This window comes from Siphateles boraxobius, unplaced genomic scaffold (assembly GCF_051911475.1).
Source record: "Siphateles boraxobius isolate OS27281-9 unplaced genomic scaffold, OSU_SipBor_1 19, whole genome shotgun sequence".
In the NCBI taxonomy this organism is placed as follows: domain Eukaryota; kingdom Metazoa; phylum Chordata; class Actinopteri; order Cypriniformes; family Leuciscidae; genus Siphateles; species Siphateles boraxobius.
This window is the reverse complement of record NW_027508799.1, coordinates 11,737,021-12,008,228: the sequence shown is the minus strand read 5'-3', so window position 1 is coordinate 12,008,228 and position 271,208 is coordinate 11,737,021. Positions and strand designations below refer to the sequence as shown.

General features: G+C 40.5%; 3 protein-coding genes, 1 long non-coding RNA gene and 1 pseudogene across 5 annotated transcripts; 2 read left to right on the top strand and 3 right to left on the bottom strand.

Annotated features, from left to right (window-relative positions):
- Positions 1 to 58,515: 58,515 nt before the first annotated feature.
- Positions 58,516 to 140,660, bottom strand: ptprr (protein tyrosine phosphatase receptor type R). 2 transcript variants are annotated; one of them, XM_077235291.1, is made up of 13 exons: positions 140,432 to 140,660; positions 139,011 to 139,303; positions 130,902 to 131,045; positions 123,321 to 123,431; positions 87,724 to 88,073; positions 84,962 to 85,151; positions 83,206 to 83,290; positions 75,535 to 75,614; positions 75,161 to 75,298; positions 74,965 to 75,075; positions 74,721 to 74,878; positions 74,430 to 74,543; positions 58,516 to 60,366 (listed from the first exon to the last, which is right to left on the bottom strand). In XM_077235291.1, exons 1-13 carry the CDS (start codon positions 140,487 to 140,489, stop codon positions 60,273 to 60,275), a joined length of 1,926 nt encoding a protein of 641 aa, XP_077091406.1. In that variant the 5' UTR covers positions 140,490 to 140,660; the 3' UTR covers positions 58,516 to 60,272. The 2 variants fall into 2 exon arrangements, with proteins under 2 accessions (XP_077091406.1, XP_077091407.1); XM_077235292.1 differs by lacking the exons at positions 58,516 to 60,366; positions 140,432 to 140,660 and adding an exon at positions 72,314 to 72,921 and having other exon boundaries at positions 139,011 to 139,151.
- Positions 140,661 to 143,804: 3,144 nt separating this feature from the next.
- rab21 (RAB21, member RAS oncogene family) lies at positions 143,805 to 172,678 on the top strand. The gene is made up of 7 exons (XM_077235393.1): positions 143,805 to 144,176; positions 155,867 to 155,926; positions 156,519 to 156,626; positions 165,725 to 165,788; positions 166,287 to 166,341; positions 167,561 to 167,649; positions 171,570 to 172,678. Exons 1-7 carry the CDS (start codon positions 144,045 to 144,047, stop codon positions 171,710 to 171,712), a joined length of 651 nt encoding a protein of 216 aa, XP_077091508.1. The 5' UTR covers positions 143,805 to 144,044; the 3' UTR covers positions 171,713 to 172,678.
- A 19,114-nt stretch (positions 172,679 to 191,792) lies between these two features.
- trim24 (tripartite motif containing 24) lies at positions 191,793 to 222,112 on the top strand. The gene is made up of 19 exons (XM_077235273.1): positions 191,793 to 191,881; positions 191,977 to 192,335; positions 197,940 to 198,058; positions 198,251 to 198,398; positions 200,397 to 200,529; positions 203,295 to 203,411; positions 204,795 to 204,909; positions 207,214 to 207,360; positions 207,582 to 207,696; positions 214,208 to 214,608; positions 215,720 to 215,851; positions 215,945 to 216,059; positions 216,228 to 216,282; positions 216,993 to 217,128; positions 217,243 to 217,466; positions 219,607 to 219,739; positions 219,846 to 219,920; positions 220,488 to 220,634; positions 221,570 to 222,112. The coding sequence occupies exons 2-19, from the start codon at positions 192,080 to 192,082 to the stop codon at positions 221,900 to 221,902; spliced, it is 2,901 nt and encodes a 966-aa protein (XP_077091388.1). The 5' UTR covers positions 191,793 to 191,881; positions 191,977 to 192,079; the 3' UTR covers positions 221,903 to 222,112.
- A 10,862-nt stretch (positions 222,113 to 232,974) lies between these two features.
- On the bottom strand, positions 232,975 to 233,600 carry LOC143741499 (uncharacterized). The gene is made up of 2 exons (XR_013205087.1): positions 233,468 to 233,600; positions 232,975 to 233,049 (listed from the first exon to the last, which is right to left on the bottom strand). It is a non-coding gene; the product is annotated as an uncharacterized LOC143741499 (long non-coding RNA).
- Positions 233,601 to 235,900: 2,300 nt separating this feature from the next.
- On the bottom strand, positions 235,901 to 237,121 carry LOC143742399 (uncharacterized; annotated as a pseudogene).
- Between the last annotated feature and the right edge of the window lie 34,087 nt (positions 237,122 to 271,208).

Sequence of the window (271,208 nt, the reverse complement as noted above, 5' to 3'; positions counted from 1 at the left end):
CAATCACAGTACGTTTTGTTCCGCGTCATTTTTAGGGCGTGCAAATATAACGTTGATGTCCCTTAGGGCTGTCGCGGTGAAGGAATTTCCCTTGCGGTAATTTTGAGTTGCTCAATAGCGCGATATGCGGTTTTACCGCCATTTATTTTTTTATATTTATTTGTTGCTATATAAATACGTGTTATGATGTGGTCAGCATACACAAAAACAATGTAACCGAAACTAAACAGCGTCTCTGCGCATTGAAAGACTGTCACTCAGCGCACAGTTGTTACGCCTGTTACTGTCTTTGAGTGAGTCATTACACCGTTCATTCAACGAAAACGTTCAAAAAAGCTGATTCCTTAAATGATGTTTGTTTAACTTTGAGCTCCACTTTTCAAGGCTCAGCTGGCCAGCAATGCTTCACTTTTGGTCAAAGCTGAAGCAATGCTTCACTTAAGAGACAATGGCATTGATTCAATGCGTGACTCGCTGCTTTCCCCCCACGGCTTCCTCGCGCTGTGTAATGCTGACCAGCGCTGACGCCATTCATGGTAAAAACCCTTAAACGTTAAAAGGATAATAGCCTACGACAAATATTTTGCGTTCCTTGGAAACGGCAACCTTTTCACGAATATACATGACTTGACTTCAAAGACAGACGCAGGTAATCGCACGCGCTCAGTCGATCACATTCACCGTCTGTTTAGGCTTAAGTCCAAATCCACGAATCCTCTGTACAAATCACCATGATTAACAGTCTTGTTATCATTATTAACTTATTTAACATTCAATACACATGGTACGAACCACGAAGGGTGGCCTTATGAAAAAAGAAAACGCGGTTCGCGGTTGCTGCGGTTACTTGCATTCCTCTGCGGTTGGCCTGTCAGTAGCGCGGTACTGGAATATTGCGGTTATCGCGACAGCCCTAATGTCCCTACAATAACAGACCGGCGGCGTGTAAAACTTTTGAATATATTTTAAAAAGTCTTTGGTGTAAACTTCACATACTTTTTAAAATCTAGTGTTTAGTTGATCCTGATAAGCGCTCAGTCACAATTGTTAACATGGAGGCTTTCTTCTTCCATGAGGGATCGTTAAAAAGCGCGACACACGTCTTCAACCAATCAGGTGACGACTTTGAAACTCCTGAAATGTTTCCAATTTTCTGTGCGGTCTGTGGGTGTGATGTCTGAGACTAGAGGGAATGAGACATTGCTTAGGTAGCTGATGCTATAGGGATATTTTCTTTGGAAATACTGAAGCCCTATTAAATCACACTAGTGTAATTTAATGGCCAATGGTCTATATACTGAGTGTCGCAGAAGACCATCTCTGTAGAATTTGAAGTGAAGCTTGCCACAGTTCAAGCACAGTATCGATTTTGCACATCCTGATTTTGCCAAGTTTGACAGGTTTGCCAGGGTCAACATATTTTTTTGATCCTCGAATAACATTCCCGTCCGAAAATATATTCCTAATCCTATCCCTAAACCTAACCCTACCCATAAATTATCCCTAAAATCACAGGGAAATTATAGTTGAATTACACTAATATGTAGAAGCACCTTACCCTGGTTGTTAGCCTAAACTTGACATAAACTGTAAACTTGTCCCTCATATCTGATTGGTTGATTGAAATGTTGTTCCAGGATCAACAAAGATGTTGATCCAGGAACATGACTTGGTAAAATCAGGCCCTGCACTGAGGGAACCTTTTCTATGGGTTTACATGAAGCACACTAAACCCTTGGATACTTGTGTGTAAATTAAGTGCGAGCACTACAAGTTGCTGTTGTGATGTCACAATCAAGTTGCATTGTGGTCAATGGAGATGCCTGAAGTGTACATATGGGTAGACTCACTCCCTCTGTCAAAATCGAGGGTTCGAGGGTCTGTCAAAATTGACAAAGTTGAGCGCACTTGGTGGCTGGATTCCCTTAAGTGCTTAGGGATGTTCGCTAGTGCATGTCTAAAAGCGGAGTTAAATGCAGCTCTTTTGTGCAGCTCTTTTAGCCAATGATTCAGTGACCCATTCAGAGGCCCAAATGGAACCCTAAGCCCTCGCATCGAGGGTGCATATCGCACTCGTAAGAACTTTCTGAAAACTAAAATGACTGTCTTGTGGACTTTAAAGACACACGAATGCCATACGTTCACATGAAGTGTTGCCATTTGAGACAGGGCCATACAGTAATTGCTTTGTTCCTGAATTAATTGAATAAATCATTTGAAATCCCCATTAAGCCAAATCAAGTCAAGTAACCTTTTTATAGCACATTACACAATATTGTTTCAAAGCAGTTTCACATTAATAAACTGGAACATACTGTAATAGCCGTGTTAAGGTAATAAATTATAAAACATTCAGTTTAACCTGTAAAACAGCTCTATGAAAGTTAGTAGTGTAATTATTTATCTCAAGTCAGTTCACTATTTATTAAATTCAGTTCAATAACAGTGGTAATGTTGCAAAGGTCATCATTTGTCACTTTATTCATGTCAAGTTTTGTTTTATCTGATTGTGTCAGTAAATTCAAATCCATAATATTTTCTGAAGAATAATGGACTTTTATACCCCAAGCCAAAGGTGATATTTGCAAGGAACCCAAACTCCATCGGGTAACATAAATTGATAATACTGTCTATTCAATGGTTTTCTCATCTAACACAATAACGACTTAAAATAATCTTTTGAGAAATTATTTTTTAGTCATTCCAATAGTGTCACGGTTCACGTCTATCTTTTGCACTACATTTCCCAGAATCCTCTTTGGCGCACCTGCAATCACTCTCCCCTGAATTATCACCTGCACCTGTTTACAATCAACAGCCTCATCAGCCAGCTCCATAAAAACACTCTCCACAGCCTCAGTCAGGGTCAAGCCTCCAACAGGAATAGACCATAACCCATTGCCGCCCGAAGGCTCCGAGTCATCCTGAACCCGTCAAGTAACGTATACTCACCTTTGAAATACTAACCTCTGTGTCCTTGTCCCGCTGTTCCCAGAAGTCCTGCCTGGTTCCATGTTTCCTGAGATCTGGCATTCGTCTGAGTGTCCCACATTCCTGCTGAGATCTCTTTGCCCGCTGCTGCATCTGAAATAGAAAAGGACACGTATCAATGAACAGTGATTGCTTGAATCCATCTAACTTAAGAAGGATCTGCTCACCTGGAATCTGCTCTGCACGTAGCGATCATCACAGAATCTTCACCTGAACTTTGCCTACTCACCTTTGCACTTGTGTCACTTTGAATAAAGCAGTGTTGTGATTCACTTACCTCTGTCTCCGTGCCTGTATCCTGACAGAAGGCTTGACCCATACAACTATGGATCCTACACTGCCCAAAGACAGCGCTTCCGCACACCCCAAGGAATCCACCATGTTCGACCAGAACGGTTGTACCCTGGAGGAATTTGTTAAAGTTTACCATCACCTTTTCCAGGATGGGAGCTGGGAAGAGGACTCCTTCAGCAGGAATTCTGGAGCGGGTTAGACGATCCACTCGCCCAGATGCTGCTGTTGGATGATATCAACCTACCTCTCATCAAATTCATGGACCGCACGCTGTGGGTGTGTGGGTCCTCATTCACCGTGGGAGACACCCAGCACGATCTCCACATTCAACCCAAGATCCACGTCAGCCCCGCCGAGCCTGCAGTCCACGTTAGTCATCCCAAGCCTGCACGTCACGTCACGTCAACCAACAACCCAGCCACCAGATCAGTTTATGGACTTCCAGGATTTATTTCCAGCGTGACCGATCTCCCGCTGATGTCACTGCGTGGTTCCAGATGGGCCATCCGGCCAAAGTCTCGTCCCACAGAGCCTTCACCGCTGATCCCGTTCAGTCCGGCGCCCTCTTGCTCTCCGAAACGGAGGAAGAGGAAGAGGACTTCATGAACCACACAGTGCCCGAAGTCCAGCCCAGAGCTTCCTTCGCCGCTGGTCCCTTCCAGCCCTGAGTTTCCTTCGCCGCTGGTCCAGCCCAGCCCAGATCCTCACGTCACGCCTGCAGAGCCAATCTTCGAGCCAGAGCCCGTCCAGCTGGTCCCGTCCACGGCCAATGAGTCCAGTTCCGGGTCCCATGATGTGCTGGCCCCGTCCAGTTCCGAGTCCCATGATGTGCTGGCCCCGTCCAGTTCCGAGTCCCATGATGTGCTGGCCCCGTCCAGTTCCGAGTCCCATGATGTGCTGGCCCCGTCCAGTTCCGAGTCCCATGATGTGCTGGCCCCGTCCAGTTCCGAGTCCCATGATGTGCTGGCCCCGTCCAGTTCCGAGTCCCATGATGTGCTGCCCCCGTCTAGTTCCGCGCCAGAGCCCGTTGACCCTGCGCCAGAGCCCGTTGACCCTGCGCCAGAGCCCGTTGACCCTGCGCCAGAGCCCGTTGACCCTGCGCCAGAGCCCGTTGACCCTGCGCCAGAGCCCGTTGACCCTGCGCCAGAGCCCGTTGACCCTGCGCCAGAGCCCGTTGACCCTGCGCCAGAGCCCGTTGACCCTGCGCCAGAGCCCGTTGACCCTGCGCCAGAGCCCGTTGACCCTGCGCCAGAGCCCGTTGACCCTGCGCCAGAGCCCGTTGACCCTGCGCCAGAGCCCGTTGACCCTGCGCCAGAGCCCGTTGACCCTGCGCCAGAGCCCGTTGACCCTGCGCCAGAGCCCACTGATCCTGCACCAGTCCCGTCCACCCCACAGTTTCCTTTGCCGCTGGTTCCGCTTAGCTCAGAGCCCTCTACACCGCTGGTCCTGCCCAGCCCAAGACCCTCTTTGCTACCGGACCCTCCCTTTCCTGTCAATTTCCCCATTCAAATTTTGGGGTTGCGCAGTATACCTGCTAGGGGGGCCGTGGAGGTCCCTCAGACGAGGTTCCCAGTGTCACCGCCGTGGCCGCCCGAAGGGTCGTCACCGCCGTGGCCGCCCGAGAGGTCTTCACCGCCGTGGCCGCCCGAGAGGTCTTCACCGCCGTGGCCGCCCGAAGGGTCCTCACCACCATGGCCACCCGAGGGTCCCACAGCTCCGCCCTGGACTCCCGAGGGTCCCACAGCTCCGCCTTGGCCACACCCACAGCCTGCTCCATTGTGGCCATACCCACAGCCTGCTCCACCATGGCCACAACCCCTGCCTGCTCCGCCCTGGTCCCCCGAGCTGCCAGTTCCGCCGTGGAGGCTTCACGTCCTGTGCAACCACGCCCTCGTCAGCCTCCAGGGCGCCCACCCTCCCACCCCTTTGGATGTTATACGGCGCAAGGACGCGCCTTCGGGGAGGGGGGGGTTCTGTCACGGTTCACGTCTATCTTTTGCACTACATTTCCCAGAATCCTCTTTGGCGCACCTGCAATCACTCTCCCCTGAATTATCACCTGCACCTGTTTACAATCAACAGCGTCATCAGCCAGCTCCATAAAGACACTCTCCACAGCCTCAGTCAGGGTCAAGCCTCCAACAGGAATAGACCTTAACCCATTGCCGCCCGAAGTCTACGAGTCATCCTAAACCCGTCAAGTAACGTATACTCACCTTTGAAATACTAACCTCTGTGTCCTTGTCCCGCTGTTCCCAGAAGTCCTGCCTGGTTCCGTGTTTCCTGAGATCTGGCATTCATCTGAGTGTCCCACATTCCTGCTGAGATCTCCTTGCCCGCTGCTGCATCTGAAATAGAAAAGGACACGTATCAATGAACAGTGATTGCTTGAATCCATCAAACTTAAGAAGGATCTGCTCACCTGGAATCTGCTCTGCACGTAGCGATCATCACAGAATCTTCACCTGAACTTTGCCTACTCACCTTTGCACTTGTGTCCCTTTGAATAAAGCAGTGTTGTGATTCACTTACCTCTGTCTCCGTGCCTGTATCCTGACAAATAGTCATTGGAAAAGTCTCTTTAATGTTTTAAGTTATTGTAACTGTGACCTCAACTGTCTATCGCCTATGAACTGTTAGTGTCTTAAGATTTATTTCAATAATTGTTTATGGTTTATTAAACAAGCATGATTTTTTTCCATTTTTTTTAAATTTAATTAATAATTATTATTTATTTTAGATACATGCAGGGCCATGTCTAAAGGGATGGCACCGCAACCCCAACCACCCGAAATATGATTTTCCTAATGTGACTTCTTGTACAAAAACATACAACAAAACAGCTGTAACGAAGAGGCAGTAGCGTGAGGATCCATGTGCAGCTTTATTAAAACAGTATGCAAGTCAAACAGGCAGAGTTCAATCACAGGCTTCGAGTACAATGCAGACAAGGCAGAATCAGAATCAGGGTTCAGGCTGAAGATCGGGGCAGGCGACAAACACTCAGGGTAATCAGATGACAAGGCAGATACAATCAGAATAGGCAGGCGGCAAAGAATCAAAGTCCAATAAACAGTCCAGGTCATACGCGGCTAATCACACACGGAATAAACGCTCAGAAATGGTTGCATGGCAAGACAAGACTTCGCAAGGAGGAAGCTGAGAGCACAGTTTAAATAGAGAAGGTCAATGGGAAACACCTGTGAGTCAAATCAGCCACAGGTACGGGGTATATGGGAAATGAAGTCCAAAGAATTAGTACTCAGGAGATGGTGACCTCTGGTGGTGAGCGGAGGGAGCCACAGAGGCTGCATTCGTGACAACAGCATAGAATAGTGTATAAATGCGAATTGGGACACACCATTTGTCTTTTATTTAAGGCATTATATCTATGAACATTCTCTTGCAGTTTACTGTTACTGTCAGGGACTTTTTTGTAACAGAAGGGTGGAATTTAATGATTGTACTTCAAAAAAGTAACATAATTACATTTATTTTTGACTTGATTATTTGTATTGTGTGGTAAGTAACTGTCAAATCAATAAGGTACTTGAGGAGTGGTATTGTGAGTTGTGATTTAAATAGCACACTACTGAGTGAACACAGACACAATTTACACCTTCTGAACTCCATAGAAAGCTTTACCATTTATTTAGAATAAAAATCACATTTTAATTAACCTTAATTGTTTTACAAGATATTATGAACAGGATATAATATTTATGTCTAGTTCACTTTCATTTTTTAAAAGAGGTTGGGGCTTGAAAAATTTGTTCAAAGAATTTAGCAAGAATAAATACATATTTTACTATATATCCACTATTTTTATTCTCTAAAATACTTCAAAATAATAGGTTTACTCTCTAACAAAAGCACATCAATACATTTGTTATTCCACTCCTTGACAAATTGATTTCCAATTGTCTATGAAAAGAAATGGTGATCTGTTGTTTCATTAGTGCAAAAGACAAAAGTCAGCAGAAGGATAAATGTTGTTTAAAATTTAAAAAATAAATATATTTGCTTTAGGTGTGTGGGTATATAAATGTAAAATCATGGTAACTGAGGCTGTCACCTTTTGTCTCATTCCATTCATTGGTAGCCATTGTTGATGCTGATCAATACCTGAGTTAAGTGTGAATGCAGTGCTTGAATATTATGTGGATAATAAGTGGTATGGTTATGCGGACTGAATCAGGGCTGGTGAAAATCTGGGCAGATTCCTATAACTGTTTACATCCTTTGTTTAAGGTTGTGATCTGAGTGTTTCTTTACCTGTAAGGATGGCCCACCTTAATGTATATAAAACTACAATGTTTGACTGCAATAGTTAGACTGCAGTGAGGCACAGTAAGTTCTCAAAGAATCCTGCTGAAGATACACAGTCTCCTAGTGTCCTCTGCAGTTACAGGTGTAATTGGATATTGTAGGTATTTTGTATACTTTTATTTATCTATAAGTGATACATATAATTCTAGAGTCACAAGGTTTCTAATAAACTGCTTATTGCATCTTGTATTTAGAAACTAAAGATCATTCTGTCACGATGTGGTGGAATCATGTCCGCGCAGGGAACGGGACCAGGGCCTTGCAATGGTGGGCCTGGGCCATGGAACGTGGGCGGAGATGGGCCATGGGACGGAAGAGGGCCTGGAGACTGAGTGAGGACTGAAGGCCAGGAGGGAGCAGGCTGTGCAGGCGACCAGGGCGGAGCAGGCTGCGCAGGTGACCAGGGTGGACAAAGGAGTTCAGGAGGCCAGGGTGGACTAGGCAGTTCAGGGGTTCATGGTGGAGGAGGTTGTGCAGGCGGCCACAGCGGAGAAGACCCCTCGAGTGGCCCTGGCGGAGGAGATCCCTCGAGTGGCCTTGGCGGAGGAAACCATTCAGGCGACCACGGTGGTAAAGGCCCTTCGGGCGGCCACGGCGGTAAAGACCCTTCGGGCGCCCATGGGGGTGAAGACGCTTCGGGCGGCCATGGCAGAGAGGACCGTTCGGGTGGCCATGGCGGTGAAGAGGATCTTTCTGGTGGAGGACCTACTGCCCGCCTTCCAAAAATTCTTGGGGGTAGCTACGAGGTCAATGGCTTGAGCAGGCATCGGCTCAGGAACTTTCACCTGCTCGGTGGTGGCCATCTTGTCCGGGGACACTGTCTCGGCGTCGGCCAACTTGGCCATCTTGTCAGTGGACAGTGTCCCGGCGACGGCCATCTTGGACATCTTGTCCGGGGACACTGGCTCGGCAGTGGCCATCTTGTCCGGGGACACCGGCTCAGCGAGCGTGACGTGAACAGTCTCTGGCTGGGCAAACGAGACGTGAACGGTCTCTGACTGGGCAGACGAGACGTGAACGGTCTCTGGCTGGGCGGACGAGAAGTGATCAGTCTCAGGCTGGGCAGACTCTGGGCTGGACGGGACCAGCGTTTAGGGCTCTGGGCTGGACGGGACCAGCGGTGAAGGCTCTGGGACAGGCTCTGGCAGGACGGGCTCTGGCAGGACGGGCTCTGGCAGGACTGGCTCTGGCTGGACGGGCTCTGGCTGGACGAGACTCTGGGCGGTCTAGGCAGGACGAGACTCTGGACTCTGGGCGGTCTTGGCGGGACGAGACTCTGGACTGATGGCCCTCTTGGCAGCACGTGCTGAAATCAGCAGGGGATCAGCCACGCTGGAAACCAGTCCTGGACGGCCATAGACTGATCCGGTGGCTGGCTTGATGGTTGGCGGGATGTGGAGAAACTCAGGCTCTGCAATGCTGACGTGAAGAAACTCAGGCTCGGTGGAGCTGACGTGAAGGAACTCAGGCTGGACAGGCGAGACATGAACTCACTCAGGCTCAGGGGGTACTGTGAGCTTGCGGGGTGTTTCATCACCCAAGCCCACAGCAAATGCCGAACCACTCAAGGGAAGGGCCGGGTCGATATATCCTTCTAAGGTCTAGCTGGTATAGTCCTCTGGCATCAACTGAGCAATATCCTCATCCAGCCCGCTCCAGAACAGGTCCATGAGCTGGGTGTCATCGAATGATCCCAAATGACAGCAAGCCAAGAAGTTCTTCACATACCTCACAATGGGCTGGCCATCCTGAAACATAGAAGAAAGAAATCTCCTTAGAACGTGGTTGCTAACAGCTGCTGAATCCATTCTTGGGGGAGTTCTTCTGTCAAGATGTTGTTGAAGAAAGGAGGAAGCAGGATCCAAAAGCAGCACACTTTATTCGATAAACTCAAAGACTCAGACTAGGTACAGGACTCAGGAACAGGACAACCAACATTGGCAGTACAACACAAGAACTCACAAAGACTGGACTAAAACACAGGGCTTAAATACAAGGCCAAACAAGCTAAACATGATAACAAGGGGAAGTGGTTAATATGAAACACCTGGGAAGACTAATAGACATAATAGGTTTCAAAAAATCTGTATTTATGAATGAAGTATTTAGCAAATTAAATAAGGTCATTGACCAAGTAGCGTTGTGAACAATCTTTCTTAAGTGCACCTAACTTAATTTGTTTGTATTTAAAGGGACTTACACTTTTAATAATACAAGTGTACAATTACTGTACAACTGAGACCAAAACAACTTTGAGTAATTACAACAAAAGAAAATATGCTCAGTGGTTTCAATATCAATTTGTACAAAATTGACAAGAGTTTTCTCCAAAATCAAATTTTGATTTAAGGAATTCTTTAGATGGTGTTGGGCTGAGCAAATATGGGCAGAACTCTTTACTGCCTAAGTACTTTTAAAAGGTATACATTTGAATAAAAAATGTTTCACAGTGGCCTTCATCATCACAGTATGCTAATGCCTATCTAGTGCAAGGGATTTCATCAATATGCTCATTGAGGACTGTTGGGACACTCCAGGCACAGGATGGTTCTGTCGGGAGAGACAGAGTCATTTGCACCTCAAAATACGTCTGTACCATTCGCTTCACATCAACAACAACAACAACAACAACCTTTATTTATAAAGCACATTTAACACAATACAAATTGATCCAAAGTAGTGTACATAGTGCATAGCAGAACTACGCTATAAAAACAACAATTACAAGTTTCCAAAAGCTAAATAATAAAAATTTGTTTTCAGAGTAGATTTAAAAATATCCAATGAAGGAGCAGACCTCACATGATAAGGAAGAGCATTCCAAAGCTTTGGCCCAGCGACAGAAAAAGCCCGATTACCCTTTAATTTGTAGCAACATCGTGACACATTTAAAAGCAAGTGATTTGAAGATCTAAGTGCCCTAGCAGGACAGTATGGCACAATAAGATCAGAAATGTACCTTGGTGCACAGCCAGACAACGCCTTATATACAAACATAAGGATCTTAAAATCAACTCTAAACTTAATGGGAAGCCAGTGAAGGGATGCCAAAACAGGAGAAATATGATCCCTCTTTTTAGACCCATTCAAAAGTCTTGCAGCCACATTTTGAACAATTTGTAATCGCAATAGTGTAGATTGAGGAAGACCACAATAAAGAGAGTTGCAATAGTCTAATCGTGATGTTAAAATGCATGAATTGCAACTTCTATATCTTTGCTTGAAAGAACATTATTCAACTTTGCAATTGATCTTAAATGGAAAAAGCTTCCTCTAATAACAGCACTAATTTGTTTGTCGAAAAATAGGGAAGAGTCAAAGATCACTCCAAGGTTTTTGATTTGTTTGCATACTTTTGTTGAGAGAGGACCTAACTGGGCTTTCAGAGCAGGAGTGGAATCTGCCGGACAACCCAGAATTAAAACCTCTGTTTTATCCTTATTTAACTGCAGAAAATTATTTGTCATCCACCTCTTAATATCATCTACACATTCCAATAACACATCAAATGAAGAAGTGTTGTCAAGCCTTATTGGAAGGTAAAACTGAGAATCATCTGCATAGCAGTGATATGAAATGTTATACTTCTGAAAAATGAGGGCCAAGGGGAGCATATAAAGGGAAAACAATAAAGGTCCCAAAATAGATCCCTGGGCAACAAAAAATAAAACAGGCGCAGATAACGAGGAACAATTTCATAAATTTACAGAAAAAGTCCTCTTTTCGAGGTAGGAAGCAAACCATTGCAATACAGTGCCCTTGACACTTACCATATATTCTAGCCGTTCAAGAAGAATGTTGTGGTCGATGGTATCAAATGCAGCGCTCAGGTCTAACAAAACCAACACAACACAAGAGCCTGAATCTAAAGCAAGCAAGATTACCCTCAACAAAGCTGACTCAGTGCGTGTTCCCGCTGCGCCACCAACACTGGCCGTTCCCCCCACACCACCAGAGAGCCCCTCCCAACCAGAACCGCGCCTACCTGTACCTGAGGCTTATGGTGGAGACCCCTCCCACTGCAGAGCGTTCATCACCCGCTGTTCTATGCACTTTGCACTGCAACCTCGTACTTTCAACACCGAACAAGCTAAGGTAGCCTTCGCGTTAACATTGCTGACTGGGAAAGCGGCGCTATGGGGAACGGCGGTGTGGGAGAACCAAAACCCATGCTGTGCCTCCTTCCAGACCCTCGACGCTGAGATGAGAAAGGTGTTTGACCGGGCTGTTTCTGGTCGAGAGGCAGCCAGAACGCTGGCAGAGCTGCGACAGGAGGGAAGATCAGTCTCAGTTTTTTCTATTGAGCGGCGGAGTGCGGATGGAACGAGGAGGCGCAGTGGGACATGTTCCTGCATGGGTTGGCTGACCACTTCCAGAAGGAGATCTACGCCCTGGACCTACCTACCACCCTGAATGGACTGATTGACCTGGCTCTGTGGGTGGACGCTCGTTTGTCCAGGGTCGAACGTCGAGCTCAGTCCTCCCGTACCTTCGGAGGTATCGATGGTCCTCGGTCCAGTGGCAGGGACGTGGTAAGCCCCAGCTACAATCCCGAGCCCATGCAGGTGGTTCGAGCTCGGCTTTTCCGGGAGGAGAGGGAGAGGCGGAGGTCCCAGGGCCTTTGTCTTTATTGTGGAGGATCGGGACATTTTGCCTACAACTGTCGAGTAAAAGGCCCAGCCCGGTAGTAAACTTGAGGCTACTATCGGATGGGATCTCCGCCAGGAAGACCTCATCAGCTGTTACATCTACCTCCACGCTTCTCCCGGTAAGACTAAGATGGTCAGTCCACCAGCACGACTGTCAAGCACTACTGGATTCTGGGGCTGAAGGTAATTTTATGGACTACAGTTTTGCTCAAAGATTTCAGATTCCCTTCAAACCACTCACTCACAGGATCGCAGTTCACGCACATAATAGACAAGAGCTACCTACTATTTCCCTTTCCACTGAAGACATCACCCTCATCACTTCTGGCAACCATTCCGAGACAATTTCATTTTATATTCTGGACTCACCTCTGTCACCCGTCGTCCTTGGACACCCATGGCTTATTCACAGATCACAGATCCATGCTGGAGTGGAGCAAGGAGTGTCATAAGTCTTGTCTCGTGTCTGCCTGTTCGTCTGTGCCTATGTCTGTGTTGCAGGAGGAAGCAGGGGATCTGTCTAACGTGCCCGCCGAGTACCTTGACCTGAAGGAGGTGTTCAGTAAGTCTCGTGCTGCTTCTCTGCCTCTGCATCGTCCCTATGACTGTGCTATAGATTTACTGCCAGGTAAGTCTCCGCCTAAAGGCAAGTTGTATTCACTCTCTTTTCCAGAGAAAAGAGAGTGAGGAAGAAGGACGGTTCTCTGTGACCTTGCATTGATTACCGAGGGTTGAACAACATCACGGTAAAGAATACCTATCCTTTGCCGTTGATGTCTTCAGCTTTCGAGAGGTTGCAGGGAGCTTCCATCTTCACAAAATTGGATTTGCGTAACGCTTATCATTTGGTTCGCATTAGGGAGGGGGATGAGTGGAAAACTGCTTTTAACACCCCCAGGGGGCACTTTGAATATTTGGTCATGCCGTTCGGACTGTCCAACTCCCCAGCAGTTTTCCAGGCCTGGTCAATGACGTGTTGCGAGATATGATCGATCAGTTCATATATGTCTACCTGGATGACATATTGATTTTTTCTTCTTCTCTCCAGGAACATGCGCAACACGTCCGACGAGTGCTTCAGAGGTTCAGAGAATGGGCTTTTTGTCAAGGCGGAGAAATGCGATTTTCATGCAGTCTGTCCCTTTCTTAGCTTACATTGTGTCGTCTGAAGGAGTGCGGATGGACCCTGAGAAGATAAACCTGTTAGCCTGCAACCCCACTTTTGAAAAATCCCCAGAAATGGCATACCCAAACTAAAACACATACAGTTCATGAACCCTTTGTACTAAAAGCACAAGTATGATCTCATTTGAAAGCTGAGACCTGGCAGTTTATTGTAAATGTAGAATTAATTATTGTCATAATGAAAAAATAGTTATAAGTAGCTTCAAAGTTTTGTAAAGTTATTAAGAATGTATTTTTTTATGAAATATCTTCATAAAAATAATATTGAAGTTGGCATTGTATCAATCTATGAATACACTGCAGCTAAAGCCAAATGTCTGACCGTGTTATATTTAAAATCTGAAGATGACAAGTCTAAAACTCTGTATTTAGTTAAATGTTTTTCAAGATCAAGTCATATGACTTTATTTTGATTAGACTCTAAAATGCAAACTGATGTTTATTGTCATCTTCTAAGCATCTATTCAGTCTATTGTCTCTATTGTTTTGTGGTGCAAACGAGCCCCATTCAGTCTCAGTCTCCCCTGCACAAATTCACACCTCTCCAGCTTGTTTATGGCTCTAAATATGTTTTTCTTTTATCTTCATTATAATTACTAACGACTGGCTATTCACGCTGTTTTAATCCCTAATTTATTTTTTCAAAGTTCTCAGTTCACATTTGAAACTTTATTAAATGACCTTGAAAAAAGAAACATTTCGGTAAGCATTCCTATTAGTGGCGGGGCCAAGATGGCGCCTGTGTAAGTCGTGTTTTCAGTAGCTCTTAAGCGTTTATGTGCAATTCTTGACCTAACCGATCCTCATGTGAATATAAACGATACTAAATATTACAAAGTTAAGAACCCTTACAACGGGATTTTTCTTGAAGATGATGGATGTTTCCTATACGCACTTTCTTGGAAATTAATCTGTGGGCCTATGCTATTTGAGAAGTGACTGCTCTTTCCGTCGGTTATAACTAACTTTTCGGTCTTTTCCCTCATCGCAACATATGGAAGACGCTTTAGCAGTAAAACGTGTGCATGATTACGAAATGTCGCCCGTGCAGACGGATAAATCGGCTCTTCCAACGTTACCTGATACTCCCACCAAGAGTCCACAATCGAAGATGCGACGCCATACTACAGAGCCATCGAATGCTGTTCTCTTGGAAGCAATTGAGAAACTAGGGAAAAAGCAAGACGATTTTTTAGAGAGGTTAACGGCAACTGAAAACTCTGTCTCCTTTAATTCAAACCGCATCGCTGAACTCGGGTCTGAAATGAACGCGATCTCTGACAAGGCCGATTTTGCTGTTACAAACTCCACTGTGATGAAGGATCAAGTTACATCGCTAAAGACCGAAAACAAACAACTTTGGGAAAAGCTGGATGAATTAGAGGCATACAAAAGGCGGTGGAACCTAAGGATTGCTGGTATTCCTGAAGTGGAAGGTGAGAACGTAAAGATGGCTGTGATGGAAATACTACGCTTTGTTTCGCCATCTCTAGCAGATGTTCTCCAGTCTTCCATCGACGTGGCCCACAGGCTTGGGAAGAAAGGGCTCACTCAGCAGCCTCGTCGTATTATTGTGCAGTTCACCTCTCGCACACACCGTGACCTCATCTGGGCCGACGCAAAGCGTTCCGAAATTCTCAAACAAAAGAATATCAGGATAACGGAGGACTTAACACAACGCGCAAGGGAGGCTCGAAACAAACTGTGGCCACTTGTGAATCAAGCTAGACTGGAAGGTAAACGTGTAGGGTTTCAGGACTCAGCTGCCATCATCGACGGGAAGAAATTTACAGCTGACCTCACATAAGTGACTCTTTGCCGTGTTTCTAACACTCTGTGAGGTATTTCATTCTCGGGGAACTTAAGTTACTTCTTGTAAGGGTGCCAACCTAGGTTAGAGAAACGTTAAACCTGTTCTAATAAACGTTATAATGAGGAGGTCTGGATAAGTGTTGCACTCACTTTTTGTCTACCTTAATCCATTTAGAAGTTTTAGTTTTATTTACTATATAATAGATTTTGGTTACACGTTCTTGTTTTATTTGTTTTATGTCACTCAAGTTGAACTGTTTTTCACTTAATGTTAGGGGAATCCGAGACTTAACCAAACGTAAAGCTTTATTTCTTTTTTGTAAATCGAAGTGTAGAGATGTCTATTTTTTACAAGAAACGCATTCAGTTGTGAAAGACGAAAGTTTCTGGTCGAATCAGTGGGGGAGTAAAATTATCTACTGTCATGGTTCCAATAATTCTGCTGGGGTTATGATTTTATTTAATCAACACTTTAATTACACTGTACTTGAATCACATTGTTCAAATGAAGGCAGGTGGTTAATTATTGTTATCCAGTTTGGGGAAAACATTGTTATTCTAGCAAATGTCTATGGCTTCAACCGATCCAGTCTTAATAGTTGTCTCTTTACAGATTTAACCTCCAAATTAATTTCTTTAAAAACAAAATACCCATCTACATCACTAATTATGGGTGGGGACTTTAATGAGGCTCCTGATTTATCCTATGATAGATTTCCTCCAAAATATGGCATTACTACTGTCAACAAAATAATTAGTGATATGTGTTCCAGTCTCTCTTTGGTAGATATTCATAGATTCTTACATAATGACTCTTCCCCTTCCTTCACCTGGTTTAAATCTGATTTGACACAAAAATCACGTATTGATTTTTGGTTAATATCTGATAATCTGATTTCTTCGGTTAAATCATGTTCTATTTCCAGTGCACCCTTAACTGATCATGCAGGTATCGAGTTAGAAATCTCTGACACTAATTCTAACTGTTTTAGGAAACCAGGGTATTGGAAATTGAATAGCTCTTTATTAAACAATTCTGATTATTGTTTGGGTATTAAAGGCATAATTGATTCTTTTAAAAAAAATACTAATATTTCTACTACCTTAAACTGGGAACTGTTTAAATATGAGTGTCGAAAGTTCTCCATAAAATTTAGTAAAGATCTTTTAAAGTCAAAAGGATTACAATTTGAATTTATATTGAAAGAAATTAACCACATTACTTGTCTTCCCAACCCAAATGATGCAGAGAAAGAAAGTTTATACCTATTAAGAGAAAAATTAGACTCCTTTTATATAGAAAAGGCTAAAGGGGCCTTCATTAGATCTAGAGCCAAATGGCTTGAAGCCGGCGAAAAAAAACTCTGCATACTTTTTCAATTTGGAAAAAAAACGAGCTGAACTAAAAAAAATTTCCTCTTTGTATATTGATAACACTCTTATATCAGATGATAAAATAATTTCAAAATTTGTTTCAGGTTTTTACCAAGAATTATATACATCATCTTTTAATCCTGATTTAAGTGATTTATTTTTTAACAAGATACAGCCTTACATTCCTAGTATAAATATAAACAGCAAAAACCTTTGTGAAGAGGAGATGTCATTGAAAGAATTAGATGATATCATCAAAAAAACACCATTTAACAAAAGCCCAGGACCCGATGGTTTACCGTTTGAGTTTTACAGATGTTTTTGGGAAGAAATTAGAGAGTTTATTTTGAATGTGTTCAATGAATGTGCAGCAAATGGAGAACTTACAGAATCTATGAAACAGGGAGTAATAACACTAGTTCCAAAACCAAATAAAGACGTCTTGCATTTAGATAATTGGCGCCCAATCACACTGCTCAACTCGGACTACAAATTGTTAGCATCTCTATACGCCAATAGGTTAAAACCATGTTTGGAGGAAATCATATCTGTCACACAGTCTGGATTTATGAAAGGAAGAAGTATTTCAAACAATATTAGACTGATCTTAGACCTCTTAGATTATTCAGATTTGGTCAATGAGGAAGCTCTTATTTTATTTTTAGATTTTTGTAAGGCTTTCGATACAGTAGAGCACAATTTCATGTATCAAGCTCTTAATTATTTTGGTTTTGGCCCAACTTTTACAAATATGATGCACACACTTTACAAAAATATTTCAAGTAGTGTTTCTTTATCTAATGGTACGTCTGCTCGTTTTGGTATCCAAAGAGGCATTAGACAGGGATGTCCTATTTCCCCATTTTTATTTTTATTAGTAGCCGAAACTTTGAATCTTTACACTCTGCATTGCTCTCAAATCAAAGGTATTGAGATAGGAGATTTCACTTTAACTATTAGTCAACTCGCTGATGACACTTGTTTATTTTTGAAAAACAAAGATCAGGTCCCTGTTATTTTGGAGGCACTTAAATTGTTCTCTGATGCCTCAGGTCTAACTGTGAATCAGGCTAAGAGTGAGATTATGGCTGTACACCAACTTGAAGACTCATATATATCTGGAATACAGGTTAAACAATTAGTCAGATACTTGGGTATTGTAATTAGTAAATCAGATGCTGAGAGACTAACAGAAAACTTTTTGAAAAGATTACAAAAAACAAGAAATATTTTTAACTGTTGGCTCCAAAGAAATTTATCTATTCAAGGTCGTGTGTTGATATCAAAGGCTGAAGGGATCTCCAGAATTGTATATCCAGCGTTATCTCTTTATGTAGATTCTAAAATGTGTGCTGCAGTTGATAAAATCTTATTTAAATTTATTTGGAGAGGTAAGACAGAATATATTAAAAGGAAAACCATAATTAGAAGGAGGACTAAATGCTTTAGACTTTGACACTATCAATAATATATTTAAAATTAATTGGATCAAGCATTGTCTTTGTGATAATAGCCTTCCATGGTTTTTCATTCCCAATTTAATCTTCAAAAAATGTGGTGGTCTTAATTTTCTACTTGCTTGTGATTTTAAATGTACTAAACTCCCAATCAAGTTGTCCAACTTTCATAAACAAGCTTTGAATGCGTGGAAATTAGTTTACAAACACAATTTCTCTCCCCATTCCTGTGTTATTTGGAATAATCAATATGTACTATTTAAAAACAAAACCATTTTTTGGAACGATTGGTTTAACAAAGGTTTAATTTTTGTTAAAGATTTGATAAATCAATCAGGTGACTTACTTAATTATAATGAATTTATTAATTATATTGGGACAAATGTATCTTCTAAAGAATACTTTAAACTTATTCGTTGTATCTCCCCGAAACTACTTTATCTTATAAAAAATGAAAAGATCTATAATCCTGTAACTCCAAGTTTTCTTCCTAGTCTGACTGTTGGGGGCCTTTCTATTCGAGATAAAAAATTTAATAATATATATATCAGAAGAATTTTAACCAAAGAAAAAAGCTCTTCACCTAAGGCAATGGTGAAGTGGAAGCAGGATTACCACTTTCTTGTTTTTAAAAATTTGTGGTCTGATATAAATAAATATGTACTCCCTAATAAAGTTAAAGAAACTCACTTTAAAATAATAAACAGATACTATCCTTGCAATGACTTTATTAGTAAATTTAAAGAAGGGTTTTCACCACTATGCAGTTTCTGTAATGAAGAAAATGAAACTATAATACACTTATTTTTTAGTTGTAATTATACTAATTTATTTTGGTCCCAAGTTTCTTGGTTTCTTTTTGAGTTATTTTATAAATTTGTCACAATAACTGAGGTAATGGTCTTGTTTATGGATTGTAACTCTGATTTATTGGAAATGAATAATATAATTAAACTTCTCATTCTATTTGGAAAATATCATATACATAAAGCAAAATGTATATCCACTATACCAAATGTTAGACTATTTTCCACTGATTTGAAGATGTTTTATGACTCTCTAACTTCAATACAAAACAACCGCAAAGCTCTAAAGACATCAAAACTGTTGAAAAGGATACTCAATGTGTTAGAAAGATGATTGATATGTGAAATAAGATGCAGAATTTTTTTTTTGTTTGTTTTTGTTTGTTTTTGTTTTTTGTTTGTTTGATTCAAAGATTCAAATGTCTCTGAATTTCCCTTTAACGTTTTCTCAATAAAAAAAAAAAAAAAAAAAAAAAAAAAAAGCATTCCTATTTAGAAAAAATCATAAAAATAACAGCTAGGTGGCAGGTGCATTTGAGGGCTAGCTAGCATGTTAGCTTAGCACAACATCAGTACACGACAATTTATGAGATTAAAACCATGTTTGTGCTCCAAACTTACTTTTTAGCTCAAGTCGAGTGTTTTAAATAACCTTCTGTGATCTGATTTGGCTTCAGATAAAAAAATCAGACAGAAAATATATTATTTTATAGTATTATAATTTTATATACATTATAAATATAATCTATATTTATGAAAATACCTGACATGGCTCGAAGAACACAGGTAAATCAAATATCATTGCAATCATGTTTACTGTCTTCAAAACGTCTTTATCTGCATGTTACAGCGATCTCTGGAAGCATTGGCCGTTTCTCAATATGCGTTCTTGTCTGTACTTGTGTTCTTGTGGACTTGTGAAACGTCATCAGTCGCTGCCCAAGTACTGTCTCAATACACAAGTTTGCATTTTGGCAAGAACGGTTAAAAATCCCGGAAGTGTTCATGACACGCCCATTTTACCGAGGATGCATCGGTTGGTAACTTGTGTGAACTTGACGGCAGATATATCCCAGCATTCATTTCGGCATTCAAGGAAGGAGCGGGGAGCAGAAAGGCAGAACAACAGTAAGTCGTTTTTCTACAATTTTGTATGCTATTTCATCACTAAATTCATTTCTGAGAACATTTGATGCGAGAAATCTACTGCGTAGATTTCAAATATTGCCATTTTTACGAAAATTTATGGCGAATCGAAAATATGCTCAAACATTTTCGGTAGTGAAGAATCTCCATAAGCGCACGTAGGGGGTAGCTAGCGAGCCAACCGGCCAGTCATGCTAAAAACCTGGCTGTTATCATCAATAATTCTTGTTATGTTTGGGTATTGAAGACGGCGCTGTGCGGGGGTATAGCGCAATAGCAGCAAGAATACATCGCCTCAAACTGTCAGCAGCGTTCTGTGTGCTAGTCACCTTGTAAGTTCATTCTTCCAAGAACAACTAGCAAGAGCGTTCTCCCCAAGAACACAAGTCTGTTCTTTGCTTTTTTGGTTTTGAGAAACGGCCTTTGTTTATGCCAGGGATTTACTGGGGTGTCACATGATTATGGCTCTTCCTCGTGTGTTCCATATATGGACTGCATGTGCACACGGCGCCCTCAGGCTGCCAGTATGGATTGAAAACACAGTACATCAGAGTATCCAGCGCTCATAATGATTACATCGACCCATTTGGGTATAAATTCAATAAATATTATTCCTGTCTATATAAATCTGATGTAAACCTATGAGAATCTATCAATATTTCTCCAAATCTGCACATTTTTGAGCTAACAGCCCTGAGGGACGTGGTTTTGTGAAGCGCTGTGAAATTTTTCATAATTCATATTAAAGGTATCGACTCATTTTTTGATTACATAACTCCTGACACAAATTAAGACATAACTGTCACTATAAGTCTAAATTGTTGGTGATTTTAATATACATGTAGATAATGAAAAAGATGCAATGGGATTGGCATTAAAGACATTCTTAACTCTATTGGAGTTAGACAACACGTGTCAGGACCTACTCACTGTCGTAAACATACTCTAGATCTAATATTATCACATGGAATCCAACATGACATCATGACTTTGCGTAAACATACACGCCACTTTCAAGTCAAGTGGCGTGTTATCTATACGCATTTTTAGCTATCCGCGTGTATGTCCACGCCGAAACGAACCGTCATCTTCCACGTGTATGTCTACGCCATTAAATGTCCGAGTGATTCCGCGTGTATGTGTACGCCGTTAAATATCCGAGCGAAACGAAGCAAAATGTATATCTACATCTGGGGAGCGATATTTTTTTTCCTATGATGGTAGGGGAAGACTCATAAATGGTATTAACCCCAGTGACGGGTAGGTTTAGGGACGGGGTTGGGGTAGGTCATATATTTATATATACAGTGATGTAACGTTAAGTCAACGGCGTTGATAAACACGCTGAAAAGTGATTATGCGTGTTGATAGCACGCCAAAAATGGAAATACGAATTGGCGTGTCATACATACACCATTTCATGAGATCAGTCTGTGGAATCAATGTTGATGCTGTTGAAATTCTGCAGCAGAGTGACGACATCTCAGATCATTATCTAGTCTCATGTAAATTACATTTAGCCAAAGCTGCAAAGCCAACTCTGTGTTAAAAGTATGTTAGACCTATCACTTCTGCCACTAAAGATTGCTTTATCAATAATCTTCCTAATCAGTTTCATCATCTCAGCATCCCAGATAGCTTAGAAGAACTTGATATTGCAACAGAAACTTTTAACTCTCTCCTTTCCAGCACTTTAGACACAGTTTCTCCGTTGCGCTTAAAGAAGATTAAAGAAAATAGTCCAACGCCGTGGTACAATGAGCACACCCAGGCCCTTAAGAGAGCAGACAGAAAAATGGAGCGCAACTGGAAGAAAACAAAACTAGAGGTATTTCGGATTTATTGCTAGATCTGCTTATTTTTCAACCCTATTAGAAGAAAATAAACATAATCCTAGGTATTTATTTGAAAAAGTGGCTACACTAACGAAAAAGAAAGCTTCAAGCCCAGAAGTTTCCAAGAAACACAGCAGTAATGACTTTATGAACTTCTTTACTTATAAGATTGATAATATTAGGGACAAAATTATAACTATGGAACCATCTACTACAGCATCGCATCAGGGAGTGCATTAAAGTCCCCCTGAGTTAAAATTTGATTCATTCATTGCCATAGGAGAGGAAGAATTTTGCAAATTTGTTAATTCATCTAAATCGACAACATGTATGTTAGACCCTATACCGACTAAACTATTGAAAGAGATGCTTCCAGAAGTCATAGATCCTCTTCTTAACATCATTAATTCGTCTTTGTCTCTAGGATACGTACCAAAAACCTTTAAGCTGGCTATGTTTAAACCACTTGTTAAAAAAACGCAACTTGATCCTACAGAATTAGTCAATTACAGGCCGATCTCGAATCGACGTTTTCTATCAAAGATATTAGAAAAAGCAGTATCCTCACAACTGTGTTCCTTTCTTGAAGGAAATGATATCTGCGAGGATTTCCAGTCAGGATTTAGACCGCACCATAGCACTGAGACAGCTCTCATTAGAGTCACAAATGATTTGCTCTTATCATCCGATCGTGGTTGTATCTCTCTATTAGTGTTACTTGATCTTAGTGCTGCATTTGACACCATTGACCACAACATTCTCTTAAATAGACTAAAAAACTATGTTGGCATTAGTGGAATTGCATTAGCATGGTTTAAATCATATTTATCTGACTGCTATCAGTTTGTAGCAGTAAATGAAGAGATGTCTTATCGATCACAAGTTCAGTATGGCGTACCACAAGGCTCAGTTCTCAGACCGCTGCTTTTCACTCTGTACATGCTACCTTTAGGAGATATCATTAGGAAACATAGAATTAGCTTTCACTGTTATGCTGATGATACTCCGCTCTATATTTCTTCCAAACCTAACGAAACTCACCAATTCACAAAATTATCGGAATGCATAGTTGATATAAAAAATTGGATGACTAGTTATTTCCCACTACAAAATTCTGGAAAAAAAAGAGATTCTAATTATTGGACAAAAAACTTCCACACGTAATAACCTAGAATACTGTTAAACAATTGATGGCTGCTCTGTTAAGTCTTCGTCGTCAGTTAGGAACCTGGGTGTGCTCTTTGATACCAATCTTTCATTTGAAAGTCACGTGTCTAGTGTCTGTAAAACCGCATTTTTCCATCTTAAAAATATATCTAAATTACGTCATATGCTCTCATTGACAAATGCGGAACAACTAGTTCATGCGTTCATGACATCAAGGCTAGATTATTGTAATGCTCTACTGGTTGGTTGCCCCGCACGCTTAATAAACAAACTACAGCTAGTTCAAAACGCAGCCGCTAGAGTTCTTACCAGAACCAGGAAGTACGACCATATTAGCCCGGTTCTGTCAACACTGCATTGGGTCCCTATTAAACATCGTATAAATTTTAAAATATTGCTGATTACTTACAAAGCACTAAATGGTTTAGCTCCCCAGTACTTGAGCGAGCTCTTAACGCATTATAGTCCTTCACGTCTATTGTGATCTCAAAGTTCTGGCCAGTTAATAATACCTAGAATATCTAAATCGACTGCTGGCGGTAGATCCTTTTCCTATTTAGCACCAAAACTTCCTAACATTGTCCGGGAAGCAGACATAGTCTGTCAGTTCAAAGCTAGACTAAAAACACATCTCTTTGACCTAGCATTCACATAACACTCTATAGACTTCTATAATTCAATATTAGGCTGCTTAGATTAGGTCAGCCGGAACTGGGAACACTTCCCTTAAATCCTGATGTACTCGTTACATCATAAGAAGAATGGCATTTTTTGGTTCGCGTACCTACCCGAAGTGATAAGATAAAATAAAATTCTGCATCAAAATTTATAGACAAGACAACTAGTTTATTTAGGCAGGGTTTGTAAGGAATTACAAACCTGCGCACATATATTCAAACGCACATAACTATAGAATCAATTCTTAATGCGCATGTGAACGCCATAAGCGTCTATCACAGGTTCGCGTTTAAAGTCTGTTTAGAGAGAAACGGTGTCGTCTTAGCGGCTCTTAATTTAATAACAAGCTATCAATTAGACGGAATTGAATCAATCAAAAATAACTTTAGCTGGAAAAAACATTTTTCAAGAACCACTATAAAACTAAACCAATCTCTTTTACCTTAAATTATATGTTTATCTCTGTAAAGCTGCTTTGAAACAATCTACATTGTTAAAAGCGCTATATAAATGAGGATGACTTGACTTGACTATACGTTTCTCAGAATACAATAGTGGTAAAATACTGAAACCTGAGTCTTATATCTTTTTAATGATGTATAGTTTGTCAAGGTAATAACTTTAAATCTTATAGTAACTTTGAACTATTTAAACAAAAAAAAAAAACGTTTCAGTGCGCCGGCGCTCTGGAAACGGTTAACAGGTTAAGGCTGTGGTGGAGGGGCCAAGCCCAGATTACCGCAAGGCCCTGCAGAGGTTTCTGGGGTTCGCCAACTTCTACCGGCGTTTTATTCGCAACTTCAGCCAACTAGTCGCACCTCTGACTGCCTTGACCTCCCCCAGAACGACGTTCAGATGGTCGGACGCAGCCGAAGCGGTGTTCGCCAAACTGAAAGACCGCTTTGTCTCAGCCCCTATCCTTGTCGCCCCTGATTCTTCTCATCAGTTCGTGGTGGAGGTCGACACGTCGGAGGTGAGAGTAGGTGCAGTGCTGTCCTAACGCTCTCCTGTAGACAACAAGATGCATCCTTGCGCATTTTTTTCTCATCGGCTATCACCCACCGAACGTAATTATGACATTGGTAACAGAGAGTTGTTGGCAGTTAAGTTAGCATTGGAGGAATGGCGCCACTGGTTAGATGGGTCGGGGGTACCTTTTATCGTCTTGACCGATCATAAGAATCTCGAATACATTAGGACCGCCAAAAAGATTGAACTCCAGGCAGGCTCGGTGGTCTCTGTTTTTCGGTCGTTTTGATTTTTCTTTGTCCTATCATCCGGGTTCTAAGAACATCAAACCGACGCTTTATCTCGTATATTTGATTTTTCCGAGCGCCCGTCTACTCCCGAGTGTATTTTGCCCAAAACTCTTTTCGTTTCAGCACTCACATGGGAGGTCGAATCGAGGGTCGTTAAGGCCCTGGAAGGGGTAACGCCTCCGCCCGGTTGCCCACCAAATCGATTGTTTGTGCCGGAGGGATTATGGTCTGACGTTATTCAGTGGAGTCATAGTTCCAACTTGGCTTGCCATCCAGGAGTCAATCGGACTAGGTTTTTAGTCAAGCAACGATTTTGGTGGCCACTTATGGCTTGGGACATTCACAATTTTGTTTTGGCTTGCTCGGTTTGTGCCACTGGTAAGGATTCCAATCGACCTCCAAACGGGTTACTTCAGCCACTGCGACCTCCAAACGGGTTACTTCAGCCACTGCCGGTGCCTTCGAGACCCTGGTCCCATATCTCTCTAGATTTTATCACCGCCATCCCACCCTCTCAGGGTAACACTGGTTTTAACTGTGGTGGACCGGTTCTCGAAGGCGGCCCATTTTGTTCCCTTACCCAAATTACCTTCAGCTAAGGAGACAGCAGTGGCAGTCGTAGATCATGTCTTTCGGTTACATGGCCTCCCGACAGACGTGGTTTCCGACAGAGGACCCCAGTTTGTGTCCAAATTTTGGCAAGAGTTTTGTAGATTACTGGGGGCGACGGTTAGTTTGTCCTCTGGGTTTCATCCCCAGAGCAATGGTAAAACCGAGAGAGCCAACCAGGATTTGGAGAGAGTGTTGCGATGTTTGGTCTCCAAGAATCCTTCCTCATGGAGCCTACCACTGTCTATGGTAGAGTACGCACACAACACGTTACCAGTGTCGGCTACGGGCCTATCTCCGTTTGAGTGTAGTGTAGGTTACCAGCCACCAACGTTTCCCAGTCTGGAATCCGAGGTTGCGGTTTGTGAGTTGTGAGTTCAGACAAATTGTGAGTTGGACCACATACAGATTGATATGCTTTCAACTACATACTGTTTATTTACTAGTGTGTTCTAATATGTAGCTATGCCATGTTGGTCTCATCTGACAGCTTATAAAAATGGAGCAAAAATGGAGCGAGACTGGAAGAAAACAAAACTAGAGGTATTTCGCATTTCACGGTGTGGTAAAGTGCCGTCTACGGATAGTCAATTCAAGTCATCCTCATTTATATAGCGCTTTTAACAATGTAGATTGTTTCAAAGCAGCTTTACAGAGATAAACATATAATTTAAGGTAACAGAGATTGGTTTGGTTTTATAGTGGCTCTTGAAAAATGTTTTTTCCAGCTAAAGTTAGTTTTGATTGATTCACTTCCGTCTAAATGATCATTTGTTATTAAATTAGGGGCCGCTAAGACGACACCGTTCTCTCTAAACAGACTTTAAACGTGAACCTGTGATAGACGCTGATGGCGTTCACATGCGCATTAAGAATTGATTCTATAGTTATGTGCGTTTGAATATATGTGCGCAGGTTTGTAATTCCTTACAAACCATGCCTAAACAAACTACTTGTCTATAAATTTTGATGCATAATTTTTATTTGTCACTAAACTGACCAGATCTGCAGGGTGTGACCCTGGTATTTTATCATCATTTCCGGTTTGGAGAGGACGCTGGCGCACATTTTGGCTGCCGCTTCTCCTGCCGTATTTAGTTTGTTTATTATTTTAATTCATTTTTAACTCTCATTTTAAACTAGCTTGAATCATTTTAAACTTTGTTTCTTGTGTTGAAATCTTGCTCCTGGATTTGCACATACTTATCTTGTCTGAACCAACGTTTTAAAGTGTCTCTCCTGGTCTGTCTGATGCTGGTATCATCTGCTGCCGTGTTTTCCCTGCACTGTCCCTGCTGATTGCCTGTTGCTTGCTGTTGTCTCCGTGTGAGATCAGACGGGTCCCGGGTGTTGCGTCAAGCTCTCCGTGTGTAGCCTATTGGCTGTATAACAACTTTCGAATGGCATCATGAGGCTTCACTTTATCACCTGGATTATCGCAGTCTTATTTATATCAGGAAGTAGCATTAAGCAGTGGACTGAATGCCTGGATATCATCATGCTGAGGTACTCTTTATCTGAACTTTTATCTCTGGATCACCATGGCCGTCCAAATATCAGCGTTATACAATCTCTGCGCTCCTTGCACCTCCTCCGCCGGCCTAGTTACCTTCACAGAGGCTCTCGTCAGAGTCGTTCTGTTGCTGGTACTGGAGTTGCTGGAGTTACTGCGTTTTGGTCGAACAGCAGGCGCTCGCTGCGTCATACTTTTGTATGCTGCGGAATCTGTCATGGAAATTTACGCTATCCAGAGGCTCTATCTCGAAAGTCGGTGGCAAATGTGTTCTGTAGCAATATGCGAATTGCTCATTTTAACACGAGGTCAATAAACAATAAAACGGCACTTATCACTGACACTATTCTCGATAAAAATATAGACATTCTGTGTCTCAGTGAAACATGGCACAAAGACAATGACTATTTAAATCTGAATATGTGTGCCCCATCTGGATACAAATACATCGACGTGCCTCGAGCTTCTGGTAAAGGCGGTGGTCTGGCTGTAATATTTGGACCTAATGTATCAGTTAATGTTATTGACGCTCCTAGTGTTTCATCATTTGAATGTCTGGCTTTTAAAATTAATGGTGTTTCACCTGTTCTTGTGCTGCTTATTTATCGTCCTCCAAAACCAAATCCTGTATTTTTTTCTGAGTTTACTGAGTTGTTGACACTTCTTAGTCCACTCTGTCCTGCTATGGTGTTAAATGGTGATGTCAATTTTCATATTGATAATCCTAATTGTGTTAATACTGTTACCTTTCTGGACATTTTGGATGATTTTGATTTTACACAGCATGTCACTTTTCCGACCCATAGGTTGGGCCATACATTGGATGTGGTTTGCTCTGCTGGTGTTGGTATTCAATCCCTGGATAGTATTGATATGAGTATAAGCGATCACAGATTTATTAATTTTGACATAAATGTCATGTCATCACGATCCACTTCTAGACGTATCATTAAATTCCGTAACATCAAGCACATGGACTTCACTTTCTTTTCCACTACTATTTCTGAGCTTCCTATTACTAACTCTGTAGAGCACTATAACTCCATGCTATCTGCACTTCTGGATGAGTTTGCACCTGTGCGGGAACGGGCTGTTACATTTAGGAAACCCTGTCCATGGTATACTCCGGAGTTACGTCAAATGAAAGCTGTTGGAAGGCAATTAGAACGGCAGTACAAAAAATCTAACCTGACGGTACATGGGCTTCTCTACACTCAACAACAGTCTGCTTACCATTCTGCTCTGAATACTGCACGTAAGAACTATTATTCAAGCATCATTGGTAATGCTGCAAGTAATTCTAAATCGTTATTTAAGACTGTTGAAAATCTTCTTAAACCAACTAAGGCAACTGTTCATTGCTCTGTTGACCAGTGTAATAAGTTTCTACATTATTTATCTGCAAAGATTGAGGGCATATACAGCTCTTTAATCACTATCTCTCCTGTTGAGCTAGTTGATATTCGGCCTTTAAATCCTCCGAACACTTCTTTTTCGAACTTCGACTTAGTTGGAGTTGATTGTATTATAAGTACAGTTAAGTCCATGAACTCAACCACTAGTATTTTAGATCCGGTTCCCTGCTCGGTTATTATGAACTGCCTTGCATCAATCTGCCCTCACATGACATCAATTGTAAATGTATCATTGAGTTCTGGAATTATTCCTCCAGATTTAAAAATTGCTGCAATTACACCAGTCCTTAAGAAGCCTGGTTGTGATGTTTCTGATACGTCCAATTACAGGCCTATTTCAAACCTACCATTCTTGGCTAAAGTTCTGGAGCGTGTTGTGGCTACTCAGTTAATTCGTCATCTAGCACTGAACAGTCTTTTTGAACCTTTTCAATCTGGGTTCAGAAAAGGGCATAGTACTGAGACAGCTCTAGTGAGGGTTGTAAATGATCTTCTTATTGCTGCAGATTCAGGTGCATGCAGTATTTTGGTCTTATTAGACCTTAGTGCTGCATTTGATACTATTTGTCACTCTATTCTGCTAGATCGTCTGGAAAATTGGCTGGGTCTTTCTGGTGCAGTATTCAGTTGGTTTCGGTCTTATTTAACAAACCGTGCCCAGTTTGTAAGATTGGGGAATTACAAATCTGATACCGTGCCTGTTCGACAGGGAGTTCCTCAGGGTTCAGTGTTGGGTCCAATTTTATTTAACATCTACATGCTTCCACTTGGGCAGATCATCAAGAAACACGGTCTTGGATATCATTGCTACGCTGATGATACACAGATTTACATTACCACCAGTCCTGATGTTCACTGCTCATTAATAGCCTTACGTAGTTGTCTAGCAGAGATCAGTGTATGGATGCAGAATAACTTCCTGAAGCTGAATGGCTCAAAAACTGAATTGATGCAGATTGGTACAGTGGCGGCTACTCGTAAGGCAGAGCAGATTAGTTTAATTGTTGATTCTAGCATGGTAATTCCCACTTCACAGGTGCGGAATCTTGGAGTCATTTTTGATTCACAGCTAACTTTTGAAGCACATATAAAAAACATCTCAAAAACTGCTTTTTACCATCTGAGAAATGTTGCTCGACTTAGACCTTTTCTCTCTTTTGCAAACACAGAAAGGCTTATACACGCCTTTATTACAACCAGGTTAGATTATTGTAATGCCTTGTTCTCTGGCCTTCCAGCTAAATCTCTCAGAAGGCTACAGTATATTCAAAACTCTGCCGCCCGTGTGCTCACTCGTACTTCTCCTCGTGAGCACATTACACCGGTGCTTTCACAGTTGCACTGGCTTCCTATAAACGTGAGAATTGATTTTAAAATTCTTATTTTAACTTACAAGGCACTACATGGGACTGCTCCAGAGTATCTTTGTGAACTCATTAGCCCCTATACTCCATCACGTTCTCTCCGTTCTGTCAATTCTCTCTTGCTACATCAGCCTTCATGTAAACTCAAGACTATGGGGGAACGAGCCTTTTCATATAAAGCCCCGAAGATATGGAATGTGCTTCCTCTTAGCCTCAGAAATGCACCAACGTTGGAACATTTTAAAAAGTTGATTAAGACACATTTATTTAAGACTGTTTTTTAATTGTTGTTTTGCCTTGCTGTTTTTGTGTCTATTACTGTAGCGCTTTGGGTTTAAGAAAAGCGCATTTAGAAATAAAATGTATTATTATTATTATTTTATCTTATCACTTTGGGTAGGTACGCGAACCGAAAAATTCCACAACGCTTTATCTGTAGAGTGGTATAGGGATCCTCCATAGGGAGAGGCTAGTTGGCACTTCAGCACTGCATTGTCATCAGGTCCAGGCGAAAGTCCTTCGTCAGATCTGGAAACGGCCTGGATCCAGCAGGCTGCGGGAAAACCTTGGGATAAACAAAGACACTAAAATTAGCGTAGATGCCATTCTTCTTATGATGTAACGAGTACATCAGGATATGAGGGAAGTGTTCCCAGTTCCGGCTGACCTAATCTAAGCAGCCTAATATTGAATTGAATTGAGTTGTATGTAAATATGTTGGTTCCAATAACAATGAAATCAAGCGTAGTGTCAGTTCTGGCAGGTCACATTAGTCAATCTCGTCTCAGTGACTGTCAGCTGATCCACGTCTACCTATAGGAATACAACGCCTATCACTGTATACATATATAAGCTCCTTCAGTATTATCAGCAGCTATCTGTCATGGGGGTGAAGGAGAGAACCCAAACGCAGACGATATGCAGCAACAAGGATTTATTGAGGCACAAAACAGTAAACAAAAACCCACGAGGGGGAAAAACAGGACAGAAGGGCAGTACACCTAGACTGAGACAGGAAATAAACCAGCACTAGAAACTGACTGATAATTACAAGATGAAGAAAACAAACAGCTACACAAATTCACAATTCTTAATACGGGATTCAGACAAAGTACTCACAGGACTCTCACAAAGAGTAGCACGCATTGGTTGACAATGTACCGACCCTGGACAGCAAACACAAGGGTGATTAAATAGGGAGAAACTAATGAGGGGAACAGGTGACACAGACTAGGTAATGACAAGACGAGGATAACAAGGGGGCGGGGTATCTAACGAGACAACACAAGCACATGGCCCAAACAACAGGCCATGCGCTTGTACACAAAACATGGTTCTGCCATGATCCTGCCACAAGACTAGGAAAATCAAGAGTATGATGGCAGAATCATGACAGAACCCCCACCTTAAGGAGCGGCTTCCAGACGCTCCCAAAAGGGACACTAAGCACAAGACAAGACAGAACGAGACATCGACAAAAACCAACAAAACATAGAGAACATCAACAACAGCATACATGAATAAACTATAACAGGGTTCTGGTGAAACTTCAAAAACAACATACAAGGCAGAGGGGGTGGAGGAAACACAAAGTCCATAGGGGGTATACCAGAGTTTGTGAGGGGAGGTTCCGGGAGGGTCAACAGGCAAGGGATCCAGGGTCCATGGGAGGAGGACTGGGGACGAGGACTCTGGGCTGGTTTGGACGGAGACACACGAGGAGAAGACTTAGAAGTACGGGGTCTTGCGGAGACAGGGAAGAACGGGGAAACCGTTCGGGGCTTAGTAATGACAGGGGTGGCCGAGGAAACACACTGGGATGCTGCATTAGTAGCAGCAGCAACAGTCTCAGACACAGAGGAGACAGGGGAAGACAAAACTGGACTCCTGACGGGGAACAAAGCAGGCGAAGGCGTACGACACAATACAGGGGGTGAAACAGACAATTGAGGAGCAGGAACAGGCACCAGGCTCATAGCATTGGACCCGGAAACTGAGCTCCCCGAAGGAGAATCGGACTCGACACTCTTCATTTACATAGCAGGCTCCGAAACAGAGCTCTCGGTTGTTGGCCTGGCATCAGCCCTCCCCTTAGCAGGTGTGGGATCAGTATTCTCTGCTGTTGACCTAGAAACTGTGCTCTCTGACTTAGACAGGGGAACAGCGCTAACTAACGGAGCGGAGTCGGGACAAGACATGGCTGGCTCGGAAGCTGCGCAGACTGGGACAGGCGTGGGTGCTGCACCCACAGGGACAGGCTCGGGAGCTGAGGACAAGGCAGGGCAGACAGGGGGTTCAAGGATCGCGACAAGGCAAGACATATAGTCCTAAAGGGTCTTGGCCGCAATGATGACGGGCATCTCCTGACGAGCCAAAACTGCTTGCAGGACCTCCTTAGCTGCTAGATCGGCCGCAACTCTCTCAGCAGATACTGGGACAGCGCTTGGAGTAGAGGGCTCTGGGACAGCGCTTGCAGTAGAGGGCTCTTGGACAGCGCTGGCAGTAGAGGGCTCTAGGACAGCACTTGCAGTAGAGGGCTCTGGGACTGCGCTTGCAGTAGAGGGCTCTGGGACTGCACTGCGCTGGTGCTGGAAGGGCGGTATCAGGCAGCGTTGACTCCATAGAGGATGATTCCGATAGAGAATCCCATGAAATCCGTCTCCCTCGTTTGCCACGGAGATCTTCGGGTGAGGAAGAAACCTCAGGAGAAGAAACGGAGGAAGCCTGATCCCCTTGAGTGACGGCGGCCAAAACACGACCCTCCGGGATCACTGGCAGACAAGTAGAGGGTGGAGACCCCGAGGAAGAAGTCTGCGGATCCTCCCGGGAGAAATGATCCCAGAGTCTGGCATAATTCTTCAGGATCCACTCAAGCTGGGGCGGGACTGGAAGTCTTCCAGCTTTACTATCGGCGATGGCCGACTGCCACCATAGTTCTTGGTCAGTCGGTTGTGGTCTAGCGGGGGAAGACATACAGTCTGCTGGGTTCTTCTTTGGTCGGTACATTCTGTCATGGGGGTGAAGGAGAGAACCCAAACCCAGACGATATGCAGCAACAGGGATTTATTCAGGCACAAAACAGTAAACAAAAACCCACGAGGGGGCAAAACAGGACAGAAAGGCAGTACACCTAGAATAAGACAGGAAATAAACTAGGACTAGAAACTGACTGATAATTACAAGATGAAGAAAACAATCAGCTACACAAACTCACAATTCTTAATACGGGATTCAGACAAAGTACTCACAGGACTCTCACAAAGAGTAACACGCATTGGTTGACAATGGGCCATGGATTTACCATAAATAGATAAAGGGCCTAAATCAGCACGGGGAACTCAGATACATTAGAGGGTGCAAACACAATAATTTCGGTTTTGCACTCATTAAGATGCAGAAAATTAGTAGCCAGCCAGGTTTTCAAATCATGCAGACATGCTAAAAGAGGCCCTAATGAGTTATCTTCCTTTTTTTACTGGCATATATATCTGTGTATCATCTGCATAACAATGGAATTATTCTCTATGTTTTTCAAAGATGGCGCCAATTGGAAGCATGTATAATGAAAACAGAATGGGACCCAAAATGGACCCCTGAGGTATCCCACATTTAAGTAGGGCAGACGAAGATGTATATTCCCCCGTAGTGACTGAAAAGCTTCTGTTAGTTAAATAGGACTCAACCCTTGTGTTATGTTGCGGGTCAATTTTACCCGTTTCGATTTTCCAGTTGTTGGAAATACTGGTTAACATTTGTTTTTGTTTTTCTTGATATTTTGTGACTTTTTCTCATTTATCATGATGAACATGCATGCAAAGTTTCAACATGCTGATGTGTTTTGACATATACAAACAAAATTACTATTATGTTCGGGATGTTCGCGGGTCAATTTGACCCATCATAGACAGCCCTCAAAAGCAACTGTCAGACACAAAATAAAAACATTTATTTTCTGTATGTCAGGGCACTTCAACTCCATTTCTAACATGCAAGTGTCTCTAAAAGTGCTCTAACCCTAACCAAACACACTTGAAAAAGCTAAAATCACAGTGTTCAGAATTATTTGCAAATTACAGATGAAAATATGTAATTACTATCTGTGTCAGACAATATATAATAATAATAATAATTTCAATATTCAATATATCTAAAATACCTAGCTTTTAACCAAAACTTTTATGTAGGATTTTCAAAGGCAGCTTCACAGACTTGAAAAAATAAAAATAAAAAACATTTATTCGATGTATGTTTTTTTTGTGTTTGGTTTCTCACTTCCCTGTGAGTGAATAATGAAACTAGGGAACGTCCTGGTTGCGTATGCAACCCACCGTTCCTTGAAGGAGGGAACGGAGGACGTAGTCGACGTTGACTGAATGGGGATCGCGTCAGAGAGCCTATAATCTTCGAGTACTATTGAACCGTTCAGGGAACGGTGGGTTGCATACGCAACCAGGACGTTCCCTTTCAGTCGATAATGTCGGACGTAGTCGACGTCGACTAAATGGGGATAACCTTTGAAAGCGCCACTAAAGCTGCCACCTTCCAGTGCCTAGTCAAAAGCCTCCTGATGCCCCCGCAATTAAGGCGAGGAAGGACAGGGCTTAGGCCAGGGAAGTCACTGCTGTTCCTACAGGACCACTGGGAAAGCGTCCCCGTACATTGGAAGGAAGGGACGCTGCGGAAGCCAGATCCTACCCGAAGGGAGGTAATGAGGAAAATACACATATAAACTGGGCGGATGACTGGGCAGTATGACATATGGAATGTCACTGGGGTGGCTCCAGCCTAAGACGGGGTGAGACTCACCGGACAGTGACGGCAGAGAGACTCTGCCAAGGGAAGACACGGGCTCGCCGTGGGGAGCCGTATCGTGGAAGAATACACATATGGGATCACCTTAGGGACCGCAACATATGGACCCAGCCTAACACAGGTTTCACAATGCTTACGAGTGGTAGGCCTGACACAGGATGTTCCGCACGTCCGGTGTCGGAGGGGTACGGAGGGACTCAACAGGGTTCAATTTTAAGGGAGCTCAACTGGAGTAGGAAGGCGCACGTATCCAGTCCATAGGAGGGGAATGGCGCAGCAAGCCGACACTTGAACCGGGCTCACGGTGAAACTGGCTTCACGAGAAGGGAGCCCACGGGAAGCAGCGGTTCAACTAGGTGTCGTCCAGCGCCCAACTCTAGAATCTGTTTAGCAAAGCATATCGTCAACGCCCAGGCGGAGCACTTTACACTCATCATAGAGGAGCTCAACACCTAAGTGGACATGTTGCATCTCAGAATTTTTTACCGAGATGAAAGTAATCACTAAGTGGCCAACTTTGCATGGAAACAGCATTCCCTCTCTTCCCTCTGAATTCCTAACAGATATTTGTAGAGCTGGTCTGAGGTCTATGGCTAGCGTTCTGTACACATCTAACCGCTATAAGCGAACGGACAGAGAAAGCCAGGGCTGGATCTGCCTCCTCCGGGGCAGCGCTTGCAGGCTCACCACCTGCTCCTATTACGGGAGAGGTAGGAACCTTGGGCACAATCCGAGCCGGGGTCTCAGCTTGTGAGAGTTAGCCGGCCCGAACTCCAGGCACAATACGTTGACTGAAAGCTAGCAAGTCCCTACCCTCTAGTATAGACCACGCGAGCAGGAGAACTGATATAAAAGAATTTTTAACTCACTGCCTGCAGTGGCTCAGGGGCGGTCTCTGCAGTGAAGTTGCACCAGAGATAAGTCCCAAGAGGATAGAGAGGAACGCAAGGATTTACATTACCATGCTCCTCAGGAACCTGACGATCAGGACGTGCTTCTCCATACTTCTGCATCACGATGAGCGTTGTTTAAACACCGAGGCAACATCATTTTGAGGACGAAGGAAAACAGCCTACTTCAACCCATCTTGCAGGAAAGAGAGCACTGAAATGAGTGAAAGCTTTCAGGATCTCCTCTGGAGAGAAGACGCACTCAACGACTAGGTTCCACTTCTAAAGGCTTAAGCACGCTACCCATTTCTAGGGGGTGCTCGCAGAAGTGATGGTAACTTTCACATCCCTGTGATAGCCACCTGAACCTCTGCGTTCAGACGTAAGACCGCCCGGAATCTCCAGGGGTAGAACGCGGCTGCCTTCGTGCCCCGTCCCTGAAAAAGTGTTCAGGGGAAGTCAGAAAGGCTGTCGATGGGAACCAGGTCTAGTTGGGCCAGTAAGGGGCAACTATGAAGACCTGCTCCCTCCTGACTTGGCACCATAGGTGCAAGCGACGGACGCAAAAAAAGACAGGAGCACTGCTCAATACAACATGTGAAGATCACTGAGCTTCAGGAGCATTTTCTGCTCAGCACTTGAGTGTGATAAGTTCACTGAGCTTCAGGAGCATTTCTGCTCAACACCTGAGTGTGATAAACTCACTGAGCAACAGGAGCATTTCTGCTCAACACTGAGTGTGAAAGGATTCACTGAGCTACAGGAGCATTGCTGCTCAACACCTGAGTGCGATGAACTTCACTGAGTTTCAGGAGCATTTCTGCTCAATATGACGTGTGAAGAATTCACTGACTTGAGCAAGCGCAAGATGACCCTGAGTCGCAGTCGCTTTTAGGAGGCTCACTGCGGAAACGCATTTCTGCGGGCCCCTGGGGCAGCTGAGAGCTAGTGTCTGTCCAAGGGTAGTCCGGTCGGACAACACTGGCAAGGATACGAAACCGGAGAGGCAACTGGGCGGCTCCGGAGTGGTCATGACCCAGCTGGACCCCAGGGGATGGAGTCTCCAGTCACCCTGGCTCTAACTGTCGTGAGGCTCGTCGGCGGCACGACTGAGTAGAGCGGAAATAGTGGAACAAAGCGTCCTCAAAAGCTTCAGACTCCAAGGAGGAGGTGACGGGTGAGTCGTGACATGCGAGGGAAACTTAAGCAACGGTCGCAATGTCTAACAACTCAAGGCACATATGCCTGTGTAGTCGAGGGTCGCCCAGGCCCCCGTTAAAACACGCCCTTTATATATGGCCCCTCAGTTGAAGAGGGTTTGGCAGCAGACCGGGATGACTATAGTTACACAGGGTGAGCTGCTCTGCCACGGTGACCTCGGGACTCGATCATGAAGCTAGCGCTGAAGCGGTCATATGTGGAGGAAGCCAATGGCTGCATCTACAATATACCCCAGGAGCCTCTGAAAGTTCTTCCAGTGGGACCCTTTCTCACTTCAACACCAGCTGAACACACTCTCATTGGAGAGAAGTGTTAGACCGAGTCCATCTCCAAAACTGAAAAAGAGATACTCAGCCTGTGGGCGAGATAACTGTCTCCCAGTTGACCTGAAGACCCAACGGGCTCTGGAGCACTCAAAGGGAAGGACTCTGTACTGATACTCCAACCCTCACACGCAACACACAGGACGGCCTGCGGTGCGGAAGGTAGAGATCTGAAGAACATGTCTTTCAGGTCGGAGCTGCAGACCAATCTTGGGCCAAGATGGTCATGACCCAACACCTAGTAGCATGAAGAACAAGTTTATAACTGACCTTCGTACCGGCTGGAGGAGCGGCTATATCAAATCCTTCGCCAGCAGGATAAGATAAGCACACACAAGTCAGGAGCACTGCTCAACACTAGGTGTGATGAATATCAATGGATTTTCAGGAGCACGTCTGCTCAACACCTAATGTGATGATTATCACTGACTTGAGTGGGATAGCCAAGCCTGAGGTGGGGCAGCAAAGTAGAGAGAGTGGTGTTAGTGTGCTGTGCAACACTTACCTGTCTCCACTAGCAGCAGGGGGTGCGTGAGAAGGCGGATGACCGGGTCCTCGAACGCACCAAGCTGCCAGCTGGCGACCAAGGGGGAGCTGAGGGGTGTAAGGCTATACAGGGTCACACAACTGGGAACACCAGCACTGGGAGAGTCTTCCTGAAGAACACCGACACACTCGCTCGTTCGTTGAATGTAAACAATAGCACTGTCAGAGACATCAAACGATCGGCTCCGAAGCGAAAGGCAACTAGTGCGTGCATCCACTTTCCCATTTATACCCGCACCGCGGGGGCGGAGTGTGTGATGCGAATCACGCATGCCAATTACATTGGCTCGTTCAATAGTACTCGAAGATGATAGGCTCTCTGACGCGATCCTTATTCAGTTGACGTCGACTACGTCCGACGTTATCGACTGAAAGGGAACTAGGTCTTATGAAACTATGGAAAGTTAACTTAGGAAATTTAAAATTTTCAGTATACAGCAAAATTTTATTTGTTCATTTACAATGTTCAAAGCATAAAAAGAAAAAAAAAAAAAAAAAGAAAAAAAAATGTATATGGAAAAAAGTCAGTATACTGTTTATTTTCCAATTTTGTCAAAACAAAACTGTTTTAAAAAATGGTTTAAAAAAATTTTCATAAATCATATTTTTAGATATAATGTTTTTGTAATGTTTGACAAATGTTGATATTAAAAGTTTACAGTTTGTTTTTAAATCTTTGTTGTTTTTCATAGTGTGATTTTTGAGGAATTGTATTGAATCCAATCAGGGTCAATTTGACCCGGTCCGGACCAATTTAAAACCACACCTCGCATCCCTACTGACCTCTCCAGCCGTGCAATTAGAATGTCATGGTCTACGGTATCAAATGCCGCACTCAAATCGAGTAACACCAAAACTGCAGCATTTCCAGAATCCACAGTTAATAAAACATCATTAAGAACCTTTGAAAGTGCAGATTCTGTACTGTGAGGTCCCCTAAAACCAGACTGAAATTCTTCAAAAAGCTAATTCTCATTCAAAAAAGACTGCAGCTGAATGAGAACTGCTTTCTCTAGTATCTTTGAGAGAAATGACAATTTTGAAATGGGTCTAAAATTATTTAACTCATTTGGGTTCAAATTTATATTTTTAATTAAAGACTGCACCACAGCGTGTTTAAAACTGGCAGGCATAGAGCCTGATACAAAGGCAGCTATTTATTATATTTAAAATACTAGGAACAACTAAATAAAAAGTCTGTTTGATTAACTTTGAGACGATATCAAGTGGGGAGTCTGATGGCCTCAACTGGTCTACTATCTTTGAAAGATGAAGATGAAGAACCTCAAAGTGGTCAAACACCTAAGGACAACATGGCGTGGCTGGGACAACACAATCAGCAGGAGGAATTTGAGACCTAATTTTTTCGATTTTTGAAACAAAAAATGTTTTAAAATTTTCACACGTATACATCGACATATCAGGTGGATTTATAATATTTTTATATTATGAGTTTTATGAGTTTATTAGTCCTAAATAGTACTCTAGGTCTATGACAGTTTCTCTCAATAATATCGGAGAAATAGTGTACTTTCTCTGTTCTAACAGCACCTTGATATGTCTGTAAAGAGTCCCTTAAACACATTTTCACAATTATAATGCCCGAAGTCTGTCTGGTCCTGGGTAAACTTGAACTACTGTTCTATATACCATATAAGAAGGAGAATGGCCCTTTTTAAGGCCCATTCCTATTCTTTTCCTATATGAGGCTCATTACTGATCTGGCCTATATTAGGACTCATAACTTTACTCTTCTATGAGCCTTGGGATCTTGGCCCTGGGCTATAGTATTAAAAATTTGGCTTCAATTTTCTCGAATGAAGGAGTTTTCCCATAGCGTAAGCTACTAGCGCAATACTCGTTCCCTACTCTCAGGGAACCAAGGTTACGTTAGTAACCAAGACTTTTTCATTCATAAAAAAGCCGTCTCAATGTGGCGGGAAGGCCAAAACGGAGAGAAAAAGATGCGTTTTCAAACGATACCGTATTAGTGTGGACAAGGCCTTAAAGCGGCACTATGCAGGATTTCCGTTTTTGTCAAACAGCGACCCCTAGAGTCGCTGTAGAGTACTTGTATTTAACGTTACTTTCGTAAATACCACTCACGCAGAGCGTCTCTGCGCTCACAGCCTCTGCACTTTATAATAATAATAAAGTAGCCTACCGCGTTAGGCTTACCTGAGCCTAAATGCCAGATGACATCATAAAGTTACATACGTCGCATTATTTCGTAACAATGTCCGTTATGATGTTGTTAGACATGATTATTGCAATTTATCATACTAGTTTGCAAATTGCGCTCATGTACACTATTTACAACGTGTAGGCTTATTTATGTCCTGACAATTATGTGAGATATTGACAACTGTTCTCATGATAATCGCAGGAATCAACTTTAACAGTGAAACCCTGACCGAGTGGGACTCTTGTGCGGTTCCTCACGCTGTCAGATTCTCGTTACCTTTTTCTAGACTCTTCCGACCGCGCTTTCTTCGTTTTTTTTTTCGCCATTCTGAAAACGCAGGTCCGATGTTTACTCGTATCTGACTCCTCGCTAGGTCAGTCTGCCGTTTCCTTTTTCTCTGTTCCTCCGACAATGCTTTCCTAGCTTTCTGCTTCTTATGGCTTAGCCATGACAATAGTTGTTCTTATAGCTAGCCAGATCCTGGATGGGGGTGTGTATGCGTGTTTGTGTGCAGTGCCTTAAAGCAATTTGTTACATCGCGAGAGCTGACATCACGCGATACTTCCTGACGCTTGAAAATTAAATAAATAAATAAATACAGCATTATACATAATATATTTGCTAAATACGTCAGCCAATGAGGCAGGGTAATTGCATATTACATAACAAGGTATACATGTGAATTAAACATGGGACAATGGCCTTCTTACACTTTACAATATGCTGTACAGTATCTGATGCAAGGGATTCATCACTCATTTCCTAACAGTCCTCACTCATGTTTAACAATGATGGTGGGGCGGCAGTGGCTCAATGGTGCATGAGGTTGTCTACAAACTGGAAGGTTGGTGGTTCTATCCCCGGTTCCACCCTGACTAAGTGTCGTGGTGTCCTTGAGCAAGACACCTAATCCCAGCTGCTCCCAACGAGGTGGCCATTTCTGTTAAAGTGCTAAATAAATGCAGTCCATTTACCATTTTTAACAATGCTTTACTCAGGGTATAAGAAGGAAAGGTAACTGTTGATCATGGAGAAAGGCTTTTACCTTGCCACTCTTGCACACCACTTTGCCTGCTTTAAAGGCGTTGAGAATCTTTCATTTTACAACTGATAATGTTGAAAGCTAAAGTGACTAACTTTCCAAATTAAACGTTAAGGTTAAATCCTACACTTTCCTATCAGTTCTAAGAAAGACTTGTACCTTTAAATAATAAGAGGTTTAAGAATAACAACAACTTTAATTGAGTCAGATTCATTATATTGGAGTCAGATAAACAAATGAATGCCTGTCATCTTTTAACTGCTTTTTGTTCTGATTATTGGTTCAAAATAGCAGTGTAAGCTTCAAGCCTTACTGTACGTACACACCGCCGCTGACTTGAGATTCCAAAGTTACCGAAAATCATTCATTTTCAATGGAAGCTGGCTTCTCTCAGCTGCAAGGAGCGTCAAATACATAGGCGTTGCGTTTTGGGCGACCAGGGCGTCAATTAGTTGAAAGTTGAAAGTAGAGACCTGCACTCCCGCGGGACCCGCGGGACCCAGCGCAACCGAGTGCGGCCCGGGACAATATTTGATGGGTGAATGCGGGTGCAGGCGGCAAGATATTATTGTGTGCGGTTTGCGGGAAAATAAAATTATTTGAGGGAAATATAGAACAAAATTAAATAACTAGAAACAAATAAACCGTTATTTATCTAATGCACAAGCAACAAGTAGCCTATAACTAAAATAAAAATGATTTACAGGCACAAGGTCGGAAGCTAACTCTCGCGTGGTTCATAGGTGCAGAACAGCCAAGCCTACCACACGGAGCCAAAATGTCTGCACCGCATGACTCAGGTGGATCGTTTAGTGCTTACAGATATTAGTTCGTTATTAAAGAAAGGAACATGCAAAACTACAAAACCAAACAAATGAAAATCTGAGATTTGGAAATGTTTTTCAGTAGTATGCGACAGCGATGGAAAGCGCCTTCCTTTTGCGAGCTGTGACAAATGCAGCAAAATACTCACATACAGTGGGCACAAGTCTGGAACTTCAGGTCTGAAGCGTCATGTGTGCACCGTTTTGAAAGGCCAAACTTCCCTGACGTTTACGGCAAGTCAGTCGAAAATGTCAAGAAATCCAGGTTTATTATTATTATATAATTTATTAGGCCATACTATAATTATTATGGTATATTTTTATTTATTTACATTTCTTAGTTTTTTTTACTGTATTTCTATGTTCTAATTTCATGTCCATCCATTGAATTAAACGCAAATAAAACGAAACATTTGTTTATTTGTTTCTTTTTTTATATATTCAACAAGGGAGCAAGTGAAAAAATAACAGAGTAGCAGACAGAATATGCAATGTATTTAAAAAAAAAAACTACTTATACGTTTACCTGCGGGAATTTGCGGGCGGGAGCGGGACGAAACTTGATTGTTGCGGGCGGGAGCGGGAGAAAATAAAATATATTTTGGCGGGAGCGGGACAAAATCTTGCGGGAGCGGGACGGGAGGTGTCCAGTTGAAAGTAGCTCAACTTTATGGTAATGAGCTATGACACGGTTCAGCGGCAAAGCAGCAACAAAACGCCAGCAACCAAATCGAAATATAGACGTCCTTCGCGCTGGCTGATGGATGAACCCAAAATCTCAGATTCCGACGTCTTCTCCGCAAATACAATACAGCAGCACCAAACACAACAACTTTGCGATGATCCATAATGATCTAGTGATACACATTTGAGGATGAGTGCAACTTTTATTGAAAATATATTTACGAACGCTCGTTTTAAGCAGGAATGCAATTCATTTGCTCACAACAACACCGATTTGGCCAATTGCACTAGACGCAAATAATAATAATAATAACTAATTATTCTTTTTTTTCTCCACCAAATCGGTTATAAAAATGCTGTCATCAGGGTATCTACACATTTTTTAACAGCAAATTTAATGACTTTTAAGACCTTTTTTAAGTCCTCTAAAAGGCAAATTTAAGACTTTACCACGGAAAAAAAAACAGGAAAATGTTCAGCACGACACCTCAGTGTTGATTTTGGCAGCCATTTTTGTTTTAGTCTTAGGGTGCTTCTCATTTCTTATTTGTGCATCCTCGATTCCTTTCCTCGCTTCCTTTCCTAGCGCCTCAGCTCCTCCCTCTGTAGGTTGTGAGGGAAGGACGCAAGGAAAGAAAATGAGGACGGAGGAATCGAATGAAAGCTTTTTTTATACATTGGAATACTTGATCTTTCGAGCGTCACTTCACAGCGTCATCAGCAGCGCTCAAAGGATATGCCCTTATGTTGTTGAAGTTTGTTTATTTAAGAAATTCATAATGAATAATAATAAAGCAAGATACCCTGTTGAAATATGTGAGATGTGTGGTTTATATAAACTGCATAGGTAAACTATAATTTAAAAAGATTGTGACCGATGTGAAGGGGGAGAAGAATGTATACGTGCATCACGTTTAGTCAATTGAACAGTTCCGCATAGGATACACCTGTGTATCCTCGCTCATGACTCCTCTAAAAGCCTCCTCACTCCTCGTTCCTCGACTCCTCGCGGTGCAATTAGAGAGTTGAGATGTCCTTCAAGATGGCTGTGCTTGATTGGTTTCCGGGTCATAGGATGGAGGACAGAGGGGCGAGGAGACGAGGAGGGATATTGAGAGGCACCCATAGTCTTCATCTTCAGATGAAAATGCTAATTGGTCTTAGACACATAGTCATTTTGTTTTACATAGTTTTAGTTGATGAAAAGTCATTGCATTTTTTGTCAACTTTTAGTCATTACTTTTAGTCAAACTTCAGTTACCGACATTCATTTTGGTAGCTATTTTATATGTAGTCTTTAGACAAAAAATGTCATTATAATTTTTCGCTTTTGGCCAATTCAACCAAGGTTATGAGAAATTTGAATCAAGGTAACAGGCTGTATTGACATTGCACTCTTTAGCAGTAGCACTTGTGCAATTCTACATATCCCTGTTCCTTAGTTTAGTGGTTCTCCAATATTTTAGAGTGCCATACCCCCTCTTCCACTTAGACTGCAGTCACACCTTTTCCATTAAGGGACAATATTTGGCCCCTTTAATCGATTTTTTTCAGTTTAATTTTTTACCTTTATAAAATACTTTTATAAAATAAATAATGCTTTAAATAAAACAATGTTCAATACATATGCAATGATGGTAAAAACGAAGTGATACTTTTAAATATGAAATTAAAATCGCCAGTAGGTGGCGGTAAGTCACATGCTGCGTTCCAAACCGCATACTTCCCTACTATTTAGTATGGGAAAAGAGTAGGCGAGCAAAAAAGTATGTATTAATCCAAAAGAGTAGGCGATAATTACCTGGGTGACGTACTAATTATCGCGAGATTTGGACTTAAGTGCGTTCGAATGTGCCTACTTTCCTACTATATAGTAGGCGAAAACAGTACGTGAAGGAAGCAGTACGTTCGAAACATCAGTATTCATAAAAGAGTAGGGGAGAAGTTCCCGGATGGCTTACTGCTTCCGGCCCGATTTTTGAGTGCTCAACCGATGGATACTCTTCTATCCCAGGAGGCCACGCGAGAGCATACGTCATTATCAAACATCACGGAGATCAGTGACTGGGGGAAAACACGGGGGTTTTCAAATGTGAGTATACACGGTTCCTTATGTGTTAAACTACAATAGAGTAGACGTTTTAACTGTTGAAGGTGTAAAGTAGTTAGACAGTATAGTATAGTTGTGATTTTGCTGTTTTGTATAGCTAGCTAACAGGGGAGCTCTAAGCACACGTAACGTCTCTAAAGTGGATTTACATAACCATATACATCTTAAACACGCTTATTTAAAATGTCTATTTACATCTGAAAGGAAAATATTGTAAGTATTGACATATTGCAGATGAGCACATCACAACATGAAAAAGACATCTGAGTGATGTATGTGTGGCATTATCATAGGATAGGATAACGTTAATTCACTGTTGTCAACACTGTTGACATTAGACTAATGTGCTGTAAATAAGGTAAATAAACAAATCTATAAAGTAACTAAACATGTTTTTATTCAGACTGGTGTGAGCACTGAGGATGAGGAGCCCAGAGCTGAATCCTGGAAACGGTGCAATCATGCCATGGATGAGACTGTCATAAGATCTCTCCATCTGCCCTTATCGCCTCAGATTGTGAAGCGCAGCGCAGCAACAAGCTCCGGCACGAAGGCACGGTCACCTCTGGTGAATTCATCAGAATAAAGCCGCAGAATGGGAACCGCTGTGTTGAGATGGCAGTAGGATGTGGGCTTCAGCGCCCAAATACATGCTTGTAGTTTGAATAAAGATTTGTTTCATGTGCATGCATTTGTTTATTGTGTGATGGTTACTTTTATTTGTCCTTTACTCATTTATTCATGTTTCTTATTGTTGTCAGTATATAAAATATAATTATTTAATGTATGCATTAATTCATTGCTTGACTGACAATTGAGATGTTCACGTGTATTCATGTGTTATGAGGTTGCAGGATAGACGAACCCAAAAGCAGACTGAATGCACTACACACAATTTATTGTGGACAAAACAGAAAACAAAAACCCACGAGGGGGCAAAACAGGACTGGAGCAGAGTACAACTAAACTAAGACACGATGAAAAACAAGATACTGACTTGACAAGCAAACTCACAATAAATGAACAGGTTTTCAGGTCAAATACTCACAGGGATATACACGCAAAGTTAGACAATTTACCGACACAGGACAGCAAACACAAGGGGATTAAATAGGGAGACACTAATGACAAAGACAGGTGAAGCTGACTAGACAAGGACAGGTGAAACAGACTAGACAATAATGACGAGACGAGGATAACAAGGGGGCGGGGTAACATAACGAGACAACACAAGCACATGGCTCAAAACACAAGACCATGTGCTTGCACACAAAACATGGGTCTGTCATGATCCTGCCTCAAGACTAGAGAAATGAAATGACAAGAGGGCAGAATCATGACAGAACCCCCACCTTAAGGAGCGGCTACCAGACGCTCCAAAAGAGGACATCAAACACGAGACATGACAGACTGGGAAACAGACACAAACCAATAAAACATGACAAATAAAAGCAACGGCATACAAGAATATACAATAATGGGGTTGGGATGCATCAATAAAAATAATAAACAAGGAAGGGGAGGCGGAGGCACAACAAAGTTCTTGGGGAACTGTCCAGGGTGGGTAGGTGGGACGGTGGTCATGGGTTTACGGGATGTGGGCTTAGGATGAGGATTCCGGGCGGACTTGGGTGGAGGCACACGAAGAGACGCCTTGGGGGAAGCAGACTGGGACAGGGTGACACGAGGAGAAACGCTGGGGAAACTTGACTGGGACAGGGCAGGAGGCGGCACGGGACAAATGACAGGGAGAGAGGTAGACGACTGAGGAACGGAGAAGGGCAACAACGGAACTGGTTGCGGCGCCACCACAAAGGGATCAGTGTTCACTGAAGCTGAACTAGAATCAGCGCTCTTATCCACAGACTCGGAAGATGTGCTCATATCAGACTCGGAAGCGCTCTCCTGTGCAGTACTCTCAGGAGCTGGAGCAGCGAGCTCGGAAACAGCTCTCTCAGAAGTTGGCTCCGGAACTGTTCTCTCAGCACCGGGTGCTGGGACCGCCTTCACAGCAGCTGGCTCTGTGACTGCCGCGGGCTCTGTGACTGCCGCGGGCTCTGTGACTGCCGCGGGCTCTGTGACTGCCGCGGGCTCTGTGACTGCCGCGGGCTCTGTGACTGCAGCGCGCTCTGTGACTGCAGCGCGCTCTGTGACTCTGTGTCTCAGCGCGCTCTGTGACTCTGTGTCTCAGCGCGCTCTGTGACTCTGTGTCTCAGCGCGCTCTGTGACTCTGTGTCTCAGCGCGCTCTGTGACTCTGTGTCTCAGCGCGCTCTGTGACTCTGTGTCTCAGCGCGCTCTGTGACTCTGTGTCTCAGCGCGCTCTGTGACTCTGTGTCTCAGCGCGCTCTGTGACTCTGTGTCTCAGCGCGCTCTGTGACTCTGTGTCTCAGCGCGCTCTGTGACTCTGTGTCTCAGCGCGCTCTGTGACTCTGTGTCTCAGCGCGCTCTGTGACTCTGTGTCTCAGCGCGCTCTGTGACTCTGTGTCTCAGCGCGCTCTGTGACTCTGTGTCTCAGCGCGCTCTGTGACTCTGTGTCTCAGCGCGCTCTGTGACTCTGTGTCTCAGCGCGCTCTGTGACTCTGTGTCTCAGCGCGCTCTGTGACTCTGTGTCTCAGCGCGCTCTGTGACTCTGTGTCTCAGCGCGCTCTGTGACTCTGTGTCTCAGCGCGCTCTGTGACTCTGTGTCTCAGCGCGCTCTGTGACTCTGTGTCTCAGCGCGCTCTGTGACTCTGTGTCTCAGCGCGCTCTGTGACTCTGTGTCTCAGCGCGCTCTGTGACTCTGTGTCTCAGCGCGCTCTGTGACTCTGTGTCTCAGCGCGCTCTGTGACTCTGTGTCTCAGCGCGCTCTGTGACTCTGTGTCTCAGCGCGCTCTGTGACTCTGTGTCTCAGCGCGCTCTGTGACTCTGTGTCTCAGCGCGCTCTGTGACTCTGTGTCTCAGCGCGCTCTGTGACTCTGTGTCTCAGCGCGCTCTGTGACTCTGTGTCTCAGCGCGCTCTGTGACTCTGTGTCTCAGCGCGCTCTGTGACTCTGTGTCTCAGCGCGCTCTGTGACTCTGTGTCTCAGCGCGCTCTGTGACTCTGTGTCTCAGCGCGCTCTGTGACTCTGTGTCTCAGCGCGCTCTGTGACTCTGTGTCTCAGCGCGCTCTGTGACTCTGTGTCTCAGCGCGCTCTGTGACTCTGTCTCAGCGCGCTCTCTGTGACTCTGTGTCTCAGCGCGCTCTGTGACTCTGTGTCTCAGCGCGCTCTGTGACTCTGTGTCTCAGCGCGCTCTGTGACTCTGTGTCTCAGCGCGCTCTGTGACTCTGTGTCTCAGCGCGCTCTGTGACTCTGTGTCTCAGCGCGCTCTGTGACTCTGTGTCTCAGCGCGCTCTGTGACTCTGTGTCTCAGCGCGCTCTGTGACTCTGTGTCTCAGCGCGCTCTGTGACTCTGTGTCTCAGCGCGCTCTGTGACTCTGTGTCTCAGCGCGCTCTGTGACTCTGTGTCTCAGCGCGCTCTGTGACTCTGTGTCTCAGCGCGCTCTGTGACTCTGTGTCTCAGCGCGCTCTGTGTCTCAGCGCGCTCTGTGTCTCAGCGCGCTCTGTGTCTCAGCGCGCTCTGTGTCTCAGCGCGCTCTGTGTCTCAGCGCGCTCTGTGTCTCAGCGCGCTCTGTGTCTCAGCGCGCTCTGTGTCTCAGCGCGCTCTGTGTCTCAGCGCGCTCTGTGTCTCAGCGCGCTCTGTGTCTCAGCGCGCTCTGTGTCTCAGCGCGCTCTGTGTCTCAGCGCGCTCTGTGTCTCAGCGCGCTCTGTGTCTCAGCGCGCTCTGTGTCTCAGCGCGCTCTGTGACTGCAGCGCGCTCTGTGACTGCAGCGCGCTCTGTGACTGCAGCGCGCTCTGTGACTGCAGCGCGCTCTGTGACTGCAGCGCGCTCTGTGACTGCAGCGCGCTCTGTGACTGCAGCGCGCTCTGTGACTGCAGCGCGCTCTGTGACTGCATTCGCTGGAGCGGGATCTGGGATGGCGCTTGAAGAACGGGAGGCTCCCCTCTTCCTCCTCTTTCTCCTAGGTCGAGAAGCAGAGACCATCGCCGGAGCCGAGACGGGTTGGGGAAGCACGGCGGGAACTGTGTCGTGCGAAGGAGGGGTTATCTCTGGCAGGATAGACTCCGACGCTGAGGACTCTGAAGGAGAGTCCCACGAGGTTCGCCTCCCTCGTTTCCCTCGAAGACCGAAGGAGGTAGAAGTGCCAGGAGTTGTGAGGGAGCCAGCCTGGTCCCCAAGCGTCGCGACGCCTATCATTCGACCCTCGCGAATGATAGGTAGGCGGGCAGAAGGTGAAGACCTCGAGGATGCTGCCTCGGACTCCTCCCGGGAGAAGTGGTCATACAGACGAGAGAAGTTCGACAAGATCCACTCACCCTCGGGTGAGTATGGAAGGGTGACACTCCTCTTGTTGAGGGGAGAAGACAACCAGACTTCTCTAAGGGGGTCCGGATAACGCTTGGCAGGGACGGGCAAACGGTCTGCAGGGTTCGGTCTTGGTCGGTACATTCTGTTATGAGGTTGCAGGATAGACGAACCCAAAAGCAGACTGAATGCACTACACACAATTTATTGTGGACAAAACAGAAAACAAAAACCCACGAGGGGGCAAAACAGGACTGGAGCAGAGTACAACTAAAGTAAGACACGATGACAAACAAGATACTGACTTGACAAGCAAACTCACAATAAATGAACAGGTTTTCAGGTCAAATACTCACAGGGATATACACGCAAAGTTAGACAATGTACCGACACAGGACAGCAAACACAAGGGGATTAAATAGGGAGACACTAATGACAAAGACAGGTGACGCTGACTAGACAAGGACAGGTGAAACAGACTAGACAATAATGACGAGACGAGGATAACAAGGGGGTGGGGTAATATAACGAGACAACACAAGCACATGGCCCAAACACAAGACCATGTGCTTGCACACAAAACATGGGTCTGTCATGATCCTGCCTCAAGACTAGAGAAATGAAATGACAAGAGGGCAGAATCATGACATTCATGCATAACTCATATGACAAAACAAATTACATTTTGCTTGTTTTATTAAATTATATCATTTTTAGTATATAAAAAAAAGTAATATAATTAAGTATTGGTCAGCATTTAATATTATTTTGTTTAAGTTTTGGGGTGGGCTAACAATGCAATTCATTCTGAGGTAATATTAATTTTTTATGAGCGAATTTTTCGAGTATAAAGTCAACAGTTTCTCCAAAGGAGATCTTCGAGCAGCGGCCCGTCTCCTTGTGCACTGCAGACAGTAAACGCAGAGGAAAACTGTTCTAGGTTGTGCTGTCGAGTTACTGATGTTATGAAGTGTTAGTGCACCTGTCGCTCATATAATTTAAACTTATAAACTTATTACATAAAGATCATGGAAAGATACTAGTTGTATCTAACAATGAACAATCATAATGCCAAAACAGAAAACATAAAGATCATTGGTTTGTGTACATCATAATATGATATTTATACACAGGAAAAAAGAACAATAACAAGGCTAAATATCTTTAAATATAAATAGTTCTTCATAATACATTAAAAAATAGTTTTGTTGTTATTGTCTGAGGGATGGAACGAGAGGTAAATTCATCAAGAAAAGAGGAAAACTTGAAGGAGAAACTTTTTGGGTATAAAATAAAGAAATTAACAACATATTCAAGAGATAACGATTTTGGGGTTTCTTAAAAAATCATTATAAGGAACTGTAGGTCACATTAGAAGGGTTTAAAATATAACAACTTAAATCAACCCTAAATGTATTCACAAAATAAATTGGCAGCTGTTTCTTCAACAATACCACAAAATGAGCAAGTTTCATCAACATCAAGATATTTACAGATAGATGAATTAAACGTGTCGTTCATCTTTTAAGTTGTTGCGTTTGTGATAACGTGTCGTAGGTCACATGATAACGTCAACATGGCGGATGATGTCCGGATCGCATTCATACTCAACGAGATTTGGCTATAAAGTACCTACTCTTTCAGCGCTCGTTAAGTAAGTACTCATTGAAATTAAGTACCTACTCATTGAGTATGCGGTTTGGAACGCAGCCACTGTCTTTATGAGTGAGTCATCGAGTCATTCAGTAACAAAGCAAGTGGCTTTATTTATGAACAGATCATTGAATCTCACCATTCGTTCAAAGTCACAGATTCCTTCACGAATCACTGCTGTGTGCTGCAGTTCCTGCTGTGGCTTATGTTGCAAAATAGCAATAATATGATCAACATAGTGTGACCACCCGTCCCGCGTAGCGCGTGCACGCACAGCGTTTGAAGCCCAATTCATGCGTCCCGCAAATTGAGACCGTGTCACGCATAATCAATGCTTGCTCCAAAAAAAGTTGGTCGCTCTATATCCTCGAGCCCCAGGCAGCCAAACGAACATTACTTGACAGTTCAGCACACTACTGTTGCCACAACCACGTGACCCACCCCTCAGTTGAACTGCTGACTACTTTTTGTTGTCAACTTTTTCGTTGTTGTCATGACAGCGCACGCACGTGCATACCCGACACACTGGAACTTTTGCGCGCTTTCCAATTCAAAAATGGAGAAAAAGTCTGAGGCACCGCCATCAATTAAAAACAGAAAGTGTGGGTACAAGAAAGACTGGGGAAATGAATATTTGTGGCTGAAAGGTGTTGAGGGGGATACCGAGAGGGCTTTTTGTGACATTTGCAAAACGTCCTTCTCAATCGGACATGGAGGGGAATACGATGTCAAACGACACAGACTCACGGAGACTCACAAGAAACGTGTCCAACAGAAAGAGACATCCAAATCTATGGATGCTTTCCTCCGACCTAAAAACGACTTTCTAGCTGACAAAGTGACGGCTGCAGAGGTGACGAGTGTGTATCACACTGTCCAACACGCTACATCATATCGAGCAGGAGATTGTGGCACAAAGCTAGCAACAACGATTTATCCGGACTCGGACATTGCCAAAAGGATGGCCTGTGGTCGGACGAAGGCAGAGGCCATTGTCACAGATGTGCTTGCCCCTGCCTCCGTCGAAGATTGCTTGAAAGTCCTCAGAAGACCACTGAATGAGCAACGAGAGACAACAACCAAAGGTAAAGTTAAAGTTATGTTCATGGATGTAACATTCTTGTGTGTTAGCTATTTGTCTAATGTTAGCTAATCATCTTCTTATATTGATATGTTAAATGTCAACTTTTCCTTCAGTTCACTGAAATTGCATCAGTAGGCCTAGCTAACGTTAGCTAACATAATGCTGCTCATTCGTGCCTTCGTGAAACCAGGCTCTGTGTATCCTTACATGATTGTGAGCAACATTTCACTATTCGTTATCTCCCAAACTAAACAAACAAAAGCAACTAAAATTTTTGAAAAGGTATTAATATTTCTATAGATAATATTTTTATAAAATCAATAATGATCAAAACAGTAAAGCAGTATCTTGTATTTTTTATAATAATCTGTGGTATTTTCAAAGTATGAAAATACAATTATTAAACAATTTTATACTACAGGGCTGTTGAATGCTTGATTCTGATTGGTTGAGAACGTTCTAAGGTGTGCAATTATTTTCAGGGAAACGCACGGCTAAAGTAGTTTCAGGCAGGTTTGACCGCATTACAGTTCCCTTTCACTGCGCGTAGTTAACTGTAATAACGGAAAATAGGATCCAATTCATAACAAGAAAAAACATGCAGCCCCATGCACTTGATCTGCAATTTTCGATGTCTAACTTCACAATCAAAGGACACATGCAGTATAATCTTAATAAATAAATTATATAGAAAATTAAACTGAATATATAAAATAAATTGATAGTCCTGCTGCACGGATTTTCGTAATTATTCCAGATAATATAACAAACAAATAATTATTGATAGGCCTACTTATTAAAGGGCTTTGCGTGTTTAATTTATTAGGTTATCTACTGTCAATTAGAGAAAACAAGAACGAATTAATTAAAACGAATTTAATTATTTAATTAATAAATAGCCTATAATAATATTGACGCGCATGCTTATTGCAACCTCTCTCTCTCTCTCGCTCTCTCTATCATAACTGCATTAATAACTGCATAAAGCCGGGACACACTTACTAAGGCCAGTTATGAATGTAATTTGATACTTATGTTATGACTCATCATGCCCAAACGCGTGTTCAGCGCTTTCAGTCTGTGGTCACAGTCGGTTTTTAAGACCTGCTACATTCGATGGAAACAGTCAGTCTTCGAATGTTTCAGCGAGTCGTAAGTGTGTCCCCATCATTGGTCTGCTATCAGTGGCTCAAACCTCCGTTACTAACTCTAAAATGACGTTTTGGAATTAGCAACGGAGGCATGGGATTAGATGCGTAAGAAATTAGTCCTACATACAAGAGCGTTTTAATGGCAAAAGCTTGACAAACGTCTTGAAATGCATCATCTGAACAAAGTTTTGAGGTGTGGTAACTAGTATAAGCGGATAATTGACTTCAGGCCATTGAATTACTAGAAAAATAATGCACACCCGAGGTGTAACGGTCACGACGCGAACTCGGATGTGCATTATTTTTCTAATAATTCAATGGCCTGTCGTCAATTATTCCTTACATATAGATATGCTTTTAAATCAAGAATAAAGCATTTATAGCTGTATTTATAAACTGCTTATTAATGTATATTAATGCTATATAAATGATGAACTAACTGTTTACTAATGCTTAACTAATGATTGTTAGCGTGCAGTTATTATAAAGTGTTACCTAATCGTTTTTTAGAGAATCTCTTTTAAGTTCATCCCATCTGTGTGTGTGTCTCCACAGCCCACACGCCATTCTTCTCAGTGGCTTCAGATGCCTCCAATCATGGGACCACCAAGCTCTTCCCACTGTCAGTGCGTTACTGGACGCCAGACTTGGGAGTACAGACGAAGGTCCTTGATTTCTATGATGACAGTGATGAAACATCTGCCGCAATCCACAACCAGATAGTCACCAAGCTGGAGGAAAACGGACTGGGACTAGACATGATATCTGCGTATTCCGCTGACAATGCTAGTCTGAATTACGGGAGATACAACTCTGTCTTCCAGAAACTGAAAGAGAACAACAATTGCATTTTGAAGGCAAACTGTGTGGCCCACATCGTTCACAACAGTGCAAAACACGCAGGAGATCGGCTAAATATTGACATCGAAAATGTTGTCACCAAGACCTTTAGCCACTTCTCCTCATCTGCCAAACGCACTGAGGAATTTAAGTCAATTCACACCTTTGTGGAGATAGAGTACCAGTCCCTGCTTAGACATGTGCCCACAAGATGGTTGAGCTTGTGGCCTGCAGTGAAGAGGCTTCACGACAGCTGGGCTCCTATCAAGACCTACTTTCTCTCATTGGGAGAGGACCAGTGCCCAAAGTCACTATGGCGGCTGTTCAAGGATGACCAGATGGTGAGGGCAACCCCCTTGTTCTACAGGTAATTAATTTTAATTGCACTCAACTTTTTTTTCATCTAAATATTATTACATGAAACAGGGATTAGAGAAATGATGATAATGCAAACAGTGCCAGCACACAGGATCATTGACTCTCCTTACTTCTTTTAGGTTTACCTGTCCTTCCTCAGCAATGCGCTGAAGATTTTCCACGACACTGTGCTGGTGCTGGAGCGAGAAGATGGGACTGTCTGTGAGCTCTATGATATGATGTTCACCCTAAAAACCAAGCTACAGCAACGACAGAGTGATGGTTTCTTTGGGGCCCAGACGGGTGTACTCCTCCAGCAGTTTCCAGACAGACAGGCAGCTGTGCTCAGAGAGGACATGTGCAACTTCTACCAGTCCTCTCTCACCTACCTGGAGCAGCGCTATGACTTCTCAGACTCCAATTACCAGAAAAAAGTGGCTAGCCTGGCACTAAAGAAGAGCCCATTCAACTTCTCCCGTCTCTGTGAACCTGTAGAGGTCCTGCAGCTAAGCAAGAAGTTGGACATGGATGCCCTATATGATGAGTATTGTGTCGTTCTGCCACACCAACAGGCCATCGTGCAGTCTGGAGCTCCAGTCGTGGAGAAGTGGGCCACCTTACTCAAGCACACACACACACCAAACATGACAGCATTAGCTTCTTTCCTCTTGAGTGTACCAATCACCAATGCTTCAGTGGAGAGGGACTTTTCACTGATGACAGGATGCTGGACGAACACAAGGAACAGATGTTCGGTAAACCTCATCAAGTCAGAAATCCAGGTGAAGAGCAACTTCACATTAAGTTGCAAGGACTTCTACACTTATGTAGTGAAAGAGAAGGTTCTCCTCAATGCTGTACGCTCCAACTAGAAATACAAGTTCAAGAAGAAACCTGAAGGTAAGAAACCTAGTTATGTAAGACCCCATTTGTCTAAGATGAAGTTTGATTGATTTTGAACATTGGTGGACTGTCTATAGGGGTGCAAATGTGTCACTTTTAGGAAACAGTAGCCTTTTAGGTCAAAATATTTCATTGTTTTGCATAGGATTGTATCTTGGCACCTTTGTGTATTGTTGTCACCTTGTGATGGGGATGGGTTTGCACTCCTCTGTCTATACTGGAAAACCATTTGGAAGCTTATCCTAAAAATGAATATTGCTTTAATTCTGTCTCTTATCTTTCTTCCTTATTTGATTCAGATGCTGGTGAAAAGGTTTGAGTCCTAAAGGTGTCCCCAGAACACAGAACAGTTTTCTTTTTTTCTGCGCCTGCCTTTACAAGTTTGCAAGTTCACCATCCTTCCTCCCCCTTCTCGTTCCGTGAACCTCTGGAGTTGTGAGTTAAGAATTCCTGTTAATCCTAGAATTTTATATTATAATTTATTTAACGTGAATAAATTGTAATGAAAAATAAAAAAATATATATTTAATAAGTGGAAGTGCATCTGTCAATTCATTGAATGTTCAAAATATTATGAATCTTTATTTAGAAAAAATACACATTGGTTGGCCTATTCATGAGCATAAATCAGCCATTACACATGTTTAGGGGAATAGGGCATTATTAATATACCATGTAAGGTGGTATGTGCTAGAAATGGGTAAACCACTATCAGTGAATCTGCCCGTGGGGTGGGGGCACCGCCGCGCCAGGCAGTGTCCCACATTGTCCCTCATAAACATACCCCTTGTCCCCCCTTGGGCTTATTAGCAGGTGGTCACCCTAGATCAACATTAAAAACACTGCTGGATATCAGCCTGCATTTTGATCGTAGATTTAGTCGCACAAACGGCTTGTGACAGAATAAAGACTAACTGAATGACACTTTAATCAATTTAAGTAGAAAATCTCAAATGAAGATCACTGAACTCCAGCTTACTTGTCTGTGTTTTCAGAACATCCGCGCTGCTTCAGCAATGTAGAGCGAGCGCGCGCGCGAGAGCATGGTTGCCAGATACTATTGACAAGACCGGGTAGAAAACGTGTTCTTTTAACAGAAAAACTCTGACTGGGGATTTCAATTATTTAAATCTGGCAACCGTAAGCATGGACGCTCATAAACACAGTCTGTAATGTGTTGTTGTCGTCTCCTTTATTCGACAAAAACAAGAGGTTTTGGTCAAGTTTGTATTTTTTTATACACACTTTCGTGGATATCGTCTCTCTTCGTTTTGTCTTAGGGAAAAAAAAGGACGTCAACGAACATTTTTCGTCATAGTTTTCATTAACGAAACAGAATGGTGTGGCGAAGCATAGTGGCACAGCACACCAGTGCTGGTGTGGCAAACCATCAACGCAACGCTTTCATCAATACTTACTCGTCAGTCACCTATGGAATGATGCAGGTTGAGGTTGCATCCACATAGATCAAAGTGCTGCCCCCAAATGACGCGTCGTCAAATTGCGGTTAAAAAAAACGTTTGACGAGTCGGACAAGAAATTGAAGGTCCCACACATGAAATTTAAGACCTCCTTATCGGAAATTTCAGATTTCAAGACATTTTCAGACCTTAAAAATTGGAAATTGTATTTAAGACGTTTCGAGACTTTTTAAGGACCCGCGGGGACCCTGATGTCATTATAAAAGGTTTCTAGTGTTAATATATTGCTTGTTTTTTCTGTTTACATTTCATGTTGTGACTTCTCTTCTCCCATGATCGAACTGCTACGTCAGAGCGGCCAAAGCGTCAACAAGCTTCCCCATACTTTTTGAGGAGCGTCCTTGACAGGGCAGCCAGAGCTTCTTTGCAGCTCAAGTCGGCGGTGGTGTGTACACTGTTGCCAACTAATTTTCAGGGGAAGTTGCTAAAGGCAGATCGATTTGTTGCTAAAAGTTGCTAAATGACGTTGTGACGTCATTGCGCTATGACGTAATCCAGAGTCGGCGCCAGAGCAGATCTACTGGAGGGGCATTGGGTCATCCGCGGGGGGGCACTGCCGTTTGAGAATTTTTTTTTTCTGCTAACACAGCAGAAATGCTTTAAAAAACGAAACACGTTTTTTATTTATTATTATTATTTGTTAATTGCGAATTTGTGGCTACTTTACAAATAAATAATTTTACACACAAAAAAATATAAATTTATAGAAGTTTGATTTAAAAGCGATTGTATTGCTTCCGCGTGAACATAACTGTGTCCATGGCATGCTCTGTTTTTAATGGCAACGGTGTGCTATATTTAGCAGCGGTCTGTTATCAAGAAATTATAACGTTACATTAGAATTCAACCAAGCCATTATTTCATTTAAGTTAAAATTTGTACATTTAATATTGAAAAAAATTACTAAAAGGGATATTTTTTTTGGACACGCCATTCAAAGTGCTCGTTGACTGCGATCTGTGGTGCTGATAGTGTTCTCTTGTGGCTCGCGCTGCGACAAGAAACATCTTCACACGGACGCCCGCTTGATCGGTTGCGGAGAAATCTCTATTCGTACCGGTGAAATCGCAAAGTAAAATGCACTCAAACATGTCCCTGACAACCACTGATAAACATAATCGGTTTTAATGAGGGGGAAAAAAATAATAATTATGCGAGTGTGGGTTAGAACCCAGAATCTCTTGCACGCTAGTCTAAAATTCCACCACTGGACATTCAAGCACTTACAAATAAAAGTCGGATTGAATATATCTAAAGTTATTTCTTCACGTGAAAATTCTTGGCACTAACACATATTAGATCTCATTAGACAAATTAAACACAATGTACTATTTAAATAGATTGCTGGACATTTGGTGTTGTATAGCCTACATCTGATTTATGATTTAGCATCGTATTAGAAACTCTGGTAGGAGGGGCATCAATGAGCGCTAGGGGGGGCACGGCCCTCGAATGCCCCACCATAGCGCCGACCCTGAATCGCAACGCAAAACTATGCCATTATGTTATACGTATTATTTGAAATGCTAATTTAGATTTGCTTGTAAAATCCCCAAGACCTGTTTTCAATTGTGTGGCGATTTGTATAGCCCCAAGCAGCACACGGAGCAGGCATTTTTCTCAATTCCCGTAATGAGAGGTTTTGGAAAGTTGCCCTCTGCAATATGGCGGCGCCGTTGAGGTACGTTCCAGTGGCCAATAGGGCGTCTTATTATGTCTATGGCCCCGCCCCTGTGCTTGTTGTATTTTGTCTTTCGGTTTTCACAGCGATTTCCACAGTGATCTTAAGTAATTATGAATGAACTGCTCAGTCTATTTAGCTAGCTTGTACGAATGTGGTTTGGATTTGAGTCACTTTCCAAAAGTTGCTAAAGTTGCACAATAAATGTAAAAAATTACTAAATTTGTTGCTAGGTGCTTTTTGGAAAAGAAATTGCTAGGGAAGTCAAAAAAGTTGCTAAATCTAGCAACAAAATTGCTAAGTTGGCAACACTGGGTGTGTACGTACAGTTATAATTGCCTTCTCTTCTGCTACACACTCAAAATTATCAACTTTTTCTTCACTAAAGCATTAAAAACCTAGGCAGCTAAGGAAAAGGAACTGAACACAATGGAACGTTGAAGAAAAAACTGATCCAGACATGATAACAGGGTTAATTTATTGGCAGTAATGACCATAAAGTCAGAATCATAGTTTCTGTATGCTTTCTGACTTGGCAGTTTCACTTATTTATTTACAAAAACACTTCTTCACATGACAGGTTTAAATAACTGAATAAGCATATTTTAACATATATAAAACATAACTTCCAGTGCCAAAAATGTAAACATGAGATATTATGGCTTTAGGTGAGGGTTTAACATTGTTATAGGACCAAATACAAATAACAAATAACTTCTAAAGGATTATCGGGACCAAGTTATGCATTTATAATATACATCCCGTTATACGAGACTAATTAATTCTACCACATCCAAAGTTTCATATAAAAACAGCTCAGTTCATCAGTTTGGGTTGTTTATACTTCTACCCTCACTGTCTGAGGCATCCATATGTGCAGATTATAATACTGTAATTGTGGTTATGATGGATTGTTTATTATTGAGAGTATTCACATTCATCATCATTAAGGATAAATAGGAAAAAAGTAACTGACTGCCTAACATTAAGCCCACATAGTGGAAAATATATTGCGTAACAGTGCACAATGACAATAACCATAGTTTATAAAAGTATCAGGTAATAATAACAATAATTTTTTATAATAATAAATACAATAGAAAATAAATGTCTTAGAAATATTCCCTCTCATACAACATATTTAATTCCTAAAGCCATAAACAATTGCAGTATTAGCAGCAAAACCCATGTGGTCCCAGGATACATGAACCCTAAAATACACAATAAATGTATGCATTTGGGGGAAAATATTAAAACATTAATATTTAATAAGACACTAGAATAATATTACCACTAGATACAAATACAATCTCCTAAATTTTAGATATATTATATAATTACATAATTTCCTCAAATGTATTTGCTTTTGTTGTTGTTATTTCTTTATATATTAATTCATTTAGTTAATTTTATTGTGATTCTTTTCCCTAATAATAAGGATTATTTTTATATTACATTTTAATCCACTTAATAATTTTGTGTCCGTAAGGATCGGTGACAGATTTAGTGAGTCTCTAGACTGATTGATAGACTGTCTGTAAACCGAAAACTCATGAATTCCATATTTGTTTGTTATTTAAAAGAACCCACTCATAAGAGCCATTTGCTGTTGGTTTGTTGTTGTGTGCATTACAGCGATGACAACGCAATATAAATGTTGAGGCATCTAGTCTTTCTCTCTCAAGAAATTCAATTCAGACAATTCAAATAGGTACAAAAATAAAAAAAAATTAATATGTATTCTGATGAAACATGATCATACTGTTATACACAGAATTGTAATACCTTATTTATTCTGCAGCACAAAAACAATTAAGTAATTTTAAAATGCCCACGGTGTTTGGAAACCTATAGACAGGAAAAAAAAAAAGAAGGAAAACTGATATAGTCTTTATGTTGTGTATATTGTGTTTAAAAAAAGCATTATTTAGTGGAACTATATCTTGTACAATGACACTGATACACTTTAACACTAGTGGCAAAACCATTTGACAGCCTTGAAAAGCATGACAGAGGCTATCGAAAAGTTATGACCACTAATACATTTGCCAACAACACCGGCTTCCAGACAACATCAGATGTGTGCAACCCTTGCCTTGACATGCACAAAAATCCTTCTTCACAAACACGATCAGGCGCCTTCTGTCTTGATTTAGAAATGTCATGGCAATAGCAGATCTCTTGGTATGAAAACTGAAGCTCCTCTAGGTGTTAAAATTCATTGCCCGGGCTCTGCAGGAAGGCGGCTTTCATAGAGACTCAAGGCATGATGCACAAATTCATATTGTTCCTCAGTCTGGATCATACCACCCCTGTGGAAAAAAAAGAGTCCCATTTTTATAAAAATCTTTTTTTGTCAGGTACATTGTTATACTGATCAATGCCATATTATTGTTTTTGCTACTGAAAGAAAAGGGCGTATTTATGGCATCTGTTTTTCCTAAGAGTGATTACAAAGATTTGATATTAAGGCGAGACACTACATGTGAATAGCGTAATTTTTCTAACTAGCAGATATCACCATGAAACTTTGCCAGTTGATTACCTACATTAAGATGAGAAAAAAATGTATTACAAGTTTTCTGTAATTTAATGTTTAAATATGCAAATGATACATTATCTAATTAAATATGCACTAATTTGCATATATTTTAAAAAACGAAATCTGAGTATTGGATAAAGCCAGGTTCAAAATTATTTTTTCATTGTGTTCACAAATTAGATGGGAAAAAAATTACAGAGGGATTTATGGATATCTACTTTTGTTATCCTGTAAATCAGAATATACTGTCAGAATATATAACTAGGTACAAGACTGGAAAGTTTGGTGTATATAGGGACATTGAAGTGGAGATTTCAGATTGGAGTATGAGAGAAAAGTCAATTTGAGAAAACAGGCTTTAAAGATTTATATTGTAAAATTCCACACATTTCTATATTAAAACATTGCTAACAAGCAAAACAACTGGCCAAGTTATTGTTTATAACAATGTACATGAACAATGACAACTGAATAAAACAACATTGCCAAATAAGACCTTCAACTAACCACAGAGAACCACAAATACAGAAAAAAACTTATCATCAGTAATGCCGATGTCCATCGGAACACACAAAGTTCACACATGAGGGTTGAAAGCCTAGCTTTCCATGCCTGCACCATATGTAGGCCCCTCACCACTCTCTTGCTGATGCCTTTTCAGCTTTTTAGCTGTGCTTTCTGCAACGTTTTGGTCTGTCTGCAACGTTTTGCACTCTCAGACTGGATGGATTCGGCTTTTGTGATCCTCAGCATGTCGGTTTCCCTGATGGTGGTGACGGTGACGACAGTGCTTTCCAGCCAAAGCTTATCCATAATGGCAAGCATGGCAGAGGCCTCCTCATTAAAAGTTGAAATGGCCATACTTGCTGCAGCCTCAACCCTACTCTTAGCCACAAACACTGTTTTTGGACAGCGGGCCCATATGACTGAGTTGAGGCACTCATTTGCATTTTGAGTGCCACCATGCTGCGTGCGCTGCAGCAGGCTGTCACTTGACATGCGGTTGTACACAGGTATCAGCTTCTGGCCCACCTCCCAAGACAAAAAGTTTCCTGCATGGAGCCTGTGGCTCTCTGGAGTTTCTCCATTTTCCTCCGCTCTCCTATACCAACACCAGGACAGGTTGCACCTGGTGTGTAAGGGGACTTCGTCACAGGACATGCTGTGGAGGAGACCAGCCCAGATCTCATTCTTCATTTTGTCTAGGGAACCCTGGTTATTTAGAATTGCCCCCCTGTAATAATTTTGTAATGTTTTACATTTTTTGGCCGTTAATTTTCCCTTTCCCCCAATTTGCGTTCAGTACTCAATTTTCGTAGCGCTGTGCCCATACGCTTATGGGCATGGTTGATGCATTCTAATATCACCACCTCATGCCCAGGGTATGGGTTGAGGGATACCACCTCCCTGAATGCAGCACTGTCCCCATCTGACAGCATCTGAATATACCTCAGCTGGTGGCGACTCACGGACCTGGCCCACATCCTCTTCGCTGCCTCCTGCTCCATAGCCTTGCTTGAGGCTCTAAAATTTAGTGAACAGTCATGAGTTTCTCTCCAGCTGTCATTTTCCTCATCTGTAATCTTTCCTTCATGCCTTGCAGCTTCTTTAAGGGCACACGCATGGCAATAGGAGGATAAAACCTCAAAGTCTATCACCAGTCCCGTAAATATTTCGATACACACCCCGATCCCATAGTGTGATGTGAACCCTCTTTTCTGCCAAGTGCTATCAAAAGACACACTGATATTTATGACTGCATCTGCATCCTCTCTCAGCAACTCTGCCACATCTGCATCAATATCTGCATAAGCCTGCCTGACCTGCTCCCGGTCCTGTGAAGTGACTCCAGACCCCTCTCAATCTCTGCCGCTAAAATGAAATGTATATTTTATAGATACAGTACACAAAAATCTGTACTGTAAAAGTAAAACTGACCACCGCAACACAACATATTGAATGGGATGGCACTTTATTCTATTCTTATAAATCGTATAAATAAATATTCCATCCATACAAAACAAATATTGTTACAGTAATGTCATAATATATTATAAGGTGGTAACAGCAACACGTATTGGGCTATTTCTGACATTAGAAATTCTAATGCTTCAACTTTTCTGATACAACCCGGTTTCCATAGCCTACCTTTCACTCTCTTGCCGTGCCTCTGATAAGTTTTAAGGTGAAGGCCAGGAAGCCCCAACACCTTACTGATTTTTCTGAGAGCTGCATATCCCAATCCTAACTAGTGTGCCAAGAGGACCAATCGCACATTCACATCATATGCGACATCCTTCCTGGACTCATCTCGAAGTCACGTAGACGTGTACACGCTCCTGCGGTACTTTTGCGGCACTTACTCTTTACACAGACAGCACTCGAGCAATAAACTGCTGCAGAACCCATGATTCTGTGGATCTATATTAATTTTTAGCCCTGACATACCACAATTCGGACAAGTTAAATCACCAATCAGCTCATTCAATCGCGCAACATGAACAAGCAGCCACTGTTGTGTAGCTTGCGCTTCACCTTTATTTATAGATTGGCTTATATCTAAACCACCTCCCCGGTTTCCCATCGACAGCTTATGTTCAGATGCGCTTCCAGATGGCATTTCACCGGGTAATACATCACTAATTTTCCTTTTCCCCCTAGCAAGTGACAACTGCTGTATTCTTTTCGATGACTGACGCGAAGTCATTTTCATTCATTCACTCAAAAGGTCCCACGGAAAGCTAAACCAAATCAGGAAGCGTCAAAGCATACCATGTGACGATTCTGAGCGAATCATGTTGTCAGAAATTGGCCTCAGCCAATGGGATTGCGCATTTACAATTAAATCCCCACTTTTACTTTCACGATTGGTTGCTGATCAAAAGGAAATGACCATATTTGGATCCGATAGTATTGTACAGCAGAGAGAGAGAGCTTTCTAACGGTGCGTGTGATGACAGAGTGCCGGCAGCGCTCGCGGAGCAGCGGAAGGATTTAGAACGCCAACTTTTGTTGAATTTATGAGAAATCTACAGACACAAAGAGACAAAGTGTAGTAAAATAAAAACCTAAATGTGTATTTTGGACTTTTTTTCACCTCAAGTCTGAAAGAAGACATGTTATTGACTCCAGACCCCTCTCAATCTCTGCCGCTAAAATGAAATGTATATTTTATAGATACAGTACACAAAAATCTGTACTGTAAAAGTAAAACTGACCACCGCAACACAACATATTGAATGGGATGGCACTTTATTCTATTCTTATAAATCGTATAAATTCTTATAAATCCCCACTTTTACTTTCACGATTGGTTGCTGATCAAAAGGAAATGACCATATTTGGATCCGATAGTATTGTACAGCAGAGAGAGAGAGCTTTCTAACGGTGCGTGTGATGACAGAGTGCCGGCAGCGCTCGCGGAGCAGCGGAAGGATTTAGAACGCCAACTTTTGTTGAATTTATGAGAAATCTACAGACACAAAGAGACAAAGTGTAGTAAAATAAAGACCTAAATGTGTATTTTGGACTTTTTTTCACCACAAGTCTGAAAGAAGACATGTTATTGAAGTCAAATATCCCAGAATCTCAAAATTGACCAGTGAAAAAAAAACGATGTTTTTGCCTGCCGTGTCTCGCCTTAAACAATTTTATGTAGACTATATTCTTGTTTCAAAAATTATATCTTGAGGTAATCTTACAGAAACAAAGATCTCCTGAGCCTGAGTCAGATTGGCTTCGTTCCAAATCACAGAACTACTGATCCCCTTTACACCCTACAAACCCTAGTCAATAAACACGTAAAAAAGACCAAAAATGGAAAAATATTTGCATGCTTTGTCAATTTCAAAAAAGCATTTGATTTCTATTTGGCACAAAGTGGTGAATGGGGTAAAGTTTATTACATTATAAAATCAATGTATTTGAACAACAAATGTGCAATACGAATTGGCAACAAACATACAGAATTCTTCACCCAGAAAAGAGGAGTCTGGCAGGGCTGTAGCCTGAGTCCAACGCTGTTCAACATTCACATTAATAAACTAGCGGTGCAGTTGGAACAGTCTACAGGCCCTGGACTCACTTGATGCTTTTGATGACAAAAGCATCAAGCTCTTGCTGTATCCAGACGACCTGGTGCTGCTGTCACCCACTGCACAGGGACTACAGAAGCACCTGGACCTTCTGGATAACTACTGCCAGAACTGGGCCCTGGCAGTCAACCTCACAAAGACCAACATCATGGTCTTTCAGAATAAGCCCAAATGTCAGGAACACCGATATCAGTTCAGTCTAGGCACCACCGCCCTAGAACACACGATGCAGTAGACTTACCTCGGCCTGGTCATCACTGCATCAGGGAGTTTCAGTATGGCAGTGAATGCTCTCAAAGATAAAGCTTGAAAAGTTCTATACGCCATTAAGAAAAAAATCCAAAACATTGTATTACTGATTCCAGTCTGGTGTAAAATCTTTGATAGTGTAATTCAGCCCATTGCGCTGTATGGAAGTGAGGTTTGGGGTCCACTCAGTGATCAGAGTTACACTAGATGGGACAGACATCCAACTGAAGCCCTACACACAGAATTCTGCAAAATTATTCTAAAATCACAAAGGAAAACACCCAATAATGCATGTAGGGCAGAATTAGGCCGATTCCCGTTGATTTTTTAATATGCAAAAAAAGATCCCTCAAATTCTGGATGCATCTAAAATCAAGTCCCACAGAATCGCTACATTTTAAAGCATTACAAACCCAAGAACTACTAAGGCCTGCAGCCATATCACCCTGTAGCCCAAGACTGGTTGCCCACTGAAGCTAAGCAGGGCTGAGCCTGGTTAGTACCTGGATGGAAGACTTCCTGAGAAAAAACAGGTTGCTGCTGGAAGAGGTGTTAGTGAGGCCAGTAGGGGGCGCTCACCCTGTGGCCTGTGTGGGATACTATACTGTCAAAGAGCACTGTCCTTCGGATGAGACGTTAAATCGAGGTCCTGACTCTCTGTGGTCATTAAAAATCCCAGGATGTCCTTCGAAAAAGAGAAGGAGTTTAACCCCGGCATCCTGGCCAAATTTGCCCCTTGGCCTCTGTCCATCATGGCCTCCTAAGCATCCCCATATAATGACTGATTGGCTTCATCACTGTCTGTCCTCCACTAGTAAGCTGGTGTGTGGTAGGCGTTCTGGCGCAATATGGCTGCCGTCACATCATCCAGGTGGATGCTGCACATTGGTGGTGGTTGAGGAGATCCCCCCTTCAATGTAAAGTGCTTTGAGTACCAAGAACAGCGCTATGTAAATGTAACAAATTATTATTATTATTTAACTGAACCCCGAAAAAAGTTCCCTCAGTCAGCTGGTTCTGAGACTTACTAACCTGACTAATTCTACTAACACTAACCAGTCTCAGACCAGCACTGCTTCTCACACAAACATCAGAATAAACCAAATTATCAAACAGTCTAAAAATACATATTTGGAACATTGGGATCAGGAAACTAAGACACAAAGTAAATTACAATTCTACCGAACTCTGAAATCAAATTATGAATTGGAAGAATATCTTCAGAATGTCAGAGACACAAAGCAGAGACGAATCCTAAGCAAGGACAGGATGTTACGAGACCGGCAGACACGGAAACGGAAAGAGCTGATTATTCAGAGAGCAAAGGGTGTTTGTTTACTGTAGGATAGGAGAGACTGAGATGTACTCCCTCCTTCACTGTCAAAAATACACTTCAATCAGAGACCTCTACTTAAAAAAATTCACTAACTTAATAATGAACTTTACAGCTATGACTGAAATAGAACAGATAAAGATCAAATTAGGAGAGGGTCAGACAGCAGCACTTGCTGCCAGATACTTGTGTATGTGCCACAGCCTGAGAGACAGCAGGTGAATGTGTGTGTAATGTGTGTATTGTGTCTGACCTCAGTATGTTTCCCTTCTGTCCACCACAGTGACCCTCAGTAGTGTGTGTGTTCGTATATGTTAAAACACTGTGGTATCAAATGTTCACACATATTCTAATTTGATATACTGTTAATCTGTACAATTAATTTAATTTGTACATTTAAATTTAAGTTATGTTATAATATTTTATCATTTTAATGTCTTTATTATTTTCTATGTATTCCAAGCTTTGGCAATATTGTATTGTGTACAGTCATGCCAATAAAGCAATTTTGAATTAGAATTAGAATTTGATGACATGCACATCATTTTCGATTCATGTTCATAGTCTGGTAAAGGTTTTATTTCAAAAAGACATTTACATGTTGGTGTAATGGGTTCACGGGTCTGTGTTCATTTTTCCCTGTCATAACGATCTGACCACGATGGATCCAGTGAGTGCTTCGGAACTGGAAGACATCTTGTGAAGCAACAACCCCGACTGCCACGGCTACATTCTACTGCCACTTCCTGAATCCTGAACCCATGCAGATTGGCAAAGCTCATCTTTCCAAGGAGGAGAATGAGCAATGTAAGACTCATGGACTGTGTTTTTACTGTGGAGCTGCGGGACACATTGCAGCCAATGGGCTGCATCTCATCACTCCTGTCAAGCATTAGTAGATTCTGGAGACACACAGTTTTTGGAAGTTAACCTGGCTCATAAACTCGAGATTCCTGTGGTTCCCTTCACTCACCCGATTTCCGTCAGCTCCCTTAAAGGTGCAATGTGTAAAAATTTTGAGTATCTATGAACAGAAATGCAATATGACATCCATAACTATGTTTTCAGTGGTGTATAACGAACTTACTTAATAAACCGTAATGTTTTTATTACCTTAGAATAAGAAATTTATATCTACATAACCGCGGGCACCCCCTTCTATGAAGGTCGACATATTGTGACATCATGTTTCTACCGTAGCCGAACGCGAACAAACAGCACTAAAGAGCGTGTTTTGTCACTACCTTGAAAGAGAAGCAGCAGAAAGCTAGAAGCTAGCCATAAACACCGTGAGTAGTGACTTTTCCCTTGTCAGTGGTGTAAAATATGTAGTTGGATTGTTTCATGTAACTTAGTTCTTCTCCCTTGCTGTGTTATGGCTTTGCTATGTGGGGATAAATGTGGTGGTTACGTTCGTGAGACAGCTGATTAGTACTCTTGTCATTGACCGTAAAACAGTAACGTTACAGGAATCACCAACCCGTCGATCTTGGAAGTATTTTAAGTCGATCGTGAAGAGTTTTCAAAATCAGAGAAAAAAGCCTATTGTGTGTAGTAAATGGTGTCTAGGGGATCCGGAGGCGCGCGCGCTGTTACAATCATGCCATTTTGCCGCACGCACCTTTGGGCTCACGCGGACGCGTAGAGTTTAAACAAGGCTTTATGCTTTAACCAGCTCAGCCACAGTAACAGCTCATATTTAGCCAGCTAAACTTTTACTACCCTGTTAGAAAAAATATGTAGTTGCATAGTTTCATGTGGTTCTTCTCCCTCGCTGTATTATGGGTTTGCTATGTGGGGGGAAATGTGCTGGTTACGTTTGTGAGACAATCAGCTGATTACTATTATTATATATTAAGACCCTTGATCCTCACCTGACTATGGCTTTGTAAACTTTATCCATGATGTGGTTTATAATGGACTGTGGTACAGAAACAGTGACAATGTTACAGGCTCTTGGCTTACTCTGGCTATTCTCTGCTGTCTCAGACGACGATATGTTTCTCCCGATTTAGCCACCGTAGCTTCTTCGAAAGGGAGGGGTGAGCAGTAGGCTCAGCCCTTAGTGCAACTCGCAGCCGAACCGCTAGATGTCGCTAAAAATCACACTGCACCTTTAATGGTCAGTCTCTCCAATCCATTACTCATACCACCAAGCTGGTGAGTCTCATCACCTCAGGCAACCACAATGAGGAAGTTCATGTTATTTTAACAGACTCTCCCTTGGCTCCAGTTGTCATTGGTCATCCTTGGCTCAATCTGAACACTGAATCTGAACACTGTCTAGTCATAGAGCGAATAATGTCATGCTTCTTGCTTGGCATTCTGCGTGTTCTTCTGTGTCTTGTTCTGTGTTGCAGGATGAACATGAGGACTTGTCTAACGTGCCCAGTGAGTACTTGACCTGAAGGAAGTGTTTAGTAAGTCTCAAGTTGCTTCTCATCGATGGTTCCCTGCATCCTTGTATTGATTATAGAGGACTGAACAGCATCACGGTAAATAATACAGATAATTTGCCGTTGATGTATTTGGCCTTCGAGAAATTGCAGGGCCTTCCTTTTTCACAAAGTTGGACCTTTGTAACGCCATTTGACCTTTGTAACACCATTTGCTACGCATCAGGGAGGGGATTAGTGGAAGACTGCTTTTAATTACCACATGCCCTGTAGAAGTTTCTGTACTTTGCCAATTTTTTCCCAAAGTTTTATTCGCAATTACAGCCAGCCAACTGCCCCTCTGATCACCTTGACCTCCACCACGACGTTCAGGTTGTCTGGCGCAGCTGAGACTGCATTCTCCAAACTCAAGAGCTGTCTTGTTCCAGCTCTATTCTTGTTGCCCCTGATTGCTCTCGTCAGTTTGTCGTAGAGGTCGATGCATCAGAACGCAATTACGACATTGGTAATAGAGAGTTGCTGGCAGTCAAGCTCGCCTTGGAGGAGTCATTGGTTGGAAGGTTCGGGGGTACCTTTCATTGTTAGGACCGATCATATGAACCTCGAGTACATCAGATCTAGGCAACTCTAGGTAGGCCAGGTGAACTCAGTTTTCCAGTCATTTAGATTTTTCCATTTCCTACCGTCCAGGTTCCAAAAACACCAAACCTGACACATTGTCCTGTGTTTTTGACCAATCTGAAAGCCTCCATTCTCCTGAGCCCATCCTGCCACAGAGATTTGTGGTTTCAATGGTAACCTCTGCGCTGCCTTACATGGGGTAATGCCTCCGCCCGGGTCCCCACCGGATCGTTTGTTCGTGCCTGAATGTTTATGGTCCGACGTCATTCGATGGGGTCATTGTTCTAAGGTGGCTTGTCATCCGGGGGTGAGTCGTACCATGTTTCTCATAAAGCAAGGGTTCTGGTGGCAAGCTATGACTCGCAACAAATGTCGTTTTGATTTGGATTGCTCGGTTGTGCCAGTTGCAAGACTTTTAATCAACCCCCTGCTGGACTCCTTCAATCGCTGTCATTTCCTTCGAGACCCTGGTCCCACATTACGCACCATCTGTAATAAATTGCTCCTAAATTCATTACCCCATTTACTGTAACCAAGATTCTTAGTCCAGTGGCAGTCCCGCTCAATCTTCTTGTAGTCGGTGGGATCTCCAGCGTGTCTAACCAGTGTTTCCCCTACAATGTAATCAGCAGCGGCGCAGCGCCGCCGCTGGATTTTCAGCGCCGCTGCAAAATCTTTCCATGATCAGCAATATCACGACAGTCACTTCATTCACTTACACACCTAAAAACACTGTCATGGCGACCGGCGGCGCTGCATGCGGTGGCTCTGAATCCCCTTGTTAACAAGGAGGAAAGAGCCACATATGGAAATATTTTCGATTAGACTAATGTCGCGTTGCCATAAGGGGCCGTTCACAAAGCACGTTTTTTGCGCGTGAAAATTCATTATTTCAAATGCGGCCGGCGCGCTCGTTTTTTCAAGCGCGCCTCTGTTCATGGTTGCATAGCAACGACAGACGCCACGGGAGAGCAAGCGCTTGTGGAAAGGAGAAAGCGGTACGAACTGTGCTCTCCATGAAGACGAGGAAGTATCACCTACTGCTCATAGTCCTGATAGTTAACGTTAAATCATATTAAATTTTTCAGATGAGTCTACTAAACTTGTTGGTGTCCTTCAGAAATCATTCTAATATGATGATACGTGATGCTCTTTTTTTTTTTAAAGATTCTTTGATTAATAAAAAGTTAAAAAGAACATCATGTAATAATATTTCACTATATTAGGCTACTGTTTTTTCTGTATTTTTGATTAAATAAATGCAGGCTAGATGAGCATAAGACTTCTTGCAAAAACAAAAAATACCCCCACAATATCATTCAATTACCAAAGAGCCTTAGAGATCTTCTATAAAAAACCCAGAAAAATTAAGTGCTCACAGATTGGGTGTGGCCTTTCCCATTAAGATAAAATTTTCAATAAATTGTAAATAATCTTTTTCTGGGTTGTGCCGTTTCATTTTTCCCCTAAACAATTTCTACCAAGCTGAAAATGAACACAAAAGAAAACATGAACAATCCTGTCTAAAATTATAAAATGAAGGTTTCTGTTTGTGACTGCAGTTCAAGGTACGTGCTGCAATAATCATGCCTTGAATCAGTTGATGGTATGTCATATTTGTTTTTCTTAAAATGTCCATTTCTATCCACAAAACTTGCCAGAAGTCATGGTTTAAGGGGTTATTTAAAAAAAAAAAATCTTCCAGGGTGCATGCCCCCGGACCCCACCACGCGCGGCTTGGTAACAACCTCGGGCACATAACAGCACCGCTGCTGGAAAAATTTCTAGGGGAAACACTGCTCACAGTAACTTTTCCACAAACATCGTCGTTGACGTGTCCTCTGATCCTTCAGGAACATTGTAGAGCCTTATGTTCTCCCGTCTAGATCTCCCTCCTTGGTCGAGTAATTTGTTTTCTTGTTGATTGATGACTTTTATCATCTTGCTCATCATCTGCTCCACATTTTGAACACGATCTTTTACTTTTTCAATTCGCGATTCTGCCTCTGCCAATTTTTGATTGACACTGGTGATTTCTGAGATAATTTCGGTTAGTTGTTGTTTTGTGTCTTTGTGAAAGTCCCTTATTTCCTCCAGAACTTTTGTTAAACTTGCCGCCTCCGTCACATTAGCTTCGCGATCTTGAACCCGCATAGGAAAACTGTTCCCTGCATTTTCTTCTTCCACAGTTTCTCCAGCGGATAATTTTTTGTTTCCATCTCTTCTTCCCATTCTTTCTCCATTTTTTGAGCTAAACAGAATAATAAAAAAACTATATCTGATAATTTAACGGGGAAATTAATTGGTTTTCCCGGAGGAGCTGTTGTTTAAGCTGCCATTCAGAGTGACGACGTCACCGGAATCGTATTATACATCTTTCAAGGCTTGTACCTTGAAACCTATTTCATGGTTTGCGTTCTCGAGCCACCAGGCACTGTTTTGTGCAAATGAGTGGCCGGAACGCATTAAGCGTTTTCTGTTTGAACGGTGTCGTGTTAGCGGTCCCTAAGTTAATAACTAATGATCGCTGCGACGGAAGTGAATCAATCAAAACTAACTTTAGCTAGACAATAACTTTATTCTAGAGCTGCTGTAAAGCCAAAACAATCTCTGTTACTTTAATTTCCTATTATCACTGTAAAGCTGCTTTGAAACTAGTGATGGGTCATACGCGAATGAGCCGGCTCTGAACTTTGTTCGCATATCTGAAGAGCCGACTCTATTTTCAAAAATATAGCCTATAGAAATTAAATCATTATGTAATAATTAAATAATGAATGATTTATTTTTATAAAAAAAATTATATAGGCCTAAAGGCGCACACACATTTGTTTCATCTGTCTGATCAGCCTCACATTCTGTTCTTGTCAATCATACACGCGGTGTCAACCAATTCTACTGCATGAGGGAGGGCCGAGCCAACTCACACAGACACACACACAGTCAGACAAGTAGTCGAAACTCGGAGGAGAGGAAAAAAAGCTGTGAAAACAAAAGCAGGAAAATGAGTCGGAAGCACAGCATCATTTGGAATCATTTTAATGATGTAGACAATGTTAAAGCACAGTGTACACAGTGTACAATTTTGCCAAAACAAAATCTCAAATAAAGCCGGTTCTACGCACAACCTAGACCAGCATATGCAAACTGTGCACTCAACTAGTTAGTTATACATAACATAACTAGTGTTATAGTTCATGCTGGTTATAACATGGCAATAAAGGAAACAGAAAAAGAGGGACCACTTTTATTCTTTCAGTTATTTATTTTTCTTTAATATGGTTTCTATTATGTTGTTCAGAATGTTGTTTCTATACATTAAAAAGTTGAAATTGAAATGCAAATGTTTAATAGTATTCTTTTTTTATAACAAATCAATGCATTTTTAAATAAATTGAGAGACATTGTGAGTATGATATCGTTTCATAATTTAATTAGAATTGTTTTCACACCTATCATTGTCACGGTTATAGAGAGAAGCAGACAGGTGAGTAGTAATGTAAACAGTGTTTATTGAACAGAGGCACGGATGTGAACTGCAGCGATGATCGGTGAGTAGGTATGTGAATGATCAGAACTGGATGTGGAACTTAGCTCAATCGTTAACTTGATATCTCAGTTACAGATGTGGGCTGGATACAGACGACAGCATGCAGACCACAGATGGCGGATGAAGAAGCAGCAGGAGATGACGGTCGGAGAAGAACAGGAACGGGATCTTTGTGGTAAGTATTCAGGTAAGGATTGTTGAGAGTCTGTGTGGTAACGTAAGGATGAGACTAGACAAGGAAGTGAAGGGGAAGTGTCTCTTTATAGTGAGGGTGATTGATGATGTGCAGCTGCGGTGAATCAGAAGTCCGGGGAGAGTGAATGAGAGGGCGGAGCGTGCTGATCTGGTGACTCCGTTACAATCTTAGTCAAAATCATAGTTAAAAATTTTTTTTTAAAAGAGCCGTTTGTGAGATAAAAGAGCCAGCTCTTTTCAATGTGCTTAGTCAAACGAGCCGGCTCACGAAAAAGAGCCGGAATGTCCATCACTATTCGTAACAATCTGTATTGTTAAAAGCACTATATAAATGAAGGTGACTTGACTTGACCTGACTGTGAAAATCAGGCAGACTCCCCGAATTTTTTAAACATTTAGAAATTATCAGGAGGTCGGGAGGTGTTCGTTAAGTGCTCGGCTCAGATCGTAATTCCTCTCACGCTGCGAGCATCGCCGATTTCTACGCGATTTCTCCCGAGTGAAAAAAATCATCTGCGAGCTCGTAAAACAGCAAAAATCGCACCATGTACACCCGCCTTAACCGTACTTGCAGCTCGTTATTGTCACCCATATCTAGTCTTGTGTTTGCTGTGTTCCTTGTCAGATTGTTCTTGTGCTCATGTCTTGCTATTCTGTTCCGTCAGTATTCTCTCGAGTCTTCTGTTCCTATGTTTTGCTTCCTGTTCAAGTGTGGATTACTGGCTGCCTTGCTATTTCAGGATATTGACTGACATCATTGCAGTCTCCTCGCTGCCAAGGTCTACTGCTATCTCTGCATGACTACATCTGACCACCCTGCCTTGCTTATTATCCATATTTACAATGAACTGTTAATTTGCATTCGTGACTGGATCCTATGTTTTTCCCCAAACAGTTGGAATATGTTAATGTTGATATTGAAAAATTCCTGTGTAATGTAATCAGCATAATCTGAAAAGACTAAGACACAGTTTTCCCTCTATTCCAAGTGAAAATACTGGAAATTCTTGCTCTTACCATTTATTATACTGCATTTATAGTAATATTGGATGTGTTGAGTAATGCTCTTAGTCTTTCCATCCTGTGACAGTTTATGTGGAGTTAAAAGGAAGATACAGTTTAATGTGTAACCAACATACCAGCCTGTAAGCTTTCTCTCTAAACCTTCACCTCCTCCAGCTCCACCTGCCTAGATCTGCTGCGGGATTTATGTATGTCTACTTATGCAGCAGCAGCATATCTCACATGCTCACAGCAGTGTGTCTGTGTATCTATCAGCAGTAGATTCAGCAGCCTAAGAGATCTAGTATGCCAAGACCAAATACATTAACATTTCAATTGCTAAAAAGTGAAACAGTTGCAAATTTTAATTGCAAAACAGTGAAACAGTTGTACCTGTCTGTCCTAAGTTGGCACACAATTCCCAGCACATCCACAACTCCCTCCAGCTCCAACTGACGACAACCAATTGTTGTAGCCATGAAACACCCTGTCCGACCAATTCCAGCACTGCAAAAATTCAGAGGTAAGTTAAATGGTTTTCAAGCACTTTTTTTTACCAAGCACTGGATTATAGTAGTTTTATCATAGTAGTATAATAGTAGTTTTCCACAATAACACATTATTGATATTATATCACATCAATCGGTAGACAATTTTTAATGTTTAGCTGATACGCTCCTGTACCTGCAGTGTACAATAATCGGCCCACAGGATGTAAAGCCCCTTCTGTCCTGCTCAACATCATTAACTAACTGCAGCAGGGGTCCAACGCTCTCTGGGGTCTTATGGTCCGGCCATGAGGTATACCAGTAGTGCTGCACTTTACGACTCTGGCCTCCATGCTGAGGGAATAAAAATATATGATCCATTAGAGTATCTGACAATAGCATTTCTTTTGGATTATTACTTTTACTTACAATGCAAATACCTTTAGTATAAGGGAGCGGATTATATAGTGGTCACATTCCTTAACATTATTAACAAAGACCTCCACTTTCCCATAGATCCCCCTCTTCTCAGGCCAGTACAGAACACATTTCTGAAACGGTGAAACAAACTCTTAGCACATCCACAGTCTATTTAGTCATACTAAGAGCATTATAAATCTTTTGAATTGAAATTACTTCATTTTTCTCTTTCAATTTAGTAATCATGACAATGACAGGGCAGTCCTCTTGCCAGGCCATTTGCCAGAAGTCATTCACCGTGTTGATCATTGGACCCTGAGTGGCAATGAAGGCCCTCTCATCTCCAAGATAGCCCTGGATAAAAAAGTGCTGAACTTAAACAGATATAATGACATAATGGAGGTGAACTAAGTATGAAGCACCATCAGAGCCACAAGACTCTTCGATACTTTGCCATCAAATTAAACTATCTTGTTTATAATATTTCACTTTACAATTTCTGATGGTAGTAGATTTTAGTGAAGTTACCGCAAGAAGAGGCTCTTTGGCATAGGCTATTGAAAAAATTGTGAGTGTCACTGAAAACTTACTCGTATGTAGTTGGCGTTAATGTAACTGCCGAGCGGGTCGTTCGAGTTCTTAGTCTTCAGAATAACCCTGGAATGTGGATCTGAAATGAAATTTAAATTTTGTGAAATTTCTGTTGCATTATAATTGATTCACCCGTATACTACAGTGGCCCATTAGTGCACAAGACTTTTTATAAAGCAAACACCATTTATAAAGCAAACATATGATATAATTAAAGGGGTAAATGGACTTTCAATAAAACTTGGCTGCCTATGCAGTAGAAACAAATTTGAAATCAGTGCTATCTGACTAGAGAAAACAGAGAAAAAAAGCTGTAGTCTTCCCATTTTCCAAATAGATAGGGTAACTTCAACATCCATAATGTATAGTGCTATCTGACTAGAGAAAACTGTCACAGTGTTGGGTTTGTGTTCCCCAGGTGCCCACTAGATGTCCTCCTTCCCCACGGTGTCATCCACTTTATGAACTGCATTCCCCACAATCCTTGTCTGTACCCATCACGGCATCATTGCACTCCGCTGTTCCCCATCATCATTGCACTCAGCTGTTCCCCATTATCATTGTTAGTTCTGTGTTATATATACCCTGGCTGTTTAGTGTTTGTTACGGAGTCCTTGTATATTGTCACACCACTTCTGGTAGCCTGTTTTTTCCTGTTCTTGTTTTCTGTCACGATGCACACACAGGAAACAGAGATCCAATTGCAGTTTTATTTAAAGGGTAATCCGTACTCACAAACTAGTCCAGGCAAAGGTCAAATCCAAAAGGCAATCCAAAAACTATCAGTTTTTGGGGCTATCAGGGGGCTATCAGCATGGTCAGATGAAGTGGCTACTTTACAAAAAACTGTGAGTGAGATGAAGGCAGAAATGGCTGAACTGAAAACGAAATGTGAGGATATGGAAGGACGGATGAGGAGATGTAACATAAGAATCATTAGAGTACCTCAAACTCCCGATTCCAGTACTACAACCTCTGTATCAAAGTTGCTAACTGAGGTGCTAGGGTTGGATAAAAAGCCGTTGATCGACCGCTCGCACCGGAGCCAAAGAAGCCAGGCGGAAAACCTTGCACCATCGTTGCTAAGTTTCATTAGTACCAAGATTGTGTCCAGATACTGCGACGCGCCCGCACTCATGGTCCTCTCCGTTTCAACGGGGAACCAATTATCATCTTACCGGACTACACGGAAACTGTGGCTAAAGCTCGGGCTGCAATCAAAGAGGTGAGGAAGCTGATTCGCGACCGACAGGGAGTCCGGTACGGGATTCTGTTTCCAGCGTGTTTTCGGGTCACGTATAGAGGGGAGGACAGGGAGTTCACTGACCCGGACAAAGCTATGACCTATGTCAAGAAAAATATTCTCACATCCACGGAGGCCGCAGAATGTACGTGAGACTGATCATCTCAACTGAACATAATACCTCTATCGACCTACGGGTATGGTGAACATGTGTATATCATTGTGCCAGTTGACATCAGGTACAAATGTTTACTTTTTCTTTATACTATAACTGTTTCACTTTCTTATTGGTCAGGATGACCAGCCAGAACTGTGTGCATATAGGCTGACATACTATTTCATGTTCAGCCTTCTGTTATTACTATTGGTTTGCTGTTTTTGCTTAAAGGATATCCCGAGTTAAAATGAAAGCAATGCAGTTTCAGTTCCTGATTATTATTATTATGGGTTAATTGGGTCAGCGATAGATGGTTATTTGTAAGAGTCATTACACTTGATACAAAGTTAAGGAAGTCAATGCTGTATAGTCTTGATACTCAGCATGATTAATATATTCTCTCCCGAGAATTATAACTTAAGTTTACTGTGCATTATGCCTAGAATTCAATTGTATTACTCTACACTTTACTAATCCTTATTTTCTTTTTGTTGGAGGCAAGACGGGAGCCAAAGTGCTTAGCTCATGGTTCCCAACCACAAACACTAAATGTGTGGATATTTTTTTCTGAGGGTTGTTGTAATCACCTTGTTCATATGGGTGATAGGGGGGTGGGTAACTACTGGACCTATCTACGAACTGATACTACTCTGTCAGACTTTATTTTATTTTTATTTGTTTGTTTTTGGGGTTTTTGTGTCTTTGGGTTTCATTCATGGTGCTTGTCTCTCTGTATACACAATATGGCCAATATAAATAATACAAGAGGTTATGATGGTTGCCCTGTTAACTTCATAAGTTGGAATGTTAAATCACTAAATCATCCAGTGAAATTTAAAAAAGTATTCTCACACCTAAAACCGCTCAGTGCTGATATTGCATTATTACAAGAGACCCATATACGTTCTTATGATAGTTCTCGCCTGGTCAGGGGATGGGCTGGCCAGGTGTTTCAATCCAATTTCTGCTCAAAGGCTAGGGTTGTTGCTATTATGATAAGCAAAAATGTACAGTTCACGCCATGTCATGTGCAAACTGACTCTACAGGACGATATGTCATTGTGGTAGGGAAATTATACTCGCTCCCAGTTATTTTAGCCTGTGTTTATGCCCCGAACTGGGATGACTCTACATTCTTCACCAATTTTTCTCACTTACCAGACTTGTCGTCACATCATCTTATACTTGGCGGTGACATTAACTGTGTACTTTCTCCTCTTTTAAACTCAGCTTACTCTATTCAGCTCTTCCTGAAGACCTATGGCACAGCGGATGTGTGGCTGTTTCGTAACCCCACCTCTAGGGCGTACTATTACTTTTCCCCGGTGCATAAGACGTATTCACGTATTGATTACTTTTTCCAGGATAAAAGAATTCTGCATCTCACAAAAGAATGTCATTACGGGGCTAATGTCATCTCGGATCATGGTCCCTTAATCATGAAAATGTACATTCCTAATACACAATCTACATTTCGTTCATGGCGGTTTAACCCTCTGCTTCTGTCAGAAGATGACTTCACTAAGTTCATATCGTCTGAAATTAAAGTGTTTCTCGACATCAATCAAACCCCAGGGATGTCGCCATCTACTGTTTGGGAGTCGCTAAAGGCATATCTAAGGGGTCAAATTATTTCATACTGTGCAAATAAAAAAAGGGCTTACACTGAGCGTATTAAAAAATTAGCAGATGAGATATTAGAGTTAGACAGGCTGCATGGCCAGTCCCCATTAGCAGATGTAGTTAAGAAGCGCTTGTCATTACAGACAGAGTTTGATCTCCTGTCCACCCGACATGCTGAATACCTTATTTCCAAATCAAGACATGGTCATCATGAACATGGGGAAAAGCCCGGCCGTGCACTTGCTCACCAGCTGTGCCAAAGAACTGCTAATCAAACCATTTCTGAAATTAACGATGAATGTGGTTTAAAATGCACTGACAATGAGAATCAATTTTTGTTTCAAGAAATTCTACCAGTTATTATATACTTCAGATGGGCCCACCAACCCTGCTCTCCTAGATTACTTTTTTAAATCCCTGAAAATGCCTTCTGTAGGTGTAGAGTTTTCGGCTGAACTGGAAAGGGTCTTCTCAGTTAAGGAGGTAGTGTCAGCAATTGGTCCCATGCAAAGTGGCAAATCTCCAGGGCCAGATGGCTTCTCAACCGAATTTTTCAAAAAGTTTTCTGACCAGTTATCTCCTTTGTTAATGTTAGTATTTGAAGAATCTTTAGTCACCAATTCTTTGACCCCAACCATGCGTCAAGCAGTCTTCTCTTTATTACTTAAAAAAGATAAAAATCCCCTTAATTGCAGTTCATACCACCCTATTTCATTGCTGAATACAGATGCAAAGATTCTTGCCAAGATTTTGGCGGGTCGTCTTGAAAACATTATCCCCTCTATTATTTTGTCTGACCAGACAGGATTTATAAAAAAATCGTTTTTTTTTACTCATTCATTTTTCAATAACAGGCGTCTACTTAATATCCTTTATTGTTCTACTCCGCCCGATCTTGGGAATATCGAGGTGATGCTTTCACTCGACGCTGAAAAAGCGTTTGATAAGGTGGATTGGGACTATCTTTTCAAGACATTAGAAGCGTTTAATTTCGGCCCTAAATTAACCTCCAGGATCAGACTCCTATACACTCTCCCAGTGGCTGCGGTACGCACCAATAATAACATATCCTCCTACTTTGAGCTGAGGCGGGGTACGAGGCAGGGGTGTCCTTTTTCACCACTTTTGTTTGCCGTTGCACTTGAACCACTAGCATTAGCCCTGAAGCAGTGCCTCACCATTAAAGGGATACAGGCTGGTTCAGAGCATAAAGTGTCACTTTATGCGGATGACATGTTATTATTTATATCTGACCTCTCAAGTCTTCCTGATTATCGATTCTACTCACAAAGTTCGGAAGAATATCTGGTTATAAAGTTAACTTTCAGAAAAGTGCACTTATGCCTATCTCTTCTGTAGACAGATCATACTTTGGGTCAATCCCTTTAAATTTAGTCCCAAAAAAATTTAATATTTAGGTATATGGGTCACACGTAACCACAAGGATCTTTTTAAGGCTAATTATCATTCCCTTGATAATTATCATTCCTTAAGTAACCTTAAACAAGACCTGGAGCGCTGGGACCCTCTGCCTCTCTCCATAGGAGGGAGGATCAATACAATTAAGATGAATATTCTCCCAAAATTTTTATATTTATTTCAATGTCTTCCTATCTATCTAACAAAAACCTTTTTTCCAAATTAAACAGTCAGATTTCATCCTTTATATGGGATAAAAGGCAGGCCAGGATTAATAAAAATATATTACAGAGGCCCTGTGCAATGGGAGGTATGGCACTTCCAAATTTTATGTATTACCATTGGGCTGCTAATATAAGAACACTGCTGTATTGGTGGAGAAATGACTACACGGATGTCAATAGTACTGAATGGATGGTGTTAGAGAGGGCATCTATTGGATCTACTGCCCCGGCAGCTTTATTATGTTCCAAATTACCTTTCAAACAGCCTATCTCAGCCTTCACCACTAATCCAGTTGTTATCCATTCAATTAAAATCTGGAACCAGTTTAGAAGGACCTTTAACCTCACTGATCTCTCACTTGTTACACCATTGATAAAGAATCATATGTTTGTCCCATCAATAATGGATGAAGCTTTTAATGTTTGGGCAAGAAATGGAATAGGTACATTATCTGACCTCTACATAATAGGTTTGCCACTTTTATACAATTGCAACAGAAATATGGTCTTCAGAAATCACATTTCTTCAGGTAATTACAGCTCAGAGGTTTTGTGGCTTCTAATTCTGACTGTTTCCTGTTGAGTTCTTCTGAAACTCTGCTTGAAACAATTTTAAAATGTAAAGTTAACATAAAACAAGTAATAGGCAGAATTTACACATTGCTTAATACACATAACATGAATAGTCTCGATAGCCTTAGAATCAAATGGGAAACAGACCTAGATGAAACAATTCCAGAAGAAATATGGCAAAAAATTATACAGCGAATCTACACTTCCTCTATATGCCTCAGACACTCTGTGGTTCAGTTTAAAATAGTGCACCGTCTCCATTGGACCAAGGATAGATTGTCTAAGATTAAGACGGGTAATGACCCTACGTGTGATCGGTGTAGGCAGGCTACTGCCACACTGCTGCACATGTTTTGGCTGTGCCCTAAGCTACACAATTTTTGGCAGTCCATCTTTGAGGCATTCTCTGGAATATGTGGAAGAACAATACACCCATCTCCTCTGATTTCACTGTTTGGCGTGGCTCCAGTGGATGCCAGCTTTTCTGGGTGTCAATTGAGCATGTTGGCCTTCTGCTCTTTGTTGGCTAGGAGGCTTATCCTGTTTAAATGGAAAGATGCTTTCCCCCCAACATATGGCCAATGGATTAGTGAGGTCATGAGTTATGTTCACTTAGAAAAAATTAGATACACTGCACGAGGGTCCACTAGAAAATTGTATGTCATTTGGCAGCCATTTATTTCCTTTGTAGAAGACATGCCAGCTACTAATATATCTATGTAACCCAATTGTATGTGCATAACTGTGCGTGCACATTGTGTGTGCATTTTTATTTATTTATTTATTTATTTTTTCTCTCTCGTCGTTTGGTTGTGCGTTTGTTATTATTTATTGATGTTGTCTCTTTCTTTTATTTACTTAGATTATTTTAACTATATATGTATGAATCTGCCGGGATGTATGGAATTTTGCTGGGGGTCCAGTACTTGTGGGTGGGGGGCACTGGGGAGTTGGGTGGTTTGTTTGTATGGACAGGGACTAGATTTGACTATTTCATGTGTTGACCCTTCGCAGGGAGTTGACCCCCAATTGACCCTTCGCAGGGAGTTTGATTGACAGGCGATCTGACCAATCATAATCCGCCATCCGCCGAATCCACCATTTTTGTCCGACAAAGCAGTCAGTAGAGTTAGTAGATTAACGTTGGAGGATTTGAACTTGAAAAAACAAAGTGTACTGACGTCTTTCCGCGGTTAAGATAACATTACTTCTTATGTTTATTCATGTTTATTTTATGCTATAAATTAACTAGAAGGAAGAGATGATCGGTTCACGAGCAGCTTTAAACGAGGCGCTACAGCGATCTGTCAGAGCCACAAAACGGTATTTATTGTTTAAATTTCTTTAAAAAATTACTAAATTTTTAAGTTGAGACATTGTTTCATATCAAAAGTAACCTGGTCTGTCCTATCTGTCAGCGTTTTGTCACTGTCCTCTCTGCTCCACGAGGTATTTATCACTGCGTGAGAACAGTGTGTCGTGAGAGCAGCGTAGCTTGTCGGACATAGCAACAGTAACTAAAGGGGGCGGGTCTTTGCGAACGGTCAATTGTATCCCCTTTGATTGTTGTACCTGAAAATAAAAGAGACCTTGATTAAAATAAATTCAGTCTGATTTCAGATTTAGAGGGTTCTGTTTCAACAGTATTTACCCTAAACTTTACAATCTGATTCACATACGCATTTACATTTGCATGTGCGTCTATCATGAACAGAACCTCAGTTGCTGTGTTGTTTTTTAAATCAAGCTGCTGAGTGCTCGTTGCCGCTGCTGTTAAAAGTTTAACTTCAAATCCTCCAGAGTCGCGGCCAAATCGAAAGACCGCTGTCCGCCAGCAGCAGCAGCCATTCTTTGTTTTCAAGTAGCAGTGAACCGTCGCAACTCTGTCGTCATTATGTTAAGCCCGCCCGCCGACTCTATACACGATCTGATTGGCCTGACCAGTTTTTGGTTTGTCCAGCTCGAAAGTCAACGGAGAGATGCTAGACTACACTTGCTGCAAAATAATTTTTGCTGCCGCTAGGGTGCGTCTAGATTTCTAGGCTAGCTCACGTGTACAATCACTGATAAACATCAGTTGCTCGAGTTTTATTCCGTTTTCCAACTGTACGTTGGTTAATAATGAAATGACTGGAATTTATTCACACCTCTACTACCTCAGTGGGCCTTTAAGATACATGCATAACTACACAACCCATTTCAATTGGATCGAAATTTCAATCTGATCGAACTTGGTTGTATCGATCAATGAGTTTGCGAGAAGGCTTTTCAGTCAGATTGAGCCATCAATCCAATTATTGACCGCTTTATTTCATTGCATGTAAATGTAGTACTTGGTATTGTTATCAACTACTGAAATTTTGGTATAGTGGCAACACTATGGCATAACTCAACTCAAATAATAGCAAAATGTAGAAATTCAGATACTAACTTGGCAAAATGGTCTTGTATCTATTTTTTGATCCATGATTTGGGATATCCAGTTCTTTCTGATCCACAAAGTTCATGGGAATTTCCTGTGGATAAAAAAAGTTATACACTCAGCTGAGTACAATGGAAATGGTAAACACCATTACCTAAGCACTTTCAGAGTGTACAGCCTTAAAATAGATTTCAGCATATTACATTCAGATATAACATAAAGCATCCATTAAATCCTACATCTGTCACAGTCATGCTCAGTTTTGGTTTCATTTATATTGTATTCAATTCCTATTTTGCCTGCTTTAGATATCTAGTTAGTTTTCATTTGTTCTCTGTTTCCCACCACTAGTTTGTCACCTTGGTTACCAGTTTGTCACCCACCTGTTCGTATTGAGTTTGTTATTTTGTCTATTTAAGCCCCTCAGTTCTTTCAGTTGTTTGTCTGGTGTTGTTTGTGTTTAGGACACAATGTTCCGTTACACCTTCTTGGATTATTGCCTTTGTTTCGTTTTATTAGGTTATCACTAGTAACCTATAAGTTATCACTTTTATTTGAACTCGATATTCCTCATTATCATCCTTTGAGAACTACTACGTGACAGAACACCTGACAAAAAAAAGACGAAAAAAAAGGAGATTGATTATCCAGCAGACACCTTCCACCCAGAGGATCAACTCCAATCCTTATTTCAAGGAGGACGGCTACTGGAGGATTTTATGGGTGATTTACTGGAACTGTGCCATCAGGTTAGTTGGGACGAGTAGACCATAAAGATGCACTTTTGGAGTGGGCTTGATGATGAACTGATCCAGATAATTCTGTGTCATTGTCACTGATCGCACCCAGCCTCCCTTTCCCACCTCCACTTCATGATTCAGCCAGTCAGTCAGCCCCACCTCCACTGGTTTCCTTCAGCCCCTTGACTTCTCTTCTAACACCACTCAATTGTGTGGATCTGCCTTGGGTCTTCTGGTCTCCAGTGTCGCCCAGGCAAGTGTATCCCCTGAATCCGCCTCTAGCTGCTGATCCCGTCACTCTTTTCGGTTCGTCAACCTGTTGGCTCCACTTTGGCAAATCCCTCCCTCTGCTCCACCAGATATCATAGTCCTTATGGCTCCACTGGGCTCCCTCATTCCTCCTGCTCCGATTGGTCAGATGTCACCCTGCCTACGGCATTGACTTACAAATTGTCCACTAAGTCTCTCTACCCCTTCGGCTCCATCTGGTTCCGCCTCCGCCTTGGTCCTCGGTCCCACAGGCTCTGCCTTACTCCTCAGGCACTCTGTGTCACCCGGTCCAGTCTGCGACTTGGGCTACACTACCATCAGCTTCATCTCCATTAGTCATCCCCCAGGAGTTGTCAGCCAAGTCTCCACCATGGCTCCTCCCTGCGTTGGCTTCGCTGTGGGCTTTCATCCTGGCTGTGCTCTGGATCACCACCTGGCTACTCCTGCTCCTGGCTCCTTCCACCATCATCGCCAACTTGGTTTCTCCCGCTACCATCACCTCAGTTGTTTGTCTGGTGTTGTTTGTGTATAGGACGCACTGTAACATTATACCTTCTTGGATTTATACCTTTGTTTTATTAAAGTAAATAACATTACTTGTACGCTGTTTTCCTTGTCGTAATCTTTTGTGGAGCAACCCCGTGACAACCTTAACTGAACCTCAACTGTGTGTAATTCCCATGACACATAAAAGTCATGTTGAACCACATTAATGCTAAAAGTATTTATTAGTGGTGCACTGGTGTGTCACTTACGACAAATTCCGCATGCAGTCTCTGGGTGTTCAATGTGATGTCACGAAGCTGTTGCCGTGAGAGGATTCGACCGGCAGACTGCAGGTATTCCTGAGTCACACGCTCTCGTGGAGTCACGACCCCACAACTTATAGGCTCCACTGATCCCAAAGCACTCATATCCAGCACCAAAGAGACATTAGATCCTCGTCTGCGAGAGACAAAAAAATAACAGTAATATTTGAGGGGAAATTTGATTTGGTCTTAGAACATATATAATTTGGTCTTATACCATATATCCGCACATATGGATAAACATAGATAGGAGACATAGACTGCTACTCCAAAGAGCCATGATAGATATCACGCTGATTTTAACTACTGCAAGACTGTTAAACATGACACTTAGTTTAAAACTTGACATGATTGCTCATTTAGGAATTAATAGCAGAGAGATATGTGATATGAGAATTAATGCATAGAGATATGGAGTGAAATAGTGTTCACTTATCTTAGATGTTGATTCCCGTTGCTTTCTAATTATAAAGTTTAACCCTTTATTAACATTATTAACAAAAAAATGTTTGTAAGAAAGGTTTTATTTTGTCAACGATAATAAAGACAAGATTTAAAATGTTCATTATTATGACAATTAAATGGTTTTAATTAAAACATACTGTTGGCAAAAATACGACAAGAAAAATAACACCTCAGACATTGCACAGCATTAAAAGTCCGTTGTTTGTTTGGTTGTTTTATTTTTTTTTACGATAAAGAAAGAACAATCTAGAAAGAATATGATAGTTTCTTAGAAACAAGTCATAATGTTGGGTACTTAGTTGCTCGAGCTGCGAGAGCTGAACAGCCGTAAAATGAAGTGCTTTACAGTTGCAGGTTAACTCACTCACTCATATACATTTGAAATTAATCAGACATATACACAACTTAAACATGTTACACCTTACATCTACAGGAATTCATCTGAACTAAGTTAGGTGTGAGTTAGCATGTCTCATTGTCATGTTGTGTACTCCGTAACAATGCACTAAAACGTATATAACATGGATAATGATTAACTAAAGCATCATCTCACAACATTGTAGTTCAACAGTGTACTCATTATAATTAATATTTAATATTAAAAATTATTAATATTTCAAGAGACTGGGTTTTCACAAGGACAGTTTTAATTTCATGTGTTTTAGTTAAATGTTGATACATGGTTGAATATAGCTGAATAAATACCTATAAATACTTGAATGTGACCTATTGTAATTGTAATGTCCTTATTACTTTTGATCAATAGGTGGCGCTGTGACCAAATTGATGTTGTGTGGTCAGTGTGGGGAGACAATAACACACACAAACTTTTATGTCGTTGCAGAATTATAGCCTCATGCTGCGTACCAATTCGCCTACTTATACCATGCCCTAAACGTATGTACTGTTTTTGTGAAGAAAACAAAAGTGTTGAGTGTGTAGCAGAAGAGTATATATATCGCGTAGTTATGTGCATCCTTTCGAATGTTGTGCGGTCAGTGTGGGGAGACAATAACACACACAAACTTTTATGTCGTTGCAGATTTATAGCCTCATGCTGCGTCCCAATTCGCCTACTTATACTATGCCCTAAACGTATGTACTGTTTTTGTAAACAAAAAGAAAACAAAAGTGTTGAGTGTGTAGCAGAAGAGTATATATATCGCTTAGTTATGTGCATCCTATCGAATGTTGTGTGGTCAGTGTGGGAAGACAATAACACACACAAACCTTTATGTCGTTGCAGATTTATAGCCTCATGCTGCGTCCCAATTCGCCTACTTATACTATGCCCTAAACGTATGTACTGTTTTTGTGAAGAAAACAAAAGTGTTGAGTGTGTAGCAGAAGAGTATATATATCACTTAGTTATGTGCATCCTATCAATATTTAAACTGCCCTGTTAATCATCTTGTCATAGTTAAAATCCTCTACATTCAGTTTAATTTAACACATCCGCAATATTTGTTGTTTTATCACTTTTTATTTGTGTTTGTAATTCTAGTCGAATCCCCGTCCAACGGCCAACGCGCAATGGGTTGTGGGCAATATTAGCCTTTAGAGTGTGCACGGATCTGCACTTTGGATCCTAACCGGAAAAAGTAGACCATCCGAGTATCTTTGGAATACTCATTGGAATACTCATTTCAATACTCTAAGTACTTTAAGAATACTCTAATGACTATGTGTGAAGATCAAATTGCAAGCCTTAATGCTCAATTCTGATTTATTTCTCAGATGTTTTTTTTTTTTTTTGGCTGTTCACATTATCTTTTGAATGTGGCCACTATCAGATTTGTGAAAACTAATTGCAGTCCTGAACTGCCCCACATGCACAAAAGAACAATCAGATTTGGGCCACTTTTGCCTGCAGTGTGAATGTAGTCTTAGAAAAAGTCCAGATGTCAAGACCATGGTGCCCCGGGGCACATCACATAAATAATACCCATTGCACTATTAATTTACTGTCTAAAAGACTAAATGCTTTATTTGTATGCCATTTGTAATTAGACATTGTTGCCATTGAACTTTTATATTTAGTAAAACAATAGAAACATAGAACTCTACAAAAGAAAAATGAGCTATAAAATAATTGTAATTATAATTTCTTTTCCCTCAAATTCTTCTAAAATTCTCCTTTATGTGTTTACAGAAAAACAACAGCATGTGGGTTTGAAATATGAGGGTAAACATTATAACTTTTGGTTTTATTAATGCACTTTCATGCACAAAATAAGTCTTACCGCTCCTGCAGGCCTCCAACAGGCTTCATCCTAAAGGGTGAATGTGTGGAGGACACACTGGGTTTGAGTTCAGCCACAGAGTGGCTGGGTGGGCACTGCGGCTCTGACGTCGTCACGCTGGAAAGAGTTTGACTGATGTTGACGTTACAGGACGGGGTGCTTGTACTGCTGGTAAAATGGGTGGCACTGGGTTTGGACATCTGGTTGGCCTGGACCATGCTGTTCTTGAGAGTCAAAGGTGGCTGAGCACCATGAACAGGGATGGGTGCCAGCTGGACGTCCCGGGTGGATGAGGATGGGTCTTTAAGCTGCTGATCCAAGAATTCCTTCTCCTTTATTCGGTAAAGCACCTGAGGGAAGAAAATATTACTTTATAAAATTCACTTGCAGATAGTTATAGGTTAAATCTCACCCAAAAAAAAAAAAACACTAAAGAAAGTAAATGATTTTGTCATTCCCGTTATTGATTATAACTGTAATAATGATTTTTTTAAACAAAATTCAATACAACATATACTATCGCATTGTAAGGAATTTAGCTCAGGTTTGGGGAATAAGTATTAAATAATTATTAATTTAGGACAGTGATTGAATACGGGTCTGAACTAGATCATCATACATAAAAATCAGCCAAATAGGGATTATATAGCTCACACGTCTGCTTCAGATATATATAGTTAATTAACACAACGAATTGTAATTAATTAAGTATATAACTCACCTGCAGACGGGCTATATTAATTTTCAGAATACCTTAGAGTTAACTGTAACTGTTATCCCAACTAGTCAGTTCGTCCACCGAACTGCATGTTTGATATTCGTTATCAATTCTCAAAAAGGTTTATCCTTAGTATCAGATTACTAATCAAATTAGTTAACTTTAACAGTATCAGCTCGCAGCTTTAGATCATACATTAAAGAGGCTTTGTTCCGTGGCCAACAAACAGAGACAATCGAGTGTATAATGAGTTTAATAAAAATGAACTAGAAAATACAACTACATTTAACAATGAATATATCGAATAATAAAAGCAAAAACAGTATGAAAGAAAAGTAGAAGACAGAAAAACAAAGATTGTTACCACAGTTGAACCTTAAGAACCAACAAAAAATTACACACTTTAACGCGCTTGAATCTGGATTGAATTATACTTGCACGGGACCTTTATGTCACTGGACAAGCCGGCGTGTGTAGGTGTGGATGTCCTCATAGTTTGTGAGCTAGAAGCGTCCTTTCAGTGTTTCGAGAGCGTGTTTTGCTCGCGGGAAATTCGAAAGTCTTAAAGGTATGGTGTGGAGGAGTCCTTTCACCCAGAGGATATAGGACTTCTATCAAAAACGTAAAATGCTGCGTTCGGTCTGCCGACAAGAACTGAGCATCAAATAAAAGACTGAGTTAAACGTACAATAAAACCAAAGATAAAATAAGACGTCTAGGTCGCAGGACATACACAGGAAGAGTGGCACGAAGAAGAGAGTGAAGAAGAGCCATGTCGCATCTTTTAAAGTGAAACTTAACGCCCCTTCTTTGGGAGCACAGACCAATAGCACCTCACAGACTTTGGCGCCAGATCTTCCCTTTGTCTTAGTGTGATGACCTCATTTGTGTGTTTTATGAGGATGAGCAATTAGGTCTTTCACTTACAAAGATGGGAAAAAAATAGTGGAATAATTTTTCAGTAACTTCTTAAATATATTTAGCTCGAGCAAGTCAGGAGATTTCGTTTGATACCACTCAGTCTGTGTTTGTTACGCATACAAGGATATATATATATACTCTTAAACTTTTATCAGCTAGCTTCAACTACATAACTAACAGTCCTAGAGAGACTCGGTACAGTATAAACTTCAAACATACAGGAATTCATCATGTTTACATTTCATAATCACTCATTTCTGTGTTTTAATGTTAGAGATGCATATATGTGTGTGTGTGTGTGTGTGTGTTGTCCATTTGCGCATCTGGCAATCCTCCCTCGCTGGGGGTGGGGTGGGGGGGGGGGAGACAACGGTCTTCTTTGATGTTGGCTCGCGAACAAATCAGGATCGCGTGAGGATCTGTGTGGGGACTCATTACGCTGTAAAGGTGTCACAAACTAATCTACCCTCCAGACTGGCTGGCGCTAAGGGAAGATTTAGACTTGGGGAGTCATAGGTTGGGCTTTAGAAACCCTTGTTAACATGTGTTTATTGTGTTAAGAAATAATGACTTCATGATTCTGCGCTCATACCCTACAGTCCCCCTTTTCGTCAGATGACGTCTCTGTGGAGACATCGTCGGACGACAATCATCACAATGGCGGATGGCAGGTGAATCATGAGGGTCTTGTAGCAAGTGGTTATTTAGGCTGAGGGCTCAGCTCAATGAGATTCAAAGCGGTCTCTGGCGTGATCCCCTCTTTCCGGGGTTCCGTCTGAAACTTCCAGACACGGCTTTCGTGAGCTTGGCTGTCGATGTTCGCATCTCGTTGAGCCTCCTGTACAGGATGAAGGCCAAGCCTAGAGACAGGATGTGGCTGACTACCATAGAGATACACAGCGCGGTGTCAGCTGCGGTCCAGGCTTGGACAACAGGTGAGGTAGTCAGGAGGGGCAGTCGAGACAGCGCTTGGAGGGCGGTATCGATGGGGGCTATGTCAATTAGCTGGGACCCCCCTTCTTCAATCCCCAATTTCAGTTCTGAATCCAGGGTGAAGTTACGGTTCTTGAAAAAGGAGGGGATTTCCAGTTCTGATTCGTACTCGTTGCTTGGAAGATGGTACAAAGCTCAATCATCTAGGTGGAGGATGGCACCTTTTGGTACCTGAATCCACATGGTCTGGTCGAGCAGGGTGACACGGGTGGCAGTGTCGTGCTGGTTGTAGGTGAGGGTAGCCGTGCGCACAGGAGTGTTAACGAGCCACCTGTCACCTACAATTTCTGCTTGTGTCTCTGTGACTTGAGTGCGAGACTTGGCTTCGGCAGGGCACCGGGTGTCGTTGGCCATGGGTTGCAACCCGCAGATTCCATCAGTGTTGTCTCTGAGGAAGGGTTTGCTAGGGCAGAGATAATGAATGTCTATAGTCAACGTGCACATGTGAAGGTTCGGAGCCAGGTACAGCTGTGGGTCACTGTCGTGATAGGCCACTACATCGGGAGTGCGGATCTTGATGTGGGTGTTATCTTTCCAAAACCCAACATTGACAATGTCCTTGAGTCTGTAGACTCGGCTTGACTCTATGATGGGTAGGTTCAGGAGAAAACCCACTTCCCTTTGGTCGGGGTCGATGTAGAGTGGGATGGCGCTGCCCAGAGAGTAGGCGAGGTGTATTTGTAGAGGGTCAGTTGGCGTGGTGACGGCAGAAGCCAGCATCATTTGGACAAGGCTTAAGGGTATCAGGTACGGTGGAATCCTACCCATGGCTAGGCTGTCAATGGAAGAGCTCACCTCCCGCAGCATGTCCGTCATCAGGGCTGTGACCAGCTGAGTTTGAGCAAAGTCATTCTGGAAGACCGTAAACAGCTGTTTCATGGAGTTCACGGTCTGGTTCAGCAGGACGCTGTGAGTGTTGAGAACCACCACAGTTCCCCTCAAAGTCTTGCCGATGGTCTGAAGGGAGGCACTTTGTGTGTTGAGTTGCTCTTTTATCTGTGGAATCTCTGTCCGAATTTCGGCCACATGCCATCTCACGGTGGCTAGGTTCACTGAGTTGACACTAGACATACCAATGTTAAACAGAGTTCCGACGGCAGTGGCGGCTCCGAGCAAAGCTCCAAGGAACCGTTTGGAGTGGCGGTTGTGTGCAATTAGCTCCGCTTGTGTGACAGTCATTTTCTCAAGTTGGTTGAGCATGTGCCTGACATCGGCCTCAGCGTGAGTGAGGGAGTCCTCGGTCCATCGGGCACCGGCCCAGCTGTATTGGGCTATTGCGCTGGGGTAATGTGCCCTGTAAACGTTGCGGGGGTCTAGTCAAACATATACTTTCTGGGTGTGGGTCTGGCAGTTGGTGATCAGGAGTCCCGGTTGTTCCCTCAGGACAATGCCTGATGCCGGACCTGGTGAGATGATATCCGATTGTGGTTGCCCTCTGGTTGACTGAAGGCACAGGATGGCGAACCACAGCAGCATCCTAGTGAAAGCAAAAAGGGTAAAGGGGGAGAGAAAGGGAGAGAGAGAGAGGCAGTAAGTCAGCGAGGGTTGTCCTTGGTTGGACAGGACAGTCTTTTCGCTCCTAGGACGGTAGTCAGGTTAGTTTGCATTGGCCCCTCCCCGCCTTTCCCTGCCCGCAGCCATATGTCTTTTTATTTGATTGCGGTGGACCCATTTGAAAACTAGATCTTTCTGTCCCCGGCTTAGTTGGATTCAGTGCGCCACCGGGGAGAGTTTGTCAACGATCTCATGAGGTCCTGTCCAGTGGGGCAGGAATTTCTTTGACAGCCGATGGGAGGCTGTGTGGGATGGTTGTGTGAAGCTATAATACCAGACCCTGTCGCCTACGTCCAGTTCCTGGTGTGACGCTTTCCGGTCATAGTATGCTTTCTGGCCTTCGACACTCTTTTGAAGCTGTTGTTTGGCGAAGGCAAAGGTTGCTCTCAGGTGCTGGTGTAGCTCGTCGAGGTACTGGTGAGTGATTCAGGCTGTCACTAAGTTGGAGTCTCCTGGCTGATACAGCAGATGCAGTGGCAGTGTCATTTGCCACCAGTCATTAGTTCGAAGGGAGACACGTAAGTTGAGTCCTGCGGGGTGGCTTTGATGGCCATTAACACCAGCGGGAGTTTCACATCCCAGTCTTTCTGGTTGGCAGACACATACTTTTTCAGCATACTGACCACGGTCCGGTTCGAACGTTCCACTTGGCCAGATGAGATCGGATGATGGCTGACGTGTAGTTGAACTTGAACTCCCAGGAGTTTCCAGATCTGCTGCATAATCTCAGCTGTGAAGTCAGTACCTCTGTCTGAATTGACTCTCAGTGGCAGTTTAAACCTGGAGAAGATGTGGTTCATCAGGAGGTATGCCGTGGTCTGGGCAGTGTCGTTGGGTGCTGGAAGACACTCTACCCACTTTGTGAACTGGCACACGACCGTGAGGAAGTACTTGTTACCCCTCGTTGACCTGGGCAGAGGTCCTACTCAGTCGATTTGGAGGTCTGACCATGGAAATGTGACTCCTCTGCGTTACAGTGGAGCTCTGTGGTTTGGGTTTGCTGGTTGAAACAGGCAGCAAACCAGGCATTCTCTGACATATTCTGCAACATCTTTCTGCATGCAGGGCCAGTATGCCACTTGCTTCAGAGTCTCATAAGTGGCCCTGGTACCGTGGTGTCCGGCACATGGTGCGTCGTGGGCATACATCAGCATGACCCCCCTTAGGCACTGTGGCACCACAAGCCTTGGCACAGTGATGTCATCAGGTGCATACCACAGAATGTTGTGTGTCACACGCATCATGTGTTTGATGTCATGTAGACGTCTGAGGCACGGGTTACCTTTGAGTTCAGGCGGTGCGATAGGGTGGTTGGAGAGGTCTGAGAGGTGGTTCAGAATAGTCTGTATTGATGTGTCAGAGGCCTGCATGTCCGCTATGTCGTTGTTTGACATTTGTGGAGCTAGCGTTAGAGGCTGTGAGGTTGGCACTGTTGCAGGAAAGGTTCGTTTGCTACGGGTTATCACTGCAACGTTTAAGGTGGGTGGGTGGGTTGGGGGTGACCAGAGATTCATTCAAGTCTTTGTCAAGGCCCGGTTGCCTTGAGTGTCCTTTCACCTTTTTCCAGTAGACAATCATGTTATGTGCTTGTGATGTCATCGCATGCCTGGAACAGTTTTTGGTGTGTGACAGGCTTGTTATTTGAAGTCTTTAAGCCATTTTGTTTCCACCCTGGAAGGTGGCATGTGAAACTGAGTCTGGCATAGTTAGAGTCTGTGCAGATAAGGAGTTCTCTGATGTTATGTGTCGATGCGATTTGCAGCGTTATGAGAATGGCTGCTACCTCAGCATATTGTGATGACTGCAGGCCCAACTTGAAGTGTTGTGGAGGGCAAGGCTGGTCAATTACCCATAGCACGCCCGCACCTGGTTGGCGAGTGCCCTCGTGGTTGAAGGAACATCCATCGACGTAGGCTGTGGGCATACCTTGGCATGCATTCTCTTCAAAGTACCTGTGACAGGTCAGTTGTTGCTGTTGGGGTTCTTCTACATCCACCGTCGCAGCTGGTGTGTTATCAGAGCAGTTTTGGCAGGCTGCCTAGCGCAAATTTGTGATTCTGTGCCTAACGTGCCTCGACATTGCGCCCCTGGAGTGCCATTATCCACGTGGCAATGCGTGAATTGGTGACCACGCCATCCCTGATACGTTGGCTGTTGAGGAACATGACAGGCTGGTGGCAAGTCTCTACGATAACCTTCTGGGCTCCAATGTAGTTGGAAAATCTTTGGATGGCCCATACGGTGCAGAGCAGAGCTTTTTCACAATCTGAGAATTTAGTCTCTGGTGGCAGGAGTGTCTTGCTGGCATACGTCACTACTCTTTTGTCTTGATCGTGGCGTTGGTATAGGCCAGCGCTGAGACAGTGGCTGGAGAATCCAGCTTCTAAGTAGAACTCTCTTTGTGGATCAGGGTAAGCAAGACATTGAGCTGTGCACAGGTGATGTTTCAGCTCATTCATGGCATTGTCTTGAACTTCAGTCCAGACAAATGGGCAGTCTTTTTTTAGAACGGCTGTAAGAGGTTTTGCAATGTCTGAGCAGCTTTCGATGAACTGCCGTGAGTAATTACACACCCCTAGAAAACTTCGCAGTTCTGAGATGTTGGTGGGTGGTTTGATGTTTTGGATGGCTTGAATGCGGTTGGACTGCGGTTCGATGCCCTGTGACCCAATCAGTAGGCCTACGTAGTTGACCTTGGTTCGACACCACTGTCCTTTGTGGAGAGCGATCTTGGCGTCGGCAGTCGACAATTGGTTCAAAACATAGTCTATCTCTTTTAACAGGGTTCGTACAGACTCTGTGAAATGAAATTCCAGGACTTTCAAGGACTTTTCAAGCACTACTTTTTTGGATTTCAAGGACTTCAATCGGCACTTATCAAACAATATCTTTATTATTTTACTCAAATTAAACATGGTATCTGATGTTTCACTTCATAGAGGTCAATCCATTGACCAGCGCTGTCAGGCATGGAAAATCCCCTTAACCATTGAAAGGATATTGAAACTGAATTTGTTTCCATTATATATTCAAATATATATGATTGACCTGAAGAATGAAAGTTGTATTATCTACTTAATATCATGCTTTATATATTAATATCATGAGAAATAGCTCTATATCTCAGACGGGCTGCAGTGTTGATTTAGCGTTAAAATTTTATTTTTTCAACAAAAAAACACCACAATATTTTGAATTAGGGACGTACCGATACCACTTTTTGCAGAACGAGATACCGATACCGTAAACGATCCCTGAATTTTCACTGCATTTGTAATTGTAATTGTATTAGTAGATAAACCAAGAGAATATAAATCATATTAGTTGGCTTCTTTTGTTCATCAAACATATATTTCTTTCAATTATTTTCATGCTTAATTAAGCCTGCTAAAATACATTGTATGAGCTTCAGTTACCATTCTATTGCTCTATCATATTGTATCTTTCATTGAATAGCACAGCACATATTTAGACTAGAGCAGATCCAGAAGGGTCAGTGCTGAGGATTGGGTCAGTGAAATATCAATTATTTATTCCAATTGTGATACTTCAACAAAAACTTCCTGCCTAATTAATGCGAATTTAAAACATTATTAAAGGTAAGCAGTCAGCAACAATATAAGAACGAATAATCAACTTACAAATAAATACGATAGAACAAAGAAAGGCTACAAATGAAATAAACAGTGTTTTTAGAGTTTTTCGGGTAGATCTAACAGGTACAGAAATTTGAATAAAGTAATAAAATGTGAAAAAATTGCATATTCATTACTGGATAAATTAAATATAGATGGATCTTTTTGTAAAGTTGAAAAGGGTAGCCTATTTAGTCAAGAGCAGTGAGTAATTTAGTTGTCCATTGTTTAATTAACATTTAAAGAGCAGTGGGTTTGTTAAACTGCTGCCCCTTTAAGACCGAACGCACGGACGCATTTGAACATGGCTACTTCACTTGAGATATAACTGACTTTGTTTACTAGGATACTCGCCAAGATGGGCGTTTTTACATAATTTTGTGTGAATTCGTCCGTACAAGCGCAAGACGTTCAGTATTCGCGCGCGGAGACGCCGGTTTGCGGGGCGCGAGCTTATGTTTGCGTGCATGGAACTTCTTGACTGCAAACGTCCAGTAATAATGTAGGGAATCACTCGTTATACATAAATCAGGTAACAGTTCATGTTTTACTTTACTTACATATATGATTTAGTTTTCATCCAAATAATAGGTGCTGAGGGAACGATCAGCAATCAAGAGCAATCAAGAGCATTCAACAGAACTGCTCTCTCTCTCTCTCTCTCTCTCTCTCGTCAGTTAACGTTAATAAAAAGCTACATGCCTCGTTTTATTGTCTTTGCCATTGACGTCCGACTGAACTGCAAACCTTCCACTGATTTCCTTCAAAACTTGAATTTCCTTCCTTCTGTTTAAAGGAATGCGCTCGACCAGCTCGCGCGTCTGTGCCGCTGCGCGTTCAATCCACTGCGCGGTTTCCTCTGATCAGCGCGCGCACCACAGCTGTGTGTTACTATACACACGCTGCCTGGGAGGCCTATCGGTTGTTGGTATCGGAGCATTTTACATGAGCTCGGTATCGGTGCATCCCTATTTTTAATAATTCAAGCACTTTTCAAGTACCTCTTCAAAAATATGGCTGTTTTCAAGGGTTTTCCAGGACTTAAATTTCAAAAAGTCAAATTCAAGTACTTCAAGCACTTTAAGCACCTTGTACGAACCCTGTTTTAAGTTTTCAGCCACTGTTTTGCTCTTCATTAGAACATTGTCTACGTAGATGAGGTTACCTCTCATTCTGGCATCTGGGCATGCTTTGTTCAGGAAGATGTTGAACTCAGCAGGTGATTTGGCATAGCCGAACAGACACCTGGTGAAAGTGAATTGTCTGTTGCCGAAAGTGAAAGCTAGCTTGTGCTGGTCTTCTGGGTGCACAGGTATGGTCCAGAATCCAGAGGCCACATCAAGTGTAGAGAAGATTGTGGCACCTCTGATTCTGGGTATTTCTTGCTCCAGCTGGGTCATGGGCCATCATGATAGTGGCACCTGTTGATTCAGTTTCCTGTAGTCAATGGTGGGTTGCCACTTGCCGTTTAGTTTGATTACGGCCCAGATCGGGGCAGAATAGGTGCTGTTGCAGGGACGGATGAGACCATTTTCAAGCAAGGAATTGATGATCTCTTGCACCGGTTCGTGTGATGCGATGGGGATCTTGTACTGCCTGACGAAAGTGGGAGGAGCCTGAGGGTGCGTTGGGATGCGCACGGTGTGGAGTTTGGTGAGACCACAATCTAATGAGTCTTTGGCAAAGGATGCTTTGAACTTGTAAAGGACTTGTCTGAGTCTTTGTAGATCTGCATCATCTTTAATTGCATCAGCGTCTTTTAGAATTTGCTGAACTTGAGATTCAAATCTTGGGTACGGCTCCTCTGTTGGTGTGTCGTCTGTCGTGTTGGTAGGCAGAGGTGCAGCAGTTTCATTAGTCTCGCAGGCAGGCTGTTTGGAGACTGTGTATACTGCCAAGTGTTGGTCATCTGTCAGTTCTGTTCTGCATACCTGGTCTTTGTCCACCGGCATGACCGAAGTGATGGTGATGATCTTGAAGGGTGTCGTGAACACAGTGTTGTCGGTTTTCCCTTCGGGCATTATTGAAGATGGGATGGGCCCAATGATTGGTAATGTGAGTTCAAAGTCAGGAAAGTCGTGGCTCACTAGCCACCCCACCCGATCGGCTTTTGGAATGGTGATGTCTATCGCCATGCAGTTGTTTAAAAGGATGTAGACTGCACGAGAGGACACTTCAGTGACACTAACTGATGCAGACAGTTAGGTGGGGGCAATTTGTGCAGGTCAGCGCAGGGGCTAAATCAAGATTGTTGATCTATGATTTAGCTTTCTCCTTGGTGTCTCTCAAAGGTTCTGTGTCTAGATGAACTGAAAGGAACAAATCAGAGCAGAATGGGAAAAATAGTGAGATAGAAAGTTGAAGTAAAATAACCAGAAGAAAAATTAATACACTCACCTAAAGTATTATTAGGAACACCATACTAATACTGTGTTTGACCCCCTTTCGCCTTCAGAACTGATGAATATGATGAGTTCTCCCTACATTCCCAAACATATTTTGGCACCATCTGGGATTATGGCTCTATGGACATCAAATTCAACTGGAATCCACAGACTATTGGTGAATACAGAACTTTATATTTATCTGATCTAGTTCAATTATTTAGTCTACATGATTGGTTTAAATGTTTTTCTTTTAATCCTTTTAGACCAGACTGCTGTTCTTATAGAAAAATAGTACTGCCTGGTTATAATATAAAAAGAAAATGTATAGTTGTTCTTCTTCTTATACTTTCTGGTAATATTCATCCAAATCCTGGTCCAGTGCCAAATAATTCAAATACTCCAGAAGAATTCAAAACTAGAGCCGGACTAGGTTTTATTCATATTAATGTCCGAAGTCTTCTCCCCAAACTCGATTTTATAAAAATTTGGGCTCACTCAACAGATGCTGATATTATTATAATATCAGAAACATGGCTTAGTAAATCTATTTTAGATAGGGATATAGAAATTAAGGGCTACAATGTCTATCGTTGTGACCACCCTAGGAAGGGTGGTGGCATCTCCATTTATATAAAAAATCGTTTTTCTTGTAATATTGTGTATTCAGTATCCATTAATAAGCAACTAGAGCTTTTAGCCATAAAAATGGAGTATACATTGGGGCAAATATTGACGGTCATAGGTTGCTATAGACCGGCCTCAGCAAGTACTGAGGCTCTTTGCTCTTTAAATCATCATCTATCGAGTTTTGAATTTGGAGAGGTACTCTTAGCCGGGGATTTTAATTTGGATTGGTTGACCTCTATTTCAGATAGTTTTAAATCTGTCTGTGACTCTTTTTATCTTACTCAGTTGATTGATTGTCCAACTCGTCCAAACCTCAAGTGCCCTGAAAGGTCCTCTTTACTTGATTTGTTTTTAACCAATGCTCCACACAAATTCTCTGATGAAGGTGTGTTTGCAAATGACCTGAGTGATCATTGTATAATTGTGGCAGTTAGGAATGCTAAAATCCCGAAACAGAGGCCACGGATTATTTTTAAAAGGGATATGAAGCATTTCTGTGAACAAGCATTTCTACATGATCTGTTTCATTTTGATTGGAACAAAATCTATCTTATAAATAAAGTAGAATTGGCCTGGAATTATTTTTATGATGGTTTTCTAAGGATCATAGACAAGCATGCCCCTGTACGCAAATTCAGAGTCAAAGGCCGAAATAATCCCTGGTTTTCTCCTGAGATCTCATGCCTTCTCAAAGATAGAAATGCTGCCTGGTCAAGGGCCAGGAAATCAAAGAGTTATATGGACTGGGTTTATTTTCGGAAATTGAGAAATAGGTTTACATCTCTCATTAAAAAGTCAAAATCAGAGTATTTCGTAAATGAGACTACAAAAAATCCAAATAATCAAAGCAAGTTCTGGAAAATTATTAAAGCCTCTTTTGGAAATATTAACAGTAGTGAACTGCCTCCTCATGTTATGACTTATGCAGGCAAGGTGACTGATAAACAAAAAATGTTAGCTTGCTTTAATGAGCATTTCTTCAGGATCCCTATTTGAATCCTTATGTCCTGCTTCTTCTGGTTCCTGTGTACAGGAGAACCTTTCTAACCCGTGTTTACGTTCAGAAAAACTATTTTATATTTCTCCTTTATCAATTAATAAAGTTCATAAAGCCCTTCAGGAATTAGACACAAAAAAGTCTGCTGGTCCTGACAATTTAGATCCTTTCTTTCTAAAGTTAGCAGCTGACTTTCTTGCGGAGCCTTTATCATATATTTTTAACTTAACAATTGTCGAAATACGACATCCCTAAAGTATGGAAGTCAGCCCATGTTACACCATTACTAAAAGGGGGCGATCCATCTATTTTAAATAACTATAGGCCTATTTCGAAGCTGTGTACTTTAGCTAAACTCCTTGAGAGCCTGATTGGTGAGCAGCTAAAGGAATTTTTAAACATAAATGATATCTTATCACCTTTTCAATCAGGGTTTAGGAAACAACATAGCACCATATCGTCCCGGGTTACGTATGTAACCCTAGTTCCCCGAAGGGACGGACGCTGCGTGAAATCGCAGTGGGAACGCCCTTCAGCGTGACGCGTCTGAAGCATGAATGAAATCAGTCAATGGAGAGATGGAGCGTCATAGCGAGTGACGTCATCGACCAGGAAGCTATAAATATCCCCTGAGCACACAATACGCCAGCTTAAAGTTACTGAAGCAAGCGACTCAAGGGGATGCCGGGACAATGGCAGGACACGCAGCGTCCGTCCCTTCGGGGAACTAGGGTTACATACGTAACCCGGGACGTTCCCCTTCAGGGACTACCGCTGCGTGAAATCGCAGTGGGAACGCAATACCCACATCCCCATACGACCAAATCCCTGTCGTGTGTCATTAGGAGACACAAACCGACGAGAGAACCTGAGCCCCGGGAGTGGAGCTAAGATCAAGGGAATAAAACCTAACAAAAGTGTGCGGTGAGGACCAGCCTGCCGCATCACAAACGTCCTGAAGAGAAGCTCCGGAAAGAAGAGCTGTAGAGGCAGCCATACTCCTGGTGGAATGAGCCCTTACAGCCAAAGGTGAAGGCTGATGGGCCGAACCGTAAGCAAGCGAGATGGCCTCGACCACCCACTTGCTCATCCTTTGCTTAGATGCCGGACACCCTTTCTTAGGTGACCCAAAACAGACAAACAGTTGTTCTGATCTCCTCCACAGGGAGCTCTGTGGACATAAGCATCTAAAGCCCTAACGGGGCACAGCAAATTAAGTTTCTTCTGGTCTGACGTCAGAAAAGGCGGAGGACAGAAAGCCTGCAGAACTATAGGTCTAACAAAAGTAGTTGGCACTTTAGCAACATAACCTGGTCTCGGACAGAGAAAGGCATTAACCATACCAGGAGCAAATTCCAGGCACGAGGGAGCCACCGAAAGTGCTTGAATATCTCCAATTCTTTTTAGAGATGAGATAGCGAGAAGAAGGATAGTCTTTAGTGTAAGAAACTTTTCCGAAACTTCCTCGATGGGTTCGAAAGGAGCTAGGGAGAGACCTTCTAAGACGATGGCCAGATCCCAAGCTGGTACCCTCGTGCAAACTGCAGGCCTCAGCCTCAAGGTGCCACGAAGGAAGTGAGATATAAGTGGGTGTCTCCCGAGAGAACCTCCGCTCGAAGGGGCGTTGTAAGCAGCTAAGGCTGCCACGTACACCATCAGTGTGGAGTGGGATAACCCTGTGGAGAGACGGTCCTACAGGAAAACCAGCACTGTACCAACCGGGCAGTTGACTGGGTCCTGCTGGCGCACTCCACACCAAGAGGTGAAAAGTTCCCACCTCGCAGCATATAACTTCCTCGTGGCGGGAGCTCTGGGTTGGAGGATGGTCTCAACAACCTCAGTCAAGAGACCAGAATCTATGAGCTGGGCCCCCTCAGAGGCCAAGCCCACAGCCTCCATATTTCTGGGCGGGGGTGAAGGATCGACCCACTTCGCCTGAGAGAGTAGATCTCTTCTGATCGGTATCTCCAGGGGAGAGCCGTCGAGGAGAGACACAAAAGGTCCGCAAACCATACTCGGGCCGGCCAGAACGGGGCTATTAGCAGAAGACTGAGCCCGTCCCGGTGAACACTCTCCAGAACTCCCGGGAGCAGAGCGATCGGGGGAAAAGCGTACAAACGTGACCTCGGCCACAGATGTACCATCGCGTCCAACCCCAGTGGGGCTGGCAGGCTGAAAGAGAACCACAGTGGACAGTGTGATGTCTCTCGGGAAGCAAATAGGTCTACCTCGGCACGACCGAAATGTTCCCATAGGAGCTCCACCACCTCGGGGTGAAGACTCCATTCCCCGGTCCTCGGCCCCTGTCTCGACAGGATGTCTGCCCCCTGATTTAAATACCCCAGGAGATAAATAGCTCTCAGAGAAAGAATTTTCCCCTGGGACCATAGAAGGATCTGACGTGCCAGTTTGTAAAGTGGGCGAGAACGCAGACCCCCCTGATGGTTGATATAAGAGACCACCGATGTGTTGTCTGTCCGGACAAGAACACGGTGGCCCCTTAGGTCTGGGAGGAAATGTTTCAGTGCCTGAAACACTGTCAACATCTCTAGACAATTTATGTGCCATAGACGGTGATGGTCCTCCCACAGACCCTGAGCTGGGCGACCACTCATGATCGCCCCCCCCCCCCCCCCCCCCCCCCCCCCCACCCCGTGAGAGAGGCATCTGTCGTGGTTCTCTGTAATGGAGAAAGAACACTCTTCTGGCGTTGAGCCTCAACCCCAACCTCTTGATGTGAGCAAGAACGACATCTCGATGCCGAACCGCCTGTTGTTTTGATTGAGCTAGAATTAACCAGTCGTCTATATAGTTCAGAATACGGATGCCCTGCAGCCTCAGCGGGGCTATAGCCGCATCCATACCCTTTGTGAACGTGGGGGGTGACAGTATTAGGCCGAACGGAAGAACCCGATATTGGTAAGCTTCGCCCCCGAAAGCGAACCTCAGGAACTTCCTGTGTTGAGGGAGGACAGATACGTGGAAGTAAGTGTCCTTTAGACCTATCGTGACGAACCAGTCCTCGAATCTGATTTGTGACACGATCTGCTTGAGAGTGAGCATCTTGAATTTGAGCTTCCCAACAGCGCGATTTAAGAGACGCAGATCTAGAAAGGGACGCAGCCCTCCATCTTTCTTCGGAACGATGAAGTACCGGCTGTAGTATCCTAACTCCCTGCTGGGTGGAGGAACCCGCTCTATAGCTCCCTTTTCTCTATAGTATTCAGGACCCACTGAGAAACATTGGGGAGAATTTTCCATTCCGCCAGGAACTGTACTAAGGGAACCAGCCTCTCGAGGCTGGCCTCTGGATGAACATCCCGAGTGACAGACACAGCGCCCTGTAACGTACTGGCAGGGAACAGCTGGTCTGGGCACTCCACAACCCTCCTCGGAGGGGGCGAGCGTCCCTCGGGAAATCCCTCGCCGAGTCTCTCTACGCCCTGTATAGGCAGGGTTAGTAGAGCAGACCCCTGAGGGCATCGGGAAAGACAGGGCACCGTGTTTTTGTGCAGTGAGCTCAAGTCTTCCACGATGGGGACCAACCTCAGAGTCCTGACGTTCAGCACGTCAGGATTTTTTCGACGCTGCCTTTTTGGTGATAATGACTGTTCTCAGATCAGCCCCACCCCTAGAAGGTGGCGCCGGAGAGCGCCCCGCCTCGTCCCTCCAGTTTCTCTGCGGGGGGGCACGAGACGCGACACTCCGTTTCTGCTGCGCTCTTTTTGAAGTACTCGGCGGCTGGGACTGCCCTCGCTCAGCAGTCCCAGCAACACGCACTTTAAGGGGCATAAATTTCTGAAAAGCAGCCGCCTGTTTCTTCTCTTCCTGGAACCTCTCCGTGACAGAGTGAAGAGCGTCACCGAACAGGCCCGCAAGCGAAACTGGAGCATTTAAAAGGAGAGTCTTATCGTTCTCCTTCATAGAGGTCTGACTCAACCACAAGTGTCTCTCTGTGGCCACCATGGCTGCCATAGACCGGCCGATAGATTTACCGGTCTCCTTGGTGGCCCGGAGAGTGAGATCAGCAGTCTGCCTGAGCTCATTAATCATATCAACAGAAATGTCACCCCCCTCACAAGCATCTTTAAGCAGGTCAGCCTGATAAGCCTGCATAATGGCCACAGTGTGTAGACATGCAGCCGCCTGACCTGCCGCCGAGTAAGCCTTCCCCACTAACACAGAAGTATTTTTTAGTGGCTTAGAAGGCAGAGCCGGTGCTTTAAGTGAAGATGACGAAGCAGGAGAGAGATATCTCCTCTGCCTTCGGCATGATCACGTACCCTGAAGCTTTTGCACAAAAAATGTTTCCATAAGCATTATACTGGTTAGTATATATTCTGCTTGAAACAGGTCTGACCCAGGTCTTTGAAACCTCAGAGTGAAGATCTGGGAAGAATGGTAAGCACCGGCGAGAAGGCTGAGGACGGGCAGACAGAAATCTATCATCTAATTTGCTTTTATTACTAGACTCCTGCCTATCAGTTGGCCACTCGATGCTGAGCTTTTCAACAGCCCGAGATAACACATCTATCAGCCCCTCTTCAGCAGTATGCTGGAGTGACGAGTCAGTTTCTTATGATGCAAAACTTTCGACATCGAGCTCCTCAGAACTGGATAATCTAAGTTCAACATCATGTGCCTCGACCCGGGCAGAAGTAACCGCCGCAGCGCGTGCTTCCAGAGCTGGGTGAGAGGCACTAGATCTCGCCGGGGATAGCTGAGATAGGGCGGAGCCCATCTCAACGTAGCCAGTGAGATCCATCTGCGAGCCCCAAGTCAAGCGCCGCCGCTCTGCTTCAACAGAAGCGGGACCCGAGCCTCGGGGAGCTCGCAGCAAACCACTCTCCTCGAAGAGCGATCGCCGCGAGCGCAGAGTTCTCAAGGGAAAACGCTCGCAATGCTCACAATCGACCCCCTCGAGAGCCGACTAGGCATGCTGCAATCCCAAACAAGCAACACACAGCTGATGTGTATCCCCACCCGTGATGTATCGTGTACAGGGGGAAACACACTTCTATATTGCTCGCTCGTCACTTTAACACTCATATTGTTTTTTATATATACATATATATAGTGATAAACTCCTGTCTAAACAGACAAACACAATCGATAGATTTCAGACACACACAGAGCTTGCTGAAGTAACAAAAAGCTGGCGTATTGTGTGCTCAGGGGATATTTATAGCTTCCTGGTCGATGACGTCACTCGCTATGACGCTCCATCTCTCCATTGACTGATTTCATTCATGCTTCAGACGCGTCACGCTGAAGGGCGTTCCCACTGCGATTTCAAGCAGCGGTAGTCCCTGAAGGGGAACTGCAGCATTAAAGGTGATAAATGATATTGCTGGGGCTTTGGATAATAGGAAAATATGTGCTGCGCTGTTTATAGATCTTTCGAAGGCGTTTGATACGGTTGATCACTGCATTCTTGTGAATAGTCTAGTGAGCATTGGCTTGTCTAAGCATTCGGTAGATTGGTTTGCAAATTATTTGTCAGGTAGAACCCAAAGTGTTCGGGTAGCTGGTTCTGTGTCTTCATTCTTGCCTATTTACAAAGGGGTTCCTCAAGGCTCAGTATTAGGTCCCATATTATCATATTCCCATATTTCAATTTATATAAACAAACTTTGTGAAAATGTATCGAATTCTATGTATCATTTTTATGCTGATGATACTGTTATTTACTGTACTGCATCATCTACTGCACAAGCCTTTGAACTTTTGCAGTCTGCATTCAATATTGTTCAGGAACGTTTAAAACAGCTTAAGCTGGGGCTTCCGGTGACGTCATGGTTGGAACAACAGGTTAGAGACGAGGCTCCGTCAGGAAAACAGTGACAACTACAGATATATAAAGCTTTCAGCGTGGAAAATAGCCCGTGAACAAGATGACTACCACATCGAAAACGAGAGGACAAGGAAAAATAGGACATTTGAAAGAATCCGACAATAAACCACCGAGTACGAACAGCGCTAGCTTAGATGCTACTAGCCGCGAAGAGCAGACAGCACGTGAGGGTGAAATGTCTTTGATACAAGAAATGAGAAAACTTCGCGAAGAAAACAGTCAGGGACAGACACAAACAACAAAGATCCTTGAGCGCTTGGAAAAGACGGTGACAGATATTAAGGAGCAGCTCGGTGACCATCAGCAGAGGATCGGTGAGCTGGAGGGGAGAGTGAGCGATGTGGAAGATGTAGGGGCAGGACAGCACCGTGTGATACGGTACCTGTTTCAACGCGAAAAACAACTCATGGCGGTTTGTGATGATTTACAAAACAGGCTGAGGAGAAACAACCTTCGAATATTTCAAATACCTGAGGAGAGTGAAAATAGAGACGTGGTTGAGTTTGTGAAAGCCCTGCTTCCCAAAGTACTGACGTTACCACCTAATTTGGACATTAAAATTGAAAGAGCGCACCACTAACTTCAGGCCAAACCGACAGATCCAGCGGCTCCCCCCAGATCAATCATTGTGAGATTCCTCGATGCAGCGGTGAAAGATATAGTTTTGCAGCAAGCATGGAGCCAAGGAAAGGTGATGTTTCAAGACAAGAGGATTTTCTTTGATCAAGATTACTCTCCTGAGCTACAAAAGAAGCGAGCTAGGGTTCACGCAGTCGTTAAGCAGCTAAAGCAGAGGGGCATCCAGGCAAAGTGCCTGTATCCAGCACGACTGAGAGTCAAGATGGACTCGGGAGAAAAAACGTTTCCTTCGCTGACAAACGCCGAGGACACTTTGAGAGAGATGGGTGTAGAGGTGCAGTGCGGAGAGAAAGAGCGCATCGAGGAGAAACTAACTGGAGGATGGAAAATCGGCGCGAAGAGGAGGAAAGCCAACATGTTGGCGATAGCCGACATGAAGGCTATGATTCAGGACGAAGATAAGGATGAGTAGTCGGAGGTATAACGTTATAACACTTAAACTTTATTTCAGTTTGATTTCAGACTAGGATTGCTCAAGGTACACACAATGTTGAGTGTGTATGAACAATGCATAGACTGAAAGCAGTAAAAGCATGATACAAAATAGAAAAGTAAAGTTGTCACAAAGGGTAAAAAAATAAAATAAAAATAAAATAAAGGTCTGACGGAATCTTGATGTCTAGATGAGTGGTTCACACTCACTAAGACCCTTCTTACATGCTAGTGTAATACTGGTCATTATTGCACATTGGGTGCTTTACGGCACGCCACAGAGGGATTAGGTCATCACTCTCTGTCCCATTATCACCGGGGGTCAGACATGGTTATAGTTTATTCTCTGTGTCTGACTGGAAATGTGGAAGTTCTGTTCTATGTTCATAATGTTATTGTTTTGTTTTATCTGAGGCAGGTCGCATATTTCTTTTTGTTTAACTTTGTACACTTGGAGTTAAATTATTTTATTTGTTTTTGTCTAATAGATGCTTATGAGAGGTTAGGGTTGTGTTACATGAATAAGTATAAATACAATGATGGCATTACTTAATTTAATTACCTATAACATAAAAGGAATAAATAACCCAATTAAAAGAAAAAAGATACTGGGACAGTTGAAGAAAATGCAGTGCTCCATAGCCTTACTTCAAGAAACTCACCTCACAGAAACGGAACACCAAAAATTAAAAAGAGAATGGGTCGATCAGGTTCACAGTAGCTCTTATGGGAAAAGTAAAAATGTCGAAACTAGTCCAAAAGCAGTAGCAAATACCTTTGCCAAATATTATGAACAATTATATAAGGGTCAACATCAGGATTTGAAAGAAGAAAAAATACATGATTTCTTTAAAAATCTTAAATTAGACAAGCTGACGGCAGATGAAGCCTCTGCGTTAGTAGAGCCAATTAGAGAAAAAAAGGTGAAAGAAACAATTATTAAATTTAAAAAAAAAATACGCCAGGAATAGGAGAATATTGCAGGAGAATATTATAAAGTGTTTGTTGATGACCTCACTCCGGTATTATGTAAGTTATATAATTATGTGTTAAATTCAGGGAACCCTCCAGAGTCTTGGTCTGAGGCTATCATCACAGTCCTGCATAAGGAAGGAAAAGATCCATTGCAATGTTCTAGTTATCGACCTATTAGCCTCTTGTGTGTGGATTATAAAATATTAACATCTATTTTAGCAACTAGAGTACAAAAATACATGAGGAAATTAGTAAGACCAGATCAGACGGGGTTCATTTCAGGTCGCCAAGGGACAAATAATATAAGGAGAGCATTAAACCTGCAGTCACTCATGGCAAAAGATACTCAAACATCAATGCTTCTTAGCTTAGATGCTGAGAAAGCATTTGATCGGGTAGATTGGCGATTTTTAGAACAAACATTAACTGAGATGGGCTTCAGTGAAAAATTTACCTTTTGGTTTCGGCTGTTGTATAAGAATCCCAAATCAAAAATTAGAGTTAACGGACATTGCTCTGACTTTTTTGGTATAGAGAGAGGCGTAAGACAGGGGGACTCTCTCTCACCCATTCTCTTTGCTCTCAGTATCGAGCCTCTAGCGGAGGCAATAAGACAGGACGTCCAGATTAGGGGGGTTGAGGATGGTGGGGGGAAAGTTCATAAAATTTCCCTTTTTGCTGATGATATCCTGCTCTTTATAAAACATCCCCTGACTTCAATACCTTCACTAATGCAATGAATAAAAGATTATGGAGACATTTCTGGATACAAAATTAATCAAAATAAATCAGAGGCAATGATGATATCAGGAGTATGGCCTAAACAACTAACTGAGATGGTGTCATTTAACTGGTCTAAACAAGGATTTAGGTACTTGGGGATTATTATCACACCTGAAACTACAAGACTTTTTGAGGCGAACTATAGTAAGCCAATTAATCAAATAAGGAGGGATCTAGTTCGTTGGGAAGTTCTTCCTTTATCTCTGTTTGGAAGAGTGGAGACCGTAAGGATGAACCTTCTCCCACGTCTCATTTTTCTATTCCAGTCGTTGCCCATAAGAGTTCAAATTTCCACTTTTAATATGTTAAACAAATTAATTTCTCAATTTATATGGCAACACAAAAGACCCAGAATTAACCTTAAAACACTTCATTTGGCTAAAAATAAAGGAGGTTTGGCTTTGCCAATTATGAAATGTTATTATTGGGCAGCTCAACTAGCAGCAATTGTGACTTGAATCAATGGAGATGAGGAAGCAAAGTGGACTCAAATAGAGCAAGGGGAAGTTAAGGGTGTACAATTGTCTGCCCTACCCTTTATAGATCTAAAACATGTCAATAAAATGAAAATTGAAAATGAATGGATAAAACATACAATAAAGGTATGGGCAGAAGTAAAGAAAATGCTGAAGGATGTTGGAACAATTTCTCGAGCTATGCCCATAGTGGGTAATGTAGATTTCCCACCTTCAATGTGTGACCATGGTTTTAAGAGATGGGCAGTTAAAGGGTTAGTTCACCCAAAAATGAAAATTAAGTCATTAATTACTCACCCCCATGCTGTACCAACCCCGTAAGACCTTCGTTCATCTTCGGAACACAAATGAAGATATTTTTGATTAAATCTGAGAGGTGGATCACTGCTACATAGGCTGCCAGAGGGAATGAAACTTGACGGGCCAGAAAGTCATTAAAGAAAATGTTTAAATATTCCATGTGCCTGCAGTGGCTCAACTATAAGTTTATCAAGCGACGAGAATACTTTTTTCCCGAAAAAAAAAAAACAAAATAACGACTTTATTCGACTATTCCTTTTCATTCCTTGTGGGCCTGAGACGAGAGTTCAAGAGATTTCCACGACGCATGCGCGAGAACTGAGAAGAGAACGTTCTTCTTCTAATACTTCTTGTTCAGTTCTCGCGCATGCGTCGTGGAAATCTCTTGAACTCTCGTCTCAGGCCCACAAGGAATGAAAAGGAATAGTCGAATAAAGTCGTTATTATGTTTTTTTTCGGGAAAAAAATAGTCTCGCCGCTTGATAAACTTATAGTTGAGCCACTGTAGGCACATGGAATATTTAAACATGTTCTTTAACGACTTTCTGGGCCGTCAAGTTTCATTCCCTCTGGCAGCCTATGTAGCAGTGATCCACCTCTCAGATTTAATCAAAAATATCTTCATTTGTGTTCCGAAGATGAACGAAGGTCTTACGGGGTTGGTACAGCATGGGGGTGAGTAATTAATGACTTAATTTTCATTTTTGGGTGAACTAACCCTTTAAAGGCCTCTTTATTTTTAATCAGCTCTTTTAAGAAGCACACTTAAAGTCTTTCACACAACTTCAGGAACAATTCGATCTTCCCTCAAGTGATTTTTATAAATATTTGCAAATTAGGCATTACATTACAAACCATAAGGAAAAAGAAAGAATTGGCAAGATCCCAAATGGTATAGAACAATATTTTATCACAATTTCAGAAAAACACCTCCCTGTTGTTAAACATGTTTCTCATCTTTATAAAAGATTGTTAACAGATATGGTTGGAAACACTTACAATATTAAGGAAAAGTGGGAGATAGAAGCTAATACAGTAATAGAGGATGAGTTATGGGATAAACTCTGTTATAGGTGCCATAAGGGAATTAATAGTCAACAGTGGAAGGAATTTGACTGGAAAATTAAAATACGTTATTTTCAAACTCCTCTGGTTATTTCAAATTTTGTAAAAGACCCTTCTGCAGCTTTATGCTGGAGACAATGTGGTAAAACAGGTAACCATACACATATATTTTGGGAATGTCCAGTAATCCTTGCGTATTGGAAAAGTATTAAAGAAGAGATGGAGAAAATTTTAAAAAGAGAAGTTCCCTCAAATGTACGTTTTTTCTTACTGGGTGTTATATCAGTTGATGTTTTCAATGCTGACCAAAGATATATTTTACGAGTATTATTACTAATTGCTAAAAAAAACATTACTGCTAATTGGAAGTCTGCGAAATCACCAACTGTAACTGAATGGAAACAGAGACTAAAACAGATTTATATGATGGAAAAAATTACTCCAAAATTACAATTGAAAACTGACCTTTTTAATCAGAGGTGGCACATGGTTAAAGAATATATAAATCTATAATCCTTTTATATTTTTTTTTATACATTAAATATTTTATATCATTATATGGCTGTATATTATTGTATCATGTTTGTTGAGATGTGGAAATTAATATTAGGTGCAGCTATATATATACCAAATATTTGTATTTATTATTATTATTTATCTTTGTATTACTCTTGTTATTTTAACACTTGAAATCTCTTATTGTCTCAGATAATGTTCCTTTTGTTATGTTCTGTGAAAAAATATAAATAAAAAGTTTAAAAAAAACAGCTTAAGCTTGTCTTAAATGTACACAAGTCAAAAATAAGGGTATTTACAAACTCAAAACAACTTCCAGTTTCGTCTGCAAGTATTTTAACTTTTGAAGGAAATGAAATTGAGTTAGTTAACAGTTAGTTAGTTATAAATATTTGGGTATAATCATTGATTCTAAATTATGTTTTAGAAATCATGTCAGCAATCTGGTTTCTAAGCTTAAGATAAAGCTTGGCTATCTTTACAGATCAAAATCATGCTTATCCATCCGCGCAAGAAAATATCTGGTGATGGCCACTTTTCTTCCCATATTAGACTACAGTGATCTGATATATATGAATGCTTCTGCCCAATGTTTGAAGAAACTGGATGTTGTGTATCATTGTTCATTACGTTTTTTCACTGGTTGTGGTTATAGGACACATCATTGTATCCTTTATTATACAGCTAAATGGCCCTCTCTTTATGCAAGAAGGTACACTCACTGGCTATGTTTCATTTACAAAGTACTTCTTGGACTAGCTCCTACCTGTTTGAGTGCCCTTTTAACAAGAAATCACGGCCATTTTGGATTACGTTCAAACGATGTATTACACTTGTTGGTCCCCGGTGTCAAAACAGAATTAGACAAAAAACCCTTTATGTTTGCAGCACCTTCTGCCTGGAACCTTCTTCAGAAATCGTTAAAAATGATTACTTTTATTTCTTATAGACAGTTTGTTTCAACTCTGAAGAATATGGAGCAGGTAAACATTGGTCCGTGTAATTGTTCATAAAATTGTATTAATTATTTTTTCAGCACAGGGTCTTTGTGATATATATGTATGTGTATTTGATGTGTTTTTATTTGTTTTTATATACGTTGAAATTTGTCCTTTATGTTTTTTGCTGCATCTTGGCCAGGTCTCTCTTGTAAAAGAGATTTTTTAATCTCAATGAGTTTTCACCTGGTTAAATAAAGGATAATAATAATTTTTTTAAAAATTATAATAATAAATAATAATACACTAGATTCAGGTGATAATGCCATTCTGATATTATTGGATCTTAGTGCCGCCTTTGACACCGTTGATCACAACATCCTCCTTACTCGTCTTGATCAGCAGGTGGGCATTAGGGAGACCGCATTACTTTGGTTCCCTTCCTATCTCAATGATAGGACTTTCTCAGTATCTATTGGCAAGTTCTCCTCATCTTCTGCTTCTGTTTCATATGGGGTCCCTCAGGGGTCCATCATGGGTCCTATGCTTTTTAGTCTGTATATGCTCCCACTGGGTAACATCATAAGGAAGCATAACATCTCTTTTCACCTCTATGCGGATGACTCACTGCTCTACTTGCCTCTAAAATCTAGGGACTCCATACAATCTCTTTTGAACTGTTTCGAAGACATCAAAACTTGGCTGGCTAACAACTTTCTCCAGTTGAATAGTGACAAGACAGAAGTCATTATTTTTGGTTCTCCCAAGGCAAGATGCACTGTGGTACAAAATTTAGGGCACTTCACCCCATTTATCAAACCTTATGCCAGAAACTTGGGTGTCATTCTTGACTCAGAACTCTGCCTTGACAAACAGATCAGTTCTGTTGTCAAGAATAGTTTTTACCAGCTCAGAATGATTTCCCGCCTGAAGTCATTCCTATCTCATGACGAACATGAAAAAGTTTTCCATGCCTTTATTACATCACGGCTGGATTATTGTAATTCCATCTACTTTGGCCTCCCACAATCATCACTTAGACGTTTGCAGTTGGTACAAAACGCAGCAGCGCGTCTTTTAACTGGCACTAGGAGGCATGAGCACATCACCCCCATTCTAGCCTCCTTGCATTGGCTCCCAGTTCTTTTTAGGATTCAGTTTAAAGTTTTACTGTTTGTTTTTAAGGCACTTAATGGGCTCCCCCCAAACTATATCACCGACCTTGTACAGCCATACTCAGTTCAAAGGTCACTGAGATCCTCAAACAAAGGGCTCCTGCTTGTGCCGCACTCACGGCTTAAACAGAGGGGTGGCAGAGCTTTTGCAGTTGCTGCTCCACGGTTGTGGAACCAACTCACTCAGGATATTAGATCTGCCCCCTCCATTGCTGTATTCAAATCCAGGTTAAAAACTCATTTTTATTCCATGGCCTTCCTTGTTCCCTAACCTGGCACTCCTGTTTGTTCTTTGTATTTCTGTGTTGTGTGCCCTGATATTGAAGGTTTTCTTTTTATTCATGTTTTATATGCTTATGACTATTGATTCCATGTGTTTTTATTCTCTGAGATCGCCCAGCTGGTGGGGGACCAGATGGCAGCGCGTTGTGGGAACCGGACCAATTTTTTTTTTTTTTTTTTCTCTCCCCTCTCTCAATCTGTCGCTCCTCATGCTTCCGTCTCCGTTTCCCTCGGCTTGTCGGTCCATACCCCCCAGGGATCGCCGCCGCCGGGGGGGAGTAGGCACAGGCTCGTGGGTACCCCCCGGCCTGTGAGGTTGAGGTATGTGTGAGGTATGTGGCGAACAGGACGGCCGAGGGACGTGAGAGAACGGCGCGAGGCCGGTGGTGCGATGGATAATGAGCAACACCTGTGAGCACACCGGTCTCCCATTTCTCACGGAGGAGCGGAAGCATAAAGGAGGAGCGACGACGTTGATGATGGAGTGAGGAACAGGCCTGTATTTTAGTTGAGTTTTGTTTTTTGTATTTGTGTTTTATTTTAGCCAGCAGTCGTCCGCGAGGGGCTGCTGGCGGTATTTTAGTTTGTTTGGTTTTATTTGAATAAAGTATGTTTAAATGTTCGCCGGTTCCCGCCTCCTTCCCTGAACATTGCTACAGTGCTTTATAAATTAAAATTACTTACTTACTTACTTACTTAAAATTGGTAAAGAGCCTCTGTCTTTACAGGAACAAATTCCAATATTATGGAACTGCAGTTTACTTTAGTAATTCACAGTGGCAAAATAAATGTTAACATATATTTAGCCGCCGTGAATGCTGAACTGGCAATCGGCTTCTGCCTTAGTAGTTCGTTAGGGAGGTCGCGCTGCGGCGACGCGCTCGAATACAAAATTAACAACACAATACACAAAATTGACACTGCATTAGTTGTTCACAAAACAAAGCTTAAAATGTGCTCGCATATTTCTCCACCAATATGTAAGGAATTTAGCTCAGGTTTGGGGAATAAGTATTCAATAATTATTAATTTAGGATCAACAGTGATTGAATACGGGTCTGAACTAGATCATCATACATAAAAATCACCCAAATAGAGATTATATAGCTCACGCGTCTGCTTCAGATATATATAGTTAATTAACACAACGAATTGTAATTAATTAAGTATATAACTCACCTGCAGACGGGCTATATTAATTTTCAGAATACCTCAGAGTTAACTGTAACTGTTATCCCAACTAGTCAGTTCGTCCACCGAGCTGCTTGTTTGATATTCGTTATCAATTCTCAAAAAAGGTTTATCCTTAGTATCAGTTTACTAATCAAATTAGTTAACTTTAACAGTATCAGCTCGCAGCTTTAGATCATACCTTAAAGAGGCTTTGTTCCGTGGCAAACAAACAGAGACAATCGAGAGTATAATGAGTTTAATAAAAATTAACTAGAAAATACAACTACATTTAACAATGAATATATCAAATAATAAAAGCGAAAACAGTAAGAAAGAAAAGTAGAAGACAGGAAAACAAAGATTGTTACCACAGTTGAACCTTAAGAACCAACAAGGAAAATACACACTTTAACGCGCTTGAATCTGGATTGAGTTATACTTGCACAGGACCTTTATGTCGCTGGACAAGCCGGCGTGTGTGAGTGTGGATGTCCTCGTAGTTGGTGAGCTGGAAGCGTCCTTTCGGTGTTTCGAGAGCGTGTTTTGCTCGCGGGAAATTCAAAAGTCTTAAAGGTATGCTGTGGAGGAGTCCTTTCACCCAGAGGATATAGGACTTCTATCAAAAACGTAAAATGCTGCGTTCGGTCTGCCGACAAGAACTGAGCATCAAATAAAAGACTGAGTTAAACATAAAATAAAACCAAAGATAAAATAAGACGACTAGGTCGCAGGACATACACAAGAAGAGTAGCACGAAGACGAGAGTGAAGAAGAGCCATGTCGCATCTTTTAAAGTGAAACTTAACGCCCCTTCATTTGGGAGCAAAGACCAATAGCACCTCACAGATTTTGGCGCCAGATCTTCCCTTCCCTTAGTCTGATGAACTCATTCGCGTGTTTTATGAGGATGAGCGATTAGGTCTTTCACTTACAAAGATGGGAAAAACATAGTAGAATAATTTTTCAGTAACTTCTTACATATATTTGGCTCGAGCAAGTAAGGAGATTTCGTTTGATACCACTCAGTCTGTGTTTGTTACGCATACAAGGATATACATATACTCTTAGACTTTTATAGAAGTCAGCTAGCTTCAACTACATAACTAACAGTCCTAGAGAGACTCGATACAGTATAAACTTCAAACATACAGGAATACATCATGTTTACATTTCATAATCACTAATTTCTGGGTTTTAATGTTAGAGATGCATATATGTGCATGTGTGTATGTTGTCCATTTGCTTATCTGGCATTCCTCCCTCGCTGGGGGTTTGGAGATAACGGTCTTCTTGGATGTTGGCTCGCGAACAAATCAGGATCCCGCGTGGATCTCTGTGGGGACTCATTACGCTGTAAAGGTGTCACAAACTAATCTACCCTCCAGACTGGCTGGCGCTAAGGGAAGATTTAGACTTGGGGAGTCATAGGTTGGGCTTTAGAAACCCTTCGTGAACATGTGTTTATTGTGTTAAGAAATAATGACTTCATAATTCTGCGCTCATACCCTACAGCATATAATCCTTCACGTCCACTGTGAACTCAAAATTCTGGCCAATACCAAGATGTCACGGCTGGTACAATGCAAACAGGGGTGAGGACTCAAGGAGAATGATCTTTAATTACAAAAGAACAAAACCCACGAGGGGGAAAATATAACTAATGAATACAAAATAACAACAGAACATGAAACGTGCTGGAGGATCACGGGGAACGGGAAACATTAGACAACGTACCGACACAGAATTCAAACAAGAGGGGACTTAAAAAGGGAAACCAATCAGGAGGGAACAGGTGGATGAACTCAAACAATAATCAGATAACAAGGTGGAGGGATCAGACAATGACACGAGCACATGGCCCAAAATAACAAAACACGCATGTGCAGCACAAGATAGGATAGGCATGTGACATTACCCTCTCCCAACGGAGCGGCTACCAGACGCAACCATAAGACCAAGGCGAGACGGGAGGGACAGACCAGGGCGAGACGGGAGGGACAGACCAGGGAGGGACAGACCAGGGCGAGACGGGAGGGACAGACCAGGGCGAGACGGGAGGGACAGACCAGGGCGAGACGGGAGGGACAGACCAGGGCGGGACAGGGGGGACGGGACAGGGCGGGACAGGGGGGACGGGACAGGGCGGGACAGGGGGGACAGAACAGGGCGGGACAGACCAGGGCGGAACAAAACGTTTAGGTTTGGGAGGCCAGGGCGGCTCGGAGAGTTCGGGGGGCCAGGGCGGTTCGCAGAGTTTGGGAGGCCAGGGTGGAGCAGACTATGCAGACAGCCAGGGCAGAAATGTCAGTCCATCGGGTGGCCAGAGTGGAGACGACACTCCACCTGGCGGCCAGGGCGGAGACGACAGTCCATCTGGCAGCCAGGGTGGAGACGACAGTCCATCTGGCGGCCAGGGCGGAGACTTTCCCTCGGGCAGCCAGGGCGGAGACTTTCCCTTGGGCGGCCAGGGCGGAGCAGATGACCCATCGGGCGGCCAGGGCGGTGAAGATCCTTCGGGCGGCCAGGACGGCAAAGGCTCTGGGCTGGACGGGGGGCCAGCGGCGAAAGCTCTGGCCTGGACGCGACCAGCGGTGAAGGCCCTGGGCCGGACGGGACCAGCGGTGAAGGCTCTGGGCCGGAGGGGACCAGCGGTGAAGGCCCTGGGAGAGCGCTGGTGAGCAGACTCGGGACCATCAGACTCGGGACCACTGGAACAGGGACCACCGGAACAGGGACCACCGGGACAGTCACGGAGGAAGTCTTCCTTCTCCTCCTCCGTTTCGGGACCACCGAACTCGGGACCACCGGAACAGGGACCACCAGAACAGGGACCACCGGAACAGGGACCAACGACTCGGGACCACCTCCCTGGCAATTCTCTCATGATGACGAATGAGACCTTCCACCATCGCCTCCAAACTGACCCAATCGAAAGCTCTTCCGATCAGCCAGTCCATCGGCTCGTCAAGCGCATGATTAAATAAATCCTTACGAGCATCCTCGCCAAGGTTCAGCCCCTCAGCTGCACTACTGAACCTCCGGCTGAACTCTCTCACCTCCGTCCCCTGCTGACGGAGGGAGACTAGCTCTTTAAATTGGAGCATCCGCTCCCATTGCGAACTGGAGACTGGTTGCCCACCTCTTCTCCGCTGAGTCCTCATATGGTCGGTATGTTATGTCGCGGCTGGTACAATGCAAACAGGGAAACTCAAGTCATAGGTTGGGCTTTAGAAACCCTTCGTGAACATGTGTTTATTGTGTTAAGAAATAATGACTTCATAATTCTGCGCTCATACCCTACAGCATATAATCCTTCACGTCCACTGTGAACTCAAAATTCTGGCCAATACCAAGATGTCACGGCTGGTACAATGCAAACAGGGGTGAGGACTCAAGGAGAATGATCTTTAATTACAAAAGAACAAAACCCACGAGGGGTAAAACATAACTAATGAATACAAAATAACAACAGAAATTGAAACGTGCTGGAGGATCACGGGGAACGGGAAACATTAGAAAACGTACCGACACAGAATGCAAACAAGAGGGGACTTAAAAATGACAAGAGCACATGGCCCAAAATAACAAAACACCCATGTGCAGCACAAGATAGGATAGGCATGTGACACAAGAATATCAAAATTGACTGTGGGCGGTAGATCCTTTTCCTGTTTAGTGCCCAAACTCTGGAACAGTCTTCCTTGCCTTGTTTGGGAGACAGACACGCTCTTGTCAGTTTAAATCTAGATTAAAAACCCATCTCTTTAACCTGGCATACTCATAACACACTATCACACTATCACAATGCACGTCCGTTAAAGGATTGTAAGGCTGCATAAATTAAGTCAACCAGAACCATAAACACTTCCCATGACATCAGATGTATGTTACGTCCTAATATTAGGCCTATTCTAATATTAATCCGTCTCATTCTTACCCCGAGGTTACCGCAGTACACCATATCCAGTCTATATCCAGATCAGACAGGAAACCTGCACCTTGACGACCACAACAGTCCTGAATGTCAGTGGAGACCATGAAAACTAGGCGAGCCCTAAAGAAAGACCTTGTGTAAAGACCTTATTGACTAGACAGCCATCGGCACAGATCCTCACTAAATACAAAGAGAACCAGACAAGTCCTCTGCACAGACCCTATGATCAGCTTCAACTCTTCCTCCCTCCATATGCTGTTGTGATGTATCCCCAGACTGTATGAAATATTCTGAATGAAATCAATCCACAATCTGGTTTTTGATGCAGCCTGAAATCATAATCACACCATGTTCATTCGTCTGGCCAAAGGTTTTTTTCTCCATGTCTGAGTTTGGGTTCCTTGTCACTGGCGCCTCTGGCTTGCGTAGTTGGGGAAACTTAATATTACAGATTATTGATCTGACTGCACTGACACCATTGGATGAGAACTGAACTGAGAAAACAATGACATCATTGTTTTCTTCAAAGCTGCTTTATAGATGAACTGATGTCATTCCATAATAGGCCTATTTCAAAAAAATGGCCGCCAAGACCGGAAGTAGGGTAAACATTTTTCCGGTGAAAGCGCTAGGAGCAGGAGTTGCAGTCGGAGGACAAAATAATGCCGAGACCATTGCGTACCTTTTCAACCCAAAGAAGAAACAACCCTATTTATCACTTCACGGCTTTCCGTGTTTTGCGGGGTTTCATGGAACAACTGGGGAGAAGTTAAATCATGCCAGACACAGACGCAAAAAGACGTGTGTGGAGGAAGCAGATGTTGAAATGGAGTTATGCCCTGACACAAAACATGTTTATATTGCACTTGATTGTTATCCGATTTGCACGTCATGAACTTTTATTTATTATTATTAACTGTTGGCAAATTAAAATTGTTTGTAGAAGTTGTTTTCTGTAACTTTCTTTACCTTTTTTTCCTTTTACCTGGGTGCGCTTTGCCATACCTGCTGTTTACTTGTGCATGGGCAGCTGGAACATTTCTTAAACGTGTAGAATACTTTCGAAACCATTATATATAGTATTATAAATTCAGACGTTTGTGATATAAAAAAATAAAACATATGAGAATAACTTTTAAAATTGAGTGAACACGGAGCAGTTTTTCCTGTGAGTGAGACTGGAAAACCCGGAGTGGATCAGGAGCGGAGTGATAACAGAACGCTTAGAGTCCAGAGAGGAACGTGCTTTTGCTCCAGTCCAGGCTTTGATCACATCCCCCTAAGCAGGGTGAGCAGACTTCTCATCCTTGATTTAAGACCCATTCAAACTAAAATTAAGACATTTATTACACTATTTGAGAAATGTGAGCATATTTACTGCCTTAAAATTATGAAAAGTAAATTTAAGACATAAGGACAGTGGGGAACCCTGATATTGATGGAATTCCGTCGTAGACTCTCTGGTAGCGACGGAGAACTTTAATCCCTGTATATATTATGAAGTGTACTGAATACAAAATTACATACATTATATATTATTAAGTATATTGTCTCTCACATTTTTAAATATATGAAGATTCCTTATGTATTATTCAATATATTGTAATATATTAACACCATATATTATTCTGTATATTTTCAAATATGCTGTGAAAACATTCATATATAGGGAAATATATTTTCTTTTCATAAGAGGACCCCAGACAGTAAAATGTGATTTTGTAACATCATGATTTTTTAAAACATGTAATATCACTCACTTCATTTATTTTTTTAGTCTAACCATTTTTTTTATTTGCCTTAATTTCATTATTAGACCTACTAGTAACGTTAGGTCGAATTCACTGTAAAGATGTACAATTCTTAGGTTCATTCATGGTAGTAACATGGAAATTGAACCATAATAGTGGAAGATTGCTGCAATCTCCTGGACAAACTAACACTTAATAACATGAGATTTTAACAAAAGCCACTACATTTCACTCAATCAGACATCATTTCAATTTATTTATTTATTTAGTTTTATTTAATTATTTAAGTGTGATCTTTGTCATCAAGTGTCATGCCATTTAAATGAATGGAACTTTTTTTTATGTAGGCAAACGTCAAGAATTTGTTACCTTTGTCCAATTTCGATCTTTTCACAGCTCCCTGAAAACTATCAACAAAACGGACAACATCTGCTATTCTTACTTTTGTCAGATATATATGAATTACTGAGAGAGAAAACCATAGACAGTAAAAGAAAACAAGCTGTTCACAGTCCAATTTGAGAATGAATGGCGATCGTAGCGGGAGGCGGCGCGAGCGGAATTATCGCTACCCTACTTCCGGTCTCTGTCGCCATTTTGTGAAATAGGCCTATTGATGAGCTTTACAGTTATTGAACAGAACTGAATCAACTCTGAACTGATTTCAACTGGATAACGACTGTTTACTATTGTCTTTTTAGAGCTGCTTTACGGCAAAATTGAATTCTGTTTGAAAATTGCAGATTGGTGAACTCATCGGAAAAACTCTACATACTCATTCATAGAATAATATAGAACATGGGAGTAGAGTTAAGATCAAATCCCAGTAACTGAAGTACAAATGCAGGTTTCACTTTATTTCGATGGTCCCTTTAACATTCTGTTGACTATAAGTAACTTTGCATCAACATGTCTACTAACTAGTGTTAGTAGAGTATTAGTAGACTGGTAGGGTTAAAATAAGTAGACATGTAGTTGCAAAGTTACTTGTAGTCAACAGAGTGTTCAAAAGGGACCATCAAAATAAAGTATTACCCAAATGCACAATGTTCACACGTGAAGATGCAGGACAAACTTGCTGAATTGCATAAATGTGCAACTTTTGCAGAAGTACATTAGATGTTTTTATGGAGTCAGGTTCGCAAACACCTATTTCTCAAATGAAACTTATAATGGGTCAGGAGAAGATATGAGGTTTTTTTTTTTATTGGTAGGGACGTCCCAGTTTCCACAAAACTTTACATCCAACCATTTCCCACCAGTTTTTGATGTAAAAAGCAATTCTAGACATTTGCAATGAAGGAACAAATCAGTTTGTAATGTATCTTCATTTCAGACAAGTTTTTATTTTCTACATTCAATCTAAACAACTTGCACTCCCAGCAAGATACAGTGCAAGATTATTATTTTTTTTTATATAAAAATTCACTTGATACATTCACATATTGCCAGGGGTTCCAGTAGTGAAATGCACAGAGAAAGAAGCATGACAAACAAACTTACTTTTAATAAACACTAGAAACACAGAAGCACTACATACTTTACAAAATTTTCTGATTTACGTTTAAATTTACTAAATTTACTAATCCTATTATCAGAATTAATGAATGCATTAATAAATGGATTCAATTTGTAAAAAGCCATTTGTAAGTACAGTATTTTTTCTTCTACGTCATAATTTAAAGCGGCTCTTAAACTGAATACTTTCAGTCAGTTTCAAATCTTGTTGAGAATTTAAATGAGCTATTATAATCTTCCTTAAACTCTGAATCACATTTTAAAAAATGCATCCATGATTAAATCAATTATAGCATTGCTTTGAGGGTCATAATTTAATTCAAAGTCATTTTCTTTCTCATGGTTTTAAAAGTAGGTATCTAGTTGGAAAAGACCTTTACATCTATTTTAGCAATGCCTCTAGTTCAGTAATTATTCAAATTTGAGTGAGTATGTTTTTTGTTACCATAAAATAAACGTGTTCACATTTGTATACAGTAATTTTCATGTTTTCCACCAGAGGTCTCTATCTCATCATCATAATGAGCTGTGTGGTATGGTTTCAGTGCTGACTTCTATTAAATCAACTTTAAACCTTTGTACAAACAAACCTTTTATTTCTGTTTGTTTTCCCGGACACTAATGTGGTTTTTAAATTGTCTAATGAAACTTGCAAATGGATCCGGCTGCCCTGTTCACAATTTACCAAATTTTATATTACATTTTTCATACTGCTTTCTACAGACTAGATGGAAATCATGAAATTAAAAAGTTATATTATCTGAACATAGCCATAGTTTTATGTTTATGGTGAGTGGAATAAAAAAAAGTAAATATTTTACAGATAATGTTTTACCGTATTTATAATATTTTGATCTTTCACAATATAAATAGAAATAGAAATTTGAAAGGGGTGCCACCCACAAAAGGATCATCATGAAGAGTTTGAAAACTCCTCCTGTCCTAGTTTTTACAGATTCACAATGCTAATAATGCTTCAGTGGACCCTGTCATTGAGATCGGCTCACAGCTTAACGTGGTAATTATTCTTAAGCTTTTCAGTCCGTCAGCGCAAGAGAGAGCGGGTGCTCTGAGGACGTGCTATGATGTCATCGCCAGAGTTAAGACAGACTTAAAACGTTAAGAGCAAACGTTGACCAATCAGAGGGCGGAGTCAGGTGTGACCAAGATGGCAGTGCTGATCCTTTTAAAGTGCTGAACCAACAGAGGAAACCATGCGACTTCCTCTGCCACAATACATCCGTTTTGCAATGACTCTTTTCTGTATCATATCCTGTGTCACTGCTTCTGTTCAGGTCTTTTTCACTATTACTCACTGTATATCAAAACCCAAGGAGTGCCTTCAGTGTGTGCAGACTTGAATGATCGCAGTTTTAATGTTAATAACCGTTAGTGTTTACTTCACGAGAGTGTTTGCTGAGACACGCATGAAACAGGAAGTATTTGAACTGTTCCAAGTGAATAAACTCAATTAAATATTTAAATTCAATATTCAAATTCATAATTCCCTATTCAAAACCATAGGACAGAAAAAAATCACAAATGAGAACCATTTAATATCTTATTTGTTTCTCCAAGACAGCACTGAGATGGAATGGAGAGCAAATGGAGACTTTTACGTAGGTTTCCTGCTTCTCAGATGTTTCTCCTGAGAAAGATCCCAGCAATCTCACATGTATCTACTTTAAGTCTAAATACGAATTTAAACATTTCTCATCGAGTTGTCATATCATCAAGTGTTATTGTCTTACTGTATGACAACTATCTACTCATTTGAAACTCTTTCTATGTCTATGAAGGAATGTTAGGAGAAACGTTTGAGACAAAGCTTTAAACAAAATCAATAAAACATTAGGTTTTCTGAGATAATAAAGAGCATTTTATTAATCTTCCCACATAGCATCATATCCTATTCAAATCAAATGAATGGTAGAAGACTGTGAGAGATACGTACCATTAAACAGCTGAAGATGATGATTAATATTGTGAGACAGATAACCAGCACGTAGAATCCGTCTTTACCCCAGATGCTGTTCTTCTCATGGTGGTTTTTGAAAACATTCTTCTGTTCAAAAACAGACAAAAAAAAATATCAAAAGTGTCCCGAACCAATATCAATACATGCTACATCGGACATGAGTTTTGAGAGCCCTAACATGCATTTATACTGTGGTTGAGTGAAAGTGATATAAGGATCAACAAGTGCGATCTTAAGGAAGACATTGACATGCCAAACAGAGGCTGACTCCACCCCTAAACCTGCCCACTCACTCTCACACACACACACACACACACACACACACACACACACACACACACACACACACACACACACACACACACACACACACACACACACACACACACACACACACACACTGCATAAAATGTCCTGCAACACACATGCACCTGTCCTCGGGTAGTTGGCAGCAGGGTCCTGAGAGGTGACATGCTATATTCAACATAAAAAAAATATTTTAAACATTATCTTTCTTGTTGTTTTATAATCATTAATAATGATCTCATATTAGTGGAGAGTTTACATGAAACCACTGTACTTATAGTGAAAAATCAGTACAAGAAGAATAAAAATAATAAATAATTGATATTATATTATATTGAGACAATAATGTATTACAAAACATCATCAACATCAAATATGATGTGCTATATGTTGCATTAAAAAATGCTTTTCCAGAGGTGAGGTGAACTTGTATATTAAAGGTCTACATAATGTGTAGTAAAAATAAAATTTGAAACCATAAATGCAAACTTTATATAACATTAGTGTCAAAGATTACCCTGTTATTGTATTTTATATATATATTACTTTTTGTATATCATTGTCAATATAATATAATTTTAGGTTTAATGTAACTTCAAAAACTTAAAAAATCGAATTATGTTATGGGGGTTTAGTGGGGGTTTAGATGATAAAAAAAAGATCGGGACTACTGGGTTATGAAGAGGAAAGACATTTTTAATGGTCAAATCAGGTAGAAAAAGGCCTTAACGCTTTATGGGTTGAAGAATAACAATATTGTTGTATTTCAAATAATACAATTACATATAGTTTTCTTTAAAACATTGCATTTATTTTCATTTACAGTTTTTATCTCCCATGATTCATTGCCTATGTAGTGTACTAAAAAAATACTTAGTGTTTTACAGCATTTATGTCTCATTCGTTTAGGTTTTGTTCTTGTTCATCTATTAGGTATGTTAGACTTGAAGCATTACTGCACGGACCGATCGGTGTTTGACATCAGAGTACCGCGAGATTGATTAGAGTGCAGACGGCTATGCATGCTTTCGGAACTTGCAATACACTGATCAGTCTGCAAAGCGCTGCTTTAAGTCAAACACACCTATTTTTATAGTCATGTTTCCTGTTAGTCATGTGTTTCTCTTGCTCCTAATGTGATCGTGTCATGTGCTTCTCTAGTCGTATGTGTCTTGTGCTGGTTGGTTGCTCTTGTCATGTGTTCATCAGTTATGTTTTGTCATTGGCTCATTGTCTTGATCATGCTCAGGTGTTTCTTGTAATCATTAGTCTCATGTTTCATTGTTCCTTTGTCTAGCTTTGTTCCCTATAAAGGTTGCTGTTGTGTTTAAGTTCAAGTCTGTCTATTTTGTTTATTTGAATAAATCTGCACATGGGTTCTCACTGTTACGGATGGTGGTGTTCAGAAATGCTCACGACTAGGAAGGAACATTGGAAGGAAGACTTTAATTATTAAATACACTGGGACAAGGAATAACACAGGAGAAACACAGCCAAACGTTGACGAGAACCGACAATGACAGAGGGAGAACACAGGGTATACAGTATATACAGGTGGAAATCAAAGAGAACTAATGAGATATTTAAAAAGACACAGCTGAACTAAATGAACTAACGAGGATGGTGGTGATGGAGACAGGAGTGGCGGGAAACTGAACACAGAAGGAAGTCCAGAAACAAACTGACATGTAACACTCACTGCAAGTCGCCTCAGTGGACTTTAATTACAATTTAATTCAAAATATTGAATATATTATATTTCAAACCATTAGTTATTTTAGTTATTTTTAAACCATTAGAATTTTGTCAGAAGGTGTAATAATAAAATGATTATATTACCATATATTTTGGTTTGTGGTGCCATGGTATTACCAGGATTTTTTGAACATGCACTACAGCAAGGTATGTTGTTATGGGAAGAAGGAGATGGGATCCGGCAAACGTTTCAAAAACTTTAATATAGAAATAAACAAAACGAAAGTAAAGGCGGCAGCCCCTCACGGACAACTGGCGCACACACATAAACCAAACACAACGTAAAGTCCAGACCAGGGGCCTCATTTATAAACGTTGCGCACGCACAAAAGAAGGCGTACGCCGCTCTCTACGCAATAATTGGTATTTATAAAAAGCAAACTTGACGGGAAAATGTGCGGTCCTTCACGCAAGCTCTGACCCAGGCGTACGCACAAAAACGGGTGAAATGAGAAATGGCGACACCGTCGGCAGATGGAAGAAACACGTGAAAGTGTGTGAAACTGTAGACCGTTGTGTAAAATAAATGGCAATACTGCCTCTCATAAATAACACGAAGACTTCACAAAGCAAGTCTTACAATCAACAGCCTACACGAACACCCGTTTGATCGATCTGAAACAGAAATGCAAATTAATATTTCCAAAAAGAAAAGTCAAATATGTTCTGCAATAATATTGGCATGTTATACAATTCATCCTCATAAATAAGATTGTGATCCTCATCATAAATGGTAAACAGAACGAAATAATGTACAAAACTGATATTCTCGCCAATGTGTCCGTCTGGCGGAGCAGATATAGATGCAATTAGATAGTCAGTCAGATAGATATATAATTAGGGAGATATATAGCCTAGATAGATTTATAGACAGATAGATAAATAGTTGTATTATTTGTCCTCTGGGGAAAGTTGTTTTCATACTAAAAATGTCTTCATCAGCTACGGAATCATGGTATTCATGCATATGCCTTTAGTTCGTTTTATTTTTGATAAAATAACGTATGACGTAGCCTATGTCTCAACCATTCAGAAAGCTGCAAGAAATTACATTTGCGCTGAACTAATTCCCATTTCCAAGTAGATTATAACCAACATCTGTAGCTTGTCAGATGCAATTAAATGGATGGGAATAAAATGCCCCATCACAATGCGTAATGACGCACAATGGCTGATCTTGCGCTCTTAGAAGATGTGGCAAATGGAAGGATTCGGAGTGAACGCATCTTCAGACAGCAAGAAGATTTGCTGGCAAATGAGGACGAGTGGCTCATGAGCCGGTTCCGACTTCCTCGAGCTGTCCTGTTGGACCTCTGCGGTCTTTTGGCCCCCGCGTTACAGAGGAGCACTCGGAGGAACCATGCCGTGCCAGTCCCACTTCAAGTCCTAACAACACTAGGATTCCTGGCGACTGGCACTTTTCAGAGGGAATTGGCTGACAGGTCAGGCATATCTCAGCCGACCCTTAGCCGGATAATGCCAGACGTTTTAAAAGGCATAATAGCTTTGTCCCATGAGTGCATAAAGTTTCCATACATGGCGGGTGAACAGGCAAACAAGAAAGCTCAATTTGCAGCTATGTACGGTTTCCCAAACGTTATCGGTGCAATTGACTGCACTCATGTTGCCATAAGGGCACCGAATGTGAATGAAAATGCTTTCATTAATCGAAAGCATTTCCATTCGATCAATGTCCAAATTATTTGTGATGCAGACATGTTGCTCACTAACGTAGTAGCTCGGTGGCCTGGGTCAACCCATGACTCATTCATTTTAAGACACAGCAGTGTTGGGCGCAGACTCGAGGCTGGTGCTGTGCGTGATGGCTGGCTTCTAGGTAGGCTACGTTTGATTACTAGACATTTTACTGTACTTCAAAGTCTTAACCCTTTCACTATCCTTGCAGGGGACAGTGGATATCCCCTCAAACAGTGGCTGCTTACACCTTTCCTCAATCCACATAATGCAGAGGAAAGGCACTACAACATGTGCCACAGCCGAGCTCGCGCTATAGTGGAGCGCACCATCGGCCTGTTACGTTTTTTTGATGTCCTCTCTATGTTTGCCATAATTTCACAATCTATGAATATTAACTTGTGGGCGTTTCACGGACTATTTATGGGCAACTATGGGCGTGACATGAAGCCGCAAAAGCTGCGCTACATTTAGAATTGATTGGGATTTATTAAGGAAAAAATGCGTAGGATGTGCGTGCGCACGGTTTTATAAATCCGAATATTTCTGTGCGTACGCACGTCCTATGTTTCATCCGTACGCCACTTCTGACGCAAAACCTACGCAAAGTTTTATAAATGAGGCCCCTGGTCCTCTCTCGTCCTTCACTTTCATTTCTCCTATTTTATGCTTCCGTAGGTCCTCCACATTCTGAGGAATTAGATGTGGAGAAATTTCAGGCAGGTGTTATTATAAGATCTGCCCCTTCCGCTGGGTATCTTCCTATTTGTAGGCATCTTTAGAAGTGTTGGAGTCTAGAGAGCCCACTTTTCCTCAGGTTTGACTGCAGTGCAGAGAGTCAGGTCGTCCAGTCCCTGGGATAAGCTCTTTCGACCTCGAGAACCCAACAGGAAGTTTTCTTTTTGCCCCAGTTCGAGGACCCTTTTTTGTCGTAAAGCACCTTCGGGAGTGTCTGGAGTTTTGAGATCCTACAAAGACATTTGTTTTTTAGTGATCGCAGCTAGCACTCAGCAGGCCCCCCTTGATGGCAATGTCTTAGTGGTTGAGTGTAAGTGGAATCCTTAATAGTTGAGAGCTCGGTTTAATGCTGAAGTCTGAGTTGACCATTTATAATGGTGCGGCTAGCACTTTGCCTTGCCCCCTAATACTTCCTTGTGATCTGCTGGGCAAGGAAGTCTCGGAGCTCTTCTGGTCTCTGAACTTCAACAGGAATTGGTCTGTTCACCTTGGGTGAACCTTTCCTGTTATACGGCTGAGAGTGCTGGAGTCTAGAGACCAAATCATATTACAGGTTTTACAGTGGTTGTAGCTGTTAGCTCCCATTGGTCATTAAGGATGAGCATGGAGTAAAACCTTCCCAGTTATGGGCAAGGTCCTCTGCTCCATGTAATGAGCTTGTTCTGACTTCAGTATCATTCTGCTATAGACAGTGACATTGAGTGGTATGGCTCTCTGTGAGCCTCCTTGGTGGAACTGTCTTTGGTGGAGTAAAGAGAGAGTCGTCCTGCTGAGACCTCCGCTCCCCAGAGCTCCGCTTGGATAGCAGTATCGACTTGTAGAGCTCTTGTTTAGCCTCCTTGGTAAGCAGTCGTTAGCTTAGAACGTAGTTAGGCCTTCTCTTCTTTTAGAGAGTTGTCCTGCTAAGGCCTCCATTCTTAGAGCTCCATCCGGGTGGTCACACCAGATTGAATGGCTTTCTGTGAGCCTGCTTGGCAAAACCACCATTAGGGAAGAGTTGTTAGGTTTCCTCTTGATTTAGAGACTCGTCATGCTGAGACCTCCACTCCCTACAGCTCCGCATAAAATAACATGACAAAGTCATACGGCTCCCTGTGAGCCTCCTTGGTCAGGTGGTCTTTTTCCTAGAGCGTAGTTAAGCTCCCTTTCGCTATAGAGGGTCATCATGCTAAAGCCTCCACTCTCAGAGCTCTGTTTAATCAGTGGACTAGGTTGTAGGCTCTTTTTTAAGCCTCCTTGTTAAACTGTCGTCTGGGTGGGCGTTGCTAGGCTTCCCTTTTGTTCTGGAGAGTCATCCTGCTGAGGCTTCCACTGCCCAGAGCTCAGCTTGGGTAGCAGTATGGAGTGTTCAGGCTCTTTTTTGAGCCTCCTTGATAAGCAGTCCTTAGTGTAGAATGTAGCAGAGTAGTAGCTGTAGCTTTAGAGAGTCGTCCTGCTGAGGCTTCTGTTCTAAGAGCTCCCCTCGGATACTTTATCAGGTCATTGGCTCTCTGCTAGCCTCTTTGATGATATTGTTTTAGAGTGTTGATAGGTCTCCTCTCGTTTGAGGGTGGTTTTCCTGAGACCTCCATTCGTCAGGGCTATAGTGTCCCTGAAGGGCCAGAATACCAGGCCCTGAGCTCTGCCCATGGAGTATGTATAGCCAGGGTTTTTGGCCCAAGGGAAGAGAGTCACTCTTGAGCAGGGAACTGTGAGTCCGGACCTAGCTCCATGACTAACTACGAAGTCATTGACTTAATGTCAGCTCTCACATTCCCTCTTCATTCTTTCAGCAGGTTAGAGAGGGCATTTCTTCCCCATAGCGTCCAAGGACGTAGCGCGAGTTTCAATTCGAAAGGGAACACCTCTGGTTACGAATGTAACCATGATTCCCTGAGAAGGGGAACAAGAGACTGCGTCTTGTTGCCATGCTTCGGGTATGCCTGCCCACATCTCCTTCAGATGAAGAAGTTGTTAATGTGTACTAAAGGTACCCTTTTAAACTCTGGTCACATCGTTAGTGGTGTCATAGGCTGTCCCCGGCCAATGTTATTGTCGTGTTTAGACACGTGCTTCACACACCGGTCACGCTGTCAACACCGGTTCCCCATAGAATCTTAGGATGCAGTGTCTCATTCCCCTTCTTAGGGAACCATGGTTACAGTTGTACCCTTTTTTTGTGAAGACATTTTTCTTCAAATATGACATATGACAATATTTTCTTAGATTGAAATACATAGGGCAAAATGTATTTTTAAATGCTTTTAAAATATATATTTATATTTTAAAATGTGTTTTCAAAAATATAAAAAATGGCCAAAAACATATTTATGTAAATATATTTTTAAATATATTTTAGCAATAAATATTTGTAAATATATATTTAAAAAAGATCCCATACGGCAAAAATAAATAAATAAACAAATATTTCTGATCCGATCACAAGAGGTCAGAAACACTGCTGCTTAACACGAGTCTCTGATTTCAAACATCACTTAGTATGTCAGTGCATGATGATAAAGGAGTAAAAACTATGCTGAACTAAAAATAATCACACACTCACTCACACACTCACACACACATACACACACACACACACACACACACACACGTGTGTGTGTGTGTGTGTGTGTGTGTGTGTGTGTGAACGGTGTCGTCTTAGCGGCCCCTAATTTAATAACAAATGATCATTTAGACGGAAGTGAATCAATCAAAACTAACTTTAGCTTGAAATATTTTTTTTCAAGAACCACTATAAAACCAAACCAATCTCTGTTACCTTAAATTATATGTTTATCTCTGTAAAAGCTGCTTTGAAACAATCTACATTGTTAAAAGCGCTATATAAATGAGGATGACTTGACTTGACCTCTGTATATAGCATATATGTGCTCACGGCAGCTCACAGTCCATATTTCCTCTGCAGCAGCATTTGTAGATTTAGTCCACCAAGACAAAATTAATTTAACATTTTCATATCTATTAACATACTATAACAATACCTAGAGGTGTAATGACTGAACTGTATGTTTTGTAGTTTTACAGCTGACTGTAACTTCATACAAGAGCAGTTAGGCCACAAACCTCAGTGGATGCCTCAGTGGTTGCAAGCGGCCCAGAGCTGTGGTGAAGGGTGTTGATGTTGAGCAACTGGATCATGTCCTCATGAGCCATTGGTTCTGATACTCCAACAGACGACACATACAGTTCTATGTCATCATTTTCCTCCTAAAAACACAAAGAATGGTGTATGAACAATATCCTTTATAAGATATTTAGAATCAACAGAACAGTTTTAAAGCCCATGCAAAAATATATATCACACAATGAATTTATCCTATATCCATTATACAGTTAATAACATGAAGATTTTAGATAATGTTCATATTTTCAAAAGAGAACTATGTTTTTATTTTATTTGTTGATAGAGATTTGTATCAACATTATAAACTAAATTTTCTTGAAAATAGCAAATAAATATATGTATGACTAGAATTGCGCCTAAACTAACAAGACTTCACATTGATTGTGTTACCAAATTGCATATCTACACAGGTCTATAGGAAATATGGGCCAGGAGTGATTGGGGATTGTGCCCTCTGCTGGTGGGAACAGAAGCTATGGCCTCAGATCTTTCTGACAGAGGACCACTGACATTAAAGAACAGAAAATAACTTTTAAGACAAATCTTTCATTGACTCTCTCCCAAACCACAATGGGAACTGAGAGAGGCAGAAGAACAGAGACAACCCTGTGTGAGGCAATGAAAGATTAAACGTTTGCAATACTGTAAAGGCCTCATATCATAAGGAATCACATTTTCCTTGATCTTTTGAGAAAAGATTATTGTACAGTGAAAACAATGAAATGAAAGTCAAAACTTCCTCCTCAGTTAAAAAGAGCTTTTATTGAAACTGTGCGGTGACAACTTCTGCAGCTTTCAGATCTCAGACAGATGGACATCTACACATGACCGCATTTATGTCAATAATGCCTACTGGATGATAAGTAACTTGACGGTGTCAGTAACTGTGGAATAGATGCTTTTTATTCGTAACAGCAGAACAACTATCAAAATAAAAAATGCATTCAGTGTAAACAAGCAGATTGGTTATTAGTAAGGGTTAGAGAGTGTGTGTAAAATGGTAATTGAAAATTAAATAAATATGTTACTAAATTATCACTGTTTTAGGCATAAAAAACTAACATTATAACTTGACCCAAGAGGAAAACATTATTAAAATATGATTATTCATGATAAAAATGGATGTACAGTATAATATTTTAAAGAATAAATATATAAACATATAATAATTTTACATATGATGATTGTAACAATAATAACAATATAAACATATGATTAAAATATACATGCCATTCTACATGTAAACTACACAATCAAAATATGTCTGATTATGTGAATATAATGTTGTAGTTGTAATGTAAAAGCTGTAGTGTGAAGGTATAGGAGAAATACTGCATTGTGTGACATGAATTTATTTACCTACCAGATGTTGCTTGTTTCTATAACTGAAAATTTCCAGCCACAAACATTGAGAAAGAAGATCACCCAAAAAAATTTTTTCTACATTGTTTTTCAACTGTAAAACAGAATGTGTTCCAGAAAAGTCAGCTGACAACGTCGATTGTCCTCCATTTGTTTTTCTTCTTAACCCTTGTGCCTCCTTAGGGACATTTTTGGCCTTTTCAGTTTTGTTTTTTTGATCACTTTGCCTGTGTTAATGCTAACTGCATAATATTTGGCACAGGTGTATATTTTTATTGTAATTTTACTATTTCACTCCCATTTCCTTTGAAAAATCTTTTTTGCACTAGGTACAAAACAATACTCCCTCTCAGCGCCTTTTGGACAAAAGGGCCCCATTGAAACCCATTAATACTTAATTTTTTTTTTATCCCAGGGCCATTTAACTATAAAATTATGCAATCTTTGATAAGAGGCTTCAATTCGGTTGGCAAGGCTTCAAAATTAAAATTTTTACTTTTTTTTTTTTTTTACCAGATTCTGCCATTTTTTCAGGTTTGGTCTATAAAGCAATTACTCGCTTTATTCCTATTTGCTTTGGCATATTATAAAGCCAATTGGATAAATTATGCCACGATATTTGTGTGGGTGTTTTGGTATGGATGTCAGAGTGTGGTTGGTATGTGTGTTATAAAAAATATGTGTGCATGTGTGTGTTTGTAATATTGAGAGAGGAAAAACTCTCTCTGCAAGTCTAGAATCCAATCACTGTGTGCATCAGTGGAGTTTTGCTGCACCCAATGGGGAAAGTCTGTTACTGCCCCCAAACAAAATCTTACTGAAAGCTATTTTTTTTTGAGATATCAACCTCATATTTGGAACACAACTTATTTATATTTATGGCTTTGATTTAGAGTTCAACTTGTTTTATAAAACATATATTTTATATAAAATAATGTTCATAAATAAATTTCATAAACTTAAACCTATATAACTTTTTGGGGGATTTGCTTATTAATTTTGTATTTTTTTTTTACTTCAGCAATAATCTGACAAGGGTCTTCTTTAAAATGACACCAAACTTAAGTCTGTGCTCCCAAGCTTCAAATTTTTAATGCAGTTTTTTGACATGGACTGTCCTCTATGGGCCTATGTATAACTTTTTTTAAATGAGGCACAAGGGTTAAATCACGTTGGATCTCGCGAGTCTCGTCTCACTGTGAAATCGTTCCTACAATCAACAAGTGTGTGGTCTCGAGGTCCGGCTGAATCATTTAGTGTGTGTGTTCAGAGGATTATAATTCTAAAAATCGGTTGAAACTGTCATTATGTCTGTGTTCTTTCACAGTTTTAAAATCGGTTAAGATTTAAAAATCGTCTAGTGTGTCCCAGGCCTTAGTTACTGATTGTTTCTGATTATGTTCTTCACCTGTGTCTTATTTAGTTGCTCATTTTCTCTTGTATATATTGCCCTGTGTTTCTACCTTGAGTTGTTGGTAATTGTCTTTGTTAAGTTTGTAAAGTTGCCAAGTTGTTTACTCACCTGCGGATTACCTTCTTTGTTTTGTTAAAGGTGACATGTAGTATGTAGTTTTTGCGACAGTAGTGGAATTACAAAAATAATGCATATTTTCAAACAACATTTAAAGCACCCTTTTCGCACGTAGAGCCTCCCCCAACTCAAACATCACAAAAACAGAACTTACAGGTGCAGCTCCTATGGGTGAATCAATTACTAATGGGTTATATTTGCTTTTGTCATGCAACGCCGCTTTCAACCAGTGTAATGTGTGTGGTTTTAATAAACAGAGTGTAATTCCTCATGTTCGAAAAAAGAATAAAAGTTTTGAATTAAAGCAAATGTAGTCGTGGAGTCGATTCCATTAATTCCTACGGTGAGATTTAGTCTCAACCCTGAAACCCCTGGAATCAAACCTCCTTATAGGAAATACAACAGCTGTACCCAAAACCCACTATACCCTCATTTACTATTCCCTACATAACTCCACTAATATAGTCCACTGAGGGAGTGAATAAAAAGTTCTGCAGATGTCCATTATGGGAGTGAATAAGTCAACTCAATCTTTTTTGGACACCACTAAAAATGGCTGTCTTCTCAAATAGTGCACTATATTTAAGTGTATAGGGGGCGATTTCGGACACAGACAAGAGTTATACTATGTACAAAGGCTAGGACACAGGTACAAACCATGAGGGACTAACGTGGAGAAGCTAAAAGTCCACATAACGAGCACAGAAAACAGGGCAATCATGACATAAGCAGGGTCGATGTTGATTTCGTGTTGACTTTAATTACCACCCACACTGAAGTAGTTCTCAAACCTGCATTAATTTTGACAGGCAAATTGCAATGACCTTTTGAGTACTGAGCACATCCCATATTAAGCTTCACCGGCATTAAAGCAAATAAATATATAAATGTGTGACTCTTTTACAGGCAGTGCTGTGCGCTGAAGTGGTGATATATGCGAGCTATGATTGATTTTTTTTGGACACCTCGTGGGAGTGGGGAAGCTTCCAGAGGTCTCGCATCAGGTGCATTAGTGTAATTGGCTCTGAGGGTGAAAGAGTTCATCTCACTCCAACATAAAACACATCCTCCTCACTGTAATACTTGCATACACACATAATTTAATCTGATACGTATAGACAGTTGCCAAATGTTCAGCGCCGTCAAACTCAATGTCAAATCTATTCATCTTTATGAGAGTTGTTTCTACGGCAAGTATATCTATTAATGTTACTCCTATACCTAAACTACCATATACAATAAAAAACCTTAAATCATGCAAATCACTGAGGAGAGGTGTGTTGTTTCTTTAAAGTCAACATGAAATTAAAATCTATTTTCTACATGCATATTGTAGATCATATTGTGAGCAATTCACCTTTGAATATGTTTGATTTTTTTATTTATTTACCTCTTAATGTTCTGGATCTTGCAGTGAAAACAACAGATTTTTCTCCAATCACTTAAGTCCACTTTAAAGGACAATTCCAGCCAAAAATGAACCTGAGGTAAATAACACATGGGTACCGGGTCGACCGTTCTCTGGGATGCGTTTTCATGATAATCGAATGTACCCAGTTTTATCTTTAGTTTTAGTTTTACCACAGATTAGCTTATAAGGCTAGTATATAGGGCATAGAATAAGTAAAAATAAAAATCGCTAGTTAATATCACTAACAAGGCTCAAAATAGCCCCACACTAACACGGTAGCATAAATAGGGTCTTTACCTGCAAACCGAAACATTGAGACATTTGTAAGTGTACAGACAGTTTAATAAGGAGATGCTTTATAAAAACAGTACGCTTCGCTTTTAAGCATATCGTTGTCGAGTAAACGTACCCGTAGTTTGTTGAGAGAATGAAAGTATTGTTTTTGTGCATGTGTGAATGTGCTCTAGCACCCAAGGAGTATGATGCAAGTATCCGTGATTGAATCAAACATCTGTAAACAAAGCAAAACAATGGAGAACAAATCTAGTAAAGTAGTCATCAGATGACAAGTTTGTTATTTGCAACAATAATCTAACTGTCACGGGTGGTTGCAGGAAGGTAGACGAAGATGATGAATATAATTCCAACTAGTGATGGCAATTTCAAAACACTGCTTCATGAAGCTTTGAAACTTCTACGAATCATTTGTTCCGAATCAATGGTTCAGTCACGTGATTTCAGTAAACAAGGCTTTATTAAATCATAACTGTTTTGAAACGTTTCTAAACATTTTCATTGGTTCACTGCTGGGGGTGATGATCTCTGTCAACCCATGAATCATGACGTGTCACTAAGAACCAATGAACAAATGTCTGTGGGTTTTACCTGATCTCTGATCAGTTTTATACATTTGTAGACGTTTTAATTAGACATTAGTGTAATTAAAATGAATAATGGTAAAGTTTATTATTGGTTTAGCCTGTTTAGCTGAGCCATTCAACAAACATAACAAACCCGGACAATTAATAAAAGAACATATAGACACCTAATAATCTTATTAGATGATTGAATTTGAAAGATTTTACTTTCAATAAAAAAAATTGCAATAGATGTGTAGCTAAAAGGTGTTTTTACACGTGTTTTTGTTGCATTTAAACTGCTCTGACCAGTAGGAGTCACCGTCGAGACTGGTGTCGGATTGTTTCGAAGCCTCGACACAATACGGGACATTTAATTTAACTGTTTCAGTGTTCCACGAAGCCTCGATCTGCCCACTACTAATTCCAACACAAAGTTTAATTACAATAATACAAAGAATAAACCAACAGGAAGGGCAACACACACTAAATGCAACATAGACCGAACAGAGAATGAATGTGAGGATCAACTTATAAAGCAAACACAAACGAGGATAATTAATAGGACACAGCTGAAACCAATGAACACAAATGAGGAGCGGTCAAACTGAGGCCCTGTTTACACGAGAAAGATTCTGGGTGAAAACGTAAAAATATTTTATCGGATGTGCCTTTCGTTTACACGGCGACTGCGTTTTGGAGGCTTAAAAACGCAAAAAAGTGAAACCACCCTCCAGAGTGGAAATCTTAAAAACGATCCACTGTCGCGTTCCCATCTAAACAGTAAAAACGCAAATCTGCTCACTGTGGCTCTCGTCGCGTACGTGTTTACGTCACAGGCATGCGCCATTACAGGAAAATAACCCCAATTTGTCGGATTATTTCCATACGTCGGACCTTCAAGTTGCCATAGCAGCTCTGATAAACATACAAGAGTCTTTTCAGCAGTTGTACAAAATATTCTCAGATATTGGTGTTGTTGTGTCGCAGTGCTTCACATTGCCACCTAGCCGCCTGGAGTGCATACTACATCGAATTTCACACACTTTTGCGTCACCATATGCACGCGGATTTCCTCCCGATAACGCTCGTGTAAACGCAGAATAAAAAGTGATAACGCAACGCCTCTTTTGCGTTTTCTCTTCAGATCGTTTCCGTGTAAACATAGCCTGAACATAGGAACACATGATTAGAATGAAAAAAAATTAAAAGTCTGTGATGATAATGGTGACATGTCGCCCTCCTCTGGCAAGACGTGACCTCGCACTGTGACAGAACAGAGAGAAGTCCGGAGGGGGCTTTGGAGGAGGACGAGGAGATGGCGAAACGATGCAGGAAGGCTGAAATGAAGGGATGGAGGCAGGAAGTGGTGAAGGGCTGGTAATGGTGAGACGACGAGACCCAGATGATGAGGTTGGAGAAAGTCCGATGGTGCAGACCCAGAGCTGACAGCCCACGGTGGAGACACCCCTCATATATTTATTAAGTGTCGACTGTAGACGCTTGGGTGTCAACTGGAGACGCCCCAGGTAAAATGATTTATTAAGTGTTGACTTTAGACGCTTGGGTGTCGATTGGAGGTAATTACACCCCAGGTAATTAGGTTCCAGGTACGTAGGAAAATTCTACCACATACTTAAGCAGAATTCACTGTGTATTATCATTGTACATCAAACGGACCCCACAATAACCACCTAGCAAACACCCAGAACACCCTTGCAACATTGCTGGCACCTTGCCTGGCCACATCTGGCAACTTGTTTTGATCCAGTCAGTAACATGCTTGTTTCACGCAGGTTTATGTTTGGAATTAAGGATGAACACTTGCAATTCTAACATTGTATCAAGGATCAATACAGAAAAATATTGATACCAAATGTTTTTTTTTTACTTCAAATTAAACCTTAAGAGGGGAAAATAAACTGACTCTCATTCAAACAGAGAAAGCTGATTGAGAGACCACCAAACACACTATATAAAAGGCATGTGTAGATATGTGTGTACGTCTTTAAAAATATGCAGCAAAATTTTCAATTATCTCATCTAACCCTTTTCAAATTAAAGGGTTAGTTCATTCAAAAATGAAAATTCTGTCGTAATTACTCACCCTCATGTTCCAAACCCTTAAGACTTTTGTTCATCTTCAGAACACAAATGAAGATCTTTTTGATGAAATCTGAGAGCTTTCTGTCCCTCCATTGACAGCTATGCAACTACCACTTTGTCGCTTCAAAAAGTTCATAAAGAGATCATAAAAGTCCAAAATTTTCTGAAGAGACTTGATCGCTGTATATGATGAACAGTTTGAATGTAGGTTTTTATTCACATATAAACATTCATCAACTCACACATCAGTTGTGGTAAGCTGTTTGCTTGACGTGTGAGAACCAATGAGGTTCATTCTCGTGTTACGCAGGATGTTTGAGCTTCATCATGAGGTTTGTTCTCGTGCGTCAAGCAGGTTCGGTTGAGCTTCTGTTTATGTTTCGCTGATCAATGTTTATATGTGAATAAAAACCTAAATTAAATCTGTTCATCATATAAAGCGATCGTGTCTCTTCAGAAAATTTGGACTTAAACAACTGCTCAATTCATATGGAATAGTTTTTCAATCTCTTTATGAACTTTTTGAAGCATCAAAGTGGTAGTTGCATATTGTCAATGAAGGGACAGAAAACTCTCAGATTTCCTCAAAAAGATCTTCATTTGTGTTCCAAAGATGAACGAAAGTCTCACTGGTTTGGAATGACATGAGGGTAAGTAAATTATGACAGAATTTACATTTTTGGGTGAACTATCCCTTTAATTCTACACCCCTGGCTTCTTATACATTTTTGCACTAAAATTGAAAAGTAACTACAAAATCTCAATGTGTGTAGGCGCTCACCATTGTGACCGTGTGGTGGGCAGACACAGGCTTGTTCTCCACATGGTCGATGTTTTGCAGGAAGTTGATATCTGACTGCCTCTGTGGAGCTCTTTGGAAATGGGATTCTAGAAAGACTGCAGGCATCAGCTTGGACAACCGACCACGGGACTGGGTCTGAAGCAATTCCCCATAAAATCCCAAAGCCTTTCCCTGGCTGAGGACACCCGTGTGCTGATGCACGTTGCCAGTTATTCCATTAGCTATTCGTCGATGCGGTCTCTGATAAACTTCATCGTCCTCAGAGATGCCCCCTGAAACAAGAGTTTCACGTCATAGCTACTAGCTATATAATGACTGGAATACTGTTTTAAACCAATTTCAATCCAATCCCACAACAGTACATTTTATAATATATATTTTTCTCATATTAAATATAACTTTTGTTGACTTGTTTTGTATATATGCAAATGAAAACACTTCAATAACTCAAAGTGAATAACATCAATAACTCAACATTGTAATTAAATCTGACTGACTGGCTAGTGTAAGAATGAAAAATATCTAGTGATCATGCATAAAGGAAATGATTTTGATGTCCAATGCAAATGAAACTTGGACCACTTGGAGACAAAAAACTTAGAAACCTGAGAATCAATTAAAATAAATGACATTCACTCTTAAAAATGAAGGTTCTTTATTGGCATCTGTGGTTCCATGAAGAACTTTTAATATCTATTATAAATATCATTAGGAGTGTTGATGAACCCGAAGATGACAATAAATGCTTTTTTTTTTTTTTTTGGGATAATTCACTCCAAAATGTAAAGTTTTTAATCATTTACTAATCATCATGTCCCTCCAAACTCTATCTATCTATCTATCTATCTATCGTTGATGGTTACAGCTTTAAGATGTAAATATAACAGTATGATAAAAGAAAGAAAACTCAAGTCAGCCTTAAGAAATAATTATTGCAAATTATTAAGAATGATAGTAAGTGCTAAAAAGTGAAGTAAGATGTATTTAAGCCTGTTTTGTAATAGTGTACCATGCAACATCAAAATAAAAATTGTATGAGCATAACAGACGCAAGACAACGGCTACAGTAAAAAAAAAAGTAATGAACATATGCGTTATCTGCTACTGTACCTGATCTGAGCTTCAGAAATGCCTATGCATAGGTGATATTCTTATTCATTTGAGTATTGAAATGTTGACTAGATAAACATTTCCCAAGGTTCGCATATTTCACTATTTCCATGACATGAAATTGGTTTTATTTACTCCTAGCCTTGAAATGATCCAATTGCCTATATTATTAAACACACACAATGCGTTTGCCAAATTAACGCTGAATTCACTCTTACAGTAGCAAATGAGGAAATTATTACAGCAAGAATTAAAACAAACATCGATATCGATATTGTTTTTAGCCTCACCTGTGACGTGAAATCCCATCAATAAAGAAATAACGACTAATGCCGCGTTGACGAACATGATTCTCCTCGTTTTATTAAAAATACATTATGCCTTTATGAAAGTCAGTCGAGGCTGCAGTGTCTCTATGGTTAAGACACTGAAACGATGGCTGTTTAATACAATAATTCCGCTTCTGCTGTGATCACACACCCTGATGTGTCTCTCTAGCCCTGAGAGGATTCATTTAGCGAGTCGATTCGGTTGATCAGTTCATTTTATAGAACCGATTCAGTCTATGTTACGCCTGGTCCATACCAAATCAAAAATAGTAATTTTAGTAATCTTTTAAATCTGTTGTTTATTTTAGTCAAATACAACTGTAGTAAAACGAGAATAGCATACATTTATATAGCTCGCTGAACAATATTTTTTTCTGTGATGAATTAACCATTCATTAGGTTTAAGCTGTCTTTACCATTTACTTCTGTTTGTTATGTTTAATGCTACGTTGTTTAGGAATCAAGTACCCACTCACCTAGGTTCTTGTAGACAAATGATTAAAAAACGCTCTGTGATTCGGTTCTAAAGAATCTTGAGAACCTGTTCAAAGGAACTATTGATTAATTTGTGAATCGCTATTTCTCAGAAGAAAAAATGAGAAGGAGAAAATCACAAGATGAACAATTTACAAGCTTTATTTGCCACCATATCTTCTACTAATGAATAAATACATCTGCGGATTCTACACATCTGGAAACTGATAGCACATATGCACCACGGAGACGTCTATTTGATGTGCATGTTTACATCTGGAAGACGTATTTATGTATATTTTGAGATATGTCTATAGGACATTTCCTGTCAGATGTCAAATAGACATTTAGAAAATGTTTTTTCAGATGTTTATGATTTAGAATGTAGGCTATGTAAGACTGACATCTTAAAGACGTCTATCAGATGTTAGTAAACAGCAGATGTTTTCCAGATGAGGGGATCTTTAACAGACATCTTGCAGACGTTACGTGTACTATCTTATATCATGATAATAATTGATTTGATCATTGCAGTCATTAGAAGACCAGGCAACTTTCGAACAAGGTTTTGTCAAAGCAACTCAAATGTTGTTTGCTCAGTCAAGTCAAAAAGACTTAAATCTAAGACTTTAATCCCAAGGCACAGAAGAGAGAGAGAGAGAGAGAGAGAGAGAGAGAGAGAGAGAGAGAGAGAGAGAGAGAGAGAGAGAGAGAGAGAGAGAGAGAGAGAGAGAGAGAGAGAGAGAGAGAGAGAGAGAGAGAGAGAGAGAGAGAGAGAGAACAACTTAAAAGCGAGGTAGATATTAAAGCAGTCTTGCATGAAATGTAGTCTTTGATTCTCAGTCAGCATCACTTGGTTCTTTGTGCGAAAGCTTCTTTTATAGACCAGGCTTGATCAAGAAAGGGCTGATAGACAAAGTCACATGATGGCCTTCATTCAGAACTCAGGCTAGCATTCATAAAAACCAGGACATTGACTGCAATGCCATGTTTTTGCTTAGTGACTCCTTAAAGAACATGTATTTTCTAGTATGTTCCTTCTACGATGATGATGCTCATCATCAAGCACAACTCATCGTCATCTTCAACACCTCATAAACACCCCACAAATTCTCCATTTGCTCTTAAGAGGAGATCATGTTGGATGTTTTTCTTCTTAAACAATTCAGATCTGCCAAAGTCAGTCTGCTGTGTCTTCTTGTGGCAAACATGTACTGTAGCTCTCTGCTGTTGCCATGGCAATCTGATGTCTGACATTCACCATGCAGCAAAACGCATCCCTGCCAAAATGCATCGCCCAAAATAGATCTGATGTATTTTATGCGATTAGTTGGAGGGTAACTGCACTCCTGGAGTTGAATCCATATTGGATCTGTAATTTCTAAGACCATAACAAGCAGACCTAATAAAGACCTTAAGAAGCAGCTTATCTGTAAAGATATTTGAAAAATTATTTAATCATTTTTAAATTCATTTGAATTAGATTTATAAAGGCTAATCTCTTTAGTTACCTCAGTGACACATTCCCATTCCTAAAGATCTTTCATTTTGATTAATATTTTGATACATTTCATAGTACTAAACAATAAACCACAACCAATAGCCTACATGATTTGACAGTAGATCGATTTATAAGAATACAAGCCATTTATACCTCATAAGTATTTCTCCTTTTTATAATTTTACATATTTCTTTACACAAAATATGTCACTGGTGAATTATATGGAATCTGCTGCTTTTAAAAGTCATATGACTTTCTAGCAATAACTGTCAGTTCTGACTATACAAAAATAATCAGTTGGTAGAATGGAAAGAAAACTGACTCAAAATGGGAGGGGATTAATGGCGCATATGTTGTATCTGATTGGTCAGATGTTTATAACTATCATAATTTTATATCTTCTCTTTCCCCCAGTAAAAGGTTTAAGCCTATAGTCCCAGACTAAAATACATGTTTGAGATGTTTTAACTGACAGCAACTTGCACTGACACAGATCTTAAAATATGTCAGTGACATTGTTTTGTCTCAAGATGCACACCAGTAATGTTTTTTTATTTTCTAAGGCACATTTACAAAAGCAACTTAAATGCCCTAATTAAACTAAGGCCTAATTGTGGCTTAATCTAAGCCCTGTCAGTGAAACCAGGCCTTTATTTTTTTATTTAAAGGGTTAGTTCACCCAAAAATGAAAATTCTGTCATCATTTACTCATCCTCATTTCGTTCCAAACCCGTAAGACTTTCGTTAATCTTTGGAACACAAATGAAGATCTTTTTGATGAAATCTGAGAGTTTTCTGTCCCTTCATTGACAATATGTAACTACCACTTTGATGCTTCAAAAACTTCATGAAGAGATCGGTAAATTAACCCATATGAATTGTGTGGTTTTGTACACATATAAAGCAACCGTGTCTCTTCAGAACATGCTGTTTTACGAGATGAGGGTATCATCAGTCATTCAGTAATTAAAGACAGAATTTTTCTTTTTGGGAACTACCCCTTTAAATTCACCATCGTTATTATTCAGGTTGCTTTCGGGTGATTCGTGTTACTTTTCTCTGCGCTGAACCAGAGTTGACGAATCACAGGCGATTTGGATTACCATTTGCATTTAGACAAAACATTATATGGGGATAGTTGAAGCGTGTGAATTTATGATCTTAAATTTTTGAAACAACCTATTTTAAAATGATTACACATTTTAACAAACTAATGTCTGCACCAGTGAGAAATAAAACAAAACGTCTGAGTGAAGCGGCTCAATGATTGTCTCTCAGTCTGAGCCACCGCGCGCCCCCTGCAGGAACAGACCGTGTGAGTCTCAAAGGAAACCGAGCCGCGGCCCCGTGGATCACCTGACCACCTCTTACTCACGTCACAGACACAGAGCGCCATTAGACTGATGGCAGATCTTCAACAGGAGTGAATCAGTGTTTAACAGTGGAATCAGTGCAAAGACTTCATGCGAAGCGCAGATCGGTGGCTCTTTGTGTGCGTTACTGTCATCTGTGGATCTATATGGCTGCTGTGATCGGCTAGTGGGGCTCGAATCAGGCTTTGTTTTTGCGTCCGGGAGAGAGAGAGAGAGAGTTTGGGCATGGCGGCGGCTGGAGGGAAGACGTACTCGTTCAAGGTGGTGCTTCTGGGGGAGGGTTGCGTCGGCAAAACATCGCTGGTGCTGCGATACTGCGAGAACAAATTCAACGACAAACACATCACCACCCTTCAGGTGAGCGAGTCTGCTGAACGAACGTTTCTCGACGTTATTATTATTTGTGTGAGCCAGCCTTCACTCGTTTATTGGGGCTTCATCTGTAATATAGCGAATATTGTGTGTTTACTTGTTGTAAACGATTTGTTAGCTTGTTAAGTTGTTTTGCTCGCCTTTTTGTTTTCCCTATAGTAAGTTAGTAGATTATGGGCCTAGATTGTGATAGATTATATAGCAGGATAATAAGGATATTATATATGCAATTCGAATATAAAATGTGTATATTAGTATATATAATCATATAAGTTACGGTGTATAATAATAATAACTATATATTTAACATGAGATGTCAAGCAGTGGCCTGTAGTGTGCCACGCGATAAGCTTTTATTTTTAATCCAAACACTAGTTCTTTTACAATTATGTTTACTGTTTTTCATGCTACCACTTGAAATTTTTGTTCTTTTAGATGTCTTAAGACATTTAACCGTAAATCTTTATGTGGTCACTAAAGTTTTTCATCAACTAGCCTAACGTTACCTGTAGTCAATTAGAGGAAACTTCTGCTCTTCCTGCTTTTTTTCGCATAAGAACCAAACATTTTCAGTTCATTTGTGATTTTTGTGTACACTTATTTGGTTATGATGGAAATGAGAAGTGACAGAAAGATTAGAACAGATCAGAACATGCTGTGTATTTTCAAAACAGTTGTGAAATATTATTGCAGTTTAAAATAACTGCTTTTTATTTGTAAATATCTTAAACTGTAATTTCCTATGATCAATGCTGAAATTTCAGCATCATTACTCCAGTCTTCAGTGTCACATGATCCTTCAGAAATCATTCTAATATGCTGATTTGATACTCAACTTATTATCAATGTTGAAAACCGTTTTAGTATTTTTGTGGAAACCCTGATACTTTTTTCAGCATTTCTTTGATGAATAGAAACACGATTTATTAGAAATTGAATGTAACAATTAAAAAAAAATACTGGCACTTTTGACCAATTTAATGTTTCCTTGCTAAATAAAAGTATGTATGTTATTAAAATGCATATATACAGTAGTCAACATTTGAAGTGGATCAAAAAAGTTAATCAAAGTTGTCCTAAGACAAGAACGGATATTTTTCAAAATTCATGTATAACTTTGATGAAAGGTTTTGATCCACTTCAAATGTTAACTACTGTATATTTTGCTGATATAAACGAATAATAAATTGTACTGACCCCAAACTTTTGAGTGTAGTTTAATTTTTTTTTAATAAATTAAGTAATCAAAACCAGTCCATACACCAGTCAAGAGTCTAAATAATTATTAATAATTATTATACAAAATTAATATTTTCCACATTTTAGGATATAAAATAAATAAAATCACCAAAGCAAATAACATAAAGGGAAGGATGTAAATTATTTATTGGTTATATATTTGATTTTTCAATATTGTCACCTTTTGTCCTCCTAATAACAATTAACACATGTGTTATGAGTTATCAAAGGGTGTGTATTAGACATGTGCCGGTATTCGGTAATGCGATAAATCGCGGTAATGAATATGCACGATATTGTTATCGCGGGGACTTCGAAATACCGTGAAAAATAATAGATCCGAATTTAGATTTTTAGAACGCTCATCAGCTTATTTTCCATCAACCGCTTAAAAAAACAAAGCGTATATGCTGCGCAAAACACGTGCGCACTTTGATTTAAACAATCCCCACATCACATGTATAAGCACTGTGTGAATGCAGTGCGCACTCTAGTCTAATGTAAACAATCCTCACATGGAAAAGAAGCACTGCGGAAGGAGGAACGCTGCCGACTATTTATCCCCCGCATGGCTGCCTGACACTTTCACACGGTCTCGCGCCACACATCCATTTTCTCACGCAGAGAAAAATCGCGGAGCAAAGAGGACACTGACACCGACAGACTAGACAGAGCAGGTTACTTTTGATATGAAAAAAATATCAGCTCTCAGGTTTTATAACGAAATTCAGACAATAAATACTGTTTTGGTGCTTGTAAATGACGTGACAGATCGCGCGCCTCAGTTCAAGTAAACAGATCATCTGTTACTTTGTATTAAAGATACAGTACAACCCACCGAAAGGTATACGTACTTTCGATCAAACAGTGTTTTTCAACCACGGAAAGAGGTCAATAACACTGCAGGAGAACAATTATGTCACAGAACGTTACATTTACCTCAGGAAAGCCATTTAATGTTAGTTGACTATAAGAAAATAGCTATAGAGAGGAGTATTTTGCTAAATATGTGCACTATATTATTTTAATATATGTTTACTTGTCATTATATAATTGTTATTATAATGAAAATTACGGCATATTACATTTTTATATTTATATTATTATTATATTTATATTGTATGCATTATATTTAATTTCTCTCTGTATGTTTACAGCATTATGTGAGATATATTTTTTCTTGAGAAAAAATTAAATGCAGGCTATCTACTGTAGCCTACCTAATATTTATCCAAATGAGTCAATATTGAATCAATATTGAAATTAAATCCAAGAATTTAATTGAAATCATGAAAATTGTGTTAAGCAATAATACAAACAGTAGCCTCAGTAACTGTACCATGTAAACATTATAACATGTTGTCACTAAAAAATAAAATTAATGTTTTGACAATCACAATTACACATTGTGATGCAAGTTTTTTTTAGATACCCCCAATCCGTCTGTTTCTCTTGTGCAATTAAAATATCGTGATAATACCGTATACCGTGATAAAAGCTCAATCAATTAATCGCAGCATGAAAATTTGATACCGGCACATGCCTAGTGTGTATATAATGCCTTATGTAACTATAAATCTATGTATATTTACAGGGTTAGTTCGCTCAAAAACATGTTCATCATTTAACCACTCTCATGTTGTTCCAACTTTCTTTTTTTCTGTGGAAAAAAAGGGTATCTCCCCCCCCCCCCCCCAATGGTAAAACTGCTTGATTACCAAAATCCTTTAAAACTCAACTCAACATTATATAATGAAAGGCCATCAAAGATTTTTATCAGTGTGGCTGAGTTTAGAATGAGGATGGATTTGTAATAGTTCATCCATGTTACTGTGTAACAAATTATAAGCATACAGGGAAAGGCTGCTGTGGCCTTTATGCAACACTGTTAAACCTTCTAGGCTACATGTTGTCAATAATCTATTATAATGATTGTAAGGATTATAATCATTTCTCTTTGACCAAGCTTTTTTTTTTCTCTTCAGCCTAAACATTCCCGTAGACGTAAAAATAATTTCTTACTGGCTGAGTGAGAATTGAAGTTAATATTTTATTAACTTGTTTAATTTCATAATTGTTGTTGCTCATCACAGTTGTTGCAGGCATCAGAACCGTGTCTCATCGCAGGAGATCATTTGTGTGTGAGGGATTCCTGCCGCTGTTTTGACTCCTTTATATTTTATAAGCTCTTCATGAGCTCTTCATTTATCCCAAGCACACAGCAATGTTTGCTTGGGATACGGCAATACGTCATAAAAGCCGACTAATCGGGTTGTGAACATATTCCTATTAGGGGTCGACCGATTATCGGGGCCGATATTAAGCATTTTTATGGTTATCGGTATCGGCCATTTCAAAACCGATTTGCCAATAAAATAATTTAATTTTGAAATGTGCTATATTTGGCCACCTCTGTCGCAACTCACCACTCTGTAGACTAGACCAATGTCCCCACAAATCTGATTTGTTGGGAGTTACCAACAAATCAACGCGGAAAGCTGAAGGCACTGAAAGTTTTGCACTCTCAAACCAAAAGCACTTGCAGACTGAAGCTGCTTCACTGATCACCCATCAGTTGTCTCTCAAAGTTAAGGCAGCAGCAGACTTTGCTGAAGTAGCAATAAATTACTACACTGAAGTTGCAAAACACCTAAATATAATAGGGCCCTGTGATTTCCGCGATGCAGAAAACACGGACGGAATCGCGGAATCCAGTCATAAAAATGGAATTTACTGTATAAAGCGGAGTGTCACGGAATTTGTCAACTTCTTGATGAATTAATAAAAAGCAGGTCAGTACAAATCAAATCGAATTCCAAACCGCAATAGACTATCATATTAAATATGAATCCTGCTTGTCTCTAAATGAATGGCGCAGACGCGTGATTTAATTTCAAGCTTGTAATTCCAAGCTTGTGTCTGTGGCTGGAGCAAGGCGACAACGATCAGGGATTTGAAGATTCATCAAGGGAAAATGAAATGCTTGAGGGAGAAGGGACAAGGACCTCGCATTGATCAGTACTTCTTACGGAGTCAGTCAAGTCAGTCGAATGAAATCCAGCGACAGGAAGCAAACCACAGTTCGCAGGATATCAGCACCCCTGTCATACAGGAGATGAGGGTTTGCACAGTTAGTGATACACTAGTACAGTGTATCTAGGTACAGTTGAAAAGAAGCTGGATAAATTTGGGGACATCATTTACGCATATGGAAGTGAGAGGTTTGGTGTGGAAAAAAGGAAGGAAAAAGTACAAACTACTCCTGGATTGTCTAGACGGCAGCAGAAAATTGAAGGATTAGTTAGAGAAAGGAGACAGCTGAGGAAGCAATGGAAAAGAGCGGAACAAAGTCAAAAGGAGCGACTCAATCTCTTACAAAGGGCCATAAAAGATAAGCTTGCAACATTACGCAGAGCTGAGCGCCTTCGGAAACGCTACAAAAAGAAGGAACGTGCGAGGGCTAATTTCTATAAAGATCCATTCAAATTCATAAAGAAGTTATTCACCAATGAGAAGAATGGCACTTTAAAAGCATCTAGGGTTGAGCTAGAGAGATATTTGGAGGAAACGCATACAGATGCAAAAAGGCATGAGCCTATGTCAATTCCATCAGACATCCCACCTGTCAATCCACCAGAATACCAAATGGAGGTCTGTGCACCTAAGTGGAAAGAGATAGAGCAGGTTGTGAGAAAGGCAAGGGCTTCATCATCTCCAGGGCCTAATGGAGTTCCGTACAGAGTGTACAAGAGTGCTTCAGGAGTTCTAAGGATTCTGTGGAAATTGATAAAAGTGGCTTGGGAAAAGCAGGTTGTACCTAGATCATGGCGCCGAGCAGGGGGAGTCTTTATACCCAAAGAAAAAGATGCTACAAGCATCAGTCAGTTTCGCCCTATTTCACTATTAAACGTCGAAGGCAAAATTTTCTTCAGCATTATTGCTCAGAGATTGTCAACCTACCTATTAAAGAATGGCTTCATTGACACTTCAGTTCAAAAAGCGGGCATTCCAGGATTCTCAGGATGCTTAGAACATATCAGTGTTATCTGGCAACGAATACAATCAGCTAAAAAGGAGAGGAAGGAGCTCCACGTGACATTCCTGGATTTGGCTAATGCATATGGTTCAGTGCCACATGAGCTTCTTTGAGCATCATTTGATTTTTTCAGGGTACCGATGTCGATAACAAATTTAGTGAAAGCCTATTTTGGAGATTTGCAATTTAGTTTCTCAACTCCAGAATTCAGCACTACATGGCAATGCTTAGAGGTTGGAATAATGGGAGGATGCACCATTTCTCCACTGGCTTTTACCATGGCAATCGAAGTAATCATTAGGGCATCAAAATGGGTAGTAGGAGGAGAGCGCTTGGCTTCTGGGATGCGACTACCACCAATCAGAGCATACATGGATGACATGACAACCATGACTACAACGGTAGCCTGCACTAATCGGTTATTGGGGAAGTTAACAGATAATATTGAATGGGCACGAATGCAATTTAAGCCCTCTAAATCAAGGAGCATCTCAATAGTTAAAGGCAAGGTAGTAGATAAAATATTCTTCATTAATGGTGAGGCAATACCAACAGTTTCTCAGTCTAGGGAGATGGTACAATGGGGATCTAAAGGACACAGTTCGAGTGGGAGAAGTTAGACGACAAGCAGTGGAAGGGTTGAAGAGCATAAACAGCTGTGCTCTACCAGGCAAACTAAAACTCTGGTGCTTTCAGTTTGGTCTACTGCCAAGGTTGCTGTGGCCACTGACTGTGTACGAGGTTTTTTTGACAACAGTGGATAAGCTGGAAGCGTTAATAAGTTCATACATCAGGAAATGGTTGGGAGTTCCACGCTGCCTCAGCAGAGTGGGACTTTATAGTAAAGGACTATTGCAGCTGCCAGTCTCTTCTTTAACCGAGGAGTTTAAGTGTGCCAAGGTCAGACTGGAAATTACTTTAGCAGAGTCACGCGACAAATGTGTAAGGGCGGCAGCCCCTGTGGTAAAAACTGGTAGAAAGTGGTCAGCAAAGAAATCTGTAGTAGAGGCAAAGGCTGACCTTCAAATTGGGGATATCGTGGGACAGGTACAGCATGGAAGAGGGGGTTTTGGGCTCAGTTTAGCTCCTCCTAAATGGCACAAGGCAGGCCCAGCTCAAAGGAGGAAGCTGGTAGTCAACGAGGTGCGAAAGCAGGAGGAGAGGATGAGATGTATAAAGGCCATTTCCCAGGCCAAGCAGGGAGATTGGATGAGATGGGAGAGTGTGGAACAACGAAAAATGGGCTGGCAAGACCTTTGGTCAATGGAAGAGAGTAGGATCAGTTTCCTTATTAGGTCAACATATGATGTTCTCCCATCACCTCCGAACCTAAACCTCTGGGTAGGAGAGGATCCCTCCTGTCCTTTGTGTTCATCACCTGCCACATTAAGGCACATTTTGACAGGATGTAAGGTGGCTCTTAGCCAAGGTCGGTTTACTTGGCGCCATGACCAAGTATTGCGATGTTTGGCTTTAGCATTGGAAGGCAAGCGTAGTATGACCAATAAGTTGCCGCCTGTTCTAGCAAAACATTACACGCAGAAGACAATATTCCTCCGCCCAGGTGAGCAACCACCAAGAAAAGGTGCTAACACCAATTCTCGCCCAGGACAACTGGAAGCTGCTAGGGACTGGAAGATGCTGGCTTATCTTGATCAACGGCTTATTTTTCCACCTGAGATTGCCACCACTAACCTACGACCAGATATTGTTTTGTGCTCTGGATCAGCACGCATTGTTCAACTGATAGAGTTAACAGTGCCATGCGAGGATGCGGTAGATGAGGCATATGAGAGGAAGAAATTCCGGTATGCTCATCTGGCCACTGAAGCAGAACAGCGAGGGTGGAGAGTGTAGGTTTATCCAGTGGAAGTGGGTTGTCGAGGTTTTGTGGCACACTCTACAACCCGGTTCCTCAGAGACGTCGGATTCAGTGGTCAAGAGTTGCGTCGCACAGTAAAGAACTTATCTGAAGCAGCAGAAAGGAGCAGCAACTGGCTGTGGTTGAGACGGAAAGATTCTAGCTGGCTGAGTACAGGCCACCATGCTACGGTTTCGTAGAATTCTTGAAAACTTGAAGGGTGTTGGTTTATTTGTATAGGTTGTATAGTATTTACAGTCATTACGTTCCTGTGTATATTGCGTGAATGACGGGTGGTTGGGCAGATATTGTGTTTTGCGGTAGGTGGTATGCCATACGGAACCGTTGCCACTGAAACTGCATATTAACGCACCAGTGGGGCTCGACAGCCTTAGTCAAACGGGTTGGCGCGTAGGGCTGTCGCAATAACCGCAATCTTGCAGTACCGCACTACTGACAGGCGAACCGCAGAGGAATGCAAGTAACCGCGAACCGCGTTTTCTTTTTTCATAAGGCCACCCTTCGTAGTTCGTACCATGTGTATTGAATGTTAAATAAGTTAATAATGATAACAAGACTGTTTATCATGGTGATTTGTACAGAGGATTCGTGGATTTGGACTTAAGCTTAAACAGACAGTGAATGTGATCGACTGACCGCGTGCAATTACCTGCGACTGTCTTTGAAGTCAAGTCATGTATATTCGTGAAAAGGTTGCCCTTTCCAAGGAAAGCGAAATATTTGTCGTAGGCTATCATCATTTTAACGTGTAAGGGTATTTACCATGAATGGCGTCAGCGCTGGTCAGCATTACACAGCGCGAGGAAGCCGTGGGGGGAAAGCAGCGAGTCACGCATTGAATCAATGCCATTGTCTCTTAAGTGAAGCATTGCTTCAGCTTTGACCAAAAGTGAAGCATTGCTGGCCAGCTGAGCCTTGAAAAGTATAGCTCAAAGTTAAAAAATAATTAACACCTTGTTTCATTACATCTATCACTTAAGAAATCAGCTTTTTTGAACGTTTTTGTTGAATGAACGGTTTAATTACTCCCTCAAAGACAGTCCTTTGGCATAACAACTGTGCGCTGAGTGACAGTCTTTCAATGCGCAGAGACGCTGTTTAGATTCAGTTACATTGTTTTTGTGTATGCTGACCACATCATAACACGTATTTATATAGCAACAAATAAATATAAATAAATAAATGGCGGTAAAACCGCATATTGCGCTACTGAGCCACTCAAAATTACCGCAAGGGAAATTCCTTCACCGCGACAGCCCTATTGGCGCGTATGGTTGGGTTGCGGAGAGATTGTGAGATTGTGGTTAGGTCTCAGCAGCAAGAGGGAAGTAGAGGTCAGTAAGTTGGGCTGAGTTGGGTGGGGGACGGAGGGGGGTGACTCTGGGACGCCAGAGTCACTGTCGAGCCCTCATGAGGTGTCGTGGGCTAGTCGACGAAACACTGAGGACGGAAGGTGCCCACTTGAAGACCCTAGAGATGTTCCCTACTCCGCTCAATCCAGAGGGTTGTTATGGGGGGACCGCACTGTGGTTGCAGCCGTTGTGTGTGCTGACGCACAAATACACTATTAACACCAGACAGAAGGAGATTCACGTCACCAGATGGAAAGAAGCGTAAATGGATGGAGAAGCATAGGTTACTGTAAAGCTACGTCTTAGTTGGTGCTTATCTTGGCGAAAGCCGAGTACAAATCAGCATGAAGTTTTAACATCTACTCTCGTGTAATGGAAATCATTAATAATAATGTTATTAACAGTTCTCAGATTTAAAGATATGATTAAAATCATTTAAAGAAAGTATTTGTCAAAACCCTTTGTTATTCTTAATTTTGACATTAACTTACATTTTTACACCAGACATAGGCTATAGCCTATATCTGTTCAAAATATCGGTTACCGGTCTACTTGATCTGTTATAATCGGTATCGGCATCGGCCCTGAAAATCACATATCGGTCGACCCCTAATTCCTATGCCTTTAAGGTTCGGTGTTTAAGCAGACCAGGACTAAATGTTTTTTTTGTTTTGTTTTTTCGGACCAAACTAGTCAAGCAAACCAAACTACAAGTGTGAACACCCTTAGAGGCCTCTGTCCGCTTGTTGGGTGCACACCAGGGTTTGGATGGCAGCGTTCACACGTGTTCAAATGAACCACGCTAACAGAGCAATCGCATCAGGGATCTTTTTAATCAAACCAAACATGTGTAAACATGAACGTGAATTGTGAACACACCCTTAATCAGGCATTCTTGAACATTATGTATCTGAGCTACTATGTTTAAAAGTCTTCCAATTACTGTAGAAGTTAGTGGCACGTCAAGTGAAATTCATAAGTTTGAAATGAAATGAAATAAAATGAGGCATTTATACAGGGATTTCCTATGTACTACTGTACACCCAAACCACTTTACAATCATGTCAGGGTTTCTCTCATCGACCACCACCAGTGTGCATCACTTGGCAGCCACAGTACAACAACATCAGTGCGCTCACCACAAACCACACACCAGCTATAGGTGGAGAGGAGAGAGAGTGATGGAGCCATTCAAAGCATGTGGATTGTTATAAGGAGGCCATGATTGATAAAGGCCAATGGATGGGATTTGGCCAGGACACCGCGGTTGCACCCCTATTCTTTACAAGAAGAGCCATGTGATTTTTAATAACCACAGACAGTCAGGACCTGGGTTTAATGTCTCAACCGAAGGACTGTGGTTTTTGACAGTATAGTGTCCCCGTCACTATACTAGGGCGTTAGGACTAGGGCTGCACGATACTGGAAAAAATGCGATATGCGATATTGTTGAGTATTGCGATAACAATATTTCTTGCGATATAACATTTCCCTAGAGAAGTGCTATTTTTATTAATCTATTTTTTTTACTTTTTTTATCATTTATATGTAATGATCATACTAAATAAACGGGTAGGCTAATAGATATTCTTCTGAACTTCAGTTTTTACAGAAGGAGTTACACTTGCAACACTTTGATTAATGCCTGTCTGTGAGACTCTGTGAGACGAGAATTTATCCTCTTTGCGATACGGATATCGCATATACTATTATCGCGATGACGATAATTTTTCGATATATTGTGCAGCCCTAGTTAGGACCCACACAGACCACAGGCTGAGCACCCGGTACTGGCGTCAATAACACTGTTTTTTCCCAGGAGTCTCCTATCCAGGTACTAACTAGGGATGGCGAAAACTTTTAGTTTTCTTGACCGACCACCGAGCCTCATTAGCCGGTTGAAACCGTTTAACCGATTAGTTTAAAATATGCTACGCTGTTTGAAATAACAGTCATTCTCGCTCGCTCACACACACACACACACACACACACACACACACACACACACACACACACACACACACACACACACACACTGCCCCGGGGCCGCCCTTCCACTCACGTCACTTTTTTTAAATCCCCTACAGCACGAAACATCCCCTACAGCGCGAGTCCCACAAACGCGGCGCCGAGGAGCTTGTATGTAATTGGAGGACAAATGGCTCCTAAGTTTCGAAATGGTTTTGGTACAAGGTGATTGCGTTGAAAATAATGGCTTTAGTCTAGCGTTAGAAGCTCATTTGAAACATTGCCGCGGCTCATTTAAGAAAATGACAGCTCCGAAGAGACGCTGCTTTAGTTTGAGGTAGTGCTAACAATAATAAAGAAAGATGATGATCATCATCGCCTTATCTGTTATCATTGAAATGTAGATGTAATGTATTTCCAAATCTTAAGCCCATCTTATGTGGAATGTTGCCTAAAAGACTGCAACACGATAAAACCAATGGATAAAACAGGCACCTTCAGAATGCGTAAAAGACGCACGGGCCAAGGCAGGTCTAACTCACTGTGTGCCTTCTAATAACGGACAGAACAAGTCGCGTTTTCAGGTGATACATCAAAGATGATGTAGGCCTACTGTATTTAAGCACTGTATCACACAAGTTGCAACTTACATCCGTGTCATTCTTTTTGGTGAAATGGTCCCACACACTACTTTTCTTTGCACGCTTCATCCTGTCGTCTGCCCTGGCTCTAACCTCGCGTATTTTAGCCTGTAGCCTTTACTTTTCGCAAACCTTGTGAGTGCTCAAACCCAAACGCTGTGACCTTGCGCCAAATGTTTTCATTCGTTTATTAAGTACAAACAGGCGAGTTATGAAAAATTGAGTGTGAGGGATTTGTTCACTTCACACAAAAATATCTTGGAATGAGATGTCTAACTGTAGTAGCGTTTAGTCCACTGTCTATAATAGCCTAATTTAGAGATCACTTTTTTTTTTTTTTACCGACAACTTTGATCGGTTAACGTTGATACGGTCAACCATCGGTCAAACGGTCATCGGTTAACATCCCTAGTACTAACCAGGCTCAACCCTGCTTAGCTTCAGTGGGAAACCAGGCCTGGGCTACAGGGTGATATGGCTGCTGGCATATTGAAATGTAAATAGACTTGAATCTTCTGAATTAATACAAATCTATGCATTTATGCCTTTGTTTGCAGGCATCGTTCCTTACAAAGAAGCTCAACATCACAGGAAAGAGAGTCAATCTGGCTATATGGGTGAGTCGCACACATTCCTCACTGTGGTTGTAGCATTTGTGTAGCAGTTGATCTTGAATAAAAAGATTAAGCAAAGTCTTGTTTCGGAAAGAAGGTAGTGATCCATAGTCTTTGAGAATGAATAGCTCGTATTCAATAGTTTGTGAGATGCATTCTTAAAGTGGCGTTCACAAACCATTATTTATCCAATGAGGAAATTGTAGGTTTTTTTCTAGATAATATTTTGGTTTTGTGCTGATAAAAGTGGGCGTTAACCAGAATTGAGCCCAGTGATTCGAGGGGATGTCAGCTGTAAAGGAAAGATGTTTCAGAAGTGTAGCATTTTTGTTGAAATATATTTTGCGTTCTGATGAAAGATGACTTTCTTCAATAAAGCTCATCTTGTTTATTTTCTATCAGAGTCAGGTTTGCGCTTTACCTCTAAGTTTCTGACAAGAATTTTCCAGTTGCGTATCGAACACAAGGTGCCTTCATTGCACAAAGTAGTTTCAATGCGTAATTCAGTCATGAAACTCTTCACAATAGCTAATTGGTTCTTCTAAGTGGACAACCAGTCGGTTTCTGTTCTTGAATATGTTTACGTTTGTCTCAGGATACTGCTGGTCAGGAGCGTTTTCATGCCCTTGGACCAATCTACTACAGGGATTCCAACGGCGCCATTTTGGTGTACGACGTCACGGATGAAGACTCATTTCAGAAGGTGAATGCTTACATTAATATAATCAGAATCTAATGAGGTGTGACGATAAACTTATCTCACGACAGGGTGTCCGCGGGGTCTTAAAAAGTATTGAAAGTTGATAAATCAATTTAGAGAAAATTAGGGCCCTTAAAAAGTATTAAAAAGTCTTAAATAACTTTTTCCAAGGTATTAAATTTTGTATCATCTTTTCGTTATGTATATTTGTCCATAAAGTATAAAGTTTGCCTGAATTTAAACATTGCGTCGGCGAATAGTGGGGTTCTGTGTAGTTTATGGAATCCTGCGAGATATGACGTCATCTGTTACCGCGCTTCATGACTGCTGCGAGATAGCGCATACGTCCCTTACGCACGGTTGTTAAACAACATCGTTGACTAATAGGGAAATTAAATATACATAATAAGCTTAAGTTGCATCTTAAGGTTTTCTTTCAGTTGAAAACATTAAACAATATGTGTAAACAAAAAATGTATAGAAGCATTTATGATCAGTACGAAAGGAGAAAAACGCTAATAAAACGGACCGTTCCACTTATCGTACAGAACGAAGGTGTAAAAGACTCTATTTGTGAAGTTAGGTGGAAGGCTAGTCCACTACGGAACTCCGGCAAGAAGTGTGACGGGAGACAGAAGATCGTTTAACTGTTTATCTCTTCAGATGTGTCAATATACATATCCAGCATTAGCCAGAATTGAGGTGGTAAAACGTGGTTTAGTCTGAAATAAACAAATAAATATATCAGAATATGTCTGAATACATTAAACATAAAGATTCACCTCAGTATACATCATCTATACATATGAAATATTGTCCACAGCGCGGCAAAAGGCACTAAACATATGCGCGAGAATTACACTGGCATCACTCGCCTCTATACATTAATCACAATATGAACTGAGTAACAACAATCGGATATACAGCTGCGACATGAAAGTGTTAATATATCACAATATACCAGCTAAATAGAAGAATAAAGGAACTTAGATTCATGCACGCACATTTACCACTCGTAGAAGATGGCGGCAGAGACCAAACTGAAAGTAAACAAAAACTGCTCTGGTGGAATGCGCATTAGCGCGCTGTACGTGCACAACATACATTAAAGGGCTACCCATACCATATATGTACTGTATAAGGAATTTAGTACAGAAGGTATACACTCGAGTCAACATAATATTTATCTTGTTTATATTGTTTCACTTTCATGTTGAGAAAAACAATAATATTCACTAGGGGTTGGAATTGGCAAAAATGTGACGATTCGATAGTATTGCGATATTTGGGCCATAATTCAATATTATTGCGATTCTCAATATATTGCAATACAGCAAGTATTGCGATTCAATTCTGCGATATTGCGATTCATGTCCCCCATACAATCCAAAGACATTACAAAAAATTAGGAAAATAACACCGCTCAACTCACTTTAAATGTCACATTTAATTCTGTAAACATTATCTTCTACACATTAACTGAAGTGCAAAAACTTAGGAGGGTAGAGCAAAAACTTGAAAACTTGTTTTTGAACATTCAGGACACAGGACCTTATTACAGGACCGGACATAATTATTCTCTGAATAGGAGACCTCTCACATGAATGGTAAGCTCTAGGCTTGCTACAATAGTCTGTGTTACCGGTGTTACACGTTGTTCAGTCCCAACACTGGTTTCATCACTTCCCCACGTGGCACCGCAACAATAACAAACAAAAAAAGTTTAAAGCGCTAAAAATGTTTAACGCAATTACGCAGTATCCTTAATACCTTAGTATTATTAAATCCTGCCTGTATTACACACACACGACCCACAGAAAAGACACGCGTCAGTATCGAGCTCTCTTTCAGGCTTGAACAAACCATAACACACAAATCATGCCAAAATGTCTGTTTTGTCGAGTGTTCTCATAAGAGCAATCTTAAATGATTTAAATAAAGTCTTAAATGAACGTAGAGATTTGTGAGAAAATGGGACGCGTGTCAGATCGCGTCTCTGTCCCACATTGCACAGCATTAATGAATGTAGGCTAGTGTACGCTCAACGCCTGTCCAAATACGCTTACTCGTTTTCATTCACTCCTTCAAGTGAGTGAACAGTATTAGTGGACAAACTTAGGGAATAGGCCTAACTTAGTGAATGAGTGTTTAGGGGTCGATTTCAACAAATGTTCTCAAGCAGTGAAAAATAGTTCCCAGCACATAACTTAAAATTATTTAAATACAATAGAGTAACATAAAGCAGACATAATAGAGTAACATAAACCTGAGAATAATCATAAAACCGAATTTACCCACACTTTCGATTTGAAAGAAGACGGAGCGTCGTGTACAACCGTAATATTGAAGCCATTTTCATTTGAATTTGCTGTTGAATGTACGACAACAAAGCACCGCAACAAGCGTCACCTTCTGGATGTAATACGCAAATGTAAATGATCAGAGTAGACACTGAGAAAACCAGAAAGTAAAACAGATAATTTTATAATTAAATATCGCAATACTTTGCGCTCCTGTATCGATATAATTGCGTGCGCAAAATATCGCGATACTGAACAGAATCGATTTTTTCCCCCACCACTAATATTCACATGCTCGAGTAGAAAACGCGCTGCCGCTGATAGACGTTGCAGGGACACAGTGATAAAAAAGTTTCTAACAGCACTTCGCGTTTTCTGTTAAGGACTGCTTCTTTAACGAAACTTAAAGGAAGCATATGTCTCAAAATCATTTTGTTAAGTAATCATCTCGCTCACTCGGATTCAGCTGCGCTACTGCAGTCGTCAATGCAGTGATGGACAGCTGTCTTTCCTCATTCGACTGCTGTTTGGATTTCATGTGATTTCTCATTGTGGTGGTGATATTATAACTCGGTATCATCAATTAATTTGATTAAAAGTAATCCCGTTTTGTAATATCATTTAGTCAGATAATTTCCATCCAAGTAATTCCAAACTTCACGAGGCTGACGACGACATGTGAAACTCAGCGTAGGCTATAAGGTAGCCTAGTTGTCTCACAGACCTGATAAATAAATCTATATTGAAATGTCTACTTTTAAACACAACAATTCAAAACGAAAGAAAACAGACTGCTCTCTGCTTATGCAGGGTTCCCGCGGATCCTTAAAAAGTCTTAAAAAGTCTTAAATTAGATTTTTAAAATTTAAGGCCATAAAAAGTCTTATAAAGTCTTATTTTTACTTATGAAAGGTCTTAAATTTTAGATGACACTTCGACTTAGACATATCTAAATGTTTTCCAAATTAAAACTATCTAATTAGCGTAGTATTATTTTTTATTATTCTATCTTTGTGGATTTGCTTGTTCACGTGACAATGCGCATCACATTCGCGGCAGAATAACGTCTGTCTCCTGCACGTGAGAGAGGAGAGAAGAAGAAAGTTGGCAAATGTCAGTTCAGTAGTAAGTTCATTCTTTATGTGCGTAGGGGTGTGCGATGCGTATTGTCTACTATGATATTGTAATCATTGTTTTAACGATGTACGAGGCACTGTGAGCTGACATCGCATTTGTCTCTCGTGCTTTCACTGCGTGATGTGTCAGTGCAGTTATAGGTAGGCCTATGTCCCCAAATTAGTTTTTGTCTTATATTTATATTAGGTTCTTATATTAGAATATCACATCAGTAAGAGTGCCGTTTTCCCGTGCACAAGTGTGATATTTTGTTATAGAATAGTTAAATTAAAAATAAATTAACATTGTGAGTTACTTTTTAGACACCATATTGACAATATTATTTGTTTTCCCTTTATTTCGCTGACGAGAATTTCAAAATGAAACCGTAGCAGAGTCTAATGCAACAGACACCGATGATTTCTTGACTGAAATCCACGTTTTAAACGAGTCATTTTAACGATTCAATGAACAATCACTTGTTTCTTTCCCGAATGAATCAGCCGTTTGAACAAATCAGTTGAATGAATGAATGACTCCCTCAACTCGCTTACGGTATTAAGACAGTGACTTGCTGCCGCCTACTGGCGGTTTTAGTTTCATATTTAAAGTACCCTTTAATTAAAACGTTAAAATTAGAAATCATTTCATATTTAAATATTGAATATGGATTTTTTTTTAAACTATCTCATAGCTTTATTTATGCAATTGTAAATGGAGTGTAAATATTAATGCCTCTTCTGATGCTGCTTCTGTGTCACCTCTGCACTGCAAAGATGGATTTTGATTGAATGATTTAATTTGACTGGTAACGGTGGTACTGTATAATTATTGTGTAATTAAGTATTATTGTATAAATAAGTATAATTACTGTATAATTTAATTTGAATAATTTGAATGTTAGTATTTGACATAAAAGGTGATGCAGAACTCTAAATAAGTTTCGAAAAAATGTCCATATATAGGTGAAAATGCCCCTGGAAAACAATTTAAGGTGGCAAATATTGCACGTTAATTAATCATTTATGTCACTGCTGTGAATTGACCACTGCATAGAATATGAAAAATATGAATGTCTGCTGTCAACAACAGGCCTAAACCAGCCATTGCACCAGCACAAAAACACAATCAGTAAAATATCATCTAATTATTATCAACAAAACGTTTAAAATATCGAGATATATTTTTGTCAATATTGCACACCCCTAATGTACGGTCTTAATTTTGATTTCTTCAAGTCTTAAAAAGGTCTTAAAAAGCCTTAAATTTGACTTTAAAAAGTGTGCAGGAACCCTGTTATGTAATCCGTATGAAAAGTGCAACACGAATCAGCATTGTCAACTTCATCTTTCCAGCTGAGTGAGCCTGGAAACAATTAAAATGTCTCCTTGCTATATTTGACATATTCATAATCATTACTTTTGCCTGTTCTTTTTGACAGCTTTTAGGTTATTGGCAGCGCAACCCAGGCTACATTACATGAACGCATCAGCACCGAAAACATGGAGATGGAGATTTTTTTAAATAATCGCACAACCTATTTGATATTCCAATTAAATAGGCTACTCAGTTAGGCTACTCATCCCAACCAGCTATTAAAAAAAGTTTACTTGTAAGCGGCCTTTTTACATGTTAGTTTTTTTCTGTGAGCGGGAATTGAAAACCAGGAGTGGAATGTTAGCGAAGTGATTACAGAATGCTTAGAGTGGAGAGAGGAACGTGCTTTCGCTCCACTCCAGGCTTTGATCACATCCCCCTCAGCAAGGTGAATACACCTCGTCTTTCCTTAATTTAAGACCTATTCAAACTAAAATTAAGACATTACACTATTTGAGAAATGAAAGCCTATTTACGGCCTTAAAATTATGAAAAGTGAACTTCTTGTGGACAATTCAAATGTCTGGGAGCGCTCTGGCGGTGCAAAAATGTATTACAACTAAATTCAATGCACGTCATTGACGCCACTTAACCGAGCAAAATGTTTCACTCGGTTACGCAATTTTTAACGGTTAATCGGTTAACCATGGACACCCCTAGTGGTAATAAAAAGACCTAAGTGAACAATAGCTTTTGTTCAACACAAAATATGTGTCATTTCGAAGCTTTGAGTCTGAACTTGATTTGACCTAAGTAGGTCTGTTATTTACTGATAAAAAAAGATTTCATAATTTATTAAATACTTTTTTTGCACTATACTGTAAACTGTAGAAACATCATACAGCTCAGATAGTCGTGTGTAGGGATGCACCGATACCAAAAATTCTGAGTTTCGACCGATACCGATGCCAAATCCAAGACCAGCGCAGTTTTTTTTTTTTTAAATCAAGTAGAATTTATATAACTCTCTTGTGTGTCGAACTGATAATCACTCTTTTGTGTGTTAAACACAATCTACTTCATACAGACAGTAAAATTTTAGAAAAATCATGAGTGCACAATAATTCAAGAGGCTATTAATAATCTTTCATTGCGTCACTGTATTATGATATGAAAGTAGGGCTGGACGATTTTGGCTAAAATCATAATCGCGATTAATCGAACAAGTTACCTCGATTACGATTATTGAACGATTATTTAAAAAAATTCTCATGTGTCACTGGCAAGGCGTATACTGTAAATATGTTCACGGTTATTTTTTTTAATGAAAGAATGCATAATCCTATCTTTGTGATTCTAAAATAAGGAAACACACAGATAGTTTTTAATGCTTTCTTATTAAATATTTCAAACAATTGAATCAAACAAAGCATACAATGCTTGAAATAAAAACGTCTTATAAAAAAGTAATTAAGTTTTAATGTAAAAAGAAAGTTTCCTAAAAATGTAGAAAATAGTTATTTTTGTAAACAAAATAAATTATTGTAAATATTACCATCTTAAAAGTAAAATATAACTTGTATAAAACTAAAAAAAACTAATCCTTTTCATATTGTGTAGCATTTGTAAATGCTTGTGTTATGGAAACCTGCTTTGTGGAGTGGAGGCACTTGTTGCTGGGCGTTTGTCAGTCTCTCTCTTTTTTCGCGTGTTTCTTTAGTACATGCGGCTCCTGTTGCTGAGTTGACTCAAGTGTTTGAGTTCCCTTTCACACAGAGATTCTGGAAAATACACGGATAAAGTGGCCCGGGATTTGACCCGGGTTCGTTTGAATTTGGTTCATTCACACTGCCAGTGATTTTCCGGAATCAAGAGAGTGCGTTCACACAGACACACACAACCCGCAAAGACACGTGACATGTCCCAGCGGCGTCTATAGTTTGCTTATGAGCTGCGATTTCTCTCGAGAAACCACGCTTGTGCATTTTCTTTTCTCTGATTCAATCATAAACTAGCACATTACGAACCGTTTCACGCTGGCGAACGATCCCGGCTTAGCGCCATCATTACGACACGGCATTGATTATGGCTTTTGTTCACACAGCGCGCGTTCCGGAACTGAACACGGCAATGTTACTATGTTCCCAACCTGGCATCAATCCCGGGTCGTGTTTGGGTTCACACAGAAGGTGTTTGTTCTAGCAATTTCCCGGGATCAACGCGCTGTGTGACAGGGGCTCATGTTGCTTCAATGTCGCAGACTGGACGGGGCGGAGTTACGTGAATACACACGCGGTAATATGTTTTAAGGGGAAAGTACATTAACACACAGCGGGCGGAAATATTAATAGGATTAAAAAAAACGAAATAACCGACATGGTAAAATTACGTCGGTTATAGGCTCTGAATTTCTGTTTCGACTATTTTTCGATTAATCATTCAGCCCTATATGAAAGACTGCAATACAGTGCGGCACAAAACGCTTATGCGCATCCTGAGCGCAGAATGATGCGCTTGAAGCAACATGGAGTGACAGCGCGTCGAGTCCGCATTGAAAAGATCAAAGCACAAAGGAAAGACATATTAATGCGTAGTGTATTATACAGTACCTATCTATGCAATAGTTTATTGAGCCTTTTCTTTTAACAGTTTTAAATTTCTTTTACTGTGCGCGTGAAGAACAATTATAGTGCTCTCTGACTCTACTCTAGTGTTGTGAACAGACACCCGGTAGAAAGTAACATGATTAAGTTACAGCAATAAAGTCCAGCAAGATACAGTTGTTTTATGCAAATCCATAGACCTTTAACTACAGTTCAAGTATAATAATAGTAACATTGAATCATCTTAGCGTTTCATCGTGTTGACTTGTCATAACCGAACGCGACGCGCTGTTTGAATGCTGAATGATTGACAGCCGCAGCGGAGGGAAAAGTTTACGTGATCTTGAATTTAATGACTTAAATGTTCATTTCTATCTAACATTATACTATAATGGCTTCAGAACACGTGTAATATAGTGCACGAAAACTTTATGGGGCTTTATAATGTTTTTGTGCCTTTTGTGGGGCTTAACAATAACACAGAATAGTATACGCACAATATCGGATTTGGATCGGCCTCGTCTGATCGATACCCGATCAGGCAGAAATGTCAGTATCGGAGCCGATACCGATACTGACTATCGGTGCATCCCTCATATGTCATTTGAAAGGTCTAACAGAATAGAATACAACAAGCATAATTGTTTTGGGCTTTGACTAAAACTAGTTTTTGTACGCGAAGCCCCGTAAGACCCATGTTTAAATAATATACAGATGCTGCATTTTTCACGTTTTCTCACCTAACTTTGTGAAACATGCTCCGATCGTGAAAAATGGCACATCATTTATACAAGTAGATTCTCATTATAAAAATGAGTCCAAATCAACATAATCTATTGCGTCGATCACAATATATTCCTCATGGAGGAAGAACAATTTTAAAAATGCCCCAAAGCGGGGTGTCGAAGGCTAAACAATAGCTATTTTGGTTCCAAAAGCTGTAACTTGATTAGTTTATGCTATCACCACAAAATTTGATCCAGATGCAGCTCACATGAAGAGGGACTTCACCAAAAAAGAATTTTCCTCCTACCAAATTTCCTTCCTAAGTTATTGCATGTCAAATAAGAAAGATATATCAAATTTGAATAAATTGTGTATGTTTTTTGTCTTTTATCAGCAGTTTCTCAGTATGAGAATGCCCACATGTAATGGAATTTTTATTTTTTTCACGAAATTTAAAAAGTTTCCTATCAAACGATACCTACCTTTTTGACTCTCCTTGCTATAGTTTTGGAGTTACGAGTATTTACTTTTGTGTATGTCATTCAGAAAAAACAACTGCCTTCGCGGCTTAAAGGCTCAGAGCGGGGGTTAAAACTAATATTTTGAAATCGGGATGAACAACAAATCACTCCGAAAACTGCAGCGCATGTATTTATTTAATTGATTAAATATCTTGTAACGAATGTAACTCCAGGTTTACTTTCTGAGTACGAGACAAAACAACAATGCAAGCACTAAAATGTTTTGCCACAAACTCAACTCCTTCATGCTGAAATAGCGAGTCCACTTTCAATTCGATGAGAAATATCACGTTTTAATATTGCAAAATCTCGTAGCACTCTCGTCACACCCCTAGAATATAATAATGACTATGAAAGCCAACGATTAATGTATTAAATCAATTCTCAATTTTTTACTATTCTTCAAGACACAGTATTTTACTCTGTAATATTATATTATTGGGTTCTAGTTTGTAGATTAATATGGTAAATGGAGTTTTTAATGATTTTGTCTTACCTAACTCTTGTTTTCTTGATAGGTGAAGAATTGGGTAAAAGAATTGAGGAAAATGTTGGGGAATGAGATCTGTTTATGTATAGTAGGTGAGTAACATTGGGGTGATTTTGGTGGGAAATCTGGTAAATGGGTTTAAAGATGTTACTGGGTTCCCTAGCCATGGAAGAAATGAGAGAATTTTAAAATGGTGGTTGCCTGGGAAACTAGAAATGAATAAAATCTTAAGATCATGGGAATATCTCATTTTTCCAGTTGTGCTCAGCTCTAAAACATATCAGCTATTTTTATCACTCTCTGTGAGCACAAACCCAAAAATGATTTACTCGAAATCCTTAAACTGCAGAAGTCATGGGAATTCTTTGGTCTTAAAGAGTGGGAACGATGATGGTAAATGTGTTATTATTGCTAGCAGAAAAGCATTATCTTATTAGACCGAATATGTAATAAAGATGCAATGGGTGGTTATGTCTGAAACTTTCCATAATCACAACTTTATATGCATTCTAGGATTTTTATGTAACATTTATGTTATTGGTTGTGAACATATACTGATTTTTACTTGAATTGTATCTTTCTTTTTTTAGGCAATAAAATTGACCTGGACAAAGAGCGACATGTTTCAGTGGAGGAAGCAGAGGGGTATGTACATCTCTCATGTCTGTAATGTGTTTTTACCGCAGATAATGTGCGTTTTATTGAATTGGGATGTTTGTAGTATGACTTGTGGATATTAGATTATGTGAAGGAAACCTTGGATCTAACTTTGAAAAATGTTGTATTGCTTTATTTTTATTTCAATCTAAACTTCAATTTGGCTCTAAATTTCAGCTATCAGCAGTGTTGGTTAATAAGTTATCGGATTTGGCATGTAAATGGCTGTATAATTCAAAGTGGCCTGAAACACTTGTCATCATATAACGCATCATATAAAGTCTTTATGCCTAAAGATATTTTAATATATTTTGGTTTTGTATGTTAGAAAAGTACAGATTTATATAGTCATAGTCTATATTAATATCTCTTAGATTAACATTGTATATTACACAATTTGAGTGAGGATGTATGACGTTCACATGCACTAAAAGACTGGTCACATGATTAAGACGGTCACATGAGAAGATCAGTCCACACAAGATGTACTTTATGTGGAGGAAATGGAGCAGGCAATTGTTCTTCTGTGTTACTTTTCAAAATAGGTTTTATTTAGCGGAAAACAAAGTTTCACAGAGAAGGTTCGCTTGCAGATTTATTAGCAGCAAACAGCACGCAAAAGGATAAGCAAATCCTTCAATAAGCAAAGGAAGTTTTTATTGAACTTGTGAAAATTGATAACCTGTAATTTTAAAACTTTAGTTGCATAATACAAAGTTGGTGGATTTTTGGTGTCTTCGAGGTACACAATAGTGGCTGTATGACACTTTAATTTCACAATGGACATCAGTAAACTCCGACATACATATTTGTCAGTGTTGTCAGATCATCAGCGCTTTTTTGCATCACAGAGAGAGCTTCTGCGTGCGCATGGTTGCCAAATTGACTAGATTAAGTAAAACGCACTCGGCGGAAAATGTATCCTTTTAAGATAAAAGCTCCGTTTGGGGGATTAAAGCTTTTGGCATCTGGAAACCCCGAAGCAAGATAGTGGAGGTGTATTAGTAGTGCAAGATAATGTAAATGTAGAAAAAAAACGTTTTTAGGACAAATAAACAGCAGGCCAATATGACAAAAAAAAAAATATTTTTACATTATAATTATCATGATTAAAATACGATTAATCATGCGGGCCTACTTCCAGTGCCTTTAAGTGCTTTCTGAGAAATTATTATTTTGTTAAAAAAAAATGTTTGTTCTTTTCCAGATATGCAGAGTCAGTGGGTGCAAAACACTATCACACATCAGCCAAATTAAACAAAGGCATTGAGGAGCTGTTTCTGGACCTGTGTAAACGTATGTTACTTTGAGATGCTGTGTATTGTCAGTCTGTCTGTTTCCCATAACAGGGCCTGAATTTATTTCAGAATTATTATTGCATCAATTGTAAAAACATTTGAGGTGAAGTAGAATTATCATCTCAGTGTTTTTGTGTTTTTACAATTGATGCAATAATAAGCTGAATCATATTATTAGAAAGATACTCGCAGAAATTTGAAAGGAAGTTTGTTTTCAAACTTAGAATTTATTTATTTTTAAGATGACCTTTTTCGAAGTCTTGATTTAGTTTTTTGGGTCTGCTAGGATAGGTTTTCATGCTTTAATGAAAAGAAAAAAAACATTATTTTTTACATATTTTTCGTTGTTGCAGCACCTCTCTTCCCACTCTGTCAGTAACGCTGTTTAGTTCTGATCTCTATTTAGCCCCTCTTTCTGAAAAGCACAATGTGCTCTGATTGGTCTGCTGGATCAGTGTGTGGTGGTTGGTCAAACACTTCAAGTGTGTTTTGGAAATATCATGCCCCTTACACAACTGCGAGGTTCTACACACTACTAACAACTGCTAGACCTCATCCCTTTTTTTGCTTATGCCTTGGGCGAGAATTATTTAAATTAGGAATATTGAGACGTGTTCGTTCCTGGAAGACTACTATCGAGGTGTTTCAGGGAACAGTTCTTACTAATAAAGAGAGTAACTCCCTTTGTCCATAAACCTTTTTCATGCTAAAACGGCAACATTAAACACTTAAGTGGAAAATGTAAAAAAGCATAATTGGACCCCTTTAACTAAAAATTAAACAAATTAAGTGCAGTCAGTTTAGACTTTGTAATGTTTACCAAACATAGAGCTTGGCGGAATGACCTAAAATCTGTATCACGGTATTTAAGATGTAGGCGATTTTGCTGTATATCACAGTATTTATTTATTTTTTTCTGTTTATGACTGGACCTTTATATAAGTTTATAGTGGCTTATTTTAACATTGTAGTGTCAAATACAAATTTACTTGAATAAATTAGAGGTAATCAAATTTATAAAACAAACAATTTAGTTAACCCTTTAAAATCTAATCAAATGAAAATGTAATAATTCCTTGAATTTTTGGAAAGTTTACTTAAAATTAAGTTTTACGTTTTAAATTAAAACGTGTATGAAAACTTGTGTATGTTCCTTAAAAATTATTCTGATTATGGTCATGGCTGCTAAATGCAGCTAGATTCATACCTATAAAGTGGACCATGTTTTTTGGTTCACGGTGTTAATGTTTTACACACTTGATCGTCTGTCAAATTAAAGATATCATCTTCTGTCAGTGCGCGTCCTATGTAAATGTGATGCATCGTGAGCTCTGGCGCTCAACTCTTCATTAGACGACACATTACTCAGTTCTCTTTGGTTCTTGATTAGACTATAGATATAGGAATTATTGTGAAGCTTGGCACTGTGTTCTTTTTGGCTGCGATGTACGTAAACCTACCAACATCCGTTGCCATGATTTTTGAATTACTTATTGCGAGAGGAAAAGTTACGGTTTAATCGCCGTCATTTCGCAATAGGTTTTATCGACATTCATAAAATATCGCAAAAGTTTTGCGCAAATCTGTAATGGAAAAGTGGCTATTGTCTCAGAGTGGCTTGGTTCAAATTAAATGCTGCTCCACACGAACTTCAAACTCTTGAGTTTGGGTTGCTTATAACGTGCATTTTACAACACAACATGCACCAAAAATCTTCCCAAATTTTTAATGAGAAACGCTTCTAAACCAACTGTTGCCAGCAATGATTATTATTATAGTTATTTTTATCCTAGTCATTCATACACACATACACACACACACACACATATATATATATATATATATATATACAGGTCCTTCTCAAAAAATTAGCATATTGTGATATTGTGCATATTGTGAAGTTCATTATTTTCCATAATGTAATGATAAAAATTAAACTTTCATATATTTTAGATTCATTGCACACCAACTGAAATATTTCAGGTGTTTTATTGTTTTAATACTGATGATTTTGGCATACAGCTCATGAAAACCCAAAATTCCTGTCTCAAAAAATTTGCATATTTCATCCGACCAATAAAAGAAGTGTTTTTAATACAAAAAAAAAAAGTCAACCTTCAAATAATTATGTTCAGTTATGCACACAATAGTCAATACTTGGTCGGGAATCCTTTTGCAGAAATGACTGCTTCAATGCGGCGTGGCATGGAGGCAATCAGCCTGTGGCACTGCTGAGGTGTTATGGAGGCCCAGGATGCTTCGATAGCGGCCTTAAGCTCATCCAGAGTGTTGGGTCTTGCGTCTCTCAACTTTCTCTTCACAATATCCCACAGATTCTCTATGGGGTTCAGGTCAGGAGAGTTGGCAGGCCAATAGAGCACAGTAATACCATGGTCAATAAACCATTTACCAGTGGTTTTGGCACTGTGAGCAGGTGCCAGGTCGTGCTGAAAAATGAAATCTTCATCTCCATAAAGCTTTTCAGCAGATGGAAGCATGAAGTGCTCCAAAATCTCCTGATAGCTAGCTGCATTGGCCCTGCCCTTGATAAAACACAGTGCACTAACACCAACGGCTGACATGGCACCCCAGACCATCACTGACTGTGGGTACTTGACACTGGACTTCAGGCATTTTGGCATTTCCTTCTCCCCAGTCTTCCTCCAGACTCTGGCACCTTGATTTCCGAATGACATGCAAAACTGAGCAACAGTCCAGTGCTGCTTCTCTGTAGCCTAGGTCAGGCGCTTCTGCCGCTGTTTCTGGTTCAAAAGTGGCTTGACCTGGGGAATGCGGCACCTGTAGCCCATTTCCTGCACACGCCTGTGCACGGCGGTTTTGGATGTTTCTACTCCAGACTCAGTCCACTGCTTCCGCAGGTCCCCAAGGTCTGGAATCGGTCCTTCTCCACAATCTTCCTCAGGGTCCGGTCACCTCTTCTCGTTGTGCAGCGTTTTTTGCCACACCTTTTCCTTCGCACAGACTTCCCACTGAGGTGCCTTGATACAGCACTCTGGGAACAGCCTATTTGTTCAGAAATTTCTTTCTGTGTCTTACCCTCTTGCTTGAGGGTGTCAATGATGGCCTTCTGGACAGCAGTCAGGTCGGCAGTCTTACCAATGATTGCGGTTTTGAGTAATGAAACATGCTGGGAGTTTTTAAAAGCCTCAGGAATCTTTTGCAGGTGTTTATAATTAATTAGTTGATTCAGATGATTAGGTTAATAGCTTGTTTAGAGACCCTTTTCATGATATGCTAATTTTTTGAGACAGGAATTTGGGGTTTTCATGAGCTGTATGCCAAAATCATCAGTATTAAAACAATAAAAGACCTGAAATATTTCAGTTGGTGTGCAATGAATCTAAAATATATGAAAGTTTAATTTTTATCATTACATTACGGAAAATAATTAACTTTATCACAATATGCAAATTTTTTGAGAAGGACCTGTATGTATATATATATATATATATATATATATATATATATATATATATATATATATATATATATATATAATAATTTTTTTAAATTGCCAAATTGTACAGTCCTACAAACTTTTTTTATATTGCAATTGCAGTTTCCCAGATGTATATGACAAGACTTAGTATAAATTTATAGAAGTATATTATTGTGGCAACCTATACAACCTCAGTGGATGAATCAATGTCTTCTGAAGCAAAACGATTGTTCTGTGCAAGAAAAATACTAACTTTTTTTACTATAAACAATCGCCTTCACAACGCGATAAGTGACTGTGCTTCACGCAAACTTCAACACTCTTCAACGTCTTCAAACTTTTTAAGTTACTCTTCAAAACATAAAGACATTGAGTCATCCTCTTGGAATATATTTGTCTATTTTATAGATTATTACTTATCTGTCTTTAATTTGTGACGTTTTTGACGGCATCTGTAGGGATGATGGAGACTGCTCAGGCGGAGGAGAGGTCAAGGGGGAACGGTGTGAGTCACACAAGCACAGCCCGGAGAGGCGTACAGATCGTTGATGACGAGCCACAGACTGCCATACCCGCCGGAGGCTGTTGTACATCTGCCTAAACACACTTACACACTTTTACCATACCTGGGACTGATAACGGCCTCTCTCGCCCTCCTCTGTGTAAGAAATGCCACTTCCCACAGCTACACTTATCTGCGACCGCTCTACAGCTCTGACAAGTCATCGCTTTAACAGTTTATTCCTTATTGAAATGGTTGATTTATAACTCCACCCTTTTGCTGGCAGACTTAAGGGGTGACAAGATGCCAGACTGACCTGTTCTGATGATTCACTTAGGCAAGTTATTACAAATAGGTAGCAAACTATAACGCCCACTCTTATGATACACATGCACTGATACATTTCCCTAACAATCTGTTGTTGGCTCTTTTTTTTCTTCTTTTGACAAGGTGTTGTGCATGTAGAATCTTTAAAATCCTTGTTATATTTTACATATAAGAAAAATAAGAGAAATATTCTTTATTATTTAATAAATTATTTACAATTTCATCAAACATCTACATGTCCAAAGACCTTTGTACTTGTCATTCTTATACGGTCTCATCCTCCTGTCTTTCATATCTTCTGTATCTTTCTTAAAAATGCAACATTAAAGTCCATCTAGAACATTTAAAACTTCTTGTAGATTTTGTCTTTTCTCTTCAACTCGCCTATTTACTAAATTTGAAAATGGGGGAAAAAAATGTTGTTTGCTTGCTAAATTCTTTATAGAGAAAAATATTCAATACTGTGTACTTTACTTTTTCAAGCTATCAAATGCACTCAGAAAAGTGTACAGATATTCAATATTGTATGAATGTAAAATGAATAACGGCTGTGGTAACTTTTTATTTTTTAATTTGTTTTTAATTTTTTGCTTTTACTATGTTATTTTTTTTTTCCAAGATCTAAACATTTGGATCTTGAAACTACTAATAGTTTCCACAATCACATCACCTGTAAACACTGAGGTGCAGCTGTGAGCCTTCTGTGCCTTTAAATAAAAGTGTCTAGATTGACCCACCTATTGTCTCCTAGCATATGTTATTAGTAAAAACTTGTTTACTTAATTTTAAGGAGGTCTGCAAATTATTTGTTTAGTTTTACAGTTGCATGATGTAACTTTGGTTAAGTGTTGTAACTGTGTTTCTATGACTGGTGGAAGACCACTAGAGTCTCAATAAATGCCAGTCTACAAATCGACAATCAACTTTCTTAGAAGTATTTTCATTGACCTTAGTGACTGGAGACTCTGGCGGTCTTCAGCCAGTCAAGAGAACCACGGTTATATGCGTAACGAATATATTCTGTTTCCTTGGCTTTTGACCGCCAGAGGGCATGACTGAGATAAAGATGGATGATAAATCTTTCACGAGGGTCTGCAATGTGCATCACCCATATATTTATCATTAAAGGGCCATTCTGAACCGGCACAGAATCATTACCCCACAATCATTCAAGACATGCATAAACAATTTATTGAACAAAAGCATACACAAGGTTACTGAACTTTCAATAGAAAAATCTTAGTACAAAGCCCTTGAATGGTATTGGTTGATGACTTTTCTTCACAAGTGTGTTTGGTTTCCCAGTCTGGTTGTGGAGGTGTTTGGTGTGGTAGCCACATTAAAGCCCTATTCGGACGGGATTAGTTTAACATGGAGAGGTGGGGTAAAGTAATTATTACCAGACCTTCTCAGTGATTTTAGTCCCGTCAGAATGTGGCTTCTCAGTAATCATTACAGACAATGTCAGAAAAGATTACGCCGACTTATACCTTTGAAAAATATCTCTGCCTGTCTGCCTGCTGCTGCTGAGTTGGTTTGCGTCTGTAAGCTTCCTATGTCTTTCTATTTTGAATTATTATTTACTATCATTTTCTGTTGTTTATACTGTTAAATTTAACTTAACATCACATATTAACCTTACATCGCTAGCTTCAATCTAAATCGTTGTTAGCACAACACGCTAGTAATTCGCTAGCCTGTTAGCGTGCCATCAGTACACTATTTATTTATTTTGCTCGCACCTTTTATAAATCCATCAAACAACTGTGGTGAGTATCAGTCGGTCAAACAAACACATTGAGTCATCTCATCTTCTCCTCTTATTGTCAATTGCACTTCATTTAACATGTATAGCATAGCCTACTCTGTCAGCAAAGGATGTGATAAATGCAGGGAGATAGTCAGGCTGACAGAGAAGATTTCAGAACTAGAAACATGCATCCAAACTTTAATTGAGGTTAATTGTAAGAGTGCAAGGGCTTTAGATACTACTTTGAATGTGATTAGCTTAGAGAACACTACATTATTTGGTTCCGGCAGTAGTAGAGCCTGTGCACTAGGGTAATTGGGTGACGGTGAGACACTGTAGTCGTGGGACAAAACATCGCTCTTTCATTCCGATTACAACATCAAATAGATTCCCCCCACTCAGTGAAACACCCACTCAGAATCCTGTTGAATGTGCCCTAGTTATTGGTGATTCTATTACATGGCATGTGAAAATAGAGACACCAGCCACCACAGTCACATTTTTGCCGGGAGTCAGAGCGCCTGACATCAAAGCAAATTTAAAAGAGCTGGCTAATGCTAATCGTAAATTCTCTAAGATTGTTATTCACGTTGGCACTAATGATGTTCGACTTTGCCAGTCGGAGATCACAAAAATTAACGTTAAAGAGGTGTGTGAACACGCAAGTACGGTGTCAGGCACTGTAATTTGCTCTGGCCCCCTTCCTGTTCGCAGGAGTGATGAGATACTTAGTAGACTGTCCTCACTTAATGGCTGGCTGTCTATGTGGTGTCCGCAAAATAATATAGAATTCATAGACAATTGGAAAAGTTTTTGGGGCAGACCTGATCTGTTGAAAAGAGATGGTATTCATCCCTCCTGGGATGGTGCTGCTCTTCTGTAGAAATATGGCACATAGTCTTAGAGCTCAAACATGACAATCTGGGGCTCAGGTCAGGAAACAGACAAACTGGCTAAACCGACCGTCTGCTAGCTGTCTCACTTCACTGAGGTCAAATAAATCCTATCACATAGAGACTCTTTCACCTAGATATCATCATATAGAGACTGGGTTCCCCGAATTAGGAAATACAAAAACTTTCAAACCCATCTAAGGGTAAAAATTTAATTGATGTTCAACCAATAAAAAACAGATATAACACAAATGATAAAGCTCATGTTGCTGAATATTTGATCCCTTACTTCAAATGCACTTATTGTTAATGATATGATTACATACTATAACCTACATGTGCTGTGTTTGACAGAAACCTGGCTAAAACCAAACGATGACATTACTTTAAATGAGTCCACCCCCCAAGATTACGGTTTGTTGCTGTAATTCAGAGTAATATTTTCAGAATTACTAAGACGTCTACTTTCAAATATAATTATGTTGAAGTGTTTGTGCTTAATGTAATAATATCTAGTGTAAATGATAAATCACATTTGAGATTTGTGCTGGCTACTGTATACAGGGCACCATACAGACTTTATCAAATAATTTGCTGACTTTCTATCAGAGTCAGTACTGGCTGCAGATAAAGTCTAATTGTTTGTGATTTTAATATACATGTAGATAATGAAAAAGATGCATTGGGATTGGCATTTTAAAGACATTCTTAACTCTATTGGAGTTAGACAACACGTGTCAGGACCTACTCATTGTCGTAATCATACTCTAGATCTAATATTATCACATGGAATCAATGTTGATGCTGTTGAAATTCTGCAGCAGAGTGATGACATCTCAGATCATTATCTAGTCTCGTGTAAACTTAATATAGCCAAGGCTGAAAAGCCGACTCCGTGTTACAAATATGTTAGACCTATCACTTCTGCCACTAAAGATTGCTTTATAAATAATCTTCCTGATCAGTTTCATCATCTCAGCATCCCAGATAGCTTAGAAGAACTTGATATTGCGACATAAACTTTTAACTCTCTCTCTTCCAGCACTTTAGACATAGTTGCTCCTTTGCGCTTAAAGAAGATTAAAGAAAATAGTCCAACACTCTTCTTAATATCATTAATTCATCTTTGTCATTAGGATACGCCAAAAAAAATTAAGCTGGCTATGATTAAACAACTTGTTAAAAAAATGCAACTTATTCCTACCGAATTAGTCAATTACAGGCCGATCTCGAATCTACCTTTTCTGTCAAAGATACTACAAAGGCAGTATCTTCACAACTATGTTCCTTTTTAGAAAGAAATGGTATCTGTGAGGATTTCCAGTCAGGATTTAGAACGTATCATAGTACTGAGACAGCTCTCATTATATAACTGGATAAATATTGTGAAAGTTCTGATCCAATCTGACTTCTGACCTATAATGATGCCTGAATCATAATCATACACTGTTCGTTCGTTGGCCAGAGGAGAAGTGGCCCCCTGGGTTCTCCCAAGGTTTTTTTCTCCATTTTGTCACCTGATGGAGTTTTGGTTTGCTTGCCACTGTCGCCTTTTCCGCCTTTGTCGCAATTGGCTTTTGGCTTGCTAAGTCAGGGACATTTAATTTTATATTTAACAATATTATTACAACATTATTTTCCTGTTATGTCTGTAAAGCTGCTTTGAAACAATCTGTATTGTAAAAAGCTCTATGAATCCCTTTGAGATAGGGCTTAGGCCTATAGAACTGTGAAGACGTAGACGTGAGCGAAGAGGAGTGGTCAGCAACTCAGGCCTGTTTTCCTGCAGAGTTTAGCTCCAACTCTAATCAAAAACACCTGGAGAAATCTAACCAAATCATAGTAAAATGTAAAATCACAGGCAGCTGTGTTTGATTAGAGTTGGAGCTAAACCCTGCAGGGCATTGAATCTCTAGGGCCGGAGTTGCCGGACTCTGCAGTTGAGTGACATTTCACTGTATCAGGCAGATATTTATGAACAAAAAGCTTATAATAATTTGCGTTATCCAATGAGCAAGTCTGTCTTTTGAGAAGGGAAAACGTTCAACAAAAATAAATAATTGGTCAGTAGTTCTAACAGAAAAAAAGACAACAACGAATCCTGTGAAACGCGGTAACAACACTGGTGCATCAACATACTGACTTAATAATTTTAGTAAAAAAAAGCCTTTGAGACCTCTGGACTCCACTGGAAACCACGGCCTACCTGGCCAGTAATAACAGTGGCTGGTTCAATATCCGAATGCGATTTAAAACTAACCAAATGGTGTGTTCTAATCTAGAAACACATCTCTTTGACCTAGCATACACATTACACATTATAAACTTCTATAATTCAATGTTAGGCTGCATAGATTAGGTCAGCCAGAACCGTGAACAATTCCCATAAATCCTGATGTACTCGTCTCTCTATTAGTCTGTTAGGATAGCAGTAGTGGGTGGAGGCCCAAGTGACAGAGGAAGCTGTTGGTCTGGTTCAAGAATGCTTTTTTATTTGCCACACGATGACAGTCACCCAGTAATTGTGGGAAAAACACAAAAACAAAACAAAACTTAAATGCAACAAAACATAAACAGCACCAAACACATAGTCAAATAAACGACATCAACAAGACAGAATCTGACCTGTACGTGCAATCGCACGACGCAACCAGCATTTCTCTGCAGTACTTCTTCTTCTTCTTTGTTACGTTTATTGGCGGGTGGCAACCAGCCTTAAGGTGCATTACCGCCACCTACTATGATGGAGTGTGGGCCAGAGCTTTCCTTCCCTTGAAGAAAAAGAAAAAATAATAAAAATAATAATAATAATAATAATAATAATATTTCCTGCCCCTAAATTCTATTTATCAATCCAGTTTCTCTCAAATACCAAAATAACTTCCCTACTTCAATATCAAAAACATTTTTTAGACTTAATTCTTCCTGTTCAAACTATCTACTTTCCTCCCTTAATACTTCCCGCTCTCGAGAGAATTTTTGACAGTGAAGAATTACATGCTCGACTGACTACTCTATTTGGCAATGTTCACACACTCCTGAAGGGTGTTTATTTATTAAGTGCAAAGTTTTATTAAGCCTAGTATGTCCTACCCTTAGCCTTGTCAAGATGTTCTCTTCTTTATTGTTTCTTCTGGCTATCCTTCCTGTACCTACATCTTGCTGTAATATATAGAGATGACGCCCTGTGTTTCCTGTATCCCAACTGTTCTGCCACTCCCTAATGATGTTTTGTTTGATTATTCCTTTAGCTTCAGACTTACTGAGTGGAATGCTCTGCAGTACTAAATTTCTGGAGCCCTTTTATAGGCCTGACTCCTCCCTCCCCCCGGGACGTACCACTTGAAAAGGTAAATGAGTTTCACATAAATCACATATATAAATAATAATAACAATAATAAATACAACAACGCATATCTGCAGATACACATCACAGCATAAATACACCCATAAATAATAAAACAAACAAATAACATTTATTTTATACAGCTATGAGGGATGGAAACCCCGGTGACGTCAAACACATGGACGTCGGATGCGCTACCAAGATGGCGTGAACACCATGTATAAATAGATTGGATTTTTAACTGAACAGGTTTGGCAAATGACTCGTCAAATTTGGTAAGTATATTTGTATCATTTTTAACACTGTACTCAATAAAACATATAAACAAACTAATAGTGGTGGGGTGATTTATTTCTGTACATAAGACAACAATCCTATTATGTTATCATATGCGCTGATGTTACAGCCACTGATTCCCCATATAACTCACGTAAACCAGGTAATACCAACATACAGGACATAATACACCACAACACACCAGGCTAAAAACACACAATACCATCAAATGTTACACAAGTCCATGTACATGATTGTCAGTGCCGACAAACAGGCTGTGTTAACATGACGCCGGTGTATGTGCGAAATGTGCGTGTGCATGTTCAGTCCGTGTCCAGTCACAGGCTTACCCTGTGACATAAGCCCTATTCGCACGGGATAAGTATTACCTGGTGACCTCTAGTCATTTGTAATAATTGCGGAGGTTGTCTGTGATCTTAACCCCGCGCGAATCGACCATGTCTGTAATTTGTAAATTAAAAATTCCCCCGCAAATGACCTACCGTATTTCGCCGAACACCGAGGTCCTGTGTTAATATTAATATTATAATATTAATATAATGTATAATGTAATAATATTATAATATGAAGTCAGTAATTACAGTAAAATCGCAGGCTTCGCTTATCCCGTGCGAATGCGCCACATGAAATTCAGATGTGGGTGGGTAACTTCTAATTCACACGAGGTCCCCAGATAATACTAATCCCGTGCAAATAGGGCTAAAGTCTCTCTGTTTATCCAGAGGTTTACTGTAGTCCACCGGATCCAGGCCGTATCCAGATCTGATGAAGGACCTGCACCTGGACACGACGATGTAACGACTGAGACAAATCAGACACAATTATTCCCATACAAAAATGTAATATATGGCCATATATGTACTTATATTTTAAATAGCATGACATATATCTTTACATATATTTGACTTACCTGAGAACACAATATATGGCTGCAACATATATGAACATTTATGTGTCCAAACATGTGAAGAAAATGTTTGAGTTCATCCATATATGATACCATATATCTGCATATATTACAGTATAGTATTGTTTTCTCGCATATATGGACAACATTAAGTAAAAATATGTGACATACATATTTGTTTCCCACATATTTAATACATGTATGTAAACATACATGCATATGATACTGATGCATTGAAATAAGTACATATATGCATATAAACATATATGCGTCTTACATATATTTAACATTTATGTGCATATACTGGAAAATATATGGCACTTACATGAAAACGGCCATTTTTGCTATATTTTGAAATATATGTTTCATATATGTCTATGTGTTTTATATATATGAATTTTTGCATATATTCTCATATAGGCAGCAGACATACAGGGGCACTGACATTATATATGTAATTTACATATATTGACATATATTAAATTTCTGTATGGGTTTGGTATATTTAACAAATAATCCTTAAAACTCACTCTGGGATCTATGGTCCCATCCCCCCAAAAAGGGCTAGAAGGGTCTTGGTTACCATTACTACGTTCAGATAAGTTGGTTTTATTGCTGTTAGAAATGTGGTCACTTGGAAAAAGCAGAGGCCATAGAAAAGACCCACAGCCCTTAAAACAGATGTTGCATCAATTTATGGACGAACTGATCTATAAATGAACATCCACCCTAGGACACTGTGTGAATGATTTACTGTCTTGTGCAGTATTATGTCTTTGATACTACAGTATGTATTTTATTATACAACCAACGGTCAATGTAACCCCACCCCTATCGTGTCTCCTATCTAATTAATCCTCATTTAATGACTCACACTTTAGTGTACATCACCTTCTCTTAAAATGCAGTGTGTGTTTGTTATATCTATCTGAGTATAAATTAACACAAACGTCAAGGCGTATATCCAACCACACTTGAGATAGCGTCATAAATCCTCCCAACCGAGGAATCTACCACTTAGAAATTCCCCTTTTCTTATTGGTTGAGCCAACCCTGAAAGGTGGGAACTTTTCTCAGGCTTTCTCAGGGTCTGTCCACAAGCCCTTCTCGGTACACATTCTCGGCCTTCTTGGTACCTTCAGGGTGCTGTGCTGTCCTGCATGGCCTCAGCAAGCCCCAGGTCATCAGGCCTTGACTCACAACCAGCCGTGTGCTCATGGAGAGAGAGAGAGAACTTTCAACCAGAACAGAGTCAAACTAACCATGCAAGTTCATCATATCTTCTTCATTCAACGGAGAAGAAAACGATTGCAACTTCAACGTTTGACACTCACGGAACCATCAAGACCCTTTTTCTGGAACTTCAAGAAATGCTTTCACTGCAAAGGCCATGCAAGTATACATTTAATGAGGTGCTCTTAAAATAATATGCTGATGGTTCTTTTCATGTTTAATTAATCTTTTTCATATCTTCATTTAATTTCCGGTTTCATTCTGTCATTTACCATCTACCCATGTATGTGTAATTGTTTGTATGTTAGTTATGTGTTCGTGATTTAGTTAATAAAACTTGTGGACAATATGTATTTGGTTCTGATTCTCTTCTTGCAACAAAGTTTATTTTACGATTTAGATTTTGACTACAGGCTCTTAGTAGTACTGTACAGTAAGAAAGACATTTCCCTTCCCCGGAAATGAAAATTCATGAAAATGAAAGTGTTCACGGGACGAACAGGTTGATTGATTGTAATATTAATTTAACTACATTAAGTTAATTCTATTAACTGATCCAAATATTCATAATCAATTATAACAAGTTATGACTGATTATTAATATTTCTTTGGAGCTGTGGCGAGCAGGACGAGGTCGAGGGACGTGAGAGAACTGCGGGAGGCCGGTGGCGTGATTAATGATGAACGACACCTGTGAGACGCACCGTTCTCGCATCTCTCACGGTGGAGCGTAAGCATAAAAGGAGGAGCGACGACTGTGAAGATCGAGAGAGGAACAGGCCTGAACTTGTGTTTTGTTTCTGTTTTGTGTGGTTATACTTTTGTTTTTGTATTTGTTTTATTTTATGTCATTAAAGTCATTAAATGTTCGCCGGTTCCCGCCTCCTTCCCATAACATCTAAACTCGTTACAAAAGAGCTAATTTTCTACAACGACAACGCAGTCCTGAAGTGTCATCTAGTCGCTCCCCTGTGAAGGCCCCCTTCTCCTTCCCTTTACCTCTGTACAGATAAAACGTTGTCAAAATAGTTCCAGTTCACATGGCTACTCGGAAGCGATGAATAATTCTGAGAATGAGCAGGCCGGAGTGCGGTAAGTGGCCCCTAAGTTAATAACTAATAATCTTTGCAACGGAAGTGAATTGATCAAAACTAACTTTAGCTGGACAATAACTTTATTCTAGAGCTGCTGTGAAGCCAAAACAATCTCTGTTTCTTTAATTTCCTTTTATCACTGTAAAGCTGCTTTGAAACAGTCCATATTGTTAAAAGCGCTATATAAATGAAGGCGACTTGACTTGTTACACCAGTTGTGACTTGTTACACCAGTTGTGACACCAGTTGTTCTAGCTGAGCAACCTGTTTCCTTGCTCAGCTAGAACCATTTCTGACTTTCCCTGACTGACTGTTCACAAATAGATTCATGTCCACTGTGCTCCAAAACAACTGAACTGACTCCGGATGAAGTTGCCACTCTCCTGACAACGTGTGTATAACTCTTAGAGAAAGCAGGTGGAAATCTGCCCAAAGGCATAGTTTGTGCCCAGCCTGAAGGAGCTTCAAGGATCTATTCCCACCTTGGTGATTGATGTTGAAAGTGACAGGCATATTTTCAGACTGAATTAGCACTTTTGTGTTCTGATTTAAAAAGTGATTTACTGTTGACAACACCTTTCGGTTCCTGGTAATTGATATGCTGGGACTGAAGATTTCTTCCCCATGTTCTCTCCATGCTTGTTTGACCACATCAGTTGTGTAGGCTGGCATCTGTGGTAACAATTGCTGGAGGTGGCCGGAATGTCTTGTATGAAAAATAAAGCGTCAATGATTAAATGACTTCTTCATGACCCTCACTAGTGCATATAGCTAGCAGCATTGAAAGGTCAAGTAAAGTCAATTCAAGTCACCTTTAGGTCAGATGGGATCAGAACTTTCACAATATTTATCCAGTTCCATCTGGTTGGGGGTCAGAGTCATCACGCCGGTATGTAGAAGAGTTTGTTGAGGTGTCCATGAGGCCTTCACAGTGTTGATGAGGCTGGCTCTTCAGGGATGCGTTGTCCTCGTGTCCATATGATGGTCCTTCATCAGATCCGGATATGGCCTGGATCCGGCGGTTTGCGGTAAACCTCGGGACAAACAGAGAGACTAATATTAGTGTAGACGCCATCCTTCTTATGATGTACAAAGTACATCAGGATTTATGGGAAGTGTTCCCGGTTCCGGCTGATCTAAATTATGCAGCCTAACATTGAATTATAGAAGTCTATAATGTGTTATGTGTATGCTAAGCCAAAGAGATGTGTTTTTAGTCTAGATTTGAACTGACAGACTATGTCTGCTTCCCCGACCATGTTAGCAAGATTGTTCCAAAGTTTTGGTGCTAAATAGGAAAAGGATCTACCGCCAGCAGTCAATTAAGATATTCTAGGTATTATCAACTGGCCAGAATTTTTAGATCGCAATAGACGTGAAGGACTATAATGCGTTAAGAGCTCGCTCAAGAACAGGGGACCATTTAGTGCTTTGTAAGTAATCAGCAATATTTTAAAATGTATACGGTGTTTAATAGGGATGCAGTGTTGACAGAACTGGGTCATACTTCCTGGTTCTGGTAAGAACTCTAGCGGCTTCATATTGGACCAACTGTAGTTTATGTATTAAATATGCAGAGCAACCACCCAGTAAAGCATTACAATAATCTAGCCTTGATGTCATGAACGCATGAACCAATTGTCATGCATTTTTCATAGAGAGCATATGACATAATTTAGATATATTTTTAAGATGAAAAAATGCAGTTTTACAGATACTAGACACGTGAATTTCAAATGAAAGATTGGTATCAAAGAGCACACCCAGGTACCTAACCGACGACAAGGACTTGACAGAGCAGTCATCAAGTGTTAAACAGTATTTTAGGTTATTACGTGAGGAAGTTTTTTGTCCAATAATTATAATTTATGTTTTTTCAGAATGAAGTAGTAGGAAATTACTAGTCATCCAGTTTTTTATATCAGCTATGCATTCCGTTAATTTTGAGGATTGATAAGTTTCTTCAGGGCGTGAAGAAATATAGAGCTGAGTATCATCAGCATAACAGTGAAAACTAATTCCATGCTTCCTAATGATATCTCCTAAGGGTAGCATGTACAGAGTGAACAGCAACGGTCTTAGTACTGAGCCTTGTGGTACACCATACTGAACTTTTGACTGATAAGACACCTCTTCATTTACTGCTACAAACTGATAACGGTCCAATAAGTATGATTTAAACCATGCTAGTGCAATTCCACTAATGCCAACATGATTTTCGAGTCTATTTAAAAGAATGTTGTGGTCGATAGTGTCAGATGCAGCACTAAGATCGAGTAGCACTAAAAGAGAGATACAACCACGATCGGATGATAAGAGCAAATCACCTCAGTACTATGATAAGGTCTAAATCCTGATTGAAAATTCTCACAGATACCATTTCTTTCTAAAAAGGAACATAGTTGTTAAGATACTGCCTTTTCTAGTATCTTTGACAGAAAAGGTAGATTCGAGATCGGCCTGTAATTAACTAATTCTGTAGGATCAAGTTGTGTTTTTTTAATAAGCGGTTTAATCATGACCAGCTTAAATGTTTTTGGTACGTATCCTAATGACAAAGATGAATTAATGATATTAAAAAGAGGATCTATGACCTCTGGAAGCATCGCTTTCAATAGTTTAGTCGGTATAGGGTCTAGCATCTAGATTCCTTATTCAGACAACTTCTCTTAACGCATCTCTGGAGGCGACAATTAAAGATACTAATGCTGGCTCAACTTGGGACATTAGGGGCTTTGGCACCGGGTAGTTCTAAGAACTTAGTTCTAGGAACTAGCCGCCAGGGTGGTTCCCAGAGAACTAATAGTTCCCCTAGGATCGTTTCCTGGTTGCATTCACACTGCCAGTAGGAACTATGAAGTGACACAAGTCGCGCTTGTTGTGACTTTTATTTTGACGGCGCTGAGAACGACAAAGCCTGAGCAAACAATGCTCGCACTCCGTGTTCATCAGTTTACAAGCATATCAGCATATGCTAATAACTTTTCATTGCTGTCTACATTCTATGTATAACAGTCCTGTCTAATACGTTATTAGATAGAACTGTTATAAATAGAATGTAGACAGCAATGAAAAGTTATTAGCATATGCTGATATGTGTGGCGAAGCGGAGGACATTTGAAAATAAATATAATACCTGCAAAGGGACCAAAGATCCGATAATCAATGCTAGACTACGCCACCTGGAATACACCAGGAAAATAACAGCCCTATACCAGGGCACACAGGTTCGTTGCCAAATGCAGGGGTGAGCAAGGATGGGTGGACTAAAATACACAAACAAGTCACTTTATTAAAATACAAAAGAACAAGAATGAAGACATACAATACCTAATGCCAAGTCTCACTAGTAAACCGTACCAAATAACATTTACTAAAGAAACAAACAGGAAGATGGCCAGCAGAGACACTTTGGATTTCCAACCCACACTCAATATCCAACACACAGTGATAAAGTATTAAACGCATTACGTGCAAATACACAAAATCAAATTATAACCACGGGCCAACCCCTCCCACTCAGCGATCCAATGAAACAATGGAAAGAAAATACACAAACTACTGACATACAAAAGACTCTATACTTGTAAAACAAAAGTACACAAAATAAAATAACAAATACATTTACTCAGAAACAAAATTCTCAAGTTTAGACAAAACTTGAAAAATAAAGCAAGCTTCGCCAACAAGAGCATTCAATTGAGACCCAGGCAAAGCAGCAGTGCAGTCACATTAGAAGGTTTAAATCCCGCCCTCAAATAAATCACAGGTACCCTTGGACATTGTCGCACCTGCCAAAGATAAGAAACAATTACTTAGAATTAAAAAAAAACGAAATTAACTTAAAATCATACATACCACAGGAGGTTTGCAGCACTGTACTACACATCGTCACTCGCCTTATGAGAATGCCGCCGCTTATGAGACGCACTAAAAACATGCAAGCAATTCAGTCTCCCATTAACAAAGAACACTTTTTACATACATAAACTTACCTAGCAGCTATTGCAAGAGCCAGTGCACACCAGAGAGCAAAACCAGAGGATGCATCAAACTCTCCTGCCAGCCACAAATATACTGATGTAAACATCTCAATCAAGTTCAAAGTTTGAGGTTCAAAGTTTGAGGTTCAAACCCAACGCTACTAAACCTACCATTACTCACAACATGAAGTTTACAAGGGGCAGGACCCATAGTGACGCATACCTTGCCAACAAACCGCTCACATTTTTATACTCCCCAAACTGGGCCCTGATAGGCTCAGAGTTGGCATGACACAAACCAATCAGAGCAAGGGCTATACATCACCCTGCTACATTCGGCACTGATAGGCTCACAGGGTTAGCATGACACCAACCAATAACAGCAAGGGTTATACATACCCTGCTACATATGCTTGATGTCCAGTGTTGCTAGCTGAGTAGAAATACATACGTTTATCATGTTTGGCTTGGTCCCCTCAAAGTTGTGCTGGATTTTATCCTCAGCATAAAGGTTAAGAGGCCCATCTATTTCTGTTTTCCATGTCCATAGAGTTAGTTTGTGGAGGAAATATATAGGCTATAATCTGTGTTTACACAGCTTTATTTTTTAAATGGCGGGTGCTGGTGTTTCGCCTGCGTTCGGCTAATCAGCGTACAATAACGTCAAGGATAGTTCCTATAGTAATGGTTTGGACCCTACTCTGTAGTAGCCAATAGTTCTAGGAACTATGAAAACGTCCCTCTGGTGCGAAAGCCCCTATTGGTCCCAAGCTTATTGGTCCCAATAAATTGGTCCCAGTTCTGCCTATAGCAGATACAAAACACTTTATTAAAACATAACATTCAAACCTTGTTTAGAAAAATTATCTTAACCACACATTCTGGCTTCAACTGTTAAATCTATTCTTTCTATTAATCAGAGCTAGAGTGAGATTATAGCAGTAAATACTTTGGATATTTACTGATATACAGTAGGGGTTAGCGGGTAACAACCTAATCCTGGGCTAGTTGTAGCACACATGCGCTGCACCCTAAATCGAATACTTCCCTACTATACAGTATGCGAAAAACAGTACACCAACAGAGTAGTATGTCCGAATATATAGAATTTGAGAAAAAAATTTGAAAAGTACCCAGATGAGCAGCTACTAACACAGAGATACTGAAGTGCACATTCAATGGACACTTTGGCCCTGTCCCAAATGGCACCCTAACACTCCTCACGTGGTCTTCCTCACTTTAGGAAGACTCACTTTGACGTAACTCCGCTCTGACTGTCGGGAAGAAGTCTGGGAAAGGAGTTGTGAATGGCAGTAAAGCAACGCAACTGACTAATGTTAATGTTAACAATGAGACTTTATTGTAAAGTGTTAACTGATATTTCTTTAATGCTTAGCTAACTATAACAGAACACACTAGCCATGTTTAAATCAGTTGTGCGGATAGGGCACATTGTAACACTGAGCTACAATGTGCTTCGCTATTAGAATTCTGATATTCTATGACGTTAGAAATGTAATTCACATGAATAACTTTTAGGAATTTTATTGAGGAAACAGGTGAATAAAGACTAAGAGTCAATGTTCAGAAATAATTATTTGAAAAAAAAATGAAGCATTCTGGCTCATCTATTTGTGTCTTGTTCTGTGCTCTGTGTTTTCTGAATGTCTGAATGTTTCTTCGTAGTTGTTTACATAGTTTTGAACTGTGGAGGGCCGTGCATTTCACACCTAGGCCTTCAGTGGTGTCCTACCTGAATTAATAACTTTTTATTGTGTAAGAGCGCACAGACTCTCTATAATTGTTGTGAAATTGTTTTTATTTTGCACCAGCAGTTAAAGGGTTAATGCGGCGAGTTCGGAAAAGGCCGAACTCCGAAGAGAGAAATGAGAGAGTGAGTTTGGCTTGTGCGTTACAGTTGTTCTTGCGTTCCGATTAAAAGTTCAGAAACGGAGCCTCCCTTGTCTTGTCCTTCAAGGGTTATAATAGTCCCTTGTCAGACGTTACAGTATGAATGTTTGACAAAAAAACATTTGATCATAAATTTACAAGAAAAATTAAGAAGAAAATCATATTCACCACGGGAAAAAACGCGGGCAAAAAAAGCATTATACTCACCAAAACTACTGATTCATTTTTACACAAAATCCATCCTAATTTCTTTAATCAAAAATACTTAAATTACTCTGTTGTACAGATTATCTGTGCATTTCATTCCAACAATAAGTCTTTTCTATTGAGGCTAATGCTGAAAGTCGAGCCTGTCCCCTCGTGTTTCTGGCATTAAGTTTTCATTCGCTTTAGGGCTGAGAATGTCCGCTCGACAGAAGCTGTAAACACGGACAGTCACCGCAAAACATGACGATGTGTACCGCTGACCCATGCTCTCAAACAGATTTTTAAGGAAACCAATTGTCAGGAACGACTGGAAGCAAGATGCAGTGAAACACGTTTATTAAATAATAAACAGAGCGGTGGTCAGACACAAGACACAGAGATGGAGAAAACAGGACGACCGACATAGCAAATTTTTTCTGGCCCAGCTCCGGGCCACACAATCACTTTTCCCTCGGCCCAAGTACCGCAAAGAATGACGGCCCTAAAGTGGCCCAGAACTGGATTAAAGACAAGGGTCACACATGGGCCATAACTGGCCCGAATCTCAGCCAGTTAGTCACCTTTAACTGGCCCTGAACTGGGCCAAAACAGGTTTTATTATTGGTACCAATTCTCAGCCATAATTTAACCATATCAACATCACCCTCTGCCGTCATGCAGTGCCATCATTGTCACACTTGGCCCGCAGTTGGCTGACCTGATCTGGGCCACACACCTCCCATCCACAATCGGCCCAAATGTTGTCTGCCGTCATGCATGCAGTGCCATCATTGCCACACATGGCCCACAGTTGGCTGACATGATGCATGCCAGTGCCGGCAACACGCCGACAGTGCCATGATGAGGCCACATTTGGGCCAAGTCTGTTTGCTATGTGGGGAGTGACGTAGGGACCTCGACAGGCAACCGGGTGGTGAATGTTCAGTGGTGATAGTCCAGTATCCGGGGATGAGGTGAGTAGAATTGGCAGTGCAGACAAGGTGAATACATCCAGGGAACGAAGACCATGAAGAAGACCACGACGTGAGACAGGAACCAACACAGGAACATACCAAACGATCTGACAACAAGAGATACCAGTCACAGAGAATATATAGTCAGAGGAAAGTGAATGCAGCTGGCGCTGCTGATCAGTGGTAATCGGAGGACACGCCCATAAACACACGCACGCTGCACATACACACACATAAACATGAGACAAGAAGAAAGCAGAGAATTCATAAACCGTGACACCAATGAGATCAGCGGGACTTTTGCCTTCAAAATCAGACATGGCATACAGTTCTGTTATCGAATAGTGTTCCGTGACTCTGCGTTAAAGGTGATCTAAGCGATGTTGGGTGACGTCACTTTTTGTTGACGTTCGAAGTGTTGTCAAACAAAACGGAGGCTAGCTAGACCCTCGCACTAACCCCCCAAATCCTTCTTGTCGGTTATTGGCTGGAACAGTTTGTTATGTTTTATGGTGCGAGTTAGCCCAGTTTGTTTTTGTTGCCGTTTTTGGAGCCTGGGGTGTCTGCAGAGACCGCGTTTTTTTACAGTGTGTTCATGGGACAGGCAGCTAGCGGATAGTGAGGAGATGTTTGCTGTATGTAACAAAAAATCTTTTGGCCTAAAAAACCTGTGACATCGCTAAGAGCACCTTTAAGTTGGATAAGGCTGATAAGGGATTTTTCCCAGTAGGTTTGAACCTGCTGGGGGTCGAGAAGGGAAAGAAACATTAATTTGTGGGTTGAAAAACTATTAAATCAACAGGAATATATTTTAGTTTATGTAGTTCGCTACAGTTGCCGTTAGCTTTCTCTGACTACCAGTAATAGTATGCGCTCTGACCATCCAATCAAAGGACGTGAAAATGCTGACATTATTGTACGCCTGCTAGATGGCCCCGGTGCACTCGAATCGAAATCTGATTGGCTGATTAAATCTGACTGATTGTCTGATTGGTTAAAGGGGCATTCGGCAACTGTTTAAACTTAATAAAACCGTTTAGAAATCATTTGGATGGTTTAATAACCTGTTCTGGTGAGAATCCCCCCAGCGTTCCCAGGTGGAAAACCAACCTTGCAACCTGGAGACTAACGTCCCGGTAAGTTGGAAATAGGAAGTCTCGTGAGAAGCGAGAACGAGCGAGAAACACAAACTGCTTTACGACAATTCGACATGAACACACACGCCGCCCTCAATGTGTATGATGTATTACGATTCATTGTTGTGAAATATACACCTCACAGTTGCCGAGTGCCCCCTTAAAGCAACAGTTTCATTGCCATTCATTTTAAGCTACAGCCATCCGCACTATTGATTTTGATGGCATCAAGGCAGTCAAATATGATTGGATAAAAGCTCTAACATAAATATACACTACTGGAAGCAGCGCAACCAAGAGAAAAGCAATGAAATGAATAGAATGGACTATTGGGAATAATGTAATACCCATTCATGGAAAAAATATATTAAAGTGTAAGTTAGTGATTTTGACAGTGTTTAGGCCAGCAGAGAAGGCCTGGCTGGACCTGAGTGTTCGTTAATGAGCATTATCATGAAAAAAGTTGTTTTATTTTAAGCCACAGTGGTAATTTCAACACATTTCTTTTAGAATAAAAAGACATTTCAATGGAATTTTGCCCTATTTTTAAATTATTTCATTTTGCCATTTCATTACCTAAAATTAACCACAACGATATGCATAACACTTAAAAAAAACCTCAGAGGTATCAGGGTGAACAGAAGGGTAACAGAGTGGACATCACACCACTGAACAACAATAAATGTCATCAACTCATTTACCCTGGCACCCCCTGAAGAAGAAAAATGCATGTCCACTTAAACACACACACACACACACACACACACACACACACACACACACACACACACACACACACACACACACACACACACACACACACACACACACACACACACACACACACACACACACACACACATCTCAGATAATTTGATTCCAGTTTCTACATTAAATCGTAAACTTTCTTTTAACCTTGAGGGCCCTGGCTGTGGGGCATTTATTGGGTCTGGGTGATTGTCTGAACTTGGGGGAGGAGTGGTCATTGACTCAGATGCTATCCTGGCTCTGGTACAATCCCTCTTCTTTTTCTTCTTTTCTCTCCATGTTTTTCCTCTGTGCTTCTTCTCTCTTTCACTGAGTTCTAACACTTTCCTTTTTCTTCCTTCCTCTCTGTCCTTTCTCCATTTTTCCTGCAATTGCGACTTTATATCAATCAATTCTGACTTTATATTTTGCAATTCTGACTTTATAACACGCAATTGCGACTTTATTTTACGCAATTCTGACTTTATATCTCGCAATTCTGAGAAATAAAGTCAGAATTGCGAGATGTAAACTCGCAATTGTGAGAAAAAAGTCATAATTGTGAGATAAAAGCTTCCATATAGTTGTGCCCACTCTCCCCATTTAAAAAATAAACTGGATAAAGCATTATTTAGCTCAAATTTACTTATGTGGTTTTATCCAATTTGATTTTTGAAAAATGCACATTTTTGATAGTAAATGTTGTAAACTTGTTGACTATCTCATGTTCAAATGTCAAGAAAAACTCTTATGAGGTGGTGTTAACATCCTTGATAAGAAGTGCAGCAATATTCTTATTAGAAAGGGTCTCACAAAAGATGTTTTGCCCCCCAAAAGCACTAGTGCATGTAAAATAATCGGAAAAGATTGACCCATTATATAGTTTTTCCATAGTTGATAACATTATAAAATTGTTAATTTTTATTTTTCCATTTTGCTAAATCCTTAGCCAGCAATTAAATAAACTGTGATTGGTGAATCCTTTTCATCGAAGAGAAAAGTAACATGAAATACGTGACAGTGGCGTGTTAAATTACACGCTCTGTTTACAGCCGAATAACTTTAAACAGACATTGAAATTAAAAAAGGCTACACACTGCAGGGAGAAAAAAATATTTAGATATATTTCGTGCTGATTGTCATTCAAGGCTGAACACATTTATATTACAATAAAATATTAAATGAATGCAATTTAAAAAAGAATAAAATACAAGAAAAAGTAAATTGTTTAGAATTCACTAGCTTTTCAAAATATTCCATTGCTTATTTTTATTTATCCAATTAAGAATTAAAATGTTGGACAGTCAGTTAAAAGTATATCTGCGTTTACGAACATAAGACGGCTCGTTCTCATTATACCTTTACCATGCGATTTGTTTTTCCCTGAGACATTTGTCCTCTTTCGGCTGCCGTGGGACACGTCACAATGGAGGCCATTGGACGTCATAACTGTGGCCTCTGGTCGTCATCATCATATGCGTCTGGTAACAACACAGAGCTGTTACATTTCTAAACTTAACTCATCATTGATAACGCGTTAATAAGTGAACGGGATTCTCTATGTTTTTCATATCTTCAGCGTTGTGTAGATTTATTCAAATGTTTATGAAGATCACAGCGCGGACTGCAGCACAGCAGCAGTTACTGATGCGAATCTGAGATGGTCTTCCTGAAATAAGAGGATGGATGGAAGTGAGAAGATTGAATCTGATGATGTGGTGATCGTAGTGGAGAACGAGGCGGAGAGTAAGCGTGATGATGAAGACCAGGGCAGTGTGAGAATGATGATGATGATGGCTCTGATGGACGTGTGTCCCGTGTGTAAGCTCAGCTTCAGCAGCAGAGAACCGAAGCTTCTGCCCTGCCTGCACTCTTTCTGTAAGAGATGTCTACCTGCTCACAACACACCTGCCAGCACAGCCGGCAACGCCAACCAGTGTAAGAGTTTGCTTTCAGTTTTACACGTTCACAAAATTCATTTTAAGATGGCTGTAACAGAAGAGCTGATACAAAGAACCGAAGCTGCTGTAAAAGTTCAGGCTAGAACAAAGAAAATTCGATGTTTACAAAATGGTAGAAGCATGGCACTAAACATCATGGGTTCGATTCCCAGGGAATGCGTCATCAAATATGAGCTTTGAATGCATTGTGAAGCTCTTCGAATAAGGTTGTCTGTCAAATGCATAAAGGTGATGTAAATATACAAAATTGACAAAAATATATAGGGTAAAATGACCTACCTCCGCCTAATTTTTTTCTTAAAATTTTGTCATTTCATTAGAATGTTAACATTTGGAAGATCTGGTCAGTCGAAACAGTTTTGAGGTTAAGTGATCTAATTTTGTGTTTCTGGAAAATAGTGATCTGTCATTGCATTATGTTGATTTTTTTTTGTGTGTGTGTGTCTTTTTTGTAATGAAGGGTTTGTGGACACATTCATATATTTTTAGATTTGTGGAGTAAAAAAATAGTTTCTATTTTGAAGTGAAAAGGTGAAATGAGACTCATGGGGATAACAAGGCCCTGAGTGGCATACTGTTAATCATTTTAAATTGAATACTTGTGATTCATGGGTAGGATTTATTGGGTATCTTTAACAATTCCAATTCTGCTTATCGTTTCCTAATTTCAATTCCAACAAGGTCAAATAAAACTTAGATATAATTCACATTTGTTCAAAGTCTTTTTGCAAAACATTTCAGTGTAGCCTAGCTGAATACCATGAACAAAAATCTACAGGCTAAAAAACCCTTACACAAGGAACTTTTGCCTATGGATTAAAAATACCATAGCAAAAACCAACTAGCCTAACTAATATACATTTCAAGCATTATTAAAGACAAGTAAACAATCTGTAATAAAAAAAGAACAAATAAACAAATTAGCAATCGCACAAATAAATACAAATGAACAAACATACGATCGAAGGTTTTACGATTTTTAGGTACAGATTATAATCTCTTTTACTAGGATTCTGCTTTGTCATCAGTTATTATTCAACTAAATTGTCAAACCAAAAAATTTAAATATAATAAAAGATTTGGAATTTTATATTTACACTTTAAAAAAATAATAATATAGGCCTATGTAATATATGAATATACACTGCCGACAAGCCACACTATTGTTAGTTTTGCACATTCGTGATGGAACACAAATATATTATTGTTGGTTGTGAGTTCTGTTGCCATAGATAACACACTAAAGTGAAAAGGTATGGGTTAATCAAACATTATAAACATCCAACATAATCAAATGTATTTTTAGTATGATTGTTTTAACCACACAAAAACAGCCATGCGTTACCTACCCCACTATTTAATTTGACAAAAAAGTGACATTTATGAGTAGTAATTTAGCATTTAAAGTGTCCCTTTTATAATGTTTTGTATATTACCTTTCAAGTAGTGTGTTGTTTGTGAATGTGAAAGGTCTGCAAAGTTTTAAAGATCAAAATGCACAACAAATAAAGTTATTTGTCTCCTAAAAGAATCTATTCTGAACTGCCAAAACAAGTCACCAGCAATTCAAGTCTCCGTTCCTGTTACATGCCTACGTAACAACAAATTTGCATAATGCCAGCCTATGGTCTCCATTGGCTTCCCCCAAACGACATCTACTGACCCACCCTCAGAGTAAAGTAGAGCAATCACAGCAGACTGGGCCATCTGTCCAATCAGAGCAGAGTAGAACAATCACAGCAGACTGGGCCATCTGTCCAATCAGAGCAGAGTAGATCAATCACAGCAGACTGGGCCACCTGACCAATCTGAGTTGACCAATCACAACAGACTGGGCCATATGTCCAATCAGAGCAGAGTAGACCAATCACAACAGGCTGGGCCATCTGTCCGATCAGAGCAGAGTAGACCTATCACAGCAGACTGGGCCATCTGATCATTCAGAGCAGAGTAGACCAATCACAGCAGACTGGGCCATCTGTCCAATCAGAGCAGAGTAGACCAATCACAGCAGACTGGACCATCTGTCCAATCAGAGCAGAGTAGACCTATCACAGCAGACTGGGCCATCTGTCCAATCAGAGCAGAGTAGACCAATCACAGCAGACTGGGCCATCTGTCCAATCAGAGCAGAGTAGACCAATCACAGCAGACTGGGCCATCTGTCCAATCAGAGCAGAGTAGACCTATCACAGCAGACTGGGCCATCTGTCCAATCAGAGCAGAGTAGACCAATCACAGCAGACTGGACCATCTGTCCAATCAGAGCAGAGTAGACCTATCACAGCAGACTGGGCCATCTGTCCAATCAGAGCAGAGTAGACCTATCACAGCAGACTGGGCCATCTGTCCAATCAGAGCAGGGTAGACCAATCATAGCAGACTGGCCCATCTGTCCAATCAGAGCAGAGTAGAACAATCACAGCAGACTGGGCCATCTGTCCAATCAGAGCAGAGTAGACCTATCACAGCAGACTGGGCCATCTGTCCAATCAGAGCAGAGTAGACCTATCACAGCAGACTGGGCCATCTGTCCAATCAGAGCAGGGTAGACCAATCATAGCAGACTGGCCCATCTGTCCAATCAGAGCAGAGTAGAACAATCACAGCAGACTGGGCCATCTGTCCAATCAGAGCAGGGTAGACCAATCACAGCAGACTGGACCATCTGTCCAATCAGCGCAGTGTAGACCAATCACAGCAGACTGGGCCATCTGTCCAATCAGAGCAGAGTAGACCAATCACAGCAGACTGGGCCATCTGTCCAATCAGAGCAGAGTAGACCAATCACAGCAGACTGGGCCATCTGTCCAATCAGAGCAGAGTAGACCTATCACAGCAGACTGGGCCTTCTGTCCAATCAGAGCAGAGTAGACCAATCACAGCAGACTGGACCATCTGTCCAATCAGAGCAGAGTAGACCTATCACAGCAGACTGGGCCATCTGTCCAATCAGAGCAGAGTAGACCTATCACAGCAGACTGGGCCATCTGTCCAATCAGAGCAGGGTAGACCAATCATAGCAGACTGGCCCATCTGTCCAATCAGAGCAGAGTAGAACAATCACAGCAGACTGGGCCATCTGTCCAATCAGAGCAGAGTAGACCTATCACAGCAGACTGGGCCATCTGTCCAATCAGAGCAGAGTAGACCTATCACAGCAGACTGGGCCATCTGTCCAATCAGAGCAGAGTAGACCTATCACAGCAGACTGGGCCATCTGTCCAATCAGAGCAGGGTAGACCAATCATAGCAGACTGGCCCATCTGTCCAATCAGAGCAGAGTAGAACAATCACAGCAGACTGGGCCATCTTTCCAATCAGAGCAGAGTAGACCAATCACAGCAGACTGGGCCATCTGTCCAATCAGAGCAGAGTAGACCTATCACAGCAGACTGGGCCATCTGTCCAATCAGAGCAGGGTAGACCAATCATAGCAGACTGGCCCATCTGTCCAATCAGAGCAGAGTAGAACAATCACAGCAGACTGGGCCATCTTTCCAATCAGAGCAGAGTAGACCAATCACAGCAGACTGGGCCATCTGTCCAATCAGATCAGACTGGGCCATCTGTCTAATCAGAGCAGGGTAGAACAATCACAGCAGACTGGGCCATCTGTCAAATCAGAGCAGACTGGGCCATCTGTCTAATCAGAGCAGAGTAGAACAATCACATCACAGCAGACTGGGCCATATGTCCAATCAGAGCAGAGTAGAACAATCACAACATGCTGGGCCATCTGAATCTCTAGGCACCTCACGATTCGATTCGATTACGATTCAGAGGGCTGCGATGCTAAAACGTTATTGATGCATCTTTTTTCCTGTGTGACTACTTGGTACTTTTAAAGCAAAGTATTTATAATTCCCCATAAAGCATTTACTTCCAGTATATTTTATTAAAAACAAATGGAAGTGATTTGGCAAGTCAACTGTAAGGTTACATTTGCCAGCATATGTCCCAACATTGCAAAGAACCAACAGGAAAAGAAATGTGTGCCTGTACTAATAGCATACTTGTACTAAATGAAGACAAACTTCAGCATATTCTGAATTTCTAACATAAAATAGACTTCTAACCAACATCCCCTTGTTATGTGCAATGAGCAATATAATCCCTCAGACAAAAAATAAACATTTTGCTGTAGAAAAATCACAAACCGCTTTCATACAAAAATAATGCTTGTGGACTTTTTCTGAACATATTCTGAATAATTAATAACATACAAATCTGCTCTTATATACAAATAAATAATAAAGAGTCTAAGACTTGGGCTATGACTTGAAATTGTTGCTGTATACCACAGTCAAAAACGGCTTATACAAAAAAAGTAAATGAACGTCTGCAGAGAGCACAGTCAAAATGTAACTTTTTGAGACTGGCATTGCACTGATACACACTGTGACTGTGTAGGGCAGTACAGTACACCTACGTATAACGTACGTATAACAGATCTGTTTACTGCATATTGATGTGAAAACAAAACAATACAGAAAACAGCTCTCATACAAAAATAGAAAAAAGGCCACAATAAAATTATGCCAATTTTCCATATGTTAGCTTTTAACGAAGAGGTTGCCGTTCGGATTTCGCGCTCAGCCATCATGCATCTCATTTTATGTGCACGCCACAGACTGGCTGGGCGCTGCACTTCCGCGCATCAGAGTTCCGCCTTTTGCGTTCCGTCAATATTATGTTTTTAGAAAAAAGAAAAGAAAAACTTCTTTTAGAAAAAAGATTTTTGACATTTGTGAATCGATTCAGAATCGTCCACGTCTGCATCACAATCCATCTAAGAATCGACCCCCCCCCCCCTAGATCTGACCAATCAGAGCAGCTTAGAATAATCACACAGACCAATCACAACAGACTGGGCTGTCTGACCAATCAGAGCAGAGTAGACCAATCACAACAGAGTGGGCCATCTGTCCATTATTTGAGATGGTTCTCACTGCGGAACATGAAATCCACGGGGAGGAGTCGGATCCAGATCCAACTCCTCCCACCTTACATACACCTAAACCTAGCCAACTCCGCCCCCTGATCCCTAAACACACCCCTAATCCCTAAACCCAACCCTAATCCTACCCATCTCCACCCCTTGGATCTTGATCCGACTCCTCCCCGTGGATCTCATGTACTGCATTGAGGTGCTACTTCATTATTTTGAGAAAATTTAAGTTTTTATTTTTTTTTTTTTTACAAAGATTGCAGTTTTAAGAACTTGCCATGGTTTTTAAATAGTTATTTCTTTAATTAATCAAAATAATCACAGAGGTTTCTATAATAAATTGTGATTAATCGCATCTTCAGTAACAATCATAGATTTATGGTTATTAAATCTCTGAATTAATGAGGAAACAGCACAAGACAGTATTAATTGATTGATATTTTAAATATTTGTTTAATGGCATATTTTTACCAAGTAGCCTACTATGAATTAAGGCCAGTGATACCAATATTGATAATGATGGCTCTAATAAATGGATTTTATTTTAATATTTAATAATATCTCCTCTTTTGTATATTGTGACATGCTGGTGAATATGTTTTCCTGCTCTTCTCTCTTGTGCTACATTAGTGAACATGATCCGCTGTCCAGTTTGTCAGCAGGAGTGTATGGATGTTGAGGTCTTGGATAACTTCTTTGTCAAGGATTCTGTGGAAGTGCCGAGCAGCACGATGGAAAAGAGCTGTCAGGTGTGTTTACGCCTGTCAATGTTTATACTACACCAGTGCCACGATAAAATCACAATACTGATGTGGCATAATGTTTTTTAAAGCATTCAATGCTCGTTTTGTCGTGAATGAAAATTAATGTGTATGTTTATTCATGTTAGTCTTGATGATGAAATGAAATGCGTTAGTTGACATTGGCTCTTTTGCTCTCAGCTCTGCGTGAGTTGCGATGATAACACTGAGGCCACCGGTTTCTGCGTGGAGTGTGTGGAGTTTCTGTGCGTCACCTGCATCGATGCTCATCAGCGTGTGAAGTTCACCAGAGATCACACGGTCCGGCAAATAACGGAAATGTCCTCAGGTTTGACCCTAAACATTTGTAATGATATCAGCATGTGAGACCTCAACCAGGGTTCAGATTAGTAACATTTAGACATTTTAAGTGCACTGTAAAAAATGAACATAATTTTAATTCTTAAAGTCTGTTAATTGGTTAACTGTTAATTGGTCTGTTAATTAAGTCCCTGTAAAGTCAAAATGAAGTATGTGTTCGAAGTTTGTCATATCACAGAAAAATGTGTTATTAGACACCCAGCCAAATTTGAATGATAAAAAAAGCTGCCAAGTACATAAAATAAGCTATCAAAATCTTGAAAAAATTAGCATTATTGGGGGCGTGTCCGCCAGCTGCGCTGAAACCACGCCCAGTCGTGGTAAAGCTGCCGTTGCCACACTCAACTGTCACCCGCTACAGCCGGAATGGATGCTCCTAGCAGCTTATTAGGTTCATTATAACATAAGCGCACAAGGCAACTTACACTCATTGGTGGGCACGCACTGCCGATGATGGCACCAGTTGTCGGCGCGACGGGAGGATGAAGGCCGAGGCGGGAGATAGTCGTTCGGCCCCATTCACCAGTAACATCGGATTATCAGTGAATCCCAGTTGTCCTCGACGAAAGTTTATAAAACTATCCCGTGTAAAATGATCACTACAGAGGCGGGTTTTGGTGGTGATCCTCAGCTCTCCATCAAGGTGGCTCTTCACAAAATTAATCCACCTCTTCTTGATGTGGTTGTTTTTAGGAAATTTAAATAAGGACACTGATCTGTTTTGTACATGATCGCATCCAGGTAATACGCATTTCCGTGATATTATAAAGATACAAAGCATATTTTAGCATTTCAATTGGTTGGCAGGCTAGATTAAAGGGATAGTTCACCCAAAAATGAAAATTCTGTCAGTATTTAGTCACCCTCATGTTGTTCCAACCCTGTAAGACCTTCGTTCATCTTCGGAACACAAATTAAGATATTTTTGATGAAATCTGAGAGCTGGATCACTTCTCCATAGGCTTCTTCAGGGATTGAAACTTGCCAGCCCCGAAAAGTCATTGAAGACATCGTTAAAATAGTCCAAGTGACTACAGTGACTCAATCTTAAATTTATCAAGCGACGGGAACACTTTTTGTGCACAAAAACAAACAAAAATAACAACTTTATTTCAACTATTCATTTCCTTCTCTGTTGGCCTCTAGTCAGTTCACTTAGTATGATTGCGTAGAGCTACGTCACACGTATGCTCACTATTGGCCGACGCTGGTCATGTGTGTGACGCGTGTGACGTACAACAGCAGAAGCTTAGGCTATTAAACTAGTGAACTGACTCATGGGCCCACAAAGAAAGGAAATGAATAGTTGAAATAAAGTCGTTATTTCAGGTTTTTTTGGGCACAAAGTATTCTCGTCGCTTGATAAACTTAAGATTGAGTCACTGTAGTCACTTGGACTATTTAACGAAATCTTTAATAACTTTTCAAGGCCGGCAAGTTCAATCCCTGAAGAAGCCTATGGAGGAGTGATCCAGCTCTCAGATTTCATCAAAAATATCTTAATTCGTGTTCCGAAGATGAACGAAGGTCTTACGCGGTTGGAACAACATGAGAGTGAATAAATACTGACAGAATTTTCATTTTTGGGTGAACTATCCCTTTAACATTAATATATCAGTTAATGAAATAAACTTTTTTTATTTCCTGTTAACTAAATGTGTAAATCCTAAAATGTTGCTACTGTATTTTTTCATTGTAAAGTTCTGGCAACCATAGTTAGTAAAACACACTGTTGGTAAATTCTCATCTCCCGCTTGGGAGCGACCCTCTCTTCACCCGTGGCTGGTTATAATGTTTTGGCTCATTAGTATATGTATATATACATACAGTGTGTGACTTGTGTGTCCAAATACTTTTTGGTGACATTTTACCTTTCATGGTCTTTTACAGAAACTAAACTTTACAAACTTGCAGGAGTGCATTTCTGAAGTTACACAAATGAATTAATCTTCCCGTTCGTTCACAGAGGCGATGGGCGCTTCCACACAGAAGCCCGTCTTCTGCGACATTCACAGACAAGAGCCGTTGAAGCTGTTCTGTGAAACCTGCGACCGCCTCACCTGCAGAGACTGTCAGCTACTCAAACACAAGGACCATAAGTACGGCCCACATTCATGTCATGTGTAGTGACTTTATAGCTGTTGTGAGAAATCATTCATGGAATGCTTATCACACTAGTCTCATATTAACATGCATAATGTCTTCAACCCTGCTTCTAAGGATCCACTGTCCTCAAAAGTTGTTTCCAACCTTGAGTAGCTACTTAAGGTGTGTTTAGGGGCTTTCGCACCGGAGGAACCTTTTCATAGTTCCTAGAACTATTGGCCGAAGTACCTGGATTTTAGGTTGTTCGCACCGCAGGACCTAGGAACGATTTTAGTTCTAGGAACTCCTTTTGGAGGAACTAACTTATCTCCTGCTTCAGAGTTGGGTCTAAACCAGCATTATAGGAACTATCTGTGACGTTAGTGAACGCTGATTGGCCGAACACACTCGAAACAACAGCACCTGCCATTTTTGAAAAATTCTGTATAAACGCTCAGATTATAGCCTATATATTTACTCCAGAAACTAACTCTACGAACATGGAAAACAGTGATAGATGGGCCTCTTAACCTTTACGCTGAGGAGAAAATACTACGCAACTTTGAGGGAACCTAGAGAAACATGTTTATGTATTTCTGCTCAGCTAGCAACACTGGACATCAACCACACGGCATACGCTAATACCTTTTCATATACTGTGTAATTATGTTTAACAGTTCTATCTAATATTGTATTATACAGGACTGTTAGACAGATCGTAAACTGATGAACACGGAGAATGCGAGCACTGTCATTCTCAGCGTACATGCATTCATGCATACAACGAGTACACCATTCAACAACATTTTAGGAAATCTAATTCAAGAAACTATTCAGTGTTTTTTTAAACATGTGAAGTCACTGCAACAATATGATACTGAGTCTACCCTCCTTTCCTGACACACCATGTTTCATCTTCACAGCAACAGCTCATTGGCACCAGAAAATACATGTAAGAAACATCTGCCGCATGATTCTGGAGAGATCTACATGCAAAACAGTGACAGTGGCTCTGGTTTCCATAAGGAACAAACTTTAAAACTGAGCAGGGAATTGTTTGGTATAAATAGGTTTTGCATTACCAACAGACGGTTTGAATGTGAAATTTTGTCCGAAGATATTGATAAAGAAAAAAAAAAAGACACTACAATCCAGATACAAAACTTTGTTTTTAAAGGATTAGTTCACTTCAGATTTAAAATTTCCTGATAATTTACTCACCCCCACATCATCCAAGATGTTCATGTCTTTCTTTTTTCAGTCGAAAAGAAATTAAGGTTTTTGACGAAAACATTCCAGGATTCAACATTCAATTACTTCAACGGGAACCAACGGTTTGAAGGTCCAGATTGCAGTTTAAATTCCACACGATCCCAGCCGAGGAATAAGGGTCTTATCTAGCCAAACCATCGGTCATTTTCTAAAAAAAGAAAACATTTATATACTTTTTAACCACAAATGCTCGTCTTGCACTAGCTGTGATGCGCCACACATTACGTAATCATGTTGAAAGGTCACGCGTGACGTAGGCGGAAGTAACGACCTAGTGAATACAAAGCGAACGTGCAAAGACTAAGTCAAACGCCATTTACATTATAAATAAATAAATAAATGAAAGGTAAAACAATGATGTCGGACGATTGTGAAGTTGGAGGAGAAAATTACTTTTTTACCCTTCTCTACATTTTCCGCCTATGTCAGGTTACCGTCTGACCTTTTCAACGTGATTACATAATGGATGAAGTCGTGGAACGTGCAAGACGTGCATTTGTGGTTAAAAATTTTATAAATGTTTTTTTTTTTTTTAGAAAATGACCGATGGTTTGGCTAGATAAGACCCTTATTCCTCGGCTGGGATCGTGTAGAGCCTTTGAAGCTGCATTTAAACTGCAATTTAGACCTTAAATCCGTTGATAACCTTTTAAAGTCCACTATATGGAGAACAATCCTGGAATGTTTTCCTCAAAAACCTTCATTTCTTGTCGACTGAAGAAAGAAGAACATGAACATCTTGGATGACGTGGGGGTGAGTAAATCATCAGGAAATTTTAATTCTGAACTAACTACTCCTTTAAAAGCAAATCCGCTTTCCGAGGTGATTAGAAGCCGGAATCTGGAGCAGTTGAGAAGGGAAAACTCCAGAGAGAAAAGAAAACGTCCACAAACCACAGTTTAATACCATATACGTCTGAGGGCGTAACAGGTGGTACAGCGGTCATGTGGTACAAGTAGGAGCTCTTAGAAAACTCCCATCTTACAAGCTGTAAGTATGAGCTCTACGATGACGTGAATGCTTTTTACAAGTTGAAATCTCGCAATTACAGCAATTTCAACATGGTGTGAAGCATATTGCTCCTTTGGGTCCCCAGGGTTGAAGACCTCTGTTTAAAGGGATAGTTCACCAAAAATACATTTACTTGTTCCAAAACTGTGTGACTTCCCTTCTTCTGTTGAACATGAAAGAAGATATTTTGAGTTTTTTTGTCACTGGAAGTCAGTGGTCACCGAAATTGTTTGGTTACCAAGATTCTTCAGTATATGTTCCTTTGTGTTCACGAGAAGAAAGAAATTAATATAGGTTAATATAGGTAGATATAATATAGGACAGAATTACTTTTGGGTCATCTGAAAGTCTTTAAGGCAGTACTTCTGAAGTACCGTGCTGTTCAGTGTTTTGCCCTATAGATTTTATTGGTTTAACATAAATGCAAATATCACTGACATCATCAGTCTCTGTAATGATTGAACACAGCAGCTAACACAGGATTTTCCAATACAGTTACCAATTTCTAGAAGATGCGTATAAGAACCACAAGGAACATCTGGAAAATATGACCTGCCAACTTCAAGAAAAGAAGAAAGCTATAGAGGACGTTTCTAATACCATAAACAATGGGTAAGTTTTATGTTATATATGTGATCATTTATATGTATCTAAAAACATTTAAAGCCAGGGTTCCCTACTCTCGTGGGAAACCTAGATTTATTGTAACTTTAAAATTGTGATTTCCACAATGGAATACCTGAAAATGTCATGGAAGTTAATACAATAAAAAAAAATCATGAACATTAGTGTAGTGCAGAGCTTCCCAACAGGGGTTTGTTTGTGAGGGAACTGCAGTGGGTTCGTGAGTTTATATAAAGCTAAAAAAAAAAAAAAACGGTTGTAACGTCAAAATAAATAAATGGGAGTGCACAATTGATCAAAATAAAACTGAAACTGTGATGTCATAACTTATCAAATTGTGATTTATCAAATCAAAGGTTGCCATTTAATTAAAGAAGTATATAGTTGTGCATATTTCAGAGTGAAGAGTGGCAATTTACATGCGTACAACATAAGTATTCAGAGCGACTAATAAATGCTGTATCTCACGACCTCCATCTTACAAGCACTGAGTTTAACATGCATTTAGGAATGCAGTGCGCTAGGTTTACTTTTTGTAAATTCTCATACTTTGAAATATTTTTATTGACAGAAGTTTACAGCACTTCACCAGTACTCCTCCAAAAAAAAAAAAACGCAAGGATATGCCGTTAAAAAAAATCTAAGGTTTGAACATTTGCAACTCAAGATTTTAAGACATAAATATTTTTAATGTAACTTGTAGTGTTAGTTGGTTCTTGTAAAGTGTGAATACCCTTAAACGTAATAGCATTAGCAGTGGAGTCTTTGTTATTAATGTTTGGATTTCTCAGCAGTGGCAATTTAAATGTCATTATGCAGTTCAAATCACAATCACAATATATGACAAAATATATATTTTTTTAATTAAAAATAATCAATATCAACCTGTTACCAATATATATATATATATATATATATATATATATATATATATATATATATATATATACACATATATATATATATATTTCACCATTTTATAATGCAGAAAACCATGAACATGTGTATGTGTCATTAAATTTTTGAAATATTAACATAAAATCTTAGGGTGTGCTTAGAGTAAATATTTTACTTCTAAAAGGTTCGGCTGGCAAAAAAGTTTGGGAAGCCATGCTATAGTGGATATACAGTTCTTCTAGTTGTGCTCAGCTAGATATATTTTACTAGAAATTTTTTTACTGTTTGATTTAAACTTTGAAATTAAACATTGTTCAATGACTTTTAAAAATCCGTAAATTACATGAAGTAGAAGTCATGAAAAATAAATGTGTCTGGGACCCCTGGGAACCCTGTACACTTAAGATATATAGTATGCGAAAACTGTTCATTTTTATTTATTTTAATGGTCTATGTTTTTCTCGTTTTTGTCAGTCTTCAGCAAGTGGATGAAAATCGCAAGACGGTGGCTAATGAGATTAAAAAGTCCATCTGCAATCTCATAATGGAGATCAACAGGAAGGGGAAGTTATTAGTCAATCAACTTGAGGTACTAGTGTCCAATATTTCATCATCATCAAGAGCAGTGCTTCCAACTGGTTGGTCTCAGGTGTGCTATTAGGCTTATCAACCTTAATGGGATAGTTCACCCAAAATGGTAATACTGTCATCTATTACTCACCCTCATGTTGTTACAAACCTGTTAGACTATCTTTCAAAACAAATGAATTTTTTTTTGGATGAAATCTGAGAGCTTTCTGTCCTTCCTTTGACAGCTACGCAACTACCACTTTGATGCTTCAAAAAGTTTATAAAGAGATCGTAAAAATAATCCATATGAATTGATTGGTTTAGTCCCAATTTTCTGATGAGACTCAATCGCTTTATATGATGAACAGATTGAATTAAGGCTTTTATTCACATAAACATTGTTCAACGAACAGAAGCTCAACTGAACCTGATGTGCAAATATGCTTCAGCTTCTATTTATCTCAACTGATGTGTGAGATGATTAATGTTCATATGTGAATAAAAGCGTCAATTAAATCTGTTCAGAAGATTTTGACTAAACCGCTTGATTCATATGGATTAGTTTTACGATCTCTTTAAAGCTGCAGTCGTCAAGTCTGGCAGATTGAGTGGACTTAGGCAAATTTTTGAATGTTTACAACTCTCATGTCCCTCCCCCACAATCAACGAATACCCTCCCACCGCATTCGTGTTCGTCAGTGCGTGTGCAACAGATTTTCTGTGAACGCGCCCGTCTCATCAGCATCCATCAACACCATGGAGTATTTGGAGCTAGTCAGATAGCACATACAATAACAGTAGCTTTACTACTGTTCTTACTCTCGTAAGAAAGATAGAGTAGCATTGATTCTTCCAAAAAGCCGAACTTTATCCCTTCATCTGGACATTTTTATCCACCTAACGTTACATTCACACGGATTTCAGTGCAAACAAAGCTAACGAACCTGCCCAACAAGTGCTAACGTTAGCTATCCATACCAACACATTTGGGCAAACATACTTAGATTACTATAATACAAATAAGAAATAAAGTTCTGGTTGATAAAGCACAATTACCTGTCGAGAAGAAATGTTGCAAGCTCTGCATCCAGCTTGAACCCAATTAAATCACATAAATCTCTCCACCTTTCAAATGCCGATCCGATGTTGATCCTGGTTTATTTACGGGCACGGGCGTTTTTTTTCATTACTTCTTACTTTTCAGCAGGTGTTCTCTTTTCCTATGTTGTTTTTGACCTAGCTCTTGAGGTTAACCGAGGAATTGGAATCTTTTCCGCCATTACTCTTCGTTAATGTGCGAACTTCAGGCGTGTGCATGTGATTGTAACGTGCGCGAGGGGTGGCGTGTGCACGACCTGTGATTGACAGTCAGATCTCACACCCCCCAGCGCTGATTGGACCCGATGATCTGGGAGCGGTGGATTTTTGCAAAACAAATAACACGCTCCAGGTGGAGTTAGAAGCTCTGGGTTTTTTCTAAAACCACTTTATTTATGTTGTTCTGTCGGATTATAATGTCGATTTCACTGAATATGATCAAAAAAATGTTGCCGACGGCAGCTTTAAGTGTCAGAGTGGAAGTTGTGTAGCTGTCAATGAAGGGGCAGAAAGCTCTCAGATTTCACCAAAAATATCTTCATTTGTTTTGAAAATGAACACGACATGATGGTGAGTAATAGATGACATAAAATTTTTGAGTGAACTATCCCTTTAAATCACAAAAGAAGCTGGTCAAATAAAAATAGACTACATTAGCTTCCCTTGCAGCAAAACACATCCTAGCAATGTGATATACAATTTTTGGAATTTTTGGGGGTTTCCATTTGTTGTCCAATGTCAAGTCTATGTGCTGGAGAAAAAACAGTTGAGAAGCATCGCTGTCACATTTGATTGGTGTACAGTACAATAGCTATGTTTCCATTCACCTATTTTGATGCGCATTTTGGGATATCGTATAAAAAACGCTAAATGGAAACGCCAGGATGTGGATAAGTTACAAAATTGCACAGACAGTTTATTTAATTGAGGCGCTAGACAAAATGAAAGCTTTTTTTGCAAAGTCATTTAAATGATGTAGGAAAAAAGAGCCACAGTTTCTTCCCTGATTGCAGCAACTTCCATTTTTATTACAGATATTTTGTGACAATTTCCCAGGAAGTGACAATTATGTTCTCTTAAAAACATGGGATGGAAACTGCTTTATTCGCAAACATTTTTATACGATATTCCAATTTTGCCCACAAGTTAAATTCGCAACTTTGAATATAACATACTATTTTGGTGTTACATGAGCTAATAAACCGTAAAATACATGTTTATTTAGGCCATCACGAAGGACCATGAAACCCTCCTGAAAAAGCAGCAACAGGATGTGACGTCACTCTCTACACATCTCGAACATGTGATTAACTTCACAAAGTGGGCCACAGCCAGTAACAGTGGAACGGCCCTCCTGTACTGTAAGCGGTTGGTAAGTGTCTTTCTCTTGTCAAGACGGGTGTAAAGTGAAACATGTAAAAAATATGGCATCTCTTCTGTGTGTTTTTTTATTATTAATCTTAATTTTGTGTTGAATGTCAAGTGATAATCTCAGTTATCTCAAATGATCACAAATTACGTAGTGTAATTATGTCAGGTCTGGTCATCCTGCTGTTTGGCTGATGGTCTTTTACATTTCCTTTCCCCTCTTAGATAACATGTCAAATCCAGTACCTCATGCGAGCAAAGTGCAACATCTCGTATGTTCCCCAGAGCTTGGTTCGGTTCCAGTGTCGATCTGCTTTTTGGGCTTCAAATGTGGATCTTGGTAAGACGCTTACAGAATCAGTTCACAGACATTCATGGCAGTGGTTTTCAACCAGTGCTGTTTTTTAATTTTGTTTTGTTTTTCATTTCACCCACTTTTGGCATGTTTGAAATTAATATTTGTTAGGCTAAACGAAAAGCAAATCCATGTCAGTACAATTGGTATAAAATAACCATTCACAGCAAAAAAAAAAAAAAAACCTTAAAGGTGCTCTAAGCGATGTCACGCGTTTTTTAGGCCCAAACATTTTTTGTCACATACAGCAAACATCTCCTCACTATCCGCTAGATGCCTTTCCCCTGAACACACTGTAACAAAATGCGGTCTCTGCAGACACCCCAGGCTCCACAAACGGCAACAAAAACAAACTGGGCTAACCTGCACCACGAAACATAACAAACTGTTCCAGCCAATAACCGACAAGAAGGATTTGGGGGTGGGGTTTGTGGGGTTAGTGCGCGGATGAGGAGGAGGGAGGGTCTAGCTAGCCTCCATTTTGTTTGACAATACTTCAAACGTCAACAAGAAGTGACGTCACCCGACAGCGCTTAGAGCACCTTTAATGAGAGAAAGAAAAGAAATAAAGTGCTGAAATTACCATTTGCTATACAAGTCTTCTGAAGTTTTGTGCAATTGTAGCCTTGCGATGAACAGAGCTAATTAAGTTATTATACACTGAAAATCCCTCATCACAATATTCAGATTTGGCTTCCAAGAACATCATTTTACATAGCAATGCACCGAAATTTCGGCAACCTAAATTATTCAGCCGAAATGTTTGTTTCAGCCAAAACAATTTTTGAGGGCCGAAAGCATTGACCAAACCAGTGACGTTTAATTAGTGCTTCTCCGATGGCACGTTTCATAGTGTTTTGCATATTTTGTAATTTATGCACAATGTAAATCCACAGCTAAACATGTCAGAAGTAGGGCTTGGTAATGAGTTTATTACTTTTTAGGGACTGACCGAATTGACTCGATACGATCGAGTATCAAAGAATGCCTTGTCGTTTGGTACCAAATTTCGATAGCTCGTCAACATCAATGAGCCAATAAGCCTCAATTGCGCGAGGCATATATTACGCCCCTCAGTGGCTTTTATGAGTCTTTAAGTCTGTAAAAAAATGATAACAAACTGAAAAAATAAAACCGTTTTAACAAGATTACAATTCCTAAAAGAAAATGTGGATTTTATTAAATTTGTATCTGAAAAAGTATCGTTCAGGAACCGGTATCTAAGACAAGGTAGATTTTTGAAGATTTTTGAACGATACCCAACCCTAGCCAGCAGTGTGGAAACTAAGGTTGGGTTGGCAATATTGTTTTCTCCTTTTTAAACGATCTCTATTTTGATGAGCTGAGATCTTTTAGTCTATGCTGTTTTTAGTTGATGCATAAACAATACTTCTCTAAACATTATTTGTTGCCATCCAATAATCGCAATAAACATTGGTACTTTTGATATGAAACAAATTTGGTCAATTTTAAAACCAATTCAAACAATCAATATCATTTTGACACCTTTTAATGTGGCGTGACAGATTGCTGTAGTCATCTCTTCCTCTTTACTATGAACATCACGTTGAAAGATACAGTACAACTTACTGAAATGTATCATGTCATTAATTTAAAGTGTCATGAAATCCCTCTGTTTTAGCAATGGTCATTTTTGAAAAAGACTAAAGAAATGGCCATGTAAAGCTGAAGAAAGTGGGAGTGTGGAGGGTGGGAAGAGGGGAAAAAACAACCAATAAAACACAGACCTGCAACACTGTCATTATACTGACAAATTAATATTAATATATGAACGGAGAAAGAAAAACAAACAACAGGTGTTGAGGGCACCTTGATGTATTTTAAAAATATAAACCTATGACAACAAACAATTATCATTATAGACTATCATGAACGTTTTGACAATTCTTAGAAATATCAACAAATCAGCATTATAACTTTGCAGAGCTAATGGTCTATATAAAAAATTAGGAAGAACATTTAAAAGGTCTAATATTTTCATTATATTTACCAGCACTACAATCTCTGAACAAGTGACACGCATCAGTTTAACACAGAAACCGTAAAGGCATTTTTTTGTCCATTTTCTTTGAATTTTCAGTCTACATGATTTTCTTCAGTGTATCAGAATAATTAATCGTGTCATCGCATTCATGATCAGAAGTACGGTTGTATCAGTTTCCTAATTGCAACATATACATTTCATTTGTAGAAGACATGATGAAATATGTGTGCATTTACGGTGCTTGTTCATGTTTTTGGACCACTAGAGTTCATGAAATATGTCAAGAAAAACTTGAAACACGGTCTGAATATGAACTGTGATCTGCGTTGCTAAACTCATCGTGTCATTCCACGCAGAAACTGCATGCGTGCTCAGTGTTGTTACATTAAATATTGTTCCAACCTCATTTCACATGTGTTGGTAGTCAAACTCCAGGTCTGACTGCATCGTGTTGTAATGTCCCAGCTGGATCAACCCAAAGAAGGTTTTTTTTATCACCGGGTGAAGGTCTCTGTGCGCGTCCTCGTCTTTCCGCGCGGCAAAGTAATTGGATTAAATGAAATACATTTTCTCATGTATTAACTCGTTATTTCATCTGACTCCATAAATGAAAAGGTTTTTATGATATCTGTGCATCATTAAGTGTGAGCGAATGTTTGACTATTCTTTTTAAACTCTTGAATGAAAATATTATCAAAAGTCAATTAGAATAATCAAACGTAACAATTTATTATGTCAGGTAATTGTGTCATGCCAATTTCATAATCAGTTCAAATATAATCAATACAATAACATCAAATGCTCTGAAAGAAAGAGAAGAGATACAGACCCGACATTAGGAAATACATGAAGCTGAGAGTCCCGGCGGATCTCAACATTCACAGGCTGATCTGAGGTACAGAAGGCCCTGAGCTCTAGTTGCATTTCATTATATAGACCGACCTCATTTCAAATGTAAACATGAGTTCACAATGGGAATTCACCTTAATCACCATCCCAGACCATTTGCTAACAATGGGAATTTGCGTTGAGTTAACACCTTCTGAGAACATGATGCCATATGCCTGGAAGACACACCTCCTATGTATGTGCATTATTTCTAAACTCTTAAATACCTTATTACCTTCTGGTTTACTTCTTTGAGAATGAGACCTTTGTACCAGTCGCACTGAGACATTTCAAATGATATCAAACATGTGTGATACTGTGTGATAATTATTCACATTGAACGATATATATTCTTGAGTGAATTTCAGATGATCTCAGCATGAGGGAGAAGGAGTGGGGGGAGAATGGGGGGTCAAGGGAAAAGATGTAGATTAGGATTGTTTATGTGAGACTTGGGTCTTGAATGGTGCAGAAGAGAGAAATTAAAATGTAAATTTGCTTTGTTCTCTCAGAGAGTTGCGCTATCTTCCAGTTTTTCCAGTTTTACATTGGGGAAAATGAAAACAACACTTTTGTGCTACTGAGGAAACATAGTCTTAAGACACACTACGTCAATTTATTTATAAAGCACATTTAAAATCTTTGTTGCCCAAAATGCTTCACATTTGTTTTGGAAGTGTATATAAAGAGTAAATAATAATAATAATAAGATAATAAGCATATAATAAAAAATACCAAATAACAATTAACATGCCTTCACACAAATGGCCACACATGCCCTTCCTTCAAAAGCTAAGTTAAAAAGATATGTTTTCAACTGAGACCTAAAAACCTCTATAGATGGAGCCTGCCAAATATAGAGTGGAAGACTTCCAAAATATAGGAGCAACTACTGCGACAACAACTGCAACTAAAGCTCCATCAGCCTTTGATGACTTCTTAGAACAAGGGAATGCCAGCAACATTTGATCCGTCGATCTCAGCGTCCTAGCCGATGTGTAAAATCTAAAAGGTTAGTCATATAAATTGGAGACATGTTGTGTAGAGCTTTAAAAACCAACAATACAATCTTAAAATCAATCCTATACTGAAATGGCAGCCAATGGACGCAAGACAGCACTGGTAATGCGATCTCATGCATAATACAGAACAGTGATGGGAATAAACAAGTTAATTCTCATGAATAATGCAGAGAAGAGCTCAGAAAATGACGTTGGTTCAACTTTGCTTTTTAAACTAAAATAAACGAATATATATAGCCACTTTACCCTTAATAATATAGGCAAGGCAAGTTTATTTATATAGCACATTTCATAAACAATGGTAATTCAAAGTGCTTTACATAGAAGAAATTAAAATAATCAAAAGAAATAAGAATAATTAATATGTTTAGAATAAAAAAGAAAGTAAAATACAGTACAAACAGTCGAACGAACAGTGGTACAGTGCTCATTCAGTAAATGCACAGCTAAACACGTGTGTTTTGAGTCTGGATTTGAATGTGACTACTGTAGGAGCACATCTGATCTCTTCTGGAAGCTGGTTCCAGCTGCGGCTGGCATAGTAGCTTAAGGCGGACTCGCCATGCTTAGAGTGAACCCATGGTATTTGTAGCTGATGTGATCCTTATGATTTGAGTGATCTGTTGGGTTTATATTCAGTGAGCATATCTGCAATGTATTGAGGTCCTAGGCCAGTGAATGATTTATATACCAGTAATAATACTTTAAAATTAATCCTAAATGTAACTGGGAGCCAGTGTAAAGACCTGAGGACTGGTGTGATATGTTAATATTTTCTGGTTCTGCTCAAGACAGTTGCAGCTCGTACAGAACGCTGCTGCCAGGATTCCATGGTCTTTTTGGGAAGGCCAGTGAGGAGTCCATTACAATAATCCACCCTACTGGTGATGAAAGCATGAACAAGTTTCTCTAAGTCTTGACTGGAAACAAAGCATCTTATTCTTGCAATATTTTTCAGATGGTAGTACGCTGAATTAGTTATTGCTTTGACATGACTACTGAAACTAAGGTCTGACTTAGGAGTGGCGTAAAAATTGAGCCTTGAGGGACTCCGCATGTCACAGATGTCCATTCAGACTTATAGTCTCCTATACTCACATAATAACCTCTCCCTCCTAATTATGACCTGAACCTTTTTAGGACTATGCCAGAAACCCGATCCAGTTTTCTAGCCTTTCAAGATGTTATGATTGACATTTGAACATAATATATGTACATAATTTGTGTTATTATTTTTTTCATTGATGTGCAAACCTGTATGTTAACATCTGAAAAAATGTGTTATAGGGTTTCAAGACCCTTTAAAGGTGCAGTATGTTATTTCTCAAAGTCGTTGCTGAACATTGTTGATATTTGAAACAAACACAACCCTCTCTTAATTGCTCAGTCTTGAGCCCTGATTGCTGGCATGCGGGGCTTGGTGCTCTAACAAGGACGCTAAAAGTAAACACCGCATTCTCTTGCAGTCATCAGCCTGCACAACTCTGGCCTCCGTTACACACGCAATCCAAGAGTGGATGTCTATTTATCGTACCAAAAGCGCAACAAAATAATGCTAATTGAAAACTTAAATTTTTTGAAACTCCTGTTTACACCTGAATTTAGCATCGTCCACTTGTCATCCGATTGAACAAACACATCTTAATACCAGGTGTAAACAGGGCCATAGTCTAATATATACATATCTGTCAAAATAATGAGCGACCAGTCTGTCCATTCTCTCCCTGCGATCTCCTCTCCTCTGACTCTCTCTGAAACTTCATATCCTCCCTATTAGCTCGATCAACCCATCCTGTCTGTCTCTTTTTATTTTGGCTGGTGCTGCTCCTCCTGATCTTGGTCATCCACTGCTTAACTTGGGCCTAGTGTGTTTCTCAGGGATGGAGGCATTTCCACTGTCGGGCCAGTGCGAGCCAGGGCTTTAAATGGGCAGGGTGGGACTAAAAGCCTCAGGCCTGTAGCACCGAGCCCAAAATCACACTGTTTCCACCATCGGGCCTGAAGCTCCGCAGCACGTCACTAAAACCCGCCCGTAACACGCCTCTCTGGAACAAGGTCACACAAACCCATCATTTCACTAACAATTGGAAGTTTTATCAGAAAAATTACAATAGAGAAATCGCTGGAAACTAGCGAGATCACAAAACGAACATGATAAAAGTGACCGTTTGCTGGCATTTTTGTTGTTTACTTAAAGATTTAAAACCCAAGCATCAATGTTTTACCACAGGTTTAAAATAAAAAGAGATTAATTGATCATAATGAATTTGTGTCAAGATTTGCACATAAGTTACAGAAATAAAGTGGTATTTACAGTAATTTAACAAAAGAAAGATGACACGTATTCAGTCTGTGACGGGAATTATTCGTTTAATGCGTCCACTGGTCTGCACTGACAACAGCGCTTGTGCAAGAGATTTGAGCACTCAAAAACAAAGGTCCACTAAGTAGTGAACGTGTTGAATGTGTCCATCTGTGCTTGTCATTGGAGTGTACTTTGAGTGGCTTGCGTGTGTGTGAGAGTGAAATTCTTGCAAATCCACAGCTTCTCAAATGGAAATGTTCCTTTATCTTTTCCCAGGTTCTTTAGTCGTAGAGAAAACTCCAGTCCGTCATCCCAGCGGTCCACAGCAATTCCTTTTCCAACAAATGAACCCAGGCCCCAGACCTGATGGTCTTCAGGCAGGGTTCCGGAGCTCACCATCCCAGCAGCAGCAGCAGCAGCAACAGCAGCAGCAGCGGCAGAGCACACTGGCCCAACTGCAGATGCAGGTGGAGAAACTCTCCCAGCAAACCAACCGCCACCAACCACCCAATCAATGGTCATGGTACCACGGTATGCGCTTACCAGGGCCACCTCCACATAGACCCCTACAGGGTGGCTCGCCATCTCAGACGTTACCCAGCATGCCTCAGCACGGGCGCAGATATGGCGCACGAAGCCCTCCACCTATGCTTCAGCCCTCTAGCTTACCTCCACAGGTAAAGTGTGACTTAATATTACAAGAAAGTTACCGTAAATCATAGGACACATGTCAAAAGTTTGGAATGATTAAATGTTTTTGTCTCTAATGCTCACCAAGGATGCTTTCATTTGATCAAAAACACTATTATACACAAAAATATTATTGCTGTTTAAAATAACTGCTTTCTATTTGAATATATTATAAAATGTAATTTTATTCCTGTTATCAAAACCTGTGAATGCTTAGCATCATTACTCCAGTCTTCAGTGTCACATGATCTTTCTAATATGCTGATGTGCTGCTCAATAAACACTTTTTCTTATTTTCTTCATTACCATTCAAAGGTACTTTTATTCAGAAAAAAGAATGCATTAAACTGATCAAAATTGTCTGATGTGATAAAAAAATTATTTCAATAAAAAAAAAAATCTATTTCAATAATAAATAAATAGTTTATTGAACTGTCTATTCATCACAGATTCTTGAAAAAAAACATTTTTATTACGGTTTCCAACCAAAAATAGTTTGTGAATTTTTATTACCAGTATATGTTAATTTAAAACATCTTGTATAATATTAACTGCTGTTTTGTTTGGTTTTCATTTTTATTGTATTTATGCAACTCTTTTTGCACTCAAAAATTTATTTTTGTCTCTTCGTTTTTGCCTTGAAGATAGCCGGAGATGCTGACATGGCATTAAAAAGCCATACTATTACAGTTTCCACAAATATTAAGCTGCAAAACCCCCCCCAAAAAATCAAAATTAATAATAATAGTAAGAACCATTAATAATAATTGAGCATAAATTTGCATTTTAATGATTTCTGAAGGATCAAGTGACTGAACTAATCTTGTTGAAAATTCAGCATTGCATCACAGGAATAAATTACACTTTACTATATATTCAAATAGAAAATAGTAATTTTGAATTGTTGTCATATTTCACAATATTACTGTTTCTTCTGTAGTTTTGATCACATAAATGCAGCCTTGGTGAGCAGAAGATTCTTCTTTCAAAACATGAAAAAAATAAAATTGAAACGGTAGCGCATGTTAATATAATGTTCATTTCTGAATGGAAAAACAGTCGTATAACACTGAACTTGCTGTTTTATCTGTCTTTAAGACTCTGAGGGGTCTCATCAACAATCCCAGCTTCCCTCCTAAACCGATGGAGGTGCTGCCTAGAAGCCGTTATCCGCACAGTGCTGCTCTTTCCAGTGGAGCTTCACATCCCTCTCCACACACGCTCCATCAGGTGAGTGTCGCCATCTTATTCCACCATATACAGTAATACTGGTCCTGGCCAATTATATATATAACATGCAAAATTCTGTTTGGGCTTTTTAAGCAAAACATGCAGGCAACATCATACCTGAACAGGAGATATGAACCCAGCGCGCTGCTGTCGGCTCAAAGGCCCAGTTATCCACCCACTCACCCCTCCATGCCAACAGAGCGAACAGGTATGCTTAATAAAAAATGCCTGGCATTGGTAACCACCTTGTCTTGTCTTGTTATTTGGAGAAATAAAGGCTTGCTGTCTAGTTCATTATACTGTTTGTTCTGTGTTGTCAATTGCTTTGTGTTACAGAACTAACTGAATATTGCTTTGGTTTTTATCTGACTTTTAGCACAAGGAAGGCAGTTTTCTCAGATGTCCATCACCTCATCAGAACCAAAGACCAGGTAAATATTTATAAATATTTTTCTGTTAATTGAAGGTTTTGAGTGCTTTTGAGTCATTATGTTCTTGTGCTCTTCTGTAAATAATTCATCCCTAAAATGCTTCATACAGAATGTTATGTGACAAATCAAATGTTATGATATCAGTATGGATGTCTTTTTATGGATATTTGCATATTGATTTATCTGCATACTAAACCATCAGTCTGGAACATTTAATCATTCCTCTTACAATTAATTACAAAAAGTTAACACTGTAAGCATGTGTAGCTTCATTCATTATAATGGGAGTGATGTGAAGTTTACTTTTAGGGCATGTAAAGAAATATAAAGGAGGATATTTGGAAGAACCAAATATCTTTGGTTATGGAACCATAGTCAAATCTCATATATACAGTATATATGTGTGTGTGTGTGTGTGTGTGTGTGTGTGTGTGTGTGTGTGTGTGTGTGTGTGTGTGTGTGTGTGTGTGTGTGTGTGTGTGTGTGTGTGTGTGTGTGTGTGTGTGTGTGTGTGTGTGTGTGTGTGTGTGTGTGTATATGTGTAAAAAAAAAAAAAAAAACCTTTTGCTAGATAGTTAGTAATATCAGAAATACATTATCTCGGTTTGTATTCCATTCTTTTAATACCTTTATTACCTTGCTATTTCCTTCATGAAATGTGCTTCTAGTCATTTTGTTTTTTTCCTGTTTTCTTTTTTTTTTTTTATAAGTTCTGTCTCCTGGAAACGTGCAGAAGCCCCCCAGAGTGGCCCATCAAACCCCTCCACCAAAAGAAGACGCAGGTTGTCTCCAGGACCGGTAATCGTCATCAAAGATGAACCAGAGGATGAAGATGAAGTTCATTTTGTAAGATTTTACTCATTCTGCCCCAGATCAGAGAAGAAATAGATCTGAATGTCAGACTTATATATATATATATATATATATATGTACATTCATTTTTTTTTTGTGCTACTGTAGGTAAACACTAGTGCTAAAGCCAGTCTTCCAGACAGCACAGGGGTTCAGTCTCAAACGCCACTGCAGGGTGAGCAGCAAACAGAGAAGACCCCAGAAGCAGATGAAGACCCCAATGAGGACTGGTGCGCAGTGTGCCAGAACGGAGGAGAACTGCTCTGCTGTGATAAATGTCCTAAAGTCTTCCATCTTACCTGCCATATCCCCACTCTCACTGCTTCTCCAAGGTAACGGAAATATCGAAAGCAGCTAAAACAACCCCCACTGAATATAAATAATTCAATTAAACTGATTAGATAATTTGATCTGTAGAGATTTCATATCTAATGGCCGGGTTTCACAGACACGGCTTAGATTAAGCCAGGATTAGACCTTAGTTCAATTAGGACATTTAAGTAGCTTTTACAAACGTGCCTTAGACAAAGACATTACCGGTGTGCATCTTCAGACAAAACAATGGTACTGACATATTTTAAGATATGCCAGTGCAAGTTTCCTCCTTTCAGTTAAAACCACTTAAACATGCATTTTAGTCTGGGACTATAGGCTTAAGCCTTATCTGTGAAACCGGGCAGATGTATATTAATATACAGTATAATTAATCAGATGTAAGTTCTAGTTGTTTATCTAATCAGATTTTAAAGACAAAGCTATATTTTTATAATTGAGTCTTTTATGTCATAAGCATGTAAATGTGTTTTCGGTTTGTGTCCATCAAAAATAATCAAATGAGACCTAGGATTGTCATTTGAAAAGTAATTTATTTGTTGTATTGTCTCAAAAAAGGCATTACCATATACACTGCCCAGCCTAAGAAAAAAGTTGCTGTTTGGATTTAAATAAATTTAAAAGGGCAAATGCTTAAGTGTCTATGATTGGATCATTATTGCAGTGATTTTTGTGTTTTTATCATGTTTTATGTTTGGCAACAGTTCTTCTAACTCTAATTGATGGAGAGTGTAGCTTTTAGTTTCTTTAAAAACTTGTAGGAAGACACATCATGGCCCTATTCCAGGATGGCAATGTCAAGATTTATCAGGCTCAAATTATGAAAGAATAGTTGGGAGGACGAAGAATCTTTTTCTCACATGAATCGGCACCTCTCCAGACCTTTAATTCATTGAAAGTCTTTGGGATTTGCTGGAGGAGACTTTACAGAGTGCATGACTCTTGCATTGTCAATACAAGATCTTGACCAAAAATTGATGCACCTCTTGATGGAAATAACATCAAGTCAAGTCACCTTTATTTATATAGCGCTTTTTACAATACAGATTGTATCAAAGCAGCTTCACAGGGATAACATGAAAATAATACAACAAAGTTTGGTTCTAGAAGAAAATTGCGTCATCGTCCACCTTAAGGCAGATATTAAATATTAAATAAATATGCAAAGATTAAATGTCCCCAACTAAGCAAGCCAAAAGCCAAGGCAAGAGTGGCAAGGAACCAAAACTCCATCAGTGACAGAATGGAGAAAAAACCTTGGGAGAAACCAGGCTCAGTCGGGGGCCAGTTCTCCTTTGGCCAACGAACGAACAGTGTATGATTATGATTCAGGCAGCATTACAGGTCAGAAGTCAGATATGATCAGAAAATTCACAATATTGATCCAGTTCCATCTGGTTGGAAGTCGGAGTCATCACGCCGACATCGAGATGAGTTTGTTGAGAATCAGTGCTGATGGCTGTCGTGTCGATGAGTTCTTCACAGGGCTGATGAGGCTGGCACTTCAGGGATGCATTGTGGATGGGTCCACAGGCGCAGATCCACCATCTGATCTTGATCCGGCCCAGGTCCGGCTGACTTCAGTAAACTTTGGAATAAATAGAAAGACTAGCATTAGCGTAGATGCCATTATTATGATATAACGAGTACATCAGGTGTTATAGGAAGTGTCCGCGGTTCCGGCTGACCTAATTTATGCAGCCTAATTATCATTTAACTTATTTGAATAATAGAAATGTATAATGTTCAATATTAATGCCAGGTAAAAGAGATGCATTTTTAGTCTAGATTTAAACTGACAGACATGTATTTCCATCAAGAGGTGTATACATTTTTGGTCAAGATCTTGTATTGCACTATCAAAATTCCTCTTAAACCCTCTACCACCCCCAGCTCCACCTGTCAGGATCTGCTATAAGATGTTTGTACGTCTATTTATGCAACATATACCTTACACGCTCACAGCAGTGTGTCTGTGTATCTGTCGGCAGTAATAAGTCCATACTTGCTCTGAAGTAGCAGCAGTAGCGCAGCAGATCTATTTCACCAAGACCAAATACATTAACATTGAATTGTTTAAGCATGTTAAAGGATAAGATGGAGTTGTCATGATTGAAATATGTATGTGTGTATCTTTAGTGGTGAGTGGTATTGTACATTCTGCCGTGACCTCACCTCACCTGAAATGGAGTATAACGTCAATGCTAGCGGAGAATCAAACAGTGTGAAGCAGGATCCAGATTCTGAGGCTTTCACTCCTGTGGATCGAAGAGTATGGACTATTTTTAATTCAGTTCTGCTTTATTTTTAAAAATAAGTTTTTTTAATTATTTTACTTTTAACTTTTATAATGGCTGCATTTATTTGTGTCCATGCAGAAATGTGAGCGACTGCTGCTTCGTCTTTATTGCAATGAGCTCAGCACAGATTTTCAGGAGCCTGTAACTCCATCGGTAAGATCATCCATCTCACGTAGCATTCTACATGCATGAACTAGATTGGATTGATTTTAATTGAGGAAACTGGTGGGATATGTTGCACAATAAAAATGAAGCCTATTTTATGAAAACTAGTGAGTTTTTTTTTTGGATGGGGGGTTGCATTGTGACCATTTTCATGATAATAAAGCATATTTTACCGTCAGAAATCTCAGTAGCCCATTGTAATACAGAAAATAATTATTAATTCTTATTAATGTACAATTGAATCATTTTCATTAAGTGTTAAAATTGTATACATTATGGTAGTGTTTTTCCACTGCCTTCAATTTATCCTGATTTCATTAAATAATTAAATAAATCATTGTGTTTGGAATCAGATTTTTTAATTGTCATAAAAATGTCAAATCACAATACTAAAATATACAATTCATTTCCATCAAATGGAATAGTTTCTTTGGTTTTTCTTCAGAATTTGGGTTGAAATGGCACAGACAGGCTCACTAGGGTTTGAATCAAAGCTTCCATTTTAAATAAGGACTGTTTTCTGTTCTGACCCTGGTTCACTCTTCACATTTGCAGTCGATGCCAGAATACAATGAGATCATAAAGATGCCAATGGACCTGTCTGTGATTAGAAGCAAACTCAGGGACAGCAGTTATAAGAGCACTGAGGACTTTGTTGCGGACGTCAGGTTGATTTTCAAAAACTGTGCAACTTTCCACAAGGTATGATGACTTGCAAGTTAACATATTAACTTCAAGATATGTCCCCCTGAAACTAGATTGTGCTTGGTGAAAACTAGGGGTGTGACGATATTCTGAGCTCATGACACGAGAAGATACACGATATCGGGTTCACGAGAACAAGACAGGAAAATATTTTAAAGGAACACCATATTTAAGAATTCTTCAATGGCATAATATGAATGGAAAAAGTATTTTATTCGACTGAAATTCACAAAATGCAAAACATTGCAGGTGCATTTTACTTATCATTTAACCCTCTAGGATGTGTTCTAATATTGATTAAAAAGTTGTTAGACATGTTTTTTATAAGAAAGCATGTATGGGAAAAGCGTGAATCATCATGAATATTGGTGTTTCACACCTGGGAAGACAAATGCCCTCCCCTAATGGCCTTATCAGGTGGGACCGTGAGGGAACTAGAACAAAGAATGTGAAGAAAAAATAATTGCTTTTTGATTGTTTCTATTTAATTAACAAGCCAAATATACATAACGAAAGACAAAAAGGCACATTGAGCACACTGATCTAAATACAGTGACTTGAACAGTCGCACACCTTTGTCACACTCATCAGTGGGGGTTTGACTCATCAGTCATAATGGTTAAAATTGAACATATGAATATGAATATCATGTGATTTTTATAATTAGTATTATTTATATATATATATATATATATATATATATATATTTATATAAGGAATGAAAGTCATTGTTAATAGATAAGTGATGAGTGTTATAAGTGTTGAGCAGTTAACCAAAACCCACTTGAATGTAAATCTCGGCTATGATCAAATAAGTGATAAATACTTTAACATAGTTAACGTTTTTAAGATTAAAAATAATCAAATAATCAAAAGTGCCTCTAATTGAAGAACACGTGACATCTAATGTTGTGTATTCACGCTGTTTGTAGGAGGACACTGAAATGGCCAGTGTGGGTGCTAATCTGGAGAGTTACTTTGAGGAACTGTTGAAGCTCTTGTATCCAGACCGGACGTTTCCTGGCGTAAAGGAGGAGAGCATTGCTTCTTTGTGTCCTGATGAATCAAGTCCCTTATCTAAGACTCCTCCACAAGACACTTCCCCAGTAGAGGAGGCTGCGAGACCCTCTGGTGAAGATCTCCCTCAGGAGGAACCGCACACTAAAGACGTTGAGGAGAAGCAAGAGAACTTGAGCTCTCCTGCAGGATCCAGTCCTGTAAATGCTGAAACGGACAGTAATGCGACTAAAGAACCAACTTCCTGAAATAATCTACCTTGTTTTTCCTCTAAAGACTGGATGGTGACATGCACTTTTCTAGAGCAGGAAATAGCTGATTCAATTGCAATAATTATACTGTATATTTTAATTGTTTTAAGCATTTGGAAAACAAGCTAAAAAACATACAAAAAATGTATTATATCAATGCAGTGTGTAATATAGGCACAATAAATATCTGAAATATGTCCCATCAAATTTTCATTTTGTTGATGTGCAGTAAGAAAAGTGAAATTAAAGATGCATTCAATTTACTTTTAAATTATAGTTCTCTCAAAAATAAAAAATAATTTTTATTTAGTTATTGTCTATTTGATTACACTATTTTAAGGTGATGTTACTGTGTAATTACACAAATTAAATATTAAGTAATATTAACTACATGAACTTATATAGGGTTAAGGATAGGGTTAGTTACTTGTAACTATGCATAATTTACAGTTATTATTATAGTAACTACACCTTAAGATAAAGTGTTACCATTTTTTTTTAATTTAGTTATTTTTCTATCGTTCAAGAGATTTACTTGTTAATTTCATCAAGGGGAAGCAAATAGTTATTTTTAATCACCAAACCAATGAAGGTTTTTGGCATGTGTCAATAATCACAAAATGCATATTATTATTTGTGTCCTGGCTGATTAACTCAAAAGTTGTGTAATAACATTTGTTTAGAGTTTAGTTGGCTAAATATGGCATGGCTGAGTTAGCCTCTTGTACCTAATTGCTTTTTATTAATTTATTAATTTATTTTTATTCATCGGTTACTCCAAGGTCCAGAAGCATACAAATACTGCCTCAAACATTACAATGAGGGTAAAAAAGGGAGAAAAAGAAATACATAAAAAAATAATATTATGTCAGGTAGAACAGTAAATATACACAGTAGAGTAGGGAGTCAGGTGAGGTTATTGACATAAGAGGTGTGCCAAAGAGGTGTCCATATCAAGACTGGTTGCCCACTGAAGCTATGCAGGGCTGAGCTTGGTCAGTACCTGGATGGGAGACCTCCTGAGAAAACCAGGTTGCTGCTGGAAGAGGTGTTAGTGAGGCCAGCAGGGGGCGCTCACCATGTGGTGTGAGTGAGTCCTAATGCCCCAGTATAGTGATGGGGACACTATTCTGTCAAAGAGCACCGTCCTTCGGATGAGACTTTAAATTGAGGGTTCTGACTCTCTGTGGTCATTAAAAATCCCAGAATGTCCTTCGAAAAAGAGTAGGGGTGTAACCCTGCATCCTGGCCAAATTTGCCCCTTGACCTCTGTCCATCATGGCCTCCTAATCATCCCCATAAATTGACTGATTGGCTTCATCACTGTCTCCTCTCCACCAGTAAGCTGGTGTGTGGTAGGCTTTCTGGCGCAATATGGCTGCCGTAGCATCATCCAGGTGGATGCTGCACATTGCTGGTGGTTGAGGAGATCCCCCCTTCCATGTAAAGCGCTTTGAGTACCTTGAATAGCACTATATAAATGTAATGAATTATTATTATTATTAGAAAGTATTCTCGTTGTTTGATAAACTTAAGATTGAGCCACTGTAGCCACTTGGACTATTTTAACGATGTCTTTAATGACTTCGGGGCTGGCAAAATTCAATCCCTGAAGAAGCCTATGGAGGAGTATGGAGGAATGATCCAGCTCTCAGATTTCATCAAAAATATCTTAATTCGTGTTCCGAAGATGAACGACGGTCTTACGGGGCTGGAACAACATGAGGGTGAGTAAATACTTACAGAATTTTCATTTTTGGGTGAACTAACCCTTTAATGTGTGTGTTTTTGGTGTTTATTTTTGAGTAGCAAGAAATACTATTTTTAGCTGCTGCATCCTATGCCGAACTTCTATCACTATAAAAAAAAATAAAAAAATGTTTGAGTATTCTGTGTGAATAACACCTGAACTGGCACTTTTAAATATGCTTGCTATCTACCTAGTCATTTCATGTTCCACAGTAGGTCTTACTGACTGCAGCATCTGGCTCTGAGTCTGACCCTGTCTTGTATTTTCCTCAGGGATTACTCTGGCCACCAAGGACATTAAATGTTGTGCTGCTTCGGTTACAGCACGTTGGTCATACTGGGAAAAAAAGGTTTAGGTGGAAAACACTAGTATTATAATACTGACCAAAACAAACTGTCAACTTATTAATTTGTAGAAATAAGCTAATAGCTTACCTACGGTTGTGACCTGCCTGGTTGGCTTTCAATTCTGCCATTAAGACAAAGAAAATAACTCAAATTCTATGTAAAACATACAACAACTATACATGCAATACACTGTTAAAATACAATCCATGTGGCTAGATCAATGTACACACACTCTCACACACATATACATACATATTATACAGTACTGTGCAAATGTTTTAGGCACATGAGTATTTTCACCCTCAAAAATAGATGTTAAATATCAGTGTAACTTTACATTTCCAAACATGCATTTAGCCATTAATTGTAATAATCCAGTGAGATGTTCATATGCACAATGGCCTTCATTTATCATTCTTGCGTAGAAACGGGCGTATATGTTGTCGTAAGATTCTGCTTACACTCCTCTCACCGCCTGATTTATGAAGCTGTACGTACCTTTGAAATCCAGGTGTACGCAATACCTGCCCTTGATAAATCCCGCGGCTGAAAACGATCGTCATTAGAATAACACGCCCCTATATATTAAAGTATCCGCTTCCCCAACGCCCTCATTTTACACCATGGCCACACGGAAGACGGCAAAGAGGAGACACTTCTCTGGAGATCGAGACCATCACCATCATGAAAAATTATTATTAAATCAAACAACAATATTGTTGATGATAAATTCAAAGTTAATTGTATTTTTTTTTTCAAAACGCTATAAATCCATCCATTTTTTGTCTAAAAAAACAACAACAAAAACAACAAGAAGAGAACATGCAACATAATCAGGGATTCATACTATAAATTAATATAAATTAAATAAGTGCAACTGCATGAAATAAATAAAAGCCAAACAAAATAAATAGTAAAATAAATTAAATAGTAAAAATAAAATAAATATTTCCAATGTCACGTTCCAATATTGTCCACCACATAAAACAAATAATTTAAAAATAACACACAAATACAGTCCTTAAATACAACAATGTTAAAAATACATTCAAATCATTTAGTAACACATTTAGGCTAATAGTAATTTGTGCCGAACTTGAAAAAAGTAATGATAACAATATTCAGGCCTACTATTAGGCTACGTGTTGTAGCCATTAACTAAGTGCATTTAGTTTCATATTTGTTAAAAAAATAATAATGATATTTTTTCCCCACCTATGTTGATTATGAAAAGTGAACATAGGCTAAGATAGGATGCGCAATATATCGGGAGACATGCTCAGACATGATTTTGGCCACTTAATTAAGTTTTGTTTTGTAGAAAGCCTTTCTTTAAAGTGAATTTCGTTTTGTATAAATTGTATCTTGATTTTAATATTTTTTTCATCAACCAATTGCCTGGATTTAATAAATAAGAAGCAAATAGCAGATAATATAATCATGAAGGCGCGGGCGCGGTCCCTTGAATTGCACGTGAACTGGAGCGCATCTCATTACAAATTAACCGAAACTCAGTATATGCCTCACAGACATGAGAAATATATCTATAGAGAAAGCTTGAAATGTCTTTAAACGAAACAATTATAAACGAAAATAAATAGGCTACTCTCTCTATAGGCGCGTTCACTACGGAGATGGTGATCATCAATTTCATCTTTGCAGACACAACACTAGTTTATTAATAGAAAAAAAATACAAATTTATTTTTAAAAATGGCGTTTATCGCGTTTTGGAAAAGAGCTCCTCATATCTTTTAGTTTGTCAGTGCGTTTTGTGGTGTTAGGAATTGTTTTTCTGCGCATTTCCGCACTAACTCAAAACGTGCGTACATGTACACCACCTCCTGACCTGGCGTAGGATTTGAGCCAACGTCCATATTGATAAATATCAAAGTCACCATGGTTTTGGGTGTACGCCAGGTGTACGCTGGAAATTTGGTGTACGCACTTTTGATAAATGAGGGCCAATGAGTCTGACAACAGCCGGAATAATCTGATTTCACCATCATTGATGAGTCTTTCTGGGATTACATAAAGAAACAGAAAAAAACTGAGACAGACTAAATCCAGAAGAACTGTGGCAACGTCTCCAAGGTGATGCAATTCTGACACACTACAGCGAAATTACCGATGAATAACTGACTTTAAACTATTTTTGGGTGAAAATACTAACGTGCATGACACCGGAGGAATCTTATTATAACGTTGGTTTCTTGAACTAATGGCGGGTCTAAACCAGGACTAACGTTATAGGAACTAACGTTACCAGTGACATTAGTGCACGCTGATTGGCCAAAGTCATGTAAGTACAGAATATAGCCTATATAGCTGTATTTACTCCAGAAACTAACTATACGAACATCGAAAATAGTGGCCTCTTAACCTTTAAAGATACGCTGAGAAAATCCAATGTGATTATGTATGTCTGCTCAGATAGCAACATTGGACATCAATCACACAGCAAACGGTAACGTTACTATTTGGTGTTTGCTAATACAATCTAGTCAGTGGTAACACTAACTACAGACTGGTCTATCCGACGCAACGTATTTAAATGGGACAGCATAAGAAGAGAGAATCATTCAGTTCACTTGTCACTGTATATGACATTAAATTATCTTACTTACCCAGTGGTGCAAAAAGTGGGTATGCGCTATATGATGGGCGCCATGGGGGGATCATGGTGGCGCCAAAGTGATGGTTAAAAAAAATAAAAAAATAATTGGATTTATAATAGTTATATAAATTTATGTAAATGTTTTATAAGTTAAATATAAAAAAGTTATATACATTTTAGAGGACTACAGGCTAGAGTAGATTCTATCATACAATTACAATTATGAGCACAATTTGAGCAGATTCCATCACTCAAAAGATTCCATTATACAATTTATTTTGACATAGGGTAATATCGCGAGGGGGCGCGTGAGCACTGAGTGAGCAGCACAGGAGTGAGTTGTCGTTGAAACTCGAAAAAGATGGATAAAGCGAAAAAGCTGTCGGGGGCTAAAAATAAAAAAAGAAAGAGGGAAAAGGAGATGGCATGAAAAAGGGATGCGAAAGCAGCTAAATAAGTGGATGGTGAAAGGCAACAGGTATGATTTAAAGTGTAACGTCTCTGCTTGGAGGAGGCTTGCAAATATTCATGTTAACAGACTAGCGTTTGCTAACACTGGGAATGTAGCAGCCAGAATATGTACCTAGCTAGCTTAGAATATGCAAAACCGAGGTTGCTGAGCTGAAAACTGAAAAATATAAGGTAGCATGTACAATAAATGACAATAATTGGAAAACAACTAACGCAATATCTCTGGTTTACCATGGTAGCATAGATTTGCTACCAAACTTGGAGGCTTGCAAATATTAATGTTAACAGACTTGCAAAATTGTTGCTGCTGCATACCCCTCTAAAGCCCCGTTCACACCGCCAGCGACACGCAGCGACAAAGCGACATGATCCCATTCATTTCAATGGAGCGCTGGCGACCTCCGGCGACACGAGCGACATTGACCGTTGGCGACAGAATGTGGGCGTGTCAAGCGACAAGAGACAAGCGACAAAAGTTGATTTCAACTTTATGCAAATGAGAAGCGATTTTCGCGAAGGACAACCAATAGGAAAGAAGCCTTTTCAGTGGAGCTCACTTCACCGTCTCGAGTGCAGGCAAGACAGAAGAGTTCGAGGATGATTACACTGTTTAATATGATTTGACTGTAACCACATATATGGATATAATAAAATGATGCATGGAAAAGAAACTGTCGACAGTCTCAGTGAGTTTAATTCATACATTTATAGTTCGAGTTGTCTAATTTTATGATGCAAGTTTAGTACTGCTGCAGTTCATTTTACAGTTTCCCCTGCATTGTTTTGACTATTAGGGACAAGAAAATTGATTATTTGTCAAATTCGAATGACGTTTTAGTAATTTATGACAGTATGAGTGAGTTTAATTTGTTGATTGATCGATCGTTAATCTAGTAAATTATTTAATCCACTGAACACTGCTATGGTAATATAAAAACACTCTCCCAACAGCATATACTGTTTCTTTTTAGCCTAATTCCTAGTCAAATTAAAATTGTATAGTTGTATATATCACTTGTGATGGTTTTGTATAGATATGGCCAGACGTGCAGTCTACCAATAACATTAGAGCGACAGCACTACGAACGCCCACAAGAGACATCACAGAACAGAGCCTTGCGACATACAGCGACAAAGTCGCTGGCGGTGTGAACGGGGCTTAACACTCGGTGGTTTCGCCCCTGTACTTACCCAGTAAACGACCTGTTGCTCGCCATTCTAGAAGTTCGCTCGCTTTTCTCTCAGACAGACTGGCGACGATGATGGCAGGCAGCAGCAGCGGTGGGAAACTGTGGTGGGCGTGGCCAACCTGTCTCTTCAATCGAGGGTGACCAATAGAAAAAGGCCTTTCATCTGGAGACCGCCCACTGAGGTACAGCTTCACGCGCAAGCAAAACTTATCAACTCGCAAGCAAAAAATTTCAACTCGAAAAGCAAAATATTTACACCCGCAAAAAAGACAGAAGAAAAGAGAGCAAAATGAGTGGGTTTGTGATGAAAATAACAAACCCACACAAAATGAAAATGAAGTGCACAAAAAAAATTAAAAAAGTTTTCAAAAGGTTACACTGCACTGCAAATAATTTTATCAACTTCTTTATTGTTGACCCTTTAGAATACTTTTTTTGCACTCTTTTATTTTTTTTATTACAAAATAGTTAGCTTTACTCTCAAACACAGTGTTTAATTGAATTAAAAAGACACAAAGGAAACTCCATAAATAAACGTTAGCCAATACAAACATATTTATAGAAAATAGTTGACAATGAATAGACAGGAGTCCAATAATAGCAAAACGAATCACTTATTCTGAAAAGAATATCAATAAATTAGACGAATCCGACATAATGAGGGCTGTGTTAACAGTAAAACGTCCGCAATTTAACGAATTTTAAAAACACGGATGGATAATAATACAAAAATGCTTTCTGACATTTTGACAGAAAAAAACATAACCAAGAACAAAATTCAAACTTAGCCCGTCAATTTTCATTTTACAATTATCTTCTCTCTCTGTGTGCGCGCGTCAGTGTTTGTGAGAGAGATCTTGCGCAGCACTGCTACAATAGTAGGCTACTTTGTTTAATCCATAAGTAACTAACGAGCTAATTTTCATACAAAATAAATATGTAACATAATTGACCCTTTGCAGGCAGCTTGATTAACAGGTGATCTGACCAATCATACTTCGCCATCCGCCATTTTGTCCGACAAAGCAGTCAGGAGAGTTTGTAGATTAACATGGGAGGATTTGAACTTGAAAAACTGAATATACTGACGCCTTTCCGCGGTTAAAACAACATTCCTTCTAATGTTCATTCATGTTTATTTGATGCTATAAATGAACTAGAAGGAAGAGATGATCGGTTCACGAGCAGCTTTAACTGAGGCTCTACAGCGATCTGTCACGACACATTAAAGAGCCACAAAACGGTATTTATTGTTTAAATTTATTTTTTAAAATGACCAAATTTGAAAGGGGAGACTTTGTTTAATATCAAAAGTAACCGACAAGTAACCTGGTCTGTCCTGTCTGTCACCGTATTGTCAGTCTCCTCTCTGATCCGCGATGTATTTTTCACTGCGTGAGAACATGGTGTGTGCGTGAGAGCGGCGTAGCTTAGCGGACATAGCGACAGTAACTAAGGGGGGAGGGTCTTTGCGAAGGGTCAATTAGGTACTTAGGTTATTATTAACACAATAACGTCACATGAAGGCAACGTTTCTCAATCCTGAGAATGAATAAATAACGTCTGTTTCTCCAGACTCGCGCTTATCAGTAATCGCTCTTATCAATTTGCTGTTGATTGATTTGAGGACTGCGCGTGAACAAAGGCGCGTGAACATAGGCACGTCACCAGGTTTTTGCGTAGTTTAGAGTGACAGATCCTACCAGCGTGCTTTGAGGTCAAAATTCGTATCCGCTATGCAAAATGCATACAGGTTGGCAGGTCTGCATGTACTAGTGTCAAAGGCACAAGTATTGCAAAAACAATAGATCAACACCAGTGATGCGCGGGTTGATCCAAAATGAGCGGGTGCCTGCGGTCAGCCGCAGTCCCCCGCGATTACGAGTCATCCAAATATATTTTTAATGATATTCGGGTCGTGGTCGGTCGGGTCGTTTGAAATAAAGATGCCAATTAAACCTTTGTAATTTATATAGTACTATACACAATTTTCTATGAAATACATAGGCATACACTTTATTGGCTGAATAACTGGCGCGAAGATGACGCACGAGGCACAAGCTCAGTCTGCAGGTAGAGATGGAGGCGGCAAGAGAAAAGGTGAAGACTGGGGAGTGGAAGCTCCGCAAATACACAAATAGAAAGAGCAAAGTGTGGGAGACATTTGCCGAAATAATGAAAGATGATGACCAAAGTGCTGGCTTTGTCATGTGTACTTCTTGCGATTCTATTTACACATTTGATAGCCACAAAACTGGCACGACCAACATGGCGCGTCACAAGTGAGGCCCCGGGAAGCCATCACAGCCCAATAGAGCAGCGTCAGGCCAACCCAGGCCACAAACTATAGATGCCTATATGCGCCCTGACCACACGAAAATTCCTCTTCAAGTGAAGAGTAAATTTGTGGATTATTGCGTGGAATTTTGTTGCACAGATCTGCGCCCCTTTGATATTGTTTCGGGGGAAGGTTTTAAGAAAGCGGCCCAGGGTCTCATCAACATTGGAGCACGTTATGGCTCAGTCGACGCAAATGGAGTACTTCCTCATAGGCAGACAGTCTGTGATCGAGCTAAAAAACAGGCCATGGTCAAGAAAGAAGCCTTATCCGAGGTTCTGAAGTCAGCGGTGCATGAAAATGGAGGGGTTGCAATAACGACTGATATGTGGACTGATGATTTTAACAGAAGGTCGTACTCTGTCTTGACGTGCCATTATATCATAGAGGATTGGAAGCTGGCAAGCCGTGTTATGTGCACAGTGGAATTCGATTGCACATTGCCCAAAACAGCAATCAACATCCACAAACAGATTAATGAGCAGCTGTGTTCTTACGGGATCTCATTTGATCAAGTGGTGCTCGTGAGTGACCAGGGCTCTAACATTAAAAATTGCCCTAAAAAATGATCACTGGATACTATGTGCAGCCCATGTTCTGAACACAATTCTGAAACATACGTTCAGTCGATCTGACATTGAGGAGGTAAAGGAGATGATTGACGCGTGCAAGGGCATTGTCAAATATCTTAAAAAAGCCAGTTCAAGCACAGCTCTCCCACATGGCTTAGTCCAAGAGTATGAGACTCGTTGGAATAGCAAAATTGATATGCTCAAATCTGTGAGCAAGCAATACAGGGGAATTAACGAGCTACTCGAAATGCAGGGGGCAGTCAGAGCGCATGGAAGGCGTATATCAAAACACGCTCACAACTGTGATAGATTTCTGGGAGCCTTTTAAGAAAGCATCTGAGGAGTTGCAGGGAGAGGAATACCCGACACTGCATTTAGTGATGCTGTGGTTTTACAAGCTGGGTGCACACTGCCAACCAGTCTCCCAGAGTACATGGTTTTGCTCAGTACGTGCGCACTTGCTCTACTCCATCAAAAGTTAATCCTCACAGACACACACAAAATCTTCCTCTTCCTCTGCCCCCGCTACAAAAGTCTCAAAATGATGACCGAGACTGAAAGAAAACATCTCCACATAACCGTTGGCAACCACATATACCCTGTGTCTTTTGAAGCCGCGGACTCTCCTGAGACTTCAAGCACTTCAGCACCATGGACCTCTACAGGCGAGGGTAAGTGGCTGCGTTATTAATGATAAATGGGATATTTCAATTTAATGCTGGTAAATGACATTATTGACAAATGCTATTTTACCTTCCATAGACGTCACTAGCGAAAGTCAGAGAGAGAAAAGACCTAGAGTGGACTTCGCTGAATGGGCCGATGATGCTGCTTAGCGAGGCGAGAAGAAACCGTCTCAACCCAGGGACGGTTGATTCAATATTATTTCTACACAGCGCGAGCAAAGCTAAAACTAAGTAGGCTAATCTTCTGTTTTAGGCCACCAACGGCAACTTATAGCCCATTTAAGCCCAAGTTAGGCTTACTGTATCTGATTTAGGTTCCTGTGTTAGTTTTATGGATATAATTGGGTAGGCTAAACAATGCAGCCTATTTTATTTTCTTATACAAATGCATATTTTACGTCTATCTTGTATTAGGCTTTTTTTTTTTTTTTTTTACCAACAAGTGGCAGCCTTTAACCTTCTTTTTAAGCCCAGGTTAAGTTTACTGTGTGTTTCAGTTTTACTTTCATGGGTATTTGTGAACATTTATTTATGGATATTATAGCCTCAGCCTTTGGCTAAGAAGTTAGCCTACCTGTTTTTGTTAGTCTAAAATGCTTTAATAAAGACTTTATTAACATATTCAATGCCTGCATTTTGTGCTTGTGAGAGCTTCAATTGGGCATCCACGTGGCGAAATAGCCTAAGCCTACTAATACAAGTGGGAAATCCTTTTTACCTTTTGAATGTTGAGCGTTATTAACTTTTGAATAAATGCTGACGCGGGACAAAATGCCAGATTTTCCGACATGTTGAATTGAGCAATGCCATTGTACCATTTTAATAGGCTTTTAAACGCATATAGCTCAGTAATGTCAGTTTTATGTATTTTTTGTATTTGTATTTTTTTATGTATGTGTCCCCCGCACCCCTAGATCCTACGTCTATGGCCCAATGACGCTACGATGAGCATTTACTACTTTTAAAAAATGCGGGTCAGGAAGCAGGTCGGGTACAATATTTTCTTTCTTTTTTTTCGGTCCGAGTTGCGGGCAGGTCAGTTGAAAACGTCGGTCGGGTGCGGGTTGTTTATACATTGACCCGTGCATTACTGATCAACACTACCTGTCGTACTTCCTTGCAGCAAAGATTTTCAGCCGCGCTTGGCATTTTGATACAGTTCCCACACGTGCACCTAAAAAAATTGCCAATTAAAGCCTGTTTTATGCTTCTACGTCGAATTGACGACGTACCCCTGCAGACCCCTCTGCGTCGCCGCGAACCCCTCCGCCGTAGCTCGACGTGCACCTCCAAAAAATTTTAACTACGCATCGAGGCGACGCAGACCACAAGGGCTGTGATTGGTCAGATGCACCGCGATGCAACTCAACCTGACGCAGAACCATAAAACGACCACGACGCCGTAGGAGTGACGGCGTAGCTACGCCGTGGAGTTGACGCAGACGCATAATGAGGCCTTAATTCGTTTAATACTTGCGTTACGAAAGCAAAATGAATCCGATTACAGCACATCACTTCTCAGACATTATTACTCCGATTATGCATGTTCCATTGGCCTGAAGTGCCATAAACTACGGTACATTGACACTTACCATTGGGAAAGGTCCTGCTCCAGTCGTGTTTCTGATTGGGTTTCTGGTTCATCGGCATCTCTGGACGTTTCCTCTTCGGACTCTGGCTTGAATTGATAAGGCAAAATTGATGCCATGTCTGTTCATATACTGTATAAAGAATGGTTAACTACGTCACGACGCAGAGCATTCTGGGTAGCGGCGGCCATCTTTTAGGACACAGCTGTTGTAACGTAGGTAAACAAACACACTTGGACTGTGCAAAGATCAAGCACAAGGTTATCTACCAAGATAAGCTGAACAAGGAAGCAAAGGAGCGCTAGTTGGGTTCAGGACCCGGAGATTTATAAACTCAACGACCAGGTAGGTAGGTAATCACCACGCACCAGACACACCTCTCTGTCACCATACTAAACTCAACAACAAAACAGCAAGTTAAACTCTGCGTCGTATATTTATTTTCTTTTTTTACTTAGGAAACATCTTGGTTAAGTTCTTTACTTTTATTGAATGTAATTTCCAGGCGAAACGCTGTTGTTGTTGTTGTTTCTGCACTGTTCTAGACTAGTTTCTGTACTAAATCAGAATCAGGTTTATTTCCAGGTAAATTTTCACATACGAGGAATTTACCTTGGTATATTGGTGCTTAACCGTACACATAAACATAAATAAAGAACTAGTAAAGAGATCAAAAGTGCATGTCTACAAAACATTATACAGGAGATTTGACTATAAATTTACAACTATTTTCACTGGTGTGTAAATGTGAAGGCTATTGGAATATATATACATATATAATTAATTTAATGCTTATCAGTGTTATTTATGTCTTAGGTTTTGCACTCTCAACGCCTCAATGAACCTCCACTCAAGCCATGGGTGATCCTTAATACCAGTGGGCAAGTGGAGTGTGCAAACTGCACATGCATGGCTGGCATAGCAGAGTCTTGCACACATGTTGGGGCCCTCCTGTTTAAAATTGAAGTAGCAGTGCGGATACGGGGTACCAAGACAGTCACTGATGTTCCAGCCTACTGGATGATGCCGAGTAGTGTGGACAAGGTCCAAGCTGAGGTGGGATACAAGATTGACTTCTCCTCTGGCGCAGCTAAGAAGAGGGCGCTCGACAAGTGCATCAGTGGAGAGAGCACAATGTTATGGATACAGACTCGTGTTGGTTGCACAAGTCCGTGTGGACACACGACGACACTTTCAAACTTGTCACCCCTGCTTGAAATTTTGCATACTCACAGCAAGGCTATTTGCCTTTCTGGAATGGAGGGCTACTACCAAAATTATGCAGACCCTGTTAAGCCACGTGTAGTCCCAAAGTCCCTACAGCACCTTCGTGACCCAGGGAAGGATGGATGTGAACTGCCTGTCCTGCAGCAGCATTGTGAGGGCCTCACACACATGGTAGCAGTAACAGAGGCACAGGCGGTTGCAGTGGAAGCTCAGACAAGACAGCAGCATCGATCCCCTGCCTAGTACACATCAAGAGCAGGAAAAATAACAGCTTCCAACATCCATGCCGTTGTGTCCAGAGGTGTTGCCAGACCAGCTTTGTCAACTGTGAGGAGGGTGTGCTGCCCCAAAAAAACAGCATCCACAGCTGCCATCAAATAGGGGATAGACCACGAGGAAGAAGCAAGGCAGACCTATGTCACACTGACAGCTTCCCAGCACGATAACCTGAAAGTGGAGCAATGTGGTTTTATCATAAATCCATCATTTCCAGAGGTTGGGGCATCACCTGATGGGCTCATTCACTGCAGATGTTGTGGGAAAGGCTGTCTGGAAATCAAATGCACATATAAGCACGAAAACAACTCCATCCTGCAGGCCTGTACAGATGACAGCAACTTTTGTCTTCAGCTAACTGATGGGAAACTAAACTTGAAGAAGACACACAAGTATTACAGCCAGGCTCAAACTCAGATCTTTGTCCACAGGTCAGGGTTTTGTGACTTTGTTGTGTGGACACAGCGAGACTGTGCTGTGGTTATTATTATTATTTTACCTGTTATATTTGCACTACATTGTTATACTGCAGGTCCTGTTATACATGCCTATTAGTTCTTTTACCTGTTATATTTGCACTACATTGTTATACTGCAGGTCCTGTTATAAGTGCCTATTAATTATTTTACCTGTTACACTGCAGGTCCTGTTATAAGCGTCTTTAAGTTATTTTACCTGTTACACAGCAGTTCCTGTTATAAGTGCCTTTAAGTTATTTTACCTGTTACACTGCAAGTTTTGTTATAAGTACCTATTAATTGTTTTGCCTGTTATATTTGCACTACATTGTTACCGTGAAACATATTTACTTCAGCATTGCACTAAGTTCATGTTATGTGACATAAATAAAAAGACTTAGAATTGACGTAGTTTTCCATAATTTATTTACACATGGTATGCAACATTTGCAGTTCATACGGTTTATGTCATGTTTTATGGTTTCACGACAACACTAGGGCACATATTAGTCAAGGCACAGCACACAGACACAATCTTGTCAAGGAAAATCATGTCATCATCTTCACATGGGAGCACCATGCTCACAGGTATCGTCTCACTTAGTATGGTGTACTTGGTGCGTACACATCCAATCACCCTCTCCACATGGACCCTGAGGTGAGCTATCTGCCTTGTCTCCTCCACATCTTTTGCATCCAACTGGCAGCGTCCTCTTGTGAATGCAGGGATTTTCACTTTTGCACACATTAATCCGACGCTGTCCCTGATGTCAAATCCCCGATCCGCCAACACCAAGTCTCCGGGTAATAATTTATTAAGAAGGCCTCTGTTCTCAGTCACATGCTTGTCACTGACATGACCTCCCCATCCTTTGGAAATTAAAGAGTTAGCTCCCTGTGGTGTAATGCTAATAAGATACTTGAGGGTGTGCCTGTGTTTGTAGTGAGAAAATGTCTGTGCTCTAGCTTTCAGATTTGATGCTCTTTCAATGTTAATTTCAAAGCAGTCCACAATAACTGATTGTTATTGTGTAATAACACGATTGCCAAAAGCCTCAACAAACTGATGTGGCATGCTACCTTGCAAGCAATGTCGCTCAGGCCAGTGCACCAAAGGGCTAAGGTGTGTAAACATTGTAGCTATGGTGGAAACAGTCTTTCGGTCTATGCAGAAGATGTGTGCAATGTGCTGGATTGGCAGATTCAGCCTCAGGCGCATCAGGGTTAAGAGGAGCATCTGAAAAGGCGAAAGTTTTCGGACAGTCTGTGGCATGCAAGGAAGAAGCTGCTGCAGCAAGCCCATCAAAACAGCAAAACATGGAAGCCCAGCGTAGTACGTTACCTTCAGGTCATCATCTTTAAAGAAATGCTCATCCATCTTCTTTTGGGAGAGCTCTTCCTTCAGTATCCTGTTCTCCTCCAGCAAGCGGTTAATTTCAGCACGCCTGTGGCTACAAAAACTGCATTCCTGCTGTTCTCTGTTGTTATCCTCCTGTGCAGTGTCATCCACTTGTGAACTCTGTGCAGCTTCATCTGGAGTTGCAGCGTCATCCACTTGTGAACTCTGTGCAGCTGGATCCAATGGTGTTGCAGGTGAAGTGTTGTTCCCTGTCAGAGCTTGCTGTCTCTTCGTCCTCCGATTAAAACGCTGTGTGTGTGTGTTTTTGACTTCTGTGTGGCCAAGGTGTGATGACATTACCCAGTCGGTATGACACTCCAGCATTTCATAGGCTGGTTTGCCTGAAAAAACAAAACAGAATTTCTTTGACAAGTGCAGTGCCCGTCTAAAACAGTCCGATTGATTAGTCTGTGCTTGCAGTTGTCTGGATACCTGCTCATCCAAATAACTTCACATTCAAGTGTAAAGTTGATCGGATGAATCGTTACAGATACATAACTTAACAGTTACATACTTTATAGAGATTCCTTCCTTTATAGGTAGCTTAATTTTATAGATGCAGCCAGCTAACTTAGTTTTGCATAGTTAGCTAGTTACTGCTCTTTCGTAATTGAAGTTAATGTTACCGTTGTTGTGTTGTAACTAGTTTTAACTAACGTTACTGTTAGCTAAATTTGCACAACTAAGTTAACTGGCTGCATAGCTATAAAATTAAACTCAACTAAGCTAAACTAGTTGCAACCTTGCCCTGTCCGGTTGCTGGATTGCAATTAGTTTAACTAGCTAACTTTGCACAACCGAGTGCTGGCTGCATAACGTTAGCTACAAAATTAAGTTTGTATGGGCAGCTAGCGGTAACCTAATAACAGTTAAAGGTGTTGTAATGATAAATTACCTGAGTGAATATGCCATGAACACACGAACATGTGTCGGGAAATGTTGCTGAAGGTCATGTTTATCCGTCTGACAGCTGCTACCCATGCCATGCGACGCCTCTTTGTTAACTCTGCGACTTGAGTTCCATTGCTTTGCTTCCAAGCGGGAAATCGGAAAAATCGTACTCCATTTGTGTACTCCATAATACAGCATGCGTTCACCATTCTGTCGTGTTTCTGACAAAACTGTTTTTTGTCATTGCATGCATGTAAAACTGCTGTTGGGGACTCCCAAAACAATATTAGGCACATTTTAAATGCCATAATAGGTGCCCTTTAAAAAATGTAACAGGTTGGATTAGAGAACGTTTAATTATGTGAAAAGAGTATTATGCTACATGGAAACAGCTTGTTCTCACATCTCCTTTGCATAGAGTTGATCGGGTTGTTGATTGTGGACTGTGGAATGTTGGTCCACTCTTCTTCAATGGCTCTGCGAAGCTGCTGGATTTTGGCAGGACCTGGAACACGCTGTCGTATACGCCGATCCAGAGCATCCCAAACATGCTCAATGGGTGACATGTCCGGTGAGTATGCTGGCCATGCAAGAACTGGGATGTTTTCAGCTTCCAGGAATTGTGTACAGATCCTTGCAACATGGGGCCGTGCATTATCATGCTGCTACATGAGGTGATGGTCGTGGATGAATGGCACAACAATGGGCCTCAGGATCTCGTCATGGTATCTCTGTGCATTCAAAATGCCATCAATAAAATGCACCTGTGTTCGTTGTCCATAACATACGCCTGCCCATACCATAACCCCACCACCACCATGGGCCACTCGATCCACAAGGTTGACATCAGCATACCGCTGAACCAAACAACGCCATACAAGCTGTCTGCCATCTGCCCTGTACAGTGAAAACCGTAATTCATCCGTGAAGAGAACACTTCTCCAAAGTGCCAGACGCCATCGAATGTGAGCATTTGCCCACTCAAGTCGGTTACGACAACGAACTGCAATCAGGTCGAGACTCCGATGAGGACAACGAGCATGCAGATGACCTTCCCTGACACGGTTTCTGACAGTTTGTGCAGAAATGATTTGGCTATGCAAACCGATTGTTGCAGCAGCTGTCCGGGTGGCTGTTCTCAGACAATCTTGGAGGTGAAGATGCTGGATGTTGAGGTTGCTTGGATGTACTGCCAAATTCTCTGAAACGCCTTTGGAGACAGCTTATGGTAGGGAAATGAACATTCAATTCAACAGCTCTGGTGGACATTCCTGTAGTCAGCATGCCAATTGCACGCTCCCTTAAAACTTGCGACATCTGTGGCATTGTGCTGTGTGATAAAACTACATTTTAGAGTGGGTTTTTGTGGCCAGCCTAAGGGACACCTGTGAAATAATCATGCTGTCTAATCAGCATCTTGATATGCCACACCCGTGAGGTGGATGGATTACCTCGGCAAAGGAGAAGTGCTCACTAACACAGATTTAGACAGATTTGTGAACAATATTTGAGAGAAATAGGCCTTTTTGTGTACATAGAAAACAAGTGTTAGATCTTTGAGTTCAGCTCATGAAAAATGGGGGCAAAAACAAAAGTGTGGCGTTTATAATTTTGTTCTGTGTATTATGATAGCCAACAATCTTACGTTTAGAGCAATGTAGCAAGAATATACACTGTGTAACTTTTTGTAATAATAGTTTACCAATACATAAAGGCTTTTTTTAAATTACGGGGTGCATATCAGTACATTTATACAGAATCTCATATCACTGACTCGGAAACCTTTATTTAAAAAAACAACTTATTTAAAAACAGATTTACAACACTTCTTATTCGTTTAAAACTAGTTTTTTTTCTTTAGATCAAAATTTCATTTCAAATGCTCAAGTCCTCACTTTGTCTTTTACCTTCATGTCATCCAAGATGTTTACGACTTTATTTCTTTAGATGTCCACACTAAATAAATAATAAAAAATCTCTGCTAATGCAAGCTCATGGGTTCCTAAAAGTTGAAGCATCAAACAGCACATACAGCAATAACAACTTTAATTTACAGCCCACAGATGTCACACTTACCCTGTAACTTAATAGAACTAGAGTATAATTCCCCAGTATATACATACTGTATTTGTCATGTATTTGTTTTTCAATGTGCATGCTCATAATTCATTAAATATGGCTTGATATATTTGACCTATCATAATGGTAGAATAGGTACCACTTAATTCTAAAATACTTACAGTATAAATAATTTGTTAATTTTCCTGGTTGTTACCCCTTATTTCCCCAACTTTACATATTGTTCCAGTATACCTACATGTACGTACTTTACAGGTACACTATAATTACTGAAAGGTACGCTGTAAAATCGTTTTACTTATGCAGTACTTTCCGGGCTGTAATCAAACAAGATTTGTGTTAATTACCAAATTACAAGGGAACTTTTCTTTTACTTTTCTTTAATAAGGGGCAACAGATCACTTTCTGTTGTTATTCAGTTAGATTAGAAATGATTAAAGTATTATTTCTTTTAAGCATAAATAAAAAGCTGATTACTGGATCATCTACACAGAATATCCACATTGTAAACGTGAGTTTCTATCATTTCTTACCATTGTAGCAGAAAAGGGAAATAGTGCACCGCAACTTCAATCACTCCATTTGCTACCCTTCATGAAACCACATTCCTCATGTCCATTGACGTTGTTTGGTTCTACAATGTACCAATTTCGAAATTTAATTTTCTCATCCTGATAACACCACCGCTAGCTATTAATGTCATTGTAAAGTCCAATCCAGGCCATTTTAGACACATTATAAACTGCTTCCCATAGATTTGCTGAGTCTTCATTACTCTGAACAGTGGCCAGGTCAGTGTGATTCTTTCTGCAAAAAGCTCGTGCTTCATCCCAAGTCAAAGCCAGAATTGCGTGATATAAAGTCGAAATTGCGTGTTATAAAGTCAGAATTGGGAGATAAACTATTCTGAGAGGTCTTTTTTCCCATAGAATTGGACTTTATAACTCGCAATTGCGAGTTTATATCTCACATTTTTGAGAAAATATATCAGAATTGCGAGATATAAACTCGCAATTATGTGTTACAAAGTCAGAATTGCGAGATGTAAACTCGCAATTGTGAGAAAAAAAGTCAGAATTGTGAGATTAAAAAGTCGCAATTACATCTTTTATTTTTCATTCTGTGGCGGAAACGTCTCAGGTTACGACTGTCGATGACGCTTTGGGGAACGCCTCAGAAGTGACAGCTGTCTGAAATCACTATCAAATCACGGCAATCACATTGACTGGCGACAGCCCCGTGAATCATTAGCATGAATGATTAACGTGCGACCTGGAAGTATAAAAGGGCTTCTTGCAAACATGACAAATCACCATATCGTCTGAAGGGACTGTACGGTAAGCAAGCCCCGAGGCATGGCAGGGAGACGCAGTGTCTCTTTGCCTGTTCTCAGGGAACATAGGTTACAGTCGTAACCTGAGACGTTCCCTTTCGAAAGGGAACTCGCACTGCGTCGATGATGCTTTGGGGAACGATATACCAACGCCACCATGCTAAGGGAGTGCATGCCATGTGGCAGTGACAACTGTCAGAACCAGCAACTTCAAATGAAACGCTAGAACCACTCACCCTCAGGCACACTGGGCTGTCAGTGACTGCATTCCCTACGGTCATAGCCCTAGCTATCAGCCTTGCAGGAAAACCTTCATAAACATGATTAAATGAAAGGCCTACCTGGGCCTGCTCCGGACCTGGAACCACAGCTTCCAATTAGAAGGGGTCCCTTCTAGGGAATGTGGCTAGGGAACCCGAAGGAACCTCAGCCAATCACTATTCAGGGGAACGTACTCACCCCGAAATACCACGAGGACGGCCTGACCTGGCGTCAGTACATAGACACTTAGTCTGGCCACTTCCTGTCTGTCGGAAGACAGAGCCTCTGGACAGTTGCCTTAAGTAAGGCATCGGTTGGAGGGACTGCGAAGCTGGCAGTGAACCACTCGGCCCGGATCTCAGAGACGGGATATCCCGGAGAGTATGACTCAGCATAGTGCTTTCCAACCCTTGCTAGCGAGGGGATTTTCTGTGCTCGATCCGCGGATCAACCCAGTGTCTGTGTTTCAAAAAACTGAGGAGGCCTGTGAAGGCTTAAGGGCTGATCTAACTGGGAGGCCTCACGAGAGGCCTGCGACCAGCGACAAGCATAGATCTATCTGAGGGCTCGGAGGAGCCACAGCCTTACTAAAGAATATAGTCTGTATTATTCCATACAAGGGGCTGCAGAATCGCTCAGCCTACTGAAAACCCAAACAGAGCTCAAGGGGCGAAATACTCAGGGAAGTCAAACGGTCCCGTGGGCTGGACATAAAATCTATTTGAAGCTCTAGCGTCAGTCAACACTCTAAGTTAAGAATTCTATGAGAGAGAGACCAACTACTCTACCCTGAGGTGGCTAAATGCCCGAAGGCTAACACAGTTACCGTTCTGGCCACCTAACGGGAAACTTCAGGGCCCTAATAATCCAGGAAAGTTATTTTACCTTATTACCTTGACATGACCCCATAGCTCTATACAGGGAACGAGGAACTTATTTTTTAATCACAAAAATCTTTTCTCTTTGAAAAGACTAGTCAGCTCACCAGCGGTGTGCGAAGCGAGGACTCGCCAGATAGTTCTTTATGAACCTGCGGTCCGCCACTTTACATGCCTGAAAGGGGGGTTTCCACTAACCAAGCCTAGGTGGGCCATCAGAACGTTGTTCTCATCATAGGCCCGTCCCCAGGGCTGATGTAATGAACGCCTGGGGTCAGAAGAGAGGAGAGGGCAGATTTCGAGACCCTCCGGGGAGGTTATCCATCACCGACGCTGTGTGCGTTTGTGCTGGATAACCTCCCTCAAATCCCTCCTGTTGTGGGAGTCACGCCTCTTCTGCGCCCTGCTCCTCCTGGGAGGGAGCGCACGAGAGGCGATGCTTGCCCCGCTAGCCCTGCCTACGCTAGCCCTGCCCTAAGCCCTGCCGCGGACGCGGATCTCAGCGGTATACAGGTCTTAAATGCTGCTGAGCGGACCTTCGACTCCCTGAACTTCCCCACCACCGCCTCTACGGAGGTGCCAAAGAGTTCGGAAGACGATACCGGTGACTCGAGGAGAAAGGCCTTCTCATTCTCCCCGATGTCGGCAAGATTTAACCACAGATGCCTCTCCGTGGCCGCCATCGACCGATCGCGGCAGCGGTTTGCTTGGTGGCCCGGAGAGCAAGATCCGTGGTACGGCGCAGCTCAGCTACCGCTTCGGGGGACATTCCTGCACCCCGATTGAGATCCCGCAAAAGGTCGGCCTGGTATGCCTGCAACACCGCCATGGTGTGCAGTGCAGCACCGGCCTGTCCTGCTGCCGTGTATGCTCTGCCATTCAAACGAGCCATTGTTTTAAGCGGTTTGGATAGCAGGGTTGGAGCTTTCAGTGTCGACGCCCGCCCAGACACGAGATAGTTCACGAACGTCTCGTCAATGGGCGGCATCGACACATACCCATGCTCTATGATCCCCTCGACATCAGCGAAACTGCCCCGCTGATGTCGGTGGATACAGGCAGAGTATGAGTTCTTCCACGCCCTCTCGACCTCAGTGTGAAGGTCGGGAAGAAATGGAAGGCTCACCTGAGCTGGTGGTGTATGGCCGGGGAGAAACCGATCGTCGAGCCTACCGCGGGCGGTCTCTCCCCTAGCGCGTTGCCATGGCAGCTGCAGCCTGCCGGCAGCGCGCTCCATAACATCCACCAGCTCAGCATACACGGGACAGGATGGCTGAGGGGGTTCAGGATCTACCTGATTATAAACCTCCTCAGCCATCTCCTGCACGTCCTGAAGAGCAGCAACTGCAGGAACAGTCGGTGAATAATCTTCCCCATCGACCTGCAGTTTGTCCTCGTCAGCCGTCGAATCATCTGAGAGGTTTACAGGCTTCTCGAGGTGATCGACGACCTCCATCTGGGAGCCCCATGATTCAAGTCGCCGCGAGGCCTCGGCACGAGCGGACCATTCAAATGAGCTATTGAAGACGCTGGTCCATGAGGACCAGATGCTGAGCCCCCTTAACTCGAGAAGAGGGCCAGACAAGAGCCGAGCATTTTAAGAGAAAACGCTTGCAGTTCGCACAGAGGGCTCCCGGGAGAACCTCCCGTGCATGCTCTTCTCCCAGGCAGAAAACGCACAGCTCTTGTGTGTCGGCCGGTGTCAGAAACTTCGGTCACGGGTCGGCACACTTTTAAAAACAATCTGCCTTTGCTGTGCGTTTCATTCTCTTACCGTTTCTTGAGTAGCGTTTCAAACAGACAGTCCCCGAAGACGATGAGATGATTTGTCATGTTTGCAAGGCACCCTTTTATACTTTCAGGTCGCATGTTAATCATTCACGCTAATGATTCAGGGTTTGTCACCATTCAATATGATTGCCATGATTTGATAGTGATTTCAGACACCTGTCACGCCTGAGGCGATCCCCAAAGCGTCATCGACGCAGTGCGAGTTCCCTTTCGAAAGGGAACAAGCTTCCATAGAATCCTGTCGAGAGGAACATGTTGTAGAATGTAACTGTGTGCAGAAATACACATGTGAACCCTCAGCCAGTTTTAAGGAGGAGTTTTAGAGGAACTAATGATTCTAGTATCAGGTTAATTATCCATGTAAAAACCCTATTGCTCAGGGGTTTTTGATGCCAAGGTCCTCAAAATATTTTTTAATTTGTTTACATTCATCATCTTTGGGATGTCGGAACTGGAGTGTGTAACTTTGATGAATGTTTTAAGGGATACATTTCCTTTTCTCTTAATGTTTGTATAATGTACACACATAAATATGTGTGTGTATATGCACACACACAAAATAACAATAAAAAATACACACTCACCTGAAAGCAAAAACAAAACAAAGAGACTATCCATTGGTGATTGATCTAAAGCATGTACAGAAATAGCAGACAGAATGGATATCAATGGATATATTAAACCTCTATGCACGTCTTTCAACTATATTCAGTTTTTCCACTCTCTACATCAGAGGTCTTCAATCCTGCTCCTGGAGCACTGTCCTGCAGAGTTAAGTTCCAACCCTAATCAAACACACCTGAATCAGCTCATCAAGCTCTTCAGGATCGCTTGAATATACAAAAGGCAGGTGTGCTGAAGCAGGTTGGAACTAAACTCTGCAGGACAGTGGCCCTCCAGGAGCAGGATTGAAGACCTCTGCTCTATATATTGACTTTAATTCCCTACGCACAGTTTTACATATTAAATTCATTCAAAGCCTCTCTGATGCAAAATGTTTTAGTTAGGAGACATTGATACGGATTTACATTTTACCTTTGTTTGCAATTGGATAATCTTCATTCAAATATCTGAACATTGTATGGAAATAATCTGTACTCAGTAAGAACACGTACACATCACCAGGACATCTGTCTGCATGTGTGCATATTATTATACTATTATATCAGGGGCCGTATTCACAAAGAATTTTATCTTACCACTAGGAGTGCTCCTAAATCGCACTAAAATATTTTAGCTAGGAGTTTTCTCTTAAAAGTTATTCACAACGCCTTTCAGACCTACTCTTAGTAAAGAAAAATGACAACTCCTAAACTAAGAGTGAGTCTTCGTTGCTATGGATGACGTCATTACTCATGCACGAGCTTGACTGAAGTGACCACCTTGATTGGCTGATGATTGTAACGCGGGAATGATTCCAAACACCTCCCCTATGATGATGAGTGACAGGTGACAGGTCTGAGAATGCGTGCGCTACACAAGTAGTGCGAAGGACGGAAGATGATGAATAACTGAATAAATAGCCTAAATGAATAAAGAGTAAGGAAAAACAAATAGCCTAGTAGCCTAATGAAACATATGGATTGATGCAATATCTTTGCAACATTATTGAATTAATCTGTCACTATGCCTCTGCCTACGTTTGCAAAGAGAAGAACATTTTAATTTGATTCACAATGAAATTTTACAATTAGTTTACATGCAGTGAGTAGTTTTGGTTGTTGTTGGTGGCGTTGTTGCATCCCTAGTTATGCCTACAATGCAAAATTGTTCCCTCGTGATTGGAAGCTCCTGTAGCCGCCGCATACGCATTTCAAAACATCGCAACGTGAAATGCCACAAAAAGCGGTTTGTGAATAGGTCTTAGTGAGTTAGGAGTCCTCTCGACTTCTTTTAAGCTGTCCCAGACTTAGGTGCTACTTTTAGGGCTAAAATGATTCGTGAATTACTCTTAGTCAAAAAAATTAGGAGTCCTAAAGTTACGAGTGACACGCCCATTATTTTTAGGAGTTGCTCCTAAATTCGCCAGTTAGGAGCTACTTTTAGCCTTAAAATGTGTTGTGAATACGGCCCCTGAACTCTAAGGCAAAGGTCTTCAATCCTGCTCCTGGAACGCCACTGTCCTGCAGAGTTTATTTCCAACCTGCTTCAGTACACCTGCCTTTGTACATTCAAGCGATCCTGAATAGCTTGATGAGCTGATTAATGTGAATTTGATTAGAGTTGGAACTAAACTCTGCAGGACAGCGGCCCTCCAGGAGCAGTATTGAAGACCTCTGCTCTAAGGGGTCAGGGACCCCTTATAGGGTAGAACATTTTCCAAGAACCCCCTCATAATTATTACAGTAATTAAACCCAAAGTTAATGTGTGTGAGAGTAATGAACATTTTATGCTTGAGGAAGAGGCCAAGGAAGGAAGTGTGGACATCGCCAGCACAAGCCGCACAAGCCACAACCTTCGTGGGCCAGAGGACGAGGTCAGTTGCGGTACGGAGCTCACCCAAGAAAGGCACTGGGGTGGCGCGCTGAGGACCAGCACTGCCTGCCCAGAGATACCAATCATCCGACCGAGACGGTTCTGGACACAGTGGAGGATTCCACATGAGTCCCACCTTCTCGACGGCCCGAGCCAGCATAGCTGACATTTCTGTATCTGGCTTGGGCAACACTACTCTCCCAGAAGGAGGTAACAACCGAGTCGTCATCTCCAGAGTCCAACTCCCCATCCGATGCCGCGATCGACATCCTGTCATCAAGAGGAGCCCCAAACAGAGGGGCTAAAAAGAGCTGGTCGGTCCACTACAGAGGGACCAGCACGCTCGGCCGGAAGCTCCACAGGCGTTGCGAAGGAGTGAGGGGTGAAAAAAAAAAAATGGTAACAGTAATTCATCTCTGAATTGGTATTATGATATTGCTGAAAGTTTAAGATATTGCTGAAAGTTAAAATATATATAAATAGTATACTATGGATCAAAACCTTTCATCAAAGTTATACATGAATTTTGAACAATACCCGTACTGGTCTTGATAAACTTTTCTGATCCACTTCAATTGTTGGCTACTGTATATAAAATATATACTAAGGCATTTACATGTACTATCAAATTTCCATTTCACAACCAGCACAGAATTACATTTTTATGTACTGAAACATTGTATTGTAGATACTTCTGTGATTCAAAGTGAGACTGGAATGTCATTGGTCCCCCTCAAAACTCGGTGCACACAGGAAATAATATAATTTGACTAAATTAATTAAATAAGAGAAAAATCTAACTTTTGACAATTTGATAAATCACATCACAAAAGTTTAACTCAAGGTTGGTTTTCAGTCTTGTGAAAAACATTTCCATTTGGTTGAATGTTCCACACCACCGTTGTGTCCATTTCTAACCCTGTTCCTTCAGCTTCTGCTTTATCTAAGGAATAAATGCAATCCGTTACTACTAAGTACTACTGATATGCACACTCTCTCAGCCTGTGTTAAGAGTAACTGGAAAATTTCACATAGTAAAGCCGGAAACATTTGCATATTTTTTTATTTCTCAAGAAATTGTTATTGAGAGTTTTGAAGCCTCAGGTCATTTTGATTGCAACTGTTATTAAAACAGAACAAACCTGAATTCTGTGATTATTTTACTTTTATAATACACATCTAAATAGACAACTAAAAATATGACAGAATGACTAGCCCTCTGTTCCCTTTCGTTGTCACTCCGAGTTACGTCGGATGACAACGAATGGGGTTTCGCTTAGAAAGCCTATCAACTTCGAGTATTACAAAACGAGCCAATGGCAAAGAAATGCCATGGGTCTGCGGAATTTGCATAGCGTATCTCGGCCCTTCCTCGTGGGTATAAAAGGAAGACGCTGGCAACATGCAGATATGTTTTCGCTTCGGAGCCAAGTTAATTCTTCACTCCACAAGCCATCTCTGAACTGTCAGGTTCTTACAGACGAGCGAGATTCTCTGGTGTTGGTGTGACGGCGATCTCCCGGCGAGTGCGTGCTTTCTGCTTATCTGTGCAGTGGTTTGCCAATGAGTGTTTCTCCCTGGGCGCTTCAACACTTTCAGAGTTTCTTTTCTCTCACAAAAGAGCTCGCACGCGGCACGTCTTTTTAAAGACGGCTCGCCCGTGCATTTCTGGTGGCGGTTGACTCATTTCTGATTTTGATGGGCACATTCTTTGCTCTGCGTGCTTGGGCTTGATCACGCTAGAGCAGCGTTTGTGGATGACTCACGTTATCCCCGTGGGAACGTGACCATCGCGTCATTACGGTCGAGACTCAATGATCTCGTTTGAGAGAGAGTCCCCTCATCCACACCCCGATCTAACACTCTCCACGTGAGGTGCTACTTCGGCTGGTGGCCAGGGTGACCTGAGGGTGTTGGTGTGGAACAAGGTGCCAACTATCCATCCGTGCCCCACGCCCCCCTCTTCATTGACGCATCCCGTGAACGATCACGTGACGCCCGCGGGCCCTTCTTCGGACCCCCCGCGGGTTTCCTTTGACGTTCCAGAATCGGATCTGTTGTCCTTCGCAGCATCACAGGGCGGGCAAGAATCTTCAGGAAGTGAAGATTTGACAGTGCTGCCACTTTCGGGTGTGCATATGGCATTTGTCGAGTCAGATCCTGAGATGACGGCCATGCTTTCCCAGTCCGCTGCGAGCATCGGACAAGGGTGGAACCCTCCACCCTGTCCTGAGCACTCGCTGCTGTACGATTGGTTTGGGGTGGCCGCTGACTCTCGTCGCCGTCTAACCCCAATACCTTTCTTCCCGGATGTGCATCAGGAGATCTCGAAATCCTTGAACACCCCATGTCTTCCAGCGATCCCTCGTTGATCTCCTCCGCCCTTCCTTCCCATGGCCGCTGCCCATGGGTACACTGGGGTCCCCCGGTTGAACTGTTGTGATACTAAAATAACTGTGTCCTCAGAGTGCTTCTTCTCGGCGCGATCCTAAGCACCCGTCCGAAGCCTATAGTTTTTCGTCTACACTACTGCTCTGTCCAGTACGCGCAGGGCACTGGAAGACAGCCGAGAAGGTGGCGTGATTAGACTGGTAACCCCATTCGTCGTCATCCGACGTAACTCGGAGTGACAACGAAAGGGAACGTCTCGGTTACGCATGTAACGCTCGTTCCCTGAGTAGGGAACGGAGACGTTACGTCTGCCTGCCACTTTACGCTGTACCGCGGGGATCGCCTGAGCTCAGTCTTGGCTCCTCAGCGAAGAAACATATCTGCATGTTGCTAGCGTCTTCCTTTTATACCCACGAGGTAGGGCGGAGATACCCTATGCAAATTCGGCAGACCCATGGCATTTCTTTGCCATTGGCTCGTTTTGTATACTCGAAGTTGATAGGCTTTCTAAGTGAAACCCCATTCGTCGTCATCTGATGTAACGTCTCCGTTCCCTACTCAGGGAACGAGGGTTACATACGTAACCGAGCCTTTCTCTGCCTCGACCCGAGACGCTGGTAGACTCCAGCATCCCTATGTCCCTTCGTAGGATAAGCAGTGTGAAGAATAGATGATTATGCCAGAATTAGTGACAGGATTGAAAGAAACAACAGTGCAAATTTAGGGCCAGATTTACTACAGCTTGCGCCAGCGCAAACCCTCTTTTTGCATTAAAAAATTATTGTCAGGATTCACTAAATTCTCACAGGCTGGCTGAAGCAGGCACCGAAGCTGGATCACAATTGCAGCAGACTTTAAACAAATTAGATGCGCACAATAGGAACAGAAAGAACAGGAACAGAACAACCAGGTATAAGCAAAAACACCCAGACTGAAACACAGGACTTAAATACACAGGGAACAGATTGGGTAAACGAGACACAGCTGGGGCAAATGAAAATGATAATGACTGATTGACAGGTGTTAGAACTGAACACTAACGATGAGTGGGAAAACTGGGAACAGGACTGAACCAAATACACAATGAAAGGGGGAAACACAGGACATAGATGTAACATAAAGACACAGTGGAAAAATAGCGCTAAAAAGGTGTGGACAGAGTTATTTATGCGGCTGTCCTTAGTTGCATATGCATGTTTCGGAGTTTCCCTTTCAGACGTAAAATTTATGGGAGGAGATTATTTAAATTAATCATGCAAAATGATTTACTAAGGTTTGCGCTAGACAATTTACTGGTATTTACCATTGTTTTAACACCTGCAAAAAAATGTCTTGAACCAGACGGTAATTTGTGCTGCTCTTCGTAGATTGCGTTGGTCATTAAATGGTCTGGCTGTGGACATTAAATCGTCTGTGTTCTTTAATTTGCGCGCCGTCAGTAGATCACGTGCAGAACTTTCCACTCCCATCTTCGCTTTTTGGGATTGCACTCTCACGTTATTGCACTCTCTCCTGTTTAGTAAATCTGTCCCTAAGCCTAAATGAAGCTGTTCATCAATAATGTTAATTAATTTGGAACTTAATATTGGTTTTTAGTTATTGCTAATCTTTAATTTATATTGCTTTAGTTAGAGGTTGAGCACCACTGCTTTCCCCATAAATGAATGAAAAACTGATATTTTTGTTATAGTTTTTTCTAACAGTAATTTGAGTAACAGTTGAGCTCGACAAGAACGGATTACTACGGAGCCCGGCACATAAAAATGTGTTCCTACGACTTAATACGTCAGTATATTTTACTAATTTGTTCCCTGGTTTTAAGAAAATTGAGTGCACAATATAATAATTTGCTCCCTAGATTTACTAAACTACGGTTACTAGTTTACTAGTAGTTTAGTTGTAGTAGTGTGCTAATTCATTTCCTTCTTATAGGGAATAACATATATATTGTTATATTGCAATAACAGCTCAAGCAATAACAGCATTGACCACAAAATATGAACATCAATTAAATAAATTATGTGAGAAAATAATACTAGGGATTCTCGGATTGTTGGACAGTCAAGAAATGAATGATCTTTCACCATTCGTCAATACATTTATAAGAGGTGATACAGACATTTGATGTTTAGACTATCTCATTTTTATGCTAGGTTAATTTTATGCTGGATAATAGTTTATCAAACACATCGAGTTTTATAAATAATAGTGTTTTCAAAAAAAGTGCGTTTTTTAATCTATTATTAAAAATTGTCTGTGAGGACATTATTTTTTGGTTGAATTGAATTTGTAATATTTAAAAAAAAACAGTAATTGGACATCAAAGTGTACTGTATTTGTGGAATGTACCACCTATAGTTAATCAATTAGCTGTTTTAACACAAATAGTTTATACTCACCCACTGTAAGATGACCTCAATCACTTCAGGGTCATTTAGATTTTGACTAGATTTCACCTTCACTCTCACAATCTGTTGTTTTGTGCCTGTTTGAAAATAACAAGGATTATTCATTATTGCCCACCGTAAATGTAATAACCACGCTTGATTAGGTTTTACTCTTCAAAACCAAACAAATAACTTTTGAGCAGTCAAAAATGGACCAGTCCAATCAGAGACAATGCTGCTTTCACTATCAAGGAACACTAGCATAAAATATAAAATAAATTATTTAACTTGATATTAATTAATTATTGTATATTTTTGCAGATGTAAATCTTATCTTTGCTCTTTTAATCAACATTGCACTCGGCTCTTCTCAACACTGTTATGCAGTTGAGTGAGAATATTAGGAACTGGAATACATGAAAGTAATGTTCTTTAGGTGATAAAAACGACTGACTGACCAAAAGGAAGCATGATGGCAAAAAGGCTTTCACATATACAGTACAGTACTAATGACACTTTCTCACCAAGTACATTTCTAAAGTTCTTACACTAATGGGTAGTAAAAAATTAGACATGAAACGATACTCGGTTACTAACGTAACCTCGGTTCTCTCTAGAGAGGGAACGAGTATTGCGTAAGTTTAGCTTACGCTACGGGAAAGATTCATCTTCTCGAGATACTGAAGCCAAAAAATTATCCTTAATTTTGTATACTTTGTCAACGCAGTGCAGCAGCTAGCAGACCTAGAGCAGACCATCTCGCGTGCTCATTGGCTGCCCTGCGGGCAACTGCTGCAGCCTACCAGTGAGCCCGGCGTGACGTCACGCCCAATGAAGGGCGCCCGCGCCTTTATAGTGTCACAGCCCGCCAGATAGGCGTGGCTTAGCGTATAAAATAGGGGCTGTAGGCTGAATTCTCTGGTTTTTCGACGACTGAAGCGAAGTCGCTCGTGGCGCGAGCACGGCCGGTTACGCAATACTCGTTCCCTCTCTAGAGAGAACCGAGGTTACGTTAGTAACCGAGTATCGTTCTCTTACGAGAGGTTCTCTCGTATTGCGTAAGTTTAGCTTACGCTAAGGGAACACTCTGTCAACGCCGTGCGCGCCAAGCATCCACATGAGACCCCGAGCTTGAGGGGAACCCCATAAGTGGAAAAAATAAGGTGGCCAGCCACGCGGGCCATCACTTGTACATAAGCACACATAGGGAATACAGAGCAGCGCGCCGGTCTGTATAGTCATATGGCACATACCCTACTTAGTGCAGCTCAACCAGGAGAGCTGAGTCATGAAAGTGATCTGAGCAGGAGATCTGGGCAGAATACACCTCTTTTTCAGACTGACAACAGTTTAGCCTGCAAGGCAGGAATTTCTAGGTTATAAAACCTGACAAAGGTAGACGGGGAGCTCCAGCCCGCCGCTACACATATGTCATGGAAAGAAATTCCACTGGAATGAGCCCTGATGCCCAGAGGGCATTGCAGACCTTTTGACGCGTAAGCTGCCGCTATAGCGTCCACTATCCATCTGGACAGGCTCTGTTTCGAGGAGGCGAGCCCCTTGGCGCGCCCACCAAACGAAACGAAAAGCTGTTCCGAACGCCTGAAGGAGGCGGAGCGCGTAATGTAAAATCTCAGCGCTCTGACAGGGCAGAGGAGATTCACATCACTTTCGCTGTCAGATGCTGGGAGAGCTGACAGCGAAATAACTTGCGCTCTGAATGGAGTGCCCATCACTTTAGGGACATAAACTCGATCATAATGCTATTACTCGATCATAATAGATGGGGAGCGCTTTATTAACGCCCTGTGTTTTGTGATAACACTTAAACGCGCAGGCGGGGCCCGGGGGGAGGTTTGTGTTAGCAAGCGTGAGCGCTCTCTGGCGGGCATGAGACTTACGTTCATAACCTGCTTCTTTGATCGTGTAACAGAGCGGGCAGATAGTGGGCACAGACCTGTGGACACATTTCTTACATTCAACACTCGAGCGGCTTTTCTGCGCTTTATGAGAGTGTGCTCTGTGAGTGACAGGGGATTTGGGGTGCTTATGTGTAGGGGTGAACACTGGGGCGTGGGCACATTCATTATACTGGACCAGACATTATACTCTTTTTGAGATTTCTCTGGGTCGTCACGGCGTTTGTGTGCAGGCGAGAGGGTGAATAAACCGGCTCGTTGGCTGCTAGTTGAACCACTGCAGTAGCCTGTTCGAAGGGGACTGACAGGGAAATGAACTTTGACGGCGGTCCGGCCGCAGCGGGACACGCGCGTCTTTTCTCTCTCGCTGTTAGGAGGGCTTCGCGTGCTCGGACTTCAGCGTGATTCTTTGCCGAGGCCCTCTGGGGGGCGGCGGTCTGTTACGGCTGTCTGAGCGCGATCTAGGGCGGCCGCCCTGACGTCGCTGCGAAGGCTGAGGCTGTGCTGGACGCTGGTTGCTGGTTCGCACAGGAGGCTGGCTTTGTCTCTCGCGAGAGCGGCCTGTGGCGGAACTCGAGCGTCGCGGAAGGAAGAGGTTCATGGCTTGCGTGGTCTTTTGTACCACAGAGAAGCGGTCAACAATCCCGTTCACCGCTGGGCCGAAGAGACCAGTGGGGGAAAGCGGCGCGTTCAGAAAGGTGGCTCGCTCAGTTTTCCTCATATCCGCAAGCGTTAACCAGAGGTGCCTCTCCATCACGGTCAACGCGGCCATGGCTTGTCCGATGGCTTGGGCTGCGGCTTTGGTGGCGCGGAGAGAGAGATCCGTCACGCTTCTCAAATCCGTAACCGCAGCTGGATCCCGGCCCTTCTCATCCCATTCACGGAGGAGGTCGGCTTGCAGGATCTGAAGCACAGCCATCGAGTGTAGAGCAGACGCGGCCTGGCCGGAGGCGGCATAAGCGCGGCCGACCAAGGCGGAAGTGGCTCTGCAGGCTTTAGACGGGAGGGCTGACCGTGACCGCCATCTCGCGGAGGGCGGGCAAAGGTGCGCTGCGACCGCCTCTTCCACAGGGGAATCGCTGTGTACCCTTTCTCGGCGGCGCCGTCCACTCGGGAGAGCGACGCGGAGGCCTGTGACTGAAGTCTAGCAGAAAACGGTGTATTCCATGACTTCGTCAGCTCCGCATGAAGTTCCGGCAGGAATGGAGCGGGCCTAGTTTCTGAAACTGTGCGGCGGCGACTTTGAAGGAAGCAGCCGTCGAGCCTGTTCGGCGCGGGTTCCTTCGGCAGCGACCACTCGAGCCCGAGAGGGTCAACAGCTTGCGTCAGCAGGCGCATAAGTTCCGCGTCAGCTCCAGCGCGGGTACGGGTGGATTCCTGGATTGACGAGGAGGCGGAGTGAAGCGACCATTCCTCGCTGTCTGATGCCAGGATAGAGCAGCAGTCTCTTGTGACGTGTCCCTCGGACTCATCCTCTGAAGGAAGGAAGGACATCTGAGCAGAGCTGATCACTGATCAGACCAGAAGGATCTGAAACACCACAAGGTCTTTGTAGCTTAACCATATCAGGCTGTCCAGTCTGCCAGGTAATAAAGGACGTGGAGACATTTGTTGCATCTGACCAGTCAGCTGGTTATTCTCAGTTTGATTCCGAATGATGACCAGGTCTGTGTAATACCGTCTGCAGTAGATCTGAGCCTCCTTCCAGGTTCTGGTAAAATTGATTAAAACAAACCTGTTTGTTCCGTTCTCTGTAACAAAAATGGGTTAAATTACATGTAATTTTAATGCTGCAGTCACACATGTTTTATAAGTAGTGCAGGAATACTTTATATCTTTATGAGAATTCCCATTGAACAAACCAAAATTAAAAGCATTCAAAACAAGTGAGGGATATAACTGTGATAAAGCACATCTGATTATATAATATAAAACAATCTAAATAAAAATCTAAAAGTAAACAAACGTACCAAAGAAAAGTAAAAAATAAAAAGTACATTTTATTTCATGATAATCAAGATTGTAATAACTCCAATAAATGATGGCTTTTAAAGGAAATACTTGCTAAACCAGAAATCGTGTGTGTGTGTGTGTGTGTGTGTGTGTGTGTGTGTACTGTACTGCGGAAGTAAAAAATGTAATTTACAGTGTACCTTTCAGTAATTATAGTGTAAAGTTCAAAGGTATAAGGGAACAAAATGTAAAGTTTGGTAACTAACAACCAGGAAAATGAACTAAGGTGTTTACGTGTGCACCTGCCTATAGGCTGAGGTCAGATAAATCCCATTACATAGAGACTCTTTCACCTAAATATTATCATATAGAGACTGTGTCTGTTCCCCGAATTAGGACATACAAAAATCTCCCAAACCCATTTAAGGGTAAAAATTGATGTTCAACGAATAAAAAGCAGATATAATACGGGTGAACAAATGATAAAGCTCGGGTTGCTGAATATTCGATTCCTTACTTCAAAAGCACTTATTGTTAATGATATGATTACAGATTGTAACCTAGATGTGCTGTGTTTGACAGAGTGCACCCCGCAAGATTATTGTTTTTTTAGCTAGCAGATATCGCCATGAAACTTTCCCAGCTGATTACCTACATTAAGATGAGAAAAAAATGTATTACAAGTTTTCTGTAATTTAATGTTTAAATATGCAAATTAGACATTATCTAATTAAATATGCGCTAATTTGCATATATTTTAAAAAATGAAATCTGAGTATTGAATAAAGCCAGTTTCAAAATTATTTTTTCATTGTGTTCACATATTAGATGGGAAAAAATTACAGAGGGATTTATGGATATCTACTTTTGTTATCCTGTAAATCCGAATATACTGCCAATAGCCTTAAAAAATGATTTTCATCATGTTTTTTGGAATAAAATGTTATATAAATCAGGCTAGGAATAATATTTTTTACAAATCCCTCTGTAAATGTCTTCATAATATAACTAGGTACAAGACTGGTGTATAGGGCCTATAGGTGCTACTGAACTGGAGATTTCGGACTTTGAGTACGATAGAAAAGTCATTTTGAGAAAATGGGCTTTAAAGATTTAGCATCAGCCAATAAGATTGCGCATTTAGAGTTAAATCCCCCCTTTTAGTTTCACAATTGGTTGCTGATAAAAAGGAAATGACCATATTTGGATCCGCCAGTATTGTTCAGGAGAGAGAGAGCTTTCTAACGGTGTGTATCGTGACAGGGTGCAAATCGCGATCGCGGAGCAGAGGGATGATTTATATAACGACAACTTTTGATGAATTTATGAGAAATCTACAGACGCAAACAGACAAAGTGTAGGAAAAGAAAGACCTAAATATCTATTTCGGACTTTTTTTCACCACAAGTCTGAAAGAAGACATGTTATTGAAGACAAATATCCCAAAATCTCAAAATTGACCAGTGAAAAAAAACGATGTTTTTGTCTGCCGTGTCTCGCCTTAAAGAAGATTAAAGAAAATATTCCAACGCCATGGTACAATGAGCACACTAAGACCCTTAAGAGAGCAGCCAGAAAAATGGAGCGAAACTGGAAGAAAACAAAACTAGAGGTATTTCGCATTTTATGGAAAGAGAGCACGATTGCATACTGAGAGGCCTTAAAAACTGTTAGATCTGCTTATTTTTCAACCCTATTTGAAGAAACTAAAAAATACTTTTTTTCGAGTCGACTTTGCAGCCTTAAATGAAGAATACATGAGACTAGATAATGATATTAGATGTCATCACTCTGCTGTAGAATTTCAACGGCATCAACATTGATTCCATGTGATAATATTATATCTAGAATATGATTACCACAACGAGTAGGTCCTGACACATGTTGTCTAACTCCAATAGAATTCAGACTGTCTTTAAATGCCAATCCCAATGCATCTTTTTCATTATCTACATGTATATTAAAATCACCAACAATTAGGACTTTATCTGCAGCCAGTACTAACTCTGATAGAAAGTCAGCAAATTCTTTGATAAAGTCTGTAAGTTGCCCTGGTGGCCTGTATACACTAGCCAGCAAAAATGTGATTTATCATTTACACTATATATTGTTACATTAGGCACCAACACTTCAAAATAATTATATTTGAAACTAGACTTCTTAGTAATTTTGAAAATTACTATAAATTACAGCAACACGTCCCCCTTTGCCTTTCAGACTAGGTTCATGTTTATAACAGTAATCTTGCGGGGTGCACTCATTTAAAGTAATGTAATCGTTTGGTTATAGGCTATAGTTGCTATAGTTTGGTTATAGCTATAGCTGTAATCATATCATTAACAATAAGTGCTTTTGAAGTAAGGGATAGAATATTTAGCAACCCAAGCTTTATCATTTGTTCATTTGTATTATTTCTGTTTTTTATTTGTTGAACATCAATTAAATTTTTATCCTTAGATGAGTTTGGAAGTTTTTTGTATTTCCTAATTCTGGGAACAGACACAGTCTCTATATGATGATATCTAGGTGAAAGAACCTCTATGTGATGGGATTTATCTGACCTTGGTCACGTGAGACAGCTGGCAGACGGTCAGTTTAGCCAGTTTGTCTGCTTCCTGACCTGAGCCCCAGATTGTCATGTTTCAGCTCTAAGACTATGTACCATATTACTAGAGAGAAGAGCAGCACCATCCCAGGAGGGATGAATGCCATCTCTTTTCAACAGGTCAGGTCTGCCCCAAAAACTTTTCCAATTGTCTATGAATTATATATTATTTTGCGGACACCACTTATACAACCGGCCATTGAGTGATGACAATCTGCTAACTATCTCATCACTCCTTCGAACAGGAAGGGGGCCAGAGCAAATTACAGTGCCTGACATCGTATTTGCGAGTTCACACACCTCTTTAACATTAATTTTAGTGATCTCCGACTGGCGAAGTCAAACATCATTAGTGCAGATGTGAATAATAATCTGAAGTGCCAACTAGCCTCTCCCTATGGAGGATCCCTATACCACTCTACAGATAAAGCGCTGTGGATTTTTTTTGGTTCGCGTACCTACCCGAAGTGATAAGATAAAATAAAATTCTGCATCAAAATTTATAGACAAGACAAGTAGTTTGTTTAGGCATGGTTCGTAAGGAATTACAAACCTGCGCACATATATTCAAACGCACATAACTAAAGAATCAATTCTTAATGTGCATGTGAACGTCATCAGCGTCTATCACAGGTTCGTGTTTAAAGTCTGTTTAGAGAGAATGGTGTCGTCTTTTTTAACGGCCCCTAATTTAATAACAAACTATCATTTAGACGGAAGTGAATCAATCAAAACTAACTTTAACTGGAAAAAACATTTTTTTAAACACCACTATAAAACTAAACCAATCTCTGTTACCTTAAATTATATGTTTATCTCTGTAAAGCTGCTTTGAAACAATCTACTTTGTTAAAAGCGCTATATAAATGAGGATGACTTGACTTGACTTGACTTTAATCTCTGGCCAAAAAATCCTCCGATGATGCAAAATGATGATTTTTGTGTCATCGGAGGAATTTTTCCAGACAAAAAATACATAAATCTCTCGTCTCAGGGGGATATGAGGGTGGAAAGCACGGTAATTTGAAAATACTACAGGTTTTCTACTAATACAAAGCTTAATGCTAAATGCTGAAGTATCTCTTTAAAACATCAAAACAGCTTGCCACAGAGAAGGTGTTCAAAAGCATTGCATCCACAAAAAAAAAAATATTTATTATAATATAAAAAATGTTGTAACTTCTCAGTATTTATTTCATTCAATTTAACTCTATTAATGAGAATGGCGTATTTAATCTAAATGTGTATATCAGATTTAAAACATGATTTAAATAATTATTTTAAACCTTTATTGTGAACATGTACTGTACTTATGATTAGGACTCATAATGAAGAATTATGTTTTTCCCTCATCTGCCATCAGATATAAAGTATATGCTACTGCAGTCAGTTTCACTAAATGGCCCAACACGCTTGCTAGCGCGGACATTTAAGAAGGGATGGATGTTTTCCTAAAGTGATAGGCTAGAGGGAAATTATATTTGTATTATCTTGCTGTAGATGTGTAATTTTCTTTACATTTTCAAAAAGACATTTAACTCCAGCTCACGATCGGTGTCGCCAAACTGCTCCGTCTCCAAAACGTTTGTACGCATGGCTCAGAGTTTGCACACATTTTCCCATCAAGTTTGTTTTTATAAATCACAACTTATGCGTGGGAAGTGGCGTACGTCTCTTTCAGGGCCATTTTTGTGACACAACGGTTATAAATGAGGCCCCTGGTGATTATCCATGTTGGCCAGTGTCTGTTGGTGCAGTGTGAATTGGCCTTTAATAAATGTGTGGAAATGCAGACAGGCAAAAATGAAAGTATAAAACAAAATAAATTGTAAGTAAGGTGTCGGGCCACCTCATGCCACCAGAACAGATTTTACTAATCTCTGGAACTCTACAAGAAGTATGGAACACTATTCTTCCAAAAGATATTCATACACGTTTGGTGTTTTGAGGATGGTGATGGAGAGTATCTTCCTATCTTCCATATGAGTTATATGAAAAATCATGTGAATCGCCTATCACTTTTCTAACCATTCATCATGTCCTTTAGATGGAGGCATTGTGCACTCCCATCAGAATAAATTATTCTGATTGGACTCGACCTCCAACTTCCTTCCCCCTGTCCCCCATATTATAAAAGATCATTATAGCATAAACCTGATGATCAAACATTACTTGATCAATTACAGATCAATTATTTATAGTATTTAGGTTTAAACTAGACTTTGAATAACATATTTCCAATAACCCTACAGATTTATATATATATATATATATATATATATATATATATATATATATATATATATATATCCCAATATTAATCCCAATTTACATGAAATCGCACTGTAACTGTTTTGGCTTGTCGCGATTTTGAAATGCGATTATTATTATTTTTATTTGCAGTTTGTCAGTTATGATCGGCTCTGTAAACGCTGCTCACTCTGAAAGCACTGCGAGTTTGAGTCACTTATAACTTGCATTTGAAAAAGCAAAACATGTCCAACTAGGGCTGCTCGATTATGGAAAAAATCATAATCACGGTCAGTATTGAAATCACGATTCTGTAACACGATTATTTCAGATGACTGTGGGAATAAATTGCATTTATTAAAAGACACCTTTCAATAATTCTTAAAAAATTTAAATTTTTCGACATTTATTGTACTTTTTTAACTATTAAACAGCCCTGCAAACTCACAAGTGGTGAAAAAGGTGACCTGTTTACAAAGTAATTTGTTGTAGGGGGTCACCAGGGCGTTATTTACCTTTATAAAGGACAATTTATTAAACATTACTAAATATGTTTTATGTCAAATTCTTACATTTGATCAAATTCAGTTTTAATAAAAAGGGCTGTTATCCATTAAATTAATTTACACTGCAAAATTACAACTGTAAAAATATTGAGATTAATGTTTAAACCAATAATAAAATCAATGATACCTTTAAACAATAAATCAATAGGTGGCGACAAGAGACCGTCTCAATAAATGAATCATTGAGTCATTCATTAAAACGATTCGTTCAAAATAACGAATCATTTAGTAACAAAACAGCGCAATAGTGTTGCTTTTCTTTTGTAACTATTTTCGTCGGTGAAATACAACAAAACCAGTCAATATTGCATCTAAAATGTAAGTTACTACATATAAATTAGACTACTTGTTTATTAAACTATAAATTCAATTTTCAAATTCAACATTTGCAATCGTGATATTATAGAACAGCCCTTAGTCGTGTTATGTTACTTATAACTATATCATATATTATAAATAAATAAAAACTCAACATTTCTTTCCTTAGATTGTTTCTTCTGTGAGTTTTTGTGTGAGCTGTTAGGCTCATTTGTTTTGATTTCTCCACTAATGTCTCTCTCACTAATAGACAGGCATCGCAGCTTCCAGAAACTATTACCAATCTCTGTTTACACTGACTGATCGGTCGGGCAAGTAAAACTCTCTTTCACTTGAAACTTAAAAATCCCCTTTTCCCGGACAAGCAGACAAGTGTTGATGTCGCTCTCTGTGTTCATTCTTGATGTGTTTCATGCTGTAAAGCGGAACAGATGATCAGGTCATATGTGCTCGCGCTGCCGTTCGCTTGAACTGAGGCGCTACAGTGATCGAGCAGAAAGAGATCGCGACAGCTCGAGAGACGTCTATGGTCCCACTCCAGTCTATATTAAATTAGCCGAATGTTATTGTTAAGTTTATTGTGAGAGAGTTTATGGCTTCGGGAAGGGCGAATGTGCGCGTGCGCGAGTCATCAGAACACAAGACAAAATAAGAGTCTTCTTGCAAAACAGAACATGGCAAAATTTTACTCGATTGTACTATTTTGGAGATCGTTGGGAGCCAAAATCGAAATTGAAATTGAAATTCGATTAATTGCACAGCCCTACGTCCAACATCTTTCCAAACATGAGAAGCATTTATGAACCTCTTGTCCAACAAGAGACAACATTTAATAACATGCTTTTACTCCAAACTCACATCATAAGGACAGATGAGCTCATCCTTCTGTGAGATGATGTGCTTCATACACAGAATAAGGCAGTCGTGTGTTTATTAGTCATGTTTAACCAATGGTTTTGTTTAATCGAGCGTTTCAATCTTCAGTTTATTCAGCTACAGCGGTAGTATGATGCCCATAGGGAATTCCTAATTTTCCTTGATTGTGTCTTATCGTACTTCTGCGGGGCATATTTGGTTTCTTTTGTGAGACGCCCTCTGGTGTTCAGATAGAGCAGCATTTACTACCGATCAGCTGACAAGCTGCACTGACAAGCTGCACATATTACCCCTCCAGCATGCCAGCAATTACCCCTCCAGTGTTGGCATGCAACATAGGTTGATGACCCCTGCTGTAAAGGAACAAGTGGACCCAAGCCATGTCAGTTAAATGCCCCCCACGGCATAACAGATCCCCCAAATTTTCCTTTAGTTTGTCACCCATCTTTATGTTTGTTCAATGAATATAAATATGATATTGTAGTTTTTCTTTTTTTAATTACATAATTCACTTTTACAGTATGGACGAGGAAGAGCATCAACAACATGGAGGCGAAAGAAATGGGTGTTTGGCATGCTAGGTGTGAGGGATAAATGCCGACGCCCAATTTTGTGGCTTGTGAAAAGAAGATCAAGACCTCACCTCATCCCCATAGTAGTGAAACATGTGCGTCCAGGCACTGCCATTATTTCAGATGAGTGGAGAGCCTACCGGGGGGTTTTGGACAATATGGGCTACAAACATTTTACAGTGAACCATTCCCAGTGGTTTGTAGACCCACACAGTGGAGCTCATTCACAACACATTGAAAGAGCTTGGCTGACATACAAAACAAGCGTATGGAGACTAAGAGGAAATAGGACAGAGAAGATGCTTAAAGAACATCTCTCACTCATAGAGTGGACTCACTGGCTTCGTGAAAAACATAAAGGGGGACCCCTTGGGCGCCTAATAAAAGACATTCAGCATACATTTCCAGTTTAGAGGACAACATAATGAACATTTGATGTTGTGTTTTATGTAAAGTAAAATACAGGTAAACTCTTGATTTAAGGTGGGCTGTTTAAAAGTCCTTGATTTAAGGTAAACTGCTGTTTAAAAGACCTTGATTTTAGGTCAACTGCTGTTTAAAAGACCTTGATTTTAAGTCAACTGCTGTTTAAAAGACCTTGATTTAAGGAGAACTGTTTAAAAGTCCTTGATTTAAGGTACACTGTTGCTTAAAAGACTGTTAAATAAAGTGCCTTTTTGAAAATCTGTTGTTTTTGTTTTGAATATATGAATGCATATTCATGTTAAAGTTATCATTATCTTGGATATACTGGTGCAAAATAAGAATCCCCTTCCTTGATGTTATTTGGTGTTGTAGATAATAACTTATGACTGCTTGATTGTACACATTATTACTAACATCATTCGTTACTTATATAGTAACATGAATTCATGACTTGTTAATGTATCATAATGTCATGACTTTACTTGGGGGGACACATTATTACTAACTCATCATTAATTACTTTTAAAGTAACATGAATTCATGACTTGTTAATGTATCGTAATGTCATGACTTTACTTGGTGGGGGCACATTATTACTAACTCATCATTAATTATAAAGTAACATGAATTCATGACTTGTTAATGTATCATAATGTCATGACTTTACTTGGGGGGACACATTAGTACTAACTCATCATTAATTACTTATAAAGTGACATGAATTCATGTCTTGTTAATGTATCATAATGTCATGACTTTACTTGGGGGGGGGGGGGGGCACATTATTACTAACTCATCATTAATTACTTATAAAGTAACATTAATTCATGACATGTTAATGTATCATGTAATTTCTTGTCTTGGTCCTCCAAGAGTACATCTTTAAAAAGTTATCAATTACACATGTTCTATACATATTCAGCTCTTCTAAATCAGATACCATTGGTGCTTTTTGGTGGTTTGTAAATAAGTGGAAGAGCCGAGGTGCTGTGCCCGTATTTGGATGGAGAAGGAACTGAACGGTAGGAGGAAAATGGACACATTTTGTGGCCCAAAAGAAGAGCAAGAACACAAGAGTAACATCCGACTGCATTATGATATAAAGACAGAAAACCAATCCATAAAATAACCATCATCTGTGCTAACACTGCGTCTGAAAATGAATATGTTAGTGCAGGTATTTCACTCTTGATGGCAGCAGTGAAATCACTTAAAACAGAATGAGATTAAATTGTTTTTAATGATGAATGCATCACTGTGTGTTCAATGAGTAAGGTTAAATGTAAATATCACATGACATCTAGTGTCATTCACTTATGTTTGTGACAGTTGCTGGTGTCAAATTTAGGAACAGTTTTACATTGTGCCCTTTTAGTACATCTTTCTTCTGATCTAGAGCATGTTCGATTTAGTTTACCCCGAAATGTTAACTAATACATTAATTAACAAGCATTTACTAACGTGAAGTTAAGATGGTATATTCATGCAGGAATTCATATGACTCATGTCGTAGTTAAGGTTAGTTCCTCATTAGTACATGTCTTAACTCATCATTAGTTCATAGTTAAGTAATTATTAATTCAGGCATTAGTATATGATTATTCATGTACTGTTATTGTAAAGTGTTACCGATAATTGTAATGCTATTATGGGTGGTTGCCCTGCACACTTAATAAACAAACTATAGCAGGTCCAAAACGCAGCAGCTAGAGTTCTTACCAGAACCAGGAAGAATTAGACCATATTAGCCCGGTTCTGTCAACAATGCATTGGCTCCCTATTAAACATTGTATAAATTTTAAAATATTGCTGATTACTTACAAAGCACTAAATGGTTTAGCTCCCCAGTACTTGAGCGAGCTCTTAACGCATTATAGTCCTTCACGTCTATTGCGATCTCAAAGTTCTGGCCAGTTGATAATACCTAGAATATCTAAATTGACTGCTGGCGGTAGATCCTTTTCCTATTTAGCACCAAAACTTTGGAACAATCTCCCTAACATTGTCCGGGAAGCAGACACAGTCTGTCAGTTCAAAGCTAGACCAAAAACACATCTCTTTGACCTAGGATCCACATAACACATTATAGACTTCTATAATTCAATATTAGGCTGCTTAGATTAGGTCAGCCGGAACTTGGAACACTTCCCTTAAATCCTGATGTACTCGTTACATCATAAGAAGAATGGCATCTACTCTAATTTTAGTGTCTTTGTTTATCCCGAGGTTTTCCTGCAGCCTGCCGGATCCAGGCCGTTTCCAGATCTGAAGAAGGACTTTCGCCTGGACCTGATGACAATGCAGTGCTGAAGTGCCAACTAGCCTCTCCCTATGGAGGATCCCTATACCACTCTACAGATAAAGCGTTGTGGAATTTTTCGGTTCGCGTACCTACCCAAAGTGATAAGATAAAATAAAATTCTGCATCAAAATTTATAGACAAGACAAGTAGTTTGTTTAGGCATGGTTTGTAAGGAATTACAAACCTGCGCACATATATTCAAACGCACATAACTATAGAATAAATTCTTAATGCGCATGTGAACGCCATCAGCGTCTATCACAGGTTCACATTTAAAGTCTGTTTAGAAAGAACGGCAGGGCTGGACTGGGACTAAAAATCGGCCCGGGCATTTTGGCCCAGACTGGCCCACTACATATAATCATAAACACAACCGATCTTTTCACACCCCTGAATATGTATACTAACTCCTATTAAAACCACTAATGCCATGTAGCCTAATGAGTGAGTAGGAATGAGTTAGAGTTAATAGATGAAATAACTACTAATTGTAAAATACAATCAAACTAATCCACAATGATGAATCCTAAAACAAGCTATAAGCTGCATTGGTATAGCAATACCAGTGTTTGACAAAGGATTTTTGGTAAATCTTTTGGTTCGGGGGAGCCCCCCGTAAGAAAAATTTGTGCTTTTTAATGTTAAATTCATCAATCTGGTGCACTTTGAGAGTTAAAAATGAAGAGTTCCAACCCATAATCAGTGTGCAAATTGAACAAAGAAAAACTCAAAACTTTTTTAGCTGTGATATAATGTCTGTCTGCATTACACATACTACAATAATAGTTATAATATTAATTCCATGACAGTTATAACCATATATTGTAAAACAAATGCACTGAAAAATAAAATGAACTTTCATAATTAGTTTTGTACTAATTTCCATGCTTGAAAGAGATGCTTGAAACACATGATCTTTTATTTTGGCGGAAAATATGGTTTACAAACGCGTCTCATTACAATTCTAGTAAAATGCGTAATCATCAACTATCTATGCAGATGTGTAAATAATGCGTAACTGGGTGATGGGTTACGACACTCATCGGCTCAGTGTCCTGAAAGTTGCCTAGTCCTGCTTACCACAGTTCTCTACACTCACTCATTCTCTCCTGATCCTCCTCAATATCCTCATCAGACACTTGAAGGGCCCGTTTCTTTTTTTCACGCTATTTCTCTGCACATTCCTTGCGTTTCTTCTCCATCTCTGACTATTTTGACAGATACACACTGCACGCGCGCTCAGAGCCCAAAGGGGGAGGAGTTTAAAGATGTGATTGGACCACCCCAGTGCGAATCAAGAAAATAACCAATGGGTCGCTGATCTACGTGTTTCTGTAAAAAAAAAAAAAAAATTACGCGGACTATTTTTGTCCAATGCATTACACCTGCACAAAGATCCCAGCGCCGCCAATTAAGCAAAATTAAACGAATGGGCCGCCGATGTGCGAGTATTATGGGCCGTTTAGACAAAAAAAAAAATTAATATATTTTTTAAAGAATAATTTGTATCGGCCAAAAAGCAAGTCGGCCCCCAGGGCAAATGCCCGGTATGCCCGATGGCCAGTCCAGCCCTGAAGAACGGTGTCGTCTTAGCAGCCCCTAATTTAATAACAAATGATCATTTAGACGGAAGTGAATCAATCAAAACTAACTTTAGCTGGAAAAAACATTTTTCAAGAACCACTATAAAACCAAACCAATCTCTGTTACCTTAAATTATATGTTTATCTCTGTAAAGCTGCTTTGAAACAATCTACATTGTTAAAAGCGCTATATAAAGGAGGATGACTTGCCTTGACTTGATCGGAGGAACATCAATAGAGCTGGTGGAGGTTAACCAGAACACCCTGATTAAGTGATACAACAAAAGACAGAAAAAGCAGGAGCTGTCTGTGCTGCTTCAGGGCATTCAGTTGCCTCAGCCCCTCCCTGAAGCTCATGAGCCTCTCCAAGTTGCCAAACATCTACGGACTGAGCCAGAACAACCAGGGGAGCAGCACCAGTACAAGCTACCAGAGAGCACAGCTGGTCAGGCAAAGCAGAGGCAGACTTCTGTTGGGCGACCCCCTCTCAGACCCAAGGCACCAGCGCAGAGTCAGATGTTGCTGACACCATCTACACTTGGAGCATCACTGCAGATGGTACCAAATATACTTTTACCATCAGCACCAGGTTTCCAGGGTGTGCCAATGTTCCAGGGAGTGCAAATGATCCTGGGCATTCCAATGGTCCAGGGGATGCAAATGATACAGCCACTGTTACAGCCAACAGCTGTACAGGACACTCGCTTACCCGCTTCACCAGCTGCCAATCCAGACGCCATGCCCAAGAGACCCTACAGGAGAACTGTTACGGCCAACACTTGCAAAAAATGTGGGCAATTTAAAACAAGTGCAACAGGACATAGCCAGTACAGGGGCAGGGTGTACTGCCCACAGACTGAGACTGTTACAAAAGAGGTGTGGTTAGAGGAAATGCGGAGAATCATTTCCAAATAATGTATATATTTTTATGTATATAGCATCATGTATATAGTGTGAACAGTTGTTTAAATAGTTAATACTTGTGTTGAATTTATTTATTTTTTTTTTTACGTTATTTAACATTTTATTTCTTGTTTTGAAAACTTATTTCACTTTTCATTTTATTTATTTATAAAACATGTTACCGGTACTTAACATTTTAATATTCATTACTGTTCTGTTGACATGATTGGAAAATAAAAACAAATTGGCAAGTGATTTCTTTTTGACTTTGATTTTCATATATCACTAGTTCATTAGAACACTGCAACTATATAACAATTGTAATATAAAAAGATAATTTGTTCATTTTGTTATTCTTGTGATTGACATTTTCACCATATTATTTACTATTTAATGGGTTGCATCTTTGTTCATTACAAATAACAGATTTGCAAGTGTCTTGTTTGAATGTAACCTAAAATAAATACTTAATCAGATCAATAATAATACAACAATTACTAAGTAATAACACTGTTCCATTGGCAATTATATATTTTTATGAAAGAATATAAAAAATCTTTAAAAAAATAAATATATATATTTTATTAACACTGGAAACAGTATGCATTCAAAAAGAATTTGCTTATTTACTTTTACTTTCATATAACACAATATTTCCTCAGTACACTGCACCAATATAACATTTGTATTTAAAAAGATAATTTGTACATTTTGTTATTCTTGTGACAGACATTCTTCATATTAGTTACTATTAAAATGGGTTGCATCTTTGTTCGTTGCATAATAATGCAAATAACATTATTTTTCATGAAAGAATATCAAAACACAAACAAATTACATATGTTTATTTTATAAACACTGGAACAGTATGCATTAAAAAAATAGCTTATTTACTTTTACTTTATTATAACAATATTTTATCAGTCCATTGCAACAATATAACATTTGTATATAAAAAGATAATTTGTACATTTTGTTATTCTTATGAAACATTTTACAGCATATTAGTTACTATTTAATGATTTGCATCTTTGTTCATTGCATAATAATGCAAATAACATTATTTTTCATGGTAGAATATCAAAAAACACAACAAACAAATTAGATATGTATATTTTATTAACACTAGAACAGTATGCATTCAAAAATAATGATTATTTATTCAAATAATAAATATTACAAAAAGTTGTCTTTAGCTGGATTCGAACCCCAGTCTTACAGACTGTCCATGCATCTTTTTGGCCTCCTGACAAGTGCTGCCACACTGATGGAAATGGATGACATCATTATAAAGAATGGCAGTCTCAAGTCCTCAGAGTGGTGACAATGTGGAAAAACACTTCCAAAACCTTCAGAACAGGTTGCAAACAACTGGCTTTTATGAAAGCAGCGACCATGCAGAAAATGACTTTGAGGTTTGTCTGATTTGTGCAGTGTACAGCTGTATGTTTCTGGTTCACTTCAATGTAGTTATAACATACTTATATCATGGTGTATGATCGTAGTATGAGGCTGCAATTATGTTAGGGCACTGTTGCAAATTTGAGTGACAGCATGAAGTTGTCATGATCCTGGTATTCTTCTCTTACACTCTTCCGCCCTCTTCTGGTCACACTCGCTATTACATCCATTTACACACACACACACACACACACACACACACACACACACACACACACACACACACACACACACACACACACACACACACACACACACACACACACACACACACACACACACACACATTTACTATATCATTCGCTCCCAGCTGTATCTCATCACCTCATCTCACCACTCTCTCTCCTCCCCAACTGTTTCCCACTTTCTCTGATTAGACTCTCTATTTCTAGGCTTTCCTTTCTTTTGTTCTTTGTCAGATTATTGCCTAATGTTACGTACCTGTTTGCCTGCTGTATCAGTCTTTGTCTTAGTCGTGTCCTGTCTGGTGTTGGCTCCTAAAGCCTAGTTCACACTACATGATTTTAAGCTCGATTTAAGCCCGATTTGCAAATCGTTGAGCTCGCCAACAGGTCAGGGTGTTATCGCGTGCAAATCGCGGGGGATTAGCGGGCGATGAACGCTCGCCAATCTGTTAGTATGAAAGAGCCAACAACGCATCAAAGACCCTCGCAGACGCCTCGCAGACACGTCACCGAGCCTAGAAAAATATCTAGCATGCTAGATATCCAGAGCTGTCGCACGACTCACTGATGTCATGAGCAACAGCCAATCACAGCAAGGCATGAGTTGAGGTCACCGGGTAAATACGTGATTTTTGCTGTCAGCTAAACATAAACATGCAGCTACATCTCCGATATAAACATGCTGTACTCACCTCCAACTCTCTCTTTAGCACAGACCTGCTCTTCGCGTATGCAGATCCACTCTTTCGCCCATACTCTCTTATTTTTTCTTTTTTTGCGTTTTTTCTCACAGCAAATGATCGCGCAAACAGTTTGCAGCACTAGTTTCTGTCTGACGTCCATATTCGCGTGTTGTGTTGTTCTTCGCTGTGTATTGACGCGCGTGCTGTTTCGCGTCAAGATAGACATTAGACAGATAGATTTGTAGACAAGATAGAATCGTTGGGTGACAGAGTTGTTGTCAACTCGTGTAGTGCGTTACCTCCTGTTGCGGATCAATCACGCTGTGTCGTGTGGTGTGAACAGCTCAACAACTTGAACACTCCTGATTTCTCAGAGAGCAAGTCATGTACAGACCTGCAAACTCCTCAGATTAAAAAAGGTGACAGTGCGTGTGGGAGGGGGATGTGATCCAAAAATCTTAATTTTTGAGATTTTAATATGCAAACGACACATTTCTGAGCGCTTTATTAAACAGAAATTTACTGTTGGTGTATTAGCCTAAAACAACATGCTCGCCAGATTGTTTATCTAAATAGCCCTATGTTGTTAGAAATTACTGTTTACCAGGTTTTAGGTCATTTCCTTGATTTAATTTTTTTAATCTTTTTTTAAATTAAAAATAACATCATAAAGTATGATATTTTGTTTTACTTTGAGCAATTCTGGAGCTATAATTGACTCTTCTTAGGAGCATATAAAACAAAACAGCTCCTTGGAAAAAATGAAATGTACCTTATATTGTAGTAGTTATAAACAAAGGTTTATTTTAGTTCAGATTAGTTTGAGGGCAGCAATTGTATTCATAATGTCAAAATAAAACCGACGTTTTATTTTGTTAGTGTTACTACAGTAAATCCATGGTGAATGTTGCTGATCTTTGGACACTGGATAATTCATTCATGGCACAATGTTTCTGCCTGGTTTCCACGTCAGTGCTGTTTGATCCGTTAATAACGGAGAAATGTGAATGTTTCTCACTAGATCTCGCAGCGATGTTATAGACCAATTTCGAGCCGACGTCACCATTACGTCACGGCGCTAGCTGTATGTTATTACTTCTGTGGCAAATTCAAATGCTTCCTTTACTGGATCTCTTATTAGCGCTGTATAGTAACAGTGTCGCTTGATCAAGATCGGCTCACGCTGCTTTGGTCCAAACTGATAAACGGTCCGTCAACCACACAATAACGAGCAGTTTCGTTCCACTTGCATTATGTTTGCCATTTGATGTTGGGCAATGTTGTGGTGGCTCCGG

Excerpts from the sequence above, each read along its gene's own strand:
- rab21 (XM_077235393.1), top strand. The coding sequence starts at position 144,045 with ATGGCGGCGGCTGGAGGGAAGACGTACTCGTTCAAGGTGGTGCTTCTG. Across the intron at positions 144,177-155,866 it reads AACACATCACCACCCTTCAG|GCATCGTTCCTTACAAAGAA; the intron begins GTGAGCGAGTCT and ends CTTTGTTTGCAG. Across the intron at positions 167,650-171,569 it reads GTTTCTGGACCTGTGTAAAC|GGATGATGGAGACTGCTCAG; the intron begins GTATGTTACTTT and ends CGGCATCTGTAG.
- trim24 (XM_077235273.1), top strand. The coding sequence starts at position 192,080 with ATGGATGGAAGTGAGAAGATTGAATCTGATGATGTGGTGATCGTAGTG. Across the intron at positions 192,336-197,939 it reads AGCCGGCAACGCCAACCAGT|TGAACATGATCCGCTGTCCA; the intron begins GTAAGAGTTTGC and ends GTGCTACATTAG. Across the intron at positions 216,283-216,992 it reads TCATCAGAACCAAAGACCAG|TTCTGTCTCCTGGAAACGTG; the intron begins GTAAATATTTAT and ends TTTTTTTATAAG.
- ptprr (XM_077235291.1), bottom strand. The coding sequence starts at position 140,489 with ATGTTCGTCAACGCGGCATTAGTCGTTATTTCTTTATTGATGGGATTT. Across the intron at positions 75,076-75,160 it reads AATTGAAAGAGAAAAATGAA|AAATGTGTTCTGTACTGGCC; the intron begins GTAATTTCAATT and ends TCACCGTTTCAG. Across the intron at positions 74,544-74,720 it reads CCGATTATTGTACACTGCAG|TGCTGGAATTGGTCGGACAG; the intron begins GTACAGGAGCGT and ends GAATTTTTGCAG.